This window comes from Mytilus californianus, unplaced genomic scaffold, assembly GCF_021869535.1.
Source record: "Mytilus californianus isolate M0D057914Y unplaced genomic scaffold, xbMytCali1.0.p SCAF_3, whole genome shotgun sequence".
In the NCBI taxonomy this organism is placed as follows: domain Eukaryota; kingdom Metazoa; phylum Mollusca; class Bivalvia; order Mytilida; family Mytilidae; genus Mytilus; species Mytilus californianus.
In genome coordinates, this window is record NW_026262679.1 from 90,421,476 (window position 1) to 90,709,833 (window position 288,358).

The 288,358-nt window shown below is 32.0% G+C and overlaps 7 protein-coding genes and 2 long non-coding RNA genes across 17 annotated transcripts; 5 read left to right on the forward strand and 4 right to left on the reverse strand.

Annotated features, from left to right (window-relative positions):
- Positions 1-6,883: 6,883 nt before the first annotated feature.
- Positions 6,884-28,437, reverse strand: LOC127735381 (RNA/RNP complex-1-interacting phosphatase-like). The gene is made up of 10 exons (XM_052245546.1): positions 28,294-28,437; positions 25,372-25,447; positions 23,451-23,482; positions 22,519-22,618; positions 21,284-21,363; positions 19,285-19,331; positions 14,731-14,791; positions 13,801-13,847; positions 12,106-12,175; positions 6,884-9,637 (listed from the first exon to the last, which is right to left on the reverse strand). The coding sequence occupies exons 1-10, from the start codon at positions 28,308-28,310 to the stop codon at positions 9,052-9,054; spliced, it is 1,116 nt and encodes a 371-aa protein (XP_052101506.1). The 5' UTR covers positions 28,311-28,437; the 3' UTR covers positions 6,884-9,051.
- Positions 28,438-28,569: 132 nt separating this feature from the next.
- On the forward strand, positions 28,570-58,934 carry LOC127735377 (meiotic recombination protein REC8 homolog). Its single transcript, XM_052245543.1, has 19 exons — positions 28,570-28,626; positions 31,037-31,098; positions 31,290-31,358; positions 34,655-34,797; positions 36,168-36,246; positions 39,046-39,157; positions 39,924-39,957; positions 42,260-42,380; positions 43,774-43,856; positions 45,663-45,811; positions 48,232-48,373; positions 48,669-48,821; positions 49,658-49,718; positions 50,440-50,553; positions 51,246-51,382; positions 53,298-53,488; positions 53,698-53,904; positions 54,984-55,093; positions 57,749-58,934. The coding sequence occupies exons 8-19, from the start codon at positions 42,263-42,265 to the stop codon at positions 57,823-57,825; spliced, it is 1,542 nt and encodes a 513-aa protein (XP_052101503.1). The 5' UTR covers positions 28,570-28,626; positions 31,037-31,098; positions 31,290-31,358; positions 34,655-34,797; positions 36,168-36,246; positions 39,046-39,157; positions 39,924-39,957; positions 42,260-42,262; the 3' UTR covers positions 57,826-58,934.
- Positions 58,935-63,690: 4,756 nt separating this feature from the next.
- Positions 63,691-92,599, reverse strand: LOC127735375 (putative aminopeptidase W07G4.4). Of its 5 annotated transcripts, XM_052245534.1 has the most exons (17): positions 92,528-92,599; positions 89,289-89,445; positions 77,971-78,103; positions 76,314-76,379; positions 75,628-75,710; positions 74,665-74,776; positions 74,000-74,124; positions 73,368-73,467; positions 72,420-72,495; positions 71,341-71,426; positions 69,944-70,048; positions 68,921-68,996; positions 66,615-66,733; positions 66,108-66,191; positions 65,311-65,418; positions 64,598-64,729; positions 63,691-64,219 (listed from the first exon to the last, which is right to left on the reverse strand). In XM_052245534.1, the coding sequence occupies exons 2-17, from the start codon at positions 89,399-89,401 to the stop codon at positions 64,085-64,087; spliced, it is 1,653 nt and encodes a 550-aa protein (XP_052101494.1). In that variant the 5' UTR covers positions 89,402-89,445; positions 92,528-92,599; the 3' UTR covers positions 63,691-64,084. The 5 variants fall into 5 exon arrangements, with proteins under 5 accessions (XP_052101494.1, XP_052101495.1, XP_052101496.1 ...); XM_052245535.1 differs by lacking the exon at positions 89,289-89,445; XM_052245536.1 differs by lacking the exons at positions 89,289-89,445; positions 92,528-92,599 and adding an exon at positions 83,240-83,348.
- Positions 92,600-92,601: 2 nt separating this feature from the next.
- LOC127735383 (fumarylacetoacetate hydrolase domain-containing protein 2-like) lies at positions 92,602-99,474 on the forward strand. Its single transcript, XM_052245549.1, has 7 exons — positions 92,602-92,816; positions 94,280-94,496; positions 95,146-95,205; positions 95,703-95,871; positions 96,348-96,456; positions 96,972-97,059; positions 99,155-99,474. The coding sequence occupies exons 1-7, from the start codon at positions 92,656-92,658 to the stop codon at positions 99,215-99,217; spliced, it is 867 nt and encodes a 288-aa protein (XP_052101509.1). The 5' UTR covers positions 92,602-92,655; the 3' UTR covers positions 99,218-99,474.
- Positions 99,475-105,355: 5,881 nt separating this feature from the next.
- Positions 105,356-119,682, reverse strand: LOC127735382 (DENN domain-containing protein 10-like). The gene is made up of 8 exons (XM_052245548.1): positions 119,629-119,682; positions 116,269-116,465; positions 115,123-115,351; positions 114,050-114,167; positions 112,902-113,042; positions 111,110-111,177; positions 109,384-109,478; positions 105,356-108,247 (listed from the first exon to the last, which is right to left on the reverse strand). The coding sequence occupies exons 1-8, from the start codon at positions 119,675-119,677 to the stop codon at positions 108,074-108,076; spliced, it is 1,071 nt and encodes a 356-aa protein (XP_052101508.1). The 5' UTR covers positions 119,678-119,682; the 3' UTR covers positions 105,356-108,073.
- Positions 119,683-129,436: 9,754 nt separating this feature from the next.
- Positions 129,437-200,823, forward strand: LOC127735374 (eukaryotic translation initiation factor 3 subunit A-like). The gene is made up of 22 exons (XM_052245531.1): positions 129,437-129,582; positions 134,342-134,532; positions 134,803-134,939; positions 135,589-135,752; positions 136,930-136,988; positions 137,230-137,370; positions 137,881-138,089; positions 139,227-139,398; positions 156,615-156,806; positions 160,454-160,570; positions 161,080-161,265; positions 161,506-161,643; positions 162,149-162,358; positions 164,861-164,965; positions 165,822-165,935; positions 166,828-166,950; positions 167,243-167,396; positions 169,640-169,820; positions 170,499-170,618; positions 196,169-196,983; positions 197,501-197,569; positions 199,789-200,823. The coding sequence occupies exons 1-22, from the start codon at positions 129,534-129,536 to the stop codon at positions 199,836-199,838; spliced, it is 3,696 nt and encodes a 1,231-aa protein (XP_052101491.1). The 5' UTR covers positions 129,437-129,533; the 3' UTR covers positions 199,839-200,823.
- Positions 200,824-208,820: 7,997 nt separating this feature from the next.
- On the reverse strand, positions 208,821-233,829 carry LOC127735386 (uncharacterized). Its single transcript, XM_052245551.1, has 10 exons — positions 233,678-233,829; positions 224,297-225,964; positions 223,473-223,559; positions 221,850-222,014; positions 221,412-221,587; positions 220,693-220,842; positions 219,803-219,914; positions 219,032-219,209; positions 218,157-218,359; positions 208,821-216,602 (listed from the first exon to the last, which is right to left on the reverse strand). The coding sequence occupies exons 1-10, from the start codon at positions 233,682-233,684 to the stop codon at positions 216,415-216,417; spliced, it is 2,934 nt and encodes a 977-aa protein (XP_052101511.1). The 5' UTR covers positions 233,685-233,829; the 3' UTR covers positions 208,821-216,414.
- Positions 233,830-266,469: 32,640 nt separating this feature from the next.
- Positions 266,470-276,833, forward strand: LOC127735388 (uncharacterized). Of its 5 annotated transcripts, XR_007998374.1 has the most exons (6): positions 266,470-266,652; positions 270,267-270,507; positions 272,202-272,442; positions 273,170-273,410; positions 274,131-274,371; positions 276,608-276,833. It is a non-coding gene; the product is annotated as an uncharacterized LOC127735388 (long non-coding RNA). The 5 variants fall into 5 exon arrangements; XR_007998378.1 differs by lacking the exon at positions 270,267-270,507; XR_007998377.1 differs by lacking the exons at positions 266,470-266,652; positions 270,267-270,507 and adding an exon at positions 267,492-267,619.
- A 1,750-nt stretch (positions 276,834-278,583) lies between these two features.
- LOC127735390 (uncharacterized) lies at positions 278,584-279,846 on the forward strand. The gene is made up of 3 exons (XR_007998379.1): positions 278,584-278,646; positions 278,973-279,037; positions 279,297-279,846. It is a non-coding gene; the product is annotated as an uncharacterized LOC127735390 (long non-coding RNA).
- Positions 279,847-288,358: the final 8,512 nt, after the last annotated feature.

The following is a 288,358-nucleotide window of genomic DNA, read 5'->3' on the forward strand; positions in this document are numbered from 1 at the left end:
AAATTATAGAGGCATTACCATTACTTCTTCATTAACAAAAATAATAGAAACTATACTTAAATTAAGGATAAATCCCAACATATTGGAAGATCAAAACCCTCTTCAGCGTGGTTTTACTGAAAACACTGCTCCACTTATAGCATCTCTGATTACGGAGGAATTCAAAAGAGAAAGTAAGGATTTAAAAAAAACAAAAATATACGGAATGCTAGACGCAAAATCTGCTTTCGATGTAGTTCGACATAAAAACCTAATCAGAAAACTATATCATTTAGGTATTTCAGAACAACGCATTTTAATGATTGATAACCTGTACAGACAAGGAGGAACGTTAAGTGCTGATTTGTACAAAGTTTATGTAAACCAACTTTTGAACAATCTCGTAGAATCTAAACTTGGTGGAAAGATCGGTTCCATAAGTTGCTTTGCCCCCACCTGTGCAGACGACATTTAGCAATAGTGGGAAATAACCCGGCCATTTGACGTGCAAGTCCTAATAAATATGGCATATGACTCAGTGACAGCCAACGTGAAGGATATCTGCTCCAACCAGAAAAAAGTGTTATTTTACCAATTAAAGCCAACAACAAAATTCAGCTGGAAGTACTATAGAAGAAAATCTTAAGAAAGCCAGAAGATCATTGTTTAGTCTGATGCATACAGGATTACATGGAGAAAATGGTCTAGACCCAGTGTCCGCAATAAGTATGCTACAAACATTTATATTTCCAATTATGTTTTATGGATTAGAAATTTTACTGCCTACTGGAAAAAATCTAGAACTACTATCAAAACAGTATAAAAGAATAATCAAGCAGATCCTCTCTTTACCCGTCAATGTAGCTGACCCAGCAATTTACGTAATATCTGGTTTACTACCCGCTGAAGCAGTCATACACAAAAAGGCACTTATCTTATTTGGAAGTATATGCAGAGCTGGATGCACCTCCACCGAATGGAAAATTGCAGAAAGACAATTAGGAATTAAAAGCACTAAAAGTAACAGTTGGTTTATTGGTATTAAAGCCGTATTCTTGAAATATAAAATTGGTGATCCGTACATGTACCTTTTCGATACAACTATATCCAAAATGCAATGGAAAAAATTAGTGAAACAGAAAGTCAGTAACTATTGGTCAAACCGGATTAAACAAGAAACTGCAATGTTTACATCTTTAAAATACATTGGAGTAATATATACAAATGTCCCCCAATAGCAAGAACCTTGTCAGTCAATATAAGGGACATCTCTAGAATATCAGTCCGACTAAAAATCTTAAATGGAACATACATTTTACAGGCGAAAAGAGTTGTGTTCAACAAAACTACCCCAGATGGTAACTGCTTGATGTGCAAAGAGAATGAAGAAACTATGAATCACTTCCTGTTGATATGTGAAGAACTAGAATGCATACGAAAACCACTCATGTTAGAAATAATAAGCATTTGTAGAATGCTGTTTGCAAGACATATAGTAGACGACACATTTGATATTGCAACAATTATAGTTAACCCATATTTTTACTGCATACAGCTGAATTCCTAAGCTCTCATATCAGACATTGATACCAAGTTAGAACCATTATGTAGAAGCTTGTGTTATAAGCTACATGCGAGAATATACAAACTACTAGACATCACAAAGAAGCCAAGAACTGTTAAATAACATTCCTTGATATGGACTGATCGCATCTTGGTACTGTCCAGTTTCCCTTAAATTATACTTATCAGCTTATAAATACATTATTTTTTAAAAGTATATAAATTATCTTAACTATTTCAAAATCCCTGCGATTCGGATTTTTTTAAAGTAGATAATAGACATTCTGCTTAACAGACATTTAGATTTTATAGCAGATAAAAACATTTTAGTTTAAACAAACCTTGACAATTTGTCTTACTGGTGGAGGATTGGTGATAGAACTGTAAATAGTTTTACTGTGTAGGACCGTCTTAATATACTGGTGGATAGTTGCCTTTTACTCGGATTGTGGAGGTGTGCCTAGATTGGCAGAAGATAGTAAATACAGATACAGATACATCGAGTCCTCAGCATCAAAAACAATAGCCAAAAACTATATACGCTCAATGATCACATACCCCAACAAGTTCAGATCAATACATATTTAGAAGTGCATTTACATTGTGTTAATTGTAAATGATTTTCAGAGCATAAAAGCACGTCACACGTTTTTACAGATAGATAATTTTAAAATACACCTAAGACTATACTTGCGCATTTTTTTCTTCTGAAACTAAATTATGATACAAGACCAAGTCCAAGATTTTTTCTAAACCGTTGGTTTGTAAATTTGAGATCTGAGCATATATTTTTAGTTAACTGCTTGAGTGGTCATATGCATGAATATGATCTAAATAATTGTACATCTCACTGCAACTATATTATGTACTCTCAGTCAAGTTATACTTGAATATCTGGAGGGTTTTCAGCATCGAAGGTACCATATATACATGTCAAATTTTCATTTTTCACTTTTTCTAATAATTAAAAACTAGAGGCTCTCAAGAGCCTGTGTAGCTCACCTGTATTTACTGATACTTTGGAAATCATGTAAAATAAGGTTAAAATCATAATTAATAGTATTAGATATTAGATATTATAATGATATCTAAGATAATAACAAAAAACTGCAAAATTTCTGTAAAATTACTAACTCAGGGGCAGCAACCCAACAACGGGTTGTCAGATTCGTCTGAAAATTTTAGGGCAGATAAATATAAATCTGATGAACATTTTTGCCACGTGTCAGTTTTGCTCTAAATGCTTTAGTTTCAGAGATATAAACAAAAAACTGCATTTTAACCCTATGTTCTATTTTTAGCCATGGCGGCCATCTTGGTTGGTTGGCGGGGTCATCGGACACATTTTTTTAAAACTATGTACCCTAATAATGATTATGGCCAAGTGTTATTAAATTTGTCTCAGTAGTTTCAGAGAAGAAGATTTTTGTAAAAGATTACAAAAATTTACGAAAAATTGTTAAAAATTGACTATAAAGGGCAATAACTTCTAAAGGGGTCGACTGACAATTTTGGTCATGACAACTTATTTGAAGATCTTACTTTGCTGAACATTATTGCTGTTTACAGTTTATCTCTATCTATAATAATATTCAAGATAATAACCAAAAACGGCAAAATTTCCTTAAAATTACCAATTCAGGGGCAGCAACCCAACAACAGGTTGTCAGATTTGTCTGAAAATTTGAGGGCAGATAGATCTTGACCTGATAATCAGTTTTATCCTGTCAGATTTACTCTAAATGCTTTGGTTTCAGAGATATAAGCCAAAATCTACATTTTCCCCCTATGTTCTATTTTTAGCCATGGTGGCCATCTTGGTTGGTTGGCGGGGTCATCGGACACATTTTTTTAAAACTATGTACCCTAATAATGATTATGGCCAAGTATTATTAAATTTGTCTCAGTAGTTTCAGAGAAGAAGATTTTTGTAAAAGATTGCAAAAATTTACGAAAAATTGTTAAAAATTGACTATAAAGGGCAATAACTCCTAAAGGGGTCGACTGACAATTTTGGTCATGACAACTTATTTGTAGATCATACTTTGCTAAACATTATTGCTGTTTACAGTTTATCTCTATCTATAATAATATTCAAGATAATAACCAAAAACTGCAAAATTTCCTTAAAATTACCAATTCAGGGGCAGCAACCCAACAACAGGTTGTCAGATTTGTCTGAAAATTTCAGGGCAGATAGATCTTGACCTGATAATCAGTTTTACCCTATGTCAGATTTACTCTAAATGCTTTGGTTTCAGAGATATAAGCCAAAATCTACATTTTTCCCTATGTTCTATTTTTAGCCATGGCGGCCATCTTGGTTGGAAGGTGGGGTCATCGGACACATTTTTTAAACTAGATACCCCAATGATGATTGTGGCCAAGTTTGGTTAAATTTGGCCCAGTGGTTTCAGAGGAGAAGATTTTTGTAAAAAGCTAACGACGACGGACGACGGACGACGGACGCCAAGTGATGAGAAAAGCTCACTTGGCCCTTCGGGCCAGGTGAGCTAAAAACCGTTGATTTTACGTTACACTTTGTGTCTGAATATTCCAAAAAATCGGCCGATTTTGACCGGGGATAAATTTGTTATCTAGTTCATATCCGTAGATTTTGACACCCTTCAGTTCTCTACATATTTAAACTTCGCCTCTGGGTGTACTGGAGTACTTCAGGATGTTAAAATCTCCATATTTTCGGATATGAACGTAGATAACAAATAATGGCCCGAAATTGGGGCGAACATCTGGTTTTTGATGTTATCTTTTAAATCATTTGTCCAACATTCAACAAACTTAGTTGGAGAATGCCTCGTGGAATGAAAAAAAACCTTTTGATAGACTAGTCAGTAGGTAAAAGGTCAAGGTCACAATACATATAAATACACAGCCATAATTCAGAAATTTCCTCATTATTGCTGGATATAGCAGGTTGGGGTGAAAAAAGACAATTTATTTTACTTCAAAGGGTAAAGGTCAAGGTACAGCAGCAATTAATAGACATGATTTTTTTTTGTTTACCACCATTTGACATAACAGAACATAGTATTAAAATAAATTAGTTGTAAGATATTTCTGCTGTAGATTATTGATATGGACTCCAAACAAATCCATCTGCTTGTGATTCTTCATGATATCAAGGCAAATTCTCTTTTTTTTTAACTCAGTTTATTTCACTTTAGTCACGTGTGGTTATTAGGAATGTTTTTTTAAGCATTGAATGAAAGACAATTTGAGAATTGTATATCATATTTCTTTTTTGTTTATTGTTGTATGCAGAAATCAGGTTGTTAGGTTTTGCTTACCAAAATAATAGGCAAAAACTTGAAAATCAATAAAAAATTGTCATTTAAGGGCAAAAACTCATATAACTAGTCATCCAACGGATTTAGTAATATTGGCTTTATTGTAGATCTTGTTCAACCTTGATCTTTTAAACAGTTCCTACCTATCTATTATATAATAGGCAAAATATTGGTTATATCAACTTCATTGCAACTTAAGTGGATAGTTGTCTCATTGGCAACCGCACCACAGTCTTATTTTTATTATTATATAAAACTAGAAAATTAATCAAAACTTATCCTTTAAAGGGCATTAGCTACAAGATATAAAAAAAAATAAAATATGATTTTTTTTTGTTCGATCATTAATGAAAATAAAATAGTGAAATAACAATTTGCTTTTAACAGCCAGTTTGGTTCAGTTTTGTCAAATTAAGCAAAGAAAGATCGCTAATGAATTATTCACTTGCAAGTGAATAATTCGACCTCATTGAATCCCTATTCATGTGAACTTTAATTGATCCTTATAGCTAGAGATGGGTTGCACATAAACTTGGCGTGTTCAGTTATTAAATGGAAAAGAAGGTAAACATTGCAAGTGAAACAAGGGTAAACCATATGGTTGACTTATTCGATCTAGAAAATCTCATTCTTATACAGGTAAAAAGGATTATTTACATATTTTTTTAACATATACTATGAAATAAAGCAGACCTAGAAAAATCCAATTGCACGAGTTCGCAATCTATTTTATATCTATGTTTATGTTTATATCGGGTTATATGACCGTCAGCAGTCTTCAGAGGTCATCTCGATGGTTAATTAGATGGCGTCTAGACTAAAATACACACGTAATGCTGAACATACTATCGAGTCTTCTGCATCGTTAATTGTTTATTTTAGACTTTTGATTATTTGGATATGCGTTTTAGTATGTAATAATCGAATATAAGAATTTTAGTCAAATCGGTGAACATGAATTTGACAGCTAATGCCCCTTTAAGAGCAACAACTACAAAACTTACGAATGGTTTTGGTTCTTATTATCATTTTTATACTGTATTGCAGTTTTGCTGTTTACACAGTTTTACATATCTATTACTTTTTTTTTTAGGTAAATGGCAAAAACTCCAAAATTAGTAGGAATTGTAATATTACAGGTCAGTAACTACTATAAATTGTCATTCATTTAATTCGGTCATAATGGCATTTTTGTAGATCTAGTATAGCTGATTATTTTTGCTGTTTAAGTTTCTACTTATCCGTTATAGTTTTCAAGATAATAAGCAAAAACTCATTAATTAGTCAAAAACTATTATTGAAGGGCAAAAACTCATATAAAGAGTTATCTGGTAAGTATTGGTGGAAATAGAAAAGAGGTAGAAATTGACATTATGAGCATTTTTGCCCTACTAGATTTTCTCTAAAATGCCCCGTCATATTTATCTATCTATTATAGTTTTCTTGACACTAGTATTAGACAATAAATGCAGTTTACCCTTATGTTCTTTTTTAAGCCATTGTGGTTAATTGGCATGAAAAAAAAACCCACACATACTTTATACTAGATACCCTAAGGATCATTCAATTAAATATTGGTTGAAATGGGTCCACTGGTTTCAGAGAAGATTTTTGTATAAGTTTATGATGACAACAGACCCTTTGGGCCAGGTAGGCTAAATAGACTAATTGTTTGTTTGACATCTTTTAAGCCATAAAACAAATCTTTACTATTCTTTTGTGGATAATGTGCATTGGAAAGAAAAAGACCCTCTTGATTTTTAGGTCAAAGGTCAAGGTCACAACATCAATTAATAGACTGAAATTGGGGCAAGTCATTTTTGTTTTCCACCATATGACATAAATTGTCAGCAGACTTTACAGTCAACTTAACACAAACATCTGTTACTTCTACTACAAATCCATAAAGATTGCAATTGGTGTATGCACCCATGGTTCTTTTGTGATTTTCTTATTCTTCATAGTTATATAAAGTAACCTTCACAATGAACAAATGTACTACACCAGAAAAGAAAGGAATAAAAACACTGAAATATATATTTGTTCTTTATTATTCTGTTTGTAACTTGTAAAATGCATGAACATATATATGTACAACATTGGCAAAATACATCCGGTAAGTTTTGAATGGTGCCGTTCCTAAAATTTCTACATTAGGCTTTATCACTGTTTAAAACTATTTTTTGCTGCATGGTAACTAATGTAATGAAAACAATACAAGATACTTGTTTGACTCAGAGGTATTTGCTTTATTACTTTATAATTATAAATGTTGACAGTATGCATTTAAGAACTAATAAATTACAAAAAGCATGCATTTCAAGAAAAAATAAAAGTATTTGTAATATTGCTACCAATATAAAATAAAGTTGCTTATCAATAGAGCCTGGAGATATTTTACCAAAATTGAAAAAGGGTCATATTTGTACCAAAATATTATTTTTTGAGAAAATGTGAATGTTTTTTTAAAACAAGGCTTTTGAAAAATAAAAAGAGCAAAATATACACAAAATTGTTGGGTAAGTTCTTAAAGAGATTGTTGCTGAATATTTTGAAACTATTTACCACATTCACTTGAGTTGTCTACCTTGAATTGTGACATTTATAAATTATAAGCCTGGTATCTTTGATGAGTTTTTATAATCCATCAATATATTCTCAAGATTGCCTTCCTTTAAAAAACTAGTCATTAGTGTTTTCTTTATAAGTATTATCAATGGTGGGGATCAGCCAATGTTTTTAATGGAAGTGTTGCCTAGAAACTTCACATTCAATTTATTGACATATTTTTAGAAGTCAAGACTTTTTTGTCAGTTGCAAGGTAAGATAAAAGAAAAATAACATAGCAGAACATAGTATTAGAAATAAATTAGTTGTAAGATATTTCTGCTGTAGATTATTGATAAGGACTCCAAACAAATCCATCTGCTTGTGATTCTTCATGATATCAAGGCAATTTCTCTTTTTTTTTTTAACTCAGTTTATTTCACTTTAGTCACGTGTGGTTATTAGGAATGTTTTTTTAAGTATTGAATGAAAGACAATTTGAGAACTGTATATCTTATTTGTTTTTTGTTTATTGTTGTGTGCAGAAATCAGGTTGTTAGTTTTTTGGTTCAAATTGTTTTATGTTTGTCATTTCGGGGCCTTTCATAGTTTGGGTTTTGCTCATTGTTGAAGGCCCTAAGATGACCTATAGTTGCTAACTCCTACTTCGTTTGATCTCTGGTGGATAGATGTCTAATTGGCAATCATACCACATCATATCTTTTTTTATATCAAGTATTGGTTTTAAAATATTGAACAAAAATATGACAATTGTGTCCATAGGACATCATGCCCCACTAGCAGTATCACAATTTCTTATTCATTGAACCTCGCAACCTTATTCAAAAACCATAATTTGGCATATATTTAAATAATAAAATTGAATCACAATGAACATGTGTACATGTACTTTGCTTTAAGTAGATGTGACCACAGCTTCATGGTAAACTTCATTAAACAAAAACCTTTCAGCTGATATGGGAGGGATAGACTCTTTTACTTTCTTCAACTAATATCTGTAGTACACATGTATTTAAAAATAAAAGAAGAATGTGTCTGAGGACAGGAATGCCCCTGCTCATGCTGCAAACAAACGAAAATAGGACAGATGGACAGACGGAAAGATGGACGTTCAAGGGCAACACTTAATGCCCCGTCGCCTACGGCATGGGCATACAAATACTGATATCTCATAAAACTATCACATTTGCACGTTTAAAAGCATTCAAGTTACTTAAACAACACATGCTGCATGATGATTTCCTCATGCTATGCCTGCAGATTCTCTGATGATGGATGTATGTATTATAACATGGTTATTGTCATATGAACTAAAACTATATTGACACAACCTATGAGGAAGGAATATCTGATCCAAATTAGACCTTATAATAGCCAAATCACCTTTATAAATAATACAATGTTGTGCATGACTGCATAAAAAGCCATAAAACCACACATTCATAGGAATTAAATTGCTTCTGGAGGATAACAACAAAATTTCCCCTCATGTATCTTCTGTAAAAGTTACAGCAGAAAGAATAGATATTTCTCCACCATTTAGCTATTGCCATTCTTTGTTGTTTCTGAACAAGCTACGAATATCTTAAAATGCCAACAACAACCCATAAGTTACATTTTGCATTGACAAATGTTAATATTTGTTGTCTCGTATATGCAGATTAGGATGGGAATAATAGTTATGTCTTGACGTCCGTGAATAATTATTATCTTTCTCATATGAACGATCATCATGAGGAGGATAACTCCTGCTAGGCTTTAATGTCCGATGGTATGGCTTTGATTCCTCTCTTCTATTGTGATAATGTGAATCATTATAAGATCTTTCTCTGCCATAATTGTTTCTCCTGTCATAACTACTTGATCTTTCCTCGCCATAATTGTTTCTCCTGTCATAACTACTTGATCTTTCCCCGCCATAATTATTTCTTCTGTCATAACTGCTTGATCTTTCTCCATCATAATTATTCCTTCTGTCAAAACTATGATATCCCCTTTGATGACTTTCATCAAATGCATGAGATGAATTATTCAGTTGCAGAGTCTGAAAATCATTTTGATATTGTTTTTCTTCTTCCACTTCCATAGTACTTGATGAAGCCTTGTCGTGTTTTTTGTGTCTCAGCCAGGGTTTATATCGGTCACTGTTTTTTTTATTGTTGTTCTTTTTCTCCTCTTTAAGAACTGGTGGATGATCACCTATCACATAATCAGGGTTACTACAAAAAAAAAACAATCAAGTTATATAGCTTTAAATAAAGTTAAGAATAAAAGCTAGTGACTGCAAATCTGTAATACTGTAAACCAACCACTTTCGCAACTTTCATGAGTAGAAAAATAACACAAAGGAGTAGGTTCGGTAAGAGCCCTTTTTGGCCCCAAAATATAGCATTTTTACAAATTTATAGAAATGTAAACCTTCAACTGTCTATTGGAAAGTAGAATACTTTTGTTCCATAAATATGGGCTGTTTTTGACTATACAATGCACATGCATCAGGTACTAGCATCATAAATTCATGCAAAACTACTGAAATCTTCACACTTTCAGCATTTGTGCTAATTTTAAGACATTTTTGTCTAAATTAAAGTGGCCGCATTTGTGTTCAGTCTTAATATTTAAATATATGTTGTATTTGATGACAATACATAACATATATAAAGGTTGAGACTGAACACGAATGCGGCCACTTACATTTTTGACAAAAACCATCTGAAAAGTGAAGTTTTAAGGCATATTTGATAGATTTTTCATATTTAAGCTTGAATTAAGGCGTCATTAATGGCCAAATCAGTTCAAATATTTTACATAAACTAATTAAATCGACTGAAGTAGACACTTGAGTGTTTAAAAAATGTCAAAAATCTTTCATCAGATGTAGTTCGAATTTTAGGCCAAAACTAGCCCTTACGGGACCTTCTCCTTTAAATTGTCCAGAATATGTGAAATTTGGGTCTTCCTTTTTTATATATATCAAGAAAATGGGAAGATCGCGAAAAATAAGTTGCAGCAAAGTTGGCTAGAAAGAACTTATTTTGAAATAAAGTATGCATGAAAATGAGTTGGTTTACAGAATTTTTATGCATGACATTACAAAGAAAGAGACCAAGTTTACTTTGCAGCCTTTTTCACTACCGTAATGGGCCTCATGAAGTCCGCAACCAATTTTTTGCCAAGGGAATTCAGAAAAAAAAGCTTTTTGTCATTTGTTGAAAACTTTGTGAAACTCTAGTAATTTCAAATCTTGTGTGAATGTTCACAAATGTTCATAGAAAACCCTGTTTTCCCTAATTAAGTAGAAGTTGAAACTGCTTGTAAAATCATGAGTGTAAAAATAAGCAAAAATCACAAAAAAAAACAATTGGAAAAGTTGTGTTCAACATTAACCAGAAATAAGAATATACATGTTAATTTCCAGCAAATATGACTAAATAATTTCTGAATTTTTTTAAAGTTTGAAAGTAAAATGTTTTGTCTTTTAGTAAAATTGTGTTTAAAAACATATTCATCACATTAATGTTTAAAGGACGTTTAACTAAATCAATACACATACAGCAGTATGAAACAACAAAATGGAAAGAATAACTGATTATGTTTTTTAGTTTATACAGCGTTATGCATAAGCCGATTCCCGGCTGACTTCCACCCTTTTTTCTTGCTTATAGTACTCTATAATCCTCACCCCTGCCTGGCAGTTTTAATTTTGGAGTAAAATAATGCGGACAATACAAGACTGAATTCAGTAATAGGAAATTGTTTCGAGTTGTTTTTATTATACTGTCAGGTTTTGGTCAAATTTTGTTTCATTTAATACATTGTATTGCATTGTTGTTTTGGATATTTTGTTTTTACCATTCATCTTAACTTACAAATGAAGTTTATTGGACAAGCACAGGGATAGTACAAAAAGGTCAAATACAGGCACTAGATTCTTAAAATGTTGCAAAAATTAAAAGAACTACCATAAAAAAGTTATTCTAATATGAATTTAGGAAGTATACATTTAAACAAACAAATGGAATACCATAAAACATGTGCCATTGTGTAGTTTCTACGAAGTTGAGTTTCATGAAAATCATGAATTTAATTGTTTCTTTAACACTTTTTTTCCATAATAGGTACATTGATGTGCATTGTTTTTGAAATTTTTGCTTGATTTTTGGTCCAATAATGTTTCATTTAGTTAACTTGTGGTATATTTTTGATTAGTTTGTGATTTCTCTACCAATCCTGTAAGTTAACTGTGCATGCACAAAATGTTTTTACTCATAAAGGATCAACTTTTTTTTGGTTCAAAAATTAAAGTGAAAATAAGAGAAAAGATTTGATTTGGAATATAAATTTAGGAAGTTAAATGTTTTACCAAAAATGCCACATATCATTCTGTTGTTTCAGAAGAGTTTGGGCTCATAAAAACTAGTCTATAATTTAAGTAACATATACTGGTGGTCTTTTCAAAAGTATTAAATGACTTTTTCATGGAGTTGTATACATCTGTATGATAGCTGTTTTATGGTTTAAATTTTAAAGACAAAGATTAAACTACTGTATAATAATGATATTTCATTATTAATCTGTAGTTTTGTGATTCTGTTGACAATTGTAAACAAATGTCATCAAAAATTAAACCAAAATTATTGAAATATACTGTGTAAAATTGTAAATCTTCATGTTTTTTTTAACTTACTGTTTCCGTGTGAGTAAATCATCAATATAATTTTGCCTTTCAATTGGATGACCTCTGGCTTGTTTGAAAGCTGCAAAAAAAAAAAGCAAAATATTGTTGTATTTCTATTTTCTACATATTTAAAACCTGTCTATCAAGTCAATTGATGTACTTGTTTAGACTTGGGATGATTTAGTGCTAGCCATATGGAATAAATTCATGTCTATTGATGATACTATAGATCAACCTCTTCATGTCTTTTATGGTTTTATTGTTTAAGGACTGTTGCAAGAATGTTGACCTTTGTGCTTTTATTGTTTTTTGACTATTTTCTTTTGTGGTTTATTGTTTTATGATGGTTGTCTTTTTGGTTTTATTGTTTTAAGGTTGTTGTCATTTAGAGTTTTATTGTTGTCTTTTACAGTTTTATTGTTGTCTTTTGTGGTTTTATTGTTGTCTTTTGCGGTTTTATTTTTATTTTTTTGTCTTTTGCAGTTATATTGTTTTAGGATTGTTGTCTCAGTGCAATATAACCCACATTTCATTTGTACTTTATCAAAGTGAGCTATGCATGTTTTCAGATATGGCTGTTTGTCAGGATCAACTGTATTAAAAAAAAGAATGATCTAACTACAAAAAAATATATACATATAGGATGATTCTTTCTTTATCAATTAGATTTCGATCAATATGAGGTTGTTTCAACATGAAAAAAGAAGAAAAGTGTATTGATTATCAAAAATTGTATTTATCTTTGCCAATACTTTTAAATTTATAGTTACTGAAATGTTTTCCTTCTACATTTAAATGTAAGGTATCAAAGACTACTTATTTTATGTGTTGCTTAAAAAAAGAACACAATATTTCAAAAATGTTTTACAACACAATGACTTGAGTGTGTAGGTAAAGGTATTATCTTTGGTAAGCTTGCTTGCTAGCTGAACCATGAAATCATTATTAGTTTAGGTACCACCTTCCTTTGGGCGGAGTCAATTATTATGGTTAGGTAGAGAACCAATCAAAAGTAAGGACAGTGAATAAACATTGTGAAACAAGTTTAGAAATATGTTTTCAATCTAAATTTAAAATATACCGGTAGTGCCAATTATAAACTAATTCAGTAGCATGCTGTACATGTAGGTGTGTTTGATCTGTCAATTTAATTTTAATCAAAACAATACAATACCATTATTACAATAGAATGGTGATAGGAATATCTCAAAGATTTGACCCGACTAAATTTATTGTTACACCTTCAGTAGCAACCCCTCCTTAAAAAAATCAACGACAAAAAACATACACATTAAAATCAAAGATAATGATATCCTTATTTTATATATAAACATATATAATAAGGATTTGAAAGTTTTTTTTTTAAATCGATGTAATCATAACATTCTATAAAATTACACATGTAAACAATTAGTTATAAATGAACAGAGGTAATTGATTAAAATGAAATAGACAAATCAAACACACCCATATTTTTGAACTAACTTGTAAAACTGGTTTCACAATATTTATATTCTGTTCCTTCTTTTGATTCCCCGCTTAACTATTGACTCCGCCCAAAAGAAGGTTGTACCTTAGCTAATAATGATTTCATGGTTCAGATAGCAAGCATGCTAACCAAAGATACTACCTTTACCTACACACTCAAGTCCATGTACTGTAAATTATTTATTTTTTGAGTGTTTATTATCTTAAATCAATTACCATCCATAGCCTCGGTAGGATCAATGCCTAATCTTTCAACCATGTACCTAAAATAAAAATAAAATTAACAGTAGACTGAAAAAGTTATAAATTGTTCTAAAGCATCATATGCCTCATCAATTACAAAGAAGTTTGGATAATCAGAAATCCTTTCAATGTGAAGCAAGATAAATTGCTGTCTACTTCACCTTATCAGGAACTTTCTTCAAATCAGTTACATAAAGATTTATTGAATTCTAAAGAATATATATTCAAACCTGTCCTAACAGTCATCTCTTGTCAGTGGCCACCTTTCTGTAAGATCGTTTTGACCAATGGCCATGATTTATATATTTAAACTTGTTTAAGTGGTCACTTCTCTAATGAGGTAAGCCGTCACCTATTTTCATACAAAATCCCCATTCCCACTCCTAATAGCAGCCATTTTGAACAGTCATGAAATCATGTTGTATCTTAAGTATGCCATATTACATGATGGAATATATTTTCATGTGTTTATATATATAGGGGTTAAATGATAAAAAACATAAAGAAATCCAAAATCAATTAGATATTTATCAATGATTCTCGTTGAGAGATGAATATGCCTCATAGCCCATGATTTCTGACTGTGCCAATTCCATGCATCCCTTAATCACTTTATTACTTCATTTCCTGTCATTATAGAGGTTAGACATTATCAGTGAAGTATCCAGATAACATACTTATATTTGTATTGGAAATCGACTTTGGATTTCATTAATATTCGACATAATGCAATCAAACATGATGAGAAGTTTTATATCACATACTTTAAGCAATGCCAGAAAAATTAGAATTCAGTTTTATTTAGTTTTCTTATTTGGATAAATTTCCTCAACCAAAAATGAATTCCTATTGATGGTGTAAAAATAAACTGGATTATCTTAATCTATTGTGTACTATTCTTACCTACAAACAATGTAACCAGTCCTGTTTACTCCATGTGTACAATGTACACCTATTACCATTTCTAAAAAAAATTAATAAACTGCATAATGAAGTTTCAAGGCATAGATGCTTAGCGTTAAAAATGATTTACTACTTGAACAGAAATATTATTTTACATTTAAAAAAAAATTATGACATGAAATCAAAGAATACACGGAAAATTGTCAGTATACTGTTGCCTATGCAGTCCATGTCTGTCTCATATCTATAGTGGGGTCACATGCACATGCCAATCTTTGGAGCTTGTGTTGATGGTAAATTTGAAGTACAATCTAAAACTAGAGGCTCTCTAGAGCCTGTGTCGCTCACCTGACTCTACTTTGGTTTTAGAAATCATGTAAAGATAGATAAAAATCATAACAGATACCCAAATAATGATTGAGGCCAAATTTTGATTAATATTGGTCCCTTTATTTAATAAAATATCCTGGTGGCCATCTTGAACAGTAAATCGGCAACAAAGTAGAGACACTTGGTCACCTCTTCATAAGGAACATTCATGCCATGTTTGGTTTCATTCCATTCAGTGGTACTCTAAAAGAAGACATTTGTATGTATTTCCCATAGGGTCCTATGTTAAAAAAAGCCCCCCGCAGGCGGCCGTCTTGGATGATGGATCGGCTACAAAGTAACAACACTTGGTCAGCATCTCATAAGGAAGATTCATGCCATGTTTGGTTTCATTCCATTCAGTGGTTCTCTAAAAGAAGACATTTGTATGTATTTCCCATAGGTCCTTTGTTAAACTAAGTCCCCTGCTGGCGGCCATCTTGGATGATGGACCGACTGCAAAGTAACAACACTTGGTCAGCACCTCATAAGGAACATTCATGCCATGTTTGGTTTCATTCCATTCAGTGGTTCTCTAAAAGAAGACATTTGTATGTATTTCCCATAGGGTCCTATGTTAAACTAAGTCCCCCGCTGGCGGCCATCTTGGATGATGGATCGGCTACAAAGTAACAACACTTGGTCAGAACCTCATAAGGAACATTCATGCCATGTTTGGTTTCATTCCATTCAGTGGTTCTCTAAAAGAAGACATTTGTATGTATTTTCCATAGGGTCCTATGTTAAACTAAGTCCCCCGCTTGCGGCCATCTTGGATGATGGATCGGCTACAAAGTAACAACACTTGGTCAGCATCTCATAAGGAACATTCATGCCATGTTTGGTTCCATTCCATTCAGTGGTTCTCTAAAAGAAGACATTTTTATGTATTTCCCATAGGGTCCTATGTTAAACTAAGTCCCCCGCTGGCGGCCATCTTGGATGATGGATCGGCTACAAAGTAACAACACTTGGTCAGCACCTCATAAGGAACATTCATGCCATGTTTGGTTTCATTCCATTCAGTGGTTCTCTAAAAGAAGTCATTTGTATGCATTTCCCATAGGGTCCTATGTTAAACTAAGTCCCCGCTGGCGGCCATCTTGGATGATGGATCGGCTACAAAATAACAACACTTGGTCAGCACCTCATAAGGAAGATTCATGCCATGTTTGGTTTCATTCCATTCAGTGGTTCTCTAAAAGAAGACATTTGTATGTATTTCCCATAGGGTCCTATGTTAAACTAAGTCCCCCGCTGGCGGCCATCTTGGATGATGGACCGACTGCAAAGTAACAACACTTGGTCAGCATCTCATAAGGAACATTCATGCCATGTTTGGTTCCATTCCATTCAGTGGTTCTCTAAAAGAAGACATTTTTATGTATTTCCCATAGGGTCCTATGTTAAACTAAGTCCCCCGCTGGCGGCCATCTTGGATGATGGATCAGCTACAAAGTAACAACACTTGGTCAGCACCTCATAAGGAACATTCATGCCATGTTTGGTTTCATTCCATTCAGTGGTTCTCTAAAAGAAGTCATTTGTATGCATTTCCCATAGGGTCCTATGTTAAACTAAGTCCCCCGCTGGCGGCCATCTTGGATGATGGATCAGCTACAAAGTAACAACACTTGGTGAGCACCTCATAAGGAACATTCATGCCATGTTTGGTTTCATTCCATTCAGTGGTTCTCTAAAAGAAGACATTTGTATGTATTTCCCATAGGGTCCTATGTTAAACTAAGTCTCCCGCTGGCGGCCATCTTGGATGATGGACCGACTGCAAAGTAACAACACTTGGTCAGCATCTCATAAGAAACATTCATGCCATGTTTGGTTCCATTCCATTCAGTGGTTCTCTAAAAGAAGACATTTGTATGTATTTCCCATAGGGTCCTATGTTAAACTAAGTCCCCTGCTGGCGGCCATCTTGGATGATGGATCGGCTACAAAGTAACAACACTTGGTCAGTACCTCATAAGGAACATTCATGCCATGTTTGGTTTCATTCCATTCAGTGGTTCTCTAAAAGAAGTCATTTGTATGCATTTCCCATAGGGTCCTATGTTAAACTACCGTAAGTCCCCCGCTGGCGGCCATCTTGGATGATGGATTGGCTACAAAGTAACAACACTTGGTGAGCACCTCATAAGGAACATTCATGCCATGTTTGGTTTCATTCCATTCAGTGGTTCTCTAAAAGAAGACATTTGTATGTATTTCCCATAGGGTCCTATGTTAAATTAAGTCCCCCGCTGGCGGCCATTTTGGATGATGGACCGACTGCAAAGTAACAACACTTGGTCAGCATCTCATAAGGAACATTCATGCCATGTTTGGTTCCATTCCATTCAGTGGTTCTCTAAAAGAAGACATTTTTATGTATTTCCCATAGGGTCCTATGTTAAACTAAGTCCCCCGCTGGCGGCCATCTTGGATGATGGATCGGCTACAAAGTAACAACACTTGGTCAGCACCTCATAAGGAACATTCATGCCATGTTTGGTTTCATTCCATTCAGTGGTTCTCTAAAAGAAGTCATTTGTATGCATTTCCCATAGGGTCCTATGTTAAACTAAGTCCCCCGCTGGCGGCCATCTTGGATGATGGATCGGCTACAAAGTAACAACACTTAGTCAGCACCTCATAAGGAACATTCATGTCATGTTTGGTTTCATTCCATTCAGTGGTTCTCTAAAAGAAGACATTTGTATGTATTTCCCATAGGGTCCTATGTTAAACTAAGTCCCCCGCTGGCGGCCATCTTGGATGATGGACCGACTGCAAAGTAACAACACTTGGTCAGCATCTCATAAGAAACATTCATGCCATGTTTGGTTCCATTCCATTCAGTGGTTCTCTAAAAGAAGACATTTGTATGTATTTCCCATAGGGTCCTATGTTAAACTAAGTCCCCCGCTGGCGGCCATCTTGGATGATGGATCGGCTACAAAGTAACAACACTTGGTCAGCACCTCATAAGGAACATTCATGCCATGTTTGGTTTCATTCCATTCAGTGGTTCTCTAAAAGAAGTCATTTGTATGCATTTCCCATAGGGTCCTATGTTAAACTAAGTCCCCCGCTGGCGGCCATCTTGGATGATGGATCGGCTACAAAGTAACAACACTTGGTGAGCACCTCGTAAGGAACATTCATGCCATGTTTGGTTTCATTCCATTCAGTGGTTCTCTAAAAGAAGTCATTTGTATGCATTTCCCATAGGGTCCTATGTTAAACTAAGTCCCCCGCTGGCGGCCATCTTGGATGATGGATCGGCTACAAAGTAACAACACTTGGTCAGCACCTCATAAGGAACATTCATGCCATGTTTGGTTTCATTCCATTCAGTGGTTCTCTAGAAGAAGTTCAAAATGTAAAAAGTTAACGCCGACAACGGACGACGACGGACGACGCCGGACGACGACGGACGCCAAGTGATGAGAAAAGCTCACTTGGCCCTTCGGGCCAGGTGAGCTAAAAAGGCATGAAATGTTGATACTTTACGACGATTCCAAGCAGTTTATTATTTCTTTTAGAAATTCTGATTGCAGTATGTTATAAATGAAATTTGAGAGTTCAAGTCAATTTGGTGGACATGAATCTGGAATGATGTATGTTCAATGTTGTAATACCGAATAAATCATAAACAGCAAAAATTTCAGTCATCACAATGTGATTCAGCCTAAATGTGAAAGTGGTGTCATCCTATGTAAATGGACGGCCATTTGATATTTGGGTGATTTTTTTGTGAAATGTCTTTTCATTTTCATCTGTTGCTACACATGCTTAGTTTCCGCAGCTTTGCAGCAAAAAAAAAATATTTTCACTTTTGTACACAACTGTTTTACAGATATTCATTTTTATTCTGTCTTGTGCAAAGTGATTCATTCTCATCTCTAACCAGCTATTCAGATAATCATTTTCAAAATACTCTCACCCACACCCCCTCCACCTTTTGATTTTACCATGGGTAGGCTCTATATATTATTTTATATACTTGTCCATGCCTACATTTTTAAATTTCCATTAAACCACAACCTGGCTTAAACCATTTCTTATTTAATGCTGCATTCATTCAGCTGCATTTTTTTTATATTCATTTGTACCTCTTTGCCTATACTTCAATTGACTATAAACATTTTTCAACAAATATATCATTCATTATACACTATATCTTACCTTCCTTTTTATTCCTCTTGATGAATTTCTCAACAACGTCGAAAAATCTAAAATGAAAACCATGACAGAGAAATTAATCATAAATTGAGTCTATTTATAGTTGCTGGGAATTTTCAAATACTGACCTCAAATTCTAAAGAGGCCCTTCTCTTAGAAACATCATCAAACAATTTGGGTAAGGATAAGATTTAAGATTCAAAACAAAAACCAAACTTTCCACAAAATATGGCCTATTTCAAGCTGTCTTAGCGTTAACTTTTTATCTAGTGACCTAGTTTATGTGGGGTCTCAATCTCACAAAAAACCGTTGTCAACTATTATTTGGTAAAATCTAATTCACAGTTCAAAAGATTATGCAGAGACACAAAGCACCAGATAAGAATTCACAAATTAAGGATATAACCATGGGGTGGTTTAATGACTGAGACCACATTCAATTTAAATGATCCTGCAACATCAAATAAATAAATGACAATGTTATACTACACTTGCCAATAACTATCTATAGTTGTCTTATTGGCATAAGAACAATTAGATTGAAAGCAAAGAAAGTGGCAAGCTACATTAACGTCAAAACGAATGTGAAAAGGTGTGTTCACTCATCAACAGAAATGAAAAAAAAAAACTCTTTTAAAACTAAAATAATACTTGAATGTTAATGTTTAATTTTATTTACATAAATCTGGTCGTTAGTTGTCCCTTATTAGAACTTTTGGTTTCCAATGCTTTTCAGCTACATAATTGATTTGGCCTTTCACTGTTCCAACTGATTTAATTCACGCACCACTGATTAGTCATATGGAGACAAAACCCGTGTTTGTCGTACTAACAATGTTCTCGTTAAGGCACGTATATACTCGCCCTGGACACATGGTTTTCTGTCTGGACGTGCCATTGCATGAACACGTGTGTCAGAGGAACGCTTCCTGATAACACTAGTTGAGTCTTCTTATCATCATAATTATCCCTCAGCTATCAAAAAGCTACGCTAATTGGATAAATGCAGAGAAGATCGAAATCTGTTTATATCAGCACGTTTACCTTTTTGAGCAACGAACAATTCCAACAGGCACCCAGATCAACTATTTGCTGTAACGCTCTATTTATAGAACCAAAGGAGATTACCATTTATAAATATTACAAAAATAGATTTTATAGATAAGGGTAAATAACGCACACGATAACGACTAGAAGGGTTGAGAACGCATGGTTTTGACATATAATTGGGTTTTCCTTTGCATGCATTGGGTTTTTGAACGCTGCAATTGTCAATTGCATTGGGTTTTCAATTGTTTTTATTGCGAGATCACGCAAATACCCAGCTTATCTGGAGCTCTGGACTCAGACAAATGTTGACATCCAGATGTCTGAAAAGCCACATCATCATCATAGTACGAGTTATTCTTTACTTATTGGCTTAAAAGTTAAAATATGCAGTTGTTGTTCCGTACTCAACTCTATCAAATAATTTTTTATTGATACTTTAGTCGAGGAGAACATGATTATTTTGTAATAAATTGCTTTCAACTAATTTTTAGTAACTATGAGTACTCTTACATCTGATCTTTGTGTTTTTGTATTTATGTTAAGTTGTTATTGTTACTTCGTGCCAATCTGATGGATCAAGACATTTCCAACTGTATTTTTAGTTTCTTTTAATGTTGTGCTGTTACACCATGTCCCAGGTTAGCGGAGTGGTGAGCACTCACCAACATGTTTAACCCCATCAAATTCATGCTGATTCAGTAGTTGTAATTGCTTGCTGTCTGTCACATTTTGTTTATCATTTATTGTTTTTTCATAAATCAAGCCCTTTGTTTTCTGATTTGAATTGTTTCACATTTTCTCATTTCTTGGCCTTTTTGCTCATTGTTGAAGGATGTACGGTGACCTATAGTTTCTCACATTTACATCATTTGTACTCTGGTGGACAGTTGTCTCACTGGCAAATTTACCACATCTTAATTTTATAAGTAACAAGACATACACCTAAATTTACCTGTAAACAACAGCATCTGTTGGTACAACATGTCCATAAGTATAAATCTTCTCATGTTCAACATTTTTTCTACAAAATTCCTGCAAAATTCAAAATTCTTAAAAATAGATTCTCAGTAAAATGTTTTCTCTAGGTGACCATTGAGACATGAAATATTTGACTCCTGACCTACCAGGTTTGTATTTCATAATCTAGGTTGTTCAAAATGTCAACTATCCATTTGAAGGATGATATATTCAAACTTACAACTGAATTATAAATTTTTCAATGTAAAGTTGGACACGAACAAAGGTAACTCAAAACTGGAAGTGGGTTTGAAGAAAATTTTGTTCTTTTCTTTCTGACCTTTTTCAAATACCATGGGGTCCAACAAACTTGGTATTGAATAGACATGGCCTAAACATTTATATTAATATATGAATATGTTTTAACTGTCTGCTTTATGTTTGGAAAAAATTATTAGAAATGAATTACTTTTTAGCCATATTTTGAATTATCTTCATATTTTTTAATAACATGTATTTTCTTCCTCGTTAATGTATTAACGACATACTAGGTACATGTATTCAGTAACTGACAAAATCTTTATAAATCTGGATGATGAACAAAGCATATTTGAGCAAGTTATAGAATTCTGCACAATGTTTGTCTTGGACAGAAACGCAAATACAAGTATTTGTTTTAAACAATAGCTGTGAAGTTTGGTCATTTTAAGATTTGAGAATAGGGAGAACCAATAACACAATAGATATGTGATAAGCCAATGATTACTTCAAGGCAGAGATGACAAAATTCACAAACTGTAAATTGGGGTGATTTAGAGCTTGATTCCTGGGACTAAACAATTGTCTTCCTGACACTGGAGACTATATATGAGGGGGTTATGTAGGTGTGCTCATTTCCCAAATCCTGTCAAAAAAAAGACCACACTTCCCACTTTTTTAACCCCCTATATCCCATTCCCACATCCCCACATTGTTATACCCCATTTACCCACATCACTGTTACCATCCCCTATATCCCACATCCCCACATTGTTATACCCCATTTATCCACATCACTTTTATCATCCCCTATATCCCACATCACTTTTATCATCCCCTATATCCCACATCCCTAAAGCATGTCATCCTCTCATATATAAGCCTCTTTATGTCTTAATCATTTGTAATGTTGTTACGTGATGTCTCTCTGAAGTTTACATCACATCTCCTTTTGTTGATTAAATTACTTACTCCTTTGTGATAGTATTTATCAGTATATGTTATATCTATAACTAGTCCTAATTCTTTTCCTTTGTCTTTTAATTTCTCTATCACATCATCAGGACCAAACCTAAATATACAGATATATCAAAATTAAAATATGATACAATTAAAAATCAATTCATTATAAGTACTCAGTTAGGTAAATCTCTAATGATTGGACGGTGCGAAAGTATAGGATTTCAATATATCTTGAAATGCAATATATTTGCCCTTTTCCATTTATGTGATTATACATTGTAAATGAGTGTGTGACTTGTGTCTATTGTTATGATTTAAAAGCTTTTCAATCATTTATATATCGAAAGTAAAATATTTTAGAGTGAATTTGCTATACAACTGTACAGTTTCTATGTTACATAGTTATTGTATTTGACTTCTATGCATGTTAATGTATTACAGTTACTTTCATCTTACTGTATTGAAGCTACATAAATCTTACAACGTAAGTCACCTTCATTTTTTTGCACAGACCATGTAATTCCACTACACTATATTGACAACATTATCTAGGTGTATTGGACTAGTCTGCATGTTAACCTAGTTTTACTGTGTTAAACCTGACCGACTCAAATCTTAATTTATTGAAATTAACTTATCTGAATGGTTGGAGAGGGGTCTTTAGTTCACATTTCCCTCCCCTAACTCCTGCTTCCTATCCCATAATCCCAATTCCCTCCCCCTGACCATGCTGACTCTCAGATGAAAATGGGTCAAGAAACTTTCCCAGCATATCCCTAATTTCAACTCCCCCTTCTCACAATTCCTTCCCCCTTTTCCAACCCTTCCTTCCTCCTGACTCCCTCTTCTGATCCCCTCACTTCAATGGTCCCTTATCCCTGTCCAACCCATCTTATCTACTTGTAATAAACATTACCACCAGCTATCTGCAATGGACTTACCTTTCATTCTCATGAACAGTCGAAAGTAATTCCTGAAATGGGTTTGGGAAAATAATTATAGCATACATTTGATTACAGCAGATTTTCAATGCCCTAAATAGTTCACATCTAATGATACCTAGATGAATTGGATATTTAAAACAAATCATAAAAATATTTTGTTTGATTCAGTTTTTTTTTTTAATTTCTTTATAAATTCAGAAACTTCAATTATAATTTTCATGATCAATTTCAAAGTTAATTTATATAAAAAAAACAGGTTTCACAAAGTTTCTGTGCACTTTTTGTTTTTGTATTCATTGTATATTCATTAATGTGCCCTTTTCAGTTCCAACTAAGTGAAATTAAAAGGGGGAGGGTTGAGATCTAAAAAATTACTTATCTAATCCTGCCCCATGTTCATGTGCCTATCTCAAGTTAGTCACCCTGTCAGCAGTTACTTATTGTTATACACGTATCTTCATGTTTTTATTCAAGTTTTGATTGGAAATACTTAATAGTCTCTGTCTAATTTGAATCACATTTTTTTTAAAACTCTGGTGGATTTAGAGCTTGACATATAGTATAAACACCTGTCTATTGTTGATTTTTACAGATAGATGTGTAGTTTGGTTGTCTCATTGACACCTACCCCATATCTCCTATTATCTACCTTTTAGACAGTTTGTAAAACAATTTTAAGCAATAATCAGCCATGTTTATTTTAAATGAATTTGGGATTTATCTGTTACACACACCATTATAGTGTCAGTTTTGTGTACACTGGTTTTTTCTCTGCCCAGAAGGTACTTGGGAATGTCAATTCACATGAACTGCTTGTCGCACTCATATGCAATAGGTTCTTGCAAAATACTAAACAAGAGTTTCCACATTTAACAATTATAAACGACAAAAGAGCGAGTTTTTCACCTTTTTGTTGACTTTTTTTGTTTTGTGTAGATTGAAATCAAAACTTTTCCAGGGCTCACACTTCTTAAGAAGTATAGTGAGAAGTGACTTCTCTTTTTGAAACTGGCTAGGTTGTGGTGAAATTACATGAATTATAAAGAGAAGTTCTTGTGCACTCATGCCAACAACATTGCAATTTTGACATTTGTATCTTTAATAATTATAATTTTTCACTAAGCAAGTGCACATGACCATCTAAACAGCAAATTAAAGAAAAAATGAATAAGAAAGAACACGATACGACTATCATCAATAGAAACTCAACCAGGAAGTCTGTTCTGTTTATGGATCATCATTGCTTTTCTCATTTAAGAATAAATCTTAAAAAATTAAGTCACTTAAATAATTGATTATTTAATTAGTAGCTAAATAGTTGTCACTGATCAAAAGTCTGTGTTCACTTGTTTATAGTGTACTGGTACTTTTCACTTTTGGACTCATTATTCTTCAGTCAGCTAAGTTCTGTATCCGTCTGTAATTATCATAGTACGAATACAGATTTCTGTCATACTCAGTCTACCTTTGATCCCTGCTTAGTAACAAACTTGACAAACAAGTTTTAAGTTAAATCCATTTGTTTAATACATATCCCATGATTTGATTGGCTAGCAATTTTCAATAGGCAGTGAACAAAGTTAATAATGATTTCATGGTTCACTTAGCAAACAAGTTAACTTAATCTTATGGTTGTTTGTACACACTCAGGTATAGCAGCTGTAAATATCGAGAAATCTTTGCTGACAAATAAATCAAATGTCATGCAACAGCTGACAATTCTTTGACTAATCACATCAGTTTATCATATGCTTGATTTTGTTTTGCTTCAACGAAACTTCACTATTATTAAACAAATAATTGGACAATAATAACTGCTTTCTTTTTTTTCATGCACAAGTTACTGTGATCTTATTGCTCATTGTGGGCAAAATTAGGTGTTAACATATAAGTATCTGCATTTATTTTAAGGACTTACCTTTTTTAATGGAACTTTGAATGCAACAAATTTGGTACCACTTATCACTTCTCCAAGGGAACCATACTGGTCCCACCTAAAAATCAAATAAAATTAAGGAGATGTGGTATGATTGATAAAGAAACAACAATCCATAAAGACAAAAAGGTCAAACATGTGAACAATAACAGGTCAGCATACAACCTCAATCATTAAGCAAAACCTATGCAATATAACAGTTAACTTTCTTAAAACTGACAGTCAGAGTGACATTAACAATTTTCCTGATCACTCAAATTTTTAATAATTTATTATAATGATGATGGTGGATAGATGCTTAACGTCCAGCGGCAAATTAATATGCATATTAAAGACAAGAACATGTTAATGTAATAGGAATATTAACCCTGCTTAATACTAGACCCACACGCTGAGCCGGATTTTTAAAGGTGCTAGTTCACAAGGTAACAGTCTACAGGAAGACATGTCAAATTACACGGACACATTATTCTGACTCCGAGCCGACCAGTCTTTTCTCTTACTCCTTAATGCTGCTTGCTTAGCGGTAAAGCAGCAAATACCAATTTTATAGCCCATGACCTCCCGCACTCTAGGCAAACAAGCTACCACGAAACCATTGAGGCGATAATAATTTATTATGCATTTGTAATAAATATTGATTAAAATTAATAGTTGAAAGGGTCAGAACTCCCTATTGTGCAACAACATGGACAAGGAATCATTGCTGCATACACCTTTCTCCTGCTCTAATCTTAGAAAAATGGATAATAGTACATGGTTAAAATGACTTATGAAACTATACAGTTCATACACCAAGAAATTCAATGCTTTGATATGACAGTGCGCCTATGGGGCCAGTCAATCCCTACACAGGATGTTTGATATCAAAAGTATTTCTGCATAACATGGTTTTGTTTAAAAAATTCATATTTTTTTCTGCTATACTTTCCATATTAGCGTATGAATATAATGCTAATCGTGTCTCTGATAAAAGCCTGGGATTTCAGAGAGTTTTGTTGCTGCATTATAAATAATATCAAGTGGTAATGAAATAATAACAGTCCGCACATACAAGCCTCCCGAGAACTCCCAAAATTGTCTTGTAAAGTGTATGTTATTTCCTTGCACATGTTGTATAATAATATGGCAGACACAACTATTCGAAAAGTATGTAATTCTATCTAAATTCAGGTATAAAAAGTGCTAAATCATTTTTTTAAATTGAAGTTTTCCAATTAATGATTAATAAAAGAATCTCATCCTTCAGAAGTTTCATACTTTTATTTAGATAGAGTTATTTACCTTGCAAACAAGACACACAAATCGAATTCCTCAAGTTAAATTATACATTTATTGAGCAAAAATGACATATCTAATAATTATAGTCTTTATCATCTGATAAGCAATAAAATACTATATAAAATAGAGTTTTTCGGGTAATGTCTATCAGTTCTCGGGTTCATATCGAGCTTTTGGGAGTTCTCTGGAAATCATTGTACAGCATCTAAAAGACATATGGAATGTAATTTAATACCATTTATAATTAAATTTATGAGAATTAACTTCTTAAACATTATATTTCTATATCCAGTTTTAATAAAGATCCCTTTATAAAAGTTTATTTCACAATATGTACTGGCACTAATAGTATAGACCCGCGAAGTTAATACCGGGGTAGTACTGGGAGTGGTATACACCTTATCGCTATTTAGTCCATTCCAGAAAAAAACAGTCATCTTTCTATGTTGTGATGTTACACTATTAATTCAGATAAGTATGATAAGGGTGAAGGTTTGGTACCATTAAAACGTTTAAATCCGCTGCAATTGTTTGCACCTGTCCTAAGTCAGGAATCTGATGTGGTTCATAAGTGTTTCTCGTTTCTCGTTTTTTATATAGATTAGACCGTTGGTTTTCCCGTTTGAATGGTTTTACACTAGTAATTTTTGGGGCCCTTTATAGCTTGCTGTTCGGTGTGAGCCAAGGCTCCGTGTTGAAGAACTTTGACCTATAATGGTTTACTTTTATAAATTTTGACTTGGATGGAGAGTTGTCTCATTGGCACACATACCACATCTTCTTATATCTATTTAAATAACTTCCTTTTGGGTCGTCCTGAATATGCATGAAATATTTGCCACTGGACGTTAAGCAACCAACAATCAATCAATCCTTTTGGGTCAATTGTCACAAGACAAAGATCATCAGTAACGAGCTGAGGGAGCAAAACATGTAGGAAGTGAACATTTTGAAATATGTAGAGTTTATGATCCAATTTTTTACACACAACTTAAAGTAAGAAAAATGCTTTGTTTACCATGTTTACAATGGTTTAAACACAACTCTTTGAAAAATCTTATGCACAGAACATACACCTTATCGCTATTTGTTTGGACATCACAAAGGTTCCCGTAAAATCTTGACGTCATAATAGAAAACATCTGACACCACAATGGAAAAGTGAATGTTGTATGACGTCAATAATTCAAGAGGCTCAGATTTCCAAGGCAAATGGCGATAAGGTCTATTGTTAAAACAGGGTCCCAGATATCTTTAACTGGTGGTTTGAAGAAGTTGCATAATTTCAGAACTTATCTGGAATGGAATAAATAGCAATAAGGTGTATTTACCAGGTTCTATTTACCTCCCAACCTTGACAATCAGTCAATGAATTATAAACTTGGGACAGATTGTCTGATTTGGTGAGTCCCAGATTCTAGTATTCATGAACAAAATCAGTTGGAACAAATTGATCACCGACTTGGAACGAATTAACCAAATCTGGGACCAATTAGACTTGGAACGAATTGAAAACATTCGTTATGGTCCGAGTTTGTTTTAGGCTATAACTGTAATTTGTAAAAATTTAGGCCGATTTGCGCAGCAGCGGCAGTATGATCAGAAACGTCGAATTAAAATTACCTGTCTGGTGGTGGCATAACTTGTGAAAAAGTGTTCTCTTTCTCGTAAAAAAGTATTTATGGATCTATAGAAGTGGAAAATTATGGTCTACTCATAAGATTTTACTTGCACTTTCGAAACAACCGGAAGTGACACCTAACAAACTCCTGATTGTTTTTTAAAATTAAAAAATCACAGAATATCTTAATCAATTGAGTGTTTAGTTGAAGGATTTTTTTACAATCATTTAAAGCGCTAATAGAGAAATGATTTGTTTAGGCGGGAAATTTGAAACTTTTGATTTGGAATAAAAGTGTGACGAATTATAAGATTATATTTCATAATAATTTCAGTGTAAGTGGAAGGTATAATTTTGCTTGATGTTGTAATTTTTGATGTCAGGGTTTCAGCTTCAGTGCACACTGTAGCATAAAGTAAGAGGGAAGATGCATTCAACAATAGTCAATACTACTCATTACTAGGCAAAAACCCATGCCGCATAGCAATTAAGTTATAAATGGTTTCTGAATATATTTAACCAATGATTTGTATAGTCTTACTATACAAATCCTTGATTTAACACAATGGATCTCCTGTAGTTGGTGATCGCAATACTGGTATACTAGTATTGTCCACAATACTGGTATAAAAATTTTGTACCAGTATTGTATTCCAGTATTGTACCAGTATTGTGTTTTTTTAAAATAAACAATACATATAGGTAATTAATCTTTTATTAAAGGTGTCACATATATATGGATAATGATATTAACATATGCCAGACATGACAATTGTATGTTTAACTGATGATGCCATTGATGGTACACTGTGATTGTAATCAAAGAAAATTTTAAATCTTCTGATGTTTTTTTCTTAAGGGAACCGTACTGTCTCAGCATTTTAACAAACTATTTACTTTCTTCTATGTTTTCTTCCAGCTCTCTCTTTCCAAGTCTCAATAGTATATTTTAGTGAATTTTATATTGACATTAATGCTGTTATAGCTTCTGTATCATCAGCATTGGTATTGTTTATTTCTTCTTCAGATGGCATTTCTGCAACCCCAACTTCCTATAATGATATTTATGTATTCAGTCTGTGGACTTTCTCTTACGCTTACTAGATTACAAGCTTGTTTAGATAGCACCTGTACGGCTTTCTTACTGTAGGAGCTGTTCTTGTCTAGTATTAGTATTTGAGTATTTGTACCAGTAGATATATCTGCTTCAAATTGTATTGCCCACGGTTCTGAATCAACCTCTTTAACTACCCTTAAAATTCATGTAGACAAACTAGTTAATTTGATTATAATCAGGTTCCCCTATTAAGCAACTTTTTATGTTTAATGGATTATTGATATCTTTTATCATGTTTATTGTGAAAGATTGATAGGAAAATAAAGACAAACAAATGCTTATAGTATACATGTATTAAGATATCTACAAAATATACGATGGCATACATGTAAATGCTGAATTTACAGTGTCATAGTGTAATAATTTGCTTGAATTTATTAATAACTCAGATAATAAAGCTTTTATATTATTTTATCTAAATTGAATTAAATAAAATATAGAAATATGATAAAATTATTAGCAATTATTTATATAATTAACAATTGTTTGAATAAGATGAGTTAATTACAATAATCTTTTGTTTATTTGTACAAGTATAGTAATTATTTTTAACTGGTTGTTAATTGATTTCACAATTATCCTCTATAATCTTTTTGAGTTCATTTAATCTCCCTTCATTGATCTTCAATATCTAATTTTGCTTAAAATTCATTTTTCATTATACACCTTAAAGTATAGTGAACAATACAACTACAATACTGGTATATCAGTAATGTACCAGTATTGCTGTTTTTTAAAAAAAAAGTTACAATACTGGTACAAAATTTTTATACCAGTATTGTGGACAATACTGGTATACCAGTATTGCGATCACCGACTACAGGAGATCCAACACAATTCTTACAAGAAAACTTACGGCCTGATTTATGGTACCAAACAAAAAAACAAATATAATATACAGCAACCAGAGACATATTAATGTTTCTGCAGTAACAAATGACAAATTCACAGAATTTGGTAAGCAGACAGAAAATCACAGGACAAGAAGTCAAAGGACAGAAAGTCACAAATTTTATAGGACAAAAAGTCACAACTAACAGTCTTCACGATAAACTTGTAAATAATACAGGCCCTGGGCTCAAATATTGGAAATTTTTTAGTTACCTGTAGGCTGTAAGATACCTGTAAGGTCGTTGTGGGGCTCATATGGAAAGATCCATCCTTTTTAGCCCACCCAAGGATTTGTATAGTACCCCAGCGATCACAATTACGTCAGTACAACGTAATTTGAAAGTAATTTTAGTCTTGTTTACGTCACTAACTAACGTTATTTTTACGAATTTTCAGTCAAATGAAATGACGCCATACTGTCGTAAAAAAAGGGGGGGGTCGATTAGGTGAATTTTTAGTTTACTATGTCTGTGCATCGGAGAAAAATTACCCTGCCTTTTTCAAAAGCTGAAGTAAACACTTAGCAAAACTAATTAAGATCATATTTGCCTGAGGTACTGGCAATCTACTTGCAGTAGCACTGACCAAGTGACATATTTGATAATACAAAGCTTTTAAATTAATATACAGTGTATAATTCTTTAGATATGAAAAATTGAAAATAATGGAAAAAAATCAAAACTGTCTCAAGACAGTCCATTTTCATATTCTTTCACTATTTTATAATGTTGTTTCAGGTAACTATGTTCTACCACCAAAGTATTCTGCAAAGAAGAGGAGGGAAATTTGGAACAGTTTGGTATGTTCACATTAAACATAAAAACATCGAAATGATTAGATAAACTTGGAAAATAATAGATGTGTTTATATAACTTTTTTATTGATTGACTTTTAAATTTATGAAGAATGTATATTTATATATCATGTGTATATGTTTTTTTGATAAAACAACATAAGTTAATTATAATCTTAAACAATTAAAATTTTCAGGCTTGCTGCTACAAAGATTGATCAGCTGAAAAGAAGAGATTTTAGTGCAGTAAATATCAGAAGAACATGGTACATACATATGTAAAACAGTGTTGTATTGATAGATGGAATTACAAGTTTTTACTTCAGATTTGTAGAAAATTTCATTAAGTTGTTCATAAATTTCAGAACAGATAAAAAGACCTGACAAATATAAAGATGACATCTTTATACTTAAATTATTTCATGACTGGTAGCAATTTATTTGTTAGAATAAGCTTCAAATCTTCGCTGATACATAATTGACTTGCATGGCAATAATTTTACCTTGTTAAGATTCATATTAATATGACCTATTATCTTATCCAAGTTAGAGATGATTGTGCATGTGCACATCATGTTCAGTTATTGAAAATTATTATTAAAATCATTCTCATATATAGGTAACAGATATGACTATGATGTACAACCAAGATCAACACAACCAGGTTTGGTTGTATATATTAATTTTAAGACTAAAAATTTTTTCCCACATTCAAAGATATGTCACAATGATTTTAAGAGTACAAAAAACATGTGTTAAATCGAGATCAGGTCATACATTATTCTTTATATGCCCCCACTGTGACGGAGGGTCATTAAGTTTTACTCTTGACCGTCTGTACGTCCCAAAACTATTTTCCCTCAACCAAATGGTTAGAAACTAATACAAAATGCTTATTACCACCAAACACAGATTAAGAATGAATATGGGTGGTGTCCCTTTATAATCGGAAAAAATTGGCAAATTTGCAGTTTCCACATTCTAACTTTACTTTGCCACATCGAAATGTTCTGAAACTTATACACAATGTTTATTACCACTAAACACAGTTCGAGTTTGGATTTCTGATGGTATCACTTTCACCGTTCTTGAGTTATGTCCCCATGTAAATGGAAAAATTGTTGAATTTGCAGTTTCCGCACTCTAACTTTTCTTTGCCACAACCAAATATAATAATGAAAAATTGCCACATTTGTTGTTTTGTGCACTCAACATACAGAAATGAATTTCAAAGAAAACAAAATTTGAACATTGACTCCTGCATATTTACAAGTGGGGGGCATCAGTGTCCCATGGACAACTTCATACTTTATTTTTATATTTGTCAAATTAATTCAAAGTGAAATTTATCAATTTGAAAGTTCTCTGCAAGTGAAACAAAATAAAAAGAAAAAATTATTTGTAATTTTTCACAACATAAAAGTATTTTTGAATTATATTGAATTGATATATGATTACAAACCACTCAATTAGTTTTTATGCCCCCGCCGTAGCGGTGGGGGCATTAAGTTTTACCCTTGTCCGTCTGTACGTACGTACGTACGTACGTACGTACGTCCGTCCGTACGTCCCGAAATTGGTTTCCGTTCTCTAACTTGAGTTTGCCTCAACCAAATGTTATGAAACTTATACACAATGCTTATTACCACAAAACACAGATCAAGTTTGAATTTTGGTGGCGTCACTTTAACCATTTTAGAGTTATGCCCCTTTATAAATGGAAAAATCTCAAATTTTTTAGTTTCCGTTCTCTAACTTAAGTTTGCCTCAACCAAATGTTATGAAACTTATACACAATGCTTATTACAACAAAGCACAGATCAAGTTTGAATTTTGGTGGCGTCACTGTAACCGTTCTAGAGTTATGCCCCTTTATAAATGGAAAAAATGCAAAATTTTTAGTTTCCGTTCTCTAACTTAAGTTTGCCTCAACCAAATGTTATGAAACTTATACACAATGCTTATTACAACAAAGCACAGATCAAGTTTGAATTTTGGTGGAGTCACTTTAACCGTTCTAGAGTTATGCCCCTTTATAAATGGAAAAATTACAAAAATTTTATTTTCTTCTAAGTATCAAGTAATTTATAAAATTGGAGTTATCTTCCTTTGTCCATGATTATAGTTGAATCGACTACAGTCAATGCTTTATACAATGCAATGTTTAATTTTGACTTCCACTGATAAAACACAGATCAAGTTGAATTTGGGTAGTGTCACTTTAACCATTATTGAGTTATGCCCCTTTATAAATAGAAAGATTGCAAAATTTTTAGTATCCATTCTGTAACTTAAGTTTGCCCCAACCAAACATTATGAAACCTATACACAAAATTCATTACAACAAAACTAAGATCAAGTACAAATTTTTTATTTCCGTTTTGTAACTTTAGTTTGCCTCAACCAAATGTTATGAAACTTATACACAATGCTTATTACTACATAATACAGATTAAGTACAAAATTTGGTGGCGACACTAATACCATTCTTCAGTTATGTCCATTTATAAACATAAAAATTGCTGAATTTTTCGTTTCCGTTCTCTAAATTTAGTTTGTCTCAACCAAATGTTATAAAACTTATACACAACTGTTCTAGAGTAATGCATGTTTACAAATAGAAAAATTGCTAAATTTTTAGTTTCTGTTCTCTGCTTAAGTTAGCCTCAACCAAATGTTATGAGACTTGCACACAATGCTTATTACCACAAAACTCATATCAAGTTAAAATTTGGGTAGCGTCACTTTTACCTTTCTTCAGTTATTTGTTTCCATTTTCTAACTTTAGTTTGCCTCAACCAAATGTTATGAAACTTATACACAATGCTTATTATAACATAATACAGATTAAGTACGAAATTTGGTGGTGACACTTTTACCATTCTTGAGTTATGTCCCTTTATAAACATAAAATTTTTCGTTTCCGTTCTCTAACTTTAGTTTGTCTCAACCAAATGTTATAAAACTTATACACAACCGTTCTAGAGTTATGCGTGTTTACAAGTTGAAAAATTGCTGAATTTTTAGTTTCTGTTCTCTACTTAAGTTAGCCTCAACCAAATGTTATGAGACTCACACACAATGATTATTACCACAAAACTCAGATCAAGTTCAAATTTGGGTAGCGTCACTTTTACCGTTCTTCAGTTATGTCCCTTTATAACTAAATGATATGCAAGCGGGGGCATCATCTGTGTCCACATGTGGACACTATCCACATTTATTTCTATTTACATGTATGAAATTCAATTTTTTTGTCTTACCTATGATAGTAGTACATGTAGTATGGCATTATACTTTCTGGCGTTGGACACAGTGCAGGTGGAATTGTCACGATGTCACAGAAGCAAGGGTTAAAATCCCGCTGAGGGAAGAAAAAAATTTGCGAACGCAAATTTACAGATCTAACATTGTTGGGCTAAATTTGAGACGAATTATATATATATTATGGTGTTAGCCCTGTATAATTTTGGATTATCCAATGGAGAATGTCTGTCATAAAGTTGTCACATGCTTAGATGTAAATATATATTCTTCTTTTTAATGTAAAGAAATTTTACAGTGATGATATTCTTGATTATGTACTGGTAAGAATAATGCCAAAGAAACAAGGATCAGGACATCCAAGGTTTTCCCTTTATCTGTCATCGCAGCTTATGTATGGAGTTATCAGGGTATATAAAAGACAGAATGAATACCTTCTAGGTAAGCAAAACAAAATGTTTTTCATCTACATAAAATTTAAGAATCATTATTGTCTTGCTTCTATGAAGTTGCAGAGGTTAGACTTAGGTGGGCTGTAACCGGTGGTGGGGGAGTCAACATTTGTTTGATTAGGCAGTGCCATTTAAATTTTAACTCTGTATGAAGGTATCAAAATGACGAACAGGTATGTAAGACATATATCTGTGTCAACAGTTTATTGTTTATTGTATATTTTTGCATATTCAGGATTAGAGTAACAGAAATTTAGGCTAGTTTGTAGTCAAAAAGCCTGCTTGTTCCCTGGAGAGCTTTTAAATTGGTGAAAATTAAAAAAAAATATGTTGGCCAAAATTTCTATACTATTACTATACATGCCACCTCAATCTCCTGGGAAATTCCAATACTGATGCTAATTAAGAGTATAGTAATTGAAAAATAGAGAAATGTTTCCAATTACCACACCGAGTCCCTTGTTTTACAAGACTTTATTTGTGGTTGTTTGAATAAACAATTCGGAATTGTTTCTGACCTTTCAAAATCTGATCTTTTAATTGCATAGCATTTTCTATGGGATTAAACACACTTTTTCTAGTGTTATTGATGTGTAAACTGAGGTGATTAACTTACAAACTGAATAAAAATCAGACGGACTTTTATGTTAAACTTGTGAGTCAACCACCAAGTAAATATATCAAACTAGTGTGTTCAAACAATAAAAGCATGAACAAAGAATGTAAAAATGTGAACAAAGAATATAAACTAATGTGAACAATAACTTTACTAATAACTTAAATCTAGGAGAACAAGATTTATTTATTAGTTGTAATTGGCTAAGCCGCTTTGAACTAGCCTTCAGTTACTGCAAGTACTCTTCCTTCAGTGCTGTGTGACTATTGTTTTTATGTTTATCTTAGTTGTTTTGTTCCTTGTACCCATCTTTTAAGTTAAGCCAATTTCGACTGATTTTCAAAGTTTGTTCAAATATTGTGTTGTCCCAAGTAAGGGGAGGATTGAGCGCTCACAAACATGTTTAACCCTGTCATTCCAAATGTGCCTGTCTCAAGTCAGGAGCCTGTATTTCAGTGGTTGTCTTTGATTCATTTCTGTCATATTTTTTTTTCGTAAATTGTATTGCTATGAATTAGGCCGTAAGTTTTCTTGTTTGAATTGTTTCACATTTTTTCATGTCAGGGCCTTTTACAGTATGGGTTTTCCTCTTTTTTGAAGGCTGTGCAGTGGCCTATAATTGCTTACATCCGCTTCCTTTGAACTCTGGGGATAGTTGTCGCATTAGCAATCATACCACATCTCCTAATTTTTTGAAAGAATAAAAAATAACTAATGTGAACAAGAACTTATTTTTATTGCAGATGATGTGACTAATTTCTTCTGTAAGATGAGAATTGCTGTGGCCAATCTTGAGGAGATTGATCTGAAAGCCATGAATAGGTAACTTTAATGGTGATGGATGGAACTAAACTTTATTTTACATATGTATATATAATATTCAAGTACATATATTCTTAAGATAAGCACACTCAGATGTTTATACAAAATGTTGACCTATCATTTTTTTTGCCCATGTCTCTGCCAATTAGTAACATATTCCAAGGTTTATTCTGGAGATCATCAGTTATGCACTGAATCTTTTATGTCCCGCCTAGGATATTATGTTCCAGGTGTGTGTGTGTCTGTCCATCCTTTAGTCCTTACTGTATCAGGTTCAAGGTTCAATGAACATGGACTTGTAGTGTATATTATCAGGTTAAAGTTTTTGGATAAGGTAATTTACCATAAAGTTGTCACAAATATTATTAAGTTTAGTACACATGTTCATTATTTGTTCATTTGTGGGTAAAGGGAAACCACAAATTTAAAGTGGTAGGGGCAATAAGACCCTTATTTGGCCCAATTATTAGTGCAAATCATAAAGTTAATATAAATGTTCTTAAATTTGTTCTTACTATACTGAGGTACAAGGTGTTTAGAAAATAAAAACGTATTATTTAGGTATATATATTTGATCGGACATGTATGTGTGTACCCAAGAAACAACTTTATATTTGGTTAGATTATGTAAACAACTTTAATAAATCTTCTGTTGAATTATTGTATTGTTTCTTGTCTGTGCACAATGTTTCCAGAAAGGAACTTATGATTGATAACTGCATTTATTATATAACTATAAATTTTTTGTTTTCTCATTGGCTAAAAGCCGAGGAAATCCTCTTTGATAAAACATTATATTCACCGCGGCAAAAATTACGAGACATTAATATAAGATTTAGAACAGCGTCCGTGTACCTAAATATAGATATTCCAAGGCAACTTCAATAACGTAGGTTTATGACATCCTGTTAATTCCCGTTTTTTAGCTCACCTAGCATCACTTGGCGTCTGTCATTAACTTTTACAAAAATCTTCTCCTCTTAAACTACTGGGCCAAATTTATCTTAACTTGGCCACAATCATCATTGGGGTATAAAGGTTTAAAAAAATGTGTCCGATGACCCTGCCTGCCAGCCAAGATGGCTGACATGGCTAAAATTAGAACATAGGGGTAAAATGCAAGTTTTGTCTACAATTTTGAAAACCGTTATAAATAGAGAAAATCTGAGAAGGGCAAAAATGTTGAGAATGTTGTGTTCTATCAAATGTTCACTTCGTCAAGACAAATATTACCTTTTTTTTTCATTTTTGCCTATTATCTTGAAAACTATAATAGATAGGGAGAAACTTTAAAAGCAAAAATGATCAGCAAGACAAATTTTACAATTAAATCTGCATGGTAGAAATTGTCAGTCGACTTCTTGTTAGAGTTATTGCCCTTTGATGACGATTTTTACCAATTTTCCGTTTTTGCCTTGTGTCTTAAAAATTATAATAGAAAGATAGAAACTTAAATAAGCAAAAATGATCAGCAAGACAAGATCTACGATTTGGAAAATATGGAGGAAATCGTCTGACAACTCCTTATTGGAGTTATTGCCCTTTATGGCGATTGTTACCATATTTTTGCGTTTTGCTTTATATAATAAACATTATAATAGATAAATATACAATTTAAATCACAAAAATGATCAGCAAGGCAAGATCTACTAACAAGTCAAATTTTGAAGATATAGCTATTAGACTGTCACTCTTTATAGGAGTGATTGCCCTTAAATGAGGATTCTTTTACCCTCTTTTGTGTTTTGAGCAAAAACTAAGGAAGAAAGAGGTGTATTTTTTCTCTTCTTCTTGTTTTCGGTGTATTTTTTTTTAGCAAACTTTATTGAATATTTCAACTTATGAAAATCAGCAACTGCAAAAGCAGATGATATATTTAGTATAAAAACAGGGAGCAGTTTTAAAAGTATCTTGAGCAAATACTAGAAAATTGGAGAAGGATAAAAAGTCATATAATAAAACAATTGGCCTCAGTGAATATCATATCTCTGGGGTTGATAAATCATTGTATCAACCTCATCAGAAGTCAATAATTGTATAAAATTAAGCAGTTTTCTAGTTTTTGTGAAAAAGGTGCGTATAATGACATAAATGTTATTCATTTACATTTCTTGATCTTATGCACAATGCCCCTTCTCCTTTGTGGTTTCCCTATACTCGTGAAATAAATGAAAAATAAACATGTGCCCTATATAAATACTGTGAATTCATTATTATAAATTGGAGTTCTTAATTTAATGATGTTCATGTGTATAGGTGAACCACAACTATCATAAAGAATTGCATGCAGAATTTGTCAACAGTGGACATTAAAAGTACTCAAAAAGTTATTTTCCCTCATTCTACAAATATTGGCACCCACAAAAATAAATGTATCCACAGTAATTGAGTTTAATACTGATCAGAATTCCAAGGTTATTGTAACCACAAAACTTATTTCAACATATAATCCTGGATGGAAATATATGTAAAGAACTTCTTGAAACTGATACTAAATACTTGAGGTATATTATGTTTGATGGTCCAAAAATGATTTGAAATCCAAGATGGCTGTGTGTGTCTATAGCTAATGAACATAGTTTTGATAGAGAAATATATCATACATTTTGTCAGCTTCATGTGCACCAGTTGAGTGATATAGAGTCTTCTTTCCACTAAATACATTAAACCCAACTACTTAATGAAAAACATAACACAAACTTATCTTTGTTGACTAGCACGATTACTGCATAAAATTATACTTATACTTATGTGCCTTGGGAATTCTTTTATTCCTTTGAGTTCATTTTTTTATTGTAGACAAGAACAGTTGGCATGTGATTTAGATGATTTATATGCAGATAATCCTTGGTTTGGTGTACTGCAGATGGATGCAGCAGATTTATTGAAATCACCACAAATTCCAGGCATGGTAGGTATTTTGATCAAATGTATCTCATGTACATTGCAGCAACTTTAAAACTGTATGATCTAAAAGTTAGAGAATTATTATTTTGTAAAATGGATTACAATAGATATTTGAGGAAAAACAGAGCTCTCTACCTTTTGTATTTGTGAAACAGATATTTACAATTTTAGAAATCAGTTTTGTTCTTATAAAAGCAGCGTTAAAACAGGAATGCATATACTGATTTATGGTTGAAAGAAAAAATGATAAAACAAGATTAATCAAAATTGACTGAGTTTTGCTGATTGTTGGCTTATTTTGTGTATTTTTTCATTGTATGTTTTTATATAACAGCTATGAATATTTGCAGCATAAATTGATGCAATGATGAATTTGATTAATAAATATTAAAACAAAATGTAAAGAACTGAATTCAAAAAAAGTTTTGATATTCTAATTTTGCTAAAGATCAATTATTTTAATGAATTTTCATAGCTTTAATAGTTCTTTTTCCGTATTTGACTTTTGATATTTTAGTATGCTAGCCATTTTAATGTGTATATACAGTTTATGCTTGTTCATTTTATTTGACCAGTGAATGTTTTATCCTATTGTATTTTCATTATCATAAACTAAAATATATGTTATTTTTCCAATATTTCGATTGCCTATTTAGATAAGATTTATTTCATACATATCTTAAAATGGTTAGCAGTTAACTTTTTAACATCAGATTTCCATGTTGCGTGTTTATGTTGATGTTTAATTTTTGTTCTACTTTTAATTCAAGTTCTAGTTGAAGAGGTTCTATCTGTAAGAAATTGGTAAGTTCGTGCTTGTATTTTTTACAGTTTTAGCATTTCCACCTTTTAATCGAAGAACATTAGAATAACTTCTATGTAGTCTGTAGCCATAAATGACCAATTAAAAACAGAATAGCTTTGGAAATCCAAATGCTGCATTTAGAGTCTGTTGTTTATGTTTAAGAATAAAAAGAGATATGTGGTCATCATTAATGATATAACAACCATACAATAAAAAGGGAGGCCGCTGAGATAGGATCCTTACTTGGTAAAATCAAATAATCAAGGGCATGTTTTATTTTATCTTCGGGAGTGAGCCAGAAGAGGTCTATTTCTGTTTTTTTGCATTGAGAAGATCTTCTGGCTCTCTTCTACCTCTTCCTTTTAAAAAGGTAGTTTAGACGGCAGAGGCACATAACAAACATGGCATTGCTTAGTCTAAATGACATTAATAAATATATGAATGCAGATATAATAGAATCTGAGCTGAGTGATAAACGTTTTTATGGTATTGCAGCCTTAGAGGACATCCCTGTAGGGACGATAAGCTGTATAAATATAAGAACCCCACAGACAATAACAGCAAGGGGAAGACTATTTGATATTATTGGGTGGGGTAGGGGGGCAGGAGAATTTTTTGCAGACTTATTATTCATTTTAATCTGTTGCTAATAATGCCTATTTTTTCAGCTCTTACCAGGCCACCATATTCTTATTCAAAATCCTCTTGTCCCCCACCCAACCCAAAAACAATAAATATCAAATGGTTTTCCCCTTATTTAACACAAACAAGTTTAACTTGATTGATTGTTGGTTGCTTATTCTTAACGTCCAGTGACAAACATTTCATGCATGTTCAGGAAAACCAAATTTAAAAGTCAGGTATATAATATAAAAATAAGGAGATGTGGCAATGAGGCAACTATCCACCTGTGTTCAAATGAAGTGGATGAAAGCAATTATAGGCAACTGTACAGCCTTCAACAATGACTCTGAGAAAAACCCATATCGTATAGCCGGCTATAAAAGGCCCCGATATGAAAAATGTGAGACAATTCAAACGAAAAAACTAACAGCCTAATTATATATAACAAAACAATTTACAAAAAATCAAATATGAGTTGACAGACATGACTGGTGACCAACGACATTCACTTAACTACAGGCTCCTGACTTGGAACAGATTATGGCAGGATTAATCATGTTTGTGAGCACTCAACCCTCCCCTTAACTGGGACAGTACTCTAACAGTATAATTTAAGAACAAACTGTAAAAATCAGTTGCAATTAGATTAACTCAAAAGATCGGTATAAGACACACAAAAACAACTAACATTAAGACAATAGACACAAAGCACCGAAATAAGAGTATTTGCAGTTACTGGAAGTTTGCTCAAAGCCAACTACAACTAACACTAAAATAAATCTTGTTCTCCCAGACTAAACTATCAATCAGTACACAACCAACATATTTAGTCATAAACAGTCTGAGAAACACCATGACCTTGTATACCTTGTATATATGCATATACAATTAAAGTTTTCGACAAGTGGTGGTCAGAAGGTTTTGACCATCGAAATTTTGCAATAGAAATAATACTTAGGTCCAGCAGATTTTCCTCAATGACCACCAGTGAAAAAAGATTTTGAGAACTCTGCGATGTCTTTGCTTTATACAAAAATAATCCAGTTTGGTTACTTTAAAAATGTTTGACAGACAAGATGTTCTTTTTGATCATATACCAGACAAACATTGACTAATTCTTTTGCAGTTTAAGATTATTCATGAAATCAAATGGTCGGATAAGCCGGACTTGTTTGGCAAAATTGAGTTAGGAAAGCATAAAGAAAAAATGTCACAAACACAGTGATTTCTTCCAACCAATTTTCTTTGTTATTACACTGATTATTTAATTAAATCAATGCCATAACAGAGCACACTATTACAGTCATGTCTACCGAATCGAAACTGACGTATCTTAATCGAATAAATCATCGTAAACTTCATTAATGTCATCCAACATAAAAAAATAATTCTGCAATATTCGATGGCAAATTGGATTTTAGTTTTATTGCTTCTTCAACAGAATATCCCCAGAAAAGGTCCAGATTCATTTTTTTGGACTCTCCAACAGAAGACATTCTGGAGATGTACAGAAGAGACCAATAAAACATGCCCCTGATGACTAATATAAGATGGAGTTTTCTCTCATGCAAAGCCTCTCAATTTTTCAATATTTTTGTCTATAAATGAAACACCAATTGATTAAATTTTCACATAGTATTACCTTGATAGATAATTAGTATATATATGATATTGTAGGAAATGTGGAGAATAGAATCTAGCTTATCAATTCCAAGATCTCCATTGATGAGTCCACCTTTAAAGCCTGCTCAACCATCTACACCACAAATATCTATCAATGAACCAATGTTAAAACCAGGTAGATATAAGTTATTGAAACTATAAGTAACTGTTGATGATAAGGAAAAAAACTTAGTAGATAAAACATCAAAATCTCTGTCTTAAGGATTATGTACCCCTTTGTTGATTCAATGCCGAACATATGGAAATTTTATAGAAAATCCACAACCTTTCCCCTTGTACTTCTATATTTGACAATTCAGTATTCCATAGATAGGGGATTACTGCATGCACTGCTAGCAATGATTTCCCTATAAAAAGTTTTTTAAATAAAGATATAAACACAAGCATGACAAGTACAAATATAGGCCTATTCAAGTATACTTGACTTTAGTCAGTTTAGTGACTCAACACAATGTTTTTTGGATTGTAAAGGTTGTTTAGGACTTTATGTTAACTATAAACACTAGCATAACATGGACAATCATGTGAGTAATCTATGTTTAAAATGTTATAATGAAAATTTCTGTAATAAAGTTTGTGGACTTTCTTTTAAAATCTTGGCTTCATTTGCCACAAAATCCCCATTTTCTATTATTATGCAATGAAACAATAAATATTTTTGCTGTTAATGACATTTCGCTTTGGTGTATGTAGAAAATGGCACTTTTATTCAGCATTTTTGCTGTTTTGATATAATTACACTTTGAAAATTTTGTAATACACAGGCAAACATGTACAGAAACAGTCATAAACTATAATGGAAAGGATGTAAAGAAAATTAATATAACATGCATCTGTCTTAATTGTATATGTTTCAAACATAAAAGATTGTAGTACTTGTATAGTTTGTGCCATTTTCATAACTACATATTTGTTCATATTGAAAAGGGAGATAGGCTAAGAGTGATACTTTTTTACATGGATAAAAATGGCATAAGGAAATAAAGTTGTGTTAATGTTTGCATGTTTGGAGTCCTTCTTATTTGATAGCCCAATTGAAAATTCTTTTTTCCCGACCTTGAAAATAGATAATTTCAGATTGTTTAGACCTTCAAAATACCAGTTTGTGTGTTTTTATGTCCCACCTATGGGCATTATTTTTTTTCTGTTCGTTCGTCCATCTGTCCCGCTTCAGGTAAAAGTTTTTGGTCAAGGTAGTTTTTGATGAAGTTGAAGTCCCATCAACTTGAAACTTAGTACACATGTTCCCTATGATATGATCTTTCTAATTTAATGCCAAATTAGAGTTTTGACCCCAATTTCACGGTCGACTGAACATAGAAAATGATAGTACGAGCGGGCATCCATGTACTATGGACACATTCTTGATTTATCTGTTCAAGTTCTATTTTAAAGTGTCTTAACTTCTAAAAAGACCTGAAACACAAAATATGCTATGGCATATATGAGTTGTATACTTTTATTAAAGTTTCTATATGGATGTTTAATCTTTGTTAAATTCATTACAGATATGGCTTCACCACATACAGTTTCCAGCAAGGAGGAGATAACTATTCCAGAAATTGATATGACAATATTTCAAGATATTCAGGTATTAACAAAAAAAAAGAAGAAAACCTTAAAATATTATAATATTTTTTGTGGTGATTTGTTCTGATAACTCTATTTAGTTCAATTTGATAAATAATGGATACATTAAGTATTTTATCAGTAGATACAGATAAATGATTGTTTGTGATTAAATCTAGAAAAAATCATTTTTTTCTCCATTAAATCAATTTTTTTGTTTCTTGGACATCTAATTTCAGGGATGATTCTACTATATAGTTTAGGGCCGCTGAACAGCCCTTAAATCGGCCAGCGGCCCCAAAAAAATTTATGTGAATATAAATTCCCAATTCAGGAAAAATAAAATAAAAATCATTATTTCCGGAAAGGAAATGGTTCCGTCACCTATTTAGGCAACTATAATTTTTCAAAATTTGTCGTCAAAGCGTTTTAAAATCCGGTTGAGAATGCTGTCAATGATCGCGTTTAATTAACAACGATTTAATTATGTCAACATGTGGTCATAAACGATTTTAGCAGCCGGATTCAATTGATAAAAATGCAATGGGAGTATTTGATCTCTTAAAAACAGGTCGCCCAGCAGGTCAATAAACAAGATGTTTTTTGTCAAAATGGGTCTCATTAAAGCAGACCTCCGCAGAGAGCAAAATTTCATTTTAGATATAACATTGATGAATAAATTTTAATGGGCGCTGATCTCGTAAAAGCAGATCGCCCAGCAGAGTCGGTATACGATATGATGAAAACTTTTTTTGCAAAAGAAATTAATTTATATTTTATCAGGCTCTATTTCCTCAAAAGGCAAATGTTTGAGCGTTTTTGAAAATACATGTGGATGATAGATCATTCATGAACATTATGGAACTATTTCAAAAGTTGTGAAGATGATCCAAAATAAAATAATATTAAAATTCAATGGTTCAGTTTTTTAATTTCCTGTTTCTTAGGGTTATACCTAAAGTAAAACTACGACAAACTTCTACATACTAAACAGCAAGCAAAAATCACAAACATAGCACTTGAACTTTTGTAATTGCTTTTCTGAATTCGACAATTGGCCAGTTCAATTTGAAATCCATTTGAATCAAGGTAAATTTATAAAGATGACCTGTTGTTGAAAAAATTACCCAATGGATGATTTTTTCAGTGGTTTATGTTAGCTGTTATATATGTTAAAGGCCTAGGTTACCATAGCTAAGCGAAGATAGTGCACCTGCCGCCATCATGTGCAATGATCTTCATGTAACAACTTCCCTGGTCTCAATCCAATAACTGTCAAGTGATCTGGTAATCATTTATATCGATCATTATCAGAAGCCCGTCCAGGATTATTCAAAATGTTACAACTTTTACAGCAGTGTACAGGTGAAACTTAATATACATTTTCCGTTTTTACAGGAAAATAATGTTATTTCGTCTTAGAATTTATGCATAAAAAATTCCCAGTTAGGACAAAAAATTCCCAATTTGATGGTCAAGGGACCCATTTGAAAACACCTGGAATCATCCCTGAATTTATCAACATTATTTGGTCAAACATTTGTTATACATCCCCTCATCTAGAAGGAAACATTTCAACTTTACCTCAATTTCGTGGTATTCAAATAAAGCATTTGTAACATACAAGGAGTAGTGTAAAGCCAAAAAGTCTATGTATCTCACAAAATAGGGAATAGATTTTTGCTTGACTTGAGACATGCCACCAAAATTGTGTTCTTCTGCATTATTGAAATAAATAAAAAACTTGAAAAAGTTTAGTAAGTGAAAGACATTAGTCACCAAAAATCATATATACTATTAAACCATTAATCTTTACAAATTTCAACAGTTCCAACCAGAACAAGACTTACCACCATTTGATGGTAAGCTAATAGAAAGTATTTTGGAGGAACCATTACCAGGTGATTTACAGATGGGAAAATTCCTATCTCCTGTCAAAGTTCCACAGTATGAAGAGATGCAACAAGATCTTGCCCAGTAAGATATGTTATAGAATCTGTCTTTTGACTCATTTCACAAAATACTGTATGGGTAAATTACTATCTCTTTTCAAAGTTCCAGTGTGAAGAGATGCAACAAGGTCTAGACTAGAAAGATTTGTTATCAAATCTTTCTTATTACTCTTGTCACAAAATACTGTATCTTTTTCATAAATATTAATTATGCTTGTTAACATACTCTATGACAATATATTAAAAAATCAGTCCGTGGCGCGCGGAAGTAGTCAAGAAGACCGTATTATTTTTTTCAGGGGTTGACAGGATACATGTAATCGTTTTTAGTTTCAACTTCAGGGTTCTTATGTAAGCAAATTAAATAAACAATGATTTTATACAGGTTTTTTTTAGTTTTCACTGTTACAAAGGGGTTTATTTCTGATCTTATTTCTGTGTACACAATTCTGATTCTATGTATTTCACCTTTATCAATATTAGGAAATCTGTTTGGACAATTCCATATACCATTATGTTTTAGGGGTTTTTAGATTCAGTGTCGAGATAATATATATTATTAAGCATTGTCTGCAAGATATAAATCATTTTTCTAATAAAGTAACTAAATTAAAAACCAATATAAATTTAGCTAACATATATATTTTATTTAACTATGAAATTGATCGGAATGTGAATGACAACATAGACCTAAAATTCTTTTTGGTTTATCCCGTTTAACACATGACATTTCCGCGGGAACTTCTTCCAGTGACATTGTAATTTAATGGACGTCCATAATTGAATTTGGATTATTGTAATGTGATATAAATTGTTTTTGGATGTAATGTGATATTATTTGTGGTTCTTCTTCTACAGTACATTATTTGACGTCAGGTTTGTACTCATTAAGTCTCTAGTCTAGTCAGAACTGAAGTAGATGTACAGCATATCCCATCATATTTCAACCAACAAATACAACTGATTTACAGTATAACTGTTGAATAGACCTTTATTTATATATATTTAATCTCATTCCAGTCCATTAAACTGGCAAAATCAACGGAATCAGTGTAAATTTCGCAAATTCATTGTCTTTCACTTTTATAAAAATGTTATGGACGATTCCATATACCTGTAACCGGAGAGCATGATTCTTCTTACAAAATCATCTTTGTCTCCTCTGGGAATTGAACCCAGGACTTCTATGTTACAAGGCAGCGCGTATACCGACTAAGCTAAAGAAGTTTTTCCTTCGATTAACCGCTTACGGCTGACTAAATATCTACTAATGAAGGGAAGCAATCCTGTCACACTTCCCCCACCTTGCATAGTTTACATGTTAACGTATCGCCATTTTAATATCAACATTTGTATTTTACTATCAAAATTACATACAGACCAGACATATCTCCGTGTCAACGGTTTATTCAGATTATAGGTGGAATTTGCGAAAGTTGAAACACTTTGCATCTTTATCAGTCAGGGGTACTACTTATACAAGTGATTTCATTATCACCTATTTCAGTGATTTGATAAATTCAGTTATCACCAATTTTGGTGTTTCCTTTGATCTTCAAATGCTAATTTCATTTATTTTCCATATTTTGACAAATTTTTCTGTAATTTTCCTACATAGATCAATTATCCCTTTCTCCTGTATATCAATTTCACCAGTGCGCTTGGGCAATAAGTTAGTGCTCTAAAGCTTTTAAAAGTACCCTTGGGAATTTTTCTGTAATTAAATATTCATTAACTATTCTTCAGAGTTAGAATGATCTACTTCAAAGTTATGTCCTGATCTACAAATTATTCCAGTTTATGCATATTTTAAATAAACTGAAAAACCGATAAAAAAAGATAATTTCTGCATGTATATTGTTGTTTTTTAAATAGAATCCTTGTCTTTTTACCAATAAAAAAATCAAGATTGGTGGAAAAATATCAAGAAAATGTTATAAACACTTATTGATACATTTTTACTTCTCAGATTACTTGTTTCAGTGATTTTAAAAAGTCTGTGTCTATTTTTGTGAAAATTTTCAATTTTTCAAAGCCAAAATCACTTAAAGATGTGATTCTGAAATCACTTGTACATTTAAAAAAAAATAAAGAATATTATTTTTAGCATTTTGACTTGTCTCCTGACAAACATACACACATTTAGAATAAGATGAAGGATGGGTCATGTAAGTAAATGAATACACACTGTTATGTATGTGGTTTTGGAAAATATGATCACCATAGCAATTTTTTTTAATTTGTTAGATTAATTTTCTTGAGTTAAAAATACATGCCATTTTCCTTTGAAAGATAGGAAATGGCATGTATTTTAAACTATTTTGAATTGTGAAGGACTGGATTATTAACTAAATTAACAAAGTTGTTTCATCCTGTGATTAAATTACTCTACCAAAAGAGTTCATTAATCACTTCTGTTGTTTATTTTTGAACTCATTTCCATAGGGGTTTATTATCACCAAAAGAAAGGACACCAATGACAAAACCTGATAAATCAAGTGTACCAGAAAAGAGGGCACCAGTATTATCTCCTGGGGTTACTCCAATGCCACAGCCAGAGGAACCAGAATTGAGACCTAGAAGAGCTGTAAGAATTCCTGATACAATGCAATTGTTTTTAATACATTACTTAAATAAAGATGTGACATACTATGTCTACAAAAATGATTAAATAACTTTCAGAAAAATCTGCATACATGTAAATGTACCAGATATCAGAATGCAAGTTCTTATTATTGCAATGCTAACCCAGTTGTGTTATTCACATTAATAAAACCCTCGCAATAATTTCTGAATTTACAGTATTTAAATGAATAATCATCTGGAAGCTTCATTGTTTAGTTTGAATATTATTAATTTTTTATTTATTTTATGACATGCAGAGAGCTAGTTTCACTCTGCAGCTGTCCCCTGTCCCACCAAGTCCTAGAAGACAAAGAAAAAGACGTCATTTGTGCATTGATGCCCAGTGTCAAATACTAAAAGATCAGTTGAAACAAAATTTTACAAATAGAGAAGATATTATGCAAACTTTTGTAAGTATGTGGTAAAATCATAGGTATATAGATTGTACTTCTTCATTCTTTTTTGCACAATTGCTTGAATTATTTTTAGAGAAGGTTAAACAGATTTCTAGTACAGTGAATTCATTTATTTTCATGAGTACCAATTTTTATGAATTGAGGAAAAATTGTATTTTCCTTGATCTTAGATTTCGTGGTTTTGCTGATGTCTACACACAAGCTTATAGAAAATTTGTACTTCATTGAACATTTTGATTTGTGGTTCACCGAAATCGACAAAAATTGGTGTTCCTCGGATAATTATGAATCCAGTACTTAACTAATATTGCATGTAGTATGTGAATGTCTTTTTATACTTAATTATCTCTTTTTGTTGTCACCATAGCTAATTTTTTATAAGGGCTATACGTTTTGAATTCATGAGTTAACCGTTACAAGTAAAAAGTTGAAAAAAGGTTTACTTTGCAAAGTTCTTTGGTGTATCAGTTAACAAAGAATTGGATAAGAATCACAATATATTTTTGAATTTAGGAACTTTTTTTTTCTTCTAACTTTATAACAGTTTGTGTTATTTGAACTGACCAGTTGCAAAAAAATTTGTTAACTTGTGTATGATTTATTCAGTTATTCAGGTTGTTAGTATTAATGCCAATAGTATCCTGTTATATAAGGAATATAATTAACTTTTTGGTTTTTGCAATGTTATCATGGTAATAGTATAAAACTTGAACATATTTATTTCTGTTTTCAAATTATACTTTTAATAAATTAATAAATGGCTTAGTTACTGAGAAAATGAATGTCGGATAAAAAAAGAACATTTTATAGTTTAAGACATCCTGTTTCAGGTTTTACCCGATTTGAAGAAGTCTTCAGTACAAGACTTGTTTAACAATCCAGGACGGCCAGGTACAAGATCAAAATTAAGATATATATAATATGTTAATGAATTGTGCATTTAAACTGTATTTGTATATTGAAAAGACATTGTTAATTGTTTAATTTGCATGATGTGGTCAGGGCTTATCATCCTGTTTCAAGGGAACCACTTCGGTGGTCTCAGGGTAGCATGCTCACCTGGAGTGTGGGAGGTTGTGGGTTTGAACCTGGTTGGGTCAGACCAAAGACAAAAATTGGTATTTGCTGCTTTGTTGCATACCACATTCAGGAGTAAGAACAAAAACTGGTTGTTTCAAAGTCTGAATAATGTGTCCAGGTAAGGTGACATGTCTTCTTTTCCGATTGTTACCTTGTCAACTAGCACCTTGAAAATCCAGCTCAGCATGTCAGTCTAGTACAAAGCAGGGTTCATATATATATCACACTAACATGTTCTCTTCCTGAATATGCATTTAATTTGCCACTGAACGTTAAACAGCCATTCATCCAGTTTCAAGGAAAAAAATAACTGGCTTTTTTCTTTTAATATGACATTAAAAATGGTTTGTCAAAATGAACTAATGCTTGTTTAACAGGTAAAATTATATACCAATTGCAAGGAAGCTTGTTTAAGGTAGAATTGTCAATTGCATTAACCAATAAAGGAATTTTACAAAAACAAAATAAACATTACAACAGAACAATAGTTTTGACAAAACATAAATTCAAATATTTTTTTAAAAATTTTCAGCAATGACTAGACAGCCAAGGCTTTTACAGCTATGGAGAAGGAATGCAGTTTATGGGTTGCTGGAGACAGATTCAGATATTGGACAACCTGCATGGAGTGTGCCTGACTTACTTGGTATATTTTACTCAGACAAAGATGCCCTTTAACACTTTTGACTGTTCTCTTTAGGCCCTTTTTTCCATTCTTTATTTTCAGTTCTTGTCTTAATAATATATGATGAAATATTTTCCAGAAATATGTGAGTCAGACGCAATGAAATAAATTTTATTTTTGTATCTTAATACTGTAAATTCAGAAATTATTGCGAGGTTTTTATTATTGCGAAAAATGCGACAGAGTTGAAAACGCAATAATTTAAACTCGCATTTTGAAATATTTTATATGAATTAAACAGGCTTTTTCTCAAAATCGTAAAAATTAAAATCGCATTTAAGTCTAAAATAATAAAATCGCAATAATAAATGCACGCAATAATTTCTGAATTTACAGTAACAAGCATTATTCATTCTGACAGATTACATGAGTCAAGTAACCATTTAGTAAAATTTATTGACACCACTGATTATTGTCAAATCAAATCAGATAATAATGATTTCAATACATTGTATTTTTAAAAATTACTAGTAATAAAAAATATTTTGATCTTTTGTGTAATTTAGGTTTATGTGAATAAGTATAGTCTTTACACCTAAGAACAAGTTGGATGTCAGTAATTTATAGAAATGAAATAGATTTATATATGTATTCAATTTTTTGCTGACAACTCATAAAAACACTAAGAATCGAAATTATATTATATTTTAAAGGAGATGAAGAACCCAGACCAACTCGCAGTAAAAGAAGATTGGTTTCACAATCTGTCCCACAGCTATCTCCTGTTCAACAGCAGCAGGAACTAGAGATTCAAATACAGGACCAAGAGTTACCTAGGCCTGATTTGGAGGTAGGTTTTTAGAATACAAGTCAAACTATAAATATTGAAGGGTAATGATACAGAAACTGTTGTCTATCTTTTAAGAAACAACTTTAAAATCACCACCTTTGTTTGTATTATATGCTACATAAAAAATAATCAATGTTTGTTTTCCTGTCGTAAACTTACTTAAAAATTATACTGCTATTCTATAACTTTTTTCCGTTGCTTGAAAGATTTTATTTTAAGAAAGAAGAACAACTATTTCTATGGTTTGATACATAGTGTCATAAAATTAACACGGTTACATATATTTAAATGCCTATTGAAAAGGAAAAGTGCATGATACTAAAATTGAAAAAAAAAATTATATGCACACCCAATGCAATTAAAACAAGTGCATGTGTAGAGATAAAATCTTGGGTGTCACATGATGAAAATAATGTACATTATCTTTTAAAACATATTATATTCCTCATTTTCATAGATTTAGGAAAAATTGTATTTTCATGAATATTTGATTTCATAGTTTTGCAATGGTTATCAACTTCATCAAGAAAATATCCACAGATAATTAATTATAATATGAACATTCTGCAAAAAAAAATATTTTTATCTTTGACTGTGTGTATATATGTAGGAGATGTATGGATAAAGTATGGACTTAATATAAAATAATCATCACATTCTTTTCATTCTGTAAATGAGTCCTTAAAATTAATATCTGTACATACATTTTGCCAAATAAAAACTTTCTAGCTTTAAACTGAAACAAGAAGATGAGTGGACAAAACAGTGCACCATTTATTCAAAATAAAACAAAAAATGTATTAAGGGCTGTTCCATTTAAACATATATGGTACCCAGCTGTGATATATGGTGGTAGCCATCTTTAAGTGGCAAATTAAGAATTTTATTTATATTTTCACTGCACTTGACACTCGCCCATAGTAAGGATATCAGCTGTATTCCCTGGGTTCCATGTTTGTTTTAATGGAACAGCCCAATTTCAACTACCTGTCATTTTGTTAATAGTCCAAGAAAATCCAAATCTTGACAATGTATACAGTATTTATAAAATTGAGAATGGAAACAGGGAATGTGTCAAAGAGACAACAACTCGACCAAAGAGCTGAAAACAGCTCAAGGCCATAAATGGGTCTTCAACACAGCGATAAAATCTCGCACCCAGAGACGGGTTTTAGCTGGCCCCTAAACACAAATGTATACTAGTTCAGAGAAAATGGACGTCACACTGAACTCCAAAACATATAAATGAACCAAAATTAAAAATACATACAAGACTAACGAAGGCCAGAGGTTCCTGACTTGTGGCGGGGTTAAACATGTTTTGTGATATCTCAACCCTCCCCCTATACCTCTATACCTCTAACCAATGTAAAATAAACAAACACACAGCAATACGCACAGTAAACTCAGTTTAAAAGAAGTCAGAGTCCGATGTTCGAATAAGTAACAGAAGAAACTTAGCAAAATGACAATGATCAACATAAATTAACAAAGGGCTACTAGCAGTTACTGACATGCCAGCATCAGACTTGGATTAAATTGTTTGAAAGATTGTGTCTTCATCATATGAAATTCAAGTACAATCCCTCACGTTAGGAGTTTAGTATCATACCATCATAAAATATACGAGAAGAACATAACCCGTTTCATGCCAAAAACTGGTTTTAGAAAAAATGTGTTTATTTCTGATGCAAAGTCCCTATATGAGTGAATCAATATTATTTTTTTTTTTTGTATGTATGTATAAAACTTTTTTTTGCAAATTAAAAGCTTCTAATTTTAAAATAGACGATTAGTAGACAAATCATGTACTGGGTTAGTAGACCAAATGGACAGACAGAGGTAAAACAATATACTCTCACATAGAAAATGTAATTAATTCTATAGATTTACAATAAAGAATTTGTTTATACAGGCTATACCAGAACATGTAATGGAGGAACAGCCTTCAACTGAAATGATGAGAGAAGGTTCCCTATCTAGGAGTCGTCTGCTAGATGATACACCTGTCTCTATTCATCAGAGAAGTACTCATTCAGAGGCAGACAAAAGTAAAGATTTGGATAAGAGTAAAGGGAAAGAGGAACCAGCTGTTAGTAAATCCAAGTAGGTTTTAAATTATAGAAAGTTTTTTGAGGACAAGGCAAATTTGTACTTCAAGGTTAGTTTAAATGTTAATAAGGATGATAAATTTCTGTTTTACCTTGTTTATCCAATTAGTTTATGTCACATGATTTGTAGAAATACAAAATGTTGTTCGTAAATAAAGAACAGTAAAATATGGGGGTTTAAATTTTTTTATTTGTGTGTTGCAGAAGAAAATCTAGAACAACAAGAGGAAGCACTACAACAGAGGAAGAGATGGATGTAAATTTAATACCAGATACGTCTGAAAACCAATCGGTGCTTCAGGAATCTCTTGCACAACTGTCCTCCATTATGGAAGAACCTCAAGTTCCTATCACACCTATTCCCTTGCCTGTTGTTACTACTTCTACACCCACATCAGCTGAACTTCTCAGGTACAATGTTTAAAATTTAAGTAATGTAGATAAAGAAACTATTGTGATGTTTTTATTAATGCGAAAAATGCACAGTATCAGGTTTGAAATAATAAAAACTTTTATAATTTCAGTTGTGAGTTTCCTTCATAAATTTTTGCAATCCCACTTATTAGATATCCCATTTATGCCAGATGTCAAAGAATTCACAATAATAAATGCACGCATGAATTTCTAAATTTACAGTAGTTTGATTACTAACTATAAACATTTTATGAAATTTTTAATTTTAGATGATTAATTGTTATAAGTTTGTTTAGTAAGTAATGGTGCTTCCCTTGGCCTAGTAGATTAACAGTTTCCCTCAATTAGCTGTTCTTGTGGAGATATCCTTTAGATCAGTTGTTATAGATGTGGCTTTCTCGTACAAGGCATCCCACATTTTTACACTAGCTGGTGGTAATTTGGAAAAAGAAAATTATGCTTTACTGTTACATTTGGTGTTTCAAATGAAAAACTCATGATGATAATATAGAGTATAGGCTTTATTTTGGATATTATTATGGTAAAATGACTCTTTGGGTGTGGAAAGAGTTGAGGTGTTTCCCTCAACCTAGTAGATTTGTAACCACTGGCCCTAGCTCAGTTGGTAAAGAAGTCCTAGGTATGAACCACAGCTGGTACATTGATAAATTTGGATGGAAAATTATGCTCTACTGTTACAAATATATTGCAGTTTAATACAACCCTTGCTTTGTAAGGAAGATATGTCTATTTAAATACTTTCAATAAAGATACATATTTGGAAGGAAAGATGGAAAGCAACAAATACCAGTTATCTTAAATTTGTTGTTATTTACAATAAATCACTTCTTTGGAAAACAAAACAGGAAAGTTTATCATTAAGAAAAGGGAAATTTTCTTGGTCATTCAAACCTTCTGCTTTCATTAATCCTAGAATAAATGGATTGTTAGATTGAAAAAAAAATAATTTAAATGTATAAAATTTCATGTATATGTTGGAAGAAAACCTTTTTCACTGGTAAGAAATATTGGAAAAAAAAATATCAGTTTAAAGTATATTTTTTTTATTTATGTAGGCTGATCAGACGATACACAAGAGAAGAAGAATGGACAACTTTTCAGACAATATGTTCACCAAATCAGTTTGACAGAACACAGGCAGCAAAAATATTCTCCGACTTATTAGGTTTGTACATATTGCTACATTTTGCCTTTTATATCGTACTCTCTTCTTTAATCCACCTTTGAGTTACATAAGATCATTTTTGTCTCGGCTGCAACAAAAGTCGCAGTATGCGAGACATAGGTATTACTATCCAGCGGCCGCGTTAACTATTTTTATATAGCTTTATATTTCAGATGGTTAAAGACCTGGATGCTTTATATCTTGTATGCAGATACCTTATGTTAAGAAGTTTCGTTAATCATATGTCCATTGTCCTTGACCTCATTTTCATGGTTCTGTGACTGCTTAAAAAAAAAATGAGTTTTTTTGTCATGTGAATTCTCCCTTATTATGAGTAATACGATAACTATATTTGGCATATGAGTTCCTTGCAACATCTACATGTCCGTCAGACAGAGTTCACCTGACCTCAACCTCATTTCATGTATCAGTGATCAAGGTTTAAAGTTACGTGATGAGGTCCATTTCTCAAATACTATAAGCAGTAGGTGAATTATATTTTGTGTATGGAATGATTGTAATGGGTACATGTCAGTCTGGCAGGTTTCATCTGACTTTGACCTCATTTTCATGGTTCATTGGTCAATGTTAAGTTTTTATGTTTTGGTCTGTTTTTCAAGTACTATAAGCAATAGGTCAACTATATTTGGTGTATGGAATGACTGTAAGGTGTACATGTCTGTCTGACAGGTCTCATCTGACCTTGACATCATTTTCATGGTTCATTGGTCAATATTTAGTTTTGTGTTTTTGTCTGTTTTTCAAGTACTATAAGCAATAGGTCAACTATATTTGGTGTATGGAATGATTGTAAGATGTACATGTCTGTCTGGCAGGTATCATCTGACCATGACCTCATTTTTATAGTTCAATGGCCAATGTTGAGTTTTTGTGTTTTGGCCTGTTTTTTGGTCAGCTATATTTGATGCATAAAAAAATTGTAAGGTGTATATGTCTGTCTGACACGATTTATCTGACCTTGACCTCATTGTCATAGATCTTTAAAAATGTTAAGTTTCTGTTATGCTTTTAGTAAAACCTTTTATCTTTAAGACTTTCAACATAAAATCAATGGTCAGTAAAGCAGGCGAGACATTTCAGCGTGTGCACTCTTGTTTTATCTATTAATCCACCATTACTACGAACAAGTATCTGTAATAACAATAACATTAACTTTTGAGGCCTTCTGTTAATCTCATGAAATACGTGGTTGTACCCCTTTTCTTGAAATTCTTGATGATAATAGGCTGTTTTTTTTAGTAAAGATAAGAATTGCAGATGGAATCTGTGCTTTATCTCAATGACTTGGACATAAAAAGGAGTGGTAATTAGATTATTTTTTGTATTTTTTTAACAATTAATACTTTAGGCATAACTTTTTGACATGTTTTAATAGTTAGAAAACTTATGCTATGTTTTCTAAAAAGAATGTGATAGGTTGATTTTTAGATGAATAAAAAATGTCCTTCATGACCAGAATGTGAGATAATTTTGGTCATGCTTTTTACAACCACAAGAAATCTTTTTTCTGTAACATTTTCTCCTTTCTATATTATAACTTGAATAAATATTGTTGAGAAATTTTTAAATATTACTGTGGATTCATTTATTTTCATGGGTACCAATTTCGTGGATTGAGGGAATATTGTATTTTCATGGATATTTGATTTCATGATTTTGCCAAAATCTGCATACGAATCTACAGAAAATTTGTACTTCGTTGATCATTCAAATTTGTGGTTCACCTTAACCCATCAAATCCACGAAAAATTGGTATCCCACAAATGTTAATGAATCCACAGTAATACATTTAGTTTATCATGTTTATCTTTACATATTATGTAAGTAGTAGGTTTATGAAGTGTCAATATTGGCACTAAAATACTATGAAATTTAAATTCAGTGATATTAGTAAACATTTAATGAAAAAAAATGTACAAATATATGACCAATGCAAAATCACTAAGCTCTGATGCATTTCAACAGCAAGGACATCATAGTTGAGCACTCTTGCAATGAAAATCATAATTTTGACTAATTTTTTTGTAGTTTTTGCTTCAGACAACATGAGCCACATTCATCAACCACAATGATTTTTTTTATTAGGATATGTATCACAAATACATCTTTTTTTACAAATTAATTTTAGTCTAGCAGGTGTGGCCTATATTTTTCAGTAGTAAATAAACATTAAAACACATTTAAATAGTAAATTAATATGGCTGAAAGCTGGTAAAATATAACAAGTTTAATGGTTGTATTTGGTTAAGGGCAGAATAAGTTATTAAATGACACTTATCAATTTTTTTTCAACACACAACTCACCTGACCTGGATCCACAATTTCATTATTTCATTGTAAAAATAGGAGATTTGGTATGGTTGTCAATGAGACCATTATCCATCTGTGTTCATATGAAGTGGATGTAAGCAATTATAGGCCACCATATGACCTTCAACAATGAGAAAAACCAATAATGTATAGTTGACTATAAAAGGCTCCAACATGAAAAATGTGAAACAATTAAAACAAGAAAACCAACAGCCTAATTTATAACAAAAAACACAAACAACTCACATAAAAAACATTAGACACAAAGCACCAAAATACGAGTACTTGCAGTTACTGCATTGTCTGGTATATCTTATATTTCAGATTTGTGCCGAAGTAAAAAGGTAAAATGTGAACAGGAGGCAGCCTTTGAAGATATTTACATCTGGAGAACCTCTTAATGGATGCATTCACGAAATGGATGGCTGTATTGTCTACATGCTGATGTTATGACAGCAAACTTGAAGTCTTATTAGTGTGTAGAATTGTTAGAATTTGCTCAATGTTTATAAGTTGGAATGCTAAATATAAGTGAAGGCAGGTAGAATAATGTCTCTAATTTAAAGTTTTTTTTTAAGTAAATAAGTTCAAACAGACTTTAAACCTCTTAATATATATTTCTTCATAGAATTAAAATTAAGAAAATCATTATGAACTAATTGTATTTTTATTTTATGAATGAATTAATTAAGATTTTGTTTATGATGGTTAAGTTATATTTAGTGTCTTTGGTATATGATATATATGCCAAATATATATTATTTACAGGAATTTTTAGAAGTATATTTATACCTATTTTTACATAAACTATATTATTCCATAAAGTGAATCATGACAAGATTTCCCAGTAATATGATTCAGATTATGCATCATCATATATTTTGTATTATGATATAATTTTAATTAAGAATTAATTCTTTATGATCCACCATTCTTTCTACTTTTTTAACAAGTATAAAATTATGGATTATAATTGGAGAATCTGCATTTTAAAATCATTGTGCTCTTTAAAAAAAAACCCATTTTACACGAAAAATGAACTGACACATTGTGTATGTTTTGAAATGTGTCTATATATAAACATTGAAATAATGGAGGACAGGAAAAGCATAATCCCACCCTTTTCAGTTAATACTTGAGTAAAATACACTCAAGAATCATATTTATCTAAACAATTAAATTTACAGGAAAAATTAATTTGTAAATCTTGAAATAAACATTGTGAAAGCATTAAGTCGCATATCAATTACAGCGTCACTTCATATTTATTTTTACATTGAAAGAAGAGCGAGTTGTTTATGTCAAGTAGAATATTTGGTAATTTTGATTTAACAAGATTTTTTACCAGTTTAGTTTTATAAAGCTTAGGAATGAACTGTTTGCATCTTTTTGTTGTCTGAATGTATTTCTTATATTCAAATCATGCTAGCTGTTAAATATTTAACCTGTAAATATTAAATCCATATCAAGTTAAACTAATATTGTTGAAATATTTTATAGTTGTTAACTATTTAATTGTTGATTTATCATAGTTATAAAGCTTTGAATTGTTGATTTATAAGAATTGTTAATTATTAAATTGTTGATTTATACGAGTTAATTGTTGAATTGATTTTTAAACAAATTTTACTGTTATACTTTGATTGTTGATTTGTTTGTTATATGATGTAGAAAACTAAGTATAATCATGCACATTATATTTTAACGAATAAAAGAAATTTTTAATAAAGTAGTTATGTTAATTTTTTATTTCATCTTTGTAGGTTTGGCTTTATCTATCACTTTGCATTCATTGTCAGGCTAACATGTCTGAAAAAAAACAAACAAAAAACCTTCCAATCTGACCATTTAGTTAAGATCTTGTAATGATACTGAGACAGAAAATAATAAAATATATAGGACATTTTTTATTTTTAATGTTTCAGTTTAAAAATTGAAAATATAGTTTAGAGTTATCTCCCTTTGAATCGATGTTTACTGTTCAATTTTATAGTTTAAATTTATACTCCACCCTATAAAGTACTGAGAATATATATTTTTGACTTGTCAGTCATCCTGATTTCTGAATGAATTAATGCTTTATATTGTATTGCAACCTAACATGTATGTAACTGGAGGCTCTTAAGAGCCTGTGTTGCTCACCTTGGTCTATGTGCATATTCAACAAAGGACACACTCCAACATTGCAGATGAGAATAGAATTCATAACAAAAATCTCTGTTTTGTTGATCTTGTATAGCTGATCATTTAGTCTGTTCAGTTTCTCTCTATTTTCTTTGGTTTTTGCTCAAAACACAAAAGAGGGTAACAAAAATCCTCATTTAAGGGCAATCACTCCTATAAAGAGTGACAGTCTACTTACTATATCTGCAAAATTTGACTTGTTAGTAGATCCTGCCTTGCTAATCATTTTTGAGATTTACAGTGTCTATTTATCTATTATAATTTTTTTCATATAAGGCAAAATGCAAAAAACAAATGGTAAAATCGTAATTAAAGGGCAATAACTCCAATAAGGAGTCATCAGACAATTTCCTCCATATAGTCTTAATTGTAGATCATGTCTTGCTGATCATTTTGCTTATTCAAGTTCTATCTATTATAATTTTTAAAATATAAGGCAAAAATGCAAAAAAATGGTAAAAATCGTCATCAAAGGGCAATAACTCCAATAAGGAATCGACTGACGATTTCGACCATGTTTAAACTTATTTGGAGAACTTGTCTTGTTGATTTTTTTTGGCAATTTAATGTTTCTCTCTATTATAGTTTTCAAGATAATAGGCAAAAATGAAAAAAAAAAATGGTAAAATTTGTCATTTTTAAAGACATTAACTCTTATAAGAAGTCGTCTGACAGTTTTGATATATGTGGATAATTGGTAGATAACAACATTGTGAACATTTCTGCCCCATCAAATTTTCTCTATTCATTGTGGTTTTCAAGATAATAGACAAAACTTGCATTTTTACCCCTATGTTCTATTATTAGCAATGTCGGCCATGTTGGTTGGCAGGCGGTGTCATTGGACATATTTTTAAAACTAGATACCACAATGATGATTGTGGCCAAGTTTGGTTACATTTGGCTCAGTAGTTTCAGAGGAGAAGATTTTTGTAAAAGTTAAAAAAGATGACGATGGACGCCAAGTGATGAGAAATGCTCACTTGGCCTTTCATCAAGGTGAGCTAATAATAAGTATAATGAGAGAAGGTTTAAAATTGATTTCGAGGTCACTACCTCTCGCATCAAGGTCCTAGTTTCGAAAGATTGACTGACTTAGTGAGAAAAAATTGGTTTCTGGACAGTTACACTTTACATGAGATTGGAGCCAAACTTGCATAGATGTTCACAATAAGTTTGGAAGGTCCATATTGATTCCACGGTCAATACATCAATGTCATTGATTCAAAAAATAAACTGAAATAAGAGCAGAAAAGGTTCTCCATCACCATACATGGGATTGGAATCAAACTTGGATATATGGTAACACACAAGGGGAGGGAGATCACTATTGAATTTTAGCTCAATATGTTCAAGGTAAAGAAAGTTACTAGAGATGGAATTCTTGGCTTTATAAAAATAGGTCTTAAATCTAATGAATTCTTAGAAGATGCATCTAAACTAGAATTAGAACAACAAATACACTGAAAAACAGTACAGTTGCAGTTTTTCCATGCTGAATATTGTTCCAAACAAGGTTGAAGGTTGATAATCATAGTTACTGCAAATTCAGAAATCATTTTGAGGTTTTTATTAATGCGAATTATGGGACTTGGTGATTATCACAATAATAAGAACTTGCATTCAGATATCTGATACATAAATCTGTTTGCAGATTTTCCTGAAATCACAATAATTAACCTCACATTTTTGTCTATTCATTTATTAGCTCACCTGGCCCGAAGGGCCAAGTGAGCTTTTCTCATCACTTGGCGTCCGTCGTCCGTCGTCCGTCGTCGGCGTTAACTTTTTACATTTTGAACTTCTTCTAGAGAACCACTGAATGGAATGAAACCAAACATGGCATGAATGTTCCTTATGAGGTGCTGACCAAGTGTTGTTACTTTGTAGCCGATCCATCATCCAAGATGGCCGCCAGCGGGGGACTTAGTTTAACATAGGACCCTATGGGAAATGCATACAAATGACTTCTTTTAGAGAACCACTGAATGGAATAAAACCAAACATGGCATGAATGTTCCTTATGAGGTGCTGACCATGTGTTGTTACTTTGTAGCCGATCCATCATCCAAGATGGCCACCATCGGGGAACTTAGTTTAACATAGGACCCTATGGGAAATACATAAAAATGTCTTCTTTTAGAGAACCACTGAATGGAATGAAACCAAACATGGCATGAATGTTCCTTATGAGGTGCTGACCAAGTGTTGTTACTTTGTAGCCGATCCATCATCCAAGATGGCCGCCAGCAGGGGACTTATTTTAACATAGGACCCTATGGGAAATACATAAAAATGTCTTCTTTTAGAGAACCACTGAATGGAATGGAACCAAACATGGCATGAATGTTCCGTATGAGATGCTGACCAAGTGTTGTTACTTTGAAGTCGGTCCATCATCCAAGATGGCCGCCAACGGGGGACTTAGTTTAACATAGAACCCTATGGGAAATACATACAAATGTCTTCTTTTAGAGAACCACTGAATGGAATGAAACCAAACATGGCATGAATGTTCCTTATGAGGTTCTGACCAAGTGTTGTTACTTTGTAGCCGATCCATCATCCAAGATGGCCGCCAGCGGGGGACTTAGTTTAACATAGGACCCTATGGGAAATACATACAAATGTCTTCTTTTAGTGAACCACTGAATGGAATGAAACCAAACATGGCATGAATCTTCCTTATGAGATGCTGACCAAGTGTTGTTACTTTGTAGCCGATCCATCATCCAAGATGGCCCCCAGCGGGGGACTTAGTTTTACATAGGACCCTTTGGGAAAAACATAAAAATGTCTTCTTTTAGAGAACCAATAAATGGAATGGAACCAAACATGGCATGAATGTTCCTTATAAGATGTTGACCAAGTGTTGTTACTTTGCAGCCGATCCATCATCCAAGATGGCCGACAGCGGGGGACTTAGTTTAACATAGGACCCTATGGGAAATACATACAATTGTCTTCTTTTAGAGAACCACTGAATGGAATTGAACCAAACATGGCATGAATGTTCCTTATGAGTTGCTGACCAAGTGTTGTTACTTTGCAGTCGATCCATCATCCAAGATGGCCGCTAGGGGGGGGGGGCTTAGTTTAACATAGGACCCTATGGGAAATACATACAAATGTCTTCTTTTAGAGTACCACTGAATGGAATGAAACCAAACATGGCATGAATGTTCCTTATGAAGTGCTGACCAAGTGTTGCTACTTTGTTGCCGATTTACTGTTCAAGATGGCCACCAGGATATTTTATTAAATAACGGGACCAATATAAATCAAAATTTGGCCTCAATCATTATTTGGGTATCTGTTATGATTTTTATCTATCTTTACATGATTTCTAAAACCAAAGTAGAGTCAGGTGAGCGACACAGGCTCTTGAGAGCCTCTAGTTATTCATGTACACATTTATTTCTGAATTGACAGTACTCTTGTTTCGGAAGAACAACTTAGGTATTGGCTGCTTGAAATAAGTTGATGGCATGGGCTATTGTCAGCTTTACTAAAGCAAGACAAAATTTTGCAAGCACTACAAAAAGTTGAATATCACATTGCAACCCCATAAATTTAGGTAATCAATAACACAATCATGTTAAGCCCTTCTAGAGTGTACAGGAAAACATTTCATCTGTTTTCATGTTCTAAAACAATTCAGAAATTTATCTTTCACACTTAAATCTTCATTAATGAATATTATATGAAGCATATAAAGGGAGTTAATTTGACCAATCTCAAGATAACGTAGCCAGAATGTGTGTTCTATGGACACCTTATGCCCCTCTCAAATTATCACATTCCATTTTCAGTGAACTGTGATATCAGGGTCCAAACCATTTTTGGCATATCATTTTAATTGATGTGAATTCAACTTCATGCTAAACTACCTTGACCACAAACTTTTACCTGATACTGAACAGACAAACACACAGACCAGAAAACATAATACCTTGGCATACAAAAACCCGAGCAACTAGGGTTGTACCATGGTGTGTGGACAGACTGTTTATTGTTTCCCTGTCATTTTACCACATTGAGATAAAATGCAGTTGTATTTTATGAAAATATGAAATAATACAATCCTTCAACAATTTATTTCAAAATAGTGTATTGAAACAAAATATCATCAAAAAATATGATTTAAAAAAAAATGATTCATAAACTAATTATCCCAATCAATAAATGTTCTCTCCCTAAAATAACACCAATATAATTAATTTTTTATTTAATTAATCTGTCTTCATAAAGAATGAATATACTGATTTCATTCAATCAATAGTGTAAATAACTACTAAAATCTACAAATTTGTGAATATATATCATTTAACAAAAATAAACTATACATGCAAATCATTTATATGTATGAAAAAAAACAACACTATATAATTACTTGCAATACATGTTACAATCAAGTTTATTGTTTACATTCAGTTATTATAGCAAACCTCTGAATAATGATTAAGATTTTTTAGTTTATAATCTTGGGATTACATATTTCTCTGTGAATGCTACAATCGGTGCTCCAGTAGGAATTCCTGGGAATGGTCCAGAAGATCCAGCAATATCTAGATGGGAATATGGTAATGGCTTGTTGGAATCTATTCCATGCTGAAAAAAGAACAGTAATGAAGTCTCTACATGCATTTTATTGGTTTTTTGTTAAATTGCATATTTAATTGTTATGTGAGGCATTAATAAGATCTTTTAGAATAATGATTCTTCAATATGAGGCATTCCCTGGCTAATTTTAAAATAGATTTTATACTACTATCTCATTTATGCAAATTTTTGGACAGAATACCAAGTAACAATGGCCACAATTGTTTTACCACTAATAATCAATAGTATTCAGAGACTAATGAAGTGAAATTTTACATTAAAGTTAATGAAATTTAATTGTTAAAAAGTTTCAAAAAATCAATGGAAACATTTAAAATTATATCAAATTTGTTTTTAATACTATAAACTGAATATATTGTGTGTTACCTTTTCCAAACCTGAAGCCTTGATTAGGAATGCACCAGGTCCTTGATGTCCACGAGCTGTCATTGTTGATGGGGAATTGTTACACTGTAACACATCTTCATATTCTGACTTTCCAGTGTGGAACTCATAGTCCTTTAAAGCATACAAAAATATTTTTTTATAAACATTTTTATGCCTTATCTTATGCTTATCAGCTATGCACACCTTTTGAATCAACAGTCTTAATATAGTCATTACTTAATAAATTGAGAAACTGATCTAATTATGAAATTTTTGTACACATATGTATGATTCAGTTAACAATGAAAATGTTGTCAAAATTCGGTGTAATATGTTATGATATGGCTCCTACTGAAGCTTCCATGGGACTATGATTAGGGTATTCAAATTCCTTTTCAGATAATATCATCTAATCATGAAATAGTAAGATTGTGATTTTCTAGTAATCATGGAAAATGCAAAAAATGAATTGTATAGCTCATCAGCCTTCTTAAACATTAAGTTAAAATTGGGTCCCCTCTTCACTAAACTAGCACACCTGTCTCGCCTTTAGCAATATTTGCATTATATTAAAAAAAAATTTTTTTGTTAAAACATATTTTACTAGTTGTGTCAAAATACATTCATTTAAACTATAGAAGATATCCAGCTGTTTAAAACAAGAATATTCTGATTAGAAAATTAGATTTTACGAAGTAGTTTAAAGTACATACATCTCTCCTAAGAGTTGATATTTCAAATGGATCACCAATACGATCCCCTGCTTCCTGCATTGTCTGTGCGGTCTTCAGTTTTCTTGCTGGACCATTGTCCATTATTATCTGGGAAAAAAATACAAATTTTTAGTATATCATTTTTTTTTATCCAAAATATACTGATACCTAAAGAATGATCATTTATTTGCCTTTAGATACAAAATATAATGCACTTTAACTTGCAATATGATCCAATATGTTCTACATTATTTTGTAGAAAATTGAACTTTTTTAGTAAAGGAATACATGTCAATATTGATTTATGTTATGATTACAGGAGAACATACTATCAAATATGTTTCTTAATTTTTTAAGTAAAGCAATTTCTGAATGGTTCTTGTTTGATAAACATACAGAGGCAAATACTTCATGCATATTTAGGACTATAAAGATCTTTAAGAGAGTATAAAACCATCCTTTAGTTGACCTTGTTTCAAAAGGTTGATTTTTTTTTAATAAAATATTTTGTATCTAATAACACTTAACTGAATAAACTTTGGAAAAAAAAGGTGCCTGGTTACCATTCGTTTGATGTGTTTGAGCTTTGATTTTGCCAATTGTTGAGACTTCCCGTTTTTTATTTTCCTTGAAGTTCGGTATTTTTGTTATTTTACTCTTTTTCCATGGAAATATTACAGAAAAAGTTTAAAATGTCTAAAAACAGTATTTAAATAGAGAAATGAAATTTATTGCATATTTTTAAAAAGATTCTGTTCATAGATAATATTATTTTCACAAATAAAAAATTAACTCACAGAATAATTAGGTCCCATTGCTCTAATGGAATGGCCTGTTAGTGTTGCTATGGTGAATAACTGTGGATTGACAGCTGATAGTGCCTGCAATAATAAAATATTGTATAGTTCTAATTAAGACATTGGTGATGAAAGGTTCAAGATATAAACAGGAAAAACTCTGCATGCAAATGAGATTCTTCTCATATATTCTGTTGGCAGACGAAATACATAAAATTCTGATTGTTTTGTGCAGCTTCATTATTTTGATGAACATCAATAAGATAATAATCATTTGTAAAACTAGAAAGTTGGGATATTCTTTTTAAATGATAGCTCTGAGTAACAAACATAAGTTTTTCTTCATTAATCCATGTAAACTTTAATTTTAGAGATATCAAAAATACAATAAAAAATACAATAACTTGTTATAAGGTTTTACTTTCATGTGTTAATGAAATGGAAAAAACCAACAAAAAACATAATTTAACATAAAGATATCATTTCCTATTCAAAGATACCACTTACATCTTCTTTCATTTTACATAATACATCAGCCATGACCATTCTTCCTTCAGCATCAGTATTACCCACACGGACCCTCACTCCAGCTCTTGATGTTATAATCTCATCAGCAACATAACAGTCTAAAATAACATGTCATTTTATTTATTCTTGACAAAAGTATACTCTAGTGATATTATAAAATTAATATATTTTGTATGTCTGTACTCTGCAATGTATTCATCATGTTCATGAATTTTGTGTTTGGTTAAATTATTATTAAAATGCCATGATTGTGTTTTATATTTTGCTTTTCAACATCACTGCAAAATATAAAACAGAATGATATGGGTGTGGTTCAAAGGGCTGGACATATTTGCGTACAGATTTGATCATTTGTTGACATGAAAACATGTATCAACAGTTTTATATCATGAACTACATTGGTTTTGAAAAAAAATGTAAGAAAAGTTAAAAAAAGCAACATTTAAAAATCAAAATGATTTCAATGACCTAAAATTGCAAAGTCCTTTGGAATCGACAAAGCTACTTTCCATTTTGATACAAAAAACATAAACAGGATATTAAAGTTGATCGTAAATTAGAAATGAATCCAGATAATCAATTTCTGTTGTAAGAAAAGTTTGAGAATTTCTGAATTTAATTGTTTTGGACATTAACAGGTGATCAATTTTGTATACCATTTGTCGGAACTGCCTGTTTTAATATGAAAATAAGAAGATGTGGTATGATTGCCAATGAGACAACTCTCCACAAGAGACCAAATGACATAGAAATTAACAATGTTTTCAGTCCATTTTGCCACAGAAATTGGTGCCAGCTGCCCCTATTAGGCAGAATCATATATAAATACATTGAATGTATCCACAATTGCCCATTACAAGCAGGTGCCTGCTTTATCAAGGTGCTCATTGTACTAGGTTTGATGATACAAATCCTTAAACCTTGCATTATATTATCATACAAATCCTTAAACCTTGCATTATATTATCATTTGTGAAAGTTTATAAAAGTCAAGCTTTGTGTACTTGAGGTGGAGCATATATTACCATTACCTTTTTTTTTAAGTCTAACTAAATCTCACAAAAAAAAATTATATGAAAATTGTCAGTAAGTATAAGCTTTCTATTTACCATTCCTGAGAAACTTTAAAGGAAATCTGCTATGGCATACTAGTCAAAGCATGACTTGTTTACAATAAACAGAAAAAGGGAAAACATAGTTTACTATATGTCTGTTTTGACTTAGACTTTAATCAAATTCCTGGAACTTTTTTATGCCCCCACAACTGAAAGTTGGGGGGCATATTGTTTTACCCCTGTCTGTCTGTCTGTCCGTCTGTCCTTCTGTCCTATTATGGGTATATAGCTATTCCCTCCTACAGTTTGAATGCTAGGAAGTTTTCACTTTGATAGCTGTTTGTACATATATTGAAGGTGTGCATGTGGTCAGGGTTTTGATTTTTATTGATATTTGCTCTTTTGGGAGATAGTTAAACTTTGTCATTTTTGGAGTATATACTTGCATAAGAGGTGCATAGCATTTCTGGATAACTCCTACAGTTTGAATGTAGGAAGTTTTCACTTTTCTGGCTGTTTGTAGATATATTGAAGGTGTGCATGTGGTCAGGGTTTTGATTTTTACTGATATTTGCTCATTTGGGAGATAGTTAAACTTTGTCATTTTTGGAGTATATACTTGCATAAGAGGTTCATAGCATTTCTGGATAACTCCTACAGTTTGAATGTAGGAAGTTTTCACTTTGCTGGCTGTTTGTACATATATTGAAGGTGTGCATGTGGTCAGGGTTTTGATTTTTATTAATATTTGCTCTTTTGGGAGATAGTTGAACTTTGTCATTTTTGGAGTACATTGTTTATACTTGCATAAGAGGTGTTTAGCGTTTCCAGATAACTCCTACTACAGTGAACTATAGACCTATGTGCTCCCATGCTCAACTTTGTGTATTTTAAAATAAAACTTTGTATCAGCGGGGGCATCATTTGTGTCTCCCAGACACAATAATATCTCAAAGAAAGTCCTGCATTGACTTTGTTATAATACAGTTACTTCAGAGTGCAGTGCGGGGGCATCACTTTGTCTAGTTTCAAACTAAATACCCTAAGGAACAGTCAGGTTTAGTTTGGTATTATTTAGCCCAGTTGTTTCGGGGGGAGAAGATTTGTATTGAAAGTTAATGACAGATGGACGATAACGTCCATGTGAGCTGAAAAAAAAAAGAAAAAAAATGTTCATACCTATTTAAACACCAAATAAATAGAATTCAGAGAGATAAAAATTAAACTTACCTTGTCCTACACTATTTCTCACCATTGCCAATGCTCCTACAACTTTAAGTCCTTTTGGTTTAAGCATGGACAAGATCTAAAGCAAGCAAACCATTAAATTATTAAAATTTGATTATATGTTTGATGGTCTTGAAAATTAGTTAACCATTTTGTTGCTTCATGATTATTTCAATTTTGTCTGTTTCAAGTTTTGTTTCATTCATGTTACTTTATAAACCTGATTAATTTCAGCTATTGCAGCTGATTGAAATTTACTGTAATAAATCTCTAGTATCAATTTTCTTAACCCCAACAAGAAGTTAACCATGATGTCGTGCACATTATACACACTAGATTTGGTAATATGACATTTACCAAACTCAAAGGGTTTAATAAAAATTCTTTGTTTTTGTCAAATAGGAACTGATTTCCCAGCAGATCTGAAAATCTCTCTTTCACAGGACATCTCAACATTATAAGTGCCAGACCAAATATCAAATCTTTTCCACTAGGAAATACAGAAGCTGAGTAATATGTAACAAAAGTAATGAATGGATGGAAGGAAGAACAAGGTGAATGCTGGTATAATAAAAATACTGCAGCTGCATTACATTAATCTCTTACACTCCTTTTAGAGTGATTAGTACTTAATTACTTGTACATAGAAAGTTTTTCTATCTAAATTCCTAAAATTCAAACCTCAAGTACCTGTACAATAAGTGAATTGAAGCATCACTATTTCTAAGTACTGTGACTCATTTCACAAAACATCTTATGAGAAAAATACTTGTAAGTCATGAACATTTCAGTATACCTTTCAATCAATTTTTATCGTAAGATTTGTTTGTGAAAAGAGCCCCTGGATGTCAAGATCCAAAAAAAGCAAATAAAGGCAAATAATTATATATTTGAATGCATAAGAAGCCACAAGAGACCCGAAAAGACAACTTAGTATATGAAAAGATATATGTATATGGTAAATGCCGGCACTACATTAACTTTTCATTTGTCATTCCTTGCACATCATGTCCTAATAATACTAACCTTAAAGAATCCTGCAACAGCAGCAGCTCCACACTTGTCTCTGTGCATTCCTGCCATGACACCTCCAGCTTTGATGTCTGCGCCACCTGTATCATAGGTAATTCCCTGAAATTACAATTTATTGACTTTTAAAATCTACTGACTTATTTTCACTATTGTTTGTATACTCAGATTAATGTTTAACAAGAGGCTCCAAGGAGCCTGTATTGCTCACCATGCAATTTTTCAACAACAAAAAAAGAGTAAACAAGGAATACAATTTTTTTTCAATTTGAAATTAGTACATCTTGACATTCTAAGTATTTTTTCACCAATCTAATTTTCTTTATTATTGATGATGGTTTTCAAGAAATAAGACAACTTGACATACCTTGCAGAACATATCTTTCAATTGCAATAATCATTAATTTGTTATTGTCCTAGATATGCATAAAATATGAGGATGATCTCAGGTACTCCGGAAAGATAAGTAGATCCTGCTCCACATGTGGCACCCGTGGTGTTGCTCATGTAAGTAAAAACCTGGTGATAAGTCTAATTCGGTAGGTCACCTTCAGGGAAAAGGGGACGGGATTGTAGTAAAGACAATTGGAACATATCAGACGTCATCTGTGAAACAGATATTCCATAACAGTCAACCAACTCGTGATGACGCCTGTAAAATTTATGAAGGGATGATTTCAATTTCACCACTTGGAACTCTTGGAAAGTTCACAATTGGGAAGCTGAAATCCTCTCTTGTCGTAAAGTTTGTTTTCAACTGACCCTCATTGTCTATTTTTAAATGCAAGTCAAGATATCTCCCAACTGGAGAATAATGGTTAATTTGAAGTATTTGTAGAAGCACCTCAGTGGAAAAAGGAAATGTTACTCAAATTGGACAGGTGTTTCAAATATTTATAAAACCTATTCATATGATGGTAAACAATTATGTAAAAGTTCGTTGCAGGAGAACCAGAGTTTTTGACAATAAAAGTCCAACAACTGTGGTACTACGTATGCTGTTCTTAAATGGTCTAATTAGGTCAAGCAAATATCAATATGATGGTCAACAACTGTATAAAATATGTAGGTATATTGGTATTGGGAAAAAATTTGTTTTTAATTTTCAGAGTTTTTGATATTTAAAGTCTAATAACTCTGGAACAATTAATCTAAAAGTGGTAAAAAATGAAGAGCAGATCTCCACTGGGTGCCAAAAAATCTTAAATTTCATTGCATTCTGTAAGAGAAATTGTGCTCACAAAAAAAATGTGGACAACGAGACAGATGGATTAAGTGAAAACCATAAGGCTTCCATGACAAAATGTAATACTAAGCAAATGATAAATTTTTCACAGATTCATTTTGTGTGCAGAATCTGATAAAAATCTGACACAACTGTCTAGAAAACCTACCTTGCCAACCAGAAAGAGAGTTGTATCTATAGGACCTTCACCTTCATATTCCAAGAAAATCAGTCTTCCTGTGTGTCTATCTACATCTGTAATGGAAAGTTAAATGGAATAATCTGCAGAAATTTTTACTCAAGGTATATAATGATATAAGAAAAATAATTTTACACTGATGAAATGTGTGTACTATACAGATAAAATATCATACTGTGGATACGTTATTATTCTCGGGATACCAATTTTCCAGGATTTGGTAAGTGAAGGTGAACCACTAAAATTATAAGTTCAATAACGCGTAAATTTTCAATAAGTTTGTATGCAGACTTTGGCAGAGCCATGATATCAAATATCCATGAAAATTCATTTTTTCCTCAATCCACATATTACACACTTCTGATCTGCACTGATTTTTTAACTTCTCCGAGACATTGTTGATATAAACCTATGATATAAGTTTCATAAAAATCTGGCAAGAATTGAACACATGAGAGCACTTACAATACAATTTTCAATATAATTAATATTTCCAGGGGCATAACTCTTTTAAAATTGTTAATCAGCACTGATCTGGCAAGAATTGTACATGTGACAGCACTAACAAGACCAGACGTGCGTACGAACGGTATTTCTATGTACCTCGCAAAGCGTCGCGCAGGGGACAATAATCAACTAGCACAAAGTAGAAAGTCTCCCATAACTCTTGAATAACAAATAAGTATAATCTACTATGACATCCAATATAGTTTTTTCATGTCTCTAATTGTGTATAAACATAAGAATATTGATCAAAGCAACATAAGACATGTTGATAGATCCATAGAGAGACAAACAAAAGCTAAACTATAGTATGTCTGTTTTTAATATGGTATAGGCTTTGCTCATTGCCAAAGGCTGTACAGTGACCTATAGTTGCTTACATCCACATTATTTGGACTTTGGTGGATAGTTGTCTCATTGGTAATTAAAAAACATGTCTTTTTTTTTATATGGAAAAATATCTACTGTTCAAATGCACAACTTCCCATTTGAAAATGATTGTGTATTCACTTATTTCTCATAGTCTCATTCTCAATTTGACTTACGGCTTGCACATCTGTTTACAGCTTCCAACAGGGGAAAACTCTTCTTGAATTCATTTTTATCAGAAATGACTTGAATCTGAAAAAGCACATTTGATTTACAACTCACTATTGCAATAAGCACATAGAATTATGTCTTTTCACATTTTAATCTATTAAGAAATAAAAATAGTTGAATTCAAATCATTTTAATGATCACCTAAATCATCTTTTAATATATATTTTATAAACTGGATTTGAATTCTACTTTTTCCTCAAAGCCTGACATTCTTATCCATGAAGATAATTTGTTTTTGTTAGTTTCTTTTAAAAATCAAGTATGTGTGTCCTTTTATGAAAGATTTGCAATTTAGCAAAAGTTTCAGTGTCTCTTTATGTGTAAGTTTATACTTTTTTCTATTTATTATTGTAAAAATTTCAGTCTACTTGATTGAGAAACTTTATTTATCAAATTCAAAATAAAACTTTGGCAGAAAATTAAAGCCATAAATCTTAGAAGGTAAAAGTGAAATTAACAAAAACCAAACTCAACTTTTATTTTGTAACACACAACATTCAGTAAATATTTCTACCTTTGATGGTAGGACTTCGTCGGTAGGGGACTAATAACCAAAGAGAGCTATTTTTTTAATAATTATTAACAGATAAGTCTTGTCTTACAAATTACCTTTGGTAAAAAAGTCCAACAATAGTAGTAGACACAAAGATGAATTATGTAGTAGACACAAAGATGAATTGTGTAGTAGACACAAAGATGAATTATGTAGTAGACACAAAGATGAATTATGTAGTAGACACAAAGATGAATTGTGTAGTAGACACAAAGATGACTTATGTCTGAAAAATCCTGTCAGAGAAAGGATTTGGTTCAGTTTCAGACAAAATGTATCTTGTACAGGCAACAGTATTACAGGGATCCTTTCACAATGTTTTTTTTAACTTCCATCTTACCTTGATGCCAGAATCTTTTAATGTGTCTTGTACATATTGAAGAACACGAGGGGCAGCCATTCTTTCTGGGTCTGAACCTCCAATATCTCTAGCTACAATCCTGGTATATATTAAATTTATAAGATATAAAGTTTCCAAACTTATATATGGCATGAAATATTAAAAAGCAAGCCTATCATAATCCCTTTACTTTTGTCCTTACTTGCTTGTAAGGACAGTTACCCTAAGAAAATATAGCTACCATACCTATTAGGATTACTTGTCCTATTAATTCCCCTGTGGCCTTCTATTGCAATGTTTAATTCAGTTAAAATTCTGCAGTGAACAATCAACTTAAGCCTTAATTTGCTGCAAACTTACTATCTTTAAATCATAACAATTTTGTTATTTCCTGGAGATGGAAGACAAAAAAATAGTATATAAATCAGAAATCAGTACATATACTATAACACCAAATACTGGTAAGGGTTATGCATGCACTTCATAAATTGAAATGCTGATAAGCTAGGTTTTATTTGTTTTCTAAACATATTCAATTGTATGCCAGTAATGCTACAATAACTAACATGTACTGTTAATTAGTTACTCTGGCAAATCTTACTACTTCATACAAATAATAATAAGTTATATACCTTCCAGATTCTATAGCTGTAGTAACTGGGATGGATTTAGTAACTTTCACTTCATCACTACACCAAATACCCATTACATCAGCTTTACTTTTCTTTTCTGGAACATCTTCTCTAATCTCCAGGGGCTAAAAAGTAAAATAAATATCTTGCCACTTTCAAGTACAGGTTGCAACTATGTCTGAAATAACTGAAGTAATAATTAATAATTTGATAAACCTATAAATGAGTACAAATATTATGCAATTGTTTTACTTAGTAATAGTGAAGTCATGTAAAAGGACTTGCTGTTATTGTCAATCCATCTGGTAAATTGATATTGAAGAAATTCAATAATCTGATTTTGCATTCAACACATGAAACTGACACTGTACTACATTTGTACTTTTCTTTTTCACAGGAAATGATTTCAGCCTTCAACAACTCTAAGAGACCCTGTACTTTAGGGTCAGGGTTCAGTTTTGGATAAGGGTAAGGTTAGGGTTAGGTTTTAGTGCTAGGTCTAGAGTCAGGTATGGGTAAGGGTTACTAGGGTTTGGGTCAATTAAGTATAACCCAGTATATCAGTTTGGTCCCCTAAAGCGAATGAAGGCCTTGATTTCTGTAGAAATGAAATATTTCTCTAATCAATATTATTGCATTGCCCTTTTATAATGAAAATTACCTACCACATACAAAGCATGCAGTGCTCCAAGAGTTGCTACTTTGCCTGCAAATCCAACAAAGTTGTCGTCAACTGGACGTACAAATAATGGCTTTTTGCAACCAGCTTTCAAAGCCCTAAAAATTAAGGTAAATATCAATATATAGTTTGTTAAAAAAAAATTAAAAAGTTTATTGCAATAATGCTTTTGTTACATTTTGAATTTTTTATTATAAAATCTTCTGGTGAATTCAGTGCTAATTAAGTGATAACTGTATTGTATTTGAAGCTTGGCCTACGTAAAACACACGTTTTACGTACGCCAAGCTTCAAATACAATACGGTTCTCTCTATTCTAATGTAAAATAAACAAATCAGTCCATATCAGTCATTTTTTTGTGTGAAAAATTTCATAAAACAAAAATTCCTCGAAATTATGTTATCATCTTTAGCAACTAAACAAGGTGACGTCATATATATGCTTCCGCCATCAAATCTAAACTCCAGGTATTTTCAGGCTTCTTGTACACATCAGAATGTAATAAAATTAGATTAAAGGCACATTCCTAGGTGCAAAATATCAGTTTTATATTTATCATTGAAGAGTTAACATGTCATTATACATTCCAGAATTCAAAATGTCAGCTTCCCTTAGTTACAGACAGGTAGATAGAGGATTTTACGCTTCTTGCCACCCAATCAGAACCATTGATACAAAATGATTGCATTAGAATTTACCTTCTTTTATATTTTTTAAACGGAACATATCTGCTTTAATGACTATAAACAAAACTTACAGTTTCAATTTGACTGATGAAAACTAATATTGAAAAGAAATTCTTGAACCATTAGGGAACTAAATAATGTTTTAACATAGGTTTTCTAGTAAGAAATGCAAATATACAGGTATCATCCAATTTTTTATAACTTGAGGTCCCACCTGCCAAAAACTGTTAAGACCAAAGCTTAAACTAAGTTCTACTGATACCTTTGTATTCCTTTAACAGCTGCATCTGCAAATCTTCTGACATCATCATAATCCCTATTCAGTGGTCCAGTTGGGGAAAATATCTGATTAAACAATAAAATTATATTATTGTAGTACTGTGGATTTTTCATCCTGAACATGCATGAAACATTTGCCACTAGACATTAAGCAACCACCAAGTAATCAATCAATCAATCATTTTCATTCGTGGGTACCAATTTTTGTGGATTTCGTGGGTAAATGTGAACTATTTTTAATGTTCAACAAAGTATTATATTTTTTATAGGCTTGTATGCAGACTTCAACAATACCACAAAATCAAATATCCACAAAAATACAAATTTCCCTCAATCCACATATATAAAATGAATACACAGTATAAAAACCATTTTCCCAGACTTTCAGTCTTTGACCTTTTTCAGTTTCCCTGTTATCTCTCTAAACTACATGGTAGATCAGTCAATTTTCATAAAATATTTTGATCTTTTACATTTAGATTCTGTGTAATGTTTTGGCGTCATATAATTATTAAAGTTTGACATTGAAAATTCAAGCACAAATAAAATTTTTGCCAGAAAATTTTTTTCTGTTAAAAAGAAAAGCACTTCTTTTCTTCTGGTTAATTATAAAAAAAATATCATAGAAAGATAGAAGCGTTAAAAATATTCTTATATATTTAAACTCACCAATCTTTTTGATGGAATAACATCTGTTTTTATAAATATCACATCCTTTGTATAAACTTCATCAATCTGTAAAGATAGTTAAAATGCTAGATTGCGGCCATTCCTTTCCTTCTTTTCTTAATATTCTCTCATTATCTGGTGGACAAAAAGTGTCAAAACAGTAAAGAAGGGGGCAATAAAAAAATAATTATCATGGAAGGACCATGGCCAAAAGAAAGAAGAAAAAGTTAGCAGTCAACAGATACATGTACTCAATTAACTGCACACTGATAGAGACACAAAGACAATTAAAACCAGTAAGTTCATAGCTCATAACAAATTAGTACTACATGTATTATTAAATTCTTTTTGATGGAATAACATCTGTTTTAAACAGATATATCATGTTATGGAGGGGTATTTGCGAAAAATACCCCTCCATAACATGATATATCTGTTTAATTATACTGAATAGATTTGGATTGAAACTAATTCATTAACATGTTTATGCATAATTTTGAGGATAAGAGGATATTATCATAGAACCGTGGGAATTATACATGTACTTAATACGCGTTAGCTCGCTTTTTTATGTAGCGTCATATCCGAAAAAAAAAATTAGCGGGAAAATGCTCGAGAGGGTAAAAAAGGAATATCCAAAATGGTAAATTATTATGGTATTTGAGGCAAATTCGCCGGCAGAGGTGAAAAACAGGCAAATTCATTTGAAATGAGGAAAAAATATTAGAATATGCGAAAAATACACTGGCTATCAACCAATCAAAAACTGGCTTTCTTATATATGGTGTAATTATTATAAATATCCCATCCTCCACAGCAAACTACAAGTGATCATTCAAAAACTATAAAGTTTAACCCTACTGAAACAATTGAAGCAGCTCTGAGAATAACTCTTGAATGATAGTTGCTGTGAAAGTAAAAATGAAACATGACCTGTATCATACAATTTAGAAATTTAAAATAGTATTAAGGCCGGTCTCAAAGGCAAACTCAAGTTATCAAGAATATTTTTTTCTTCAGATATATAAATGGACAGACAGACATACATATAAAATGACAAAGTAGCAACTGTATCATGTCGTAAAATGGTAACAATTTAAAAAAGTTCAACATCTACTTTTGTTTAAAAAGCAGGTAGTCAAAGAGAAGAGAAAGATACCAATGGGACATTCAAACTCATAAGTTGAAAATAAACAGACATCATGGCAAAAAAAAGAAAAAAGACCTAAAGACTGAGCGACATGAACCCCACAAATAAATGGAGAATGTGTCCATGGGACACGGATGATGCCCCCGCTTGCGTATAACATTATAAAGGGACATAACTGGGGAACTGTAAAATTGACACCACCCAAATTCGACCTTGATCTGTGTAAATTTATGGTAATAAGCATTGTGTATAAGTTTCATAACATTTGGTTGAGGCAAACTAAAGTCAGAGAACAGAAACCAATTTTGGGACGTACGTACGTACGGACTGACATGGGTAACACTTAATGCCCCCTTCGCCTACTGGCAGGGGCATAAAAACCTGGGGTGATCTTAGGTGCTCGGGAAGGGTAAGCAGATCCTGCTCCACATGTGGAAAACTCATATATCAGCAATACATGTTTCCATTGGCTAAGTTTATCTCATGAATAAAACAAATCATAATTACCTCACCATATTTTTCTATGACATCTTTGAGGGGCTCTAAATCACCCACAAGTTTGGATGGAGAATCTGTTACTATAACAACACCATCATACTGAGGATCTTTAACCTTCACACACGGTAATAATTTAGGAAGCCTGAAAACAAAACATAGAGTTAGTACAGCTATAAATAAACAATATATGGGTAACTTATATCAATCCCTCACAAAAAATCATTAGCAGCAAGAAAACTGTTAATTTTATCCACCAATAAAGTCATTTAGTTAAAATACTTTCAATGGTAGCAGCTATTCTTGATTTAGAAAAAGAACTATGAGAGATGTGCCTGCATGGACATTTGCCTACATAATGAAAAAGAATGGTCATATGACAACTACTTCCATGGCTACTGCAATTTTGATTTTATAACTGGCATCAAAATCATAAATATCCATTTCATGATGGTTTAAATGTAAATTTCTGCATTAAACCCTTAGTCAACCTGTTAAAGAAGGCAATCTTTGCAAGTTTTGTAATCACTGCACTATCATGTGAAATGGTGGTTGTCATCTTGAATTTTTAAATAATCTGCCTGAATGACCAGTTACTTAATACCTAGTTATGCAATATTTGGCTGTTTGTTTTTCCAATTTTCAAAGAGTTCTGACACCACCATCAAGTAACTCAAAGGAGAAAATATATTTACACTTAATTATAGAATATATTATTTTCAAGAATTTTTTTCAACTGGTAAGAACTCATTTGTTATTCAACTATTATTGTAACTAGAATTTAGCATTATATTCAAAGGACAGGTATAAAAGCTAAATTTTTGCCTATTTTTCCTCAATATTTTCTCCATTGTAACAACTGATACAGCCATATTGGTTGAATTTAGGGGAGGGCTGGGAAGACAATTTTTTCTTAATCTATTCCATGTTTCAGAGGACAGACCTACACCAAATTTTCAAGGAATATGACAAATACAAAGGGAAAAGAAAAGCTTACATAACTAATAGATATAAGAAGATGTGGTATGAGTGCCAATGAGACAACTCTCCATCCAAATCAAAATTTATAAAAGTAAACCATTATAGGTCACAGTACGGTCTTCAACACGGAACCTTGGCTCACACCGAACAGTAAGCTATAAAGGGCCCCAAAAATTACTAGTGTAAAACCATTCAAACGGGAAAACCAACGGTCTAATCTATATAAAAAAACGAGAAACGAGAAACACTTATGAACCACATCAACAAACGACAACTACTGAACATCAGATTCCTGACTTAGGACAGGTGCAAACAAATGCAGCGGGTTTAAACGTTTTAATGGTACCAAACGTTCACCCTTTTTTTGAAACAATAGTGTAACATCACAACATAGAAAGACACACTATAAAATATCAACTGAAATAGCTTAACTCAATCAAAGGACATATTAACACCATTGAACATAAACTGAACAAATAAATTTGACCTATGATACAATGTAAATACAAAATAGATAAACTAAGGGAAGAATGATAAAAGTAACATGTTAAATTGGTATGAAATGTTAAACAATTAAAGAAAAACAATATGCTCGAACAAAAATATCAGCCATTTGTAATAACTTTAAACACAGGGAAATGAAAATAATTTTGTTGTTAGGTATACATGTACAGTTCCAATAGAGAAAGGGAATCTTTTTACAAAATAAATAATTTTGATGTTCATAGTACGAAGTGAAAATTTATAGTAATATCAAACACTTATCAAAGCTGGTATATAGACCAGATATAACCCTGAAAAACATTAAATAACAAAAAAGCAATACAATTAGTATCAGTACATCTGAGAAATGAATAATTTTTATTTACTGTAAGAAATGACATGTATATGCATAATAAATTCTTGTAACTAGGTTAAGTATAAGTAGGTTATGTATTCTGTCTACACTTAATACAATTATATATTAGGTGAAGAAACTTTCAAGGACTAAAGAAAAAGACAATGAGTCATTGACTTGGTGTCATCAATAATTGTCTACCATTTAACAAAGCCTGCAAACACACTATTTTTTGAGCTTGAAAAGACTTTTCTCAAGGATCAAGATAATATCTATGAAAAATTTGTAAGGGTTTCATCAATTTAGAATATTCCGAAAACCAATTAGCATGGCAAGATAGTTTATCCAAAATCTTATTTTGATTAATTTTTTCTTTATCATCAATTATGTCATTTACAAATAAAATTTTGCTGTTTATCCAATTTTTGAAAATAAGACATTTACCATTTAATTTGATATGCTTATTGCCCCATATTAGTTGCTGTCTGATATGTTTATATGTTAGTCGATTTGATTCTTTTTCAGATTTTGAGTTTATCCATGATATAATTATTTTTAAGTAAAATTCTGGAACAATTCCTTTATCATCAATTATGTCATTTACAAATAAAATTTTGCTGTTTATCCAATTTTTGAAAATAAGACATTTACCATTTAATTTGATATGCTTATTGCCCCATATTAGTTGCTGTCTGATATGTTTATATGTTAGTCGATTTGATTCTTTTTCAGATTTTGAGTTTATCCATGATATAATTATTTTTAAGTAAAATTCTGGAACAATTCCATTTAGTTTATTGATTAGATTAATATTGTTAAAGTCCATTTTAAATATAAGGAATTCTTGTCCAAACTTGTCTAAGTAAAATTTTGGTAAGACTTTCCAATTGGGTGATGAGTCTTCATTATCAATGAGTCTTTTTACCCAATTAATATTTATGGATTCTATATATTTATCTATGTCTATCATTTTAAGTCCGCCGGCAAGATAATTTTTACTTATTATAGCTCTTTTAATTTTTTCTGGTTTATTATTCCATATAAAACTATATATTATTTTTTTAAATTTTGCGAGATATTCTTTATCAATATCTGTTACTGATGCAACATAGGTTATATTTGGTAGGATTAGTGATTTAACAAGAGTTATTTTACCTAACATAGTTAATTTTCTTTTATTCCAATCTTTAATTATTTTTTCCGATTTTTCGTATTGTCTTTGCAAGTTTAATTTTTTACACTCATTTTTATTAAGTCCAAAATATATTCCTAATACTTTTATCGGTCCTCGTGTCCACTTAATGTTTTCAACTTTATCTTTACAGGATTTTAAATTTCCGAGCCATATCCCCTCTGTTTTATTTCGATTAAGCTTTAGGCCTGAAAGTGATCCGAAAATTTCGATAATGTTCAAAGTTAATGAAACTTCTTGTTTTGAATTTAAAAATAAAGTGGTGTCATCTGCAAGCTGGCTTAACTTTAGAGTATGGGTTTTATTATCTAGTTTGATTTGAAAACCTTTAAATTTTTTATCTTGTCTTAATCTACAGGCTAAAATTTCAACAGCAATAACGAAAATTATAGAACTCGCGGGACACCCTTGACGGATCCCGCGCTCAATGCTGAAGGGTCTTAAAATCCACCATATTATTTAATATACAACCCTTTATATCTGTATATAAAGTATTAATCCACTTCAATAAAGATTTCTGAAAGCCAAATTTCTTTAATGAACAATACATAAATTCCCATTCTAACGAGTCAAATGCCTTTGAAAAATCTAAAAAAAGAATTGCCCCGTCTACGTTGAATTTTTCTGAATAGTCTATAATATCTTGGATTTGTCTAATATTAAACCCAATACATCTGTTTTTTACATACCCGTTTTGATCACTGTGAATGATTTTATGCAATACTGGTTTAAGTCTTTGTGCAAGAGAATATGCTATAATTTTGGTATCTACATTTAATAAAGTAATTGGTCTATAATTGTCTAAATTTAACGGGTAATTTTTCTTGTAAATAAGGGTAATTAATCCTAGTTTCTGTGAATTTGTCAATTCTTTTTTCTCATAACAATGGTTAAAGACATCTACAGCAAAATATTGTAAGTTGGACCAGAAAGATCTATAAAATTCAATTGGAAGACCATCAATACCTGGTGTTTTGTTAAGTTTCATTTTAAAAACAGAATTTGTACATTCCTCTATTGTCAGCTTTCCTTCAATTTCATTACTTTCGTGTGTAGTTAGTTTGCTGTTTATTTTTGTATTTTCAATATAATTCTCAATTTCTCCCAAATCTGGCTTAGTTGACGTATATAAATTTACATAATAATTCCTCCCCGTTTCTAATATTTTACCTTGATCCTCAGTTATTTCCCCTTCACTGTCCCTAATCGCAGTAATATTTTTTCTTGTCTGTCTCGATTTCTCTAATCCCAAAAAATATTTTGTATTTTTTTCGCCTTCTTCTACCCATTTAACTCTTGATCTTATTTGTACCCCTTTTATTTTATCAGAATATAGAGTTTGTAACATTTCTTCTGTTTTCTTTATTGAATCTATTATGTTATTATTTTTCTTTTCATCAAGGACATTATCCTGAATTTCATTCAAAAGTTTAAGTTCTTGTTCTAATTCTTTAATTTCATCTCTTTTATTTTTAGCTTTAATTTTACAATGTTCAATAGTCGTCTCCTTTATCTAGGATACCTCTATTTAAACAGATCCCACACGATTGCTAAACCTTTTCGGTCTCTTAATTTTTCATATTTATCTATTAAAGTGTTTATTTTCATTTTGTATGATTCGTCTTTAAGAATACTATTGTTTAATTTGAAATAACCCTTTCCTTTCTCCCCCTGACAATGATTTATCTTAAGTGAAATTGCTAGATGGTCTTATATCAGTGTGGAGTACTCTAGGTCTCACGTCTTGACTAACAAGAAAATAATCAATTCTACTAGCTACTTCATTATTTTTTTCTTCTCCAGGTATATTGTGTTTTATTTGGATTTATTACTCTCCAGATGTCTATAACTTTTAGTTTTTTTATTAAACTTTTCAACGCATTTGTCTTATTTTTTATTTTTTGTTTATCTTTTCTATTACTTTTTCTATCTTTTATATTAATCGTTTCACTTTTCTTTTAATCTAGATTAGTTTTATTTTCAGTAAATATTTTATGGCTATACAAGAGTGTGAGGTAGTATTTTACAAATACAAAAAAAAAATTGGTAGAGAAATCCTGTTGTTTCTATTCAGATTTTCATTTAAATTGTCCGTAAGAGGAAATGATACAAACATGCTTACGTATACATCACCAGAGTAAACTTTATTTTTATTTATCCTTGATCACATGCTTTAAGTCACAAGTAAACTAATGAAAATGATAACATGATAATCATACATACATCTTGTTAAAACATACAGTCTAAACTACAAGCTAAATCCTACTTACATTTCTAATATTGAGTCATATAAACTGACAATTGACAACTACTATAATAATGTTTTATGTAAACACTTATAAATCGGTACAGGTTTTTAAATTCTCATAATTCTTAGACTTTGGCATTTTCAAAAAGCTTTGTTTTGAAAGTTTTATAAATATATATCTAGTCTTTTTTTAGACTTAAAATACCGTTTGTTTTCCTGGTATGAAAATTTGCTGACAGCATAATAAATTTAGTAAAGATTTAAAAAACAAGGATAAAGATCAAGTCAATTGTTAATTAAAAGTACACCAGCCATTTGCCTTGATACAAATAAACCCCTTAAATCAAAGAAAGAGCATCCTAAAATTAAGACCAAGGTAAACAGTGTCCAGAAGAAAAACAGCAGGAAGTGAAGTATAATTTATGTATGCAACTTAATTTTGTGATGTGGTATGATTGCCAATAAGACAACTATCCACCATAGTTCAAATGAAATGGATATAAGCAATTATAGGCAACCGTACAGCCTTCAACAATGAGAAAAACCGATACTGAATAGTCGGCTATAAAAGGCCCCGACATAAAATATGAATCAATTCAATTGAAAAAAAAAAGTTGGTTCAAAACTTTTAATTATACTATCTATCATAAATTTGTACCAAAAACTAATCACGATTTCTTTTATGCAATAATTTTATGGCTTCAAAAATCTCTTACAAGTCATCAAATATAGATCCTGAGTCCAGAAAGTAGAACTGAGAGATGTCAGATCTATATAAGTGAAGCATTACTCTACTAGTTTTCAGCTGGATTGCTTATGCTAATAATTTATTACCATTCAATATAATTACAACAGGAAAGGTTAAACATTTTAAACCATTATTTCAAGCAAATTAGTATAGCATAAATTGTTATTTTATCATATAAACTGACAATTGACAATTACTATACTTATGTCTTACGTAATCACTTTTAAATCAGTACAATATTTAAAAGTCTCATAGTTCTTAGATCTTGGTGTTTTCAAAAAACTTTGTTATGACTGTTTTATAAATATATCTAGTCTTTTTTAAAACTTTTGAAATTCAGCTTGTTTTCCAGGTATTTAAATTTGCACAGTATTAATAGTATATTTAGTAAAGATTTAAAAAAACAAGATTAAGATCAAGTAAATCATTAACAAACTGTTCAACAGCCATCCACTTGATATTAAGAGACCCCTTATATCAAAGAAATAATTTAATAATTTCTTAAAAAAGATTCATAAGGAGTTCCGTTGAACCCTGTGTCTCGCCTGGGATTGCTGCTGTCAGTGTAAAAGTGTAAAGTTGACTTAAAAAGTGAGTCCAATTATTAGTGAAATACAGAATTTAATTTTTTTTTTTATCTCAATCATAAAATAGCTTCTACCAAAGTTTCATAAAATTCTATGATGGTTTGACAAAGTAATTGATGTGTAAAAAACTTTAACCCCAGAGTGTATTTACTTGTTAACTTTAAAACAAGAGTGCACATGCTGAAATGTCTCACCTTCTTTACTGACCCTTGCTTTTATGTTGATAGTCCTAAATATAAAGTTTTACTAAAAGTATCACATAAACTTAACATGCTCCAAGAAAATGAGGTCAAGGTAAGATAAACCAAACCGGAAATACATGTACACCTTAAAATCATTCAATACACCAAATATAGTTGACCTATTGCTTATAGTTTCTAAGAAACAGACTTAAACAGGAAAACTAAGCATTGACCAATGAACCATGAAAATAAGGTCAAAGTCAGATGAACCATGCCAGACAGACATGTACACCTTACAATCAATCTATGCATTAAATATAGTTGACCTATTGCTTATAGTATCTAAGAAACAAACTTAACCATGAAAACTTAACATTGACCAATGAACCATGAAAATGAGGTCAAGGTCAGATGATACATACCAAACAGACATATACACCTTACAATCATTCCATACAACAAATATAGTTGACCTATTGGTTATAGTTTTAGAAAAAAATAGACCAAAACTCAATAAAATGCTCCGCTGGGGCGCAGCTTGATACGACCGCAGAGGTCGAACCCTGAACAGTTGGGGCAAGTATGGATACAACATTCAAGCTTGATACAGCACTGAATTTGGATTGTAATTAAATATTTGACACAGCATAGGTTTCTGACACAGAATGAATGTGGTCTAAAATTAATTTACCTATTCAAACCATATCATTATTATTTGCTTTTATATATAAATCAGAAATAACCAATTTTAAAGAAAAAAAAGGAGAAAAAAATCCCCCCCCCCCCCAATTTTTTTAACCCCCTTATGATTCATCACCCCCAAACTCAATCCCAGCTTTCCTTTTGGGGTATGGTACCTTGCAGTACAATTTCAGAGTGATCCATACAATTGAACACAAGTTATTGTCTGGAAACTAGAAAAATGCTTGTTTTTTGGCCCCTTTTTGGCCCCAAATTCCTAAACGTTTATGGCAATTACCCCCAAACTCAAACCCAGCTTCCCCTTTGTGATATGGAACCTTGCAGTACAATTTCATAAAGATCCATACACTTACACACAAGTTATTGTCCTGAAACTAGAAAAATGCTTGTTTTTTTGCCCTTTAATGGCCCCTAATTACTAAAATTTGGAGGGAATTACCCCTAAAATCAATCCCAGCCTTCCCTTTGTGGTATGGTACCTTGCAGTACAATTTCAGAGAGATCCATACACTTGAACACAAGTTATTGTCTGGAAACTAGAAAAATGCTTATTTTTTGCCCCTTTTTGGCCCCTTATTCCTAATCTTTTTGGGCAATTACCCCCAAACTCAATTCCAGCTTTCCCTTTGTGATATGGAACCTTGTAGTACAATTTCATAAAGATCCATACACTTAAACACAAGTTATTGTCATGAAACTAGAAAAATGCTTGTTTTTTGCCCCTTTTTGGCCCCTAATTCCTAAAATTTGGAGGCAATTACCCCAAAATCAATCCCAGCATTCCCTTTGTGATATTGAACCTTGTGATACAATGTCAGAGAGATCCATACACTTCAACACAAGTTATTGTCATGAAACTAGAAAAATGCTTGTTTTTTGCCCCTTTTTGGCCCCTAATTCCTAAAATTTGGAGGCAATTACCCCCAAAATCAATCCCAGCATTCCCTATGTGATATGGAACCTTGTGGTACAATGTCAGAGAGATACATACACTTACACACAAGTTATGTCTGGAAGTTACAAAAATGCTTATTTTTTGCCCCTTTTTGGCCCCTAATTCCTTAACTGTTGGTACCATAACTCCCAAAATCAATCCCCACTTTCCTTTTGTGGTATTGAACCTTATGGTAAAATTTCATTGAGATCCATTCTTTTGAACTAAAGTTAGAGTGCGAAATCTAATGTGTCTTTGGACGACGACGACGGACGACGACGACAACGCCAACGTCATACCAATATACGACCACAAAATTTTTTTTGCGGTCGTATAAAAATGTTTATTTTTTGCCTCTTTTTGGCCCCTTTTTCCTAAACGTTTTGGGCAATTACCCCCAAACTCAATTCAAGCTTTCCCTTTGTGATATGGAACCTTGTAGTGCAATTTCATAAAGATCCATACACTTACATACAAGTTATTGTCATGAAACTAGAAAACTGCTTGTTTTTTGCCCCTTTTTTGCCCCTAATTCCTAAAATTTGGAGGCAATTACCCCCAAAATCAATCCCAGCATTCCCTTTGTGATATGGAACCTTGTGGTACAATGTCGATAGATTCATACACTTACACTCAAGTTATTGTCATGAAACTAGAAAAATGCTTGTTTTTTGCCCCTTTTTGGCCCCTAACTCCTAAAATTTGGAGGCAATTACCCCCAAAATCAATCCCAGCATTCCCTTTGTGATATGGAACCTTGTGGTACAATGTCAGAGAGATCCATACACTTACACACAAGTTATGTCTGGAAGTTACAAAAATGCTTATTTTTGGCCCCTTTTTGGCCCCTAATTCCTTAACTGTTGGTACCATAACCCCCAAAATCAATCACCACTTTCCTTTTGTGGTATTGAACCTTATGGTAAAATTTCATAGAGATCCATTCACTTAAACTAAAGTTAGAGTGCGAAAACCAATGTGTCTTGGGACGATGACGACGACGACGACGACGACTACGACGACGCCAACGTCATACCAATATACGACCACAAAATTTTTTTGCGGTCGTATAAAAACTAAACACTGAGCAATGAACCATGAAAATGATGTCAAGGTCAAATAAAACCTGCCAGACTGACATGTACAATGTAAAATATTTTCATTCACCAAATATAGTTGACCTATTGCATATAGTATTAGAAAAAAAAGATCAAAACACAAACTTAACTTTAACCACTGAACCATGAAAATGAGGTCAAGGTCAGATGACACCTGCCAGTTGGACATGTTCACCTTACAATAATTCCATACACCAAATATAAAAGAACTATATCTGATATATGGACTTGACCACTAAAACTTAACCTTGTTCACTGATCCATGAAATGAGGCGAGGTCAGATGAAAACTGTCTGATGGGCATGAGGACCTTGCAAGGTACGCACATATTAAATATAGTTATCCTATTACTCACAAGAGAGAAATTAACATTACAAATTTTTTTTTCAAGTAGTCACTGAACCATGAAAATGAGGTCAAGGACAATGAACATATGACAGACGGAAACTTCATAACATAAGGCATCTATATACAAAGTATGAAGCATCCAGGTCTTCCACCTTGGAAAATATAAAGTTTTTTAGAAGTTAGCTAACGCAGCCACCGCCGGATCACTATCCCTATGTCGAGCTTTCTGCGACAAAAGTTGCAGGCTCGACAAAAACTAAGTACATTTATCAGTAAAATATGGAAAAATGAAAATAGAGATTTTCAAATTTTACACTGGATACTGTTTTTTCATAAACAAGCTTTTGTCCAAATTTCAATGTAAAATAAATGGGAAATGTGTTCATGGGACACAGATGATGCCCCCACTTGCATATCATATAAAGTTATAAAGGGACATAACTGAAGAACGGTAAAAGTGACACTACCCAAATTTGTACTTGATCTGAGTTTTGTGGTAATAAGTATTGTGTATAAGTTTCATAACATTTGGTTGAGTCAAACATAAGTCAGAGAACGGAAACAAAAAATTCAGCAATTTTTCCGTTTGTAAAGGGGCATAACTCTAGAACCGTAAAAGTGACACCACCAAAATTCAAACTTGATCTGTGTTTTGTGGTAATAAGTATGGAGTATAAGTTTCATAACATTTGGTTGAGGCAAACTAAAGTTAGAGAACGGAAACCAACTTTGGGACGTACGGATGTACTAAAGGACATTGGTAAAACTTAATGCCCCCTTCGCTACGGCGGGGGCATAAAAAACTAAGTCCATACATCAGTAAAATATGGAAAAATAAAATAAATAAGTTCAAAATTTTGCACTGCCACTGGATACTGTTTTTTGGTCATAAACAAGCTTTTGTCCAAATTTTATAAAATTCCATGAAGGTTTGACAAAGTTATTGATATCTAAAAAACTTCAAGCACAGACTAAATCTAAATGTTGATGCCACCGATAGGGAATCTAGGATTGTTGTGTTTTGCTTTCACATTATAAATGTTGCAGGCTCGACAATAAGACCAACACGGTGTCCAGCATAGAAGAATAGCAACAGGAAGTGAAATATAATTCATGTATGCAACTTAATTTTTAATAATATTCATTATACCTACCAGTTCGAATTAACTAGTTCTCATTGCAAACATTTATGTCTCAACTTCATTATGTAGCAAGTCAATAGATATTCATGTACATGATCCCGAGTCCAGAAAGTAAAACTGAGAGATGTTTTCAACTAGATTGCTTATAAGGATAAATAATCACCAATCCATATAAATATACATATATAATTAGAAAGGTTAAAAAAAATGTTATACCATTATTTCAAGCAAATTAGTATAGTATGAATGGTTATTTTAGATTATGCAACACCAAGCTTACATTATAACTAAAAGTTTATGTGAATTGTACCTTTGTATACTACAACTGTTATGCGAAAATGACATCAAAGATGATCTGAAGTTAGGAATGGGAAATACTCTTCTTATATGTTTTATGTTACTGGTGAAACCTTTAAACAGCATTGGAATACTTTAAAGATGTTTCAATTACAGCAATGAAAAATCACCTGTAATAATGTAAAATATTTTCCATTTTTTTGTCAAGCTTTTGTTCAAAATATAATGATGCATGTGAAAAAAAAAGCTAAGAGTTTTACCTCTATAATACACCAAATCATTTAACAAATTTTATGACTAAGTTTAATAAACTAGTATGGGAATGCATGAGGCATTCTGAGAGTATTGCATGGCAATACATAGTCCCCTACCGGGTAAAAATTCATTATACTGGAATAAAATGCTAACTTGTTCTATAACTTGTCATGGTGTAAACAAAAAGAAAATATCAAGTCAATATCTTCAAGCATGACTAAAAACAGTGTGGAAAACTGAATATTTGAGTGAATTTTTTCAAGTCCAAGGACAATAACTCTGCACAAAATTATCAGACCAAAACAAAAATTTGAACTTGATCTGTAACTTGTCATGATAAAATTATATACCAATTGTCAATCAATATCTTCAAGCATGATGAAAAAAGAGTGGAAAACCTATAACACTCTAACATTAGATATGATTAATAGTTCTCTAAAATTAGATATGATGTAACACAATGTATCTCTATTTTCAAATTACAATCAAATATAATTAATAGTTTCAAATATTTTTTCTTTCATTTGTCACTAACTAATATAGATTTGTAACTTATCTATAAAATGTCAACAACTTTTATCTACACAATGTAATGTAATGAAATATATACCTTAATAAAAATAGATTATTATATAATTAAAGGATTTCACTTAATAAAAAAATTATATATATATATATATATATGTAGCATTCAGAAAATTAGTTTATACAAAATAACATATAAACCTGCCAAAAAATTCTACAAAAAATTTACCAAAGAATGTCTTTTAAAAAATGAGTTATCTCCCTTTGTACAGATTATATGGTTTAACATAGCACTCTAACATTAGTTATGGAGTTTTTTTTATGGACCATAACTCTGGACTTAATCATCAGACCGGAACAAAATTCGAACTTGATCTATAACTTGTCATGATAAAACTATATACCAAATATCAAATCGATATCTTCAAGAACGAAGAAAAAAAGTGTAGAAAACTGAGTTGCCGGACTGACTGATGGACAGACAGACAGAGTGCAAACCTAAAGTCCCCTTCAACTTCATCAGTAAGGGACTAAAAACATAAAAACTCAATCACTCTGTCATCACACTTATTTTTCATTTGCTACAGGATTCTATGTTGAATGTTTATCAAGGTCACGATTGGTAAACTTTGGCAACAAAAGCCAAAATTTAATTAGTAGCCAAAGTTTTCAATAAATTACAATCAGTCTATTAAAAAATCTAGGAATGAAATATTTGTTGTCGATTTAAAAACATTACGGATTCATAATAAATACCATACACAGAAGACTGAATTTACTATATATGCACGCATTGGCATAATAATTTTTAAACATTATAACTTGTAATTTAAATAACCAGAAACTCGTTTCATAAGAATAAGAATTTTATTAGTTTAAAATCCAAACAATAGGATTGTTACTAAAGAAAAACATATAAATGACAAAAAAATAGACAGAAAACAATACAAACATGTAGCATTGAAAAAAATGTTAATATTTATTACAATACTTTTTTTGACAACATGCCTCCTCTATAAAGTAATCATTTCAAATATCGTGATTATATATATTATAATATTAGTCATGAATCATACACAGTTCATGTATTGACATTATAGTTGTTTCTCTCATTATACATTTCACTTATACTGTTAACAATGATAATTAATATATCACATTCTTCGCAAGAAAATATAAAATCAACCTCGTTTTCATTACTCATAGAACATGTTGAATTAAAACAGGGAACAATATTAGAAATTTCATTAAACATTTTGATCCTTAAGGTTTATTAAGTTCTGCCGTGTTATGATAAAATGGAATTCATCTTCCGTCCTCTTTGTGACATAAGGGACATATTCTATTTTCTAAGGCTGTTTTATTGTACAACCATGTTCAATAGCTAGCATACTATTACTTATTCTTATTTTTGCATATTTTTTGTAACATTTTTATCTAAATTTAATAAAAGGTACTTTTAAGTTCATACTTTACTTTAAATTTTCTGTAGGTTCTTAGTTTATTTCCATTTATTGAATTATCATCATTAAAGAGACAATTTTTCCAAAATATATTGTAATTTCATTGAGCTTCTTCGTTGGGGCTGAAAGTAATTGTTTTTTTAGAAAAAGTACATTGATTTTTCAAAACATGAGTGAAATTTAATTTAGATAGTAGCATTTTAATTTTTGAAGCAAATCCATCATTTAACTGCTTGTTAACTTTATAAACATTATAATAAAGACTCTTTTTCATTTGAGTTTAAAATATGCAACCAAAATCCTACAGAAGACTTTAGGGCATGTACGTATACCAATTGGGTACATTCCCAACATTCATATGAAATAAGGCGTCAGACCACCATTTACCCACTTCAATTTAGAACGTTTGTGCTTTTGATGTCGTTGTTTACTTAAACTTACAAACAATTTTGCAGAAATGAAACTTTTGGTGAAAGAGAAATATATATATATATAGACTACTTTTAGCCAAAATTCACTTGTCTATGAGTTTGCATTAAAAATTAAGGATTAATGCGCTGCAGTATTATACTTATTTAAGATTTCCAGGTAACCAGGGTTTTTTTTTAGTAGTGACTTGAATTCTGAACATAGTATTTCATCATGTCTGAGAGAGACTGCGTTATAGTAGTCTCAGATCATGTTCATTACCAATGATTACAAGACTTTAAACATTGGTTGAACATTGGCATGTAGAAAGGGCATACATGTACAAGAAAGCTGTGAAAGTTGCAAAATTTGGTTGAATAGATAGGGAATTTGAATTGGTGGTCTGACACTTTTAAGAAAAGTGTGTTGAGCAGCACTCAAATGATCCTGGTCCAATCCGTGGTTTCTACTTTCATTATCACGAACAAATATTAGGTATTAAAACAAGGTTTAATAATTGTACAAAAACAATCATATTTGTGCGACTCAACAGTTATCATTGTTTGCATAACCATATAATATACAATACCCGTTCTCTTACATTATGTCACACCTTCAGACCGTCACACGGTCTTGCCGGTTCGTGTCTACTTTCGTTATCAGTAGATGCACTTGGAACTTCTCGGTAGTTTTCGGTCTACAGAGGGGTGTGTCAGGTGATTTTGAAAGATGAGGCTTGTGCAATTTGAAGATGCTGGCAATAGGCGGATTGGCGTTGAACTTAGAGAAAACGGAGATATTGTTGATTTATGCAAAGCAAACCCAAACATTCCCAATGACATGAGATCCTTCATTGAAGGCGGCAATGCTATGCTGTCAGCTGCGAAAAGGTATCAACTGGTTCAAATGGATAGACTAGACAGGACTTTACTCTTTAAAAAATGGGCTTTGAAACCTTTTTAGAAACACATATTCAGAGATTTTGTACAGTCATTGTGATTCCTCAATCCTCCTTTCTGTGTCAGTGTGATAGAGGAGCCTGATTCTTATTAGAAAATCACATTGTCTCCTCCGGGACCTCTGTGTTTGTGTTACAACTACCGGTACAAGGCAGCACTCTAACCGACTGAGCTAAAGAAGTACCCCCTGGCTCAACCACTAAAGGCTGGCTAAGTTTCTAATTTAAGGGAAGCAATCTCGTCACACTTTCCCCACCTCGAGTCATTATACCATTATGACTCTTACAACACATACCCTGTCTAGATATCCTCTCTTAAAGCATGGTGGTTTTTTTTAGTTGGGCACCAATTGTAACCGAAGAGCATGATTTTTATTAGAAAATCACATTGTCTCCTTCGGGACTCCAACCTGGGACCTCTGTGTTACAAGGCAGAGCTCTAACCAACTGACCCAAAGAAGTACTTCCTTAGCTCAACCTCTTACAGCTGGCTAAATATCTAATATTTAAGGGAAGCAATCCCGGCAATTCAGTGAAAAGCTCTACAGAGCTTATGTTGTATTGTTATATGTACATCCTTTTGCTTTATGCTTATGCTCAGTGTAAATTAAAAGCTCTATAGATCTTGATTTTGTTGGGAAAAAAACATAAATAAAAATTGTAGTCCAAACTATTATGATGTCTTGTAAAGTTATTATTATTTTTTTGATTGGACGCCTTCCTATGTTGTAGTCGAACTTTTCATAAGTCATAGGAAGGCACCACAGCGAAAGAATAGATATAGCCTGGTAAGATGTCATATTAAACTATTTGGACTTAGGCAATTGATACCAAATGGTTAATATAAAACTCATAAGTCAAAGAAAAACTGACTCACCATTTATGCTATGCTGTTATATTTTTATGCTCAATCAAAGGCCTGATGGCACAACCTGCATCAAATGTGCTATTAAATCATAATTTCCTTATCTGTATGGAAATAAAGAGATTTGTTATGCCATTTTTTTAGTCAACTCTTGTAAGCTGCTTCAATAGCTTTTTTGACATACTGTAGACTAAGATGTTACCCTCTAGAGGAAGTTTTTTTTTCTTCCTCTGCTGCTGTTGTTGCACGGATGCCAGTCACATCATTACTACTTATGTTTGCATGTTGTGGTTTCAGTGATATGGTAACTGGTAAACTTTTATGCTTCAATTTTTGTTTTTTTTCTCTTATAACTACAACCAACAAAATATATTATCCGTAACAAACTTAATTACTTAAATCATTTAATGCTCCAAAAAGAAATGAATTAATTTCATCCAAGATGGACACAGTTTTCAAATTACAAAACAGTTGAATGTTGGGAATAATATACCTGTTGTGGATTCACTGATTAATTACAATTATTTCAGTGTAGTGGATGGAGGAGGCAGTATTTTGAAACGAGAAACAGTGAAAGTTGTTGCACCAATCTATAATCCAGACAAAGTCTTATGTATTGGTATGAATTACACAGACCATTGTATAGAACAGAATGCTCCTGTACCTGAAGTACCAGTTATTTTTAATAAATTTCCAAGCTGTATAATTGGACCAACAGATGACCTGATATACCCAGAAGAAACAAAGGTATCAGTTTTAATTTGTCAAAACCTCAAAATAATAGGGTTAACTGTCTAGAATAAAACTGCAAGGCCTGTAAATTGAGTAGTTTTTCATACTGTATTAGAAAATATGTAAAATGATAAACATTGATACAATATGACAGGGCACATTTATAGAAATTATATCAATATTTACATGTACTTAATATTCTGTGTTAGAAGATTTCTGAAGCTTGAATTTTAGTATTTTTATCAATAATGGGATCAACCATAGTAATGATTCTTGGTATATTATTAATTCACAAAATTACCAATTTGACATTAGACTTAGTAATGATTAAAACTATTTTAGTGACAAAAATCAAGGTATTTATTGGTAAAAGGCATACAGTGTTTTTTCTTTAAATTATATATATATAACAAAACACACATAAATAACCACAATTAAAACAGAGATTGAAAATAAGGAAATATCATATTAAGCAAACATAAATACAGAGAGAAAAATTTTGAATTTAAGAAAAAAATTCACTGTGACATTTTTTAACAGTAAAAGGAAAAATATAATACATTTGAACCATGCTTGTACAGTAAGATTATCTCCCCTTGTTGCATTGTTTGCATAAATGTCTGTCTTTCTTGCTTTGAAATAGAAATCTTTCTGTTTTATTCAGGAATTGGATTGGGAAGTAGAATTAACTGTAGTTGTTGGGAAAGATGCCAAGAAAGTATCTGTAAGTTTATGATATAACAGTATCTTTATAATCCTACATTGTGAAAATAGGAGATGCGGTATGGTGGCCAAACAAACAATTATCCACAAAAAGACAAGGATGTTAACACCTACAGTTCACAACTTGTCTTCACATGTGTGTTATGTCCTCTTGTGCTTTTTACTCATCTATGTAAAAATGAGGTGCTTTTATTTTTAGATGCTCATGTTTCTGGAAAACCCTTTTTTGTAAGGGCTCTTAATGTCTTGTGTTAATACATGGTAAAGAATTTGTCAGTAAGAATTAAATATTTCATTGGATAGCAGTATTTTTTATTAAATTTCTTTAATGATACAGGAAAACCACAAATATTTCGGTAAGGGATAGGGTAAAGTAATGGATAAAAATGAATAAATGTGTGATAACATGACTAATTGGAAAAGGAAATACATGCATTTAGATTTATACATGCATTTAGATTTTGACATGCATGTATATTTTACTTATACATTTTGTAGGAATCAGAGGCAATGGACTACATATTTGGTTATACAGTAGCGCATGATGTCAGTGCTAGAGACTGGCAATTGAAACCTGGTGTAAATGGTGGACAATGGGTAATAGGAAAAGCTATGGATGGGTTCTGTCCCCTAGGTCCAGCTATTGTAACTAAGGAAGCATTAAGTGGTAAATATTTCTTATTGTAATTTGTAAAAAAAAGTGGATTTTGTCTTCAGTAGCATGCAGCCTGTATTAGTACAATTCATTCACAGAAATCATAAAAAGAAGAAGAAGAATGTTGGTGAGATAAATGATTGTTGCATTCCATTTGACTTCAGACCTTAAGTTGAGGTAGGACCTTAAACTATTTCTCTCTCCCTGTGGTTGCATTGCTTAATAGTGTAGGCTGCTGGAGAAGTGACTTATTTAACATTAAACTATTGCTGCTCTTTTCACAAAAAATCATGAAAAAGCTTGTCAGACATGAACATTTAGTTATATCTTACAATCAGCTTTAATTCTATTTTTTTTTTGTAAAAGGTAGCTGGTGTAATTAGGTAAACAAAAAAAGTTAAAATTAGGAAATTTTAATTACCATACTACTGTCATATTATTAGATGCATGTTTAATATAACAGGCATCAAAAATATATTTTATTTCAGATCCTCATAACTTAGGATTGAGATGTAAAGTTAATGGAGTAACAAAACAGGACAGTAGTACAAATCAGCTTATACACAAATCTGCTGCATGTATAGCTTTTGTATCCAGGTGAGTGAAGGTGTTTCCACATTGTAATGTTTGAATGAAGAGTTTGAAAAGGTTAAGAAAAATGTAAAGTGATTGATGTGTAAGCTAAATGCACATATACATGAAGATAGCTTAATACTTGCACATGTAGATTACACAAATGTTTTTAAAACTTATGGTTGCTGAAGTGTTATGCTTTGTGTATACATTATTATAAAAAAAAGGAGATGGGTATGTTTGCCAATGAGACAACTATCCACCAGAGTTCAAATTACAAAGATTATCATTTATGTATGTAAGTAAATAGAAAGTGAAACTAGGCTCATTTTTCATTGGCCTTTGTCTTCCATCCATATCAAGCAGTTGCAAGAAAAGGTGATTCAAAAGAGAAAATCATTTCTTCTCCAAGGTGTGTCCCATGTTTCTTGTCTTTTGGTTGATAGTTGTCTCATGACACCACAGTTCCTTATTTTTAAATTATTTTGCCATTTTATAAATGAAGGCTACCCCATCTTTTTAACATGTACTTTTTTCAGATTTATGACTTTGAAAGCTGGTGATCTGATTTTAACCGGTACACCACCAGGTGTAGGCGTATTTAGAAAACCACAAGAATTTCTTAAGGTTAGTAGGCTTATATCTTGTATGGTTAAGGTGGTGTTTTGGAATTTCTCCATAGAGCAAACCATTTCAAGTGGTACCATTGCTACTTTAAATGTAAACTCATTTACTTGTAAAGTTTCTGATATATTCTTTTTGATACATGTATTTATAGTTTAATGATTTAATTTTGGATGTAACGCTTCTTCTGATTGGCTGACGTTGTTTTGTTTATCAGCTCATAGACATAATTTTGTCATGTGACCGTGACGTCATCAACGTTTTTTCATGGTTTACTCCGGTTTAAAATGGAATTTAGAATTAAATTATAAGAAATGACTGTAATATTTTTTCTGTCTATTCGAAATAACATAAAAAATGTGGTGCACACTTTAAAATAACCCGCTACGTGGGTTATTCAGTGTGCACCACATTTTTTATGTTATTTCGAATAGACAGAAAAAATATTACAGTCATTCCTTAAGTATTTAAGTATATCACACGAAACAAAATATCTTACACTTGAGAGAGTGTGGTAAGTAAGAAAGTAATTATTTATTATAGTGACATGTGTGTCATTACATACATTTATACAAGTATATACATAGCAATTTGATAGTTAAACCCCTGCCCATTGGACCTATATGTCACTTAAGCTTTATTGTATCATATTCAAAAACTGTATAAGTTTACAAAATAGAAAAATAGAATGAGACATAAAGTTGTTTTTTTCTGTGAATGAATGCTGAATTTACAAATTTTGCAGTTGCAATTTGATAGCGTTTCAGTAAATGAATGTCTTTCACTATCTTCACTAAGATTGTCTAATGCACCCATAATGCGGTAGTGTAACAACGAACTCTATCAATCACAAACATATTAACATGTAAGAAAAAATATCCTAGGGAAAAATTTCCAAACCAGTTCATGATCGCTATTTTCTTAATTTGCCATTGATTTCTATGTGATAGTTTTCAAGCTACCAGCTGATATAGTTTTTTTCTCAGTCAATGACATTGCCTAGGAAAATAGTGATAAACAGATTATCAATGGTCTTTCAAACTCAAGGAAGTTTCTTGTAATAATTTAAAAAAAAAAATAATTGAATTTAAAGTAAATAGTTTTTTGTCTCACCTGCAAAGCGAGACATAAGGATTGCTTTTCTGGCAAAGATTGCTCCAGCTCCAGCTCCGGCGTCAACAATTGTTAACTTTTCTGCTTAAGTTAGTTTGATAGGAACTGCTTGTGATAGATCATTGATATTTACTATGAAGTTGCATTACTATCATAACATATCAGTTTGACGACTATTTCGAGGCCCTGCCCCTGGTCATGGTCCAGTGACAATAAGCAATTTTCAATGTTAAGTTTTCTGCTTAAGTTAGTTGAAAGGACCTACTTGTGATAAATCATTGATATTTACTATGAAGTTGCATTACTATCAGTACATATCAGTTTGATGACTATTTCGAGGCCCTGCCCCCTAGGTCATGGTCCAGCAACTTTGAATTGACTAGCAACTTTCAATGTTGATAGGATCTACTTGTGATAGATCAATGATATTTTATATGAAGTTGCATTATTATCAGTACATATCAGTTTGACGACTATTTTGAGGCCACAGCCCTTAGTACATGGTCCAGTGACTTTGAATTAATAAGCAATTTTCAATGTTAAGTTTTCTGCTTAAGTTAGTTTGATAAGAACTACTTGTGATAGATCAATGATAGTTTGTATGAAGTTGCATTACTCTCAGTACATGTCTGTTTGATGACTATTTTGAGGCCCTGCCCCCTAGGTCATGGTCCAGTAACTTTGTATTAATTAGCAATATTCAATGTTAAGTTTTCTGCTTAAGTCATTTTGATAAGAACTACTTGTGGCAGATCAATAATATTCTGTATAAAGTTGCATACTATCAGTACATCTCAGCTTGTCCACTGTTTCTAGGCCCTGTCCGCAAGATCATGGTCCAGCGACTTTGAATTAATAAGCAATGTTGCTGTCAATCAGATTGTCCTTTTCTGAATTTTATGTGGTCAGGCGAGACATATATCTGTGTCTACAGTTTATTTTAAACTGGAGTTGTCTCATTACAATGTTTTGTCATATTTTTCAGAAAGGTGATGTGGTAGAATGTGAAATTGATGAAATTGGAAAAGTTGTAAACAAGATAGTGTGAAATGATAAAGTTCAACAATTGTGAAATGAAAACTTTTAACAATTGAGAAATGATAGAAACAACTACTCAGGAAGTAATGGCTAGAATGCTGTCAAACATGTCATATGTGGTACTTTGTATAGAAAATTAGGATGTGGGATATCAAATAAAGCTTAAATTATAAATAGAAACTTATAACTAATTCTTAAAGATATATTTGTGATAATTGTCAGGCAGCATTGATGAATAAAGAATTATCTGTCAAAGATATAAATGGATTGAAGTGATTTTATTCTACTGACTTTAATAAGTTCATGTCTGCTTTTTATTTTGTTTTGCATCAAATCAAATTTTCAAAACCTACCTGCAAGCCAGGAAGAAGGAAAAAAACCACAAACACACACACACAAGATAAACCCATTAACTAAACATGACGTACAGTTTAACACCATTTTTGTTAAATAGTTTTATCTTGCCAACAACACACCAGAAGTGAATGTTTTTATTTTGAAACAAAATTTTTTAAAATTATTTAGGACATACATTTCACTAAGTTATAATGTTCCCAAAAATCCTTATTTCTTGATTTTCAGAATATTTTATGAAATTTTGTTTAGTCTGTTTTCCTATCTCAGATCTGCAAAACCTTCCAATAAGAAATTGCATAAATCAACTCTTTCAGTTTCCTAGGCAACTACTTTGGTGACATTGTCTTGATATAGATTTGATTTACTTTTGTCTCATTGCAAGATTTTTACATTGCACTCCTCTAATTACCTTTATGCCACTTTGTAACAGTTGAAAGGTGCCTTTCCAAAGTCATATTAAAATAAGGAGATGAATTATTGTCAATGAGACATTTCTTACTATCCATCAAATATTAAAGGACAACGACAGGAAAAATTACAAATTATCCTATGGCTTCCATCAATGAGCAGAATCCATATAATAAAATAAGCTATAAAGGCCCCTGGGGACAAATTATAAAATAATTCAAAAGAAAACCAAGAACCTGATTTATAATTGATCAATAACTGAAAAATGCGCTCCGCCTGGAGCAGCTGGATACAACTGCAGAGGTAGAACTCTGAACAGTTGGGGCAAGTATGGACACAATATTCAAGCTTCATACAGCTCTGAATTTGGATAGTGATTAAATATTTGACACATTATAGATTTCTGACACAGAATAAATGTGTCAGATAACTTAAAAATTTGAAATGGGACATTTAATCTACTTAATGGTCCAATATCCAAAATCTAATTCCATGGTTAGATTAGGCATATTAAAAAAAAAAAAAACATGAATTCAAACAAAGTTTAATTTTGGACCCTTTGGACCTTAATATAGACTAATTTGAAAACAGGACCCAAAATTAAAAATCTGAATGCACAATTAGATTCAGCATATCATAGAACCACAAGAATTCAGTTTTTGATAAAATCGAACAAAGTCTAATTTTGGACCTCAATGTAGACCTATTTAAAAATGTCCAAATATCCAATAGTTTAAACACATTTTATTGTACAAAACAAATGGATTAGACACAAGTTTTTCAACTTAGTGCCGTCTTCTCCATAATATACATGAATATACATTATATTTATATTGCAAATATCCAATATAGTAATACATGGTAAAAACCTCAAACAATTCAAGACTTTAAATAATTCAAGACTTTGAATGTGTAAATTATTATATTTAGTTTGTAAACAGATTTACTAAGTATTGCGTAACAGCAAAGTATTGCACAACAGCAATAAATCTTCAATTGAAAATAAATACAAATCTTTTAACCAATTTCAATGAGGATAACTTTGCAGTTGCGCAATACTTAGTAAATCTGTTTACAAACTAAATATAATAATTTACACACCCTGTTTGGTTTGTATCTCCTGCCATATCAGTATTTGCTGTTTCTTTATATAGATCAGAAATAATTTATGTTAGAACCAGCTTAGCCAGTATTAGAAAAGTCTTGTTTTGGCCCCTATTTGGTCTCTAGTTTCTTAACGATTAAAGCCACAACCCACAAAATTGACCCCAACCTTCTGTGTGTGGTATGGACTCTTGTGGTACAATTTCATAGAGATCCATTGACTAATGCTTAAGTATTTCTCCCCCCCCCCCCCCTTTCCCCCCACTTTTTGCCCATTATTCCAGAACGGTTTGAGCCATAACCCCCAAAGTCAAACCCAACTTTCCCTTTGTGGTATGGAACCTTGTGTTTCAATTTCATAGCGATCCATAAACTAATACTTAAGGAATTGTCCATTAACGGGAAAACCTCTTTTTGCCCCGAATTCCTGAACGGTTTGGGCCATAACCCCCAAAGTCATTCCCAAACTTCTCTTTGTGGTATGGAACCTTGTGGTACAATTTCATAGAGATCCATACACTAATTCACAAGTTATTGTCTGGAACTAAAAAAATGCCTTTTTTTGGCTGCTTTTTGACCCCTAATTCCTAAACAGTTGGGACCATATCCCCCAAAATCAATCATAACCTTCCTTTTGTGCTTTCGAGATCCATTCATTTATACTAAAGTTATTGTCCGGAAACCAAATGTCTTCGGACGACAACGACATGATAGCAATATATGAACACAAATTTTTTGTTGTCGTATAATAAAATGCTCTGCTCGGCGCAGCTTGATAGGACCGCAGAGATCAATCCCTGAACAGTTGGGGCAAGTATGGACACTACATTCAAGCTTGATACAGCTCTGAATTTGGATTGTGATTAAATATTTGACACAGCATAGGTCTGACACGGAATGAATGTGGTCAAAGAACTGAAAAATTTGAAATTGGACTTTTACCTATTATGTTCCAATAGCCAAAATCTAAATACACGGTTAGGTACAACAAGAATTTAATTTATTCATTTATTAATGAACAATATTATCCAAGTTTTTAAAAGGGTTCGCTTCATAAAAAAAAAAATATATATATATAGCATTCTGAAAATTAATTTATACAGAATAACAAACAATCCTACCACAAAGTTCTTAAAAAAAAAAATGAAAAAAAACCATTTCCAAAATATCATTCATCATTAATACAATGGCATTAAAAAATTTATAAAACTTACCTCTAATTAGTTTTCAAAATATCTAATAATGAATAGTAAATTTCAAACTATATTTATACATAATTTCTAAAATTAGAATTTGATGCAAAATCTATTTTTAACTATGAATCTACTAAAAATTTCTATAAATTGTGCAGTACAGCTTTGAATTTGGATTATGATTAAATATTTGACATAGCAAAGGTTTCTGTCACAGAATGAATGTAGTCTTAAGAACTTAAAAATTTGAAATTGGACATTTACATATGGTCCAATATCCTAAATCTAAATACATGGTTAGATTCAGCATAACAAAGAACCCCGAGAATTCAAATTTTGTTGAAATCAAACAAAGAATAGTTTTGGACCCCAATTTGGACCAACTTAAAAACTGGGCCAAAATAAAAAATCTAAATAAATGTTTAGATTCAGCATATCAAAAAAACCCTTGAATTCAATTTTTGTTAAAATTAAACTAAGTTGAATTTTTGACCCTTTAGACCTTGATGAGGACCAATTTGAAAACCAGGCCAAAAAACTAAAAATCTAAATTAAACGGTTAGAATCAGCAAATTAAAGAACCCCAAGAATTCATGACCTTTGAATTAAACCCCATTGAAATTGGTCAAGAAATAAGCAAATTATTCAAAGTATTAGAAAAGTTTTGTTTTTGGCCCCTTTTTCCTAAACGATTAGAGCCATAATCCCCAAAATCAATCCTAACCTTCCTTTTATCATATGGAACCTTGTGGTACAATTTCATAGAGATCCATAGACTTATACTCAAGTTATTGTCCTGGAAACATGAAATTCCTGTTTTTTTGGCCACTTTTTGGTCCCCAATTCCTAGATGGTTTGGGCCATAACCCCCAAAATTAATCCCAAACTTCCTTTTGAGGCAAGGAACCTTGTGGTACAATTTCATAGAGACCCATACACTTATACACAAGTTATTGTCCTGAAACAAGAAGAATGCTTGTTTTTGGCCCTTAATTCCTAAACAGATAGGACAATAACCCCAAAAATCAATCCAAACCTTCTTTTTGTGTAATGGAACCTTGTGGTACAATTCTCCTAGAGATCCATACACTTATACTCAATATATTGTCTGGAAACCAAATGTCTTTGGACAATGAAGGCGATGACAAAGCTGACAACGTCATAACATTATATGACAGCAAAAATTTTGGGGTCGTATAAAAACCATTCTGGCAGATAGCAACCAACAACGGCTATTGGAATACAAGCTGCTTGCTTGACACAGGCATGTAGAAATAATGTGCTGTGGTTAATCTGGGACAGTGCTGTAACAGCACAACATTAGAACAAACTTTAAGTTTACTCTTCAGGTAGGTAAATCGATATAAACACAACTAATAAAATTTAACCTAAGTTCAGTGTTTATCTTTGTTTTTTTTTTACCAGTACAGGATTTTTGTTTAAAGTGAGTTCACATGAAAAAAGGGTGGATTCACTTATTTTCATGGGTACCAAATTTCTTAGATTGAGGAAAACTTAGTTTTTTCATGGATATTTGATTTTACCAAAGTCAGCAAACAAGCCTATAGAAAATTTAAAATTCCTTGAACATTTAAATTTGTGGTTGATCTGTCCCCAAGAGATCGACGAAAATTGGTATCCCACAAATAATAATGAATCTACAGTAATTGATTCATTCAAATTGTTCAAAAATTATATCAAAGCCTTGTTGAGTTTACCATATGGAATGGACTAACATTCATTATATGAAGGTGTGTGGTGACCTTCTCGCACAATAACCTTTGGTGGTTAACTATTGTAATGACATTATACCACATATTAATTCTATAATAATAAGAAAAATATAGAGCTGACAAATTGACAGCAAACCAGGTTTTTAGTATTTTGAAGGTATTTTCAAGTTTGTTTGACCTGCTAAGTTCTCTGACTATTTTCCAATCGATCAAGGACCACAACTCCTGAATGATAAAAGTGAAAATTGTCCATATCAAAGTTGACCTCCATTTTGTCATCAGAAGCAACATATTAAAATTTGTAAAGCATTGGATGAAGGATTCAAAAGTATTTGTCTGGAAACAACATATCGGGTGCCAGTTTCCAATCTATGAAGGACCATTGCTCCTGCACAGTAAGAATGGAAATCGTTTATATGGCACTTGACCTCCATTTTGTCATCAGAAGCAACATATTAAAATTTGTAAAGCATTATTTGATTAGTTCATGACTGATTGCACGAAAACAACATAGAGTGCCATTTTCTGATCTATCAAAGACCATAACTCATGAACGATAAATGTGAAAATTATCAATTTTGAACATGAACACCATTGTGTCATCAGTAACAACATATCAAAATTTGAAAAGCATTGATGGAAAGCTTCATAAGGTAATGCAAGGAAACAACATAAAGTGCCATTTTCTAATAAATCAAGGATCATAACTCCTGAACAGTAAAAGTGAAAAATTTCAGTATCGAGCTTGACCTCCATTTTGTCATTAGTAACAACATATTAAAATTTGAAAACCATTGGTTGAAAGGTTCTTAAGTTATTGCAAAGAAACTGTTGGCAGCCACTATTTTTATAACCAGCTTTTTCATTCAGAAAAACCCAATTTTAAACAAGCATTCTAAGAGTATTGCATGGCAATACATAGTCCCCTACCGATTAAAATTTCATTGTACCTGAACAATATGCTAACTTGATCTATAACTTGTCATGGTGTAAACTATATGACAAATATCAAGTCAATATCTTCAAGCATGACGAAAACAAGTGGAAAACTTATTATTTAAGTGAATTTTCTAAGTCCAAGGACCATAGCTCTGCACAAAATCTTCAGACTGGAACAAAATTCGAACTTGATCTGTAACTTGTCATGATAAAACTATATACCAATTATCAAAAAGTTATCTTCAAGCATGACGAAAAAAGGTGTGGAAAACTGATTTGCCGGACTGACGGATGGACATACAAACAGAGAGACAGACAGACGGAGTGCAAACCTAAAGTCCCCTACCGACTAAAAATGTGTATAGATGTTTTGAGGAATGCTGTTACCAGGTAAATGCAATAACACAAAAATCATTCAAAATGTGTAATTTTAATCAATATGGTGTAATAACATAGTTTTTTAATATTTCATAAAAGATACATCAATAAATAACATACATATAATATTTTTTTAACATATTAACTAACAATCAATATTTATAATCTTTGTAACAATAACATACAAATATTTGAGGTGGTTATACAACTTAATTACATTTTACACAATGCTAATAGATCTCACATGCATAAGGTAGTATGGGAATATAAAAAAACAAGATATGAGCTGTCAAATTGACCGCTAACCAGGTTTTCAGTATTTTGAAGGTGCTTTCAGGAGTGTTTCACCTGCCGCTTTCTGTGCCTATTTTCAATATATTAAGGAATATAACTCCTGAACAGGAAAATTGAAAATTGTGAATTTCAAATTTCACCTCCATTTCGTCATCAGAAACAACATATTAAAATTTGAAAAGTATTGATTGAATAGTTCATAAGCAATTGCCCGGAATCGACATAAAGTTCTATTTTTCAATATATATAGGACCATTTCTACTTCATAGTAAAAGTGGAAATCTTCAATATTGAAATTGACCTCAATTTTGTCATCAGTAACAACATATTAAAATTTAAAAAGTATTGGTGGAATGGTTCATAAGTTATTGCACAGAAACAACATAAAGTTCCATTTTCTAATATATCAAGGACCTCCATTGTATCATCAGTAACAACATATTAAAATTTGAAAACCATTGATTGAACCATTCATAAGTTATTGCATGGAAACTGTTGGCATCTGAACGCACACTGCCCACACACCAGTTGTACTTTACCATTTTGATAACAAAATTTTTGTTTTGGTAAAACCCGTTAAAAATGTAGGAGTATAAACAAAAAATGTAGTTTACATCATGCTATTTTCAAAAACTAAAAAAGATAAACTGTTATCACAGAGATATGTCTCGCCTTTTTGTAATTTTGATAATGCAAATGTTGAAATTAAAATAGCAATACTTTTAACATGTAAGTTATGCAAATATTCAAAGTCGATGAACCATGACTGAAGGTACATGTACATGGCTAAACAATCTCCATGGAATGAGATGTGCCAATGCTAATACAACTGCATACCAAATACCATTGACTTATTATAAGTCGTTCCCTTTAAACAAACCTAAACACAAACAATAACTTGTAAACTATGTAAAAGTTTCAAAGTCAATGAACCATGATCAGGGGTGGGGCTATATAATCTCCATGATAACGATACTTTCAAATGCCAATAAATTTGCATACCAAATATCATTGACTTAACATAAGCAGTTCATCTTAAACTGATCTAATCACAAACTAATACATGTAAACTAAGCAAAAGTTTCAAAGTAAATAGACCATGACTGAGGGGGCAGGGCCAAATATTCTCCATGGAAATGAGATGTGCTAATGCTTATACAGCTGAACACCAATTAACATTGGCCTACCATTAATGGTTCCCCTTGAACTGACCTAATCACAAACTAATACATGTTAACGTAGCAAAGTTTTTAAAGTCTATAGACCATGACTAAGGGGGCGCAGCCAAATAATCTCCATGGAAATGAGATATGCCAATGCTTATACAACTGCATACCAAATATCATTGACCTACCACTAGTGGTTCCCCATAAATTGACCTAATCACAAACTAATACATGTAAACTATGAAAAGTTTCAAAGTCAATAGACCTTGACTGAGGGGGAGGGGCCAAATAATCTCCATGGTAATGAGATGTGCCAATGCTAATACAACTGCATACCAAATATCATTGACCTTAGTGACCTACCACTAGTGGTTCACCATGAACTAGACCTAATCACAAACTAATACATTGTTGACGCCGCCGGAAACAGCATACCTATGTCTCGCTTTTTGACTCCGTCAAGGCGAGACAAAAATGTTTTTACACTACAGGTTGGGCATTTTTTTAATATATTTGGCTTAGATACAACAGGAGAAAAGAAAATATAACTTACCCAAAAAATATGTATAAGATATTTTTCAATAAAATACAAAAAGGTTGTCCTTATAACATACTTTCATAAAATTTAAAAAATGGTATATCCATCTCATTGTCTTACTATGTAATAAAATAAATGAATTTACAGTACAACTATTTTAAATCTTAGCTAAGTTATTTCCCCAAATTAAATCATTAATTCTTCGAATAAAATCAATAGATTTTCTGTATTTTTATTTAAAGATATCAACAAAGGATAAAGTAATATAAAAGTCTTTGGTTTAATGACAAAAACATGTTATTTCTTTATAAACTTTGCACATTTTAGTTAAAATCTATATCAATCATAACAGTTTTCAATTTCATTTTTTTGGCATGAGAACAAGTCTTAGAAAAATAACTTTAACTATAGGATTCAGCAGTACATATCACAAAGTGTGAACGTACTGAAAAAAAAGGACAGTATGCCTTCTTACTTTCAAAGCTGAAAAAAAAACACAAAAAATTTGAGTTTTGATTGAATGCAGTACAATTTTATTTTAAAAATCTGATCTAAATGCAAATAAATACAGAAGCTTATTTTGGATCTATCAAACATAAATTTCCATTCATTATAAAAGTGTTTTTTATTTTAAATTAAAATAAAGTATAGTTGGAACATTCTATACTACATTTTAAAACACATGGAAGATTGTTAAAAAAAGGAAGCATTGAAATAATTTTGGCATCCTTTGGTTATTTTTCTACATAAAGTTATTCACATTTGCACCAGTCCTTCGCAAGCTGCTAAACTAAAAAGGAAATTTTCTGTGGCTGGAGTCATCTTTCTTTCTCTTAATACTTCTATTGTTATATATTGTTTACTGTCTTCCCCTGTCACTGATAAGGATTTTAAGTTGTTAATTAATTCTCTGGTTTTGGAAGCTATTTCCTGAAATGGAAAATAGAAAATCTGGAAATACACACTTTTATTTGGAATAAATCAGAAAAATATTGCCTACCATATTTATCCTCTGGCAATTGGAAATAATAGCTATCACTGAAATGTGTTATAATATTGAGGTTAAGCGAAACATAAAACCATCAACTTTAATATTTCTACATGTTGTGGCAAAGTTTATGCTAACAAGGGGAAGTAATAAGGGTATCCATCAATCGTTATACCCTGTCACTTGCTTGCATTCAATTTGCATTCAGAAGTTTATACTACTGGTTTTTGATGTCAAGTTTTGTTAATTGTGTTAATATACTGTTCATTCAATTCTTTAAATATTTAATTTTATTTTTCTGAGCAAATATTCATAAAAGATATATGTATGATGTACAATTTTCATTTCTGGCATTCCTGGACTCATTTTTCTTTTGTCTCATAAATCATTGCTCCATATCCTTTCTGATGTTATATGTTCTTACATTAACCAATTATGTCTGTTTGGGTAGCTCAATATAATGGAACAATAAACAACTGGCATACAATTGGGAGGTTTAGCTAGCTATAAAACTAGGTTTAACCCACCAAATTTCTTCTGAAAATGCCTGTACCAAGTCAGAAATATGATAGTTATTTTCCATTCTTTCCATTGGTTGATATAGTCAAGCATTTGAATTTGTCAGGTTTTATGAACTTCCCCTTTTTGAATTTACATTACCTTGGAATTTCGGTATTTTTTGTTAATACTTTTTTACTATATATGTCATTGCTACTGTAAGAATAAGAATGAAATATCCTTTAGACTACACATACTAAGCTATAAATAGCAACCTGAAACTGTAAAAACTGAACAAATATAGTATTGCATTTAAAAAAGTAGGCTATCCTGACTTAATTTTGCTTGCAGTATTCCCATGTATATTTTAGTACATCTCGTACTGTGGATTTATTATTATTGATAGGCTTGAATGTAGACTGTGTAAACTACAATTTCAAGTATTTTTATAAGCAACTTTAAGAGAATCCATGAAGATTGTTACCAATGAAAACAAATGAATCTACATTATAATCTTTTAACACAGGTTTCTACTTTCAGACTGGAAATTTTTGGAATACTTTTTCTTTCCACAACTCACCTTAATTAGCTGTTCATCTGTTACATCTTCTTTTTCAGCACACTGTACCATAAACATAGCTGTATCTTTGTGTAGTTTTCCCATTGCAAATGATTCTATAAAATTCAAATTGACAAGTGCAGACACACTGATCAGACACTTAGTAACCTTCACTTGTCATTCAATATAAAATAAGGAGATGTGGTATGATTGTCAATGGTATGGCAGAACTTAAATTGTCCCAAATTTCAAAATAATAAAAACATCTAAAAATTCCAGAAAATTAATAGCATTTCATCTACCACATTAAAGGATAAAAAAATAAATAAAAAAGGAAAATTGTTTGTTGTAACAAAGATAATATACTGCTGGTTAAAATTTCAGACCAGTTGAACAGTTTGATTTGATGAAACAAATTGCAATTTAATCAGAATTTTCATTGAACTGCAATAGGTGGACAGCAACACTTACAACCATGTCACTAGTCATTACAAATCAAGTGCTATTTAAAACATGTCAGGTACTGAAACCCAAAATGATCAAATCCAATTGGAAAAATTCTGGGGTAATGTCACCTAAATTTTTACTTCAGTACATTGTACTCACCTAATTTATTACTTCAATACATTGTACTGTGACAGTACTTTTATCATGGGTATCAATTTTAGTGGTTTGAGCAAAAGTTGCATGTTTGTGGGTTCTTAAATTCGTTGATTTTAGTTTTTTTGAAAAAAAAATCGAACGATGTATTTGACATGTTTGAAGCCATCAGAAACAAAGATTCTTGAAAATAAACATATGTTGTTATATAATGATGTGAGGGACATTGCAAAATAAGGTGCTCATTTTCATAAATTAATATGTTCGTCAAATGTATTTATAAAATAATTGCTTTCAGAAACAAGCTGATCCATCTATGCTAACAAATTGTCTCCATTGAGGGAAATTGTTGCACACAAGTAATCAGAAGCGATGACACTAGTTAATCCGAGATTGAATGATTAACGGATTAACAATCACCAAAGGTGTTTATTGGGCCATAAACTTGTCACTTAAAGAAAACAGTTACATAAAAAATTCTACAAATGTACTTTGAATTGTATAATTAATTATTATGAAATACAAAAGCCAGCCCAATATGTTATCATTGTTTTTTTTTTCGTATGAGAATTATGAGGAGATAACATGAACACTTCATCATTGCATATCATCACACGAAGTATAATAGAAAAACAAAGGATATGGGGTATCCATCCATGACACAAAATTAGTACATGCACAACAAAAAAACACACAAAAAGCAAAGGAACAGTGCTTTTATTGCTGTTCTTCATCTCATCTATGTCTTTCATCAATCAAAATTATTTTTTCATAAAATTTAAAAGTTTAGAAGTTGTACAATTTAGGTTTATTAAGATTAAATGGATAAAATCTGTCTGAGGTTGTATATATAGTTCATGGTGCATTTTTTTATATTCGATGTATTCTCTAGATTAAATGCCAGTATCCATGTAGTCAAACCTACATTGGAATCTTTCCATGTCTTGATTTGGATAACAGTTGTTATATTTCGTTGGACACTTAAATTCGTAGATAAAGTCATCCACGAAAACCACGAAAATTGGTACCCCATGAATAAAAGTACTTTCACAGTATGTCAGTAGCTCCGTATGAAATTTAAATTGAGTGAAAAGTTTTAATACTTTTATGGTTTGTGATGTAAATAAAGTTTTTAGGACATGTATACCTTTGGCATGAGTGGCTGTAGTTATCTGACTGGTCGAAGGATTAACAAATATATCATATAAATCTGTCCTGAAAGCAAATAAATGAAATGTTAAAAACTTGATTTCAGATGGGAGCTTCATAATTATTCCTTAAGAAAGAAAGGTTTATTCAACCTCCAATTTATATGGTCTTTGAAATAGTTCAATTTGAATACATATCAAAGAAATTATCACTTCTATGGGAGTTAGGGGTACATCAATGAGACAGTAACCTAACAACACAAAAATAAACTGCTTCGCTGAGCGCAGCTGGATACGCCCGCAGAGGTCCAACCCTGAACAGTTGGGGCAAAAATGGACACAATATTCCAGCTTGATACAGGTCTGAATTTTGATTGTAATTAAATATTTGACATATTATAGGTTTCTGAATAAATGTAGTCAAAGAACTTGAAATTGGTTATATGAATTGAATTTATATTCAATTAAATATTTCTTGCTGTTGTGCAATACACTGTGCTGTTGCGCAATACTTAGTAAATCTGTTGTCAGACTATAAACAAATAAAGTTCAATTAATTCTCAATGTCATATTAGAAATTTATGAAAATGTAAAGGGAGCTTACATCAATAGATATAAACAATTCACCAAAGTTTCATGAGAATTTCTGACAGCATTTTTGAGTTATTGTCCGAAAACTGGAAAATCCCTCCTTTTTTAATGAATAAAACCTCATAACTCAGAAATGATAAATAAAAAATTTATAAAATTCTAAAGGGAGCTTACATCAATAGATATAAAACAATTCACCAAAGTTTCATTAGAACTGCTGAAGTTATTGTCAGAAAACTGGAAAATCCCCCCTTTTTTAATAAATAAAAACCCATAACTCAGAAATGATAAATGAAAAATTTATAAAATTCTAAACGGAGCTTACATCAATAGATATAAACAAGTCACCAAAGTTTCATAAGACCTGCTGAAAGCATTTTTGATTTTTTGTCCGAAAACTGGAAAATCCCCCTTTTTTTATGAATAAAACCCTGTAACTCGGAAATTTATAATCTAAATTATATAAAAATCGAAAGGGAGCTCATGTCAATAAATATAAACAATTCACCACAATTTCTTGCTAGTTGGTGAAAGCATTCTTGAGTTATTGTCCGAAAACTGGAAAATCCCCCTTTTTTTAATGAATAAAACCCCATAACTCGGAAACGTAAGATCTAAAATTTATAAAAAACGAAAGGGAGCTCACGTCAATAGATATAAACAATTCACCAAAGTTTTATGGAAATTGGTTAAAGTGTTTTTGAGTTAATGTCCGACATGTTGACGACAGACGGACGGACAGACGGATGGACAGACGGACGGACAGACAACGGTATACCATAATATGTCCCGTAAACAGGCGTATAAAAATCAAAAAACCTACAGGCAAAAATATCTTAATAAACCACAGATAAGTGTCTATAGAATAAGTTAAGCCTTATAAATTGCTCTTAATCTTGAAAAGAACTAAAAATAAATTTCATTGAGACTATAAAAATGACACCAATTATAAACTCTTACAAAAAAAGCATTCAGTTTTTACTAGAAACAACCCCTGACGAGGATACTGACTGAACATAAACACAGCAGAGTAAAACAAGTTTTTTTTTCTTTATACTATTAATCTTGATTTGTAAGAAAAAAACGAATAGTAAATAAAAATCCTGCTTTGCTATACTCTTTATTGACTCCAGGTTTAATGTTGCTTCACCAGCATATATATCTAAAATAATTATTAATCAAACATAGTTGTTAATTTACCTTCCTTCTATAGAAGCATCTGTAAAACCTGCTACAAAACTATTTTTCTGGGATAAATCTTCCAATTCCGTAGAATCAAGCTCTACATAAGGATATGCTATATCCCAGTTCTGTCTATGCCATACAAAGGCAGGCAATGACCTGAAATAATTTAAAAAAAAATATACATGTACTGCTTTTAACAATGATTTGATTTAATGTTACTATTCAAATTGAAAAAGATGGAATATGCTAGGTGTACATCTGCTGCAGAAAATACCAAAGCAAAAATCTTACAATCCAGACAAGATGAACAAACTAGAGATGCAATGGAGCCTAAACAGTCATGTGGATATATTTTGCCCAAAAAGCAAATATAAGCTTTTCATCAGAACCAAAGTAATAACATATGGTATGTGTATACCTTCTGAAGAACATTTCTACATGTTTAGTTTTCATTTATTTTTTCATCAGTTCTTTAACATAAATGAAAACATTGTTTCAACTTGATGTCTGATAGTTACCCTTTTTGAGTTTTTGAAAGTAGTAACACTTGTTACAGACCTTTTCAGAAATTGGAAAAGCCATGGAGGCTTTTTTGTTGACAAAGCAGTGGTAGTGCTCCAAATCAAAAGAAACAACTCTTTTATATGTAACCCTAATTATAAAAATAAGAAGATGTGGTATGATTGCCAATGAGACAACATTCCACAAGAGACCAAATGACACAGAAATTAACAACTATAAGTCACCGTACAATGAGTAAAACCCATACTGCATAGTCAACTAAAAAAGGCCCCGAAAGCCTTTTCTGTTCTCAATGCTAATACATCTGCAACCCAAATATCATTTATACACAACACTATTAGTGGTTCCCCATAAACTGACCCAATCACTAAGTAATACATGTAACCTAATAGAATGGTATGAGATGACAGAAAATTTTCAGAATATAACCAACCCTTCATACCTGACTGAATAACAATAAGTACAATTTTGAAGAAACAGGCCATTCTTGACTTCACAATGATATACTGTATATATATAGACACTATGTCTATTGTTGAAATCAGATGAATTTTGGGGTTTTTTTGTATCGTTTGGTTGCTGTCTCATTGATGAATACCCTATATCTCCTTTTATTAATGTAATTCCTGGTGAAAGATTACCTAATAAACTGTAATAAATCTTCTAACTGGTTCTGAGGGTAATAGACTGCTATTCTTTTCTTTAATAATAATGCTGTGTATATGAGTATTGTTTCTAATCCAAATGTGGTTACTATGTCTGTAAATCAGAAAATTTGTTATCAATATGTGATTACTCAAAAATTAAATATATCATAAATACAAAAAATAAAATCAACTAAAAAAAAAACACCAACCATAAGTCAGAAAAAAATATTTAATAAAATAAATACATATTGATATTTTTTTCAGACTTTACTAGATGTAAAAAGATAAAATCATGTCTGTGTCAGCCATATCAATCACTCAGAAAATTACTTCTTCAAAAAATATGTAGCTACTTGATAAAAAGGTAGCACTGCATCTTACGATATTAAAGATGTAAGCTCTATAGCTTATCAATGAAACCCTTGTAGCAATTGTCAAGAGCAGAAATAGATACATATGTTATTTACTACTTTTTTCTATATTGTCCCATATACATCCAACCAATATCCTGTTTTTTCTCATTGATAATTCATTTATGCATGCATATAATTTTGGTCATTGATTCAATAATACCATATAGTCATGATTGATATTACCTGGTGTGTAGGTGCATGTACAAGGTGCACTATCAGTACCGTAGTTCTATGTTAAACAAATTTAATAAAAAATGCATACAAAAAAATAAAATCTACATTACAAAACTTATCCTACACTGAAATTGTATAATAAATTTTCAAATGACACAAAACCAATTTCATCTTAATCATTGCATAGGTATAATTTATTCAATAAAAAAACAGTGTTTTTTAAATATTTCTTTAACATTAACCTGTGGTCTTTTCTTCTATCTCTGATTTTCATGCTTTAAACTTACATGTATCTGCTTTATAGAACATTTCTATTGACATGTTATTGATCTACAAAATATTTCTACTTAAAATTTATTGCTTTTTCAAAACTCCTTTGTTAATTAAGGCACGCTGATCTTAAATATTATTCAATTGCAAGATCGTCCTGTTAAAAATGTAAATATAAATGTACTTTGAAAACGAATATATGCACTGTACCTTTTATTTTTGAATTGATAAAAGCTCTTTTAACATCAAAATCTCTAACAGAAAATCGACCATTTTCATCAGTTGCACATGATCCTCTTGTTAAAACATGTAAGTATAGCTCTAACATGGATGCTGGATTTCCTGTTTTTCTGTATTTCATGCATAAAATCTTACAGAGTACTTCATATTTTTCAGGATTGAAGTCTTTTGTTACCAGGACTAGTGAAAAATGAGTAACCTGAAAATATGAAAAATTACAACTTTTAGTGTACAAGGAGCAAGTACCGCTCAGTTGCAAACTTGGCATATATTTATTATATTGATAATTTTTAAAAAAGAGCATTGAGCTATCAGTTAAACGATAATTTAAACTATGTAAATTTCAAATTAAATTCCAATTAAATCAAAGTTTACCAGAAAATCTTGAAACAGTTATTGATCAATTGATTACTTGCTGCTGAACATGCATCATCATCATCATTGTTTGACAGTCACAAGTTGGAGTTATTGCATGTAATTTATAATGCAAATTTCGCAGTTTTTGGTTATTATCTTGAAAACTACAACAGATTGAGAGAAATTTTAAAAAGTAAGAATAACGGGAACAGTAAGATCTACAAATAAGTCAACATGGACAAATTGTCAATTGATATAAAAATAAGAAGATGCGGTATGATTGCCAATGAGACATCTCTCCACAAGAGACCAAATGACATAGAAGTTAACAATTATAAGTCATCGTACGGCCTTCAACAAGGAACAAAAACCCATTATAAGAGTATATTTATTCATTTCACTTGAAATCGCAAACTTTCTTCAATAGGTAATAGTGTAAATTAATAAATTTTTACACGCATTACTTTGGCAATTCTTGAACAATGGACAAAACAATGGATTAATTATTGTGATTTCATGAAATGGTGCAAACAAATAATGGTATAAATTTCAAAATATGAGTTTTGGTTATAATGAAACCTATCTCATTTCAAGTTTCAAATCAATGACTTTATAATATTTGCATTATTTAAAAAAAAAACAGCAGTGATATAGATATATTTTGTATCATAAAAATATGATGAAATAAGGATATAATTCATTCATGCAACACATTTTAATGGTTTTATAATGTATATGTGGTATATGTGTACTACAAACTCTTGATAAATGATCCTCCTCTGTTACTTGATATGTCTTTATGTAATACCAATTTCTTCTCCATTGACTATATATGAAAGGAATTATTCCATCTGTGGACATGGTCAACTGACTCTTCTGAAGAAAAAAGTTTCTTTCTTCTTCTGAAACATTTGGATATGACCAGGTCCATAAAACATCTCCATTTGTGTCTCGTTCTTAAAAAAAAAGTAATGTAGAAAGAAGTAACAACACAAACCAGCCTTATTTAAAGGCAGTGTCTGCGCGACCCCGCATGCTGGGACGAGTAGCCAAATTTGCCTTTGTAGGCTACTCATCCCCGCATCCGTTTTATAATAAAATGTCATCAGTTCTGGAATGAAACGAGAATATACACAGAAATTATCAGTAATTTGTGGATTTTGTGAATTCAGTGAAGAGAATGGCAACTAATATTTTTAAATTTGTATTTATTAGTTAAAAATTAATAAACATTGCAAATTATATTCACACTAAAGGAATAAAACTGTACAATCCCTGTAAAGAAAACATGATAAAAATTAGAAATTAAATGTAAATGCACATTAAAAGAATAAAATTAAAAACCAATTGTTCAGAGAACAATTGAAGGGTTTCCACATCAATTTTCTAAATTAATGATGAGAAGCTACTGCCGGTTTCCTCAAAGTTACTATTGGCGTCCAAGCATAGGTTTCTTCATACTGATTCAATAAATAAATGTTTCTATATATTTTTGCCTGTAATAAGGGAGATAATTGTCAACTTCCAGTCTCACATGATAGCTTTATTTACACTGATTCCAAAAATATATGGTTTCTATATACTTTTGCCTGTAATAAGGGAGATATTAGGTACTTCTGGTTTAGTGAAGGTCACTTCTGGCCTCAAAAGATAGGTTGATGTAAGCATATTTAAAAAATATATAGTTTCTATGTACGTTTCCATGAAATAAGTGCAAAAATGGCTACTTCCGGTTTACTCAAGGTCACTTCCGGTTGACATTTTTCAAGGTCATATGTCAATCAACATTTAGCAAAAGACCCTATGGCTTTATCATGTACCAAGTTGAACAAATAATCAATTAACCTAAAATTTATTCTTTTCAGGGACAATAGCTCCTATAAGAAGTCATTGGATTGTTTCAGACCAAGTGTATCATATCTTCATCACAATGAGGCAAACATTTTGCACTAGTTCTTTTAAATATATCTCCAAGATTGTCAGACGAGATCTCAGAACAATGAAAAGTCAAAACTTAGAATTTGACCTTGACCTTTGACCTTGACCTCAAATTTATTTTAATGAACCCAGGACCTAAAATACACGTACCTTAGGTCTGTATTACTTACCATTCATGTGATACATTGACATATCACTTATGTCAAATTCAAAAGGGGAAATAACTGTCATATGTAGTCTACAAATTGATTCGGTTAAAATTTAACAAATCATCCTGAGGATATAAGGAGCAATTTAGTAAAATAAATTTGTCGCTTTCTTTTACGGTTACGGAGGAGATCTCACCACAAAGAATACAGTGTTTGGGGAGATAACTCTTACAATAAAAAGTCTTGGACTAAACAGGGTCAGTCTCAAAAGCGCAATAACTGTTCGATATCATATGCAAAAAATCTAAGCAACATCTTGCGAAACCACAAAACAAGTTTTGAAATTTGGCGGAAGAAGAAAAAAAATGATCAGAACAAATACAATAGGTCTTTCCACAAAATAGTGGAAAGACCTAATTATACTGAATTTGAAAAAAGCTATGTGAAAACTTGAGTGTGAAAATAATTTTCTAGTAAAATGCAAAACAGAAACCAAAAATTTAAAATATCTACTTTTTTCTAAAGCCAGGCACCTGATTCAGAGTTTCTTATATACAATTGAATGTAGTTATTTGATTGGTATTTTTGAACAAATTGTTCCAATTCATTATAACTTTTAAATGTCTTCCCCACATATATATCACATTCTTCCATTTTAAGACTATTTATTAACCATGTTAACTCAGAGAAAAACTTCACTTACTATAAAAATATTTATAAAACTTCTGAGTAGTTATCAATTTATTCACTAATTGCGATAATTTCCCCGTATATTTGATGTTTCATTCCCAATCCGTTCACATTTTATTATAAACCGGAAGCAGGTACATGTAGCCTACGAATGCCAATTTGGCTACTTGTCCACGCATGCAGGGTCGCACAGACACTGCCTTCTTTAAAACAAGATAGATGAACTAAAAATTTCATCATAAAGTGTGTCATCTATGTATTATCTAATATAACAAAGTCTAAATTGAAAACAACGTTCAAACCTATGATTGCGTTGGATAAAAACCGCAATTTTTATATGTGTGCATGCAAAACAAATTTCTTGGTAGAGGGGTCTAAATACAGCACAAACAACATTTTCCAAAAGACCAAATGAGTGAAAAAGTATATTTTAACAAAACGCATTTGACTAGCAGGTCGAACAACTGATGTTCTTAAAACCTTATCTAATATAACATACACATATCTTTGAATATGCAGTAATGAAATCAATTGTGACACCTTGCTAAGTAATTAACCCAGTAAACAATGATCACTTGAAATTTCTATACTACAGTCATTACAGTTAAGTTCAATAAATTTGTTCCTCTAGATCTGGGGCCAAAAATAAATTTTAAATTGTTTGATGTTGCCTAGCTACCCACCTAAAAGCATGAAGAAGCAGCCTACCCAAAAAATTTTATGACACAAATCGTTTCAAATTTTTTTATGCAAAGATTTTTTCCTGCTCTTAGGTCGTTTTGTCTAAAACTTGTAACTTATGTTGTTGGCCAAAAAAAAATCAAATCCCTATATCCCTACCAAACCCTACAAGGCATGGGTAGACAACATCAAACAAGGAAATTGTAAGGGTGGCCTGGTAAGTCTGTGTATTTAGAAGCAAACATGTCAAATGAATGGACTTATATAATGAACATAAATGCTAGCTAGCGTCATATTTTATTCTTTATGTACATGAAAATGAAATGGTAATGATGAAATGTAATAATAAGAAGATACATGTATGGTATGATTGTCAATGAGACAACTCTCCTCCAGATGTAGAAAGTAAGCAACTATAGGTCACTGCACGGCCTTCAATAATGAGCAGACCCATACCACATAGCAAGCTATAATAGGCCTCGAAATGACAAATGTCAAACAATTCAACCGAGAAACCAAATGGCATGATTTATGTACAAAATCAAAATCATGATTATTGGACTTTTGCTCATTTCGTTGAACAGTAACTTCATATGAGTATTAAAAGTGATAATCAAACTTCATGTGACTCGCTCCAAGAAAGATTTAAGTAACATTTTACCAATTAGGCCAGCTGATTTACTGGAAATGAAATTCATGGGCGCAGACATTTTGTTTATCACGTGACATTCCCTTCTCTAGTTTCGGAGTTATTATTCCTATGTTTTTCAACTATAGGAAGTAAATCAGTAGAAATATGCATTTATTCCCAAATTAATATAATTCATTATGAAGTTTTTAAATTGCGCAAAGTATGATATAAAAAAGCTGTTTTCTTTTTCTGGCTCCCATACTTTGCGGACTCGAATAAAACAATAACGGAGAAGAATTGTATAAATATACGTATTCATGTGATGTCGTCTCCGACGTCCGCGTTATCGGTAAGTTTTCTGCTACGTCCGCGTGATCAACATAATTATTATGGCGAATGCATTAAAAAAAAGCACAACTGCCGCATTGGTATTCTCATCAGTTATCACTTCATACAAAATGGGACGTGTTAAGAGTAAGGGAATCTATGTTGACCATGAGTTGTTCGATGGTATGTCTATATTATTTTCGGGGGAGGCTGCATCGATCCCGTCATCATCCCGTGACGTTCTTGCTTTGGAAAACTGAGGGTCTTAAACGTTTTCATATATTTGTTTTCTGACTTTCTAATAATGGTTTATTTTGAATGATTTTTTACTTTTCTGTTTTCCCGAATTTCACCCTCAATATATAACTGCTTGCCGCTGAATGAATGGTCGGATGATGGGTAAAAGAATTGAGTAGAATTTAGTTGAAAATGTTGTTAGCATTAGCAAGATTTACATGTTTTGTTCCAACTAAATATTATCTGTATATGAGGAATTTTAACCATTATGGTTGGTTAAGTAAAGAGGTGTTGACTATAAGACAGATTTTTTCTGTTGTACGACATGTTTGAGCCTACTGACATATGATTTACCAAGTTATAACTTTTCCAACAAGGTACTGTTCATTTCACTGTAACAATGTAACACAAACCACTATATTTGTCGTTTTCGTCGTTTTTCCTTTTTTTGCAATGGCGTTGTCAATTCACCGTCTTTGACTTATGACTAATGAGTTCAAATATCCTGCCTTTGGTATCTTCCGCTTCTCTCTTGTCAATTATCGGTTGAATGATGTTTTTACAATCAGGATATCAAATTCCTGGCCTACTTATACATGCATGTTGGCATATATATTTTATTTGACAAACTCGCTTTGCATATATATGTATGCAATTTTACACAAATAATGTTTTCCCTGGTTACAATGGTTTGTTTATGTACACTTTTATGTACTTTGTTGACTTTTCGCTTCATATGTTGGATGTTGTAATGTTTATATTCATTGAAAACTCTCATCTTGAAGGAATGGACTCTGGTATGGGGAAGTTTCTTGAGACTTGGTTTTGTAAAAAGATAAAGACTGGATTTAAGATATTTATCTCGGAAGCATCTGCGAATGAGTTCATTTTTTCAGTTGTTCAGTATATGTGTTACTTTGTTAAATGGTTGGAAATGATCTTTATCAGATAGATGATTTTGATAACTACTGACGTTGAGAATTGTCTTGCTCTTTTATGATGACATCATGATGAATATAATATCTTAGATTGATGAGGTTTGTTTTTCTCAATCTGTAGTTTTAAGTTTGGTGTTTTGTTTACCTTTTTTTTGTCATGGCGTAAGTGTTATGGCCGCTTTGGTTTCTTCTATATTTTTTGACCTCATTGTTGTTTGTTGAATTCTTATGACAAATATTTGATCGTTTCTAAGTGAACTAATTTCTCGTGAAACATGTCACATTCCTCTTTTTATTCCATATGTTAAAAACTGTATGATAATTTTATATGAGGAACTGATTTATGACTGCTTTAGGCCTGACTAAATTGAAGTTTTCTGACTTTTATTTGTACCAAGTGTTTTGTCGGATCTCCACTGTAAATATAAAAATAAGAAGACGTGGTGTAATTGCTATTGAGATAACTATCTATCAGAGACCAAATGACATAGATGTAAGCAAATATAGGTCACCATACGGTCTTTAACAATGAGCATAATGTATAGTGAGCTATAAAAGGTCCCGAAATGACAAAATTTAACTTGACAATTCAAACGAAAAAACAATCAAAAAACAAATATGATAGACAGCGACCAACGATGACCACTGAATTATAAATCTGAATTTGGGACAAGCACATATGTAAAGGCTCTTTTGTTCCGACGTTGGAAAGTTCCGGGCGGAAAGAACTAACTAGCCGAAAAGTTCCGGAGGAACTTATTGACTAGTTACTTTGTTCTTCCTCTGGTTTAAAAGTTCCACCGGAACAAAGTGACTAGTTGAAAAGTTCCAACGGAACATATCAACTAGTTAGAAAGTTCCTTTTTGCCAAATTAGTCAAAACCGGAACTAACAAACTAGCCCAAAAGTTCCAACGGAACTTATCAACCAGGCAGAAAGTTCCATTTGGAAAATTGATGCAAAGAACCACATGATGAGGGGTATTCTTCCCTCTCTTGAGGGTACTATGAATACTAAATTTGCATGATAATGCAACTTATTCCGTTTTATGTGAGCTATGAAATACAACTTAAATTTTGCATATTTGTCCAAAGAAACCCCTTTCAGTGCGTTGGGTATTCTTGTAAATTAATGATTTGCTCTTATATATACTGATACTCATTCTTCCCCCTCTTTCTACAAAAAGGACGAAATATGGTATATTCGGAACGATGTAATTATAGTTGTTCTGTTCCGCCAGAACTATTCAACTAGCTACATTGTTCCGGGACTTTTCAACTAGCTACTTTTTTCCGGAACTTTTCGACTGCACTCGGAATAAAACAACTAGTTGGAAAGTTCCATCGGAACGAAATAACTAGTTGAAAAGTTCCGCCGGAACAAAGTAACTAACGGAACATAGTGGCTGTTACACATATACATGTGGCGGGGCTAGCAATGTTAGCAAGCGCTCACTGAATCCTCTCCGAACCTTGGACAGTGGTGTAACAGTTAAAGAGGTTTGACTGGTCACATCGATATGAAACACACACACACACACACACACACAAACACACACACAAATAACTAGCAAAAAGACTATAGACATAAAGTACCGATCTAAGAGTACTCGCATGCAGTTACTGAAAGCTAGTTCAAAGTCAATTTCAAATATTGAATTTGCTTGAGTGGTAATGATTGGTGGAGTTGTCATAACTATAAGTGGTTTTGATGGATAGTATTGATTTTAAAATGCTGCTGCCGGATACTGATATGATTGGGTTGACTCCAAGGATGATAACGACTAATGTGTTGAAAAAACTGCAAGGTACAATGTATTTGGCTGGTATATAAAAGGTTGATTAGTTGACCCAAATTGACGAGAGATCTGGGACTGGTAAAGGATTGGTCAGGTGATTGTACCAATGAATGGGACTGTTGTAAATGATGATTATATGGTATATGACTGTTTTCTACCGCTAGCTGCGATAGACATTGGTTCATTTCAAGGGGTTGTTGTAGCTGAGTTGCTACCTGTGTTGTTTATGCTGTATTGATACATATGTGTTGCGTCAACTTTATTTTCAAAAGTTTTAATATAACTAATTATATACAATATTTAAACTTGTTAACTTTTTGAAGCTATATGAAATTAAATAAATTTGTGACAACTTAAGATAGCCGCACGGCATTGACCACCGAAGAAAACCCATACCGTAGCTATAGAGTAAGTCATAAAAGGCTCCCGGCATGACAAAATGTGAAACAATCCAAAAGAGAAAACAAACGGCTTATTTATGCTAAAAACTAATTACAAAAAATGAATATTGAAGACAGCAGTAGACGAGAACCACTGAATAGTTGGTTCCTGACTTGGAACAGGCACATAAATAATGAGACTGGTTTCCACATGTTAGCGAACACTCAACCCTACCAAAAACCTGACAGGGGCGTAGCTACCCGGAAGCATGACAGCACGTGCATCCACGTCGTTTTCACCAACAACAGAGATAGAGAGAGGGGGGGGGGGGGGTGGGGGGGAGGACAAAGTTAACTTCTAGGAATTAGTATTTCTATGCATGAATTTTAAAAACTACACAAAAAAACTTAATTTTCCGCTTCGCCCCGGCCAAAACACACATCTTACTAGAACGAAGATTCTTCAACTCGTATCGATCCGGGAATAATGACTGTTAACTTGTGAACTAGTTCAAAATTTACCAAGTATGTAGGTCTTGACAACACGAATACTTCATTTTCACAACACGTCAACATATTCCCGTCCTAGTGTGCATGTAATATTTGCTACTGGACATTAATAACCATTCGATCAATCAATAGTTTCCGTAAACTAATACATGAGAAGTTGGAACTGCTGTTATTACAAAGAAAGTACACATTTTCCAGTACATGTATTACGTTTTTATTTATTTTTCAAAAAACATCTTGAATATAGATTATATAATTCGAAGTCGTTTCTATATGGGCAGGCTATACGAATAGTTGATTGTAAAAGCATTTAAATAAATTGTTTATTCTAACTCGTTTTACTGGACTATTTGGTCATTCAATTTTATAATAAATTGTCTGTCCGAGTCTAACACTAAACTGCTGATTCTTAATCGAAAGAAACACCAAACTTTTAATACACGTATCTTCACTGTTATCATCTAGATATTGCCATACAACTAGTCCAATGCACATGTATTTGTTAATTAACTGGATAATTAACAAACGCAGATCATGAAAAGATCGTGATCAAAGTACCATTCCCTCTGAAAAATTTCATTAATTTCAACTTCGAGAATTCCTAACTGCGTAAAATTAGAACTTCCTATCTCTGGGTCTCTCTTGTAGAGTTTACCCATATAATTTTTAAACATCTAAATACATGTGTTCAGCAAAATATTGGAGAATGTGTCCACCAAGTATTTGGTATCCAAAGATGTGTATTCTAACAGAAACTCCACATATAGTATTGTTTTTATGTTTATTGTTTGGTTTTTATACATCTACTTTGCTCAATACAAATACTAGCATATGGAACAATCTCCGTGATCTTAAAAGCTCTCACGGCGTATAAAAAACGCAAACGACAATGTTTAGTCTTCATTCGACTCGAAATTACACAAATAGTTGACAAAAAAAACCACAACAAAAATGTACAACTTTTATTACGGTTGACTTGTGATTGTTTTGAAACGCTATATGCGGATCTTCCGGGGGTCGCCCCCTGGCCCCCCTACCAGGGTACTGGGCCTTAGTCGGCCCCCAGACCCCTCGCCCTTTGTAGTCTGCGATTCCATTTAATTAAGAAGGTAGCTACGCCCCTGCCTGAGACCGTGGTGAACAGCACAATAAAAGAACAAAGTATAATCAAAGCACTGACGTACTGAAACGAAGGATGACCCCAATATCTGATGGCTGGCAATAAAAATAATACAGAATTCAATCTCCCTGAAAACTGCCAGAATTAACTTGCAGTTATTTTCTTACGTCCAGTATAAATACGATAGAATATTCAACAGTTTATCAATTTGATAAGTTTTATCGACACAGAAGGTTGACATCGAATGGGACAACTCAGAAAGATAAAGGTGCAAGGCACTGTCTGAATGCCGGATTACAAATGCAATAAACGTTCGCAGTCCGATCAGCCATGACTTTATATAAAATGTCAAACAGAAACCATCCCGTGAACATGACTTCATTATCCTATTCCAACGTTTATATGCAGTCTGACTAAAGCCAGTCCCACTATCCACTTGGTAGTGAGGGCGGGCTATACGGTCAGACTGGTGTATATGTGTATTCATATAAAAAGGTACATCTGACTTTAAAATCAAAGGGGTAGGGCCAATTTCTGCTGAATTTATTTCACAATAGCGACAATTTCATAAGTAAACAAAACTTTACTGAAATATTTACTTAGATTCACAAGACAGTATCAGAGCTCCATGGGTGAACTTATAGAGTCTTACAATAATGTGGCTAATCTTAAACAGGTTATATTGATACCCAATTTTTGAACGCCTGTAAAATGTAAAACTCGAACATTCTCATTGAAACTAAAACCAAATTGATGTTTGAAGTAAAGCTAAGTATATGTATTGTATTTCTAATATACATTAGTTTGTTTTGGGACGGTGACGTCCTTCGAAGAAGAATTTTAGAAAACATATAAAATTTGCAATTTTGAATCAAAATGTTTTTATCAGCAACATGTAGAACCGAAGTGCATTTTTTCCATTTTGTAATGGAAATATGCTTTAAGTATATTTTAAAGACTCTATTTAGTCTCTTGGATATTCAGTATCCAGTAGGATTTGAAAATATATTTATTTTGACTCTTCGAGTGAAAGATTATATGTATACTAAAAGCAAGAACGTGTGTGATATATATGCGTTCTTGCTCTAATACTTATAACCTTACAATAAACTGTATGTTATTCGTGTTGCCCCTCTTCTCTTTTTTCCCATGAAAAATAAATTGAAATCGATATTTATTTAAGAAATCGTCATGCGTTAATTTGGTTTTTACTATACGCGTTTGTGTGTATATAACACCTAAAAAAGGAAAAGAAAATAACCCTAAGTTACACCTGGGACATAATATATTATTAAAATTGAGAATGGAAACGGGGAATGTGACAAATAGACAACAACTCGACCAAAGTGCGGAAAACAGCACCAATGGGTCCTCAACACAGCTAGAAAATCCCGCACCCGGAGGCGGGCTTTAGTTGGCCTCTAAACAATATTGTATTCTAGACTAGTTCAGCGAAAATGTACGTCATACTTAACTCCGAAACATATAAATGAACCAAAATTTAAAAAAACATACAAGACTAACAAAGGCCAGAGGTTCCTGACTTGGGACAGGCGCAAATTTGCGGCGGGGTTAAACATGTTTTGTGAGATCTCAACCCTCCCCTATACCTCTAGCCAATGTGGAATAAACAAACACACAGCAATACACACAGTAAAACTCAGTTTAAAAGAAGTCCGAGTCCGATGTTAGCATAGGTAACAGAAGAAACTAAGCAAAATGACAAATGATAAACATAAATAAACAAAGGACTACTAGCAGCTACTTACATGCCAGCTCCAGACCTCAATTAACCTGATTGAAAGATTATGTATTCATCATATGAAAATCAAGCCCAATCCCTGTTAGGGTTTTAGTATCATACCATTATAAAATATATGAGATTCATGCCAACAACTGGATTTAGAATAAATGTATTTATTTTCGATGCAAAGACCCTATGAGTGAATCAATATTAATTCCAAAAAAATGCCATCTGTAATGACCTGACAACAGTATCGTAACTATATCCCTTCTGAATAAGTCTGTTTAAATGTTTGGTTAGCTTTTGAGGTGAATGACGACATTTTTTTGCTTTGTATAGAATATTACCATAAAAGATGGGATGTGAAATACCTGAACGTATAAGATAAAATTTAGTAAATGTTTGACAAATTTGTGATATCAAAAACCCTGGTGTAGTAATTTTTCAGTAATACAGATATTTCTTTCGTTAAAATCAAAAATGTTGTTACATACACGAGCAAATCGAACAAGTTGGGATATATAAGCACCATAAGATAGTGCCAAGGGAACGTCACCATCTAAGAATGGAAAGTTAACAATAGGAAATGAAAAATCATCTCTTTTATCGTAAAATTTAGTATTAAGTTTCTCGTTAAAGATATAGATATCAAGATCCAGGAAAGGGCATTGTTCATTGTTGGTATTAGCTTTATTTAAAGTCAGTTCGGCAGGATAAATCTCTTTAGTGTACACACTGAAGTCGTCATTATTGAGAGTCAGTATATCATCCAAGTATCTAAAAGTGTTAATATTTTTTTATTATCAGATGTTGTTTCGATGGGTCTTTGTTGATCTAGGTCATAAATTGTGACTCGTAGCAATACAGGGAACAAGTCCGCAATAAGTGGTGCACAGTTAGTCCCCATTGGAATTCCGATAATTAGACGATATACGGAATCTTAATAACGAACAAAAATGTTATCTAGAAAAAAATAATTTGTAGTTATCGTATCAAAGCAGGTCTAATTGACATAGTTCTTTTGTTTGTTGTTACTAAAAATGACCTAAAAGAGTTTGAATATATATATTCGCATTCTAGCTTTTTAAATGCCCATCTTTAATTAGGTATGTGATTGTTTTAGGATAATAGTCACAGGTTACATGCACCAAGAAGCTTATGAATTTAATATATCAAATCAAATCATATGCTAACATATTGATATTGCAAACTGGTAAGGGGGCGACCATTTGATATTCTGGGGGGGGGGGGGCTGGAGGATTTTGAAAATAAATAACTCAGCCTTGATAATAACAAAAATGAATGGTTTGTTCTGTGGTAGTTTGAAAATAGATAACCTGACTTACAATGTATTGAAAATAACTTGGCAGGTCTTTTAAGCCATTTTATAAATGCTATTCTGAAGTATATGAGATGGCACCAGATTCTTCCAAAATTCGTCTTTTTTCATATTTTTTGGGGAAAAACTTCCCAAATCTTTTAATAATATAAATATTAATGTATTTGAAATGTTTGAAAATGGGTTTCATTTCACTTGAGGTATATTGTCTCGTGAACATTTACCTCACTTTTATTACAGGGCCGTAACTACATTGAGGCAAATGCCTCATGTTGGAAATTTCAAAACAAAAGCTTGTCTTCATATCAAATTGTTTTCATGGCAAGTGTCTTGCAAGAAGCAAGTTCTGTTCACCCTCTGACGTAGCCCCTGTTTTTTGAGATCCATGTTTCTCATTTATTTTTATTTTTCAGTGTTGATTGTCTATAATGTTTGGCGTTTTGTGTTTTATCTGTTCCCGAGTTCGTCTTTTGTTCATTGATTGCCCTTCTTTATGACTATTCTCTTACTGTGTTGCATTCTATTTGTAATTTAGTAATTATGTTTTAAACTTGAGTTTTATTATATTTAAGGACCTTTTGTCTATTACAAACTACTTTAAATTGTGTCCCAGTTAGGAACTACATCAAGTTGTAATTGAAATGAGTTATAAAAACTGATTTGACATAGTTATATCAATGATAATCAGCCCCCTCTTAACTTAATTTGAAAAAAACATAATTGACAGGTATAAAAGGTTTTCTGCAAACTGAAACATTTTTTGCTTTGTCCTACATATTGGTCTTTTGATGTTGTCCCTAAAACTAAAAGTCTTACACTGAATCTATATATTTTGCTTTGAGACCAGAATATTGTCAAAAAATTAAAACAGAACATTTAAGAATATAAAAATTGTATGTTTTCAGATATTATAAATATAATTGTGAAAATAGATAATCAGTCCCTTGTTTTAATGAAAATGAAAAATCATGCTTTAACAGTGCAGAAAATACATAATCTGTCCTTTTGGTCCACAAAAATAAATAACCCATCCAAAACAAATCCTCCTGCCCCCCCCCCCCCCCCCCCCCAGAATATCAAATGGTCGTCCCCTAAGTTGACTGAATATTTGAAGAAAAAAATCCAAATGAGAATAAGTAAATGCAGAGACATATAATACAATATGTCTCTGGTAAATGTAAAACACCAAATACAAATGGGAATATAAAAACGAAGGAGATACATGCCCAAGCACCTGCAGTGAGAAATTATGTGAAGATAGATAGACAAAGGGTAGTCTCAAATAAAAAACTTCTAGAGTATAAGGAAACATAACGATTGACGAAATAAAATTTAAAAAAAAGACGGATTTAAGTACGTGGTTATCATGTATTCCATGAAAGTTTTATATAATAACCGTACCATGATCTCTTCTAATTTTTATTATGCCCTTTATCTACCCCATCGGCCATTTTGTACTCCACATGGCCGCGAAGACACAGTGAAGTGCAACTAAAGGATTTTTTTTGTCGTTTTATTACATTATGCACATTAACTGAAAAGATGCCAACGTATTTCCAAAGACCAGAGAATGCTCTGAAAAGAGCTAATGGTACTAACACCATAAAAAACTTTACTTTCGGGGTTATTAGTGAATCAGTTCTTGTTGCCATATGTCGCCTCTTACTGGAATGTTTATCTACCTTGACTGCTTACAGAATCTTTGACGGTCGCGTGGTTTACTGATAAAAAAAACCCCGATATACTCGAAATAGCAAAAAAAAAAACTATATTTGGACCTATTAGACTTTTCAATGCGCATTTTCCCGCACAATTCTAATATCATAATGCTCGTGTTTAATTTGTCACATTAAGACTAAGAGATTGAGACAAATACAGGTAGTTTAATTTATTTGCTTTGACATCTTCCTTTAACATCCCAAGAAAGAAGTAATTTTTTTCTGTCCAGATTTTGCCTCCTAAATTGCCCTCTACATTGTTTGCACCTATTATAATTTGTACCCTGCTGCATTTTCTTGACCCCCAGACCTTTTGTATAAAAATTTGGTGCGATGTCCTCGGGTCCGTTCGCGCCCAATACACGTTCGCACCCTACACGTTCGCACCCCACACGTTCGCCCCCTGGGTCCGTTCGCACCCTTTTTTTTTATTCAAAAACCCAATGAATTATAAGATGTTTTTTAAGATGTTTATCTCAAAATAAAGAAAAAATCGGCAATTTTTGAATTTTTTAAATGAAATATTGTTTTAAATTGATTTGATGATTAATTATTATATGTTAATTATGTATGATTACTGTTAATTATATGGTGTTTACACAGCTAAACTTGATGTAAATTCTGCATGTAGTTATATTAGCATGTATTTAACTTGGTATGAGTAAAAACAATTAAGATTCAAAATGTTATTGTTGTTGAGTTTAAAGCGGTTTGGTATCTTAACATTTAAATAATATTCAACACAAAAAACCTTTTTAGAAAGTCACTTTATTTTGAAACAATGAAAAAAAAAAAAAAAAATATAGCAATACACTAACCAAAACACGATTAAAAAGATATTCAACACAAAAAACGTCACTTTATTTTGCATGTTTTGAAACAATTAATGAAAAAAAACTTATTTATAGCAATACAATAACCAAAACACGATTAAAAAATTATTCAACACAAAAATCGTTTTTAGAAAGTCACTTCATTTTAAAACAATGAACAACAAAAATATTTATAGCAATATACTAACCAAAATACGATTGAAAAATTATTTAAGACAAAATCAATAAAGAGGGTGCGAACGTGTAGGGTGCGAACGGACCCGGGGTGCGAACGTGAATGGGCGCGAACGGACCCGGATTCGCATTTTCTTGACCCCCAGACCTTTTGTATAAAAATTTGGTGCGATGTCCATTTCCATCAAATTTTATAAAACCTTGTCGTAATTTAAATTTGTTTCTGCAATTAATCTTTTAAGAAGACCATTTCGAGTTTTTTCCCTTTGGTCAAAATCAAAATTTCAATGGTGACATATTATTGAACTTTGGATTTGAATGATTGAATTATTATAAGGACACCAACCAGGGTTTAAGCTAGGATTTTGAGGGCTTTAGTCACTTTTGCGCGAGATGAAAATCAACATTATTTTGGGTAACAGCAAGGATCCAAGGATGTATGTATATTACTAGCTATACATCTTTGTTAGACTTTGCAGGACTAAGGCAGTACTAGGCAGTAATTGCATGATTTGACTGATGTGTCACTTAAATATGAAGATTAGGATATAAGATCTGAAAATTTAGTTTAAAATTTTACTTCAATTAGTTTCAGGGGACATTCCTGATCAACAAAAGTTGGGTTCCTTTTTTTAAAAACCAAGAATCACAGTATAAATGAACTTGTTGAACTTTTTAAGACTATTACATTGCATAATCATTATCCTTATAAAACGTTTAAATCAATATTTTGAATTAATTTCTATAAAGTTGGAACCAAGGATTTGTACAAATTCACATGGAACGATTCCAATAACTGTAAATTGTAAATTAATCTAGAATTGATCACGTTTACTTTCGATTTCAATTGAAATGTAAACGGGAAGTGACAAGAAGATAATAAATTCAGAATGAATCCGGATTCATCTACGGATTGGTTCTTGTTTAAAAAAAGGCAGGAAATTATTTTTATATTTCAATTTGCTTAGTAAGAACTATATTTGTCTCATTTATTTTGGCACTAAATTTATTTCGTATTTTACGTTTTAGTGTCTTTAAATTCATAGGAATACTTTCACGCATGCGCAGTATATCGTAAAGGAAGCACCTGTTTGACTCGTTGATGATGATGGAAGTTTTTAACGTGAAAACATTTTTGAACGTTTTGAAATAATAATAATAAAAATATCTTTTTAATCGAAATTGAACGTTTTATATCAAAGATGACGAAAATACGATCATTTGACGAAACTACGACAAACTAACAGCAAAATATGATCGTTTAAGAAATATTGAAATTAAAAAGCGAACTGTCCGGGGGGGAAACAATTTTGTTCAAATGACAAAACTATGACAAACCAACTGCAAATTGTGGTCGTTGGCCTTGAGAAATATTGAAATTAAAATGCAGACTGATTAATTTTACTGGGGAAAATAATTAACCGGATTAGTGACCCATCCGATGACGATAAGCGGATTAGCTGTAATCACAACTTTATAACACCTGTAAATGTTAATTAGCTGAGGGTCATAAACTTGTCAGAAACATGTAGACAGGTAGAATTAATAGTATTTTCATGCGAAAATATTTTTACACTTTCCAAATTTAAGTGACGAAATTGATTTGAAATACTTTCGTCATTTTGAAAACAGTTTCATAAATTACGAAAGTGACGAGCGCTAGCAAAATCACTGCACCAACCACTTTGTACGGATTTTAATTTGTAAAGGGGATTAAAGTGATTGAGTTATAATTTTACAATGCCTGGGATGAAAATTTTGTGAACAGTCAACTGTTTGTTTATATATTCATATTGAGTATGATCGCCTTATCCAGGCAATCAAATAGAGCCATTAAATTGGTGTGAATTTGTGATTGCTTTCCCAGAGTTCTCGAAAAGTGGTGCCAGGTCCGAAGGTTTTGACCACCTAAATTTGCAAAGGACCTACATAATTTTGGTATTTTGCAATAGAAATAAAAGTGAGGACCAGCAGATATTCTTCAAGGACCATCAGGAATAAAAAGATTTTGAGAACTCTTCTTTCCTACTGTTTTTATGTAAATGAATTAAAAGTTTAGAGGAAAGCTGGTATAGGTTTGATTGTGTCTATTCTCTTACCAATTGCTTAGAAGGGAGATAATTAAAAAAAAAAACTTTTCATGAAAGATAATTAGTTACAGGTTAACCGAAGGTTTTTAGAACAAAAAATCAATGTTTCAATCAAAAAGAAAAAAAAAACAAAATTAAGATTTATAGTGCTCACATTTAAAAATCCCTTAGGGGGGAGGTGTGTAAGGGGGAAATAAAAAATACTACAATAACAGTCATTCCCAAGGTCCGTCAGACATGTGGCAATGTCCAGTAATAAATGGTTTGGTCCAGTAAAATTTCATCAATTACTGGACCAAATGACCAGTGTAGATGTAAGAATTTTGTAATACTCATAATGTAAAAGACTGCTAAAACCACTGACTGGACCAGTAATGCTTGAAAAATTACTGGACCAAAAAACCTTCGAAACCTCTGCAATAAGGCAATAACAAGTGGAAGTCATGGTAGAAATATTGGCAACAATTTGAATTTAATCCATTTGGTTGATTGAAAACTATCATTAGCCTTGATAAGTGAACTCAAAAAGATTAATAGCAATTTCTGATCATTCAAAGGACATATTTCATGGCTCTAAGAATCCAGTCATTCAATGTCATACCACTTTAGACAGCTTGTGAACAATATTTTTATTATGCCCCCGATCTAGCGGAGGGGCATTAAGTTTTACCCTTGTACGTCCAAACGTACGTCCCAAAATTGGTTTCCGTTCTCTAACTTTAGTTTGCCTCAACCAAATGTTATGAAACTTATACACAATGCTTTTTACCACAAAACACAGATCAAGTTTGAATTTAGGTGGCATCACTTTAACCGTTCTAGAGTTATGTCCCTTTACAAATGGAAAAATTGCTAAATTTTTTTGTTTCTATTTAACTTTAGTTTGCCTAAACCAAATGTTAAGAAACTTATACACAATGCTTATAACCACAAAACACAGATCAAATTTGAATTTTGGTGGCGTCACTTTTGCCGTTCTAGAGTTATGCCCCTCTACAAATGGAAAAATTGCTGAACTTTTTGTTTCCATTCTCTTACTTTAGTTTGCCTCAAACAAATGTTATGAAACTTATACACAATGCTAATTACCACAAAACAGATAAAGTTCGAATTTTGGTGGCGTCACTTTTGCAGTTCTAGAGTTATGCCCTCTACAAATGGAAAAATTGCTGAATTTTTCGTTTCCGTTCTCTTTCTTTACTTTGCCTCAACCAAATGTTATGAAACATATAATGCTTATTACCACAAAACTCAGATCAAGTACAAATTTGGGTAGCGTTACTTTTACAGTTCTTGAGTTATATCCATTTATAACATTATATGCAAGCGGGGGCATGGGACACATTCCCCATTTATTTTATTTAAGTTTTGTTAACTCACTCTGTGAATATAAGTTCAAGAAAAGTATAAACATTATATGATAAAAAAAATAAAGTGAGGTTGATCAAAGAAGAAACTATCTCTAAACTGAATTGTGACTTGTTATTGTTATCCTGTTATTCTCTGTGCTACATTCATCTTTAATTCTTTTTCAGAGTTTATAGATGTTGGGAAAAAGCAGAGAGCCTTGGATGCACTTTATGATGTCATCAAAAGTAAAAAGCATCGAACATGGCAGAAAATTCACGAGCCCATCATGGAGAAGTATCTCCAGTTATGTGTGGAATTACGGAAAAGTCATATTGCCAAAGAGGGTCTTTACCAGTATAAAAATATTTGTCAGCAGGTAGAAATCCTATAACAATTGCCTTTAAATTTTTAAGGTGGTAGTAACTTACTCATGTCATTGCATTGTATGAATGTAAACTTGCATAGTTTATAAAATTTCTATGCATAATTCCTATTCAGAATTTTCATTTATGTTTTATTTTTTGGCCTAATAAGGCTTTTAATGTCTTTTGTCCTTCAAGTTACATTTTTGTATTGGATGTGGCATATTATTACCATTACACTTTTACAAGTATACTTATATAAACTAACAATTGATGTTATCTAGGTAAATATCAAATCCTTGGAAGATGTAGTAAGGAAATACATCAATCTAGCAGAGTTTAAAACAGAGGAAGCAAGACAGGAATCTCACCAAGTGGTTGTAGATATTGATGACTTAGAACAGCCAGACACACCTGAAAGGTATAAATAACTCTTCTGCTGTAAGCAAGAACTATACAGTCCAGTGTTTTAATTGCAACATGTGTTTGCCTTGCAAGGAAATTCCAAGAAATATTTCTGTCATAAGTATAGTTCAGATACTGTGGATTCATTTATTTTTATGGGTACAAACTTTCGTTGATTGAGGAAAATTTCTATTTTTGTGGATATTTAATTTCATGGTTTTGCCAACTTAAGTTAACAAGCCTATAGCAAATTTGAATTTTGCTGAACATATAAATTTGTGGTTCTTCTATACCCACGAAATCAAAGAAAATTGGTATCCCACGAATAACGAGGAATCCACAGTAGTGTTTCCCTGTAATAATCAGAAACTGATTTAGCAATTGAATACAACACAATTAATTGGTTGTTAGTGGTATTTGATACTCCTTACAGCATCCTTGTCTATATCAGTCTATATCATGACTGCCAGTTTTTATTGAAGGAAGCCAGAGTACCTAGAGAACCACAGACCTTCGACAGGAAACAATTAGTTTTACCAATTGTTCTTGACTTTTAACTGAATTTCTGCAATTTAAAAGGGCCTTTCTATAATTTAACAACATCTTTGCACATACATTGTACATTAAAGTTTGCGAGTCATGAAAGACTTTATTATATTCTTTAGTCTGTTGTTGAAAGTAGTGAGTGGCGAAGACACCCAGGACAGAACAGATAGAGCAATCCTGACGCCATGGGTCAAATTCCTTTGGGAATCATACAGACAGTGTCTTGATCTTCTTAGAAACAACTCTAGAGTAGAAAGACTATATCAGGACATAGCTCAACAAGGTAAAGTGCCCATATTAATTATTTTTATAACAGATCAAGATCACCCCTTTCGAATATGTCCATTTCATGAGAACAATACATTGGAAACACTGTCTCTTGACAAATGTTTAAATACGTTACCCATCTCAGGTTTACCATGATATTAAAATGTAATATCTATACTGAATGATATAGGGAATAATATCTGCAATATCTTCCTAAAAAATGAAACAATTTTATTACAATAAAATCAGAGATTGAGGAAATGTATAAAAATAAGTTTGTGTAGGTAAGATCCCCCTGGCTTTATACATGTAATTGAGAATGGCTATTTTTTTTTGGGGAGGGGGGGGGAACTAATATATGTTTTACAGGAAGCAATTCTTCTACCTATGAACAGCTTTTATGTTGATCTCATTGACCAGTACAATGGAGTAAAAAATCAGTGATATTGTTGTCTTTTTTCAAAACTACCTCTACCGTTTTTTATTGGGAAAAATGCATATTTTTTATTGAAATTGGGAAATTTGTATATTTTATTCTTAACACATCTCCGATTTTTTGTCGACCTTTGCTGTCTTTTGCACTGTTTTTTCATGTATATTTTGGTTGTCAGACATTTACAACCTGAAAGGTACTTTTCGGAGAGGGGAAAGAAACAGAAGCAATGATGGTACTTAATGCATTGAAAACCACGTGTTACAAACACCATGATGATTCTGATCAGAAGACCCGATCTCAAAAGTGCTTTCTAATATCAAAATACATGAATACGATATTTAAAAACATTACTACCAATGCTATCACTGTTTGGGGAAAACGTAAAACGTTTTGGGAGGAATTTTAAGCCATTTTTTTTTAGAAATTGGGAATTTTCTCTAGGGGAAAAAGCCGAATTTCGGCTGTAATTTGAGGCAAACAATATCACTGAAAATGATAATCTTAGTATTCAATCCAGTGCTAAATTCGGTCATCAATTTTATGGTTGAATTCAACCTAACAATCTCCAGGAGAATTTCCAAGAAGTAACTAGTTGACTGAATAAATTTTACATATAAAATAGATACTGAAACAATGACTGTAATTATAGATACATGTATATCACCTCTTCTACAATTCATCAATTTCAGGATTCAAAGTTTCATCTGAACAATTTGTTATTAATTATTTATAAACTGAAAATGTCTTTTCATTGCAGCATTTAAATTTTGCTTCAAGTATGGAAGGAAGACTGAATTTAGAAAATTGTGTGATAATGTAAGTATAACTTTTTTATCAATTTGATTCTAGTAAAAATGTTCCCTCGAATATAAAGAAAGAAGAAATACACAAATGATTCTAGAAATTAAAATGCAGTCATAATTACTTGTGATGAAGTGAAATGGAACCCACATTTGAAAATTCCAGGAAATCTAGTCACACCAAAGAGTAATTGTACTATATATGATATTTAAGTACATACTGTGGAAGTGAACAAACCTTTTTCTTTCAATTTTAGCTGAGAACTCACTTGAGCTTGGTTCACAAGCATCAGCACCAGCAGACTGCCATAAACCTTAACAACCCAGACTCCCAGGCCATGCATCTAGAAACCAGATTGGTCCAGTTGGATAATGCTATCAACATGGAACTCTGGCAGGTGAGTCATTTTTGTAGGTTTTGTTAGTTTATACATGCAGTATTCAATATAGATGCTTCTTATCTGAAGGTAAAAGACAAATTACAAAAAAATGTTGTTTTCCTCTATTTCCAGTTTCCACATTTTCACATTTTGTATAATAAATTGTGATTTTGTTTAGAACAAACTGTCCCCTATTAAAATGTTAAGTTATCTTTGGATTATTAAGTAAACCCTAATTCATTTTTAGTGAGCTTGACTTTGCTGTTTCAGTGTTCAAAAGTTTAGGTCCACAATATTTTTTTTGATTGACAGGGGAAGATGAAAAATGTCATGTACTCGTGCCATATATATTTATTTAAGGAAAGTTTGAGTACTGTCTTAACCTCTTCTTTTTTCCTGACTATCGTTTAATGAAATAGAAGTAATGTACGTTATATGTCAAAATATAGTTGATGGTTCACTTGTTTTAAAGTTTTATATTTAAAATTAATCATATTTAATTATAAATGCATAACATATTTTTCACAGGAAGCGTTTAAGGCAGTTGAAGACATCCATGGGTTGATAGGTTTGTCAAAGAAGCCACCAAAGCCTTCACTGATGGCTAACTACTACCAGAAATTAGGTTTAGTCTTTTGGAAGTCTGGTAACCAGTTATTCCATGCATCTACACTCCACCGAATGTTCCATCTGTCAAGGGAACAGAGAAAAAATTTGTCACCAGAGGAATTGCAGAAGTATGTTCAGTTTGATGCTAACTTTTGAGAATGTACTGTTTTTTTAGAGTACCAGTCTCTGTTGTATGGCTCAATTCAAGTCCATGCTTGTTGATACCAAATGAATTGAAAATTTTCTATTGATGTTATATATATAAGTCTCTAACCACTGATTTTAAATCCCAAAAGCCGATATGCATAAAATGAAATTTTCATTCACAGAATACTTTGATAGTCGGAGTACAATCTGAAATTCTCACCTTGTTTTGAGAGAGTAAGGATGTTTTCAATTCTTCTCCAAATAGAGTAATACTCTCATAAAGGGTCTGGGCTGTAGGGCCTGTGGTTAATAGTGAAGCCAGTCTATAAGTTTAATGCCTTGGAGTTGCTAGACTGTATTTTATTGCTGTTTTGGTGTAAAACGGGGCAGATATCAATATTAATAACTTTTCTACTTGGGATTTCAGTTGTTGATATTTCAAATGATATTGCTTATTTGACAATTTATTTCTTTATTTTAAAGTTACATAATCTGTGCTATCATGTTTCATAATAAAATAATAATGTTTAAGATTGGAAATATGGCCATGGGTATGTGAATGTGACTATGTTGAGAACTTAAAAAAATATGTCTGAAATTAATTGAAGTTCAAATATTATTTAATTGGTATGATCTAAGGTATACCAGAAGGGTAAGCAGATCTGGCTTCCCTAAGTTGCGACAGTCATGTTACTCATCATGATAAGTCAAATTCTGTGATTTAACGCTGATGTTATTATCGAGGAAAAAGGACCACTGATTTAAAATCCCAGAATGAAATTTTCATTCACAGAATACTTTCACAGCAAGAGTGAAAAATCTGAAATTCTCACATTGCTTTTGATAGAGTTGCAATGTTTTCAATTCTTATCCAATTAGAATTAATTCTCACTAAGTGGATAAGCCAATCAAAGCTTTACTAAAGCTCTGTTTAAGGTATCTACATAGCTGGTAGGTATACATCACTGGAATATTTAGAATTCATTTGGTCAAGTAGTTTCCCTTTTCTTTGATATATATGCAGGAAACAATCATATTACCCTTTGTTTTTAAAAGTTTTACTCTTCATTATTTACTCATCAAAAGATTTGTTGTATATGTATGAGTTTTTATTGTAGAATGGCATCCAGAGTCCTCTGTGCTACATTAGCCATACCTATTCCTGCCTCTAGAAATGCTATTGATCAGCTATTAGAAAGTGATGAGGGGACAATGGAGAAACAAAGACGTTTAGCTCAACTCTTGATGTTACAAAACCCACCAAAGAGAACAGCCCTTATTAAGGATTTAGTAAGTAGGATTGATTTATAGGAAGCAGAAGCCCAATGGTTCATGTTAATTGTATGCAGGCAAAATTTTTTTAATTGCCTTGGCTGTAGGGCTTGTGGTAAATGATGTAGACTGTGTATAAGGTTATTGCCTTGGCTGTAGGGCTTATGGTAAATTATGTAGACTGTGTATAAGGTTATTGCCTTGGCGTTGCTAGACTGTATTTTATTGCTGTTTGGTGTCAAACGGGGCAGATATTAAAATAAATAACCTTCTACTTGGGAATTCAGTTGTTGATATCTCAAATGGTGCTTATTGACAATTTATTTCTTTATTTTAAACATGTTAAGTGTATTTAATCTGTGTTATGATATATATATATATAAATCATAATAAGATAATAATGTGTTATGATATATATATATAAATCTTAATAAGATAATAATGTTTTATGATATACAGTACGGGTAGAGACTTATTACTATAAATAATGGACTGGGACATGTCGGAAATGAATAATCCGACTTTTTTATGGTAGGTAGTATGGTCATTAATCAACAGATCCAGGTGTGAACGGTAATATAATTGTCCTTTCATCTCAATCCGTGCTACTAGATTATTACGCTTCACTGATTTCAGAATCAGGTTACCTGTGATTTAAACCTCTCAGTCACTTTATTGATTAGTTCTACATCGTATTTGACATAAAATATTTTTACAGGTGAAGTACTGGAGACAACTTTGTTTTAATAAAAATAGCCTATTTTTATACGACCGCAAAAATTACAAATTTTTTGGTCGTATATTGGTATGACGTTGGCGTCGTCCGAAGACACATTGGTTTTCGCACTCTAACTTTAGTTTAAGTGAATGGATCTCCATGAAATTTTACCATAAGGTTCAATACCACGAAAGGAAGGTTGGGATTGATTTTGGGGGTTATGGTACCAACAGTTAAGGAATAAGGGGCCAAAAAATAAGCATTTTGTAACTTTCAGACAATAACTTGTGTGTAAGTGTATGGATCTCTCTGACATTGTACCACAAGGTTCCATATCACAAAGGGAAGGCTGTAATTGATTTTGGGGGTAATTGCCTCAAAATTTTAGGAATAAGGGGCAAAAAAAGGGGCAAAAAACAAGCATTTTTCTAGTTTCATGACAATAACTTGTGTGTAAGTGTTTGGATATTTCTGAAATTGTACTACAAGGTTTCATATCACAAAGGGAAAGCTGGAATTGAGTTCGGGGGTAATTGCCTGAAACGTTTAGGAATTGGGGGCCAAAAAGGGGCCAAAAATAAGCATTTTTCTAGTTTCCAGACAATAACTTGTGTTCAAGTGTATGGATCTCTCTGAAATTGTACTGCAAGGTGCCATACCACAAAGGGAAGGCTGGGATTGAGTTTGGGGGTGATGAATCATAAGGGGGTTCAAAAAATTTGGGGGGGGGGGATTTTTTTTTTTTCTTTTTTTTTCTTTTTTTCCTTTTTTTTTCTTTTAAAATTTTCCATTTTAAGTTGGTTATTTCTGATTTATATTTAAAAGCAAATAATAATGATATGGTAGGAGATACACACCAAACAGGATGTGTAAATTTTTATATAATAAGTATTGTGCAATAGCAAGAAATTTTCAATTGCACAGTATTGCACAATAGCAAGAAATCTTCAATTGCACAGTATTGCCCAATAGCAAGAAATCTTCAATTGCACAGTATTGCTCAATAGCAAGAAATATCCAATAGCACAATATTGCGCAATAGCAAGAAATTGTCAATTGTACAGTATTGCGCAATAGCAAGAAATATTCAATTGCACAGTATTGTGCAAAAGAAGATACTTCTTATAAATTGCTTATTTCTTGATCAATTTCAATGGGGTTTTATTCTTGAATTCTTGGGGTTCTTTAATATGCTGAATATAACCGTGTATTAAGTTTTTGGATTTTGGGCCCCGTTTTTAAATTGGTCCACATTGAGGTCCAAAGGGTCCAAAATTTAACTTTGTTTGATTTCATCAAAAATTGAATTATTGGGGTTCTTTGATATTCCAAATCTAACCGTGTATTTAGATTCTTAATTTTTGGTTCCGTTTTCAAATTGGTCTACATTAAGGTCCAAAGGGTCCAAAATTAAACTTAGTTTGATTTTAACAAAAATTGAATTTTTAGTGTTCTTTGATATGCTGAATCTAAACATGTATTTAGATTTTTGATTATGGGCCCAGTTTTCAAGTTGGTCCAAATCGGAGTCCAAAATTAAACTTTGTTTGATTTCAACAAAAATTGAATATATGGGGTTCTTTGATATGCTGAATCTAACCATGTATTTAGATTTTTGGGCCCCGTTATCAACTTTGTCCACATTGAGGTCAAAAGGGTCCAAAATTAAACTTTGTTTGATTTCATCAAAAATTGAATTCTTGGGGTTCTTTGATATGCTGAATCTAACCATGTATTTAGATTTTGGATATTGGACCATAATAGGTGAATGTCCAATTTTAAAATTTTTAAGTTCTTAGACCACATTCATTCTGTGTCAGAAACCTATGCTGTGTCAAATATTTAATCACAATCAAAATTCAGAGCTGTATCAAGCTTGAATGTTGTGTCCATACTTGCCCCAACTGTTCAGGGTTCGACCTCTGCGGTCGTATCAAGCTGCGCCCTGCGGAGCATTTTTTTTATTTATGGCTTTTTATATTTCAAATGCTGTTTATATTCCTCAAAATATGATTTTTTTATGTTCCCTGGTTTTTTTTTTGTTATGTATTTTTTTCGTATTTGTTGGCATACAGTTTTTAAAATATTTTCTTTTTTATTTCTGGAAGGTTATTTTTGTTTTACTGATTTATTTTCCACGTAAACCCATTGATTAGCAGAATGATGTGCAAAGTGCTGCTGTATACGTTTTAGTTTGACAACACTACATTTGTATTTAATTTTCAGTCTGCGTTGGGTCAGTTCTGAAATAAAAATAATTACAGTGAGCAATACTTGTATACTAGTAGTTTGGTGATTCTTTATAATTGTGAATTTACTTTTTACTGTAAACAAATATTGTCCGAAAGTTGGTGATATATAACTAAAGTAGTACGCAAATAATAACACTAGAAGAAGATAACGATTCTTCTCGGGAATTAGGTTTATTTTGATATTTCTGTGTTTGTTAAATATGCATGAAATAATTGCCACTGACATGAATGGACATTAAAACTAGAAGCATTCAATCGTTTGATGACTAGTTAATTAAATATTTACTATGATTTGTAGTCTAAAGAAATGATTACTCCCATTTAAATAATTTTATGGTGCTGCATTGACTCTTAATTGCATAATATTAATTTACGCACAATGCATGTTAACTTGTATGTTGTATTTTTGACACCAATCTAAAAAAAAATATTTGCCGTGAAAAGACAATTCCATGATACACATATCAGTGATCAACAGCATGTGGTTGAACTTTGAATTTGACTTCACTCACAATACAATGTTGAATGCTAAAAATAGCTGTGATTAATTTTGTCAAATGCACGTGATTTTCATATGGCGGGAAATATCATAATAGTTAACACAGGTGACCTTACTGACTGACCGTGGGAAAATCCATTCATGATTTAATTTGATACGTAATGATTGGCAATATGTGCGTTAGTTTTGAGGCTTTTGCTCGAGATCCATTAATAATTGATTTACCCGAATAGAAAATTTAATCAGTGTACATACAAACAAAACAAGCTTTAGTCTTCTTTAACTATTTTATTTATTATGCCTATTATATTTATCAGTCAACACCCAGATTCCTATTTAAATAATTTATTCTGACACCTCCTTTAAAGTTCGGGAATTGTACAATTTAAACTGCCGACATCGATTTACAAAATCTTACTGACTGCACGAGCTTTAGAATGGCTAGAGATACGACGCAAAAGTAAAGACGGCTGATCATGAATAGTGTAAAACTTTGATCTTCGTGTATTGATTGACACAATTCGTAAAATATGTTTATAAAAAACACGATTTTCATTAAAATTTCAAACATGGAAATAGAAAGGCAATATCTTTGTTATAATACAACGAGTGTCAACAAATCTGTTATTTCCATTATATGTAAATTTATTAACAAACAAAATTTAAAATAATGCTGGGTCATAGAATATTGACGTGCATATGAAAAGTTTTTTTATATAAAAACTAGGAATCGAAAGATGATCACGGCGTTATAAATATTGTAAAAAAAACAATCAAAGAGATTAACGGGAAATATATGTCAAAATAGAAAGCACGGATGATCTGGCTGACCAAATTGTTTTACTTGCGAGAAATGATTGACAGGTATGAATAGACGTAGAGGCTCCGACGGGGAACGTGGTATCGAAAGGAAAATAACAGTTAATTCACAATGCCTATATTCAATTTGTTTATATACTTTATAAATACGATATGTTGGCCTTAAACTTAAAATTGTGTTTCTATTAATAACATAATGGAACAGGACGTTAAAAGGGGGAAATATTGTAACCATCAACGAAAACTCGTATAATTTACGGGATTGATGTCTCAACATTTTGATTAAAATTTCAATTGAAAACAATCCTGGTTGTTATAATTTTGAATAAAATGAAATATTTACGGTTTACAAATACAAATACAAATAGTTTATTGGCACAAACACAATTATTATAATTGGCAACACATTTTTACAGTACATTGTTAAAAATCGTCTTTCTTTCATTTTCAAGTTAAAAAAAGTTGATCCCATATTCATGATTTTTATACGACCGCAAAAAAATTTTGTGGTCGTATATTGGTATGACGTTGGCGTCGTCGTCGTCGTCGTCCGAAGACACATTGGTTTTCGCACTCTAACTTTAGTTTAAGTGAATGGATCTTTTTGAAATTTGACCATAAGGTTAAATACCACAAAAGGAAGGTTGGGATTGATTTTGGGGGTTATTGTACCAACAGTTAAGGAATTAGGGGCCAAAAAGGGGCCAAAAATAAGCATTTTCTAGTTTCCAGACAATAACTGTGGAACGGTGTATGGATCTCTCTGAAATTATACTACAAGTTTCCATACCACAAAGGGATGGTTAGGATTTGCTTTGGGGGGTTATGGCTCAAACCGTGTAGGAATTAGGGGCAAAAAAGGGGGAAAAACAAGGTTGTCCTGGTTAATGGACAAATACTTTAGTACAAAACATAATTTAAAGCAGTGTAAGGGAGATAAATCAAATACATCATTGAAATTATCTCCCTTACACTGCTTTTAAATTATGTATAAAGTAATGGTTAATGAACAATAAAGATAATTTAAAACAGTGTAAGGGAGGTAATCCAAATACAACGTTTTGGTTACTTCCCTTAAACTGCTTTTAAATTATGTTTAAAGAAATGCATATTTATAAAGGAAGACCAGTAAAAATATCTGCAAATGTTGCATCTTTTTTTTTTACAAAAAAATCCATATGAAAGATTTGACACTATATTTTTAATTCTATTATAAAATAGATTAAGTTAGCACTATGGTAAATTTAAATGGGTAATTATGGTTGCCAACTCCATTGGAAATTTGAATTGAGATTATGACCATATCTTGAGGGAAAGAATTTTTTGGGGGAAAAAAGGGGGGAGGATAAAAAGAAATTGTGGGGGGTCAATTTTTTCTCATTTCAGATTTCAGAAATTAAAAAGAATTATTCTTCAAATATTATTTTTTTTTCAAATTTCAAATATTGAAAAATTTCAGGAAGTAATCTTTAATTGCACAGTATGGCACATTAGATTTGTAAAATCTTTGATCACATTTATTTATTTGTTATGCCGAATCTAACAGTGTATTTAGATTTTTAATTTTGGGTCCAGTTTTCAAATTGGTCTACATTAAGGTCCAAAGGGTCCAAAATTAAACTTTGTTTGATTTTAGCAAAAATTGAATATATGAGGTTCTTTGATATGCTGAATCTAAACATGTATTTAGATTTTTGATTTTTGGCCCAGTTTTCAAGTTGGTCCAAATTGGGGTCCAAAATTAAACTTTGTTTGATTTCAACAAAAATTAAATATATGGGGTTCTTTGATATGCTGAATCTAACCATGTATTTAGATTTTTTATTTGTGGACCCCGTTATCAAATTGGTTCATATTGAGGTCAAAAGGGTCCAAAATTAAACTTTGTTTGATTTCATCTAAAATTGAATTATTGGGGTTCTTTGATATTCCAAATCTAACCGTGTATTTAGATTTTTAATTTTGGGTCCTGTTTTTTAAATTGGTCTGCATTAAGGTCCAAAGGGTCCAAAATTAAACTTAGTTTGATTTTAACAAAAATTGAATTCTTGGGGTTCTTTGATATGCTGAATCTAAACATGTGTTTAGATTTTTGATTATGGGCCCAGTTTTCAAGTTGGTCCAAGATAGGGTCCAGTATTTAAACTTTGTTTGATTTCAACAAAAATTGAATATATGGGGTTCTTTGATATGCTGAATCTAAACATGTATTTAGATTTTTGATTATGGGCCAAGTTTTTAAGTTGGTCCAAATTGGGGTCCAAAATTAAACTTTGTTTGATTTCATCAAAAATTTAATTATTGGGGTTCTTTGATATGCCAAATCTAACCGTGTTTTTAGATTTTTAATTTGGGTCCCGTTTTTTAAATTGGTCTTCATTGAGGTCCAAAGGGTCCAAAATTAAACTTAGTTTGATTTTAACAAAAATTGAATTCTTGGGGTTCTTTGATATGCTGAATCTAAACATGTGTTTAGATTTTTGATAATGGGCCCAGTTTTCAAGTTGGTCCAAGTTGGGGTCCAAAATTTAACTTTTTTTGATTTCAACAAAAATTGAATATATGGGGTTCTTTGATATGCAGAATCTAACCATGAATTTAGATTTTTTATTTGTGGGCCCTGCTATCAAATTGGTTCATATTGAGGTCAAAAGGGTCCAAAATTAAACTTTGTTTGATTTCATCAAAAATTGAATTATTGGGGTTCTTTGATATTCCAAATCTAACTGTGTATTTAGATTTTTTATTTTAAGTCCCGTTTTTTAAATTGGTCTACATTAAGGTCCAAAGGGTCCAAAATTAAACTTAGTTTGATTTTAGCAAAAATTGAATTCTTGGGGTTCTTTGATATGCTGAATCTAAATGTGTTTTGATTTTTAGGCCCAGTTTTCAAGTTTGTCCAAGTTGGGGTCCAAAATTAAACTTTGTTTGATTTTAACAAAAATTGAACATATGGGGTTCTTTGATATGATGAATCTAACCATGTATTTTGATTTTGGACATTGGACCATAATAGGTAAATTAAAAAAATTCAAGTTCTTAGACCACATTCTTTATGTGTCAGAAACCTATGCTGTGTCAAATATTTAATAACAATCCAAATTCAGAGCTGTATCAAGCTTGAATGTTGTGTCCATACTTGCCCCAACTGTTCAGGGTTCGACCTCTGCGGTCGTATCAAGCTGCGCCCCAGCGAAGCATTTTATTATTTTTATTGTAATTTTTTCTTTGAATACAAAACAATATTTTACATTTATTATCTATCCTCCATAAATACTAAAATATCTGTACAGGTAAAATTTAATTCTAATCAAGCTGGTACAGATTGATTTACGACCTTCCACTCGGATATTGTACAGGTTAATATCACAGCAGGTGTTAATTACACTGAGACAACAGTCCGACCAGTCTGACATCTAGACGGATTAAGACATCCATAATAATAAGTCTCTACCCGTACTGTATATATTAATCATAATAAGATAATAATGTTTTATGATATATATATATATATAAATCATAATAAGATAATAATGTTTTATGATATATATATAAATCATAATAAGATAATAATGTCTTATGATATATATATAAATCATAATAAGATAATAATGTTTTATGATATATATATATATAAATCATAATAAGATAATAATGTTTTAAGACAGGAGGGAAGCATGACCATCAGTATATGAATTTGACTGTTTCTGTTGTTAACTTAATAAATATGGCTGAAAGCTAATTGAACTAAAATAAAATATTACATAAAAAGGGCAATTAGATCTGGCTCTTCTGGCGCCATCTGTCATGTTACTCATTGCTAGTAAAAAATATGGTTATTAGTCGCATTCCTTGATGTTAAACTGATGTTATAATCAAGGAAAAGTGGACAGGTTTGTGGCAATGACAAATGAAACATATTCATAGTAATCTGTGACTTAGTTGATAAAATGCCATAAGCAATAACTATTCATAGTAATCTGTGGCTCAGTTGATATAATGCCATAAGCTATAACTAAAAGATGTGTCATGACCTTTATTCAAGGCCATATATCATGTATATGTAGAGCGAGGTCAACTTTTGCCTATACTTTGATTTTGTCCTGGCAAGATATTTTTACTGTCTTCTAAATGTTTGAACATAGATGTGTTATTGCCTTGGCGTTGCTAGACAGATTGTTATTGCTGTTTGGTGTCAAACGGGGCAGACATTAAAATAAATAACTTGTCTACTTGGGATTTCAGTAATTGATGTTTCAAATGTAGTTTATTTGACACTGATAATTGGATTTATGTTAGTATTTCAAATGTACTTGATGTATAATTTGATATGAAACCTCATTTTGTCACCCTGTGCTAAGCAGAGCTGGGGGATATAGAAATACCAGGTGTCTGTCTTTATGGTCTTGTCAGTGCTCTCATGTTCACATATCTTGTCAGATTTTAAGGAAAATTATATCAAAGGTTTATATTATAATTATCAGCAATGTCTTGGACGAGAGGTCAAACTTTCCAATCAATGGAATTATGCCCCTTGGAAATGTGAATTTTATGGAAAATTGCATCTCAAGTAATCTCAAGGTTTCATTTCTTGTTGAATTATTATGAAATTATTCATAAAGGTACCTTTTGACAATGTCTCCAACCAGTTCCAAAATCTGCCCGATCAACTGTGCCGAGAGTTACACATTTGAGAAAAGTAAATTGTAGAAAAATTGAGTAGTAAGCAAACTGATGCCTAATTATTTTTAGGTTCCTTTTGGTCATATAGCTCCTGAAGTATTCAAGTATTTATACATCCTTGGCTTTCAAATCTTTTGGTTTTAGTGTTATACACAGGGTTCACCACAGAATGAAAATCAAGGGTGGGGGAGAAACTTCATCAAATCAGAGATGATGGACTGCAATGTCGAATCGTTCCTTATTTGTTTACTTTCTGCCTTACAAGTTGTTGTCATATATAGCTAATATGTAAAGGGGGTCTCACATAATTTTTTGGTCACCACACTTTAAGAAACCTATTAGAGAAGTTAAAAACTCTTATATGGCTTCCCAGATTTCAGGAATAAATGAGGGATCCACACATTGCTTTTCATGTGATAAAGTATTCATTATACAATTTTATTATTTTAAAGAATTTTCTTTCATGACAAATTTTGATTTCCAATAAAATGATATAGATTACTGATTAAGGAATTACATGTATATATACCCAGTTTAACTATTTTCCTTAATGGCACAGCTCAGTTCAGCTGTTTATTTAAATGTCTATAAATAACCAGACAGTGTTGTCTGGTATTTAGGTGTTTCCCAGTATTTTCCGCCCAAAGTACACATGTGACATGGTGTAAACAAAAAGAAAACATGTGGTCAGGGAATTCATTTGATTTCTGGATTATACTGCTTTTATCAATTTAGTTTGGATATATATGCATACCATTTAGGCATTTAAGGTATAGTCAAGCATTTGTATTTAAAGAATAGTTTGCAAACAATTTTTACTTTTCAATTTGACGTCATGATTGTTCATTGGATGTTACCTTGTTCAACCATGCGAGACAATGTAAATAATGCAATCAGCTGTCAATGTACATCCCCTGAGGCAGTGTTCATACCATTAAACACTAATTAGATTTCCTAATTTCCATTGAAATGATAATTAGATAAGGGATAGCCGGAATTGAACTTCAATATATTCAATTTGGAGATGTGGCGGACTTTAAAATGAGCGTGGTGCTGAGAATTTTAGCGTGGCGCTAGGAATTTAAGTGTGGCGCACCGCCACGCTTGAATAGGTCATGGTGATCCCTGATACATTCACCAAAATTATATAGTTATTTTCATTTTAATTTTCAATTTTACATTTAAGTAGATTTATAGCTAGTATTGCCTTGGCATTGCTAGACAGAGTGTAATTGCTGTTTGGTGTCAAACGGGGCAGATATTAAAAATAAAAAACTTGTCTACTTGGGATTTCAGTAATTGATGTCTCAAATGTAGTTTATTTGACACTGATGAATGGATTTTCATTAGTATTTCAGATGTGCTTGAAGTAAAATTTGATATTTAACCTCATTTTGTCACCCTCTACAAAGCAGAGGGGGACAAAGTAATACCAGGCGTCCATCTTTCATAATCTTTTCTCATTGGATTATTATGAAATTTATTTATAAAGCCTTGAAGGTGTATTTTGACAATGTTATAAACTTGTTTCAAAATCAGCCCTGGTCAACTTTTTGTAGGGAGTTTTGCACTTGGGAAGAGTAAATTATAGAAAAATTGTGTTGTTCGCAATCTCATTCCTAATTATTTTAAGGTCCTTTTTGGTCACATAGTTGTTGAAGAATTCACATATTTAAACATCCTTGTCTTTCATATATATTTGTTTGATCATGATAGATTCACCAAATTTAGGAAGTGTTATTTTCATTGTCTATTTTACATTTAAGTAGATTTATGGTATTGCCTTGGCGTTGCTAAACTATTTTATTGCTGTTTAGTGTCAAGCGGGGCAGATAATAAAATGAATAACTTGTCTACTTGGGATTTCAATTATTGATGATTCAAATTTTGTTTATTTGACAATAAAATATTTACTTGAATCTGTGATTTGGATCAGTTGCATTTGTGCGCATAAGTTTTGTGTGTTGCCTTGGCGTTGCTATACAGAGTGTTATTGCTGTTTAGTGTCAAACGGGGCAGATATCAAAATAAATAACTTGTCTACTTGGGATTTCAGTTGTTGACATCTCAAATGTTGCTTATTTTACACTATGTTATTGAAATTATAATGTGTTGAAGACCAGTTACATTTATGTTCATAAGTTTTGTATGTTGCCTTGGCGTTGCTAGATTGTATTTTATTGCTGTTTGGTGTCAAATGGGGCAGATATTAAAATAAATAACTTGTCTACTTGGGATTTCAATTGTTGACATCTCAAATGTTGCTTATTTTACACTATGTTATTGAAATTAAAATGTGTTGAAGACCATTTGGAACATAAATTTTGGATAAAATTGATCTGCCAGCATGTTTTTCTCTGCAGTTTAATAATGTGAATGCCTTTGCATTTCAGGGCTTATTAAGTTTGAACTTTTCAATTCCACTGTCAGATTTCAGCAATTGCCAACACAGGTCATGTTATACAAAAATGTAGAAGATCTTTGCACAATGTGAATGTCAATAACTAAGACTGCTTTGTAAAACTGTTCTCCCCCCCCCCCCCCCCCCTCCCCAAAGTTATTCTCAGTTAACAGCATATAATGTGCTATTACAACCATTGGAGCTAATAACTATGTATCACAGTATTGGATATCTTGGGTTTGAAGTTTGAAATATAAAAAATCTCCAGTGCTACAATGAAGTTTGCAGCTATAGGTTACTGTACAGCCATCAACAATAAGAAAACCCATACCACATAGCAAGCTACGAAAGGCCCCGACATGACAAAGTTAAACAATTCAAAAGCTTGTATTATAAAAAAAAATGATACAGTTTTTATACGGCCGCAAAAAAATTTTTGTGGTCGTATATTGGTATGACGTTGGCGTCGTCGGCGTCGTCCGAAGACACATTGGTTTTCGCACTCTTACTTTAGTTTAAGTGAATGGATCTCTATGAAATTTTACCACAAGGTTCAATACCACAAAAGGAAGGTTGGGATTGATTTTGGGGGTTATGGTACCAACAGTAAAGGAATTAGGGGCCAAAAATAAGCATTTTTGTAACTTCCAGACATAACTTGTGTGTTAGTGTATGGATCTCTCTGACATTGTAGCACAAGGTTCCATATCACAAAAGGAATGCTGGGATTGATTTTGGGGGTAATTGCCTCAAAATTTTAGGAATTAGGGGCCAAAAAAGGGGCAAAAAACAAGCATTTTTCTAGTTTCAGGACAATAACTTGTGTGTAAGTGTATGGATCTTTCTGAAATTGTACTACAAGGTTCCATATCACAAAGGGAAAGATGGAATTGAGTTTGGAGTAATTGCCGAAACGTTTAGGAATTGGGGACCAAAAAGGGGCCAAAAAACACATTTTTATACGACCGCAAAAAAATTTTTGTGGTCGTATATTGGTATGACGTTGGCGTCGTCGTCGTCGTCGTCGTCGTCGTCGTCCGGCGTCGTCGTCGGCGTCGTCCGGCGTCGTCCGAAGACACATTGGTTTTCGCACTCTAACTTTAGTTTAAGTGAATGGATCTTTATGAAATTTTACCACAAGGTTCAATACCACAAAAGGAAGGTTGGGATCGATTTTGGGGGTTATGGTAATAACAGTAAAGGAATTAGGGGCCAAAAAGGGGCCAAAAATAAGCATTTTTGTAACTTCCAGACATAACTTGTGTGTTAGTGTATGGATCTCTCTGACATTGTACCACAAGGTTCCATATCACTAAAGGAATGCTGGGATTGATTTTGGGGGTAATTGCCTTCAAATTTTAGGAATTAGGGGCCAAAAAAGGGGCAAAAAACAAGCATTTTCTAGTTTCATGACAATAACTTGTGTGTAAGTGTATGGATCTTTCTGAAATTGTACTACAAGGTTCCATATCACAAAGGGAAAGCTGGGTTTGAGTTTGGGGGTAATTTCCCTAAACGTTTAGGAATTTGGGGCCAAAAAGGGGCCAAAAAACACATTTTTTTCTAGTTTCCAGACAATAACTTGTGTTCAAATGTATGGATCTCTCTGAAATTGTACTGCAAGGTACCATACCACAAAGGGAAGGCTGGGATTGAGTTTGGGGGTGATGAATCATAATGGGGGTTCAAAAAATTTTGGGGGGGGATTTATTTTGTTTTCCTTTTTTTTCTTTTTTTCCTTTTTTGTTTCTTTTAAAATTTTCCATTTTAAGTTGGTTATTTCTGATTTATATTTAAAATCAAATAATAATGATATGGTAGGAGATACACACCAAACAGGATGTGTAAATTATTATATAATAAGTATTGTGCAATAGCAAGAAATTTTCAATTGCACAGTATTGCACAATAGCAAGAAATCTTCAATTGCACAGTATTGCGCAATAGCAAGAAATCTTCAATTGCACAGTATTGCGCAATAGCAAGAAATATCCAATAGCACAATATTGCGCAATAGCAAGAAATTGTCAATTGTACAGTATTGCGCAATAGCAAGAAATATTTAATAGCACAGGATTGTGCAAAAGAAGATACTTCCTATAAATTGCTTATTTCTTGACCAATTTCAATGGGGTTTTATTCTTGATTTCATGGGGTTCTTTAATATGCTGAATATAACCGTGTATTTAGTTTTTGGATTTTGGGCCCCGTTTTTAAATTGGTCCACATTGAGGTTCCAAAGGGTCCAAAATTAAACTTTGTTTGATTTCATCAAAAATTGAATTATTGGGGTTCTTTGATATGCCGAATCTAACTGTGTATTTAGATTCTTAAATTTTGGTTCCTTTTTCAAATTGGTCTACATTAAGGTCCAAAGGGTCCAAAATTAAACTTAGTTTGATTTTAACAAAAATTGAATTCTTAGGGTTCTTTGATATGCTGAATCTAAACATGTATTTAGATTTTTGATTATGGGCCCAGTTTTCAAGTTGGTCCAAATCGGGGTCCAAAATTAAACTTTGTTTGATTTCAACAAAAATTGAATATATGGGGTTCTTTGATATGCTGAATCTAACCATGTATTTAGATTTTTGATTTTTGGGCCCCGTTATCAACTTTGTCCACATTGAGGTCAAAAGGGTCCAAAATTAAACTTTGTTTGATTTCATCAAAAATTGAATTATTGGGGTTCTTTGATATGCCGAATCTAACCGTGTATTTAGATTCTTAATTTTTGGTTCCGTTTTCAAATTGGTCTACATTAAGGTCCAAAGGGACCAAAATTAAACTTAGTTTGATTTTAACAAAAATTGAATTCTTAGGGTTCTTTGATATGCTGAATCTAAACATGTATTTAGATTTTTGATTATGGGCCCAGTTTTCAAGTTGGTCCAAATCGGGGTCCAAAATTAAACTTTGTTTGATTTCAACAAAAATTGAATATATGGGGTTCTTTGATATGCTGAATCTAACCATGTATTTAGATTTTTGATTTTTGGGCCCCGTTATCAACTTTGTCCACATTGAGGTCAAAAGGGTCCAAAATTAAACTTTGTTTGATTTCATCAAAAATTGAATTCTTGGGGTTCTTTGATATGCTGAATCTAACCATGTATTAAGATTTTGGATATTGGACCATAATAGGTGAATGTCCAATTTAAAATTTTTAAGTTCTTAGACCACATTCAATCTGTGTTAGAAACCTATGCTGTGTCAAATATTTAATCACAATCCAAATCCAAAGCTGTATCAAGCTTGAATGTTGTGTCCATACTTCCCCCAACTGTTCAGGGTTCGACCTCTGCGGTCGTATCAAGCTGCGCCCTGCGGAGCATTTTATTCTAGTTTCCAGACAATAACTTGTGTTCAAGTGTATGGATCTCTCTGAAATTGTACTGCAAGGTACCATACCACAAAGGGAAGGCTGGGATTGATGATTGGGGTAATTGCCTCAATATTTTAAGAATTAGGGGCCAAAAAGGGGCAAAAAACAAGCATTTTTCTAGTTTCAGGACAATAACTTGTGTGAAAGTGTTTGGATCTTTCTGAAATTGTACTACAAGGTTCCATATCACAAAGGGAAAGCTGGGTTTGAATTTGGGGGTAATTGCCTTAAATGTTCAGGAATTTGTGGCCAAAAAGGGGCCAAAAAACACATTTTTCTAGTTTCCAGACAATAACTTGTGTTCAAGTGTATGGATCTCTCTGAAATTGTACTGCAAGGTACCATACCACAAAGGGAAGGCTGGGATTGAGTTTGGGGGTGATGAATCATAAGGGGGTTCAAAAAATTTGGGGGGGGGGGGGGGGTTTCCTTTTTTTTATCTTTTAAAATTTTCCATTTTAAGTTGGTTATTTCTGATTTATATTTAAAAGCAAATAATAATGATATGGTAGGAGATACACACCAAACAGGATGTGTAAATTATTATATAATAAGTATAATAAGTATTGTGCAATAGTAAGAAATTTTCAATTGCACAGTATTGCACAATAGCAAGAAATCTTCAATTGCACAGTATTGCGCAATAGCAAGAAATCTTCAATTGCACAGTATTGCGCAATAGTAAGAAATATCCAATAGCACAATATTGCGCAATAGCAAGAAATTGACAATTGTACAGTATTGCGCAATAGCAAGAAATATTTAATTGCACAGTATTGTGCAAAAGAAGATACTTCGTATAAATTGCTTATTTCTTGACCAATTTCAATGGGGTTTTATTCTTGAGTTCTTGGGGTTCTGTAATATGCTGAATCTAACCTTGTATTTAGTTTTTAGATTTTGGGCCCCGTTTTTAAATTGGTCCACATTGAGGTCCAAAGGTTCCAAAATTTAACTTTGTTTGATTTCATCAAAAATTGAATTATTGGGGTTCTTTGATATGCCGAATCTAACCGTGTATTTAGATTCTTAATTTTTGGTTCCGTTTTCAAATTGGTCTACATTAAGGTCCAAAGGGTCCAAAATTAAACTGAGTTTGATTTTAACAAAAATTGAATTCTTAGGGTTCTTTGATATGCTGAATCTAAACATGTATTTAGATTTTTGATTATGGGCCCAGTTTTCAAGTTGGTCCAAATCGGGGTCCAAAATTAATCTTTGTTTGATTTCAACAAAAATTTAATATGTGGGGTTCTTTGATATGCTGAATCTAACCATGTATTTAGATTTTTGATTTTTGGGCCCCGTTATCAACTTTGTCCACATTGAGGTCAAAAGGGTCCAAAATTAAACTTTGTTTGATTTCATCAAAAATTGAATTCTTGGGGTTCTTTGATATGCTGATTCTAACCATGTATTTAGATTTTGGATATTGGACCATAATAGGTGAATGTCCAATTTAAAATTTTTAAGTTCTTAGACCACATTCATTCTGTGTCAGAAACCTATGCTGTGTCAAATATTTAATCACAATCCAAATGCAAAGCTGTATCAAGCTTGAATGTTGTGTCCATACTTGCCACAACTGTTCAGGGTTCGACCTCTGCGGTCGTATCAAGCTGCGCCCTGCGGAGCATTTTATTTATACTATGGATAACTTTGTAGAAGGTTCTTATTTAACATTGTAATAAATTCATAATGTTGCCTTGGCGTTGCTAGACTGTATTTTATTGCTGTTTGGTGTCAAACGGGGCAGATATTAAAATAAATTACTTGTCTACTTGGGATTTCAGTGGTTGAAATCTCATATATTGATTATTTGACAATATATTAGCATGAATCTGTGTTAAGGACCAGTTGCATTTGTTCACATAAGTTTTGTATGTTGCCTTGGCGTTGCTATACAGAGTGTTAATGTTGTTTGGTGTCAAACGGGGCAGAAATTGAAATAAATAACTTGTCTACTAGGGATTTCAATTGTTGATGTCTCAAATAATGCTTAATTGACCATATGAAAAAAGCATGAATCTGTTAAGGACAAGTTGCATTTCTGTTCATAAATTTTTAATGAAACTGATCTTGAACTTCACCTAATGTGTTTCATGAATTATAAATAAGGTGCTTTTGAATCATTACAGTATTTATCATTTATATTTATGAGATAATTGTCCTAAAGTTCATTGCAGGGGAAAGAACTTTATGCCTTTACGTTGCCAAACATTGATTATTTTTTGGTGTCAAATGAGGCAAACATAAAAAATATTGCTTAACGACTTGTTATCTCAGTTTCATTGGAGGTTTCAAGAAAGTGGTTATCTGACAAATAATTATGATATTGGTCTTTTCCCAGTTTGCTGCTTCCATAGCAGATAGTCAGTCTAAACATTTATCTTTATCATATTTATTTGGATGATAATCCTGAATAGTTTAGCTCAACAGTGATATAATTTTTACGTTCAATTTTGTTTTCATTTTAGGTAAAGTATAATGTACTTCAGTATGTCCACCCAGAGTTACAGAACTTATACCAGTGGTTAGAGGTAGAATTTCATCCTCTAAAACTGCACGAAAGAGTCAAATCCTCAATGGAGTTCATTAACCAGAATGATGATCTTAATCAATACCTAAACTCTCTCGAAGAAATTGTCATCACCAGAGTGTTGAAACAGGTAAAATATCTACTACAGTAATTGACCAATACAGGAATAATGATGCCTTCTGGGAATGTCACTATTTTGGACATTTTGATTGGTTCAAGCATCATTTACAGTATGCTAAGACTGTGCGACATAATTTATGAGGAAGTTGAATTTCTGAATTAGTCCATTTTATGCGGAAGTACTTACCTTTTTATGGCCCCGCCGTATCGGAGGGGGCATTAGGTGTTACCCTTGTCATCTGTACGTCCAAAAATTGGTTTCTGCTCTCTAACTTTAGTTTGCCTCAACCAAATGTTGTGAATCTTATACACAATGCTTATTACCAAGTTTGAATTTTGGTGGTGTCACTTTTACTGTTCTAGAGTTGTGCCCCTGTACAAAGGAAAAATTGCTGAATTTTTCGTTTCCGTTCTCTAACTTTAGTTTGCCTCAACCAAATGTTATGAAACTTATACACAATGCTTATTACCACATAACACAGATCAAATTTGAATTTTGGTGTCGTCACTTTTACCGTTCTAGAGTTAGTTTATGTAATGTTTAAAAAATGTTTCAATCAAATTTTATGATGAGACTTTATGAAACCTGTTAAGAGTGTTGTTTCTGGTTTATGTGTTTTCTATAGTTGCTGTATCCTACTAACAACTGCACATTTTGACCCTGCTTTCCAAATCATATGATTTTATTTCCTTGTTCAAGCAAGTGGTTATCTTGTTGGTATTTGCGCTAAGCAGATTATTTTATTGTGTTTTTAGTTTTAAGACATATCAACTAGATAGGTAAAGGGGGAGGTTTGTGCAAAAGGTTAGTTAAACTGGTTTAACCTCACCACAGTTTGTGCCTGTACCAAGTCAATAGTTTCTGCAAAGCTTTATAATTATGCCCCAGCCGTGGCGGAGGGGGCATTATTAAGTTTTACCCTTGTCTGTCTACGAACGTACCAAAGTTGGTTTCCGTTCTCTAACTTTAGTTTGCCTCAACCAAATGTTATAAAACTTATACACAATGCTTATTACCACAAAATACAGATCAAGTTTGAATTTTGGTGGTGTCACTTTTACTGTTCTAGAGTTATTCCCCTTTACAAATGGAAAAATTGCTGAATTTTTCATTTCCGTTCTCTAACTTAAGTTTGCCTCAACCAAATTTTATTAAACTTATACACAATACTTATTACCACAAAACTCAGATCAAGTACAAATTTGGGCAGTGTCAGTTTTATCATTCTTCAGTTCTGTCCCTTTATAACTTTATATGATATGCAAGTGGGGGGCATCATCTGTGTCCCATGGACACATTCCCCATTTATTTTATTTCTAGATTAATGCATATGAAGATATTGAAATCCTAAAGTGGTGAAAATTCCAAAATTTAAAACTGTTTCAGTTTCCAATTTATCATAGTTCTTCAGAGTATCTTAGAAAACATGGAAGTGTTAAAAAAAAAATTGGCAGAGGGCAAAATAAAAGGGGATAGTGAAGAGTTGAAAAATTAAGTGGCTCCATATTTTAGGTCTGATTCAGTAGTAAAAGTTTTTCACATGACTAATGTAAGTCCTTAAACTCATGATATTTGAAGTTATTTCTCTAAAGAAAAAAATTGATACCTGCAACTTATATTCTGTAAATTCAGAAATTATTGTGTGCATTTATAATTGTGATTTCGACATGACAGACCAAAATTTGAGAATAATTATTGCAATAACAGGAAAAGCTGCGTACAAATATATGTGTCAGATTTCAGAATGAGAGTTCTTATTAGTGCGATATTCACCCAGTAACATTATTGGCAATGATAAAAACCTTGCAATATTCTGAATTTACAGTACACATTGATTTATCAGTTCAACACCAGGTGAATTGGTTTGATGCCCAAATTGCAGGATGAAGTAGGAATGCTGTTGCAAAAGGAGACAAAGTATGAATGTAGTTACCGTTAAATTCGTTAAATAAGCCACAGGTTTTTTTCTCTGTCATTGTCCCTGCGTGTTATACTCAGGTGCGCTTTATGTACGTATATTTTCAGTGTTTCAGGGCAAGTGTGAAAAAAAAATTATATCTGGATTTTTTTTATGGAGACCTTCAGATTGTCAAGTGCTTGCAGTGACTTGATAAATTGTTCATGTGGCATATTTTGTTATGAATAAAAATATATATACTTTATCATTTGTTCTTTATTTCATTGTTGGCTTACGAAGTTGATAACCATGAGTGTTCATTACATAAACAAAGAAAGATAACTGTGTTTGAAAGAGGTACCATACAGGATATTAATTGTGTATTTACAATAAATATGTAATGGTTTGTTGTTTTAATGTGTTTTTAAATAAAATCTCCTAAAGGAATAATAAAGGAAGTGATTGTGTTTCTTTCCAATATTTCAAGTCTCTTTTAATGACGATGGTGATAACCATGTGCTGAAATGAACCCTTTAAAGTGTTTCATAAACAAAGAAAGATAAGCGTGTTTGAAAAGAGGTACCATACAGGATATACTATTGAGGAGTAACTGCTTTTCGTTTTATTGTGTTTCAAAATGAAATATCTTCATGAAATATTGTAGCCACATATTATCGGATGTATGAAATGAAGAAAAGAATATTAATTTTCATAATTTAATATGCTAAGACATTTATATATCGCCGTCTTATTTGAATTCCCCTTTCCGTGGCCCATCTCACTTTCAGTTAAAAATAGACAATGACTTGCAGAAACTGAATGGTTTTGTTCGTAGTATTCAACCAAGTTTAAATTTAAAAATGTTTGAAGCTAATAAACTAAAACTTTTATTTTATAGACAACAATAAAATTCTTCAAATTTAATTTGATAATTTGTTTTCCCCTGAGTTATGCGTGACCAGTTAACATGTGGCTACAGGTATACCTGGTATGACGTAATAATCAAGGTAAACAATGGCAGTTTTATGGCTTGATTGACCTTTAATGAATACATTTTCAAGAAAGATTAAAATCCTTGATTCCAATTGAAACAATTAACGAGCAATCAACACCAAACTAATTTTAATCAAAACAACAAGTTCAATGGACACCCACTTTGTCAACACATGGCCATTGTTGACAAAAACAACTAATGAATCTGGCGTCATTAAAACAATAAGAAAAGTATAATAATTTTATTAACATTTTTTATTTTAATATGAAACAAATACATATAATCAAAATGCCTTTCAACTTTCTCAACAATCTGAAAATAGAAATGAAACATGTTACGCAGTGAGTTACAAAAACGAGTGAACATTCATTACTCTAAGGTCAGTAGAATGCATACTACGTTTTCATTAGGGTGCGCTTTTTATTCAGGTGCGTTTTATGTAAGGAAAAAAACACTTCTTCCCCCAAAAAACGGCCGTGCGTTTTATTTTCCGCAAAATACGGTAAGTGGTTATTGTAAATATCAAATATGATAAATGATAATTGCCTTGGCGTTGCTAAATAGCATCTTGTTGCTGTTTGGTGTCAAACGGGGCAGAGATAAACTCAGATGATTTGTCTCCCTGAGGATTTATCTTATTAAATTCTCAAATGGCTCTTCATTTGACAGAAATTGAATTAGTGTTTTACTTAAAGACAATTTTTAATATGCTTCAGTGCATTCCTAATTATTGGACTATACATTCAACGAAATTATCTGTTGCAGGTGTCACAAGTATACCAGACAATTGAATTCTCAAGACTTGCAGCACTGGTGCCATTTTCATCTAAATTTAGACTTGAGAGGTTGATTGTAGAAACAGCATTAACATTAGAACTCCAGGTAAAGTATTGTTTAATAGTTTTAGAATATGGCTTTGATATACAACTCATGTTGGTTAGTTATTCAGTGATCTATAAGGTATAAAAGTCTACTGAAAATATACCAGTAATTTCTCATTGTGATATCCTGTCTGATTCACAAGAAGTTTGTGATGTATGTGCGTATGTAATTAAAATCATACCACGCTCATACAAAATAGAAAGAAGCTTAGTAATCAGACCTGTTCGAGATATCCTGTTTTAAATATTCAGATGTCGTGTAACAGTGGGCCAAGGAAGTGACTAAGCTCTTGGTTTCCAACAAGGGTTTGAAATCTTTGTGCAGGTACACCTTAAGAGACTGACATAACTCCAAAACAAATAATTCTTTAAGTATGTTGTTTATGAAATTTGAGGAAATTGTGTTGAATGTCATTCATATTGGGGTAAAGGCATTGGGCAACAAATTGAGGAAATGGATTTGTTTTGATACACACAGTTACTAATGATCACTATGTTTGCATTTTCTAGGTGAGAATTGACCACAGAAGTAAATCACTAAGCTTTGGTACTGACTTGATGGTTGCTCAAAAAGAAGATGTCCCAGAAGGACCATACATACAGAGCATGCCCAGTGAACAGATCAGGAACCAATTGACATCAATGTCCCGCTGTTTACATAAAGCTATGACACTCATTCAGCCTGAAGATAGACAGGTTTGTATCTTCCATGTTGGCTTTAACTTTCCTTTGTAATCAAATGTGTCAGATGTGCAATTTGATATTTTAACAAACACAGCATGCCTAATATTCTAAATTGATAGAGGACATCAATCTTGATTAATGATTTGTATTATTTCAGTCGATTAGAGATGAGTTAAGAGTTAAGATAGCTAACAGCTACAGAATGACTGCCAAGAGGACATAGAACTTAATTTATCATATGTATTATTTCAGTCTATAAGAGACGAGTTAAGAGTTAAGATAGCTAACAGCTACAGAATGACTGCCAAGAAGGACCATGTTAATGTTCTGCAGAGAAGACACATAATTGAGGAGAGAAAAGAACAGTTGGAACACATGAATGATCAAAGGGTTTGTAATTCTAAATGTTTTCTAACCCAAATTTACCTAGTTGTGTTTGTATTTAGAATATTTTCAAAATCATTGAAAGAAATAGTACATGAATGCTAGCATAATGAAATAAAAAAATAAGTAGAAAAATTGAAAAACAAAATGACACTAAAGATGAGGGCTTTTCCATTAAAAGTTTATTTACTAGACTTGTTTTTATAAATTATTTGACATAGGATTACTTTCATCAAGTCTTTCAAGTTCTCATTGTGCAACTTTTTCTGAAGAGAGGACATGAGTTAAATAATGTTTTCGTCAATGATACACATAAACTTCTGTAAACTTGTATGAAGACAACTCAAAATCACAAAAATGTACTGTTAACTTGGTAATTGCATTTCTTAAAAAAAAGAGAGACTCATACTGGAAAGATTTTAATATTGCACTGAATTAGTGAAATTTATATTCATTGTAAAGCTGAATATAAAGATGATGAATTATTATTATTGTTTTTTTTATATTACAGGAAAGAGAAGAAATGGAGCAACAAGAAGAACAGAAGAAGAAAGCATATGATGCTGAAATGGCTAGACTTGAACGTGAGGCTAAGGAGAGGGAGAGACAGAGGAAGGTTGAGGAACATAAAGAAATGCAGAAGAAACATGCACAGGAAAGAATAGAGCAACTGAGGAAAACTGAGCTTGGTGCAAAAGTCTTACAAAACTTGGATGAAGATGTAAGACTTAAAATGTCAGAATTTTGTAAAAAAAAAAAAAAAAGAGGGAGGGGGATATTATGATTTCTTTTAGTTGATTTTTTCAAAATCTGTTTGAACCTGAATTTATGTATGCAGTGAAAAAGAATTATATAAAGATTGTTTTCTGTATTGTTTCAAACCAGTTCAAGTAACCAAATAATCTCAAAATGAATACATTGATAAATGTGACATAGGGCTATTAACTACTTTTTATACGACCGCCAAAAAATTTTTGTGGTCGTATATTGGTATGACGTTGGCGTCGTCGTCGTCGTCCGGCGTCGTCTGGCGTCGTCCGAAGACACATTGGTTTTCGCACTCTAACTTTAGTTTAAGTGAATGGATCTCTATGAAATTTTACCACAAGGTTCAATACCACAAAAGGAAGGTTGGGATTGATTTTGGGGGTTATGGTAATAACAGTAAAGGAATTAGGGGCCAAAAAGGGGCCAAAAATAAGCATTTTTGTAACTTCCTGACATAACTTGTGTGTTAGTGTATGGATCTCTCTGACATTGTACCACAAGGTTCCATATCACTAAAGGAATGCTGGGATTGATTTTGGGGGTAATTGCCTCCAAATTTTAGGAATTAGGGGCCAAAAAAGGGGCAAAAAACAAGCATTTTTCTAGTTTCATGACAATAACTTGTGTGTAAGTGTATGGATCTTTCTGAAATTGTACTACAAGGTTCCATATCACAAAGGGAAAGCTGGGTTTGAGTTTGGGGGTAATTGCCCTAAACGTTTAGGAATTTGGGGCCAAAAAGGGGCCAAAAAACACATTTTTTTCTAGTTTCCAGACAATAACTTGTGTTCAAGTGTATGGATCTCTCTGAAATTGTACTGCAAGGTACCATACCACAAAGGGAAGGCTGGGATTGAGTTTGGGGGTGATGAATCATAATGGGGGTTCAAAAAATTTTGGGGGGGGGATTTATTTTTTTTTTCCTTTTTTTTCTTTTTTTCCTTTTTTGTTTCTTTTAAAATTTTCCATTTTAAGTTGGTTATTTCTGATTTATATTTAAAATCAAATAATAATGATATGGTAGGAGATACACACCAAACAGGATGTGTAAATTATTATATAATAAGTATTGTGCAATAGCAAGAAATTTTCAATTGCACAGTATTGCACAATAGCAAGAAATCTTCAATTGCACAGTATTGCGCAATAGCAAGAAATCTTCAATTGCACAGTATTGCGCAATAGCAAGAAATATCCAATAGCACAATATTGCGCAATAGCAAGAAATTGTCAATTGTACAGTATTGCGCAATAGCAAGAAATATTTAATAGCACAGGATTGTGCAAAAGAAGATACTTCCTTTAAATTGCTTATTTCTTGACCAATTTCAATGGGGTTTTATTCTTGATTTCATGGGGTTCTTTAATATGCTGAATCTAACCGTGTATTTAGTTTTTGGATTTTGGGCCCCGTTTTTAAATTGGTCCACATTGAGGTCCAAAGGGTCCAAAATTAAACTTTGTTTGATTTCATCAAAAATTGAATTATTGGGGTTCTTTGATATGCCGAATCTAACTGTGTATTTAGATTCTTAAATTTTGGTTCCGTTTTCAAATTGGTCTACATTAAGGTCCAAAGGGTCCAAAATTAAACTTAGTTTGATTTTAACAAAAATTGAATTCTTAGGGTTCTTTGATATGCTGAATCTAAACATGTATTTAGATTTTTGATTATGGGCCCAGTTTTCAAGTTGGTCCAAATCGGGGTCCAAAATTAAACTTTGTTTGATTTCAACAAAAATTGAATATATGGGGTTCTTTGATATGCTGAATCTAACCATGTATTTAGATTTTTGATTTTTGGGCCCCGTTATCAACTTTGTCCACATTGAGGTCAAAAGGGTCCAAAATTAAACTTTGTTTGATTTCATCAAAAATTGAATTCTTGGGGTTCTTTGATATGCTGAATCTAACCATGTATTTAGATTTTGGATATTGGACCATAATAGGTGAATGTCCAATTTAAAATTTTTAAGTTCTTAGACCACATTCAATCTGTGTTAGAAACCTATGCTGTGTCAAATATTTAATCACAATCCAAATCCAAAGCTGTATCAAGCTTGAATGTTGTGTCCATACTTCCCCCAACTGTTCAGGGTTCGACCTCTGCGGTCGTATCAAGCTGCGCCCTGCGGAGCATTTTATTTCATTTTACACAAGGAATATTCCTTTATATTATCAACTTTACAAATTAAGCTTTGTCTTCTTAGTTATCAAATTGTATTTCAGACTTCTGTTTTCAAATTAAATATGTACATACATGTTGGTTGAACTGGAATTTAAAAAAAAAGGTAACTGAAGAGTAAGTATAATAATATATTCTACTTCTATTAAAGTTTTTTGTTTGACTATGTAGTTGTTATAAATATAGGAGCAACCAAATCTTCTGTTTAGTTTTGAAAATTTATTAAGAATCTTACAGAGGTAAAATGATATGCATAACTTTTGTTTTCAGGATTTTGCCACTCTAGATATTGAAGACATTATGGCTAAACAGGTTGAACAGCTTGAAAAAGAAAAGAAGGAATTAAATGAAAGATTAAAGTCTCAAGAGAAAAAGGTTTGTACTGACCATATTTTGTGTTTTTCTGATGTTGTAATGATGCCATTTCTAGTTTTTATGTTTTGATCTTTAACCAAGGAAACAGGGGACATTAGCAAAGGTTTACACTCTGTAATGTATATATAGTATGTTGACCATATAACACAATTCTTCTGGCAAAACGGACCACTACTATTTGGAGTTTTAATTGCCTTGACTCCATGATGGTCTTGTACAGTCAGTAATTTATATTTTTACTTGTAAAAATAGAACCAGGCATATTATTTCAGCCAGCATGCTGAATGACCTTTTATGATTTTAACACTAGGAGAATTTTCATCGGGGTTCAAGCTAGTCAGTGGCATAATTGTTATGTTTCCACTGTTTTGTGAACCAAATTCGAGTCATGATGTTGACAAACATTTAATATGTATTTCTGGATCAACTGAATTGAGTACAAGAGATTTTGAATGTACATTTTGAGTTTACCTGTCGCATGTCATTATTTTCAGATGCAGTATCAATAATCCTTTCAATCAGAGGAAATTGCATAACAATTCTACCTGTTGAATATTGTAACATTGATTTCTTTCTTCATACAATTGGGATTGTTATCAACTTTTTTTTAAAAGTGCTTTTTTGGTATTTGTTTCTGCATCATCATGAATGTTTGGGTAATCTTTTCACTGATAAAAGATACTTATTAAGCCGGATATTCAATAATTCAGACTGAATTGCGTAAAAGGAAATGCTGGGTTCTCTGTCTTAAGTTATTTTAATTTCTATCTTGCTGCTACAAACTGCCATAATCAATTTTGAATGTATTTGATGTCATAGCAGAGTATCCATTGAACACAGCCTTATTTTCTTTTAGATTGACTTCTTTGCAAGAGCTAAGAGACTGGAAGAGATTCCTTTGTTGAAAAAGCAGTATGATTCAGATCGTCAGGAATTGAAGGGATTCTGGGAGCAACAAGAAGAAGAAAGGGTAAGAAAAATTTATGAAAATTTTAATAGCGTTTACTTTTGAAAACACTGAATTCATCTTATAGCAACCATAAATCCACACTGATTGAAATAATACAATATTCCAGCCCCACCAAAAGTATCTCCAATATCATAACTATTTACCTATTTTCCTTGTTTTACAATGTGCACATTTATTGTTTACTTTTGTATTCTCTTGAATTTGGCTGTGATATTAATGACTTGCATAGTGGGGTTCTTAACAGAAAGTAATGTTTTACATATAGAATTACCACAAAGTCTACCTTATCTAATTTAGTGTCCTTCATTGCAAGGGTATAAGGTTTCACTCGTACAGAACCAAAGGCCAACAACAATAATGTACTGTGATGATGACACACAGACCTGTCCTGACATAAGATTGATGACAGATATATAAATCTGAGTACATTAAGTGACCCCATCTATTAGGATGAAATTTCATACTGAGACTATCAGTGAGAAGAATAGCATGTAAACTTTTTACCAACTTCGGAATTGCAATATGATTTTACATGTAAAACCCAATGTGTGCATAATTTATTTTGGTAATCAATTCTTTTCTATTTCAAATTATATACTTTTATTTAGGAAGTTGTTATTTACCATTAGATTTTGCAAGCTCAATGACATAATGACTTGTCTGCTGCAGAAGTACTGATAAAACTAGAGAGGTTCATTTACTTCACTTTTGATTCACAGTTAACAACTATGGTTGTATAAGCATTAGCTCATGTCATTTCTATAGATATTATATGGCTAAGTGATTGTAAAAATCTAAAAATTTTGTGTTTGAATAACATAAATTGCTTAGCATGCTTAGTAAAAAAAAAAGATTGTTAGCATTATTTGGCTATTTGAAATATTGTTTTTAGATTGAAAAAGTTAAGAAAGAAAGAGAAAATGCCTTACAACAGAGGGATAGATTAAGCAGAATGAAGAAGGACAGAGATGAATTTGTCAACATGTTGAGAGGAAAGAGAAAGGAACAGTTCAAGGTAAAGTAATAATGATATTTAATAAATCATTTGGTATCTAAAAGCTTCTCTTTTACATTAGATATATGCATAGAACAAAATTGTTTTTCAAGTTAAAAGCAGGACAGTTACACAGTTCATTGTTTGGGGATAAATAAATAATAAAGCTTTGCATTTTTAATTTTGCAAGTAATAGTCTACTAGGTTATATGTCACTTGTCAAAGATTAGTATTATTTATATATGCATTCATTAAATCCTGGAAATAACAGTATTTGCATTTCAAAATTGAATTATATTTTTTTATTTTAAAGCAAAAAGTGAAAGAATTTGATCTGAAAATGTCAGAAGAAAGAAAAAAGAGACTGGCAGATAGGAAAGAGAAACGAAAGGAAGATAGAAGGACTAAATGGATTGAAGAAAAGAGAGAAGCTGAACAGAGAGCTAAAGATGAAGAATTGCTAAGAGGTAAGTTAGGAAATTGAAATAGTCTCCAGTTGTTAAGAGGTCTGTCCTAAGGTAATGAAATAGATTCCAACTGTTTTCTTAGTCCTTTGGTTTCCTAACAGCATATGTTTCTTTACATGTATTCCATAAATCATGTAAACAGTTTTTCTTAGCTTGAATTGCATAATCAATTGGTTAAAATTATTTTCATAAATATATGATTGATATTATCCTATTTAATGAGGCAGTAATAATGAACTATTTAATTTCAGTAAATTACTGTGAGTCTCAACTAGATTAAGTTGTAACTTCTCAATACTGATTATTTGTCAATGATTATTCTTCTGAAGAAATGACAGGATATGGTATGGTTAACCCTTGCCTAAACTATATAGATCAGGGTTAGACCTATACATATATTTACAAATTACTGTGACTTGACTGTTAGTGTTGCTCTCCACTTATTGCAGTTCTTTCAAAATTCTGACCCAATTGCAATTTGTTCGATCAAACCAAACTGTTCAACTGGTCTGAAATGTTAACCAACTGTTGTAGAAAACAAGTTGAGTTATCAACGTGCAAGATGTATAAATAAAGCATACTTTCCAGGGGTGTGGAATAATTTGGTGTGAGCACTTATCCCTGGGCAAGTAACACTGTAAATTTTACTTGTCTGGAAAATAAATAACTTGCCCTGAATTTCCCAATAAATATTTGTAGTATTCAACTGTAAGCTTGCAAGATTCTTAAAACTGTATTGTAACACAATATAAATGCTGCTTGTGATATTTTTTTATGTGTATAAATAATGGAAGGTATACATTTATAAGCTATGACGTCTAGAATTCTCGATTCTATTTTTGTTGATATTCCTCGTCTTTCTCCACTTGCATTTTCCGTTGTTTACTCAGCTTGTCCCTTTTTTCTTGATTATCCTGTCTATGTGTTTTTATACGACCGCAAAAAAATTTTGTGGTCGTATATTGGTATGACGTTGGCGTCGTCGTCCAAAGACACATTGGTTTTCGCACACCAACTTTAGTTTAAGTGAATGGATCTCTATGAAATTTTACCATAAGGTTCAATAAGACAAAAAGAAGTTTGGGATTGATTTTGGGGGTTATGGTACCAACAGTATAGGAATTAGGGGCCAAAAATAAGCATTTTTGTAACTTCCAGACATAACTTGTGTGTTAGTGTATGGATCTCTCTTACATTGTACCACAAGGTTCCATATCACAAAGGGAATGCTGGGATTGATTTTGGGGGTAATTGCCTCAAAATTTTAGGAATTAGGGGCCAAAAAGGGGCCTAAAAACAAGCATTTTTCTAGTTTCCAGACAATAACTTGTGTTCAAGTGTATGGATCTCTCTGAAATTGTACTGCAAGGTACCATACCACAACGGGAAGGCTGGGATTGAGTTTGGGGATGATGAATCATAAGGGGGTTCAAAAAATTTAGGGGAGGGATTTCTTTTCTCCTTTTTTTCCTTTTTTTTTCTTTAAAATTTTCAGTTTTAAATTGGTTATTTCTGATTTATATATAAAAGCTAATAATAATGATATGGTTTGAATAGGTAAATTAAAATTTTCTAAGTTCTTAGACCACATTCATTCTGTGTCAGAAACCTTATGCTGTTTCAAATATTTAATCACAATCCAAATGCAGTGCTGTATCAAGCTTGAATGTTGTGTCCATACTTGCCCCAACTGTTCAGGGTTCGACCTCTGTGGTCGTATCGAGCTGCGCCCAGCGGAGCATTTTATTATCGGGTGTTTCTCCATCTCCATAAAACTCAGTCGATAAAAATTGAAATGATGCCTCTTTTATAGAAGGAATAAAACATAATCGACAATCCCTGGTCAATGGACAAAGAAAATGGAATGTTTATGTGACCTGAGTGCGCATACTTATTTTGGTTTTGATATTTCCTGTTTTATTTGATTGATGATCATTGATGTTTTAACTTGAATATGTTTTTCACATGTTGATCATTAGTTTTGTTTACCTTAAATATTACATTTGATAAGTTGTGGAAATAATTCTATATTTTTGAATTCTATATTTTTGATTAAATTGAATTTTGTCAAGTGTAATTTTCTACTTGTCCATGGGCAACCCAGGCAATAAAATTTTTTTGTCAGGGCGTTCAATTATACGAGTCAGGCATAGCATTTCCACACCCCTGCTTTCAGAATATTTAGATATGTTTTTCTTATTGTTTTAAATTTTAATGTCGGATACATGTATGTATAACTTCAGAGAGAGAAGAAAAAGAACAGATGGAGAAGGAGAGGATAGAAAAAGAAGAAGAAGAATACAAAGAGAAAATCAGGAAATTGGAGGAACAGAGTGCCAAACAGAGAGCTAGGGAGATGGAGATAGAAGAAAGAGAAAAAAGAAGAAGAGAAGAACTAGGTAGTGGCGGAGGAAGACCTGGAGGGTGAGTGTGTTGAATATTTCCTGTATGACATAATTTCTAAATGATTATAATTTAGATTTAAAAGACATCAAGTTCCATGCATTCTATTAAAGGAAAATTATAGGTAGTCTGTAATAGAGATAATCCAGTAAAATTAGCTAGAAAACAACATTATGATCATTAATAATCCTTAGCATTTTCTGCCATTGTGCTGTACAATAAATGAATGAATAAGCAAAATTTGCATAGAGAGGTATGTAGTGCAAAAAATAGAAATAATGAGATTTATTATATTGTGAATATATAGACACCTACAAATGTACACACCTTTAAATTGAGTGGTTAGGTGGATGTCTTTTGCAGCATATTGTGAAGGAAAACGCACAAAAAGAGTGTTAAATTGCTTTTATGTGTGACTATTCTATTTTTAGAAATCATTTCAGGAGTTGGGTGTGTTTTAATGGAAAAGCCTTTACAATCTTGTAGTATATACTCTGATCAAGTCTGGTGGTTCTTCAAAGAAGAACACCACTGGACATTAAGCAACCAACAATCAATCAAACAAATGAAGAATAATAACAAGTTTTTTAAAAAATTTTAAGTGGAATTTCAAAAATTCATGGTATCTTGGTAGCTTTATAAAAGCAGATATTTCAAACCCTGTGTATGGTGATTTAAAACATGAAATTTGTACTACAGGGCTCCAGAGGAAGGTAGATCATGGAAACCATTACAAAAAGATGGGGGTCTGGGATGGAGAGAGAGGGAGAAACAGAGAGCTGATAGCTGGAAAAGGGATCCTGATGCTCCACCTCAAAGGTAATTCATCCGATTAGTGGAGAAATACAGAAAAGGGCATGTGCTTTGTAAAAATGGGTATAAAAGTAACATAATTTGCATACCCATTTGAATTGCAAAAACACTGATTAGCACGGTGGTACTTTTTAAAAAAAATTGGCAGGTTATTGAAGTAGACCTTACATAAAGGTTTTATGACAAATTATTGGTTGCAGTAAATTCAAATTTGTTATAAAATGAAGCAGAAAGTAAATGTCCTAGTTTCACCAATAAAACATATTCTTCTCAAAGTTAAAAGTTATAGCTGCTAAAATCCAATTTATAGCTGTAAACTTAAATTATGCTCTTCTGTTAACAATATTTAAAAAGTAAAAAAATAACTTCTCAATTACTTGAATAATATTTTTATACAACTGTAGGTTCAATACAATAGGTGTTCAAAAAATGTTTCCCAACCTACCCTATAACAACATGTTTAAAGTTCTACTTGTGAATTGTAAATATTCAACAGGCTTTTGCTGTGTAATGCTTGTTAGTCAACAGATGGTTATAGCTTCATAATTGTATAAATATTGATCAAGTTTCACATGCAGATAAATGTTCTGTAGTGTTTAGATCATTTTTGTAATGCTGCTTCTGGTGCTGCTGGTATTCTATGGAATAAAGATGTACATGTGCACAATTTCTGATCTAATTTAGGGCAGGGTTTTATTATTTATTGGTTTTCATATTTTTAATTCTGTTGAGAAAAAAAGATCTTATAAGATATACATCACTGTGTAGCATCACCACTGGATATAGGTACCCCTGGAGCAATCAATGATAGCAAAAAGTATCTATTCTATTTCCCATACAGTAAAAAACTGTTCACCGTACAATTTATATGCTTTGTTTACGTGAATTTCTCTGTGAAAACAATAGTTATTTCAAAATACAGTGTTGTTCAAGCCTGAATATGATATAATTTTTTCTACAAAAACATCAAATGGATTGAAGGATAAATGTGTTTTAACAAGTTTGAACTTGACACATGCTTCTTAGAACAGGTACCACCTGATCTAATTCTGACAATTTGAAGAGAGAGAAAGCCAATTAAGGATCATAATCATCCCTTAATAGTAGCTACATTATAAGAAATCTATATCACAAATTGTACTGGTCAACAAAACCTAGAATATATAGAAAATAAGAAGAATTTGACCTTACCTGACTTCACGTTTGTTTTCAATGCTCAGGGTTACCTACATGTATATCGGGTGTTGGTGCTACACAATGTACATATGTGCATAGCTTTACCATGTATTTCAACTAGTATTACATGGAGTAACAGTATTCTGAAATAATATGCTTTGCCTTTTATATGCTGAACAGTATACATAATTGTTTGGTGGGAAACGGGGCAGAAATTAAACGATGACATACTGACATGAAATAATCATTTTTGATATTCCATGAAAGTAGTCATCATACAAATATGCTTGTATATCCTATATAAACAGGAGTCGGTATTAGATGTTAGTGTGAGTTTTATAATTAATCAAATTACAGTATTAAAATTAAAAGTAATAGCTGCTAAAATCCAATTTATAGCTAAATAAGGCCCTTCTGTTAAAACTAAAGAGTAAAAAATGAATTGTCAATTACTGGAATAATATTTATCATGTTTATATAGGTTCAATACAATAGGCGTTCAAAAAATGTTTCCCCATCTACCCTATAACAACATGTTTAATGTCCTAATTGTGAATTGTAAATATTCAACAGGCTCTTGCTGTGTAATGCTTGTTAGTCAACAGATGGTTATAGCTTCATAATTGTATAAATATTGATCAAGTTTCACATGCAGATAATTCTGTAGTGTTTAGATCATTTTTATTAAGATGCTTCTGGTGCTGCTTGTATTTTTATGGAATAAAGATGTACATGTGCACATTTTCTGGTCTAATTTAGGGCAGGGTTTTATGATTTATTGGTTTACATATTTTTAATTCTGTTGAAAAAAAGATCTTATAAGATATACATCACTGTGTAGCATCACCACTGGATATAGGTACCCCTGGAGCAATCAATGATAGCAAAAAGTATCTATTCTATTTCCCATACAGTAAAAAACTTCACCGTACAATTGATATGGTTTGTTTACATGAATTTCTCTGTGAAAACAATAGTTATTTCAAAATTCAGTGTTGTTCAAGCTTAAGTATGATATAACTTTTTCTACAAAAACATCAAATGGATTGAAGGATAAATGTGTTTTAACAAGTTTGAACTTGACACATGCTTCTTTGAACAGGGACCACCTGATCCTATTCTGAAGATTTGAAGAGAGAGAAAGCCAATTAAGGATCATAATCATCCCTTAATAGTAGCTACATTATAAGAAATCTATATCACAAATTGTACTGGTCAGCAAAACATAGAATATAAAGAAAATAAGAAGAATTTGACCTTACCTGACTTCACGTTTGTTTTCAATGCTCAGGGTTACCTACATGTATATCGGGTGTTGATGCTACACAATGTACACATGTGCATAGCTTTACCATGTATTTCAACTAGTATTACATGAAGTAACAGTATTCTGAAATAATGTGCTTTGCCTTTTATATGCTGAACAGTATACATAATTGTTTGGTGGGAAACGGGGCAGAAATTAAACGATGACATACCGACATGAAATAATCATTTTTGATATTCCATGAAAGTAGTCATCATACAAATATGCTTGTATATCCTATATTAACAGCAGTCGGTATTAGATGTTAGTGTGAGTTTTATAATTAATCAAATTACAGTATTAAAATTAAAAGTAATAGCTGCTAAAATCCAATTTATAGCTAAATAAGGCCCTTCTGTTAAAACTAAAGAGTAAAAAATGAATTGTCAATTACTGGAATAATATTTATGATGTTTATATAGGTTCAATACAATAGGCGTTCAAAAAATGTTTCCCAATCTACCCTACAACAACATGTTTAATGTCCTAATTGTGAATTGTAAATATTCAACAGGCTCTTGCTGTATATACTTGTTAGTCAACAGATGGTTATAGTTTCATTATTGTATAAATATTGATCAAGTTTCACATGCAGATAAATGTTCTGTAGTGTTTAGATTATTTTTGTAATGCTGCTTCTGGTGCTGCTGGTATTCTATGGAATAAAGATGTACATGTGCACAATTTCTGATCTAATTTGGGGCAGGGTTTTATGATTTATTGGTTTACATATTTTTAATTCTGTTGAAAAAAAGATCTTATAAGATATACATCACTGTGTAGCATCACCACTGGATATAGGTACCCCTGGAGCAATCAATGATAGCGAAAAGTATCTATTCTATTACCCATACAGTAAAAAACTTCACCGTACAATTGATATGGTTTGTTTACATGAATTTCTCTGTGAAAACAATAGTTATTTCAAAATTCAGTGTTGTTCAAGCTTAAGTATGATATAACTTTTTCTACTAAAACATCAAATGGATTGAAGGATAAATGTGTTTTAACAAGTTTGAACTTGACACATGCTTCTTTGAACAGGGACCACCTGATCCTATTCTGAAGATTTGAAGAGAGAGAAAGCCAATTAAGGATCATAATCATCCCTTAATAATAGCTACATTATAAGAAATCTATATCACAAATTGTACTGGTCAGCAAAACATAGAATATATAGAAAATAAGAAGAATTTGACCTTACCTGACTTCAAGTTTGTTTTCAATGCTCAGGGTTACCTACATGTATATCGGGTGTTGATGCTACACAATGTACACATGTGCATAGCTTTACCATGTATTTAAACTAGTATTACATGGAGTAACAGTATTCTGAAATAATATGCTTTGCCTTTTATATGCTGAACAGTATACATAATTGTTTGGTGGGAAACGGGGCAGAAATTAAAAGATGACATACCGACATGAAATAATCATTTTTGATATTCCATGAAAGTAGTCATCATACAAATATGCTTGTATATCCTATATTAACAGCAGTCGGTATTAGATGTTAGTGTGAGTTTTATAATTAATCAAATTACAGTATTAAAATTAAAAGTAATAGCTGCTAAAATCCAATTTATAGCTAAATAAGGCCCTTCTGTTAAAACTAAAGAGTAAAAAATGAATTGTCAATTACTGGAATAATATTTATGATGTTTATATAGGTTCAATACAATAGGCGTTCAAAAAATGTTTCCCAATCTACCCTATAATATCATGTTTAATGTTCTAATTGTGAATTGTAAATATTCAACAGGCTCTTGCTGTGTAATGCTTGTTAGTCAACAGATGGTTATAGTTCCATAATTGTATAAATATTGATCAAGTTTCACATGCAGATAATTCTGTAGTGTTTAGATCATTTTTATTAAGATGCTTCTGGTGCTGCTTGTATTTTTATGGAATAAAGATGTACATGTGCACATTTTCTGGTCTAATTTAGGGCAGGGTTTTATGATTTATTGGTTTAACGTATTTTTAATTCTGTTGAGAAAAAAAGATCTTATAAGATATACATCACTGTGTAGCATCACCACTGGATATAGGTACCCCTGGAGCAATCAATGATAGCAAAAAGTATCTATTCTATTTCCCATACAGTAAAAAACTTCACCGTACAATTGATATGGTTTGTTTACATGAATTTCTCTGTGAAAACAATAGTTATTTCAAAATTCAGTGTTGTTCAAGCTTAAGTATGATATAACTTTTTCTACAAAAACATCAAATGGATTGAAGGATAAATGTGTTTTAACAAGTTTGAACTTGACACATGCTTCTTTGAACAGGGACCACCTGATCCTATTCTGAAGATTTGAAGAGAGAGAAAGCCAATTAAGGATCATAATCATCCCTTAATAGTAGCTACATTATAAGAAATCTATATCACAAATTGTACTGGTCAGCAAAACATAGAATATAAAGAAAATAAGAAGAATTTGACCTTACCTGACTTCACGTTTGTTTTCAATGCTCAGGGTTACCTACATGTATATCGGGTGTTGATGCTACACAATGTACACATGTGCATAGCTTTACCATGTATTTCAACTAGTATTACATGAAGTAACAGTATTCTGAAATAATGTGCTTTGCCTTTTATATGCTGAACAGTATACATAATTGTTTGGTGGGAAACGGGGCAGAAATTAAACGATGACATACCGACATGAAATAATCATTTTTGATATTCCATGAAAGTAGTCATCATACAAATATGCTTGTATATCCTATATTAACAGCAGTCGGTATTAGATGTTAGTGTGAGTTTTATAATTAATCAAATTACAGTATTAAAATTAAAAGTAATAGCTGCTAAAATCCAATTTATAGCTAAATAAGGCCCTTCTGTTAAAACTAAAGAGTAAAAAATGAATTGTCAATTACTGGAATAATATTTATCATGTTTATATAGGTTCAATACAATAGGCGTTCAAAAAATGTTTCCCAATCTACCCTATAATATCATGTTTAATGTTCTAATTGTGAATTTTAAATAGTCAACAGGCTCTTGCTGTGTAATGCTTGTTAGTCAACAGATAGTTATAGTTTCATTATTGTATAAATATTGATCAAGTTTCACATGCAGATAATTCTGTAGTGTTTAGATCATTTTTATTAAGATGCTTCTGGTGCTGCTTGTATTTTTATGGAATAAAGATGTACATGTGCACATTTTCTGGTCTAATTTAGGGCAGGGTTTTATGATTTATTGGTTTTACATATTTTTAATTCTGTTGAGAAAAAAAGATCTTATAAGGTATACATCACTGTGTAGCATCACCACTGGATATAGGTACCCCTGGAGCAATCAATGATAGCAAAAAGTATCTATTCTATTTCCCATACAGTAAAAAACTTCACCGTACAATTGATATGGTTTGTTTACATGAATTTCTCTGTGAAAACAATAGTTATTTCAAAATTCAGTGTTGTTCAAGCTTAAGTATGATATAACTTTTTCTACAAAAACATCAAATGGATTGAAGGATAAATGTGTTTTAACAAGTTTGAACTTGACACATGCTTCTTTGAACAGGGACCACCTGATCCTATTCTGAAGATTTGAAGAGAGAGAAAGCCAATTAAGGATCATAATCATCCCTTAATAGTAGCTACATTATAAGAAATCTATATCACAAATTGTACTGGTCAGCAAAACATAGAATATAAAGAAAATAAGAAGAATTTGACCTTACCTGACTTCACGTTTGTTTTCAATGCTCAGGGTTACCTACATGTATATCGGGTGTTGATGCTACACAATGTACACATGTGCATAGCTTTACCATGTATTTCAACTAGTATTACATGAAGTAACAGTATTCTGAAATAATGGGCTTTGCCTTTTATATGCTGAACAGTATACATAATTGTTTGGTGGGAAACGGGGCAGAAATTAAACGATGACATACCGACATGAAATAATCATTTTTGATATTCCATGAAAGTAGTCATCATACAAATATGCTTGTATATCCTATATTAACAGCAGTCGGTATTAGATGTTAGTGTGAGTTTTATAATTAATCAAATTACAGTATTAAAATTAAAAGTAATAGCTGCTAAAATCCAATTTATAGCTAAATAAGGCCCTTCTGTTAAAACTAAAGAGTAAAAAATGAATTGTCAATTACTGGAATAATATTTATGATGTTTATATAGGTTCAATACAATAGGCGTTCAAAAAATGTTTCCCAATCTACCCTACAACAACATGTTTAATGTCCTAATTGTGAATTGTAAATATTCAACAGGCTCTTGCTGTATATACTTGTTAGTCAACAGATAGTTATAGTTTCATTATTGTATAAATATTGATCAAGTTTCACATGCAGATAAATGTTCTGTAGTGTTTAGATTATTTTTGTAATGCTGCTTCTGGTGCTGCTGGTATTCTATGGAATAAAGATGTACATGTGCACAATTTCTGATCTAATTTGGGGCAGGGTTTTACGATTTATTGGTTTACATATTTTTAATTCTGTTGAAAAAAAGATCTTATAAGATATACATCACTGTGTAGCATCACCACTGGATATAGGTACCCCTGGAGCAATCAATGATAGCAAAAAGTATCTATTCTATTACCCATACAGTAAAAAACTTCACCGTACAATTGATATGGTTTGTTTACATGAATTTCTCTGTGAAAACAATAGTTATTTCAAAATTCAGTGTTGTTCAAGCTTAAGTATGATATAACTTTTTCTACAAAAACATCAAATGGATTGAAGGATAAATGTGTTTTAACAAGTTTGAACTTGACACATGCTTCTTTGAACAGGGACCACCTGATCCTATTCTGAAGATTTGAAGAGAGAGAAAGCCAATTAAGGATCATAATCATCCCTTAATAATAGCTACATTATAAGAAATCTATATCACAAATTGTACTGGTCAGCAAAACATAGAATATATAGAAAATAAGAAGAATTTGACCTTACCTGACTTCACGTTTGTTTTCAATGCTCAGGGTTACCTACATGTATATCGGGTGTTGATGCTACACAATGTACACATGTGCATAGCTTTACCATGTATTTAAACTAGTATTACATGGAGTAACAGTATTCTGAAATAATATGCTTTGCCTTTTATATGCTGAACAGTATACATAATTGTTTGGTGGGAAACGGGGCAGAAATTAAAAGAAGACATACCGACATGAAATAATCATTTTTGATATTCCATGAAAGTAGTCATCATACAAATATGCTTGTATATCCTATATTAACAGCAGTCGGTATTAGATGTTAGTGTGAGTTTTATAATTAATCAAATTACAGTATTAAAATTAAAAGTAATAGCTGCTAAAATCCAATTTATAGCTAAATAAGGCCCTTCTGTTAAAACTAAAGAGTAAAAAATGAATTGTCAATTACTGGAATAATATTTATGATGTTTATATAGGTTCAATACAATAGGCGTTCAAAAAATGTTTCCCAATCTACCCTATAATATCATGTTTAATGTTCTAATTGTGAATTGTAAATATTCAACAGGCTCTTGCTGTGTAATGCTTGTTAGTCAACAGATGGTTATAGTTCCATAATTGTATAAATATTGATCAAGTTTCACATGCAGATAATTCTGTAGTGTTTAGATCATTTTTAGCTCACCTGACCTGAAAGGTCAAGTGAGCTTTTCTCATCACTTTGCGTCCGTCGTCCTGCGTCCGTCGTCCGTCGTCCGTAAACTTTTACAAAAATCTTCTCCTCTGAAACTACTGGGCCAAATTTAACAAAACTTGGCCACAATCATCATTGGGGTATCTAGTTTTAAAAATGTGTGGCGTGACCCTGTCAACCAACCAAGATGGCCGCCACGGCTAAAAATAGAACATAGGGGTAAAATGCAGTTTTTAGCTTATAACTCAAAAACCAAAGCATTAAGAGCAAATCTGACGTGGGGTAAAATTGTTCATCAGGTCAAGATCTATCTGCCCTGAAATTTTCAGATGAATCGGACAACCCGTTATTGGGTTGCTGCCCCTGAATTGGTAATTTTAAGGAAATTTTGCTGTTTTTGGTTATTATCTTGAATATTATTATAGATAGAGATAAACTGTAAACAGCAATAATGTTCAGCAAAGTAAGATTTACAAATAAGTCTATATAACCGAAATGGTCAGTTGACCCCTTTAGGAGAAATTGCCCTTTATAGTCAATTTTTAACCATTTTTCGTAAATCTTAGTAATCTTTTACAAAAATCTTCTCCTCTGAAACAACTGGGCCAAATTAAACCAAACTTGGCCACAATCATCATTGGGGTATCTAGTTTAAAAAATGTGTGGCGTGACCCGGCCAACCAACCAAGATGGCCGCCACAGCTAAAAATAAAACATAGGGGTAAAATGCAGTTTTTGGCTTATAACTCAAAAACCAAAGCATTTAGAGCAAATCTGACATGAAGTAAAATTGTTTATCAGGTCAAGATCTATCTGCCCTAAAATTTTCAGATGAATCGAACAACCTGTTGTTGGGTTGCTGCCCCTGAATTGGTAATTTTAAGGAAATTTTGCTGTTTTTGGTTATTATCTTGAATATTATTATAGATAGAGATAAACTGTAAACAGCAATAATGTTCAGCAAAGTAAGATTAACAAATAAGTCAACATGACTGAAATGGTCAGTTGACCCCTTTAGGAGTTATTGCCCTTTATAGTCAATTTTTAACAATTTTTCGTAAATCTTAGTAATCTTTTACAAAAATCTTCTCCTCTGAAACTACGTGGCCAAATTAAACCAAACTTGGCAACAATCATCATTTGGTTATCTAGTTTTAAAAATGTGTGGCGTGACCTGGTCAACCAACCAAGATGGCCGCCACGGCTAAAAATAGAACATAGGGGTAAAATTCAGTTTTTGGCTTTTAACTCAAAAACCAAAGCATTTAAAGCAAATCTGATACGGGGTAAAATTGTTCATCAGGTCAAGATCTATCTGCCCTGAAATTTTCAGATGAATCGGACAACCCGTTATTGGGTTGCTGCCCCTGAATTGGTAATTTTAAGGAAATTTTGCTGTTTTTGGTTATTATCTTGAATATTATTATAGATAGAGATAAACTGTAAACAGCAATAATGTTCAGCAAAGTAAGATTTACAAATAAGTCAATATAACCGAAATGGTCAGTTGACCCCTTTAGGAGTAATTGCCCTTTATAGTCAATTTTTAACCATTTTTTGTAAATCTTAGTAATCTTTTACAAAAATCTTCTCCTCTGAAACTACGTGGCCAAATTAAACCAAACTTGGCCACAATCATCATTTGGTTATTTAGTTTTAAAAATGTGTGGCGTGACCTGGTCAACCAACCAAGATGGCCGCCACGGCTAAAAATAGAACATAGGGGTAAAATTCAGTTTTTGGCTTTTAACTCAAAAACCAAAGCATTTAAAGCAAATCTGACATGAAGTAAAATTGTTTATCAGGTCAAGATCTATCTGCCCTGAAATTTTCAGATGAATCGGACAACCCGTTGTTGGGTTGCTGCCCCTGAATTGGTAATTTTAAGGTAATTTTGCTGTTTTTGGTTATTATCTTGAATATTATTATAGATAGAGATAAACTGTAAAAAACGATAAATGTCGGCAAAGTAAGATCTACAAATAAGTCAACATGACCGAAATTGTCAGTTGACCCCTTTAGGAGTTATTGCCCTTTATAGTCAATTTTAACCATTTTTTCGTAAATCTTGGTAATCTTTTACAAAAATCTTCTCCTCTGAAACTACTGGGCCAAGTTAATTATAGATAGAGATAATTGTAAGCAGGAAAAATGTTCAGTAAATTAAGATGTACAAACACATCACCATCACCAAAACACAATTTTGTCATGAATCCATCTGCGTCCTTTGTTTAATATTCACATAAACCAAGGTGAGCGACACAGGCTCTTTAGAGCCTCTAGTTATTAAGATGCTTCTGGTGCTGCTTGTATTTTTATGGAATAAAGATGTACATGTGCACATTTTCTGGTCTAATTTAGGGCAGGGTTTTATGATTTATTGGTTTAACATATTTTTAATTCTGTTGAGAAAAAAAGATCTTATAAGATATACATCACTGTGTAGCATCACCACTGGATATAGGTACCCCTGGAGCAATCAATGATAGCAAAAAGTATCTATTCTATTTCCCATACAGTAAAAAACTTCACCGTACAATTGATATGGTTTGTTTACATGAATTTCTCTGTGAAAACAATAGTTATTTCAAAATTCAGTGTTGTTCAAGCTTAAGTATGATATAACTTTTTCTACAAAAACATCAAATGGATTGAAGGATAAATGTGTTTTAACAAGTTTGAACTTGACACATGCTTCTTTGAACAGGGACCACCTGATCCTATTCTGAAGATTTGAAGAGAGAGAAAGCCAATTAAGGATCATAATCATCCCTTAATAGTAGCTACATTATAAGAAATCTATATCACAAATTGTACTGGTCAGCAAAACATAGAATATAAAGAAAATAAGAAGAATTTGACCTTACCTGACTTCACGTTTGTTTTCAATGCTCAGGGTTACCTACATGTATATCGGGTGTTGATGCTACACAATGTACACATGTGCATAGCTTTACCATGTATTTCAACTAGTATTACATGAAGTAACAGTATTCTGAAATAATGTGCTTTGCCTTTTATATGCTGAACAGTATACATAATTGTTTGGTGGGAAACGGGGCAGAAATTAAACGATGACATACCGACATGAAATAATCATTTTTGATATTCCATGAAAGTAGTCATCATACAAATATGCTTGTATATCCTATATTAACAGCAGTCGGTATTAGATGTTAGTGTGAGTTTTATAATTAATCAAATTACAGTATTAAAATTAAAAGTAATAGCTGCTAAAATCCAATTTATAGCTAAATAAGGCCCTTCTGTTAAAACTAAAGAGTAAAAAATGAATTGTCAATTACTGGAATAATATTTATCATGTTTATATAGGTTCAATACAATAGGCGTTCAAAAAATGTTTCCCAATCTACCCTATAATATCATGTTTAATGTTCTAATTGTGAATTGTAAATATTCAACAGGCTCTTGCTGTGTAATGCTTGTTAGTCAACAGATGGTTATAGTTCCATAATTGTATAAATATTGATCAAGTTTCACATGCAGATAATTCTGTAGTGTTTAGATCATTTTTATTAAGATGCTTCTGGTGCTGCTTGTATTTTTATGGAATAAAGATGTACATGTGCACATTTTCTGGTCTAATTTAGGGCAGGGTTTTATGATTTATTGGTTTAACGTATTTTTAATTCTGTTGAGAAAAAAAGATCTTATAAGATATACCTCACTGTGTAGCATCACCACTGGATATAGGTACCCCTGGAGCAATCAATGATAGCAAAAAGTATCTATTCTATTTCCCATACAGTAAAAAACTTCACCGTACAATTGATATGGTTTGTTTACATGAATTTCTCTGTGAAAACAATAGTTATTTCAAAATTCAGTGTTGTTCAAGCTTAAGTATGATATAACTTTTTCTACAAAAACATCAAATGGATTGAAGGATAAATGTGTTTTAACAAGTTTGAACTTGACACATGCTTCTTTGAACAGGGACCACCTGATCCTATTCTGAAGATTTGAAGAGAGAGAAAGCCAATTAAGGATCATAATCATCCCTTAATAGTAGCTACATTATAAGAAATCTATATCACAAATTGTACTGGTCAGCAAAACATAGAATATAAAGAAAATAAGAAGAATTTGACCTTACCTGACTTCACGTTTGTTTTCAATGCTCAGGGTTACCTACATGTATATCGGGTGTTGATGCTACACAATGTACACATGTGCATAGCTTTACCATGTATTTCAACTAGTATTACATGAAGTAACAGTATTCTGAAATAATGTGCTTTGCCTTTTATATGCTGAACAGTATACATAATTGTTTGGTGGGAAACGGGGCAGAAATTAAACGATGACATACCGACATGAAATAATCATTTTTGATATTCCATGAAAGTAGTCATCATACAAATATGCTTGTATATCCTATATTAACAGCAGTCGGTATTAGATGTTAGTGTGAGTTTTATAATTAATCAAATTACAGTATTAAAATTAAAAGTAATAGCTGCTAAAATCCAATTTATAGCTAAATAAGGCCCTTCTGTTAAAACTAAAGAGTAAAAAATGAATTGTCAATTACTGGAATAATATTTATCATGTTTATATAGGTTCAATACAATAGGCGTTCAAAAAATGTTTCCCAATCTACCCTATAATATCATGTTTAATGTTCTAATTGTGAATTTTAATTAGTCAACAGGCTCTTGCTGTGTAATGCTTGTTAGTCAACAGATAGTTATAGTTTCATAATTGTATAAATATTGATCAAATTTCACATGCAGATAATTCTGTAGTGTTTAGATCATTTTTATTAAGATGCTTCTGGTGCTGCTTGTATTTTTATGGAATAAAGATGTACATGTGCACATTTTCTGGTCTAATTTAGGGCAGGGTTTTATGATTTATTGGTTTTACGTATTTTTAATTCTGTTGAGAAAAAAAGATCTTATAAGGTATACATCACTGTGTAGCATCACCACTGGATATAGGTACCCCTGGAGCAATCAATGATAGCAAAAAGTATCTATTCTATTTCCCATACAGTAAAAAACTTCACCGTACAATTGATATGGTTTGTTTACATGAATTTCTCTGTGAAAACAATAGTTATTTCAAAATTCAGTGTTGTTCAAGCTTAAGTATGATATAACTTTTTCTACAAAAACATCAAATGGATTGAAGGATAAATGTGTTTTAACAAGTTTGAACTTGACACATGCTTCTTTGAACAGGGACCACCTGATCCTATTCTGAAGATTTGAAGAGAGAGAAAGCCAATTAAGGATCATAATCATCCCTTAATAGTAGCTACATTATAAGAAATCTATATCACAAATTGTACTGGTCAGCAAAACATAGAATATAAAGAAAATAAGAAGAATTTGACCTTACCTGACTTCACGTTTGTTTTCAATGCTCAGGGTTACCTACATGTATATCGGGTGTTGATGCTACACAATGTACACATGTGCATAGCTTTACCATGTATTTCAACTAGTATTACATGAAGTAACAGTATTCTGAAATAATGTGCTTTGCCTTTTATATGCTGAACAGTATACATAATTGTTTGGTGGGAAACGGGGCAGAAATTAAACGATGACATACCGACATGAAATAATCATTTTTGATATTCCATGAAAGTAGTCATCATACAAATATGCTTGTATATCCTATATTAACAGCAGTCGGTATTAGATGTTAGTGTGAGTTTTATAATTAATCAAATTACAGTATTAAAATTAAAAGTAATAGCTGCTAAAATCCAATTTATAGCTAAATAAGGCCCTTCTGTTAAAACTAAAGAGTAAAAAATGAATTGTCAATTACTGGAATAATATTTATGATGTTTATATAGGTTCAATACAATAGGCGTTCAAAAAATGTTTCCCAATCTACCCTACAACAACATGTTTAATGTCCTAATTGTGAATTGTAAATATTCAACAGGCTCTTGCTGTATATACTTGTTAGTCAACAGATAGTTATAGTTTCATTATTGTATAAATATTGATCAAGTTTCACATGCAGATAAATGTTCTGTAGTGTTTAGATTATTTTTGTAATGCTGCTTCTGGTGCTGCTGGTATTCTATGGAATAAAGATGTACATGTGCACAATTTCTGATCTAATTTGGGGCAGGGTTTTATGATTTATTGGTTTACATATTTTTAATTCTGTTGAAAAAAAGATCTTATAAGATATACATCACTGTGTAGCATCACCACTGGATATAGGTACCCCTGGAGCAATCAATGATAGCAAAAAGTATCTATTCTATTACCCATACAGTAAAAAACTTCACCGTACAATTGATATGGTTTGTTTACATGAATTTCTCTGTGAAAACAATAGTTATTTCAAAATTCAGTGTTGTTCAAGCTTAAGTATGATATAACTTTTTCTACAAAAACATCAAATGGATTGAAGGATAAATGTGTTTTAACAAGTTTGAACTTGACACATGCTTCTTTGAACAGGGACCACCTGATCCTATTCTGAAGATTTGAAGAGAGAGAAAGCCAATTAAGGATCATAATCATCCCTTAATAATAGCTACATTATAAGAAATCTATATCACAAATTGTACTGGTCAGCAAAACATAGAATATATAGAAAATAAGAAGAATTTGACCTTACCTGACTTCAAGTTTGTTTTCAATGCTCAGGGTTACCTACATGTATATCGGGTGTTGATGCTACACAATGTACACATGTGCATAGCTTTACCATGTATTTCAACTAGTATTACATGAAGTAACAGTATTCTGAAATAATGCGCTTTGCCTTTTATATGCTGAACAGTATACATAATTGTTTGGTGGGAAACGGGGCAGAAATTAAAAGATGACATACCGACATGAAATAATCAATTTTGATATTCCATGAAAGTAGTCATCATACAAATATGCTTGTATATCCTATATTAACAGCAGTCGGTATTAGATGTTAGTGTGAGTTTTATAATTAATCAAATTACAGTATAAAAATTAAAAGTAATAGCTGCTAAAATCCAATTTATAGCTAAATAAGGCCCTTCTGTTAAAACTAAAGAGTAAAAAATGAATTGTCAATTACTGGAATAATATTTATCATGTTTATATAGGTTCAATACAATAGGCGTTCAAAAAATGTTTCCCAATCTACCCTATAATTAATAGGGTCATTGGAGTCTTTTACCATATTTTTATAATAATTCTTTTTTGAGCTATCTATGATATGTTTAGTTTTATTTCTCCAAAATCTATACTCACTCCATAAACCAAGTGCATTATATTTATCTCTCATATTCCTAGCGTAAATGATTTCACTGTTATACCATTCAGGCTGTCTGTCCCTTTTTACTCTCTTTTAAACTTTATGGAAATGTCTTCACAGTCTGAACCCAAAAGTTAAAAATACACCATATGAATTAGCCACAGAAGATAACAATACAACTAAAAGTAAAAAATCAATAGCAGAAACTTTTAATAACTTTTTCACTTCCTGTGCTGAAAAATTAAGAGAACAAGGAAGTTATACACCTGTAAACAAAGCAGATTTCAGTAATCTTGGTAAATTTGTTAAAAATAAATTACATAAACATGATAAATTTTCTATACCACCAGTGATCATGAATGAGCTATTTAATGAGTTAACAAAACTTGATATAAACAAAGCATCTGGTATGGATAATATAGGACCAAAAATCCTAAGATTAAGCGCCCCTGTTATTGCATCACCTCTCACATACATATTTAACAGAATGATAGATACTGGTATATAATATCCTTCTTTACTGAAGAATGCTAAGGTAACACCAGTTTTCAAGGATGGTGACAAGCTTTTAGCAACAAATTACAGACCTATATCTGTTCTTCCAACTTTATCAAAATTAATAGAAAGGCATGTTTCTAATAACATGTACAAATACTTATCTAAACTTAAACTTTTACACCCTACACAATCTGGTTTCAGGCCGCAGCATTCTTGTCAAACTGCACTTATTAATATCATTGACAAATGGTTGCAAGAAATGAATGATGGTAATTTAAACCTAGCATTTTATTAGATTTTAAAAAAGCTTTTGATTTGGTAGATCATGACATTCTTTGTTTAAAGCTTGAAATTTATGGATTTAGTGAGGCTACTGTTAGTTTTTTCAAGTCATACCTGAATAACAGAAAACAGCAGGTAAACATTTGTAATGTTTACTCTGAACAACAACATGTAAAATTTGGTGTCCCCCAAGGTTCTATACTTGGTCCTCTATTGTTTGTGCTATTTATAAACGACCTTCCCTTATGCATTGAAAATTGTGAAACAGACCTATATGCTGATGACACCACTCTTCATAAATCAGGGAAAAACATAGAAAATATACATGATGATGTTCAAGAAGATTTATACAGGGTTGAAGAGTGGTGCAAAATGAATAACATGTTCATTAATGCAAATAAAACAAAATGTTTGGTTACTGGAACAAAGCAGAAACTATCAATTCAGACTTATCAACCAAACTTAATAATAGATTCAAAAGTATTGCAAAATTCTTCATGTGAAAAATTATTAGGTGTTAAAATTGACAGCACTTAACTGGAGAAATCAAATTGACCAAGTTTGTGCTAATATATCATCCAGAATATACCTCCTTTCTAAAATAAAGAAATTTTTAGATATAAATGCAAGGAAAACATATTACAATGGGTATATTCTGCCCCTGATTGACTACTGCTGTATTATTTGGGGTGAATGTAAAAATGAAGGGATAGCAAGAATTTTAAAACTCCAAAAAAGGGCAGCAAGATTAATTCTAGATGCAGTTCCTTTATCCCCCTCAGCCCCCTTATTTAAAGAACTTGGGTGGATGACAGTTGACAATAGAATAAAATACCACAAATATTTACTTCTATATAAATGTATGCGTATGGAAGCACCAATGTACCTAGTTCAAAAGTTTAAACTGAAATCAGATAATAATCCTTACTCCCTGAGAGGCGTCACTCAAGGTAATCTGATAGTTCCTAAGCCAAAAGCTGAGCTATATAAGAAATCTTTTGTTTATTTTGGATCAGTGTTATGGAATGGACTACCAAACAAAATGCGTAAAGCTCAAAACACTTATACTTTTAAACAAAGTATCAAGAAGTACTTAACACAGTCCTGATAAGATTATGTTTTCTACAATGTATTTGTATATTCTTTTATTTATATTTGTATTTGATTTTTTGACTACATGTACATCTTGAACAGCCTTATATCTTATCATGTTAGTAATATTACATTGAACTAATTGACTGTAAATATACTATGTGTAAATATCTGTTTTTTGATTGTATTGTAATTTGTATGTGAGGGCCTCAGGGAAGATTAGTTTATTGTAACTAACTGAGTTTACCCTCTTTAAATAAAGAATTTATTATTATTATTATTATTATTATAATATCATGTTTAATGTTCTAATTGTGAATTGTAAATATTCAACAGGCTCTTGCTGTGTAATGCTTGTTAGTCAACAGATGGTTATAGTTCCATAATTGTATAAATATTGATCAAGTTTCACATGCAGATAATTCTGTAGTGTTTAGATCATTTTTATTAAGATGCTTCTGGTGCTGCTTGTATTTTATGGAATAAAGATGTACATGTGCACATTTTCTGGTCTAATTTAGGGCAGGGTTTTATGATTTATTGGTTTTACATATTTTTAATTCTGTTGAGAAAAAAAGATCTTTTAAGGTATACATCACTGTGTAGCATCACCACTGGATATAGGTACCCCTGGAGCAATCAATGATAGCAAAAAGTATCTATTCTATTTCCCATACAGTAAAAAACTTCACCGTACAATTGATATGGTTTGTTTACATGAATTTCTCTGTGAAAACAATAGTTATTTCAAAATTCAGTGTTGTTCAAGCTTAAGTATGATATAACTTTTTCTACAAAAACATCAAATGGATTGAAGGATAAATGTGTTTTAACAAGTTTGAACTTGACACATGCTTCTTTGAACAGGGACCACCTGATCCTATTCTGAAGATTTGAAGAGAGAGAAAGCCAATTAAGGATCATAATCATCCCTTAATAGTAGCTACATTATAAGAAATCTATATCACAAATTGTACTGGTCAGCAAAACATAGAATATAAAGAAAATAAGAAGAATTTGACCTTACCTGACTTCACGTTTGTTTTCAATGCTCAGGGTTACCTACATGTATATCGGGTGTTGATGCTACACAATGTACACATGTGCATAGCTTTACCATGTATTTCAACTAGTATTACATGAAGTAACAGTATTCTGAAATAATGTGCTTTGCCTTTTATATGCTGAACAGTATACATAATTGTTTGGTGGGAAACGGGGCAGAAATTAAACGATGACATACCGACATGAAATAATCATTTTTGATATTCCATGAAAGTAGTCATCATACAAATATGCTTGTATATCCTATATTAACAGCAGTCGGTATTTGATGTTAGTGTGAGTTTTATAATTAATCAAATTACAGTATTAAAATTAAAAGTAATAGCTGCTAAAATCCAATTTATAGCTAAATAAGGCCCTTCTGTTAAAACTAAAGAGTAAAAAATGAATTGTCAATTACTGGAATAATATTTATGATGTTTATATAGGTTCAATACAATAGGCGTTCAAAAAATGTTTCCCAATCTACCCTACAACAACATGTTTAATGTCCTAATTGTGAATTGTAAATATTCAACAGGCTCTTGCTGTATATACTTGTAAGTCAACAGATAGTTATAGTTTCATTATTGTATAAATATTGATCAAGTTTCACATGCAGATAAATGTTCTGTAGTGTTTAGATTATTTTTGTAATGCTGCTTCTGGTGCTGCTGGTATTCTATGGAATAAAGATGTACATGTGCACAATTTCTGATCTAATTTGGGGCAGGGTTTTATGATTTATTGGTTTACATATTTTTAATTCTGTTGAAAAAAAGATCTTATAAGATATACATCACTGTGTAGCATCACCACTGGATATAGGTACCCCTGGAGCAATCAATGATAGCAAAAAGTATCTATTCTATTACCCATACAGTAAAAAACTTCACCGTACAATTGATATGGTTTGTTTACATGAATTTCTCTGTGAAAACAATAGTTATTTCAAAATTCAGTGTTGTTCAAGCTTAAGTATGATATAACTTTTTCTACAAAAACATCAAATGGATTGAAGGATAAATGTGTTTTAACAAGTTTGAACTTGACACATGCTTCTTTGAACAGGGACCACCTGATCCTATTCTGAAGATTTGAAGAGAGAGAAAGCCAATTAAGGATCATAATCATCCCTTAATAATAGCTACATTATAAGAAATCTATATCACAAATTGTACTGGTCAGCAAAACATAGAATATATAGAAAATAAGAAGAATTTGACCTTACCTGACTTCAAGTTTGTTTTCAATGCTCAGGGTTACCTACATGTATATCGGGTGTTGATGCTACACAATGTACACATGTGCATAGCTTTACCATGTATTTCAACTAGTATTACATGAAGTAACAGTATTCTGAAATAATGCGCTTTGCCTTTTATATGCTGAACAGTATACATAATTGTTTGGTGGGAAACGGGGCAGAAATTAAAAGATGACATACCGACATGAAATAATCATTTTTGATATTCCATGAAAGTAGTCATCATACAAATATGCTTGTATATCCTATATTAACAGCAGTCGGTATTAGATGTTAGTGTGAGTTTTATAATTAATCAAATTACAGTATAAAAATTAAAAGTAATAGCTGCTAAAATCCAATTTATAGCTAAATAAGGCCCTTCTGTTAAAACTAAAGAGTAAAAAATGAATTGTCAATTACTGGAATAATATTTATCATGTTTATATAGGTTCAATACAATAGGCGTTCAAAAAATGTTTCCCAATCTACCCTATAATTAATAGGGTCATTGGAGTCTTTTACCATATTTTTATAATAATTCTTTTTTGAGCTATCTATGATATGTTTAGTTTTATTTCTCCAAAATCTATACTCACTCCATAAACCAAGTGCATTATATTTATCTCTCATATTCCTAGCGTAAATGATTTCACTGTTATACCATTCAGGCTGTCTGTCCCTTTTTACTCTCTTTTAAACTTTATGGAAATGTCTTCACAGTCTGAACCCAAAAGTTAAAAATACACCATATGAATTAGCCACAGAAGATAACAATACAACTAAAAGTAAAAAATCAATAGCAGAAACTTTTAATAACTTTTTCACTTCCTGTGCTGAAAAATTAAGAGAACAAGGAAGTTATACACCTGTAAACAAAGCAGATTTCAGTAATCTTGGTAAATTTGTTAAAAATAAATTACATAAACATGATAAATTTTCTATACCACCAGTGATCATGAATGAGCTATTTAATGAGTTAACAAAACTTGATATAAACAAAGCATCTGGTATGGATAATATAGGACCAAAAATCCTAAGATTAAGCGCCCCTGTTATTGCATCACCTCTCACATACATATTTAACAGAATGATAGATACTGGTATATAATATCCTTCTTTACTGAAGAATGCTAAGGTAACACCAGTTTTCAAGGATGGTGACAAGCTTTTAGCAACAAATTACAGACCTATATCTGTTCTTCCAACTTTATCAAAATTAATAGAAAGGCATGTTTCTAATAACATGTACAAATACTTATCTAAACTTAAACTTTTACACCCTACACAATCTGGTTTCAGGCCGCAGCATTCTTGTCAAACTGCACTTATTAATATCATTGACAAATGGTTGCAAGAAATGAATGATGGTAATTTAAACCTAGCATTTTATTAGATTTTAAAAAAGCTTTTGATTTGGTAGATCATGACATTCTTTGTTTAAAGCTTGAAATTTATGGATTTAGTGAGGCTACTGTTAGTTTTTTCAAGTCATACCTGAATAACAGAAAACAGCAGGTAAACATTTGTAATGTTTACTCTGAACAACAACATGTAAAATTTGGTGTCCCCCAAGGTTCTATACTTGGTCCTCTATTGTTTGTGCTATTTATAAACGACCTTCCCTTATGCATTGAAAATTGTGAAACAGACCTATATGCTGATGACACCACTCTTCATAAATCAGGGAAAAACATAGAAAATATACATGATGATGTTCAAGAAGATTTATACAGGGTTGAAGAGTGGTGCAAAATGAATAACATGTTCATTAATGCAAATAAAACAAAATGTTTGGTTACTGGAACAAAGCAGAAACTATCAATTCAGACTTATCAACCAAACTTAATAATAGATTCAAAAGTATTACAAAATTCTTCATGTGAAAAATTATTAGGTGTTAAAATTGACAGCACACTTAACTGGAGAAATCAAATTGACCAAGTTTGTGCTAATATATCATCCAGAATATACCTCCTTTCTAAAATAAAGAAATTTTTAGATATAAATGCAAGGAAAACATATTACAATGGGTATATTCTGCCCCTGATTGACTACTGCTGTATTATTTGGGGTGAATGTAAAAATGAAGGGATAGCAAGAATTTTAAAACTCCAAAAAAGGGCAGCAAGATTAATTCTAGATGCAGTTCCTTTATCCCCCTCAGCCCCCTTATTTAAAGAACTTGGGTGGATGACAGTTGACAATAGAATAAAATACCACAAATATTTACTTCTATATAAATGTATGCGTATGGAAGCACCAATGTACCTAGTTCAAAAGTTTAAACTGAAATCAGATAATAATCCTTACTCCCTGAGAGGCGTCACTCAAGGTAATCTGATAGTTCCTAAGCCAAAAGCTGAGCTATATAAGAAATCTTTTGTTTATTTTGGATCAGTGTTATGGAATGGACTACCAAACAAAATGCGTAAAGCTCAAAACACTTATACTTTTAAACAAAGTATCAAGAAGTACTTAACACAGTCCTGATAAGATTATGTTTTCTACAATGTATTTGTATATTCTTTTATTTATATTTGTATTTGATTTTTTGACTACATGTACATCTTGAACAGCCTTATATCTTATCATGTTAGTAATATTACATTGAACTAATTGACTGTAAATATACTATGTGTAAATATCTGTTTTTTGATTGTATTGTAATTTGTATGTGAGGGCCTCAGGGAAGATTAGTTTATTGTAACTAACTGAGTTTACCCTCTTTAAATAAAGAATTTATTATTATTATTATTATTATTATAATATCATGTTTAATGTTCTAATTGTGAATTGTAAATATTCAACAGGCTCTTGCTGTGTAATGCTTGTTAGTCAACAGATGGTTATAGTTCCATAATTGTATAAATATTGATCAAGTTTCACATGCAGATAATTCTGTAGTGTTTAGATCATTTTTATTAAGATGCTTCTGGTGCTGCTTGTATTTTATGGAATAAAGATGTACATGTGCACATTTTCTGGTCTAATTTAGGGCAGGGTTTTATGATTTATTGGTTTTACATATTTTTAATTCTGTTGAGAAAAAAAGATCTTTTAAGGTATACATCACTGTGTAGCATCACCACTGGATATAGGTACCCCTGGAGCAATCAACGATAGCAAAAAGTATCTATTCTATTTCCCATACAGTAAAAAACTTCACCGTACAATTGATATGGTTTGTTTACATGAATTTCTCTGTGAAAACAATAGTTATTTCAAAATTCAGTGTTGTTCAAGCTTAAGTATGATATAACTTTTTCTACAAAAACATCAAATGTATTGAAGGATAAATGTGTTTTAACAAGTTTGAACTTGACACATGCTTCTTTGACAGGTACCACCTGATCCAATTCTGACGATTTGAAGAGAGAGAAAGCCAATTAAGGATCATAATCATCCCTTAATAGTAGCTACATTATAAGAAATCTATATCACAAATTGTACTGGTCAACAAAACGTAGAATATATAGAAAATAAGAATTTGACCTTACCTGACTTCACGTTTGTTTTCAATGCTCAGGGTTACTTACATGTATATCGGGTGTTGATGCTACACAATGTACACGTGCATTGCTTTACCATGTATTTCAACTAGTATTACATGGAGTAACAGTATTCTGAAATAATATGCTTTGCCTTTTATATGCTGAACAGTATACATAATTGTTTGGTGGGAAACGGGGCAGAAATTAAACGATGACATACCGACATGAAATAATCATTTTTGATATTCCATGAAAGTAGTCATCATACAAATATGCTTGTATATCCTATATTAACAGCAGTCGGTATGAGATATTAGTGTAAGTTTTATAATTAATCAAATTACAGTATTAAAATTAAAAGTAATAGCTGCTAAAATCCAATTTATAGCTAAATAAGGCCCTTCTGTTAAAACTAAAGAGTAAAAAATGAATTGTCAATTATGGAATAATATTTATATAGGTTCAATACAATAAGTGTTCAAAAAATGTTTCCCAATCTACCCTATAACAACATGTTTAATGTCATAATTGTGAATTGTAAATATTCAACAGGCTCTTGCTGTGTAATGCTTGTTAGTCAACAGATGGTTATAGTTTCATTATTGTATACTGTGGATTCATTTTTATTCGTGGTATACCAATTTTCGTGGGTTTCATGGGTCACAGCGAACCACGAATTTAAGAATTCAACGAAGAATAATACCGAGAAATGTGTATGGAGTCAGATGTTTATTTCCGGTTATGTTATGCAGTTCTAGTATAGTGTTGACTAGCGATAAACATTGTGTAACATAACACGTGTTTTTATTGAAATAAGATACAAGTATTTTGATAAAATCAATAATAAATATATCGAATATCAGTGATAATTTACTGTTTAAAATGGATAAAAACTGTTCATGAAAAATAACTGCAAGTTGTTTATAACCGTGTCATAGATTGGTTTACTGGTGATTAAAAATCAATAGGATTAAGTACAGGGGATATTGCCCGTAGGTAATATTGTCTATGACAAGAACATTTATTTTCACACCTTTAACTTATATGACTGTTAATTATATCGTGATTAGGGAAATGAGCTTTCAATTAAAGAGTTTTGAATGCCTTATAAAATTCCGACAAGAATTTATAAATTGTAAAACAAACAAATAATTTGTCTCTGCCCATTATTGTAATAGAAGTTTTCAATGAACACTTTAACCTAGAATGACCAAGCGAGGATTTTGACAATTCAAAACTTTTTCAATGAATTCCTATTTTTTTGTTTGTTTTTTTATTGATCAAACCAAGGAGGTTATATGATTTTCTAAATCAAAAAGAAATCCACGGAATACGTATCTGATTTTTTTTTGTAATCAGCAATCCACAAATTTACGTATACCACGAAACGTCTTTTTTTCTCTATCCACGAAAATTGATACCCACGAAAATAAATGAATCCATAGTAAATATTGATCAAGTTTCACATGCAGATAAATGTTCTGTAGTTCAAGTTGTATTGATGCTTCTGGTGCTGCTGGTGTTATATGGAAAAAAGATGTACATGTGCACAATTTCTGATGTTTCAAGATATACATTTGTGCATAGCTTTACTGTAGTGTGTATTTCATTTAGTATACATGAAATAAAGGTATTCTGAAATAATATGCCTCAACTTTTAATTGCTGAACAGTATACATAATTGTTTGGTGGAAAACGGGGCAGAAATTAAACGATGACATAACGACATGAAATAATCATTTTTGATATTCCATGAAAGTAGTTATCATACAAATATGTTTGTTTATCTTTGTTTAACAGCAGTTTGTATTAGATGTTAGTGAATGATTTTTATGCCCCCACAGTAGCGGAGGGGGCAATAAGTTTTACCATTGTCCGTATGACCCAAAGTTGGTTTCTGTTCTCTAACTATAGTTTGCCTCAACCAAATGTTATGAAACTTATATAAAGTGCTAATTACCACAAAACACAACTCAAGTTTGAATTTTGGTGGAGTCACTTTAACCGTTCTAGAGTTATGCCCCTTTACAAATGGAAAAATTGCTGAATTTTTCGTTTCCGTTCTCTAACTTTAGTTTGCCTCAACCAAATGTTATAAATTTTATACACAATGCTTTTTACCACAAAATACAGATCAAGTTTTAATTTTTGTGGTGCCACTTTTACTGTTCTAGAGTTATGCCCCTTTACAAATTTTTCGTTTCCGTTCTCTAACTTAAGTTTGTCTCAACCAAATGTTATGAAACTTATACACAAAACTCAGATCAAGTACAAATATGGGTAGCGTCACTTTTACCGTTCTTCAGTTATGTCCCTTTATAACTTCATATGATATGCAAGTGGGGGCATCATCTGTGTCCGTTGGACACATTCCCCATTTATTTACTTAATAAAATTTCAGTGTGGAAGATAGATATCAAAACTTTAATCATGTCATCATGACTGTCATGAATGATTAAAAAAAAAATTTAAAACAATTATTTTTTTTACTTTAAAAATCAAAAGGAAGATGTAAATTCAAGTTTAAAATCTTTTGTTTTTCATTGTAGAGGTGATGAACCACCTGATAGAGATGATAGAGATGGATGGCGTGGAAGGGGAACTCCATCTAGAGACGAGAGGCCGCCACCTGCCAGAGATGACAGACCATCAGCTAGAGATGATAGAGGGCCACCAGGTGATGCTTGGAGGGATAGGCGTGATGATCGTGGTCCTCCTCCAGTGGAGTCTGCCTGGGGTAGAGATAGAGTGAGGGATGATAGGGGTCCTCCTGGAGATGCATGGGGAAGAGATAGGAATCGAGATGACAGAGGCCCTCCTGGAGAATCTTGGAGAGACAGAGGTAAAGATGATAGGGGTCCACCAGGTGGCAGTTGGAGAGATCGAGCTGCAGCAAGGGACAGTGAACGAGGACCTCCAAGGGAATTTGATAGAGGACCTTCAAGAGACTTTGATAGAGGACCTTCCAGAGACTTTGATAGAGGACCTTCAAGAGACTTTGACAGAGGTCCTTCAAGAGACTTTGATAGAGGACCTTCAAGGGATGATAGAGGTCCAAGGGACTTCAGGAATGATAGAGGCACAAGGGACTTTGGACCTTCAAGGGATATCAGAGAGGACAGAGGTCCACCGTCTAGGGATTACAGAGAGGACCGTGGGCCTTCAAGAGATGACAGAGAAGAAAGAGGTCCATGGAGACGAGGTGGAGACTCAGATAGATTTGGTGGTGGTAGTGACAGTTCAAGGGATGATAAATGGGGTAGCAGAGATAGACCTTCAGAGAGGTCTAGAGAAGACCGTGGACCTCCATCACGTGATGATAGAGGACCACCACCTCAAGAAAGGGAGGATACCTGGCGAAAAGGTAAATATATATTGAATGTGAAGAAACATGTGACTTCACATTAATGTAATAAGTCTAATTTGGCTATCACTGTGAAGTAAATGATTTATGCTCAGAAAAAAAAAATGGGTAATGGTCAAACTTAATTGGGGGGAGGGGGGGAAGCTTTGTTCCTTTCTTGCATTTTTCATCATCCAAATCTGTGCATGCATGCTTGAATCTGTGAGTAGCTTCAATTCAAAGTTCATATTCATACTATGACCCCCTTGTTGAATTACTGTACAAAAATATTTCTGATAAAGACTATTTTTTTCATAATGTTTAAAAGAAGGGGGATTTAACTCTCATTCAATTTTGGAAAAATCTATATTTATGAACAGAAAGCGACAAAGTTATGTATCATTTAGTGTCATAATGAACGACAATTTCTCCTAAGTTCTTTGCATTGATTTTGTTAAAATTTATAATTAAGGGACAGTGTTTACATGTATGTATTCCTTATTAAGGTAGACTTGATTGTAAGAGATTTTTTTTCCAGGAGGTGGAGGTGGACAAAGTGAAGGAGGACCACCTAAGACAAGCTGGAGAGATAAACAACCAGAAAAGGGTAATTTGTTTATAGTTTTTGTACTGGATTTGTAGAAGTTTTTCTCTCATATTTATTATTTAAGCTTATATAGCCAGTAAGAGTTTTTTCTTTCACAAGTTGTCTGTGATTTTTTTTTTATCATTTTAATCTTCCCCTGTAAAAAAACTACTTTGCCAATGTGGAGTAATGTAACATTCTTTAAATAATTCCTCATTTTGTTCTGTATGAAAACCATGGCCAGCAAGGCAGTATTTAAGTGTAACTAAAAGGTCATATTTTAAACTTTTTAGAATTATTAATCCTTGAGACAGCATTGGTAATTTCTGCTGAAATTAATAAGATTGAAATGTTCAAAAGGGATAGAGAGTGTCAAATGTAATATCAGTAAAAACTACAAGACCACAATAAAGACTTAAAAGATTAAAACTATGCATATAATATATTTAAAAGTTGCTTGTTCGTCATAACCATAAAAATATTTAAAATAACATTAATTATTAAGCTTTTAAAATAATTTACAGAATTAAGAGTTACAAGCTTACAGTGATGATGAAACACAGACCTGTCCTGATTGATTTTGATGACAACTGTTAAAACATCTGAGTACATGTAATTTTCCCAAACAACAATTTGGCTCACAGAAAATAACCATAAAAAAATGTTCTTACTACTTTTGGCTATTTCTGGAAGAGACGTCAAAGATGTGCTGAATATGTATTTAAGGAATGACTGTAATGTTTTTTCTGTCTATGAAGAAATAACATCAAAAATTTGGTGCACACTGAATAACCATGCATAGCAGGTTATTTAAAAGTATACACCACATTTTTTAGGTTATTTCGAATAGACAGAAAAAATATTACAGTCATTCCTTATAATTTATTTCTAAATTCCTTCTTTAAGGAGCAAATCATGAAAAAAACGTTGATGATGTCACGTCATATGACAAAATTATGTCTATGAGCTGATAGACAAAAAATTCTCTGCCAATCAGAAGATGTGTTGCATCCAAAATTAAATTATTGAGTCAGTAATACAATAGCTATTTTCTGTTTGATCATTAGATTAATGAGTAAAATGTTTTCCTAAATTTTTTTTGCAAGTTAGAATTTTGGATTTTTATACGGCCGCAAAAAATTTGCCGTCGTATATTGGTATCACGTCGTCGTCCGAAGACATTTGGTTTCCGGACAATAACTTTAGTAAATGTAAATAGAAATCTATGAAATTTAAACACAAGGTTTATAACCACAAAAGGAAGGTTGGGATTGATTTTGGGGGTTATAGTCCTAACAGTTTAGGAATTAGGGGCCAAAATAAGCATTTTTCTAGTTTCCAGACAATTTTTCTAGTTTCCAGACAATAACTTGTGGAATGGTGTATGGATCTCTCTGAAATTATACCACAAGTTTCCATACCACAAAGGGATGGTTAGGATTGGCTTTGGGGGGTTATGGCTCAAACCGTTTAGGAATTAGGGGGGGAAACAAGGGTTTCCTGGTTAATGAACAATTAAAAAAAAGTACAATGTTAAGTTTGGAATACCTCCCTTACACTGCTTTTAAATTATGTATAAAGAAATGTTGTATTGTCTTGAGGTGATTAGCTGTCAATTTATTTTTAGAAGTTACTATTAAAAATGCTGATTAAGGAATATAAATTTTAGCCATGATTATGTATGTCATTTTCTATTTTAAGACTTTTATGATGTATTTAAATGGGTAATTATGGTTGCAAACTCCATTGGGAAATTTGAATTGAGATTATGACCATATCTTGAGGGAAAACATTTTTATTTGGAAAAGGGGGGGGGATAAAAAAGAAATTGTGAGGGGGGAACAATTTTTTCTCATTTTAGATTTCAGAAATTAAAAAGAAAATTTCAATCTTTTTTTTTTTTTTGAAAAAAAATGGGGGGGGGGGGGGGGGGGGTGGGGGGGTCAATTCGCAACAGCATAGTGTATTGCACAAAAGCAAAAAATTGAATATAAATTCAAATCATATAACCCAATTCTAAGTTCTTTGACTACAGTTATTCTGTGTCAGAATCCTTTTATGTGTCAAATATTAAATTACAATCCAATTTCAGACCTGTATCAAGCGCGAATATTGTGTCCATTTTTGCCCCAACTGTTCAGGGTTGGACCTCTGCGGTCGTATCCAGCTGTGCTCAGCGAAGCAATTTATTACAATCATTTATGTGTTATTCAAATTATATAAATTTTGTATATTTACAGAAAGGAAACCTGGTGAAGGTGATGAAGGATGGACAACTGTGAAATACTAACTCTGTAACAACTCTACCACACAGGACACCTCCGTTTTGACAGTTGAATTAAATAGACGCTAATAAAATATATAGAACACTTATTGGACAACTTGGTCATAATGAATGCTTCTAATTTGTCAATTATCAGATACTGATCATGTAATATTAAATAACTGTCAAATACTGAAAACTTCTTATTGGTCAATCTGATACTGCACACTTCTTATTGGACAACTTTTTCATAATGAATGATTCGTATAAGACAGCTGTCAGGTACTGATCATGTAATATTAAATAACTGTCAAAAAACCTAAAAACTTCTTATTGGACAATCTGATACTGATTGCTTCTTATTTAATAATTAGATGATACTGAACATTTTACAATTTTATATAGAAAACTTACATTAGATGGCTGTCAAAAAGCAAAAAATCTAATATTGGACAACTGTGCTATACTGAACACTTAATATTAGTCAATGTACAGTACTACACACTTACAAAAAATTATCAGTTATATAATGTCATTTTTAGGAGTAGCTTATGTGTGTCTTGGTATGTGTTGCATTTCATCTTTTTGTTTGGGGAGGGCATGTTCATATACATTTAAAAGGAATAATTGGTACATTTGAACATTGATATATTTTCAAAATGAATTTAAAGAATTATTTACTATTTTGAAGAAAAAAATATGTTTTGGGTGGTTGAGGATTTAAGTGCCCCTAAAAATATACACATATATTTAATAATGGTAATCTACATTTACATTTTCTAGATTATTCAACAGCTTAACATTTCATTTGCATTTCCACTTTTTCATTAACGAACTGAGAACTTGATGCATGTATACGATAAATTTGTAGAAACAGTTGTTATTATTTATAAATGTCGTTAATGTTTTTTTTGTCATTTGAAATGAATGGCTATTACAAAATTTATGTAATTGAAGTGCTAATTGTTAAAAAATTATGATGTTGATTGTAAAATAAATTTTACTTGCACAATTTGTATCAGTTATTCTCTAGCATCTCCCTTCTACTGGAACTTGTACTCTAACAGGATAAGTGAAAATAGGAAACTTTAACCTGCTTCTCCTCACACAGTTAAAAAAAAACGTTGTACACTTTTAGCTTGCCTGCCCCAAAGGTGGTCAGTCAACTCCTTATTAGAGTTATTGCCCTTTTTTACCAATTTTTACAATTTTGCCTTATATCTTAAAAATTATAATAGATATATAGAAACTTAAATTAGCAAAAATGATCAGCAAGACAAGATCTACAATTAAGACAGAGGATTTTTTGCCCTTTAAAGTCTATTTTTCACCCTTTTTTTTTTTCATTTTGCCATATATGATAAAAAACTATAATAGATAAATAGACATTTTAAATCACAAAAATTATCAGCAAGTCAAGATCCACTAACAAATCAAATTTTGTCGATATAGTTAGTAGACTGCCACTCTTTATAGGAGTGACTGCCCTTAAATGAGGATTTTTTTAGTCCCCTACCAACGAAGTCGAAGGGGACTTTAGGTTTGCACTCTGTCCGTCTGTCCATCTGTCTATCCATCCGTCAGGCCGGCAAATCAGTTTTCCACACTTTTTTTCTTCGTTCTTTAAGATATTGATTTGATATTTGGTATAAAGTTTTGCCATGACAAGTTATAGATCAAGTTCGAATTTTGTTCGGGTTTGATGATTTAGTCCAGAGTTTTGGACCATATCTCATTTTCATGGTTCAGTGACTACTTGAAAAAAAAGTCAACTTTTTTTGTAATGTTAATTTCTTTCTTATTATGAGTAATAGGATAACTATATTTAGTATGTGCGTACCTTGCAAGGTCCTCATGCCCGTCAGACAATTTTCATTTGAGCTCGACCTCATTTCATGGATTGGTGAACAAGGTTAAGTTTTCGTGGTCAAGTCCATATATCAGATAATATAAGCAGTAGGTCTACTATATTTGGTATATGGAATGATCGTAAGGTGTACATGTCCAACTGGTAGGTGTCATCTGACCTTGACCTCATTTTCATGGTTCAGTGGTCAAAGTTAAGTTTTTGAGTTTTGGTCTTTTTTTCTAATACTATATGCAATAGGTCAACTATATTTGGTGTATGGAAATATTTTATGATGTACATGTCAGTCTCGTAGGTTTTATTTGACCTTGACCTCATTTTCACGACACATTGCTCAGTGTTAAGATTTTGTGTTTTGGTCTGTTTTTCTTCAACTATAAGCAATAGATCACCTACATTTGTTGTATGGAAGGATTGTAAGGTGTATATGTCTATCAGCTGGCAAGTATCATCTGACCTCAACCTCATTTTCATGGTTCATTGGTCAATGTTAAGTTTTCATGGTTAAGTTTGTTTTAGATACTATAAGCAATAGGTCAACTATATTTAATGCATAAATTGATTGTAAGGTGTACATGTCTGTCTGGCAAGGTTCATCTGACCTTGACCTCATTTTCATGGTTCATTGGTCAATTTTAAGTTTTCTTGGTTAAGACTATTTCTTAGAAACTATAAACAAAAGGTCAACTATGTTTGGTTTATTGAATGATTGTAAGATGTACATGTATTTCTCGTTTGGTTTATCTGACCTTGACCTCATTTTCTTGGATCATGTTAAGTTTATGTGTTACTTGTAGTAAAGCTTTATATTTAGGACTATCAACATAAAATCAATTGTTAGTAAAGAAGGCGAGACATTTCAGCGTGTGCACTCTTGTTTAAAAGACATTCTTTGGTAAATTATTTTAAGAATTTTTTGGCAGGTTTGTTTGTTATTTTGTATAAACTAATTTTCTGAATGCTATATATATATAAAAAAAATTATGAAGTGAAATCCTTCAATTAGATAATAATCTATTTTTATTAATGTATATATTACATTACATTGTGTAGATAAAAATTGTTGACTTTTTTTAGATAAGTTACAAATCTATATTAGTTTGTGACAAATAAAAAAAATATTTGGAACTATTAATTATATTTGATTATAATTTGAAAATAGATATACACATCATATCTAATTTTAGAGAACTATTAATCATATCTAATGTTAAAGTGTTTTCGACACTTTTTTTCATGATGCTTGAAAATATTGATTGATAATTGGTATATAGTGATATCATGACAAGTTATACAGATCAAGTTCGAAATTTTGTTTCGGTCTGATAATTTTGTGCAGAGTTATGGTCCTTGGATTGAAAAATTCACTCATTTAATCAGTTTTCCACAAGGTTTTTAGTCGTGCTTGAAGATATTGACTTGATATTTTCTTTTTGTTTACACCATGACAAGTTATAGAACAAGTTAGCTTTTTGTTCCAGTATAAAGAATTTTTACCCGGTAGCCCCCGGTAGGGGACTATGTATTGCCATGCAATACTCTCAGAATGCTTGTTTACCCTCTTTTGTATTTTGAGCAAAAACTGAAGAAGATAGAGAGAAACTGAACAGACTAAATGATCAGCATTACAAGATTAACAAAACAGATTTTTGTTAAGAATTCTATTCTCCTCTACAATTTTGGAGAGTATCTTTTGTTGAATATGCACATAGACCAAGGTGAGCAACACAGGCTCTTTAGAGCCTCTAGTTCATGTTAACATGCTATACTTAGTGATGCTGTTTCATTAATTGATCATTAACTTTCTGTTTACTGATTGATTATATATTCTAACAATGGTCATTGATGAAATTTTCATTGTATTTTGTAGGGAAGTACAATTAAGAGCTCCCTGAAATTTGTTATCAGGCCTTCAATGAACATGCTTTACTGTGAGTGTGTGCTGCATTTTCAAATTCATTGCTCATCACCTTCCTTTTTAGATTTCCTTAAAGCAGGAGTATCATTAGTGAGTAGTAGCTCACAGTTTTAATTGTTTGTTTTGTTAATCCAATTTTTGTCTAACCTGCGAAGAAAGTGGCGGATGGGAGTTGTGGCGATTATTTAGATTCAGTCTGTGGTAAAATCTCTTTGACATCTAGAAATATAGTTTTACCATGACAAGTTACAGATCAAGTTCGAATTTTGTTCAGTTCGGATGATTTTTTTGCAGTGTTATGGTCCTCAGACAAATAATCAGTTTTCCACACTTTTTTCCCCGTTATGTTTGAAGATATTGATTTTATATTTGTTATGTAGTTTACACCATGACAAGTTATAGGTTGCATTTTGTAAATACAGCTGTTTCTCAAGCCACTCCTCTTTTGGGGAGATATATAATATTCATAGATATTTTGTTTTGTTTACGTACTGGTTCCCAGATATGATCTCTATGTTTCATCTCATAGAGACATAACTTGGGAATGTTACCAGTATAAAAACACATCGCAGCGGTGAAAATTGAAATCTGAGGAAACCCACAATGAAGGTTGGGTTAGTACAGAATTTTAGTATAAGTTTAAACTCTTAGAAGTTCAAGGAATAGAAATGTTGTAAATATGCCGCACAACCCTGTTTTGACCTTTGAATGAAAAAGTAGTGCATATAAACTTTCCGTTCTAGGATATAATTTTTTTACGAAACTTCAAAGTAAAAGTGGCACAGTTTTACCCGCAAAGGGAGTTCATATGGGAAATTGCATTGTCTATATTTACAGAAGTGCAACCTATGTTGGGTGAAAAAAGAGAACATATAGAATTTCACCAAATCTGGTTTATCACAGAGATTTTAATTAAATTAACTCAAATATAAAGTTTTATAAATATTTCATGAAGATAGGGGAAATCCTGGGCCCTAATTATAATGACTCGGCATAAATTCACAGTTTACAGTATGCATAGTTTACTTACAGCCCTGAATGCAAAATAAATCGTAATATATGCATATTTGTAAGTTATATTGTTTAGAAGTGCTTATATTTACTCTTCGCAGTCATTGAAACTCATAGATCCTTGATGAATATTGTTGTTAGGGTTTTTGTCCTGTTGATAACCCAAAAGTAAGCCGTAACACCTGAATTTGCTTTTTTGTGACCGCGGCAAAAAAAAAATACAAGCTAGAAATACAAAAATACCTCAATAAAACTAACAATAGTGTGTTCTTTCCTGGATATGTACTAAATATTCCATATTCACAGAAACAGCAGAATAATTTATCAAATTTGAGGCCCAAGTGGCAAAAAAACAGAGAAAAATGCCAAAAGAGATAATTTAACTTGTAAATGCTATGATTTCATTATTTTAAAGGTCTTTTGTATAGAAAGCAATAGCTGTAAAGTTATGCAAAAACAGATATTGGCACTCAGTTCTATAAAACTTTGAGTGAATTCATACACCAGACTGGTAACTTCATGCATTCAACTTTTGCAAAGGTGGCTTTGTTTAAGATTTCTAGTTCATATATTAGCTAAATTATGTTAGATATATGTTTAGAGATGATATTGTTGTGACAAGATTTCTAAACTGACCATTTGAGGCAGAAATTGTGAACTTTTATTGACAAATAGGCATACAGTAAGATGTGGACTGGAGACAGAGGCAGGATTGGATACTTTATATAATCTTGAATGTTGGAATGATTAACTACTAAACTTTACATTCATAGTATTCTGAAATGCTTTTAATTTGTTATCAGAATAGTTTCAAACAGGTTCTAGTCATTTCATGTCAGAAATCAGGCACATAGGGTAAGCTGACAATAATTAGTCTTGTTTTCAAATTCTTTAAAAATTGAAACAGGGGTGGGGGTATAAAATGTTCTGTAAAAGAAAAGTTAAGAGTATATGCAGTTATTTCTTTAAGGCTATGATATTGATAAGTAAGAATTGTGAGAAAAAGTGTTTTTCAAGAGTTTTCTATTTGAATAAACGTTAGTATAGGTTGTACTTTGTAAATACAGCTGTTTCTCAAGCCACACCTCTTTTGGGAAGATCTATAATATTCATAGATATTTTGTTTTGTTTATGTACTGGTTCCCAGATATGATCTCTATGTTTCATCTCATAGAGACATAACTTGGGAATGTTAACAGTATAAAAACAGTGAGGGATCCAGAAATTTTCATAAGGGTGGGCCCACTGACTGCCTAAGAGGGGGCCCGCTCCAGTCATGCTTCAGTGATACCCTATATAATCAACCAAATTTTTCCCACAAAAGGGGGGGCCTGGGCCCCCTGAAAAACCCTCTAAATCTGCCTCTGAAAAACACATGGTAGCGGTGAAAATTGAAATCTGAGGAAGACCCACAGTGAAGGTAATGTTAGTACAAAATTTTAGTATAAGTTTTAACTCTTAGAAGTTCAAGCGCAATAACTCCTATAAGGGATCAATTGACAATTACAGTCACATTGTCTTGTATGTAGGTCTTACTTTGCTGAACATTTTTGCCATTTAAAAGTTTCTAAAGAAAACTAAATAAATTGCTTCGCCAAACGCAGCTGGATACGACCGCAGAGGTCCAACCCTGAACAGTTGGGGCAAAAATGGACACAATATTGGCACTTGATACAGGTCTGAATTTGGATTGTAATTAAATATTTGACACATAATAGGTTTCTGACATAGAATAACTGTAAAGAACTTAGAATTGGTTATATGATTTAAATTTATATTAAATTTTTGCTTTTGTGCAATACACTATGCTGTTGCGAATTATACCCCTCCCCCAAAAAAAAAAATTAAAAAAAACTATACCCCCTTTTTTTTTTTTTTTGTGCAATACACCATGCTATTGCGAATTAACCCCCCAAAAAAAAATTTTACACCCCCTCCCCCCCTTTTTTTGCAAAAAAAAAATATTTGAAGAAATATAATTTCTGAAATCTGAAATGAGAAAAAAAAATGTCCCCTCCCCCCAAATTTTTTTTCACCCCCCCCCCCCCCCCCCCCCCACTCTTTTTCAAAAAAAAAAATTCTTTCAACTCAAGAAATGGTCATTATCTCAATTCAAATTTCCAATGGAGTTTGCAACCATTAATTACCCATTTAAATACATCATAAGTCTTAAAATAGAAAATGACATACATAATCATGTCTAAAATTAATATTCCTTAATCAGCATTTTTAATAGTAACTTCTAAAAATAGATTTACAGCTAATCACCTCAAGACAATACAACATTTCTTTATACATAATTTAAAAGCAGTGTAAGGGAGGTAATCCAAACACAAAACATTGTACATAAAAGTAATTGTCCATTAACAAGGAAACCCTTGTTTTTCCCCCTTTTTTGCCCCTAATTCCGAAATTTTTCTCATTGTGGTATAATTTCAGAGAGATGGATCATCCATACACCGTTCCACAAGTTATTGTCTGAAAACTAGAAAAATGTTTATTTGGGCCCCTTTTTGGCCCCTAATTCCTAAACGTTTAGGGCAATTACCCCCAAACTCAAACCCAGCTTTCCCTTTGTGATATGGAACCTTGTAGTACAATTTCATAAAGATTCATACACTTACACACAAGTTATTGTCCTGAAACTAGAAAAATGCTTGTTTTTTGCCCCTTTTGGCCCCTCATTCCTAATATTTTAAAGCAATTACCCCCAAAATCAATTCCAGCTTTCCCTTTGTGATATGGAACCTTGTAGTACAATTTCATAAAGATCCATACACTTACACAAAAGTTATTGTCATGAAACTAGAAAAATGCTTGTTTTTTGCCCCTTTTTTGGCCCCTAATTCCTAAAATTTTTAGGCAATTAACCCCAAAATCAATCCCAGCATTCCCTTTGTGATATGGAACCTTGTGGTACAATGTCAGAGAGATCTATATACTATCACACAAGTTATTGTCTGGAAGTTACAAAAATGCTTATTTTTGGCCCCTTTTTGGCCCCTAATTCCTTAACTGTTGGTACCATAACCCCCAAAATCAATCCCAACCTTCCTTTTGTGGTATTGAACCTTATGGTAAAATTTCATAGAGATCCCTTCACTTAAATTTAAGTTATTGTGCGAAAACCAATGTGTCTTCCGACGACGCCAACGTCATACCAATATACGACTGCAAAATTTTTTTGCGGCCGTATAAAACAGAAATGAAATAAAAATTAAAGTGAGGCCACCAAAATTCAAACTTGATCTGTGTTTTGTGGTAATAAGCATTGTGTATAAGTTTCATAACATTTGGTTGAGGGCTTGAGGCAAACTTAAGTAATAGAACGGAAACTAAAAATTTTGCAATTTTTCCATTTATAAAGGGGCATAACTCTAGAAGGTTAAAGTGACGCCACCAAAATTCAAACTTCATCTGTGTTTTGTGGTAATAAGCATTGTGTATAAGTTTCATAACATTTGGTTGAGGCAAACTCAAGTTAAAGAATGGAAACCAATTTTGGGACGTACGTTTTGGAATAAAAAAAACAAAGTTTCTACTAGATACCATAAGGATCATTCACCTGAAATTTGGTTGAAGTCGGTTCATTTGTTTCAGAGGAGAAGATCTTTGAAAATGTTGACAATGACAGACGCCAAGGGATTACAATAACTCACATTGACCTCTGGGCCACTTGAGCTATAAAGGAAAATTTTTGAATTGAGTAATTTTAGTAGATGTTTGATGATGATGATGGATGGCTGCTTAAGGTCCAGCTGCAAATTAATATGCATATTCAGGACGAGAACATGTTAATGTAATATGAATATATACCCTGCTTTGTACTAGACCGACACACTGATCCGTATTTTTAACGTGCTAGTTCACAAGGTAACAGTCCGCAGGAAGACATGTCACCTTACCCGGACACATTATTCTGACTCTGAGCTGACCAGTCTTTGCTCTTACTCCTTAATGCTGTGTGCTTAGCTGAGAAGCAGCAATTACCAATTTTAAAGTCTATGGTTTGACCCGGATGGGGTTCGAACCCACAACCTCCCGCACTTGAGGCGAACACTCTACCACGAGACCACCGAAGCGGTTAGTAGATGTTTGAATTTATGCAGCAAAGGACATAGGTGTTTATTATAGGTCAATATTATTATTTTATCAGTTTGATGATCATACCCACTAGCATTGAATGATATATATTTATATAAAACAAAAGTGATACTGATATTAAAATTTTATTCTAAAATGTAAATAACAACCTAACAGATTTTGGAAAATAAAGAACACAGTCTGGAGAAGGTGACATGACAAACATTCACAATAAATCTTCACAATATAGCACTTCACACAAAAAATACCATTTTTTTTTCAAGCATGCACTGTGCCCACAACTGACACATGAGGGTTGTTCTTGCATATAAACTAAATCCAAATGTTGAAAACAGCAAATTAGTGTTGTTGCAAATTTACTAAATTATTTAGCAGCATTTTAAAACAGATCTATCTAAAACTTATATAAAATAGCTGCCACATTTTTACTTTCATTGAAAAATATTTCAACTTTCATTTTATATCTTTACATAAGAATCTACCTGATCAAATACATTTTCCAAAATTGACATAAAAAAACACAACTGAATTTAACATCTTATAAAAAAAAATATCATTGTTTATAAAGAAGCTTTGGTCTTACAGATAGCCATTGGTTGAACATTTTTTCAAGTTGCAGTATGAATTCAATTATACAAACTGGGCTACCAGTGAAAAACCTTTAAAAGTCAACTGTAGCAACAATTGTCGAAGAAATCCTGCTTTACTGTATGTAGAGATGGCAAGACATCTATACCCAAGTTGCAATTGTTAATTTCAATTTTGTGAAAATAAAATCGTGCTTATAATAATCATTCAACATATTTAATACATTGTAAGAGAAAGGAAGAACTACTGTTTACATATATCACAGATCTGCCAATAAATTAAGGGTTATTAAAAATATACATGTATGAGTATGTCTAGCTTTTAAATTATTTGTTAAAAATTAATAAAACCTTTGATTTTTATCATAATTATATGATAGGTTGTTTAGTAACTACTTCACAAATCATAGAAAACATGCTGACAAGTCCATTAAAAACATGAATGTCCCTGCTTCTAGCTACTAAGGAAAGAAACAATGGGCAATTATTATGTGACCAGTGGAGCAACCATAGCAAACCACAAACACACTTCATAACACATCATTACACATATCACAAAAAATAAGTTCAATATCTGAAAAGGACAATTTTGAGAAATTTTTAAATCCAAAGGTTGCCATTAACAATGAAAACAGTTAGAATGAAACTGAGACTGCTTAAAACTCAAAAATCAATTCAATATTTGCAGGTAAAGCTAAAAGTCAGAAAATCTGTTCTATATAGGAATTATAAAATAATCCACATGAGAAAACTACTTATACTGGAGATGACATTATAAATATATAAATCTACATAAATATTACCTATTAATTATCTTTTCATATTCAGATTTGAAGTTTATAAGAGATAGGATTTTTTAATGTTTATATACTTTAAATAATTTTTATATAAATATGCAGTTTAATTGAATTGAAGATGCTGTAAATACAGAATTTGTTTAGGATGTTTTCAAAAAAATTTCAAATTGTGACAGGATAGGTCTCAAAAAATTTTTAAAATCAGATTTAAATTTTGATAGCATCATTTGAATGGAGCATTTCCCAAAATTGTAATAATTAATTTCACATTTTTGTTGATTAGTTGTTCAACAATCATAATAAGAAATGCATGCACAAATTTCTGAATTGAAAGTATTTTTATGTACTATACCAAGAGACAAAATCCTATACTATTAATTGTTGGTTATTTTAATCCATCTTAAAACTAGCAATGATGATACAATATATCAGCTCAATAACTTTAAATTAATTACAGTAATAATATCAAATAATGATACTGAGTTTGTGATACTTTCATTGTTGCCATATACGAGGGTCTGAATGTTCTTCATCTTTTTACACCTTTTTTCTCTATTCTTTATTTATTTTTACCCTGATTCTCTATTCTTTATATTTCAGCACCCCATTATTCTCTTTTTTTCATTTTTAGGGCCTATTTTCTCTATTCTATGTACTTTTTTCCTTGTATTCTGCACATTTTACCCATTATTTTCTATTCAGTAAGTCATCCATACCCTCATATACCCAGATCAATACACATTTTCAGAGGATCTGATATCGATAAAACATTCAAGGTAAATAAAAATACTACAGGGGGACATAATATTATATTTACAATAACATAAACAATAACAATTATGGCAATTTATAATTAACAAAGAAAAATGTTAAAGCTCAGTTTACCGGTATAATCATCGTTTTAATTTTCTACAACAAATAATTTTGAGGTTGTGTTCATTTGTCCTATTGGAGATGTCCATAGAAGGGACATAACTACATTATCTGACATACCTATCATTAATTTGTACTTTTAACTTTATCCTTTACGCGACACATCAATAAAATGCCTGCTAAAAATGGCATAATTAAAAATCTAAAATATGTTCCCCTGTCCCCAAAAATAAACTTTAATATATTTATAGACTTATTTAATTTAACTCGTCACACTACCAAACTGTATGGTATACACACATGCATGTCCATTTCAAAGTTAACTATAGTTTCTTTAGGTTTTAACACTAGAGAGAAAGTATATATACTTTAAATTCTACCAGAAAAAGGCAACAGAGATATTTCAACCTATATCATAAATACATCATTGTGAATTTACACAGCTTAACCAAAACTAGATTAGTTGTCAAATAAATATATTATTACATATATGAGTATTGTCTAATTTTAATTACATCCATTTAAATATGTGTATATGGTGATGTATATGTTAGCGGCAATAAGTGAAATTAGGCGTTAAGCTTAAAATCCTAGGCAATAAGCTAACGCCTAGGCATTAAGTTATTACCTGAAATTTCAAGGCATTAAGCTTATTTCCTGAAATCTGACGATGATTATTCAACCTATTGCCAAACATCATTTCAGGCGATAAGTGAACTTTGGGATTTTTGCTTATCTTCCAAATACATGTACAGTCCTTGAAATATTCTTGATAAATACTATCTTAAAATTATATTTCAAAAATTAATATAAACTTATTTAAGAGAACTTCAATTTTTAGTATTGTTTCGTATTCACAACAAAATTACTCGTATTTCTTTGTGATATTTTTCTTCAATGGTTGAGTTTCACTTCTTTATCTAGATTATTAGCATTTAAGCAACAACAAATTTCTTGAATCTTTCCGGAATATAAATTTGAATCAGGGAAAACAAAGATCATATATCTAAAGCAAAAGTACAATGACCATTTGGCAAAGATTAAACTTTCAAAAACAGAAAATAAGGCAACTATAATAGACTATTACAATTTAAAATGGTATGATATTTTTTACCATTGGGGTTTTGAAAGACTGGTAACTAAAGTAAAAGAGAATGATCACGGAAATAAAAAATAAAGAGATGTGGTATGATACACCTTATCGCTATTCCCGGCTGACCCGGCCGCTTGAACTTTTGACGTCAACAACAATCACTTTTCCATTGTGGCGTCAGATATTTTGTTTTATGACGTCAAAATTTTACGGGAACCTGTGTGATATCCAGTAATGGCGGACAAATAGCGATAAGGTGTATTGACATGACACATCCACTAAAGTTCAAATGAAGTGGATGTAAGCAATTATAGGCAATCGTACGGCATTCAGCAATGAGAAAACCCATACTGTATGGTCGGCTTTAAAAGGCTCAATTCAATTCAATTGAGAAAACTAACGGCCTAATTTATAACAAAACACTTTACGAAAAACAAATATTACAAACATGAACTAGAGAAACTGTATGGTATATTGGGAAAAAAATCACATAGAAATATGCCAAAGCGGCCTATTAATATTATAGACCGTAGAATTAAACAACCTAATAATGGCTTTGTAAACATTTCCCATGATTCCATTGTACTCTTACTTCCATTTTGTGGAAATTGTAACATGGGAAGGGAGTAGTAGTAAAACACGTTTTATCCAAACAGTTTTACAGAACAGGACGGGTTAATTAAATCGATTTCCAATCAAAGTAAAATGGAAACTATAATTTCTTATGGTGTACCAAGATCACCTTAAAAATAATTTATATTACTACAGCTCTTACGTCAAAAAGTGCTTCAAAGGTGGCTTCTAATTTAGTTTATGTTTTCACAATATTTGGCGTGACAAAGGTCGTGAATTTACAGCTACGGTTATCTGAATTAATTCTTATGTGGCCAGAACTAGTTGTTGTTCACTGGAAGTCAATACATCTATCACAGGGTAGTACTGAGTGGTCAAACGGAAATATTCATGACATGCTAACTACATGGATGAGGAACAAAGAATTAACAGAAAAAAATAAAACTTTAAAATAGTGTGTACCATAGCTTCGCCAATTGGTGACAAATAAATTTCAATACCATAGTTTCTATCAATATAAAAATAAGGAAATGTAGTACGATTGCAGATGAGACAACTATCCAACAAGTTTACATACGGTATATTTTAAGAGATTTATTCAATGATTTTTAACATCAATATTTTACTTATGATTTTATTTCATGTAATTGATATTCAAACTTCTGTTCTTTTTATTTGATTATGTACAAACTGTATTTTAACTTCGAATAAATTTCTTTTTATTTTCTCCCATTTTCAGTTTAGGCATTAACATTAATGACTGGACATAATTTTCAGGATTTAAGTCTAAATCCTAGGATTTAAGTCTAAATCCTAGGATTTAAGACTAATGCCTAACATTATTTAGGCAATAGGCTTACTGCCTAGGCGTTATCTTATTGCCTAGGATTTAAGCTTAATGCCTAATTTCACTTATTGCCGCTAACATATATATAGGAATTGACAGACTTCAATTTATACAACCTGATAACTATATCAAATAATATCTATGCACAAATAAACTAAAATTAAAGAGAAAGTATGGTAAGGCCACAATTTTACCAACTGTTTTCAGCCAAACACAGCTATAAAAGCCATTTTCATTCCATACTAAATTATGAACTATGGCACTACTTTAATCTTTTGTGATTAAAGAAAGCATAATCAAATAAAATTTGACAAAAAAAAATTGTTTTCAAATCAATAAATCAAATGTTTTATATAAAAATTCCTGAACAGATGAAGAGCACATGCATCAAATTAACCAGTTTAGGAATTTTTTTATTTTTCTAAATACAGCTAATTTCTGAATAAAATTTACCAAATCTCATGAGTTTTTCTGAACTTTTTTATCTCAGAGTCCACCAGGGAGGATTTCACTCAGACGATCAAATGTGATTTTAATGATAAGCCTAATGTCATCATAAAAAAATAAAAATGAATTTGGTGATGGTGGTAGGGGGACATGGATTTGATAGTCTTAATAAACGAGGTAGCTTCTTCTTTTGAGTATAACTAGCTAAATAAAATGATCAAACTAAAAAAATTCTAGCATAAAATGTTCACAAATATGACTAACAAACTGACAAACCAATGGGTTATTTGATGAGATGTGCACCAAAAAAGCACATACATAACACACTTTAATAAGTTAATCCTACAATATTCAATGCAAAAAATCTGATAAATTTAATTTATACAATCTAATACTATTGGTTAAATTTTGATGAATTGAGTTTTTTATCATCAGGAATAACAATCTTTTACAAGATATAATTTCCCTTTACATATATTATATGACCATATCTAAATGAAAAATATCCTTTCAGAAGTTATTTTTCATAAATTCCATTGCCGCGATATAGCCATTTTGTGCTGAGGCAAAGTTAAGCAAACATCAATCAACAATCAATCATAAATTCCATAAAATATTGGTTATTTTGATAAATTCTAAAATGCAGTTTCAAATATTTGACAATTTAAACTACAAATTTTTCACAACTTAAACAATATCCAAAATATTGAAAAAGTGCAACATATTGGATATCAAAATAAAAAAAAAAAATCAAAAGATTTTGTTATTTCTTCTGGACAACTTTTTTGTAAAATGCACAGTTCCTATAACTGAACTATAATATAAAGAGATGGTTCTTATAACTGATCTATAATATAAAGGGATATATGTGTTACCCTATTGTAGCACCATACGTGTGCCTCAGTTGTAATAAATTGTCTTGTCATGTCTTGAAGATTTATTATCCATAACTAACAGATTAACAAAATGAGAAATGTTATCATTAATAAAACTTAAATCATCAAATTATTAGCTATTACAAAAATATCTATGAACGATTAACGGACTATAATTATTTATTATATTCAACACTCAACAATCCATTTAGCACCATATTTAGGGACATTAGCACTACATTTTATAACAAATTACATATATGATGATTAACATGTGTACAAGTTACTGTGAAGCAATTGACCATTAAACTACTTCATTATTTATAACAGATTTCTGTTGTAGAATATGTTCTGTTAAGTCTATAGCATGACTGAGGGAACTACACAACTTGAATCAAAGATATGTTAATGTTAAAATTGTAATATTTTAGTTTTTTAAATCAATTTTTCTTCAATTATTGAAGATTTTTATAAGAATAGTAATAATTTATAGTGAACGATTAACTGATCACAGTCAGATATTCCATCAAATTCCTGCATTTTCATCACAGGTCATTCGAAGAATTAATTGAAAGTTTCTAAAATGTGCATGTCTTGCCCAAACTCTTAATGTTTATCTATCAATAAAGTCAACTAAAATAGCTATGATTTAAATGCACAAAAACCAGATCCGTGAGTATTCATGATCTAAGATAAGAATATGAGTATGCCTTTCATAATATAAAAGCTTTGGTGGCTGAGTGATATAGGTTGTCATGCTTACATCCTGGGCTTTTAAGCGATTACATAGTCAATGGTACAGATTCCATAAAACACTGTTTAAATTATCACAAATCTTTTGGGTGACGAAATCATAAATAAATATTAATGCCCAAATACAATTGGTAATGTATCTTGTAATGCTTAAGTGATTTATGACTAAATGATTGTATACTAGTTCTACAACATAACAAAACACCAATATATATATTATGAAAGTTTTTTTTGATATAATTTCATAGCTTTTATAAATTAAAAGAGCTATCATTATAAATATTGTCATGATATGATATGATATACTATTAATATCTGTTGTCTAAGTCATCAAAATAAAGTGATATGATATGGGTTTTGACTGAAAAAAAATAGCCTGTTAAAATCATCATTTTTTAAAGGTAGTGTAAAAGCAATATACCATGTATATATCAAACTAACAAAAAATAACTGACCGATAAAAAGGTGCCTGGAAGTTAAAATAGTAGATACAAGAACAAATTTTACCTCAATTAGTCATGATTTGCTTCAGATAATTTCATAATTAAAATGGTTAATTTAAAAAAATGCACAAAAAGTGATATGTTTCATAACGATATCGGGTTGATTATTGTGAAAACATTTAAACACATATTGTACCATAGGTATTCTTTTATCGAATAGTACCCAATATGCTTTTCTGTAATACATTTGTACCACATGTGTGTGTTTATTAAACAATGCGTACCACATGCTTTTTTGGCATACAATTTATACCATATGTTTTTTTTTATCATGGTAAAATTCAGCTGTTTCCTCTTCTCGTTAAAAGGGTACATTCCCATGGTCAGGATCAACTTCTCTGTATTACTAACGCTTTCACTCTGCTGGAGGAGGATTTAAACAAAAAGGCAGTTTCCAGGTTTTAGATCCTCCCTGTACTCTCAGAGACAACCAATCATCAATGTTACCCACATACTGAATGTCTGACTCATCTGGATTTGTCTCGTATTCAACAGATGACGTATGGCGTTCTAATGGGCTAGTACTATTACTTCCTGGGCAACCTAAAAAATGATTAACACATAACTAGTTTGGTTCTTTTAGTTCATGACTATGATTTATTTAAACAAGATAAATCTAGTTTTTAGTTTTAATGGAAAATTGAATTTATCAATGCTACTTTACCTCAATTTAAGATTGCCTGAATATAGTATTATGACAAACCAATTAATTTCACCTTGTTTGCCATTGTCTGATGTCAAATTACTGGTAATAAAAACCTATGTACTGATATGCCAAATCCTGGCTAGAATGCTATATGTGTTGTCAGGCTACTGTCTCACTACTAATAATTGCATATCTTTTCACAATAAAATATTCTATTACAGAGATCTTATGATTTTCCTGATGCTCATTGCTTCTATCACAGGATAAAATCTAAGCAAATTTATTTAAATAAAAGACGAATGTGTCTATGTGACAGAGTGCCCTGCTTGTAAATGTGCAAGAGTCAATGTACTAATTCAAGCCTATTGACGTTTTGTTTTCTTTGAAAGTAATTGTGCTAAGAATGCGCAAAACAGCAAATTTGGCAATTTTCCATTTGTACAAGAACAATGAAAGTGATGCAACCAAATTCGAACCTGATCTGTGTTTGTTGGTAATCAGTGATATTGTTATGACTTGTCTTATCAATTATATTAAGTTCAGTCTTGTCTTCTAATTCAAGTTTTAGTACAATTAATTCTTATTCAAAACTTTCTAATTTCCAAAAAAAAATGATGCATTTTTCCCCCAAAAAAAAGGGTAGAGGTAGTTTTGAAAAAAGACAACAATATCACTGGTAATAAGCACTGTGTATAAGTTTCATGACATTTGAATGAAGCAAAGTGAAGTCAGAGTATGGAAATGGCAAATTTACAAATTTTTCCATTTATAAAGGGACATAACTCAAGAACAGTGAATGTGACGCCACCCAAATTAGAACTTGATCTGTGTTTGGTGGTAATAAGCATTGTGCATAAGTTTCATAACATTTGGTTGAGACAAACTTAAGTTATAGAATTGAAACCAATTTCTGGACATATGGATGCACAAACAAACAAGGGTAAACCTTAATGCCCCCTTGGCCTAGTGACTGGGACATAAAAATAAATATATGGGGAATGTGTCCATGGGACACAGATGATGCCCCTGCTTGCATATAACTTTATAAAGGGACATAACTCAAGAACTGTTAAAGTGACGCTACCCAAATTTGTACTTGATATGAGTTTTGTGGTAATAAGCATTGTTTATAAGTTTCATAACATTTAGTTGAGGCAAACTTAAGTTAGAGAACGGAAACGAAAAATTCAGCAATTTTTCCATTTGTAAAGGGACGTAACTCTAGAACGGTAAAAATGACGCCACCAAAATTCAAACTTGATCTGTGTTTTGTGGTAATTAGCATTATGTATAAGTTTCATAACATTTGGTTGAGGCAAACTAAAGTTAGAGAACGGAAACCAATTTTGGGATGTACTGCCGGATGTACGTACAGACCGATAAGGGTAAAACTTAATGCCTCCTCCACTACGGCAGGGGCATAAAAAATTTGGAAACTACACAAGACTTACTAAGATCGTCCATAGAACATTCCCTAAATCTGCCACCACTTCTTCTGATTGGTTGTTTCTTCAGTAACAATACACCACCATGTAAACACTTTAAGACATTCAGTTCTAACACAGTTTGTTTGACATCATCATTTACAATGTTATCACTAAGCCAGGTTCTAGTAAAGTTATAGTCTTGTTCTAACTGACAGGCACCAAGGTAACTGGAAAATCAATGATGCATATCTGTGTACCAGTAAACAATGATTAAAAATAGTAAAATTTGACTCAATACTGAGAGTAAAAAATTTGTGTTTGAAATCAGTACTTTGATTGGTTGAATTATGAACTGGAGTACGATAATCTTACTTCTTACTCTTAAATTTTTTATGACTGCAAGGCGGTATAACAAATCAGCATGTGTGGTGATCTTTTTGCAATGTGTCAATTAAATATATATATATGGACTGTAAAAAATCTTTCTTGCAGAAGATCAAGTGGTCAAGAATACAATTTAGTTAGATTGATTTTTAATTGATTATGAGATCACATTGGTAACCTTAGGAACTTTTCCTCCATCAAAGCGTAGATCCAAAATGTATATATAACATTCATAAAGGGTTCCGGGGAACCCTGCTTATCACCTTCGATTGCAGCTGTAGTGTAAAAATGCAATGTTGACTAACAAAATCTGAACCTATTTACCAGCAAAATACTTGGATTTTGTTTTCTTTTCTTCAGATGATCATGTAGAAGCTTCTGTTCAAGTTTTGTAATATTCCATGAAAATTGATATCAGTCATGGGTTACAGGTTTATCTGAATTATCTATAGTTATCTGTGTATTTTTTTAGGAACCAACCAGGTATAATTTCCAATATATAACTGAATACTTACCTAAATTTAATTTTCTCTTTTAGAATGAAGTTTTTCCATGCTTCACAGACTGCTGACACTGCCATAGCCATTGCATGGAGTTGTGATGTTAATTTCAATTTACTGACACCATCAACTACTGGTTCTAATATTGTTTCCAAAGCTAGCTCAATGTATACACTGTGTTCTTTGGGTACCTCTGTAATGACAGAGTAAAAAAGGGTGAGTCTTCCAAGATGTGTGTTGCAAGACATCTCCAATAATAAAAGCAGAAATGGAAAAGTCCAAGTTTTGGTATGGGACACCCAAAATCTATCAAATATTGAAATAACATGTGCAAATCTCCATGTCTTGTAGAAAAATCTGTTTGTTTACTTGAATTCTGTCAAGCTTTTTTTAAGGAGTTGCTTATTAACAAAGTTGTGATGTGGACGACTCACTAATAACTGTCATAGGCAAAGCTATAAGAGGGCTGATTTTGAATAAAGTTAATATATGCTTTTAATGTTCAAAACTTACAACAAACTCATTGTTTACCTAAATATAAATATAGATAAATTTCGTTATTGGCATCCATTTCAGCATAAAAATAATGGGAATCTATTTTTCACAAATCAAATCAAGTAGAACCAATTATGTTATATGAATGAGACAATATCTTTTGTCAATCCACAAAATAAAATGTATTGTATTTCTGATAATGAATCAAATCTTAATATCTAAATGAATTTTAAAAGCCATATTTTACAGTTGTCTGATTGAATGATATTGAAGTAGGTAAACAAAAATTACCTGTTCCCTTTTTCCTCCATCCTTTACCAAGAGGCATTGATTTCTGGAAATACTCCTTTGCCATATTTTTACAGTTATCACCAAATAGGGTCATTGATGTTGCACTCAGGTTCTGTGAAAGATATAATTATTGATATGTTGTAGAACTACAAGAAAGATTCACAAAGTCTTTAAATTTTGAAAGAAAAACTGTATTTCTTTTTGAAGCAGGTACTTTTTCTATATCACTAGAAATGTCTCTAGTGAAATAATGAATTTTTATCATCAAGAAAAAAGCAGCCATCGTGTCAAAAACAATTGATTATGACAGCTCGTAAAATCATTAATTTTCATTATACTGAAATTAATATACTTTGAAGGATAATGGAATCTATGCACAATGAGATACCCATTTTTGTTATTTTGTAGGGATCAAGTAGACAAATAGTTCAGTTAGTTGTATTGCTGAGCATTTTTTATACAGAAAATTACAGAATATCTAGTATGTGGGCAGATGGTTCTAATAAATACAGCCTTCAAAAGGTTCCAGTCCCCTTTTATTCCAAAAAATGTTTATCTGAATCTGATTGATTACTTTATGAAATCAATAATTTCCAACAGAGTATATAATGTAACACATTTGAGATGCAAGATAATTTGAGATAATTTTGTACAATTATGATCTATTTTCACAAAAGTAAGTATGAAGAGATTTTTCACATTTAGGATGATTAAACAAATAATCAAAGAAGCCAACAAAACATCTTTGACTGAGACACTTAGCTTAGATGACCATGTCATCCTATAAGTTAAGCCTAAAGAGTGTTGATAATAATATAGAAATAATTTTTTTTCACAACAAAAACCTCATATGAACACTTTACATGAGCAGACAATATATGATTCAATACCTGCATCTGTTCATTAGTTTCAGCCAAGTGTTTGGTGACATCAGTAAGGTATGAAATCATCTGTTGTTCCCATAGTTTATGACGACTTATATTTTTTCCACTAAATGTATGTGCCTGATAAAGTGACTTCTTGGTTTCATCTGCTAAAACCTTCAATGAAAAGTAAACTTTATATTTTTCGATTTTAATCATTTTGATGGGATTCATGTCTATATCAGGCAAAATGTATTGAAAATTGCTATGCACTTATCCCAAGCAAATCCCATTTTTTTTTTCAAATGAAGATACTTTTTTTAATATCATAATTTATACAGGATACATTAAAATGCTCTCATATAATCATGAATGAAAAGGATATTTAAAATAACTGTCGGCAAAGTCAATATTTGTTCTATGTTTTTCCACATTTTAGTAAAACAAACACTGCATTAATGTTTAAAGTTTTAAGTTAGTTTTCAATGGTACAAATATTGATTTTATGAATATTACAAAATTATAAATTCAAGGAATTTTGTGCATAGAAAAATACCTGCTGAGAACATTTTACAGTTGATGTCTTCTACCATTTTACATATTTATTAATTTGTTTGATTATCAAATATTAACAATACTTCACCAAATATCTATTCAGACTCATTCACCCATAATCATATAAAAGAGTATAAATTAGATGTAGGCCATTATTTCAAAATTATTCTTTAAGTCAATACTATATCTACCTTCAGATCAGTTTGTGAGATCAACAAGAAGTTCCCTACTGCCCAGCTGGACAAAAAGGTATTCGCTTTTTGCAAGCACCACATGTGTGACATTTGACAATTGGCCAGCAGACGACAAATTACACTAGTCACATGACATAGATCTAGGTCCTGTTTTGGTACTAACACACTGGAATCTAAAAGAAATTTCAATTTAATCAAAATATAAGCATGTACAAACATTTAGTTTTCTATTTATAAGTTAACCGGTGTAGAGAAGATTCAAGATTTTTGAATTTTGTTCTTGTATTCTTCTATAGAAAAATGGAAGTTATTTATATCTTTAATAAAATTCTTTTCTGTTAATAAAATATCATTTTTTCCAATTTACAAAAAATGTACACAAGTAAAAAAAACATCACAGGCAAGGGTTTGACATTTACTTAATCTACAAATTACCTCTCCCAGACTCGGACAGATCTTTCATATTTTCTTGTAGTATACTAAACAAAGGTTGATATGTGTCTCTTAATAACATCCCTGTCCTTGTACTGTAATCTCCTGAGGCCAGGGGACAAGGGTAACATTTGTCTGATAGTCTGTTTCCTAAGGCTTCACACAGACCTAAATATAGAAACAATCTTAATCTTAATTAATACAATATCAATTCAAGGTAGTTGTTTAGTATTTCAATAAATAAATAAACAGAGAGGAACTTAAATTTATATACCGGTATGTTTTCTTATGTTTATATCATATTCTGTAATTGTTCATTTGTATGAACTATGTAAGTTACATACATGATCATACATGGTTGGCTTAAGTTATATCTTTATATTTTCACCTATAGGGAATTTCATGTTGGCAGATCTTTGAAAGTGTCATAAAAAATTAACACCTTCCCTAAACTGAGGACTATCTGACCTACTGTATCTACAGTGTACAATGCAGACATCTGTCTAAATTTGTTATTGTGTGTCTGTCTCTAAAATTGTTTTAGTTTTTTTGTGTCAATGGTTTGCTGTCTCATTGAAGTATACGTTTGTACCCCTTCTTGTTTGTATGAAAAAAACACTTATAGTAAGGAACATATTACTTGCAAGGACATTCACTTACTACATAATTTAGCTAAATATTTGTAGCTCCAGGCCTAGGATTATCAAATTTGAACATCTGATGTGATAAATGGCATACAAGTACATTTTTATAACTGTGAATTGAAAGGTATTATCATTTGAATATTGCCTTTGCAATGTCAGAGATAAATGACATTAAAGTTGAAGGTTGCAATAATAACTTTAACTTATTTTTTTTTTTTTTAATGTTTGAATTGCTGTACCTTAAAACTCCTGCATGAACACAAATGTAAACAGTGTTAGAGATGCAAAGCTAAAAAAAATATATATACTTTCAATCTTTACACTCTTAACACTTTTTTTTTTAAGTGTATAGGGATATATACCAAAGCTATTTTTCAGTTTGTTAAATCAACTGTTAGTAAATTGACAGAAAATAAATTGCTTACAAAAGAGAAATTTATATAATTTATGCAATATTTTTCATTAGCATGATTAGAGATATAAAATAACCAATTCTGTACACACAAAAAAAACGTATTATCAAATATCTAATGTTGTTTTTGTTAAAACAAAACAAAGAGATCTTTTAAAAAATGTAAGTTTCCTTTAGTCATGTAATGAAATTACCAATGTATTTTTAGAAATTGTTTCTTTAATAATTGGCAATTCTCTAATAACATGCACATATTTAAATGTTCAATCCCGTAAGGATATTTATTACAAAAAGTAAATTAAAAAGTCAAAATATTTTCTTTATATCTTTTAAATAATTTGAAACATGAAAGGACTTTCTCTGTACATTGTATGTATACATGTCTAATACAAAATTGAAATACAATGTAAGAAACTATTTACAAGTATTAACACTATCATGACGTCATCTTTATTTCGGGGTGTTCAAAAAATTTAAATACATCTATACAATATATATCATATTTGAAATTCATACAACTGATCAAAATTAGTTCTTAGACTGAATCGTTGTTTTATACATTGTACTCACATGAATCCCATGACGATAAAGCTGATATAACATGAAGTTTCCGTGCTGTTGCCAATAATGATGGTACAGAGCTCGGTGGAAATAAATCTGTTCAAATAAAAAAAACATCATACTTATATTTCTTACATTACCCATACATAGAACTTTGGACATTATTTAAAAAGCAATTAATCTAATAATAGATTAAAATATTTTCAAAATAAAAAATGTGGGAGTCTTAAAACAAAGATGTGAATCAAAATATAAAAGTTTCTTTTGACAATCAGACATGTCAGATACCCTTTACAACAATATAAATTTTTGAAGTAAATTGATCAAATGATATTCAAGTTTAATAGTGTGGGACATGTGAAAAATTGCCTTAAATCTGACTTTTAAAAGTTCCATAAACTATGGAATGACATTTCAATAAAAATCCATAAAATATAAATTTTCTCTCTGAGGACCAAAGGGTCTAGACAACCAAGATAACAACTGGGAACTGTTTTTGATTAAAGAAGCTTTGTCAGGAAGCTCCAATATCCCACACCCCAACTTCTTTCTAGCGAATTCTAGGTGGCAACAATCAAACAGTTAAAAAAATAAACCCCCTCTACTTACGAGCATGGGACATACAATTGATTTAGCAAAGTACATGACTAGTAAACTACAGTGTAAGTTGCATGTTCAATCCTTGCTATAGCATAGTATATTACATTGTATATATTTGTACAAGGAATTACTAGGCTACAGACAACAGACACTAAGTGTTGGTAGTAACTCATCATTACTCATAATGGCCTTTTGGGCTAGGCAGAAAAATGGTCATAAGTATTTTAACTTACCCTTTAAGCCAGCATTTTCCATCATACTTCTAACGATGGCTATCAATGTAGTATTACAAATGACAATGCTTCCAAGACTAAAATAATCATGTCCATGTTCTCTTGCTCCCCAATCATGTTCATAGAAACACAACTCTAAAGCATTTCCAAATTCTTTCCATAAAACATCCAAATATTTTTTGACTAGTTGATCTTTTATGGAACTGTCTGCACTATCACCCCAAGAAACTGTCTTTCGTTTAGAATCTGTTCTTGATAGCACTGGTGTATCTGGACCTTTTGGTGGTCTGTCAGAATCCAATTTGCTGATTGTGCGACTGGTTTTGTGCTTTGTTTTAGAATGACTCTCACTTTTACGTAATATGTGTGTAGAATGACAAACAATTTGAAGAAATGCCTCAGCAAAAGTTTGTTCATTTTGAGAAAATGTTGATAATGGAGGAGGTTCACTAGATAAATCAGGTGCCTTGATTGACCCAACTTTTAAAACGGCACCACTGATACTGGTTGTACTTCCTGTGGCAGTGTGATAATCAGATGTGTCCAGTCCTGGTATGGCGGACATTGGACGCCTCTGTACCTCGTCATTCCAAACGTACAAAGGAAGTTTACCAGAAAACAAGATTCTCATGAAATCGTCATTGGCTGTGAAGAATCTGTGTGTCTGATGAGCTGCATATCTAGCTCTTTCACTTGCCAAAATGTTCATGACATTGATGAAAGGTATGGCTTTGACGCTGATGCCAGCATGACGTGAGAGATTGGAAAGAGCTGCACTTGGAATTAATATTTTTTCCTGTTTACTAAAAAGTTCCCTTATGAAATATGTCTTCCCACGAGCTTTAGGCAGCCCATTCAAAATATTGTTAAAATCTTCAAGTCCCCTTGTTACATTCCACAAGATCTCATGGGTTAAATTAGAATATGAACCATGGGCAAAAACTTTTAAGCCAATCATAATTAACTTTTCCATCCAGTAGATGGCATTGTTGTACAACTGGAATAGTTTTTCTCTGATATGTTCAACATCGATATAGAGACGGCCCAAAATTGGTAAAAGCCATTTGCTAGTGTGAAGACGTTGTTTAATGGTATTCCAGTGTCCAACATGGACACGTAAATCTTCACAGAGACCATTCAAACAGTATAATTTACTCATTGGAGCTTCAGTCAAACAGTTGTGTGTTATTCCATACAATGTTCTGTATTCAAGCTGGACTAAATTCTCTAAATCTTTAACAAAAGTTGAAACAGATTTTATTCTAAACAAACAATCACGTAAGAATTCAAGTCTTGCTCTTTCTTCAAGGATCTTGCGCAGCTCCAAGTATTGTTTACCAATGCCCAAGACATGTCGGCAATGAAGAAAACTAATGTTACCATGTTCAGAATGGCGACGACCAACATGGTGACCAGGATTTAGAATCTGAAATGGTTTCCGCAACAATTTGATTGCTTCTTCTGCATCTACATTATCGAACTCTCTTTCACTTCCAGACAAAGAATGAGGTGAGCTATTAAAATATTTCTCGTACATATTCTGAGTCGAGTCTAAATCGTCTATATCAAAATCACTAAGTGACCCTGGTACATGTACCCTATGAGAGTCAATAGGGGGTAGGCTATCTGACATTCCATTATCATAAGAGTCAGCAACTTCAAAACTACCTGAAAGTAAAATAAGCTTAAATAAATCTTCATGGTGATGAGAAAACTATATAAATTACATGTACACTGAAAAAGGAACTAAAGTGGGAAAAATATAGTTTAATCACAGCACAGGTAGATCTACTTAGATCAATGTATTCAAGATTTAGCTGGTGGACATTAAAGCAATAACATTTTGACAACTCTGCAGATCTAACTAATAGCTTTTCCATTAAACATATTTTAATTGTTTCGGCGGTTTTCAAGGAGGCATTTCTACATGTACATAGTATATATTTCCAAAGGAATCAACACAAAACAAAGCCACCTGGCTAACTGACAATAACATGTATGTAACAGACAATACACAAAATGAAGTTACACACAAAATGTATGAACATATTGCTTCTTCACATGAAACACTAATTAATGTTATATTTGATTCTGTTGGTTGAAAAAGAACATTTTGAAAAGGAAGGGATATTAAAGAAGATGTGCATGAATATGTATGAGAGAAACATATGAAAAACTGGAAATAAAAAATATCTTAATGGTTGTATATTTTCGAATCAGAGGACTTGCATCAGCTTTTCTTTGACTTTAGACTTAAAAATTTTTACCCTGGATGTCCCTGGTGCTAGATATAGATCTCTCCTATATAAGCTACATTGTAGTACATACATTACTGACTAATAAGCGAGTATCAATGGTTAGGTAAACAAGAGGCCCCTAAGATCCTGAATCAATCACCTGGAAATTTTTGTGCAGAAATTGCATCAATGATTATTTTGGTGTTTTAGCTATATTAATGCGAGTTTAAACATGCCTGTAAAATGTTCTCTCTATCTATCATACTTGTGCCCTTTTTCACTGTAAATCAAGGACTACATAATCTTAATGCAAAAATTTAAAGGAAGTAGTTTCAGATACATTGATTTTAAGTTCATGTGTCTGAAAATGAATCTAGAAATATAAATATCAACCACATAAACTTTTTTTTCTCGTTCGCTTGAATATAACAGGTACAATTATTTAAATTCATTTTGATTTAAAATTAATAAATGGGGAATGTGTCCATGGGACACAGATGATGCCCCCGCTTGCATATCATATAAAGTTATAAAGGGACATAACTAAAGAAAGTAAAAGTGACGCTACCCAAATTTGTACTTGATCTGAGTTTTGTGGTAATAAGTATTGTGTATAAGTTTCATAACATTTGGTTGAGGCAAACTTAAGTTAGAGAACGGAAACCAAAAATTCAGTACCGGTAATTTTTCATTTGTAAAGGGGTATAACTCTAGAACAGTAAAAGTGACACCACCAAAATTCAAACTTGATCTGTATTTTGTAGTAATAAGTATTGTGTATCAGTTTCATAACATTTGGTTGAGGCTTACTTAAGTTAGAGAACAGAAACGAAAAAATTCAGCAATTTTTCCATTTGTAAACAGGCATAACTCTAGAACGGTAAAAGTGACACCACCAAAATTCAAGCTTGATCTGTATATTGTAGTAGTTAGCATTGTGTATAAGTTTCATAACAATTGGTTAAGACAAACTAAAGTTAGAGAACGGAAACGAAAAATTCAGCAATTTTTCCATTTGTAAAGGGGCATAACTCTAGAACGGTTAAAGTGATGCCACCAAAATTCAAACTTGATCTGTGTTTTGTGGTAATAAGTATTGTGTATAAGTTTCATAAAATTTGGTTGAGGCAAACTTGTTAGACAACGGAAACCAACTTTGGGACGTACAGACAGACAAGGGTGAAACTTAATGCCCCCTCCGCTACGGCGGGGGCATAATAATAAAAAATATTGTAGCTGGCTAAAAGAAATCACATCTGAAAAATTTAATTTTGGAAAAAATGTTCTCTCATTACTTTTTTTGACAGTAGGAGTCTGAAGAACAAGAAATTTAATTGCTCTGGCCTAATAATAATTCTTTCATCTCACGTATGAAGATATTCTACAACCTTTTATAATCTTATCTGTTTGTTAAAAAACCTACATTACTGAATGAAATTTGAAAGAAGCAAGGAAATTATAGAAATCACTTAAGAGAGACTCCAAAATCTATTTCAATGTCCCTCATTTAATTAGCCAGAGTTGTTGAAATCTCTTTAGACTTTTACAGTTCTTTTGGCTTAAGTATCATATTCTGTAGTTATGCATTATATAAATCACTCCAATTTTTGGCAGTCCTTGTCAAAATTTGCCAGTCAGGACTGATGAATTTCAACATCTCTGTTACATTGTAGCTCCAATTTACTTTCATTTAGACTGGAAACTATCGAACTTTTAAAAATGAATCAGATAAGGATACATATATAATGTTAAATAAAATGCTCCGCAGGGCGCAGCTTGATACGACCGCAGAGGTCGAACCCTGAACAGTTGGGGGAAGTATGGACACAACATTCAAGCTTGATACAGCTTTGGATTTGGATTGTGATTAAATATTTGACACAGCATAGGTTTCTAACACAGATTGAATGTGGTCTAAGAACTTAAAAATTTTAAATTGGACATTCACCTATTATGGTCCAATATCCAAAATCTAAATACATGGTTAGATTCAGCATATCAAAGAACCCCAAGAATTCAATTTTTGATGAAATCAAACAAAGTTTGATTTTGGACCCTTTTGACCTCAATGTGGACAAAGTTGATAACGGGGCCCAAAAATCAAAAATCTAAATACATGGTTAGATTCAGCATATCAAAGAACCCCATATATTCAATTTTTGTTGAAATCAAACAAAGTTTAATTTTGGACCCCGATTTGGACCAACTTGAAAACTGGGCCCATAATCAAAAATCTAAATACATGTTTAGATTCAGCATATCAAAGAACCCTAAGAATTCAATTTTTGTTAAAATCAAACTAAGTTTAATTTTGGACCCTTTGGACCTTAATGTAGACCAATTTGAAAACGGAACCAAAAATTAAGAATCTAAATACACGGTTAGATTCGGCATATCAAAGAACCCCAATAATTCAATTTTTGATGAAATCAAACAAAGTTTAATTTTGGACCCTTTTGACCTCAATGTGGACAAAGTTGATAACGGGGCCCAAAAATCAAAAATCTAAATACATGGTTAGATTCAGCATATCAAAGAACCCCATATATTCAATTTTTGTTGAAATCAAACAAAGTTTAATTTTGGACCCCGATTTGGACCAACTTGAAAACTGGGCCCATAATCAAAAATCTAAATACATGTTTAGATTCAGCATATCAAAGAACCCTAAGAATTCAATTTTTGTTAAAATCAAACTAAGTTTAATTTTGGACCCTTTGGACCTTAATGTAGACCAATTTGAAAACGGAACCAAAATTTAAGAATCTAAATACACAGTTAGATTCGGCATATCAAAGAACCCCAATAATTCAATTTTTGATGAAATCAAACAAAGTTTAATTTTGGACCCTTTGGACCTCAATGTGGACCAATTTAAAAACGGGGCCCAAAATCCAAAAACTAAATACACGGTTAGATTCAGCATATTAAAGAACCCCATGAAATCAAGAATAAAACCCCATTGAAATTGGTCAAGAAATAAGCAATTTATAGGAAGTATCTTCTTTTGCACAATCCTGTGCTATTAAATATTTCTTGCTATTGCGCAATACTGTACAATTGACAATTTCTTGCTATTGCGCAATATTGTGCTATTGGATATTTCTTGCTATTGCGCAATACTGTGCAATTGAAGATTTCTTGCTATTGCGCAATATTGTGCAATTGAAGATTTCTTGCTATTGTGCAATACTGTGCAATTGAAAATTTCTTGCTATTGCACAATACTTATTATATAATAATTTACACATCCTGTTTGGTGTGTATCTCCTACCATATCATTATTATTTGATTTTAAATATAAATCAGAAATAACCAACTTAAAATGGAAAATTTTAAAAGAAACAAAAAAGGAAAAAAAGAAAAAAAAGGAAAAAAAAATAAATCCCCCCCCAAAATTTTTTGAACCCCCATTATGATTCATCACCCCCAAACTCAATCCCAGCCTTCCCTTTGTGGTATGGTACCTTGCAGTACAATTTCAGAGAGATCCATACACTTGAACACAAGTTATTGTCTGGAAACTAGAAAAAAATGTGTTTTTTTGCCCCTTTTTGGCCCCAAATTCCTAAACGTTTAAGGCAATTACCCCCAAACTCAAACCCAGCTTTCCCTTTGTGATATGGAACCTTGTAGTACAATTTCAGAAAGATCCATACACTTACACACAAGTTATTGTCATGAAACTAGAAAAATGCTTGTTTTTTGCCCCTTTTTTGGCCCCTAATTCCTAAAATTTGGAGGCAATTACCCCCAAAATCAATCCCAGCATTCCTTTAGTGATATGGAACCTTGTGGTACAATGTCAGAGAGATCCATACACTAACACACAAGTTATGTCTGGAAGTTACAAAAATGCTTATTTTTGGCCCCTTTTTGGCCCCTAATTCCTTTACTGTTATTACCATAACCCCCAAAATCAATCCCAACCTTCCTTTTGTGGTATTGAACCTTGTGGTAAAATTTCATAAAGATCCATTCACTTAAACTAAAGTTAGAGTGCGAAAACCAATGTGTCTTCGGACGACGCCGGACGACGACGCCGGACGACGACGACGACGGCGACGCCAACGTCATACCAATATACGACCACAAAAATTTTTTTGCGGTCGTATAAAAACACAAGCTCTGAAAATAGTTGTAATGATTTTGTGATTCTGATAGAAATAAAAATATTGTAGAAGTAGCAATAGATAGGTTTCAAATGCCTTAATTTTAGTTTGAGTTATTTCCCTTTGCCGCTATTTTTGAGGGATAAACAGTTGATTTTCTTATTTGAGTAACCAAGTTGAAACATGCCTTACACAAAAGTCTGATAAGAGATCCTTACTAGATTGTAGTGATGAATTAAGCAAGGCGAAAGGAAATATAAATAGTTCAGAAAAGCCCTTTTTAAGTCTAGCGGTCTGTATAAAAATTTAAATTTGTCTTATTTATGAAGTTGTGCTATTTATTATCAATTTTAGTTATGAAATAAAATGCATACAAAAATTGGAAATGTGGTATTTTTACATATTGATTGATATAAAATGGATGTCTTAGACTTGGAATATCAATATTTGTATATACATGTATATTAAGCCGATGAACTTTTCTGAAATTTTAAACTGGCTGTCTAGTGTTTAGTTGTCAATGTGTTTTTGTGGAGTGTGGTTTTCTAGTTCTTTCAGCTAGTCATTGACTTGCGATTTTGATTGCTAGTTCTGTATATAATTTATTTAGATATATATAGATATAAGAAGATGTGGTATGAGTGCCAATGAGACAACTCTCCATCCAAGTAAAAATTTATAAAAGTAAACCATTATAGGTCACAGTACGGTCTTCAACACGGAGCCTTGGCTCACACCGAACAGTAAGCTATATATGAATGTTTAGGTATGTTAATAACATATAATTGTAAACAGCAATAAATATTTAGTTTCAGTGAAAATGATGTTGTTCTACTTTAAGAGTGTTCGTTATACACCTATGCTTTTAAAATTCTGTTCACTTTACTTGTTGAAAATTAAAACATTTACAAATAGACACGACTCTGGAGGTGTGTCTAGATTGGCAGAAGTTATAAAATACAGATAATGCATTTTTGTAAACATTGTATAGGAACATTGTTTAGCAAAACAAAACGTGCATATTGCAGATTAACAAAACAGATAAACACATATTAATAATTGATATTTCAACATTGAATTTCAGTGTGCAATATATGCATAATAAAACGAACATGAATTAATGACAGTTGATCGGAACTGAAATACACACAGTTAATTTTACGGCATTTGATGTCTTATCCTGAGACGAGAAAAGTCTGTAATTTTTTCATTTAAGCCAATAGCTGTTGCTGTATCTCAGCCGCATCATAAAGCAACCAATCAGAATCTATATGTGATAAATAATTATTTCCAGATGGCGTGTTATCGACTGAAACTAATAGCTCCGCACTGTGATGCGAAGCAACAACAGGCAATCAAAGTATGAAAAAATATATCTACCTCCTCACATGGTTTTGAGTTAGTATCACCAAAGTACTTTTAAACAAATAATTAGTACTTGAAATGAAAGCACAGAATGGATTTTCTATAATATAATATGGGGTACAGAAAAAAAAAATGTTCCCCCTAATTATTTGGGCCTAAAGGAGCATTGAGTTTCCTGCAATTTTGCATGTGCAGAGCATTTGATATTTGCAAATTTGTATTTGTAGAACATGTATATACGATTCTTGCAAAATTGTATTACTGATCACTGAACTTGTTGAAAACTGGGACTATTACCCTTACATATAATATATTAGTCCTAGCTGAAAAGTTTGATAAGTAAAACATCAATAACCTTAAGGTAACCACCATTTAATTCTGAGGGGGAGGCCTGGCAAATTCGATGAGGTCAGAATATTTATTTCCAACAAAAAGGCGACCAGAATATTTATTTCCACTCAAACCAGGGCCAGAATATTTATTTTCTGCTCGTCAACAAATTGATACAAATACTGCCCTTGCTCCCCCTCAGAATCAACTTTTTAACCCCCTTAAGTAATTTAACTTTCGCAGAGAGGCAGATAATTTTTTTTTCCTGTCAGACATTGGGTGCTGCATGTAAGACAGTTTTGCCAGTCCCATCAACGCTTAGTCACTTTTTTTGAAAAATAATAACTAGTTCCCAGTTGGATTAAGATACGCCTAAAAATCTTACTAGAACGACCAGGTTAAATAAGGATATAACCATGGGGTGGTTTTACTTCCTACAAAACCAAAGTTTACCGGAAGTTGAGGAATAAGAAATTCAATGGTCTGGAAAAAGGTCAATAATTATCGTCACAAGTGTGTTATTCTGTTAGAGGGGTATTCTCAAGGTATGTGAAACATGTTTTATTGTAAAGATAAATCAATTACCGGCAGACTGATGTGTGTTCATTCATGAGAAATGCAAGGAAATTTTAGAAAATATCGGTTGAACCGAACACATAGAAAATTTTCATTAGCTATATTGTGATTTTTTGTACAAGTGTGGATAGTAAACCCCTCATTGACAAAAACAGGTGCCTGAGCGAGTGTGGCCAGTCATATTTTTTTGGAGAAGATTTCATGTCAAAAGGAGGAAAGGAGGGGAAACCCCCCCCCCCTTTTTTATAAATTTATAAATTTTATGCGTCTGATGAACTTTTTCTGGCTGTTCTGTAACTATTGGATACCTTTGAAAATGTGGCAAGCAAAGCGCACCAAAAATATTTTGTACATTATATATTTTATTTCATGTGTGATAGGCAAGATTATTTATTTCCCCTCAATAGGGGACAGAATATTCATTTCCAAAATCTGCCAAGCCCCTTCCCCCCAAGAATCAAATGGTTGTCCCCTAAGGAGTTCTTCATGTATAGCACCTGTCTCATATTAAATTATATCTAATCTAAAAAAAAATGATAAACCTATCATTAAAAGTAGATTTACATGGTGTTTAATTGCACTTTTTAATGAAATTAATAATTTTGTAACTTTGTTTACTTCTAATGAATATAAACTGGAGTCAATGAATCGCCGTTCTTTTATGACAGAAGGCAAATGAGTTGTGCAATGTTCACTCCGTGTTTCGGTAAAATATATATTTTTTTGGACATATTTCCAGTAAATATCTAAATATGTTTTACCTGACATGTTTTCCGGTTAATAACGGAATCGATAAAAGATAAATAGAATTTATGTCTCCGAGTTTCCTCTATGATTTTTCAATGCTGAATCATCATTGTTGTGAAATTTGAGAAAGAGAAGATTGGAAAATTTGTCGGCCATGTTACCAAAACAAGTGCGGTCACGTGACATTGGTGTCTAATTTTGAAGTCGGATATCAGACATATTAATTCCGGAAAATTTATATTTTTAACGAGATATGCTTAAACAAGAGGCTCACAAGAGTCTGAATCGCTCACCTCGTAAAATATGCCATATTGATATTTATTTTACTTTTATTGCAAATAATTATGTTGCTGTTTTAAATCTTATGTGAGAATAGTATACTAACTTAGTCAATATCCTATGTCCATCTTACTTAGTGCCATTTTTGTCGATATTGTATTGAGGATCATTTAAAAATGGGTAAAATTAATCTTTCAGAGGGCAACAGCTCCTTTAAGGGTTCAATTAACTATTTCAGCAATGTTAACTAATTTGTAGATTTTATTTTGATGAACAGTTTTGCTACCGTCAAAATGTATAACAAAAAAAAATCTAAGGAAAAAGTCCATAAAAACTGACAAAATCAAAATTTAGAATTTATCAACCAACAGAACGAATGGAAATCATCTGTCATATTCCTGACTTGGTACAGGCATTTTCCGAAGAAAATCAGTGATGGTTATAAATTTTGACCTGGTTTTATAGCTAGCCGTAAACCTCCCATAAAGGTTCTCAGTCTATCTACTATTATAAACTCATCATAGATTAAAATTGCGTTTTCGCTTTCGTCTACAAAAGACTCATCAGTGACGGTCGAATAATAAAAGTTGAAAAAGCCAAAATAAAGTACGAAGTTTAAGAGCATTGAGGCCCCCAAATTCCGAAAGGTTTTGCCAAATACAGATAAGGTCATCTATTCTTGAGGTAGACCATCCTCAGTATTTCAAATTCAAATTCAAATACACTATTTTCTGGACATATGTAATATATAAATTAAGGACTTTCAGTCAGTCAATACTTCTTCCTCGGTCAATATAATCTGAACAGGTCCATATATAACGTATTGACCTAACTAACAAAGTTAGTATTATATGTCTCTATTAAAGGTTATTAAAAAAAATCATTAAAAACTGTATCAATAAAAGTATAACTGACATATTTTCTTGGTTAAAGAACAACGATATCATTCCAGGTTTTCATTTTAAAGACCTAATTGTGGTTTGTTGACTAGAGAGAATACTAAAGTAAATACTTAACTTTACTATTTACACATCAATGTTAGCTATGGAAAGTAGGATTACTCAAATCATAACAACAAGTATTTCATTTCATTTCAAATATGTTATTGATAATAATCATTATGAAAGGGAATTGGATACTGACAGGCAAAGCCTTTACACATCCTCTCCCACACCAACGTGGAACATATATATAGACAAGATAACATAAACACAAATACAACAAAGCATTGTAACGTCATTTGGTATCTGTTTGAAAGTTGTCTCATTCGAAATCATTCCACATCTTCTGATTTTTATATTGGGAATGCTAACAATGCAATTTTCCACGACCGGACACACGAACGCACGGCATTTCTATGTCCCCCAATGCCTTACGCGGGGAATATATATATAACTAGCAAACTATTCGACAAATATAGGTAATAGGCAATACAAGTACGGGACTATATCATCTTTGATAAAATTCAACAACAATGAATTCAATGAAGACGTATTCATATTTAGATATAAGGACTAGGAGCGTAATATTTGTAGTCCAAACTTAAGGGGATCTTAAAACAACAAAGCTGACAAATAAGTTTAATCACAGGTTGGTTCCATCACTTCAGAAGTTCCCTGGTGTTCACCATGAGCTAGGTTAATTTGTTACATGGATTCATCTCCGTAAAAACATCAGTATTATATTTTTTCTCTTTTTTTAATTGACTTTTCCTCCACTTGGACATGAGTAAAACCTGCTTACTCTTCTGGATCGCCTGAGTTCATTACACGTTTTTAATGGTTTTAGTTTCTTACTTTCTAAACCACATTTAGTATATAAATTTATAACGATTTTGTATCAATATTAAACCACATGAGTAAGATGAGTTTATGACTATGGCAAGCCGTTTTACTATTTATTCTAACTTCAAGATATCTAATAAACTTTGTAAGATATCTCATATAGTTAATAAGATATCTTATATACTTTATAAGATATATTATATACTTATATATTATAAGATATCTTATATACTTTATAAGATATCTTATAGTTTATAAGATATCTCATATAATTTATAAGATATCTCATATAATTTATAAGATATCTCATATAATTTTCCTTATAAGATATCTTATAAACTATTTAAGATATCTTATAAACTATACAAGATATCTTATATATTATATGAGATATCTTGAAGTTAGAATCATCAGTAAAACGGCTTGCCATATCCGTAAAGTAAGCCTACAAGATAATATCAAGAGAAAACTATCAATACAGTTATGGATCAAAAACTTGTAGTTTCCCTATCATTATTTTAACCGTGTATCGATCAGTTGTAGACTCGTTCACCATTCTGTTAGCTGAACCTATCAATATAACATTGGTGCCATGCGAGAATCAAAGCGGGATACATATGAAATAAAATATAATAATTATATTACATTTATGTTTCATAAGAATCCGTACTTTTGATTGGCTGAAAGCAATCGCGAAGCATTCCAATGTCAAACTGTATTTCTCAATAAATTTAAACATTCATGACATTACGTGCTTTTCATGACATGACATGTCACGTCATAACAATACACAGGAAAACAAACGAATAACTTGCTATAACTCATAATTTCATATTTGTAGCATAATGTTATAGGATCATGTGAAAGCGTTGATGATGCACATAATTTAAGCGCTTCATACACAATGTCTTCGGTTAACACTTTTACATCCCCAAAACATTACAAAAAGAAGCATTCAATTTTTAAATAATTATTTTACATGTATGTTTTATAAGAATCCGTACTTTTGATTGGTTATCGGGAGGCTTTCCAATATCAAATTGCATTTCTCTATAAAATACAACATTCATGACTGCACGTGCTTCCCATGACAACGTCACTGCAATACATAATAGGAAAACAAACGAAAATATTGACATAACTCGTTATTTCCAAGTTATAGCATATAAATGTAATTATAAGAAATTAATGTTTCTTTTTGTAATTTTATGGGGCGTTAAAACGTTGATTGTGCGCTCATTTTTAATATGAAGCGCGGAAACAAAATGTGCTTCGGTCAACACCTTTACACCTAAAAAAAAATTACAAAAAGAAGCATTTAATTCTTAAATGAAACAGAATAGACCAAAGAGATAGAAAGGATTGTATTCATAATTTCAAACATATATAGTTTTGTCTTCAATTGAGGTATGCGGTTAACATAATAACAAGATATAAATAGCATGCATGCATTAAGTTGCTCTATACTGCCATTCTTCATAAAAGATAAATATTTTTCTCCATTATATAAAATTTCCTAGAATTGTGTTGATATCAGTAGGTCACCGAATTTCTATTCCAATAATAAAAGTGGTCCCTTTATTGACTTGCATGCATTTTTTAATTTTTTTTTATTTGAAGTACATAAATTTTCTTTTTTCAAAAACACTGCCTTCCTCAAGTCTTCAATCTGGGACTTAGTTTTGACTGTTGGTCAGAGCTTTCATTAAGATATTGTGGGTGACAAACTAATACGAAAATTGCTCCATTTGATTACCACACCATTGCAATTTTATCTTATTTCAAACCGAAGCACTTTTTTTGTACTTTTTTTTGTCACAAACTCAATGTTTAAAGTTTCCAAATTATTTGAATATGTATTATAGCAATCACCAAACATACTAATGAGGACAAAATTTGTGCAATAAGTGGTTATTACAGGTAAATAATTACATTACTATATATATGGTCCTCGGAGCTATGGTCAGATTATATATTATATTGGCTGATCACAGGCACTTGTCTCTAAAAAATACCCATAAACCTTAATATAATACAAGGTACCCAACTTGCACTTTTGAGAAATGTCACTCGATAGCGAACTTTCGTTGTATTTCGATGCCGCTTTGTCTATCCCATTTAAACTTGCCATGTGGTAAATCTGTATCAAATTATCCACAAAATGGTGTATAACACGCCTATTTCTGTTGTCAGAATCATTCAAAGCAGGCCTTCAAAGTAGGCCAGCGGGTAAAATATTCAGTCTTCTCACAGCAAAATGGAATATATATATTGTGCGATGTCAAGATTGTCATTTCGCTGCGCGAATACAAAAGCAATTTCTGATAGCACCACAAAAGTTCTTCGATATCTTTTCCTTGTATGTGCTTTATTTGAGGTTGTTCTATCCTGGAAATAGTATACAATATATTAAGTCCCAGGTTTATCTGAACTTTTGCGTCTTTCTTTATTTTAAAACGTTTTCCCTGTATACGTTATTTTTATTTAAAATTCTATTGTCAAATTTTTTCTATACGGCAATAATACTGAAAAAGATTTTAGTCGTTAAAAGGTTAAAAGTTCTTTTGGGGTGTTTTTGAAATATTTGAAAACTTTTCAAAGAGAGGCGAAGGATAGCAAAGGGACATTCAAACTCATAAGTCGAAAATAAACTGACAACGCCATGCCGCTAAAAAGAAAAAGACAAATAAACAACAGTACACAAAACAAAACATAGAACACCAAAGACGGAGCAACGCGAACCCCACCAGAAACTGGGGGTGTTCTCAGGTGCTCCGGAAGGGTAAGCAGATCCTGCTCCACATGTGGCTCCCGTCATGTTGCTTATGATAGTACACACCCGGTGATAAGTCTAATTCGGTAGGTTACATTCGGGGAAAAGGGGACGGGATTGTAGTTTCGACAATTGAAACATATCCGTTGTCATCTGTGAAACGGATATCCCATAACTGTCAACCAACTCGTGATGGTGTCCGTAAAACTTACGAAGGACGATTTCAACTTCACCACTTAGAACTCTTGGTTTATTAGCTTCCTTGTGAGCAGCAACCATCTATCAAGGAAATCATGATAGGAAATACAAGCCCTGGTAGATCGTATCATCTGGGAGATATATAATCCGTATGCAGTTGCTATATAGAAATGGGAAGTTCACAATTGGGAAGCTGAAATCATCTCTTTTGAGGTAAAGTTTTGTTTTCAACCGACCATCATTGTCAATTTCTAGATGTAAGTCAAGATATGAGGCAGACTTAACTGTATCGGTTGTATCCTATTTTAAATTGCTTTATTTTAAAATAATTATTTCAATTTAACATATATTAACGTTATGTAATAATCATTTGCAATGGTTATGGTGAAATTATTTGCTTGCTTATGCTTATCTCTTCACTACTTGTAGTGGCAACTGAAGGGTTTGTGTATGACCGTCAAACATGAGAAAAAAAATCCATCAGTACGTAGTGTGGTAAGCAAGAGAACGTTACACGCAAAAAAATAATAGTCATATTTGAACCTTTCCAAACTGCGGTATATTTGAAAATACCGCAGTTTGGAAAGGTTCGAATTAGTTAATATATTTATCGAATACAGAATGGGGTTTGGACATTGTAGACCGCCGTGCGGTGACCTTTTTTTACTTACATCCACGTCATTTGGACTCTGGTGGATTAGATGTCTCATTGTCAATCATAAAACATCTCCTCATTTTATATGTATATTAAAGAATGATCCCGATACGATATTTTTTGGTTCTCTATAAAATATTGTTATCTTTCGAGTTCTAATAAGACATTTATGAAACTTTTTCCATTAAAGAGGAAATCTTTATATTTAACACTAGAATTAAATTGGAAGTCAGGTGTTTTGAGTTGTTCGGAAAGTCTTTACAAGTTGTGGCCCCCAATATCACAATACAACTGAAGCGGTTTGACCGAATACTTATGTGGTAGATGCAGACAAACTCTGAATGAACTATTACAAAATACCCTATATGTCAAAAGAAGGACACTTTTATTGCTGTTACTCATCTTTTGAAAAAAAATGAAAGTCGACCTACAAATGTTATCGTTCGTTGTTCGATAAGATATTTATAACCATAACACAACTTTAAAAAAGAAAATGACAACTATAGGGGACGATCAAGCAATTTGCAGTGCAGTAAATCTTGACAAAATAAGTATTTTTGAACTGATTACTAGTGTAGAATATTTCCTGTTTTCGTTTATACTATAAATATAACAAGAAGCACATTAGAGTAAAAAAACAAGCGGTAGAATAACCAAAGTAGCATTGTTAACACTGCATTGACTTTTTGTACCTTATATCGCATTAAATCTGTGAACAAAACAATATGGATTTTATATTCAACTGAATTTTGATGTAAAGCTTTCCTTGTCCGCAATTCCAATAAAAAGGGCGACTTATTTGACCACGAAGGGTTACAAGACAGAAAATTTAATTTCAAAAGCCTTAGGGCACTTTATTTGCTAAGGTTATAGTATGGGAAGATATAATTAAAAAAACCAATACAATGACATGATACTCACAAAATCAACATTTTCCCCGAAAACGCCGCAACATACTTAATGTCCTAAGACATGTTGTTCAGTGGTTGTCGTTTGTTGATGTAATTCATTAGTGTTTCTCGTTTCTCGTTTTTTATATAGATTAGACCGTTGGTTTTCCTGTTTGAATTGTTTTACTCTAGTCATTTTGGGGCCCTTTATAGCTTGCTGTTCGGTGTGAGCCAAGGCTCCGTGTTGAAGGCCGTACTTTAACCTATAATTACGACTAACATTGATCGTCAGTTATAATACTGAAATTTTCAATACTTACGAGTAAATTTGTGAAATTAGTCACTGTGTACAAGATATAAAGTACTCAGGAATTCAACCATCCGAAATATAAAGAGCCAACGCCGCAGCCGACAGATTAGCAAGTCTATGTCTAGCATTCTGGAGACAAATAACTGAAATGAAATTTATAGTAATGAAAATTACTATAATATTTGATTTAAACACTTTAATGTTTGTTTTTTGAAAAGATTTCAGACAGATTCTATCATTTGTACAAAATCTGCTTTGCAGCTGTAAACTACGTAATCACTTCAGTCTTAACTTAGTCTGTATAATGCAGGTCCATTATGATTCGCAACTAGTAAATGTTCTTTCTTTACATCAAATGCGAGTCCAAAAGGATTACTAATTCCGTCATCACCTTCCAGCAGCGTTCTTGCTTGTTTTCCATCCGACGACAATACAATAATACTATCGTTACCTGCTGAAGCAATATAAACGTTTGAGTCTTTATCTACAGATATCCCTCGCGGAGAACGAACTAATTGATCTTTGTATTCCTATATCTTCTCTCCAGCCAACGAGCAGCATGTTACTGTATGGTGGGAGTTATTTGAATAAACTATCTTGTCTTTAAATGTTGCTATATTACTCCACTGGGACAAGGTTTTGTCTTTAACCAAAATAGAAGAGCAATAGTCTAACATATTTACTTTCTGAATACCTCTGCCAGAATCACAGTACAACAAATAGCCATCTGAGTAACATAAACCGTAACAATAACCGGCTGTTTTTATTGTGCGTTCAACTGTTTTAGTTGAAACTTTTATAATTTGTATTTTTTATGAATCAGGAAAAGAAACAGCGACGTTCTTGTCATCGATACAGGTATTATCTACTGGATGTTTATGTGACAGAGGTATGCCACTCTTCAGGGTTCCATCCTCCTTTAAAACCAACAGACGATTACGGAATTTACTTTGTAATGTCATTGTCATATCATTGATAGTTGACGGTGGTACGTGCTGCAAAGACCTTATCTGTGCTTGTATTTTATTCCCTGTTTTCATAACCACCAATGGAGAGCTTGATTCGATTGATATTGTACCTAGTGAAGCAACGGTTGTCAATACGTCGGTTATCTTGTCCTCAATTTTACAGTTGATGTCCATCTTCCGCAAAGTTCCATCGTCAAATAAAGATTGTATAAATATTTCATATTTTTGAACTTCTGTTTCAATCATTTTAATCCCTAGAAATGATTGAAAGTCTGAAGCATAATCTTTGATGGCGGACATATTATTTTCAATTGAATTCACATTATCTGTATTTTCATGATGTTTTCTTAGTTGTGATTTAACTTTCTTTTCGGCAGCATATAGATCCTGAAGTATTTGTTGTTCTAGAGTGTCAAGGTGTTCATTAATTTTATTACGGACCTGCTTTATTTCATGGTGAAATTTTTGCTTTGGTTTCTGGATTTCAGTAAGATTTTGTTTCCGATCTTTAACAACCTTCTTGATATTCATTTTGATATCTTTCAGATTCTGATCAAGAATTTCTAATTAGACTGAAGTCTTAGCTGTTTGTAAGACATTCTCTTACAATAATATCCCAACACAGTTAGCATGGTTGGACTGAATACACAGTGGACAACAGAGACTTTCATGTTGCAGACAATAATTCTGGAATTTTCTGCCATGGTGTGAACAGTGTTGTGATATATTGGCTATCGACGTAGGTAATTGTTTATAGTTGTCGACAGATATAACTCCATGAGCACGTGTGTCTTTTGATGCACTGTGATGCTTCAGACATGGGGAACAAAGTCCTTCGTCACATTCAGGACACCAGAAGTCCGCCTTTGTTGTCGTGTGTTGAGACTCACAAACACCACATAGTACTTTGCTGGATGATGCCATATGTGTGTACCCTCTGGATAATTAAAAATAAATCGTGAGGATTAGTGTGTCAATACAAAAAAAAAATCATTGAAGGATGGCGATGAAGTCTCCTCCAGCAGTATAGTTGGTCATACATTATTAATTGGGCTGTTGTTGAAAACGGATGTTAAAGTAAAATGAAAGTCTTTATTATTGCAAAATAATCAACAAAATAAAATTGTATTTTAGTGAGACCCATAGTGCACTTAAAAAATCTGTAATCATGGAATTAATATAATTATTATGAGATGTATCTCATGTTTTACGATCTGTATTTTGGAATTTGTTAAAATGGTTGGTCTTGTTGTACGGCACTTACTAGTTTAAAAAAACCAGGCCGTCACAGCAATCTTGGGGTTAGATTTACTTTTTTCTGTAAATAGTGCATCGAGTTAAAAATGTTAACCCCTTACAAAGACATTGCTTTTCGTCCATTAGAATATCACAAAATTTTATTTTCCCAGGTAAAACATTTTTTTTCACTTTTTATAAACTCTCTCGACACAGTTTTTTAAAAAAACTTAAAAATTAGGAGATGCGGTAATGAATGGAAATGAAACAAGAGAGACCAGGACCTTAAAGAATACCATATAGTAAACTAAACAAGGATTCAGTATTCAAGATTGACTATTACAATAAGATTTAACATTTGAAGCAACGATGTGCAATGAAGCCATCACTTTTATAACGGCTTCAAACAGCCAAGAGTTGATATTCTTTTACGACATCAAGACAAAACTAGAGGCTCTAAAGAGCCTGTGTCATTCACTTAGGTTCACGTACATCTTCAACAATAGACACTCTCCAACATTTCGGACTAGAATAGAATTTATCACAAAAATCTCTTTTTTGTTGATCTTGTATTGCTTATCATTTTTTCTGTTTACAATTCCTCTCTATAGTCTTTAGTTTTTGCCCAAAACACAAAAAAAGGTAAACAAGCAATTAAGAACAATCACTCCTATAAAGAGACTAATTACTAACGATCTAGGCAAAATTTACGGTTCTGTAGATCTTGTCTTGATGATTATTTTTGCTTTAAAAGTGTCTATCTATCTTATATAGTTTTCAAGATAATATATAGGTAAAAGAACTAAAATTCGTCCTTAAAGGGAAATAACTTCAATAAGGAGTCGTGTGACGACTTCGACATGTTGATTTATTTGTAGATCTTGTCTTGCTGACCATTTTTGCCAATAGAAGTTTGTCTCGATCTATGATAAATATATCGATAATAAGCAAAAATAAAAAAAAAAACAAATGGTATAATTCGTCATTGAAAGGCAATAACTCCTTTAAGAATTCGTCTGCTAGTTTTGATGTGAATAGACGGTGGGTAAATCTCAACATTCTGAAAGTTTTTGAAGCAGTCAGATTTTCTCTATTTATAGCGGTTTTCAAAAAAATAAACAAACCTTGCATTTTAACCCTATGTTCTATTCTTAGCCATATAGGCCATGTTGGTTGGCATGCGGGATCATCGGACACATATTTGAAACTAGATATCCCAATGATTGTTGCCAAGTTTGGTTAAATTTGGCTTAGTAGTTTCAGAGAAGATTTTAGTAAAAATTAACGGATGACGACGACGGACGACAAGTGATGAGTAAAGCACATAAATAAACACGTGAACTCATTCAGCAAGTAAATACGTGCTTCCTTCAAATATTTTCACCACAAATAAACGCAATGTCTCAATTGGTAAATTTATAAACTTGATCAATGGAGGCGAGAGACCATGTACTTTATTAATATAGAAACTGCTAAATGCAGGTTAACGAATAAACACGAGAAATCAGTTATAAAAGAGAATGGGAATGATACACAACTTCACGATCTCAGTATGATATTTTTTTCATATTGACTTTAATTTTCTATATTTGACGCTTAAGGTAGCTCCAAATATGATGTGATTACTCAGAGGCGAAGGTGAGCGTACGTCGGCAATATGTTATAAAAATTTTATATTATATGAATATGCATTGCTTTGTTCTAGACTAAAACGGTGAGCGTACGTCGGCAAATATGTTATAAAATTGACAGTGGAAACAGGGAATGTGTCAAAGAGACAACAACCCGACTAAAAAGCAGAAAACAGCCGAAGGCCACCAATGGGTCTTCAACACAGCGAGAAAATCCCTTATCCGGAGGCGGGCTTCAGCTGGCCCCTTAAAAAAATGTATACTAGTCCAGCGAAAATGGACGTCCCACTAAACTCTGAAACATATGAATAAACCAAAATAAAAAAAAAACAACATACAAACAAACCCAGAGGTTCCTGACTTGGGACAGGCGCAAAAATGCGACGGGTTAAACATGTCTACCAGGAGACATTATTGTGAATTCTGGCCATATTAACTTATGTTCCAACTTTACTCATTAATACTTCGAGCTTGTGGAAAAGAAAAAAATACGAATCTCGATTGAGCGTGTTGGGTTGTTGAACAAAAAACCTCCAGAACTGGGGAGAGCAAGCTGCTAAGATTACCATTGATAACTGTTAGAACTATTAAGCACATCAGTCGTATTCATAAATCAAAACATGTAACTTGAGAGTACCCAAATTGCACCTATTTTGACAGTTTTTTCACCTACGTTTTTATATGATCCAGACAGAAGTTTCCATTCTGTTTTTATTTTGTAGACGTATCCTTATTTACTATATAGTTACACCAATTTAATTTTGAATCCATATTGAATCATAGAAAATGGGTTTGAACCGACCTCCAAACGATCCATGATTCTGTAGATGAGGGGTACCCAAATTGCATCCATGTTTAAATTCACATCCTTAAAAATCGAATAACAGATGTTTTGTTTTATTTCTTCAAATATTTTTAACAATTTGACATTATTCCATGCTTACTATTCATTTTTCATTTAAGAAATGGATGCATGTAACATGTTTAATTTGCTCATTTTTAAAAGATGACATTTTGAGAACGTCGCATGGCGACGTTTCCGTAGATTTACTTTTCCAGGGAATGCTTCATCTGTTGATATATACTGTGAACGTTTTGTGTATATTTAAATATATTTACCTATGTTGAACATGTTGAAAGACGTGTATAATGTCAAATAATAAAAATACAAATTTCGTACGGCCTTCAACAACGAGCAAAACCCGTATTGTATAGTCGGCTATAATAAAAGGCCCCGACATGAAACATGGAAAATAACGACCTAATCTATACAATGCAATTTACGAAAAACAAATTTGACCGACACGAACCAACGGCAAACAAACAAATTACTTCTGAATTTCTATCCTGACAGTTTTATTTCTTTCAAATTTTATGAATGACATTTTGTGTAATACTTTCTGAAATGTGGAAGTATTTAGTTTATTTTAGAACGCACAATTTGTTGTACTGTTACTATAGACAGAGACATATAATACATTATATGTCTCTGCTATAGACAATGATAGAAGAAAACTAAGAGTTTCATTGTATATCACCGGAAAGTTGAAAAAGGAGGAAAATACATGTTTATATAAAAAGAATATGTGGTATGATTGCCAATCAGACAGCTCTCTACAAGAGACCAAATGACACAGAAATTAACAACTATAGGTCACCGTATGGCCTTCAACAATAAGCAAAGTCCATACCGCATAGTCAGCTATAAAAGGCCCCAAATGACAAATGTAAAACAATTCAATCGAGAAAATAATATTCCCTATACAATTCAGAAAAAAATCCTTATATAAATAGTCACTGCTGTTTTTCATATTGCGAGGTGAGATGAAATTGTTTTTGTTTGAACATATTTATTTATATAACCGTATCAATTCCTCTATGGATAAATTGTTTCCCTATAAGAATAATTTTTTAATAAGTTTAGTCCCAACAAATCTTTATGCACCTGTCCCAACCTAGAACTTTGTCAGTGGTACAGTAATCAGTGTTATCATTTGCCATGTTTTAATGTTTTTATTCTTATTTAGTGAATTTAGTGTAGATGGTGGTTTTGTCAATGTCTCTATTTAAGCTATTGGTGATTTTTAAAATGACTACATATGCTATTTTGTGTTTTTGGATTACGTTCTCATTGATCTATACCTTTTATTCTGCTCTTATTCATATTATTTCCCAAAAAAGGTTGGTGACATACATTTTGTCAGTATTTTTTAAAGGAATTTTTATACAGTCGAGGCAAATAACGTATTTGAAATCCTTCCATGACACTATAATGCCTTTGATATACATCATTGACATTTATAGCAGTTTATATAATTATATAAAGAAAATTTTTCATACAATCTTGAACATAAAAAGTCTCCTTAAGTCTCCATCCGTTGCTGTATAGTAACAAGGAATTGTATATTTAAATATACAATTCCTTGATAGTAAGTCGATAAAAAACGACGATTTTCAAATAAAATGTCCAACTAAATTCGTCAAATTCGTGAAATAAACACTAGGCACAAACACCATTGTTTTGTGTATTTTAATCATGTTAAAGACAAAATGAAATTTTTCACCAGAAAACCATGTAAAATATCTTAATTCTTTGTTTTCTCGGGGTGCCAGTTTTCTAGATTTTTTTTTGTACTGATAAATGAAGAAATTTCAATATTGATAATTTCGTATTTAATCAAATCAGAGTATATATGTCTCTGATAAAATGTTGTCCCAAATAAAAACTGAAAATCAATTAGATGAATTAAATACGCGAGTATTCAATTAATGTACATGCCGTACTAATAAGTCCACGTGAATTAGAAGTTTACAGCTCTTTTCATAATGCTAGCAAGACAAAGGTTTGTTTGACTTGCTTGCTTTGTTTGTATAAATGTTTGTTCAAGCATTGTAATTAAGATTGACATTTGCAAACAATATAAGTAGGCGGAGTTACCCTTGTATAGAGGTAAATTTGATTATTTGATAATGTCCAATCAAATTTAAATATAATGTATAAAAGTTTAAATCCGCCTTTTTATGTTGTTTTCAGATGTCAATCTTAATAACAATGCTTGACCAAACATTGAGACAAACAAAGCAAGCAAGTGAAACAAACCTTTGTCTTGCTAGCATTATGAAAAGAGCTGTAATAAAAGGATAAATATGTATATTCCCAGCAAATAATGACAATTACGACAATTCATTATATATACATGTAGGAATATTGTATAACAATTACACATGTATATTACTGCTCTCATTCAACAAATTTCGAGTGTCCAGGTTATGTTCACACCATGACGTGCTTGTATTGTAACACATGACACATTCGATAATTTAAGACAAATCTGCGTGCCGTGTGCAGAGTGTCGTCCCTCTTCTAAATACATGAATATACATGTATATTGTTCTAATCAGGCAGTCAGCATTTAATCAAAAGGATATTTATTTTTATGGAATTATTGAATAAAATGTACGGTGTACGAAAGAAACAAAGTGTACATAAATATTGCGAAAGAATATTTTGTTATCACAACACACACGCACAACTTAATTTAAAAACTTACTTCTCATCAGAGTTTTATGGAAGTTGCATGAGATGAGTGCAACTTTCGATATGAAACCATATTGATATCTTGTTGAAAACCTGCTTACTGCAATAATTAAACATAAATCCTGTATTTCAACAAATTTAAATTTTTCTAGGAGAAAAACATTCAAAAGGAAAAAAATGTCCCCATCGTAAATTATATTTTCCCAAGGGAAGAAAAAATTGTTCGCATAGGAAGAATCAATGTTCCCATGGGAAGAAAAATTGTTCCCATGGGAAGATAAATTGTTCCCATCGGAAAATTAAAATTCCCATGGGAACTTTTTGTATTCTTGTTTTCCCATGGGAACTTTAAAGTTCCGATGGGAACTATAAAATTCCCATGGGAAAAGTACTTTTTCCGATGGGAACTTTCAAATTTTCCATGGAACTTCTATTATTCCCATCGGAATTTTTTAATTTCCCATGGGAAATGTACTCTTAATCAGCTGTAGTGACAACAGTGAAACATTTGGAAATATGGGGAAATTTATTTTTTTTCATTATTTATCACTTGGCCAACACATATTTTTGTTATCTTTTAAAACAGCAAAGTCAGATTTGCCAATTCTGGAATGGCAAATTTGTAACGCACAGTGTTATAAGCTAATTATATGGATAATTGCTTCGATATATGTGGTAATAGTAGCCAATACATGAAATAAATAAAATGAAATAAATAAATGAATCTGAATGTCCATCGCGAAGATGGAGATTAGATAATGTTTCCCGATAGCCCGGTGTCAATTATTTAATGAAAAAATCGATGCTAAATTTGTATACGTCAAATAAATAAAAAAATGATAAATAAATGATAAAATTATCACATATTTCTTTCACCTACTTTGGGCTTAGCAAAAAATATTGTATCTGAAATTCCCATAGATGCCAAGAGACCAGTTTGAGTTGTAGCCCCTTGTTCAGTGGGATAGTCGTGGTGTTGTGTATTGACCTCGACTGCCCTCACTGACCATGGGACCACCGAATACTCAATCTAGTAAGTATTTTTTTTTAACTGTAACCCTTTATTGACACCGTGACTTCGGGAACTACTATTACCATATATTTTGGACCCAGAGATTGGTGTCCTGTTGCCATTGAGGCATAGTGTGTTCAACTTACGTAGTTAATTAAGAGTATATGCTACCAGCAGTACGCTTGCCATTTACGTTGTAACTTTTTTTTCTGTTTAAAATCTGAAATAAGTTTAACAAACATTTTGACCATTAACAATTAAGTTTTTTTTTTTTTTGGTGGGACATAACTCAATAAGTTCTTCCTAATATAGGAATATCCCGGTTTTTTTTATAAAAAATTTAAAACCAGTTTTAGTTCAAGTGCCAATTAAGTAACACTTTAGTGTATCAGTCTATTCGTATCTTAAACGTATGTATAAATCTGTAAAAAATTATATCCTGTAAGAATATTTTTTAGCTGAAAGTTCTGTATTTGTAATTTTTCCAATTAAGCTGTCTAATAAAGTAGATCTTTGTGCGTTATAGTGTTTGCAATGAAGTAAGAAATGCTCTACGGTTTCTTCACCTTTACATGACTTAAATAATTTAATGTTACTGTAGACGAGCCTATTTTATGCAGATGTTTGTTAAGTGCTATATAACTAGTTCTTAATTTAAAAATTAGTCTTTCTTTGTTTCTTGACATTTTTGGTATTTTATGTCTAAATTAATTTTTGGACAGATTTGATAAAATTCTCTATCTTTGTCTTTATTCCATTCTTCCTGCCACATATCCTTCATAAAATTTTTACATAATGTTTTGAAATCGTCTTTGAACAATAGTACATAAATATTCATATCTTTAAAATTTAATGCCTATTTTGCATGATAATCAGCCAGCTCATTGCCTTGCCGGATTCTTACATGACTCGGGATCCATTCAACAGTTATACTTGTTCCTGAATGATACAATGATCTTTATAATTAATGAATATCTAATAAGAATTGTTTTTTTATCTTAAGTGGTATCTTGAGTGCTTGTAGCGTTGATAGAGAGTCTACAAAAATCACGACGTTATAGGATAAAAAATCTTCTATCCATGATAGACATCTTGAGGTAAATTGCGGTGAGTTCACTCATGAATATAGGCAGGTGTTTGTGCAACTTAAATCCCTTATGGCTGTAGAAAGGTTAAACTTGTGTTTTGGATAGATTTGATTTTACTGTACTTAATTTTCACGGTTCATTAGATCACAATACCTGCTCTTTTTTCATTGGTCAAATGATTTGGCGGGTTATTTCTATTGTTCTAATTTTTCAACTCACATCATGAGGAATTTCTGAACTGACTGTTCACAAAAATTAGATATAATTTTGGTTGGAAAATAAGGTACGAATGATTTTATCTGCAAACACACGGCTTATTCTTTTGTGTAGTTTTGTTACTAACACCAATATTGTTTTTACCTGGCCAATATATAAATATAAGATAAGATAGCTTTGTTAGCACTTACACATTAACAATAAATGGTTATGGCAACAAAATACAGACAAACTACAATGACTACAATGAAGGAGTGACAGTGGATAAGTATGAGAAGAATATGTAATTTTTTTTTAAATCAAGTAGGGTCCTTTTGACAATGAGTTTCTCACCAACAACTGAACAAGCATTCATTCAAATAGTTAACAACAATTTTTAAGGTTCATCATAACAAATGGACAAAAATGGCTGTATTTACACCTTAAAAACTACTCTGTGTACAGACTTACCTGTCCAGTTTGGAAAGTTTTAAGGCCTGGCATCCACTAGATATATAAAAGTTAAATGCATTTTTTGTTTCAGAAAGATATAATCACTTTTGGATTTTGATGGGCATTTTTTTTCCTTTCTGCAGAAGGTGTAAAAATAAACAAACACCTGAATTGCTTTGATACTGTCCACTCAGTTAAACCCTTTAACTCACCTATAGTTGTGTAGATACCTATTGTCTGTCTATTGTCCGTGTCAATCAAGGACAATCAATACAATACAATACAGTTTTTACCTGAGAGGGAGCATCTCAAAGTTTTATCCCAACTTAGTTCATTTTTACACCTTCTGCAGAAAGGAAAAAAAATGGCCATCAAAATCCAAAAAAGATTTCATCTTTCTGAAACACCAAATGCATTTAACTTTTATATATCTAGTGGATGCCAGGCCTTAAAACTTTCCAAACTGGACAGGTAAGTCTGTACACAGAGTAGTTTTTGAGGTGTAAATACAGCCATTTTTGTCCATTTGTTATGATGAACCTTAATACTGTTGGGGAATTACTATTTAGAATAACAACAATTTTTAATACTGTTGGGGAATTACTATTTAGAATTGATATAAGCAAGATAATATGATAAAGAAATTAATTTGTTGTTCAATAAAACATATTTAATTTTTTAATGAGGTTATCTCTCAAATATTTATAAGATGAACATTTTAAAAGAAAATGTAGTTCATCTTCAATGTCTCCATTGTTGCAGCAAATACATATCTTACTCAGACTTACTCTGCTCCTGTATATTTAAATATCACCCTCTTTCAACAGATAAAGTATGAGCTCTTATGAGGGGGGTAGGACACCTGGGGTCCTGATCCCGAAATCCTGGGCTTAAACACATGAAATCCCGATGTCCCGAATTTAAAGAAATTTAAATCTCAACATCCCGAAATTTGAAAAAAGGAATCCCGGATCCCGAAAGGATCAATCCTGAAATCCTGAGCTTAAAAACACCCGATCCCGAAGTCCCGATAAAGGTCCTACCCCCCTCTCTTATCCTTAATTTGCATATTATGTTGATCTATCACATTTGGATTTGCATTGATCTACATATGAGGGTCTTATATTTGGTTTATATAGTATATTGAGGAAGTTTAATTTTTTATTTTGATTGATGTCAGTCTCATATATATATTTATTCAAGATAAAAGTCATGAATTTGACAGATACAATATATTACAAAGACACAGATATAGCACTAGACATAGTTTATAGACACTAAAATGATTTACTTGTTTACTAAAACTTTTAATTTAAAAAATAAAATTATGAAAATATTCATGATATTTTGATAATATGTATAGACTAGATTAAATAATGAGTGAAATTTAAATTGACTAGATTTTCACTGTAGCCTAATATCTTAGGATGACCCACAAAAGTTATTAAAACTTATTTCCAGTGGGGTCCTTTTATGACGAGACTTCCAGTTTACACCAAGGGTTGAATGTATTTTAAAATAAATTTTAATATCAAAAGGATTTAGATTAATAAAATGAAATCCAAGTTTTGAAATAAGATTTTTCATATCTATTATCCATGAGTTGTTTTTTCATTTGCTTTGTATATTTTTAGGGCAAGAGAATTATTTGACTCTAGTATATGGAGCCAATACTTTATTGCTGAAGATTCTATTCTGGTATATAAGGGCAATCTATTCAACTCGACTAAACATGCACATTTGATGTTTTGCAATGTACTAGAATTTCTTTCATAAATTTAAACTGCAAGTGTTCAAAGGGATCTGAATCTCTGTGTTGTTTACTTATTCCCCATACTTCACTACTGTATAGAGCAATTATATGTGTAATACCACCATTAATTTTCCCCTATTAGTCTTTGTTAAATTTGCACTTTTCAAAAAATTGTGCAGAATTTATCTTTGTTTCAAATAAAGAAATACTGGGCATGAGTAAAGTTTTATCCTGTCCAGTACTATAGAAAAAAATTCACATAACATTTCATTGCATATAAGAAAATAACCATCACTGGAAGTTAACCAATCAAATTTTCCCCTTTTATTAACCTGTGTACAAGCTTTAGTAACCATGTAACCTCAAGTTTCCAAAATATTCTATAGAAACCCCAAATAAAAAAATATTGGTGCTTTTAAATACCCAAGATATATGGTTATGACCCAGAAATGTTTTACTGCAATGAAATGTAAGATTAATTACCTACAACTGTCAAATTCAAGGGAATATTTTTTTTCGACCTATTTTCGTATGCAACCGGATGTGACGTACTATGATTTGGTGGTATTACACCTTTTTGACCTAGAAATGTTTTACTGCAATGAAATGTAAGATTAATTACCTACAACTGTCAAATTCAAGGGAATATTTTTTTTCGACCTATTTTCGTATGCAACCGGATGTGACGTACTATGATTTGGTGGTATTACACCTTTTTGACCTAGAAATGTTTTACTGCAATGAAATGTAAGATTAATTACCTACAACTGTCAAATTCAAGGGAATATTTTTTTTCGACCTATTTTCCTATGCAACCGGATGTGACGTACTATGATTTGGTGGTATTACACCTTTTTGATCCAGAAATGTTTTACTGCAATGGAATGTAGGATCAATTACCTACAACTGTCAAATTCAAGGGAATATTTTTTTTCGACCTATTTTCGTATGCAACTGGATGTGACGTACTATGATTTGGTGGTATTACACCTTTTTGACCCAGAAATGTTTTACTGCAATGAAATGTAAGATTAATTACCTACAACTGTCAAATTCAAGGGAATATTTTTTTTCGACCTATTTTCGTATGCAACCGGATGTGACGTACTATGATTTGGTGGTATTACACCTTTTTGACCCAGAAATGTTTTACTGCAATGAAATGTAAGATTAATTACCTCCATGTCAAATTCAAGGGAATATTTTTTTTCGACCTATTTTCGTATGCAACCAGATGTGACGTACTATGATTTGGTGGTATTACACCTTTTTGACCCAGAAATGTTTTACTGCAATGAAATGTAAGATTAATTACCTACAACTGTCAAATTCAAGGGAATATTTTTTTTCGACCTATTTTCGTATGCAACCGGATGTGACGTACTATGATTTGGTGGTATGACACCTTTTTGACCCAGAAATGTTTTACTGCAATGAAATGTAAGATTAATTACCTACAACTGTCAAATTCAAGGGAATATTTTTTTCGACCTATTTTCGTATGCAACCGGATGTGACGTACTATGATTTGGTGGTATGACACCTTTTTGACCCAGAAATGTTTTACTGCAATGAAATGTAAGATTAATTACCTACAACTGTCAAATTCAAGGGAATATTTTTTTTCGACCTATTTTCCTTTGCAACCGGATGTGACGTACTATGATTTGGTGATATTACACCTTTTTGACCCAGAAATGTTTTACTGCAATGGAATGTAGGATCAATTACCTACAACTGTCAAATTCAAGGGAATATTTTTTTTCGACCTATTTTCGTATGCAACTGGATGTGACGTACTATGATTTGGTGGTATTACACCTTTTTGACCCAGAAATGTTTTACTGCAATGAAATGTAAGATTAATTACCTAAAACTGTCAAATTCAAGGGAATATTATTTTTCGACCTATTTTCGTATGCAACTGGATGTGACGTACTATGATTTGGTGGTATTACACCTTTTTGACCCAGAAATGTTTTACTGCAATGAAATGTAAGATTAATTACCTACAACTGTCAAATTCAAGGGAATATTTTTTTTCAACCTATTTTCCTATGCAACCGGATGTGATGTACTTTGATTTGGTGGTATTACACCTAAAGGCACAACAAGGGAGTAAGATAATATTTCTCATAATAACCCCTCAAATGAAGAGTACCCCCCCCCCCCCCCCCCCCCCCCCCCCCCCCCCCCTTTTCAAAATCCTAGATCTGCATCTGTCATTTGCAGAAACGTCCTTAAGAACAATATTGATTGATTGGTGTTTAACGCCACTTTCAACTCTATTGTGCTATTTCATGGCGGTCAGTTTTTATTGGTGGAGGAAGCCAGAGTCCCGGAGAAAAACCACAACCTTTAGTAGGAAAACTGACAATCCTAGTGGGGTTTGAACTCGCAAACCTCAGTTTTGACTAAAGAACAATAGGTCTATCTGGTATTACAAATGTATATTGATAAAACATGTCCATGAATTTTGGAAAATTTTGAAATATTCATTGACTTCAATCTTCTTTATTATTGAAAATATGAGGACCCTTATTTAGAAAAGTTGTTCCAAATATAATGAATTTTTCACCTTTTAAGTTAAAAAGGCTAATTTTTTTCTTTTTATGGCCCCGCAAACATAGGTTGGGGCCATATAGCATGTCAGCAGGGCCATATAGTGTTACCCTTAGGGCCCCATGTGAGCTTTATAATGCCATCACTTGGCGTCCGTCGTCGTTGTCGTAAACTATTTCAAGAATCTTCTCCTCTGAAACTACTGGGCCAAATACCTTCAAACTTTAACTGAATGTTCCTTAGTGTATCTAGTTTATAAATTGTATCCGAAGTTTTGATCCATTAACACACATGGCCGCCATGGCTGAAAATAGAACATATGGGTCAAATGCAGTTTTTGGCTTATATCTCAAAAACTACAGCAGTTAGATCAAAAGTGAAAGAGAGTTAAAGTGATAAATGGGTCATGATCTATCTGTTATGAAATTTTCAGACAAGTTTGACAACCCATTGTTGGGTTACTGTTGGAAATAGTTTATTTTTATTAAATTTTACTGTTTTCAGTAATTTCTTTAATATTATAATAGATAGAGAGAAAGTATAAATGGCAATAAATGCTCAGCTAAGTAAGATCTACAAATGAGTCAACATGATCAAAATAGTCAATGACCCCTTGAGGAATTATTGCCCTTAAAAACTTTTTTTTACATTTTTTTGTGAAAGTCCAATTACCGGCACTTTTTCAAAAATCTTCTTCTCTGAAACTACTTTGCCAAATACTTATAAACTTTAATTGAATGTTCCTTAGGGTATCTAGTTTAAAGCTCAAAAATGTCGGCATTCACCTCAAAAGCTAACCAAACCTTTAAACAGACTTATTCTGAAAGGATATAGTTACGATACTTTTGTCAAGTCATTAAGGATTGCATATTTTGGTATTAATATTGATTCACTCATAGGGTCTTTGCATCGGAAATAAACACATTTATTCTAAAACCAGTTGTTGGCATGATACGGGTTATGTTGTTCTCATATATTTTATGATGGTATGATACTAAATCCCTAACGGGAGGGATTGTACTTGATTTTCATTTGATGAAGACATAATCTTTCAATCAGTTTAATTGAGGTCTGGAGCTGGTATGTCAGTAACTGCTAGTAGTCCTTTGTTCATTTATGTATCATTGTCATTTTGCTTAGTTTCATTTGTGTAATCTATTCTGACATTGGACTCAAACTTCTTTTAAACTGAGTTTTACTGTGCGCATTGCTATGTGTTTCTTTATTCTACATTGGCTAGAGGTATAGGGGGAGGGTTGAGATCTCACAAAACATGTTTTACTCCGCCACATTTTTGCGCCTGTCCTAAGTCAGGAGCCTCTGGCCTTTGTTAATCTTTTTAATTTTAGTTCATTTATATGTTTTGGAGTTTAGTGTGACGTCCATTTTCACTGAACTAGTACACAATTTTATTTAGGGGCCAGCTGAGGACCACCTCAGGGTGCAGGATTTTCTTGCTGCGTTGAAGACCCATTGGTGGCCTTCGGCTGTTGTCTGCTCTTTGGCCGGGTTGTTGTCTCTTTGACATATTCCCCATTTCCATTCTCAATTTTATTATAGATTGTATTCAGGGATTTGATCCATTCAAAAACATGGTGGCAGTTTCTAAAAATAGAACAAAGGGGTCAAATGAAGTCTCAAAAACTAAAACAGTAAGAGCAAAACTGACATAGGTGAAAGTGTTAAACAGGTTTAGATCTACCTGTCAAGTAATCTTCAAACCAATAATAAGTTGTTACTGTCCAGAAATAGTTAATTTTTAGGAATTTTACAGCTTTGGTTATGTATTATCTTTAATATTATTATAGAAAGAGAGAAAGTGTAAATGACATAATTGTTCAGCAAAGTAAGATCTACAAATAAGTCAAATGCCTGAAACTGCAATTATAGGCAGGTGAGCGATATCAGGCTCTCATGAGCCTCTTGTTAAAAAAAATTTTAAGGGTTCGGCAGGAACCCAGTGTCTCGCCTACTTTTGCTGTTAATCGCAGGCTCAACAAAAATGAGGAAAAAAATTAATTAAAATATTCCTCTCTATACTATCTTTTGATTGTAAGTAGTTTCTGTCCAAGTTTGGTATAAATCCAGGATAGTTTATGAATCTAATAAATGTTTTAAAAACTTAAACTGCAGACTGTATGTAATGTTAACTGGAAGAAAAACTAGGTCCATTTATAAGTAAAATATGGAAAAATTGGAACAAAATTGGAACAAAATTTCCTTCTAGATACTAGCTTTTAATCATAAACAAGCTTCTGTCCAAGTTTGGTACAAATCCAGGATAGTTTAAGAAAGTTGTTAAAATTTTAAAAACTTTAACCACAGAGTGAATGTAATGTTAACTGGCAGAAAAACTAAGTCCATTTATAAGTAAAATACGGAAAAAATGGATTTTTTTTTTTACAAAATTTACTCCTGGATACTATCTTATGATCATAAACAAGCTTCTTTTCAAGTTTGGTAGAAATCCAGGATAGTTTAAGAAAGTTATTAAAATTTCAAAAACTTTAACCACAGAGTGAATGTTATATTTCCTGGCAGAAAAACTAAAGTTCATTTATAAGTAAAATACGGAAAAAATGGACTTTTTTTTTTTTACAAAATTTACTTTTGAATATTATCTTATGATCATAAACAAGCTTCTGTCCAAGTTTGGTAGAAATCCAGGATAGTTTATGAAGATATTAAAATTTCAAAAACTTTAACCACTGAGTGAATATTTGTGGACGCCGACGGAATGTAGGATTGCTATGTCTCGCTTTTTCGACAAAAGTCGAAGGCTCGACAAAAAGGAGGTGGAAGATATCAAAACTCATATAAAGTGGAGGAGAGATGCAGAAAACAAAAAAACAATGAAAATACAGTCTAATATACATAGAAAAACTAATGACTTGCAACTAAAACCCCACCGAAAACCTTAGATTTAAGTTTTCATGGTTAGGTCCGTTTCTCAAGTCATATTATGTGTTTATTCCATTTAAGGTGCCTCAGGTCAAGGATTTGTAAAATAAGTTACTATACAACTCCTTGCTCAGGGGGAATGACAACCAGGATACACTCATAATTCAACATATATACAAAAAGTACAATACAAGAATACAATGTATAATAATGCTATAATAATAATAAAATAATATAAAATGATTTTAAATGATAATTTCTCTGCAGTAGGGAGGTTTGTGGCATTGCGACCAAAGGTAGGCGAAATCTTAGGTAAATTGATTGCTTTGCTGGAGGACGAATCAGGAATGGTGCTTGAGAATCGTAATTCCCTCTTTGTCTAAACAAGTCAAGCAAACTGTAGTTATGAAATTATGAATTTAACCTAAAAAAAAAGTAGCAAATTACTGATATGTCCTCACACTGGTCATTAACCAAAATAAGTTCTCAGGAGAACTAGATAAAAATTTTTTACATGACTACATGAGAGATTAGTTTTAAACAATTATGAATTTCCTTGTTAAATTTGGTGCAATGAAAGAAAAAGTGTATTTCATCCTCTACCTCACCTGAACCACACTGGGGAATAAAAAAAGGATGAAATTTCCAAAATGAAATCGGAAATATTAAGTCTGCCTATCCATAAGAAAAAAATAATTAAAAATCCATGCCTAAATAAAATTTAATGCATTTTATGTTTCAGAAAATTAAATGCACGCAGGAAAGAAATTCTTTTTAAGCCTGATCAAATAAACCACCTGAATTTCATTTTATAGGGTCCACTTATTTACACAGTTCAGATCACATTTCTGTGTGCAGATTTTTCTACGTTTTCCACTTTTATTTTTAGTTGCCAAACGTACAAGTACACGGCAACTTGTGCTTGCCAGAGAATGACTTTCACTTGTCCCAGACAATTGGACAACCTTAAGTAATTTCATGCCCTGTTACTTATTTTGGGAATTATCCCATCTGTTAATTGATCCTTACCCATTTAAAACCTTGTAAGCTAGGGTCAAGTAACTTCACTAAATGCATTAAACATGTTATTGAAATGCAGTAAGGGGATCAAGTGATGTCATTCCTCCTCAAATAGATCATTCTAGCTTAATAAATTTACATTTAATCATCATTGACTTTTGTTGTTCATCTCATTTCAGTTCTTGGATACTATGACTCTGAACAACAGTCTTCTTACTCGGTAAAGGTATGCATTTTGAAGAGCCAGACAGTACAACAACTTTCCTATGGTAGCCCCAGGTAAAGTAAGCCTTTTATTTTTTATTACCGATTTCAATTTAAAACTGTTTTATTATCTTTTGTGATTATTATACCCCATGCTAGGAAGTAAGGGGGGGGGTGGGGGGGGGGGGGGATTAATGGTTTTTAAACAATCAGACATTTTCTTTTCTATATGCTAACTGTAAATTTTAATATGGTTTGCAACTGTACTTTAAAATATACAGTCACTTATGAAGAGAGGAAGATATTATTGATTTGAGTCACTACATACAAGGTTAAGGTCATAGTTCCAAAAAAACCTGAAATTTGTATAGAAAAGTGGCTTCCATATACTTAATTTATCAAATACAACATACAAGATAGCATATATGGATAGGATTGCATGATCTCTTTCAATTTTGAAGTCACTACATTCAAAAAAGGTCAAGGTCACAGTAAATTTAAATATTGGACTGAAATTTAGGCAGAAAATTGGTTTCTGAATGCTAAATCAGATACTTCACATGTGTGACATGGTATTGCAACTTCACTTTGACATTTAGTCTCATACTAGGAGGATGATCTGTTCTATAAGGTCACTACATCAAAGGTCAAGGTCAAAGCTACTAAAATAGAGAAGTTGTTTCTGGATGCTAATAAGAGGAAGATCCCTATTGATTTTGAAGTCACTAGGTATAAGGTAAAGGTCATTGTTACTAAAAAATAGATGCTTGTACATTGCTTAAAACTGTAACAGAAAAAAATCCTATCTTAAAGTAACCAGAAAAACTATGTCATTAGCTTTATATGAGGGATGTGAAGTATGTGAGCTTGCTCGATTTGGTTTTTATAATTAATCAGGTAGACCTAAACCAGAGAAGCATGACACATTTATTTTGTGACTTAGTTTGTCTCATATCCATTAGCTAACAAGTTTGATCAGAAAGGAAAGATGGCTTAATTTGACAATGTTTCATTTTGAGAACAAGATATCATATGTAATGGCATTTTTGCTACATTTCAGAGATTAACTTGCATAGTTTGATACATTTACATGACTTTCACTGGACAATCTTGAACTTTTGTTACCTTTAAGTTTTACTTTGTTTGAGATACATACATATTTAGTATATGAGTACCTTGCCAGGTCCTCATGTCTGTCATCCAGTTTTCATCTGACCTCAACCTCATTTCATGGATCAGTGAACAGGGTTAATTTTTTCATGGTCAAGTCCATATATTAGATACTATAAGGAATAGGTCTACTATATTTAGTGTATGGAATGAAATAAAGGTGTACATGTCCAACTGGCAGGTGTCATCTCTCCTTGACCTCATTTTCATGGTTCAGTGGTTTAAGTTAAGTTTTTGTGTTTTGGTCTTTTTTTCTAATACTATATGCAATAGGTCAACTATATTTGATGTATGAAAATATTTTATGATGTACATGTCAGTCTGGCAGATTTTATTTGACCTTGACCTCATTTTCACAGTTCGTTGCTCAGTATAAAGTTTTTGTGTTTTGGTCTCTTTTTCTTAAACTATAAGCAATAGGTCAACTATATTTGGTGTATGGAATGATTGTAAGGTGTATATGTCTGTCTGGCAGGTATCATCTGACCTTGACCTCATTTTCATGGTTCATTGGTCAATGTTAAGTTTTCATGGTTAAGTTGGTTTCTTAGATACTATAAACAATAGTTCAACTATATTTAATGCATAGATTGATTGTAAGGTGTACATGTCTGTCTGGCATGGTTCATCTGATCTCGACCTCATTTTCATGGTTCATTGGTCAATGTTACGTTTTCCTTACTAGTATTAAGTTTGTTTCTTAGAAACTATAAACAATAGGTCAACTATATTTAATGCATAGATTGATTGTAAGGTGAATATGTCTGTCTGGCATGGTTCATCTGATCTTGACCTCATTTTCATGGTTCATTGGTCAATGTTACGTTTTCCTTATTAAGTTTGTTTCTTAGAAACTATAAGCAATAGGTGAACTATATTTGGTGTATGATGATTGTAAGGTGTACATGTATTTCCGGTTTGGATATCTGACCTTGACCTCATTTTCTTGGATAATGTTAAGTTTATGTGATACTTGTGGTAAAGCTTTATATTTAGGACTGTCAACATAAAATTAATGGTCAGTAAAGCAGATGAATTTAAAGGGCACTGATCTCGTAAAAGCAGATCGCCCAGCAGGTTGATAAAAAAGATGCTTTTTGTCAAAATGGGCCTCGTAAAAGCAGACCTCAGCAGAGAGCAAAATTTAAATTTTAATATAACATTGATGGTTTTAAAGGGCACTGATCTCGTAAAAGCAGATCGCCCAGAGGTCGATAAAAAAGATGCTTTTTGTCAAAATGGGCCTCGTAAAAGCAGACATTGGCAGAGAGCAAAATTTAAATTTTAATATTGCATTGATGAATTTAAAGGGCACTGATCTCGTAAAAGCAGATCTCCCAGCAGGTCGATAAAAAAGATGCTTTTTGTCAAAATGGGCCTCGTAAAAGCAGACCTTGGCAGAGAGCAAAATTTAAATTTTAATATGACATTGATGAATTTAAAGGGCACTGATCTCGTAAAAGCAGATCGCCCAGCAGGTTGATAAAAAAGATGCTTTTTGTCAAAATGGGCCTCGTAAAAGCATACCTTGGCAGAGAGCAAAATTTAAATTTTAATATTAAATTGATGAATTTAAAGGGCACTGATCTCGTAAAAGCAGATTGCCCAACAGGTCGATAAAAAGATGCTTTTTGTCAAAATAGGCCTCGTAAAAGCAGACCTTGGCAGAGCAAAATTTAAATTTTAATATAACATTGATGAATTTAAAGGGCACTGATCTCATAAAAGCAGATCGCCCAGCAGGTCGATAAAAAGATGCTTTTTGTCAAAATGGGCCTCGTAAAAGCAGACATCGGCAGAGAGCAAAATTTAGATTTTAATATAACATTGATGAATTTAAAGGGCACTGATCTCGTAAAAGCAGATCGCCCAGCAGGTCAATAAAAAAGATGCTTTAGTCAATATGGGCCTCGTAAAAGCATACCTTGGCAGAGAGCAAAATTTTAATTTTAATATAGCACTGATGAATTTAAAGGGCACTGATCTCGTAAAAGCAGATCGCCCAGCAGGTCGATAAAAAGATGCTTTTTGTCAAAATGGGCCTCGTAAAAGCAGACCTTGGCAGAGAGCAAAATTTAAATTTTTATATAACATTGATGAATTTAAAGGGCACTGATCTCGTAAAAGCAGATCGCTCAGCAGGTCGATAAAAAGATGCTTTTTGTCAAAATGGGCCTCGTAAAAGCAGACCTTGGCAGAGAGCAAAATTTAAATTTTTATATAACATTGATGAATTTAAAGGGCACTGATCTCGTAAAAGCAGATCGCTCAGCAGGTCGATAAAAAAGGTGCTCTTTGTCAATATGGGCCTCGTAAAAGCAGATCTAGACCTTGGCAGAGAGCAAAATATAAATATTTAATATAACATTGATGAATTTAAAGGGCACTGATCTCGTAAAAGCAGATCGCCCAGCAAAGCAGGTTATTTAATATGTCAGAAACTTGTTTTATGAAAAAATATATTTTAAATCTGGTCTGGCTTTATTTCCTCAAGGCAAAAGGTTGACAGTTTTTGGTCAAGGTAGTTTTTGATGAAGTTGAAGTCCAATCAACTTGAAACTTAGTACACATGTTCCCTATGATATGATCTTTCTAATTTTTATGCCAAATTAGAGTTTTGACCCCAATTTCAGGGTCCACTGAACATAGAAAATGATAGTGCGAGTGGGGCATCCGTGTACTATGGACACATTCTTGTTAAAAATCTTTGTTTACAAGATGAGTTGATTTTGGTCATGCATTTTTTTTTTGTACCCCAGAATTAAATACTTATTGGAGTGACTTCCGTAATCTTTTTTCATTCAGTTGTCAGGGTTTAGATAACACTTTACTACTAGTATTTAAAAGATGTTTTTATTACAATAAGTATGCAGTATAAAAAATAGAAAATATTCACACCAAGCTCGCATGAACCTTAAAATACAGTACCTAACAAAACTTCCCCTACACACAGACAAAAGTGGGTCAAGTCCATCCTCTACGTTTATACATCACTTTTAAAAAAATCATAACATTAGCAAAAAGGGGGAAGTGGGTAGGATCTGGGATTTATGATGGTAAGTTATTTTACGAAACCAGATTTTGGCACTAAAGATGAAGTTTTTTTTACAATGATAACTTGCCATCATAATTTTGATTCATCAACATAATAAATTCCACTGAGAACTAGATGGAAATATTACTTTCCGAAAATCCTACTGGAATTTGAGGAAAGAGAGTCTTCAAAAGGCTTCACATCATCTAGAGACAGTACTTTTGGAGGGCAGGTCCTATGCTTAATCAGCTTCTTCCCCTTCACCACTTGGGCTTTTTTGCCATTTGATGAAGCAGAAGATTTGGGGTAAGCTGTCTTCTTGACTAGAGGATGCCCAGGATACTTCTTATAGAAGTCATTAGACTGATAGTGTGAGATGGTATCAGTCCTTACACCCTCAGTATCCTGGACATGATAGTCTGCGGTGCTTTACTTCTCAAGTTCTGGCCCTCAATGGCTGAGTGGTCTAAGTAGTCCAACTACTGTATCACTAGCCTGTCAACACTGAGATTGTGAGTTCGAATCCTGCATGTGGCAGATGCCTTTGACTCCAATCTTAATTGATTAGGATTGCATGTCAGTTTTCTAACTGAAGGTCAGGGGTTCTCTCCAGGCACTCAGGTTTCCTCCACCAATAAAAACTGACTGCCATGAAATAGCCAATATTGCTGAAAGTGGCATTAAACACCAATCAATCAATAAATTGATCTTCCCCTTCGCCACTTTGGTTTTTTTGTCATTGGATGAAGCAGAAGGTTTATGGTCTGCTGTCCTCAAGCATTGACTAGAAGATTGTTTAGGATCCTACTTATGGTAGGCAATAGACTGATAGTGTGAGATGTTACCTTACTCACACCATCAGTATCCTGGACATAAACCATCTTAGTCGGGGGTGCTTTATCTACTTCCCATCTCTTGATCTGCTTCTTCCCCTTCACCACTTTGGTATTTTTTCCATTGGATGAAGCAGAAGATTTAGGGTATTACCCAGTAAGCTGTCTTCTTAACTAGAAGATGGACCAGGATCCTTCTTATGAAAGGCATTAGATTGATAGTGTGAGATGTTACCTTACTCACACCATCAGTCTCCTGGACATAAACCATCTTAGTCTGCTTCTTCTCCAGTTCTGGCCCTCGTTGGCTGAGTGGTCTAAGTAGTCCAACTACTGTATCACTAGCCTATCAAAACTGAGATTGTGACTTTGAATCCTGCATGTGGCGGATGCATTCAACTCCAATCTTTATTGACTAGGATAGTCAGTTTTCCTACCTAAGTGTGGGGGAGGGGGAGGGGGAGGAGGTTAGAAAAGTGAGTAAGGTAGAGGGTCAACATGAGTCACTTTGAGTTGTTGATGTGTAGGTTTTTTTGTGCTTTTTAGTTCATGTGAGCTGATATTATCTAAATTTATCATGGGGACATATTTATTGTTATAAAAACATCTTTTCACTAGTCAGTGTTACAAGAAGTTAGAAATCCTTAAAATCATAAATATTTTAAATCACTCAACCATTCTCCTAACCTGGGACAGTGGTTTAACAGTTCTTCTTTATATATATTTTGGAAAAAGTTTCATTTTTTAAATAAGCAAACTTTATTAAAAGTTTTATATTTGGTTTGATATTTTTGAACTTTTTTTTGGCTCACTGTTGAATATATGTATAACTCATTTGAGTTGACCAGCAGCTGTCTACAGACCCTGAAAAAGGCTCCATTGAAGCACACCAGGATTAGGAACATAGAGATATGTATAATTCATTTAAATTAAAACTATATTTCATTTAAATATAAACTAATCTATAATTTTTGTTTTTGTAGCAGTTTATTTTTGTTACAGTACACAGACCAGAGGATATTAGTCAGACCATGAAGATGGATGGTTTCATTGTAGATGACAGATATGTAGCATGTAGGTATTTGGTTATTGCAATTGTACTTAAAACCCATTACTATGTTAATATTTGTTTGGTAATATAAATTAGTTTCTCCCTAGAAAAACAGCTTGAAAGATTATTACAAATTGTCCCAAAATTTCTTATTCAAATTAATACTCTAATGAAATATATTTAAATAGAATGGATTGTAATTGGCTGCCATCAATATAAAAATAAGGAGATGTGGTATGATTGCCAATGAGACAACTATCCACCAAAGTTCAAATGAAGTTGTTGTTAGAAATTATAGGCAACCGTATGGCCTTCAACAATGAGAAAAACCCATACCCTATGGTCGGCTATAAAAGGTCCTGACATGAAAAATATGAAACAATTCAAATGAAAAAACTAACGGCCTAATTTATAACAACAATTTACGGAAAACAAATACGACAGAGATGAACAAACGACAACCACTGCACTACAGGCTCCTGACTTGGGACAGGCACATATAGAATGTGGCGGGGTTAAACATGTTTGTGAGCGCTCATCCCTCCCCTAACCTGGGACAGCATTTGAGATGACCAGCAGCTGTCTATGAATAATTTTTTTTGTTTCAGATGTTACGAAGAAGATGATTACATCACAGACCCTGAAAAAGACTCCATTGAAGCACACCAGGATAACCAACATTGGGATAAGTATATTTGATTTAAATTAAAACTATTTTTCATTGAAATATAAACTAATCTATAAGTTTTGTTTTTGTAGCAGTTTGTTTTTGTTAAAGTAGCAGGCCAGAGGATATTAGTCAGACCATGAAGATGGATGGTTTCATTGTAGATGACAGATATGTAGCATGTAAGTATTTGGTCATTGCAATTGTACTTAAAACACATTACTATGTTAAATATTTGTTTGGTAATAAAAATCAGTTTTTCCCTAGAAAAGGCTCCTGACTTGGGACAGGCACATATAGAATGTGGCGGGGTTAAACGTGTTTGTGAGCGCTCATCCCTCCCCTAACCTGGGACAGTGTTGTAACAGTTCTTCTTTATATATATTTTGAAAAAAGTTTCATTTTTTGAATAAGCAAACTGTATTAAAAGTTATATATTTGGTTTGATATTTTTGATTTTTTTTTTTTGGCTCACTGTTGAATATATGTATAACTTATTTGAGATGACCAGCAGCTGTCTATGAATAATTTTTTTTGTTTCAGATGTTACGAAGAAGATGATTACATCACAGACCCTGAAAAAGACTCCATTGAAGCACACCAGGATAAGAAACATTGAGATAAGTATATTTTATTTAAATTAAAACTATTTTTCATTGAAATATAAACTAATCTATAAGTTTTGTTTTTGTAGCAGTTTGTTTTTCTTACAGTAGCAGGCCAGAGGATATTAGTCAGACCATGAAGATGGATGGTTTCATTGTAGATGACAGATATGTAGCATGTAAGTATTTGGTCATTGCAATTGTACTTAAAACACATTACTATGTTAAATATTTGTTTGGTAATAAAAATCAGTTTTTCCCTAGAAAAACAGCTTGAAAGTTTATTACAAATTGTCCCAAAATTTCTTATTCAAATTAATACTCTAATGAAATATATTTTAATAGAATGTATTGTAATTGGCTGCCATCAATATAAAAATAAGGAGATGTGGTATGATTGCCAATGAGACAACTATCCACCAAAGTTCAAATGAAGTTGATGTAAGAAGTTATAGGCAACCGTACGGCCTTCAACAATGAGAAAAACCCATACCCTATGGTCGTCTATAAAAGGCCCGAACATGAAAAATATGAAACAATTCAAATGAAAAAACTAACGGCCTAATTTATAACAAAACAATTTACGAAAAACAAATATGACAGAGATGAACCAACGACAACCACTACACTACAGGCTCCTGACTTGGGACAGGCACATATAGAATGTGGCGGGGTTAAACGTGTTTGTGAGCGCTCATCCCTCCCCTAACCTGGGACAGTGTTGTAACAGTTCTTCTTTATATATATTTTGAAAAAAGTTTCATTTTTTGAATAAGAAAACTGTATATAAAGTTATATATTTGGTTTGATATTTTTGAACTTTTTTTTTTGGCTCACTGTTGAATATATGTATAACTTATTTGAGATGACCAGCACCTGTCTATGAATAATTTTTTTTGTTTCAGATGTTACAAAGAAGAAGATTACATCACAGACCCTGAAAAAGACTCCATTGAAGCACACCAGGATAACCAACATTGAGATAAGTATATTTTATTAAAATTAAAATCATTTTTCATTGAAATATAAACTAATCTATAATTTTTGTTTTTGTAGCACTTTGTTTTTGTTACAGTAGCAGGCCAGAGGATATTAGTCAGACCATGAAGATGGATGGTTTCATTGTAGATGACAGATATGTAGCATGTAGGTATTTGGTCATTGCAATTGTACTTAAAACACATTACTATGTTAATATTTGTTTGGTAATAAAAATCAGTTTTTCCCTAGAAAAACAGCTTGAAAGTTTATTACAAATTGTCCCAAAATTTCATATTCAAATTAATACTCTAATGAAACATATTTTAATAGAATGTATTGTAATTGGCTGCCATCAATATAAAAATAAGGAGATGTGGTATGTTGCCAATGAGACAACTATCCACCAAAGTTCAAATGAAGTTGATGTAAGAAGTTATAGGCAACCGTACGGCCTTCAACAATGAGAAAAACCCATACCCTATGGTCGGCTATAAAAGTCCCTGACATGAAAAATATGAAAGAATTCAAATAAAAAACTAACGGCCTAATTTATAACAAAGCAGTTTACGAAAAACAAATTAACAGAGATGAACCAACGACAACCACTGCACTACAGGCTCCTGACTTGGGACCGGCACATAATGTGGCGGGGTTAAACATGTTTGTGAGCGCTCATCCCTTCCCTAACCTGGGACAGTGGTGTAACAGTTCTTCTTTATATATATTTTGAAAAAAGTTTCATTTTTTGAATAAGCAAACTGTATTAAAAGTTATATATTTGGTTTGATATTTTTGAACATTTTTTTTTCGCTCACTGTTGAATATATGTATAACTTATTTGAGATGACCAGCACCTGTCTATGAATAATTTTTTTTGTTTCAGATGTTACAAAGAAGATGATTACATCACAGACCCTGAAAAAGACTCCATTGAAGCACACCAGGATAACCAACATTGAGATAAGTATATTTTATTAAAATTAAAATCATTTTTCATTGAAATATAAACTAATCTATAATTTTTGTTTTTGTAGCACTTTGTTTTTGTTACAGTAGCAGGCCAGAGGATATTAGTCAGACCATGAAGATGGATGGTTTCATTGTAGATGACAGATATGTAGCATGTAGGTATTTGGTCATTGCAATTGTACTTAAAACACATTACTATGTTAATATTTGTTTGGTAATAAAAATCAGTTTTTCCCTAGAAAAACAGCTTGAAAGTTTATTACAAATTGTCCCAAAATTTCATATTCAAATTAATACTCTAATGAAATATATTTTAATAGAATGTATTGTAATTGGCTGCCATCAATATAAAAATAAGGAGATGTGGTATGATTGCCAATGAGACAACTATCCACCAAAGTTCAAATGAAGTTGATGTAAGAAGTTATAGGCAACCGTACGGCCTTCAACAATGAGAAAAACCCATACCTTATGGTCGGCTATAAAAGGCCCTGACATGAAAAATATGAAAGAATTCAAATGAAAAAACTAACGGCCTAATTTATAACAAAGCAGTTTACGAAAAACAAATATGACAGAGATGAACCAACGACAACCACTGCACTACAGGCTCCTGACTTGGGACCGGCACATAATGTGGCGGGGTTAAACATGTTTGTGAGCGCTCATCCCTTCCCTAACCTGGGACAGTGGTGTAACAGTTCTTCTTTATATATATTTTGAAAAAAGTTTCATTTTTTGAATAAGCAAACTGTATTAAAAGTTATATATTTGGTTTGATATTTTTGAACATTTTTTTTTTGGCTCACTGTTGAATATATGTATAACTTATTTCAGATGACCAGCAGCTGTCTATGAATATTTTGTTTTGTTTCAGATGTTACGAATAAGATGTTTACATCACAGACCCTGAAAAAGATTCCATTGAAGCACACCAGGATAAGCAACATTGAGATAAGTATATTTTATTTAAATTAAAACTATTTTTCATTGAAATATAAACTAATCTATAAGTTTTGTTTTTGTAGCAGTTTGTTTTTGTTACAGTAGAAGGCCAGAGGATATTAGTCAGACCATGAAGATGGATGGTTTCATTATAGATGACAGATATGTAGCATGTAAGTATTTGGTCATTGCAATTGTACTTAAAACACATTACTATGTTAATATTTGTTTGGTAATAAAAATCAGTTTTTACCTAGAAAAACAGCTTGAAAGTTTATTACAAATTGTACCAAAATTACTTATTCAAATTAATACTCTAATGAAATATATTTTAATAGAATGTATTGTAATTGGCTGCCATCAATATAAAAATAAGGAGATGTGGTATGATTGCCAATGAGACAACTATCCACCAAAGTTCAAATGAAGTTGATGTAAGAAATTATAGGCAACCGTATGGCCTTCAACAATGAGAAAAACCCATACCCTATGGTCGTCTATAGAAGGCCCTGACATGAAAAATATGAAACAATTCAAATGAAAAAATAACGGCTTAATTTATAACAACACAATTTACGAAAAACAAATATGACAGAGATGAACCGACGACAACCACTGCACTACAGGCTCTTGACTTGGGACAGGCACATATAAAATGTGGCGGGGTTAAACATGTTTTGTGAGTGCTCATCCCTCCCCTAACCTGGGACAGTGGTATAACAGTTCTTCTTTATATATATTTTAAAAAAAGTTTCATTTTTTGAATAAGCAAACTGTATTAAAAGTTATATATTTGGTTTGATATTTTTGAACTTTTTTTTTTGGCTCACTGTTGAATATATGTATAACTTATTTGAGATGACCAGCAGCTGTCTATGAATATTTTTTTTTGTTTCAGATGTTACAAAGAAGATGTTTACATCACAGACCCTGAAAAAGACTCCATTGAAGCACACCAGGATAACCAACATTGAGATAAGTATATTTTATTTAAATTAAAACTATTTTTCATTGAAATATAAACTAATCTATAAGTTTTGTTTTTGTAGCAGTTTGTTTTTGTTACAGTAGCAGGCCAGAGGATATTAGTCAGACCATGAAGATGGATGGTTTCATTGTAGATGACAGATATGTAGCATGTAAGTATTTGGTCATTGCAATTGTACTTAAAACACATTACTATGTTAATATTTGTTTGGTAATAAAAATCAGTTTTTCCCTAGAAAAACAGCTTGAAAGTTTATTACAAATTGTCCCAAAATAACTTATTCAAATTAATACTCTAATGAAATATATTTTGATAGAATGTATTGTAATTGGCTGCCATCAATATAAAAATAAGGAGATGTGGTATGATTGCCAATGAGACAACTATCCACCAAAGTTTAAATGAAGTTGATGTAAGAAATTATAGGCAACCGTACGGCCTTCAACAATGAGAAAAACCCATACCGTATGGTCGGCTTTAAAAGGCCCTGACATGAAAAATATGAAACAATTCAAATGAAAGAACTAACGGCCTAATTCATAACAACACAATTTACGAAAAACAAATATGACGGAGATGAACCAACGACAACCACTGCACTACAGGTTCCTGACTTGGGACAGGCACATATAAAATGTGGCGGGGTTAAACATGTCTTGTGAGTGCTCATCCCTCCCCTAACCTGGGACAGTGTTGTAACAGTTCTTCTTTATATATATTTTGAAAAAAGTTTCATTTTTTGAATAAGCAAACTGTATTAAAAGTTATATATTTGGTTTGATATTTTTGAACATTTTTTTTTTGGCTCACTGTTGAATATATGTATAACTTATTTGAGATGACCAGCAGCTGTCTATGAATATTTTTTTTTGTTTCAGATGTTACGAAGAAGATGATTACATCACAGACCCTGAAAAAGACTCCATTGAAGCACACCAGGATAACCAACATTGAGATAAGTATATTTCATTTAAATTAAAACTATTTTTCATTGAAATATAAACTAATCTATAAGTTTTGTTTTTGTAGCAGTTTGTTTTTGTTACAGTAGCAGGCCAGAGGATATTAGTCAGACCATGAAGATGGATGGTTTCATTGTAGATGACAGATATGTAGCATGTAAGTATTTGGTCATTGCAATTGTACTTAAAACACATTACTATGTTAATATTTGTTTGGTAATAAAAATCAGTTTTTCCCTAGAAAAACAGCTTGAAAGTTTATTACAAATTGTACCAAAATTTATTATTCAAATTAATACTCTAATGAAATATATTTTGATAGAATGTATTGTAATTGGCTGCCATCAATATAAAAATAAGGAGATGTGGTATGATTGCCAATGAGACAACTATCCACCAAAGTTTAAATGAAGTTGATGTAAGAAATTATAGGCAACCGTACAGCCTTCAACAATGAGAAAAACCCATACCGTATGGTCGGCTTTAAAAGGCCCTGACATGAAAAATATTAAACAATTCAAATGAAAGAACTAACGGCCTAATTCATAACAAAACAATTTACGAAAAACAAATATGACGGAGATGAACCAACGACAACCACTGCACTACAGGCTCCTGACTTGGGACAGGCACATATAAAATGTGGCGGGGTTAAACATGTTTGTGAGCGCTCATCCCTTTCCTAACCTGGGACAGTGGTGTAACAGTTCTTCTTTATATATATTTTGAAAAAAGTTTCATTTTTTGAATAAGCAAACTGTATTAAAAGTTATATATTTGGTTTGATATTTTTGAACATTTTTTTTTTGGCTCACTGTTGAATATATGTATAACTTATTTGAGATGACCAGCAGCTGTCTATGAATAATTTTTTTTGTTTCAGATGTTACGAAGAAGATGTTTACATCACAGACCCTGAAAAAGACTCCATTGAAGCACACCAGGATAAGCAACATTGAGATAAGTATATTTTATTTAAATTAAAACTATTTTTCATTGAAATATAAACTAATCTATAAGTTTTGTTTTTGTAGCAGTTTGTTTTTGTTACAGTAGCAGGCCAGAGGATATTAGTCAGACCATGAAGATGGATGGTTTCATTGTAGATGACAGATATGTAGCATGTAAGTATTTGGTCATTGCAATTGTACTTAAAACACATTACTATGTTAATATTTGTTTGGTAATAAAAATCAGTTTTTCCCTAGAAAAACAGCTTGAAAGTTTATTACAAATTGTCCCAAAATTACTTATTCAAATTAATACTCTAATGAAATATATTTTAATAGAATGTATTGTAATTGGCTGCCATCAATATAAAAATAAGGAGATGTGGTATGATTGCCAATGAGACAACTATCCACCAAAGTTCAAATGAAGTTGATGTAAGAAGTTATAGGCAGCCGTACGTCCTTCAACAATGAGAAAAACCCATACCCTATGGTCGTCTATAAAAGGCCCTGACATGAAAAATATGAAACAATTCAAAAGAAAAAATAACGGCTTAATTTATAACAACACAATTTACGAAAAAAACAAATATGACAGAGATGAACCAACGACAACCACTGCACTACAGGCTCCTGACTTGGGACAGGCACATATAAAATGTGGCGGGGTTAAACATGTTTTGTGAGTGCTCATCCCTCCCCTAACCTGGGACAGTGGTATAACAGTTCTTCTTTATATATATTTAAAAAAAAGTTTCATTTTTTGAATAAGCAAACTGTATTAAAAGTTATATATTTGGTTTGATATTTTTGAACTTTTTTTTTTGGCTCACTGTTGAATATATGTATAACTTATTTGAGATGACCAGCAGCTGTCTATGAATAATTTTTTTTGTTTCAGATGTTACGAAGAAGATGTTTACATCACAGACCCTGAAAAAGACTCCATTGAAGCACACCAGGATAACCAACATTGAGATAAGTATATTTTATTTAAATTAAAACTATTTTTCATTGAAATATAAACTAATCTATAAGTTTTGTTTTTGTAGCAGTTTGTTTTTCTTACAGTAGCAGGCCAGAGGATATTAGTCAGACCATGAAGATGGATGGTTTCATTGTAGATGACAGATATGTAGCATGTAAGTATTTGGTCATTGCAATTGTAATTAAAACACATTACTATGTTAATATTTGTTTGGTAATAAAAATCAGTTTTTCCCTAGAAAAACAGCTTGAAAGTTTATTACAAATTGTCCCAAAATTACTTATTCAAATTAATACTCTAATGAAATATATTTTAATAGAATGTATTGTAATTGGCTGCCATCAATATAAAAATAAGGAGATGTGGTATGATTGCCAATGAGACAACTATCCACCAAAGTTCAAATGAAGTTGATGTAAGAAGTTATAGGCAACCGTACGTCCTTCAACAATGAGAAAAACCCATACCCTATGGTCGTCTATAAAAGGCCCTGACATGAAAAATATGAAACAATTCAAAAGAAAAAATAACGGCTTAATTTATAACAACACAATTTACGAAAAACAAATATGACGGAGATGAACCAACGACAACCACTGCAGGCTCCTGACTTGGGACAGGCACATATAAAATGTGGCGGGGTTAAACATGTTTTGTGAGTGCTCATCCCTCCCCTAACCTGGGACAGTGGTGTAACAGTTCTTCTTTATATATATTAAAAGAAAAGTTTCATTTTTTGAATAAGCAAACTGTATTAAAAGTTATATATTTGGTTTGATATTTTTGAACTTTTTTTTTTGGCTCACTGTTGAATATATGTATAACTTATTTGAGATGACCAGCAGCTGTCTATGAATAATTTCTTTTGTTTCAGATGTTACGAAGAAGATGTTTACATCACAGACCCTGAAAAAGACTCCATTGAAGCACACCAGGATAACCAACATTGAGATAAGTATATTTTATTTAAATTAAAACTATTTTTCATTGAAATATAAACTAATCTATAAGTTTTGTTTTTGTAGCAGTTTGTTTTTGTTACAGTAGCAGGCCAGAGGATATTAGTCAGACCATGAAGATGGATGGTTTCATTGTAGATGACAGATATGTAGCATGTAGGTATTTGGTCATTGCAATTGTACTTAAAAACACATTACTATGTTAATATTTGTTTGGTAATAAAAATCAGTTTTTCCCTAGAAAAACAGCTTGAAAGTTTATTACAAATTGTACCAAAATTTCTTATTCAAATTAATACTCTAATGAAATATATTTTGATAGAATGTATTGTAATTGGCTGACATCAATATAAAAATAAGGAGATGTGGTATGATTGCCAATGAGACAACTATCCACCAAAGTTCAAATGAAGTTGATGTAAGAAATTATAGGCAACCGTAGGGCCTTCAACAATGAGAAAAACCCATACCGTATGGTCGGCTTTAAAAGGCCCTGACATGAAAAATATGAAACAATTCAAATGAAAGAACTAACAGCCTAATTCATAACAAAACAATTTATGAAAAACAAATATGACAGAGATGAACCAACGACAACCACTGCACTACAGGCTCCTGACTTGGGACCGGCACATAATGTGGCGGGGTTAAACATGTTTGTGAGCGCTCATCCCTTTCCGAACCTGGGACAGTGGTGTAACAGTTCTTCTTTATATATATTTTGAAAAAAGTTTCATTTTTTGAATAAGCAAACTGTATTAAAAGTTATATATTTGGTTTGATATTTTTGAACAATTTTTTTTTGGCTCACTGTTGAATATATGTATAACTTATTTGAGATGACCATCAGTTGTCTATGAATAAGTTTTTTTGTTTCAGATGATACGAAGAAGATGTTGACATCATAGACCCCGAAAAAGACTCCATTGAAGCACACCAGGATAACCAACATTGAGATAAGTATATTTTATTTAAATTAAAACTATTTTTCATTGAAATATAAACTAATCTATAAGTTTTGTTTTTGTAGCAGTTTGTTTTTGTTACAGTAGCAGGCCAGAGGATATTAGTCAGACCATGAAGATGGATGGTTTCATTATAGATGACAGATATGTAGCATGTAAGTATTTGGTCATTGCAATTGTACTTAAAACACATTACTATGTTAATATTTGTTTGGTAATAAAAATCAGTTTTTCCCTAGAAAAACAGCTTGAAAGTTTATTACAAATTGTCCCAAAATTACTTATTCAAATTAATACTCTAATGAAATATATTTTAATAGAATGTATTGTAATTGGCTGCCATCAATATAAAAATAAGGAGATGTGGTATGATTGCCAATGAGACAACTATCCACCAAAGTTCAAATGAAGTTGATGTAAGAAATTATAGGCAACCGTATGGCCTTCAACAATGAGAAAAACCCATACCCTATGGTATGCTATAAAAGGCCCTGACATGAAAAATATGAAACAATTCAAATGAAAAAACTAAACGCCTAATTTATAACAAAACAATTTACGAAAAACAAATATGACAGAGATGAACCAACAACAACCACTGCACTACAGGCTCTTGACTTGGGACAGGCACATAAAGAATGTGGCGGGGTTAAACATGTTTGTGAGCGCTCATCCCTCCCCTAACCTGGGACAGTGGTGTAACAGTTCTTCTTTATATGTATTTTGAAAAAAGTTTCATTTTTTGAATAAGCAAACTGTATTAAAAGTTAAATATTTGGTTTGATATTTTTGAACTTTTGGCTCACTGTTGAATATATGTATAACTTATTTGAGATGACCAGCAACTGTCTATGTTTATTTTTGTTTTCGTTTCAGATGTTACGAAGAAGATGTTTACATCATAGACCCTGAAAAAGACTCCATTGAAGCACACCAGGATAAACAACATTGAGATAAGTATATTTTATTTAAATTAAAACTATTTTTCATTGAAATATAAACTAATCTATAAGTTTTGTTTTTGTAGCAGTTTGTTTTTGTTACAGTAGCAGGTCAGAGGATATTAGTCAGACCATGAAGATGGATGGTTTCATTGTAGATGACAGATATGTAGCATGTAAGTATTTGGTGATTTCAATTGTACTTAAGACTATGTTAATATTTATTTGGTAATAAAAATCTGTTTCCCCTGGAAAAAACGGCTTGAAATTTCATTACAAATTGTACCAAAATTTCTTATTCAAATTTTACTCAAATGAAATATATTTTAATAAGAATTTATTGTAATTGGAAATATACTTGCCCTCTTAATTTAGGATTTGACATAAAACATGCATCACATTAATTTCTGAATTAATTTTAAGAGCAAATAGTCTCAACACTGACAATCTGGATAATTACATATTTATATTTCCATGTATGTGCAGAGTTAAGATTGAAAAACCAAATAAATCATCAAAGATTTCAGCTGCATGGAAGATATTTACTTAGATCTTACCAAGTCGGAGGATTTGCCATGTAAGCAAGGATAGCAGCTCCTTGGAAGATGTTTACTTAGATCTTCAACCAAGTCTGAGGACTGCCATGAAAGCAACCAAGCAGAAAGGATAGCCGCTCCAAGGAAGATTATAAGATTGATCTTCACCCCCAGAAGTCTGAGGCTTGTCATGAAAGAAATGATGCAAGTATATTTAAGCCAACCATTTTCTGTACACTATCTAGAAAAATGTGATAAAGTACATAAGGCAACACACATTTTTCTTATTTTGCACATTTAGTTTGATAAATGTTTTCCAGGTGCACAAATAAAATTCTATGCCATGAAAAGTAAATCCAGTGATAGAATTGTGTCTTTCAAGGGGAGAATAGTACAATAAACAGCAAGAATATTTCTTTCAATGAAGATAACTCAAGATTATACATTTTTTTTTTTGGCAGTTGAAATTTAAATTGATTTATTTTTAGCTCACCTGACCTGAAAGGTCAAGTGAGCTTTTCTCATCACTTTGCGTCCGTCGTCCGTAAACTTTTACAAAAATCTTCTCCTCTGAAACTACTGGGCCAAATTTGACCAAACTTGGCCACAATCATCATTGGGGTATCTAGTTTAAAAAAATGTGTCCGATGACCCCGCCAACCAACCAAGATGGCCACCATGGCTAAAAATAGAACATAGGGGTAAAATGTAGATTTTGGCTTATATCTCTGAAACCAAAGCATTTAGAGCAAATCTGACAGGGGTAAAATTGTTAATCAGGTCAAGATCTATCTGCCCTGAAATTTTCAGATGAATCGGACAACCCGTTGTTGGGTTGCTGCCCCTGAATTGGTAATTTTAAGGAAATTTTGCCGTTTTTGGTTATTATCTTGAATATTATTATAGATAGAGATAAACTGTAAACAGCAATAATGTTCAGCAAAGTATGATCTACAAATAAGTCAACTTGACCAAAATGGTCAGTTGACCCCTTAAGGAGTTATTGCCCTTTATAGTCAATTTTTAACCATTTTTCGTAAATTTTTGTAATCTTTTACAAAAATCTTCTCCTCTGAAACTACTAAGACAAATTTAACCAAAATTGTCCACAATCATCATTAGGGTATCTAGTTTAAAAAATGTGTCCGATGACCCTGCCCGCAAACCAAGATGGCCGACATGGCAAAAAATAATACATAGGGTAAAATGCAGTTTTTGGCTCATATCTCTGAAACCAAAGCATTTAGAGCAAATCTGATGGTATAAAATTGTTCATTAGGTCAAGATCTATCTGCCCTGAAATTTTCAGACCAATCAGGCAACATGTTGTTGGGTTGCTGCCCCTGAATTGGTAATTTTAAGAAAATTTTGCAGCTTTTGGTTATTATCTTGAATATTATTATAGATAGAGATAAACTGTAAACAGCAATAATGTACAGCAAAGTTAGATCTACAAATAAGTCAACATGACCAAAATTGTCAATTGATCCCTTAAGGAGTTATTGCCCTTTATAGTCAATTTTTTACAATTTTCATAAATTTTGTAAATTTTTGTAAATTTTTACAAAATATTTTCCACTGTAACTACTGGGCCAAGTTCATTATAGATAGAGATAATAGTAAGGAGCAAGAATGTTCAGTAAAGTAAGATCTACTAACACATCACCATCACCAAAACACAATTTTGTCATGAATCCATCTGTGTCCATTGTTTAATATGCACATAGACCAAGGTGAGCGACACAGGCTCTTTAGAGCCTCTAGTTTATTTTTTCCAGGTTTTTATATTTATTAAACAATATTTTTTTTATGCTATACTATTATGCAATCAGAATACAGAATCAATTTAAAAAAATTTAGGTTGGCAATTTAATAGATTTGTAAAATATATAATTTGTGTCAATTTTAATTCCTTTTTAGATTATTTCAGTGCAAATGTTTTCATGGATGGGGAGTAGGACTTGGTGGTATAATATTTCTAATATACAAGTAGGTATATAATTCCTCTATTTAAAACAAATTTTATTATCATCATAAAATAAGTTTATAGGAAATAAAATGTGCACTAGGCTTAAAGTTGTAAGAGGTCAAATGGTTTTTTTTTGTCCCCATATGAATGTTTAAAAGATTTGTTTTGATTACATAGATGTCATTTTGTTTATGTTGTTGGGATTTTGTCACATTGATGTGTTCTCTGCATCTTCTATTACCTTGATATGTTATATATTACCTATTTCTATACAATGTACATAAGTATACCAACAATGATTCTTTTTTTTTAACTATTTTGAATAACTAAGCATTTTATATTTCAGGTTAGCATTACAGCTTGTCCTTACAGATTGATGTTGGAAATGGCTATTGGAGTTGACTTTTAAAGGTAAGAAAGAACTATTATATAGATTTATAAACTTTTTTATTTTAGATCATGTAAATTCCCAGGATTTTTATAATCTTATTACAATTTAATGTTTTCTAGAAGGACATGCCAAGTTTTAGGAAGGCAAAAATTATTATTTTGGAAATTTTCTCTCATTTCTTTTCTAACCTTTAATTGTAATTCCCAGTTTGCTAATTGTTGCCTATTTCAGTTTCTTAAAATATGACAGAAAAATTGAAAAGTGTCATTTCTTTTTCAGATAACAAATACTGTGGCTGCAGGAAATAATTGTGTGATGAATTCTCGTACCAAGTTTTTGCAAGGGTTCTTAATGTATAGACAGCATGTCACTCTCTCTCAACATAAGGCATCTGATTTAGCTTCCCCATTCTGACCAGACGTGGCTACAAATACATACATCCTGCACTACAAAACAGACGCTCCACTTTTGCAAGAGTTTTACTTCCAGTCTGAAGAAGACCAAGAGTGACCATATTTCTATTCCCAGATCACCCTTGGAGGTCTTTCGAAATGGACAGAAAGGTTTCCAATATGAATGGTTCATATAACTCTTGTAAAAACCAGTTAAAGAATGTATTTGATAAATTGTAATATTTTTAATGCAAAGATTCTCCATTTCAACAAGAGTGGAAGTTCTATTTACGGGTTATCTAGTGTTTTGAATTTTTACCAAACTTTCTTTTTCTCTCTACCATTAAATGCCATGGAATTTTTTTACTTGTGCACCTTAACTTTTGTCTAACAGATATAATGGTTCTTATCTAGTAATCATTTCCATTAATTAAGAATGGAGATCTAAAAATAAAAAAAATATTGTAAATAATTATAGTATAGCAATGGTTTTATACGAAAATTAAAAATAGTTTGTCAAAATTGGATACATTCAAGAGATTACATGTAGAAATGTTTGTTTAAGTATTCTTAATTTACTAGCAGTCACAGACATGTGTCTTTACTAAATGTCAAGCCTATCACTCAGTTGTAATGGATGATAAGTCTTACAGCGTCAAGGGGAGGTAATACCCCTGTTTAACTCCTCATACTTGAATTTTCTCCAGTGTAACGACATTTTTTTCTTGATTTTTAATATTTTATTGGTAAACGGACAAAGCATGGTTTGGGTTTTTTTTTTCTGTTAACATTTACAATATCATGCAGTCCATTGTTCAAGTTTCTCAAATATCAATAAATTTGTCCAACCTTTATGGATTTTTGTGAACATAAAAGCAGAAGTGTTTTTTTTTAATCCAAAGATAGTATCAAAAGCAATACTTGGAATTCACAATTTTTTGTATCTTAATCTTGGGTTTAAGAGTTTTAGACATCAATAGCTTTATAGAATTTTAGACATCAATAGCTTTATAGAATTTTAGGAAACCTTAACAGAAGCTTTTGATTAAGAGAAAATGTCTGAAGTAATATTGGAAAATATTTTTTTTTTCATTTTTCAGTATATTACTGAAAAATGGACTTATTTTTGTTTTGCATTCAAGATTTACATTTAGCCTCTGATTATGTTTTTTAAGACACCAATAACTGCTTTAAACCTCCCTTGAATGTTGGGAAACATGAACATAAATATCTTCATGATCAAGAAAAAACGTTTCATTTTTATATTTTGTCTTTCCATATTTTATTGGTAAATTGATTTGGTTTTTTACCGCCAACTTTACACTGAAAGCAGCAACCAAGGCATCCTCCAATTTTTTTATTGCTGTTTTTACCAGTTATATAGTATATGTGTTCATTATTTCTTCTTGCATCATATATAATGTTTTTTGATTGATGATAAATAAAACTCTAAAATTATTGTAATTTGAGCAGTACCAGAGTACTGGATTTGTTTTACAAAATATCCATTAGACTTGCAACCATTTTCATACATTAAGTTATGCTGTTCATCTTTGGCTGACATTTGTCATGTCCTAAAAACAAGTAGGATATTGATGGAAGCACCTTACTTTCAAGGAATGTCAAAAAATACTTTCTGTAAAACAATAATTTGTATAATGTAAAAATGTTTATATTAAAAAGGTTGACCCATTAGGTCTGGGGACACAGTTATCATCCTTTGATTTTCGTTGTCTTCATAAAGAGTCCCTAATGTGGACAGTGTATAACTTGCAAATTTTTTTCATACACTTTCCAAGTTTATTTCTTTATATTTTATGCATAAAATAGTTAGAAGGTGGATGAAATTACATTTAAAAAAAATATTTGGGGCATGAATTTGAAGTAAAGTAGTGATTTGGTCCAGTTTGAAAAGGTAAAAAATTAGTATGTCTGAAGCTGTCAAACTGAATTACAGACCCTCTTTAACTTATAATTGTCCATATTTTGAGTTGGAGCTGATAGACTTTTCTATAATTTTGATATATGATTTTTCCCAAAAGAAGTACACTACACTTAAAATCTTTTTTCGAAAGAGCAGGTGCGATTTTTTAATTGTGTTTTTTTGTCTGAAAGAAATTCACTACAAAATAACTGTGTGTTCTTTGGCCATTATTTCAGAATCTAATGCATTCTGGTTATCATTTTATAAATTGTATCCCAACTTTTGTGAGACCATTCTGGGATAAGATCAAGGAAATTACTTATAGCCCTTAAGATTCTTTTCAGATTTATTTACAGTTTATAAATGAACCATTCCGAAATTGAGGTCAATCAAATACTAATAACTTTATCATTCATGCAGTTTGTGGTCCCATTAATAAAAAGTAATTTTGCCACTGTATAAATTTTACTGGAAACATTTTGTTGTAAAGTAGTTAAAATGCTTTGGAACTTCCATATTCTTCTTCATTGGAGGTTAACAAATGCAGACAAATACCTCGATCCACATTATTTTAGAAATAGAAAATCTGAAAATATGATAGAAAATGAATAAAATCATGAAAGTTCTATTTTAACCAAACAGGCTGATATCAAATTGAAATTTAAATTAAAAAATGGAACTCTTTAAAAGAGGAGGTAGAAATAGCTATAAATTGGTATATTTATTATTGTTATTGGTTATCTGATTCAATGGCATTTAAAAGTCTAATGTAAGTGCATGATTTGTGATTTTTTTTGCATCTTATATCCGTGTTTGTACTAAAATTATAGTATGCAGCTTAGTAATATTTGTAAACATTTAAATAGAGAAAAAATTTCACAAAAAATGTGAACATGGTTGGTGCAATTACTTCTGGATCTTAAAATGCCAAAGCATAAATTCCACTAAAAAGATTCCACAGAAAGATAAGATTGATCACCTATAAAACTGCCCTTAATTGTTAACTAAAAGTCCTTGACAACCTACATTACTTGTTGATCTTGAAAATGCATTACCTCGAAAAATTTCATTTTTTGTGTGTGTTATCTAGGGTAACTAGTCTTCAACCCCAAAATTTCTAGTCTGCCCTTACATAAACTTTTTGAATAGGATTTTTCTAGTGTTTTTGAAGTTTACCAAAGGCATTGAATTACATTAGTTGATGCTTAATAACTACTAGATATGTTTGTCCTTTAAAATACAACTGTCGTGTAAGGATTATATATTAATTATGCCATGTGAATAATTTTATCAGTTTTCAAGAGCAAACTTGACAGCATGTCATCCTTATAAAGCGAAATAACGATTTCTGGCAAATCTATGTAATTTTCGAGATATTAGAAATCGGATAGATAAATTGATAAGGTACTAGGTAGTAAACTATCAGAAGAAAATTGCTGATGTTTTTATACGCCCGTCAAAATTTTGACGGGACGTATTATGGTATACAAATGTCGTCTGTCCGTCTGTCTGTTCGGCGTAAACATGTCGCACAGTAACTTGAGACCGACTTATCCAAATTTTATGAAACTTAAGATAGTTGTTTCTTATGATATTCAAACGATCTGTATACTTTTTGGTGAAAATAAGATTAAAACTTTTTGAGTTACGGGACTTAGTAACTAAAACAGGTGTGTGTTTTTTTTCACATGTCGCGCCGTATCTCAAAAACAATTTATGATTATTGCCTAAAACTTTACACACTTCTTAGTTATATTAGTCTTAAGATCTGTATACTTTTTGGTGATGATTCAAAATTTTATTTTTGAGTTATTGAGTATTTTGTAAAAAAAGGGGGAGGGGTTTTTCACATGTCGCGCTGTATCTCAAAAACGATTTATGATTATTGCTTAAAATTTTACACACTTCTTAGTTATATTAATCTAAAGATCTGTATACTTTTTGGTTTTGATTCAAAATTTTATTTTAGAGATATTGAGTTTTTTGTAAAGCCTAAATATCCATAAAATATTAGAATTAGGTAAAAAATCCTTAAAGTGGATGCCTCAAGGTATATATGCAAAATTGGTTACATTAAAACACAGAATTTAATGTTTCAACAACACTTTAGGGATTGCTGCAGTAATTTAATAAGATAGACATGTTTTGGTTCCTATGGCACCTTCATCAGTATTAAAATTACAGAAGAGTACAAAATCCCCAAGTGATGATTTGCACTGCACAATTTGTCACCATAAGAAGAAATTATAAATAGAGAGTGAAAGTAGGTATGAAAGTAAACTGGATCAAGAATGTTAAATAAAATATGTTTTTGCAAATTTGGGTGACAATTTTTGCAATTATGTTCCATTTCAACAACAGAAATAGGACAGACTTGCAATTCCGTACCAATACGACACAGGAAGTAGTACGGTTTGTCCGAGCGAAGCCAATTGGAAGCAATGTAACTCTTAGTGAAGCTAATTGGAAGCTAGTACCGTCTGTCGTTGCGAAGCCAATTGAGAGCTGTATCTCTGTCGGGTGAAGCTAATTGATTGGAAGCACGTAGCTCTGGCAGACCGAAGCCGATTAGAAGCATGTAACTCTGGGTGAAGCCAATTGGAAGCAGTAACCTCTGGAAAGTAGTTAACACTTTTATTAATACACAAATTTTATTTAACATTCTTTTTAAAGCTTACTTTCAAATCAACCATTATTATCTATTCATAATTACTCACCCTGTTGACATTGTGACGTGCAAATTATCACCACCATTTTGTACTCGCCTGTGATTTTTATCCTGATGAAGGTGCTATAGGAACCGAAACATGTAGATCATACTAAATTACTGCAGCAATCCCTCATGTATTGTTATAAGGGCAAAATCTTTTAGAACCATTCAAATAAAAATAATTTTAGTTCATGCAGTTTTAAGTGGTAGTTTAATTTACTGTGAATTTCACATAATGTATCTTTAAATGTAAGATACAGTAAATGAATTTTTTTAGATTTAATTGTCAATGGATGGGGAAGAATCATTGGATCTTGGGTTTATGAATTCATAAGAACAGACTTTGCAATCATGTCAGTTTGTTAATTTATATTTGTAGTCTTGAATAATCGTGATATCCTTGAGTACTTATGGCACCAAATAGATTTTACTAGAAATTATTTTGATATGAAATAGTTTATAAAGAGTTTTCATTTTCGCATAAACAGTAGTGAATTATAAACTGATTCAAAGAAAAACATCATATACTTTAAAATTGAATTTTAAGAAATGAAGAAGAAAAAAGTTGTGACAGTTTTCAATTTAATTCCAAATTGGAGGTTTGATATAATAAATTTCGAAATTTAGTGTTTTTCCTAAACAACTCCCTAGTAAGCTTTAGAATAGAAAATCTAGAAATAGAAAAAGAAAAAAATGTGTACCGGTAGTTAAAGAAAGTATTAATTATTTTAGAATGAATTTAAAGTTTTCTAATGTTCATATGTTCTAGCTGCATACTAGGAATTGGTAATTGTTTCTTTGACAAAAGGATGAATTTTTTTTCAATCTTCAGGTCTAGTATAAAAAAATGAATTTTCTGAAAGTTGGTTTTTGAGGATTGAACTGCTTTTTTTTACAATTTTGAACCCCCACCAAAAATTGGCTTTATTAAAAACAATTCAAAAAGATTTGCTATACAAGTTTTTCTATTGTTTGGATATAAAATTCTCTTTAACTTTGATAGAAACAAATCACCACAAATTCAATATCTGAAAACAGACATGATAAGGACTCCCAAGTGGGAATGTGGGAGCCCTACAGTTTTCACTATGTTCATCTGTCAACAATTTTTGTGATCGCAAAATCTCCAAAAATATAGGTAGGAGGCCAATCAAGTATTGCACAGTAGTTGTACATCTTATATTAATGTCAATGTGCATATACTTTTTGGTGAAAATTGGCCCATTGATTTTGGAAAACTTATTTTTTGTGTTAAAAAATCAAAAAATTTGGGAAACATTTTTTTTTGTGCAGGGATTTTAATGAAAACCAATCCATTGGTTGAAAATTCTTCTCCAAATGGATTCCTGGTGTACAAATTGATTTCTGTGAAAATTTTGGGGGGAAATTGCTGTTAAAAACTTAGTTTTTGTTAAATAAAAAAAAATCCCCAAAAATTTTGAGTATGGTAACTTCTTTGTGTGCTAGGATTTTTCTGTGACTTGACTGTTAGTGTTGCTCTCCACCTATTGCAACTCATTCAAAATTCTGACCAAATTGCAATTTGTTTTATAAAACCAAACTGTTCACCTGGTCAGAAATTTGAACAAACTGCTGTAGAAAACCACAGTCAAGTCATGAAAGTGCAAGGTGATAAAATAAAACATACTTACAATCCTATAAGACTTTAATTCCACTTCAATGTTATTATGAAAAATCAGTCGAACAGTTTGTATAGAAATTTTATTGTTATTGTCATGCTAAAGGTGGTGGGTAGTAATTTTGAATTGCTATAAAAATGTCCAAACTAAGCTTTCATACAATTTTTCTTTCGAAAAATCTTCTATATTGATAAGAATTAAACATACATCTTACATTCAGTAAAATATGTGAAATTACAATACGTTGTTAATAAGTTTCCATGGGAGATAACCTAAAACATTATTCTTTTGAATATAGACGACTTTTCGAAAGAAAAATTGATTATCTCCCATGGAAACTTACTAAAAACTTATTGTAATTTCACACATATTTTACTGAATATAAAATGTTTTAATTCATATGATATCTGATTCTTATGAATAAAGAAGATTTTTCGAAAGAAAAATTGTATGAAAGCTTAGTTTGGACATTTCTATAGCAATTCAAAATTACTACCCATCACCTTTAGCATGACAATAACAATAAAATTTCTATACAAACTGTTAGACTGATTATTCATAATAACATTGAAGTGGAATTAGTCTTATAGGATTGTAAGTATGCTTTATTTTATCACCTTGCACTTTCACGATTTGATTGTGGTTTTCTACAGCAGTTTGTTCAAATTTCTGACCAGTTGAACAGTTTGGTTTTATAAAACAAATTGCAATTTGGTCAGAATTTTGAATAAGTTGCAATAGGTTGAGAGCAACACTTACAGTCAAGTCACAGTAATGAAAATTGATACATATATATAGGTATAATATGTAATTCCAAATTAATTGTCAGTGTGAAAGTAGGTTCCATAAGTACCCTTTTTGGCCCCAAATATTTAATCCATTATTTACAGATTATTGTCAATTTTTTCTAGGGGTTTTTGTGAAAGTCCTCAAAACATTTTAACCACAATTAGGCCAAGGAAACGAAAGAGATCAGGGCTCCATAAACTATAAATTCAAGTCTGACAGTTCATTTGTTATAACAAACACAATGTGTAGAAATCTGTTTTGTTGATGCATATACTGTGTTTAAGGAATAAGATGCTATTCTAAATTGATTCCCTACGACCAAAATGTTGTAAAGTTTTATATTTACTTAGGTCTAGGAAACTTGAAACCCTATTAAATGTATAGCTTTGTTTGTGTCAGAATTATTTATTTGTTTATGTGACATGTGCCACACAAAAATGTGCTTGACCTACCTGACATATGTCATTTTTCTAGTTTTTTCCAACAACCAGAATGTGTTCTGGTATCCAGCAAATAAAAATGAATCAACAACAATACTGTAATTTATTTTGTACAACTAGTATTTTTCTTGTGATATCTTACCCATGGTGCAGATCTTTTTCTTCCTTTTATTGCAAGATGATGTACTACAGTGGCCAAAAACTAGTTGCAATTTGATTTTTTTTTTTAAATTTATACACACATTATGGAAGCAGATTTATTGTCTTCTCTGTAAAATATTTCCGAGGCGTATGAATTTTTGGAGCCAAAAATTAAAGTGGCAAATAGGTAGTTAAATGATTATTACTTTTAGCCTTTTGTACTGTGTACATCAAATTTTTCATCAGCATAAAGAATGTTCAATTTGGCCTTTTTCATATATATATATATATATTTTGTATAAATGGTATGGCTATATAACCGTAATCGGATTTGGATTATACAATTTGTGTCTTCAAAATTTTGTTTTATAGCCTTAGTCTTTGGACTAAACTCTTTTTTGTTCAAATTGTTAGTCAGATTGAGCATTTCTTGTACATGCACATTTTTTAAGTGAGGTCCTACACTTAAGTTTCGCTTGGCATTGACAAAAGGACGCAGGTTTCCAACTTTGGTTTTTCCTGTTCAGCCACGAAACATTTTTTTGTGTGTTTTGGATATTGATATTTTAAGAGATAATAGCAAATAATACTTTGTATATATGTTATATGTCATTATTGCTGTATATTGTAATAAAAGCGGCATGCTCAAAAAAGATACAAGCAGGAGCTAGTCAACAAACTTAAGTTTGTAGTTTAGTTATTTGTTTACATAATAAGCTATTGAATAGTCTTGGGTGTAAATTTACATAAGTATAGAGAAGACTGGTATTTCTTTAATTTCTGGATAATAATTATAGAACCATTTGACCCAATGCTTTGAAATTGTACACAACATCATGAATCATCAAATACAGTTCAAGGGTAATACAGGTCACATGCAATTTGAGTTTTGGTATTTCATTGAATGTTTTTCTGCAAGCAGCTAGGTGTATCTGATCACTAGATATCTTAGATATACTGTGGATTCATTTATTTTCGTGGGTACCAATTTTCGTGGATTAAGGAAAACTTACATGTTCGTGGATATTTAATTTCGTGGTTTTTGACAATATCTGCATACAAGCCTATAGTAAATTTGCCATTCGTTGAACTTTTAATTTCGTGGTTAACATATAACCTCGAAATCCACGAAAATTGGTATCCAACGAATAATAATGAATCCACAGTAGTTTGAATCTGGATGGCAAATGCAGGTAACAGGAAAGAGGTTTCTGAATAGTGTATCACAGTATTTTATTTCAATCACTTGGTTAAGTTAAGTAGAAATAAGAAGATGTGGTATGAGTGCCAATGAGACAACTCCAT

Bases quoted from the DNA above. Each gene is read 5' to 3' on its own strand.
- LOC127735381 (XM_052245546.1), bottom strand. The intron at 21,364-22,518 runs GTAAGTAATTTA...TGAATTTTGCAG, and splicing joins ATAAATACTATCACAAAGGA to GAATTTTGTAGAAAAAATGT. The intron at 9,638-12,105 runs GTAAGTTAAAAA...TTTTTTTTGTAG, and splicing joins GATTTACTCACACGGAAACA to TAACCCTGATTATGTGATAG.
- LOC127735377 (XM_052245543.1), top strand. From the start codon at position 42,263: ATGTGGAGAATAGAATCTAGCTTATCAATTCCAAGATCTCCATTGATG. The intron at 48,374-48,668 runs GTAAGAATTCCT...TATGACATGCAG, and splicing joins AATTGAGACCTAGAAGAGCT to AGAGCTAGTTTCACTCTGCA. The intron at 53,489-53,697 runs GTAGGTTTTAAA...TGTGTGTTGCAG, and splicing joins CCAGCTGTTAGTAAATCCAA to AAGAAAATCTAGAACAACAA.
- LOC127735375 (XM_052245534.1), bottom strand. From the start codon at position 89,401: ATGCTGTTTAAAGGTTTCACCAGTAACATAAAACATATAAGAAGAGTA. The intron at 74,777-75,627 runs GTATCAGTAGAA...CTTAATTTTTAG, and splicing joins GCTGTTAAAGGAATACAAAG to GGCTTTGAAAGCTGGTTGCA. The intron at 64,730-65,310 runs GTATGTACTTTA...TATGCTTTAAAG, and splicing joins TATCAACTCTTAGGAGAGAT to GACTATGAGTTCCACACTGG.
- LOC127735383 (XM_052245549.1), top strand. From the start codon at position 92,656: ATGAGGCTTGTGCAATTTGAAGATGCTGGCAATAGGCGGATTGGCGTT. The intron at 92,817-94,279 runs GTATCAACTGGT...CAATTATTTCAG, and splicing joins ATGCTGTCAGCTGCGAAAAG to TGTAGTGGATGGAGGAGGCA. The intron at 97,060-99,154 runs GTTAGTAGGCTT...CATATTTTTCAG, and splicing joins AACCACAAGAATTTCTTAAG to AAAGGTGATGTGGTAGAATG.
- LOC127735382 (XM_052245548.1), bottom strand. From the start codon at position 119,677: ATGTCTGCGCCCATGAATTTCATTTCCAGTAAATCAGCTGGCCTAATT. The intron at 115,352-116,268 runs GTTTGTAGTACA...TCATATTTTCAG, and splicing joins AGGAGGATCATTTATCAAGA to GTTACTCATTTTTCACTAGT. The intron at 108,248-109,383 runs GTGAGTTGTGGA...TTTCCATTTCAG, and splicing joins CAGATGAACAGCTAATTAAG to GAAATAGCTTCCAAAACCAG.
- LOC127735374 (XM_052245531.1), top strand. From the start codon at position 129,534: ATGCCAACGTATTTCCAAAGACCAGAGAATGCTCTGAAAAGAGCTAAT. The intron at 134,940-135,588 runs GTATAAATAACT...TATATTCTTTAG, and splicing joins CAGCCAGACACACCTGAAAG to TCTGTTGTTGAAAGTAGTGA. The intron at 162,359-164,860 runs GTAAGACTTAAA...TTTTGTTTTCAG, and splicing joins TACAAAACTTGGATGAAGAT to GATTTTGCCACTCTAGATAT.
- LOC127735386 (XM_052245551.1), bottom strand. The intron at 221,588-221,849 runs GTAATTTGTAGA...AATTTCTTTTAG, and splicing joins TCTGTCCGAGTCTGGGAGAG to ATTCCAGTGTGTTAGTACCA. The intron at 218,360-219,031 runs GTAAGTATTCAG...TTGATTTTCCAG, and splicing joins AAAGAGAAAATTAAATTTAG to TTACCTTGGTGCCTGTCAGT.